The 288,358-nt window shown below is 41.0% G+C and overlaps 1 protein-coding gene, 1 long non-coding RNA gene and 2 pseudogenes across 4 annotated transcripts in view; 1 reads left to right on the plus strand and 3 right to left on the minus strand.

The window, feature by feature from the left end:
- Positions 1–851: 851 nt before the first annotated feature.
- Positions 852–30,149, plus strand: LOC309799556 (U3 small nucleolar RNA-associated protein 25 homolog; annotated as a pseudogene). Its single transcript has 12 exons — positions 852–1,102; positions 2,220–2,259; positions 2,964–3,196; positions 5,086–5,256; positions 7,627–7,715; positions 9,385–9,795; positions 11,774–11,993; positions 19,600–19,802; positions 20,996–21,178; positions 21,315–21,427; positions 22,155–22,400; positions 28,618–30,149. The product of its transcript is annotated as a U3 small nucleolar RNA-associated protein 25 homolog (transcript).
- A 20,342-nt stretch (positions 30,150–50,491) lies between these two features.
- LOC309799260 (3-hydroxyisobutyrate dehydrogenase, mitochondrial-like) lies at positions 50,492–191,557 on the minus strand (annotated as a pseudogene). The gene is made up of 2 exons: positions 191,291–191,557; positions 50,492–53,746 (listed from the first exon to the last, which is right to left on the minus strand). The product of its transcript is annotated as a 3-hydroxyisobutyrate dehydrogenase, mitochondrial-like (transcript).
- A 30,002-nt stretch (positions 191,558–221,559) lies between these two features.
- LOC309800381 lies at positions 221,560–224,822 on the minus strand. The gene is made up of 4 exons (XR_014293448.1): positions 224,766–224,822; positions 224,273–224,297; positions 222,468–222,538; positions 221,560–222,006 (listed from the first exon to the last, which is right to left on the minus strand). It is a non-coding gene; the product is annotated as an uncharacterized lncRNA (long non-coding RNA).
- A 52,089-nt stretch (positions 224,823–276,911) lies between these two features.
- LOC309799261 (uncharacterized protein) overlaps positions 276,912–288,358 on the minus strand; it is a gene marked incomplete at its 3' end in the record, with an annotated part of 18,820 nt that continues 7,373 nt past the window's right edge. Inside the window, exons 4-7 of the mRNA XM_082612231.1 lie at positions 287,996–288,066; positions 287,510–287,534; positions 279,498–279,545; positions 276,912–276,986 (exon numbers count right to left, since the gene is read on the minus strand). Coding sequence (XP_082468357.1) covers positions 276,912–276,986; positions 279,498–279,545; positions 287,510–287,534; positions 287,996–288,066 — 219 coding nt within the window. The remainder of the gene's footprint in view (positions 276,987–279,497; positions 279,546–287,509; positions 287,535–287,995; positions 288,067–288,358) is intronic.

Below are 288,358 nucleotides of genomic sequence, written 5' to 3' on the forward strand. Positions count from 1 at the left end.
CATTAAAATGTACCAATTTTAAAGGTACAGTTTGATTAATTTCGGTAATTGTATACAAGGTGTAACCACCACCACGACCCAGATATAGAAAAGTTACTTACCCTTTAAAAGTTTTCCATCCCAATTTGCCCCAATTCAGTTTTGAGACACTTTATTGAGTTTTACTGCTTTCTCTAACATCGACTCTCCGGGTGATTTAGGAAAGTCACTTTACCTCTCTGGATGTGTTTTTGCTTTTCTAACATGAAAAATGCCAGAACAGATTTGTTACCAAGGGCCCTTGCAATCCTTTCAGAAAATGAGGGGGTAGGGTAAAGGGCGGGAATCTCAGCCTTGCGTCCTCATTCTTCACATGGCACACGCATGTGGCAGATCCTAGTGGGAAAAGCCTGTGGTCGCATCAGAGAGAATTAGGTTTCCATCTCCTCTCTTGCTAGTGTGTATGTAACCTTTTGTAAGCATCAGCTTTCTCATCTCCAATATCAGGCTTATTAACAAGGCCTATTTGTTTACTGTTGTTGTGAGGATGAACTGAGATGCACCGGCAGCCTTAAATGTTAGTTGGTATTTGTATTATGGCATAATATAAAGGCACTGCATTCAACCATCTCAGTCACTACACGTTTATGCAGGCTGATTCTCACAGCCAAAACAGACGCACAAAGTACACCCACCCATTTACCCACCTGGGGAAGCCCGAAGCCTCCCTGCCTGCCTGTCTTCCTTACGGGGCTCAGAGAAAAGCTGCGCATGCGTGCACGTGCTTCCAAAGAGCCTCGCTAGGGGGCGGAATGGGAAACAGGAAGTTCTAATGCCTGTCGTACAAGCGCGACGTAAAGCGGGTCTGCTTTATGGCACCCTGCTTCCGCCGTAAAGCGCCGTTGGCAAGCCCGCGTGAGTGGGTTGACGAGACTACTTCCAGGTGCAAGACGCGTTTCTTGGAGGTTGGCTGACTTGCCGTCTTCCCCATGGGCAAACGCGGGAGCGGGAGCCGGAGCCGGAGCCGGAGCCGGAGCCGGAGCCGGAGCCAGCTGCTCAGCTCCCTAACTAAAAAGCAGAAGCATCTAAGGGATTTCGGCGAGGAGCATCCCTTCTGTGACACGTATGGAGAGGCAAGGCTGGGACCGGCGCTGCCGGCGTCCTTTCCCGGTGGGAGCCCGCGTGTCCCCGCGTTTGGTCCGCCGGTGCCCCGGGGGTAGTGACAGGGCAGCTCCCGCCGCGTCCCACGCTGCCCCGGCGCCGGCCTAGCTCGCCCGGGGATCCTGACGGCTTCCCGCCTGAGATGGGGTTCTTCACCGGTCTTCCTACCCTTTGTTGAGCCTGTAGTTTTATGCTAGACGGCACGCCTCCCGTGTGGCGATTGGGCGGAGATTTTATAAGCTTGTTTTCGTTTTATATGTTTTTAAAGAATTGCTTGGGGGCTTCCCTGGTGGCGCAGTGGTTAAGAATCCGCCTGGCAACGGAGGGGACAGGGGTTCGAGCCCTGGTCCAGGAAGATCCCACATGCCGCGGTGCAAGTAAGCCCGTGCGCCACAACTATTGAGCCTGCACTCTAGAGCCCGCGAGCCACAGCAGCTGAGCCAGGGTGGTGCAACTACTGATGCCCGCGAGCCTAGAGCCCCTGCTTTGCAACAAGAGAAGCCACCGCTCGCCGCAACTAGAGAAAGCCCGGGCGCAGCAACGAAGAGCCATAGCAGGCAAAAATAAATAAATTAAATAAGTTAAAAAAAAATAGAATTGCTTGGGACCCTCGACATCACCTATGTATTCAATGACCATGAGGAAACTAATGTTTGGGTAGTTGTGGGTTCCTCTATAAGTGTCCAGACTCTCAGTTATGATCTTAGTGCTCATCCCACCCCTTTGGGCTGCTTTATCAACAGTTAGAGGGATAATCTACTTAAGAAATTTGCTAGAAAAGGTGAACCCCGAGGGCTTGTATTTGCCAAAATTTCCCATCTTTTGGATGAGAGCCTGTTACTGTGTGACTGTAGTATTTGTCATGTGGTCTTGTTAGACCTTTTCATTCGTCTATTATTATCTATTTGGCATATCCTTACAAAACCTGTCCAAATGCATATGGAGTTTTTAACTTGACAATAGATATAATGTATTTATAACGGTATAGTCTGCCATGTTCATTTAAAGTTGTATCATTAGGCTTTTCCTAATTGCTACATACTAGTAGTTAAAGTTTAACATTGCCTGTTTCTTCTCAGGGTTTCCAGAAAGGAAGCAAAACCACAGACTTGTCAACTGGTAATGCTTTATACCTTCTTTATGATAGTAGATTCTGGACGGTTACTTTTAAGATTATATATGGTAATAATGTTTGGCTACAGTTCCACTCTTTCTGATTTTAGATGTAAGCTATATTTTAGTAATATTGCTTAGTTTTAAGTGCAGATGTCTGTTAAGATGCCATTGTGATAACTAATATAGTATAGAGTATGAAACTGTCCTGAGAGAGTAGCCTGTTAGAACCTGTTAAGGAGGCTTACCAGAGGGCTCTTGGTGAATCCTAAGAGGGAATGTCATGTTTGCTTAACATAAAATAGAGTGCAAAATCATCAAAGGTCTTATTTCATTACCACGGACTCAGAAATAAAGTACACTTTTTTGTTGTAAGTTTTCCTGTTGCTCCTTTAAAGGTGCCAAGTGGCTGACACATAGGTTAGATCGCCTTATAACCTAAAGCTCCATGTGTTTAGTTTGCTGTCTTCCCACGTGGAACATTAGCAGTTCAAAGAAGAGGAAGAGCTTCTAGAATCATAGCTAGATTAGCTGTTTTAAACAAATTTGGTGCTAGGTTTGGTTGAATAGATAGGATTGCATATTTGCAGAAAAGCTAGTTTTTATTTAGAAAAGTCTGAACTTGGTTCCACTGTGGGCCTGATGATAGTCGTGGGGTAGCAACAAGAACAATATAATTTTTGTTTTTAAAATCCCCATTTTCCTTTTAGTCAGAGGGTTTAGATACTTCCAAGTTCTGAAAGTGAAGCATAGAGTGAACCAGAACAAGTTTCTGGTTACAACAGACTACTTGCCACGTTAAAGGATGTTTCCAAGGAAGATGAGGAGGAGGAAGAGGAAGAAGACAGTGTTACAGATGAGACAGAAATGAATCTTGAAGACGGCGATAGTGACATCGTTGTGGAGGAAGAGACGGCAGTAGAGTCTACTGACACGCGGAAGAGTAAGTGTCTTTGATGTGGGTTTATCATCTTTGCAGGGACCACAGACAGATTGCCCCAGGGGCAGGGTGCCTTGTACCATAGAGCTGGGTGAAAGCACATGGATTCAAAGCAGAGATTCTTAACATTGTTGGGCTCTGTGATATCTTCAAGAATCTGATGAAAACACAGGACCCTCTGGCCATAAAAATGCAGAAATGACGTTTTTGCTTATGATTTCCAGGATTTCATCAATCCTACTTCAAATTCCCCTGATTGAGAGGAAAGGGAACATAATTCTGTTTTTGTAATGGTCTCAATTTATGAAAGAGATGATTGTTCCTGCCTTAGAGGAACCAAGTTTAGTGGAAGATAGACATAAAATATACAAAACTTTTCAAGCATCAAATCTGAATGGAACCGATAAATATAAGGTGTTAAAGAGGTGCAAAGTGGTCACATGCTGCCAGGGTACATGAGGGGAGGCTTCAGAGAAGAGCTGGGATTGAAAGCTGAAAGGAACTCTGTCTCACTCGGACATCTAGGTGACTATTCTTTTAAAAATTATTATTAATTTATTTATTTTTGGCTGCATTGTGTCTTTGTTGCGGTGCGCCAGCTTCTCACTGTGGTGGCTTCTCTTGTTGTGGCGCACGAGCTTAGTTGCTCTGCGGCATGTGGGATCTTCCCAGACTAGGGCTTGAAACCACGTCCCCTGCATTAGCAGGCGAATTCTTAACCACTGTGCCACCAGGGAAGTCCCCATAGGTGACTTTTTAATTTAACTTTAAAATCAACTTTATTGAAGTATGAATTACATTCAACAAGGTGTACCCATTTTAAGTATGTAATTTGATGAGTTTTGACAGATGTGTCTGTCTATATTGTCATCGCCAAAGTCAAGATACAGAACACTTCCAATACCTGCAAAAAGTTCCTTCTTGTCCTTTTACAGTCAGTTTCCCAGGCCTGGCATCAGGCAACCACTGACATGCTTTCTTTCACTATGTATTAGTGTTTTCTCTTCTAGAAATTCATATGAATGGAAGCACACAATAAGTACCCTTTTGCATGTGGCTTCTTTGGCTCCTCATGTTGTTGTGACTCATCCGTGTAGTTCATATTAGTAATTCATTTCTTTTTATTACTGGAATAGTAGTCCATTGTCTGAATATATCTGGGGAACTTTTTATATTCTGTTATCTTAATGCCTATTTGCCTTACTGTATTTTTGTCTCTAAGGTGTCACACACCATTCTTAGTATTTTCATTCATCACTTGTACTCGGATAAAAAAATCGTTGCCTCAGACTTAGGGACTTTTTAAATTTTGTTGGTTTTCCATTTTTCTTTCATGTTTTAGGTTTTTAAAAATGAAAAGTTTGGTTTTTTAAATTATAAAAGTAATATATATTTACTGTAAAAATTTAAGAGGGTAATATAGTTAACGTATATCTCCTCCACCCTGGGATGAACACCTTTAACATTTTATAGAACCTTCCAGGCTACTTTTTTATGGATATATGAGTGAATATATATTTGTGTGTATGTGCATAATGGCCTCATACATTTCTGTAAGTTACTTTTTTCTTTAATGATATAACGTGTGTAACTGTGGGTTCACATTAGCTTAATCACATAGTATTCCATTGTAAATAATATGTGGTAATTTAATTAGTACCCCTTCGATAGAAATGACGAAATCATTTTTTCTAGTTATTTGTTATATCAACGCTGATTTGAACATCTTTACATGTACTAGGTCAGCAGTCAAGCTCAGTTTTGAAACTTATGTCTTCTACCTGAATTTGCTTAAAAGTAAATGATAGCCTAAGGAATTAGATTTCATTTGTCAACAGAAGTGTAATTATGAGTAGTAAATAATTTCACAAAATGTTTTATCAAAACTGCAGATGCGGCCTTACCTGCTGACCCTAAGGGAAAAGATGGGCACGGGCCACCTGGCACAGCAGAGGAATCCCCAAAGGAGTTTACAGATGCAAAACATGAGTCACTCTTCAGCCTAGAAACCAACTTTCTCGAAGAGGAAAGAGGAGGCAACTGTTCTCTGAAAGCATCACAAGGTCAGAGCACAGCTCATGTTGTTTGAATTCAGCTGGTGCTTAGTATGGGTGGTTGTGGTCTAATACCTGTTAAATCTCTTGTTATTGGAATGAGCAGTAATAGAAACAGATAGTTTAGCAGCTAGATGTAGAGCTGGAAAGAAATGCTTCTCCGAGATCTTTTGTGTTTTTCAGGGTTAGGCAGTGTTGCGAGTGGGCGCGGCTGTTCATGAGGACAAACAGTTGAACAATGATAGCACGGAAGGCCAGTTCCTCAAAGCTCACGATCCACAGCTGGGGTCAGGGGAAGACTTCTGATTTTTTTCCCCAAGCAGGGAAGGGAGAGAAAGAGGAGAAAAGTACTTTGCATTTTTCTCTCTATCCTTCACTTGCTCTTCCTTACTGGAGCAGTAATTTTACAGATTTGTGAGACCCGGCAGTGGCTAATCTGATTGGTCCTTATTACCAGGAAGCACCGCAGAAGCCAGAAAGCTCCACCCTGTCTCCCCAGTCTCTCTCTTTATTTTTGGCTGCATTGGGTCTTTGTGGCAGTGCGTGGGCTTCTCACGGTGGTGGCTTCTCTTGTTGTGGAGAGCAGGCTCTAGGCACGCGGGCTTCAGCAGTTGTGACATGCAGGCTCAGCAGTTGTGACACATGGGCTCAGTAGTTGTGGCTCGCTGGCTCTAGAGCTCAGGCTCTGTAGTTGTGGCGCATGGGCTTAGTTGCTCCGCGGCATTGGCAGGCGGATTCTTTTTTTTTTTTTTTTTTGCGGTACGCGGGCCTCCCACTGTTGTGGCCTCTCCCGTTGCAGAGCACAGGCTCTGGACACGCAGGCTCAGTGGCCATGGCTCACAGGCCCAGCCGCTCTGCGGCATGTGGGATCTTCCTGGACTGGGGCATGAACCCATGTCCCCTGCATCGGCAGGCGGACTCTCAACCACTGCGCCACCAGGGAAGCCCGGCAGGCGGATTCTGAACCACTGTGCCACTGGGGAAGTCCCCATAGGCGACTGTTTAATTTAACTTTAAAATCAACTTTATTGAGGTATGAATTACATTCAACAAGGTGTACCCATTTTAAGTATACAATTCGATAAGTTTTGACAAATGTGTATATTTATATTGTCATCGCCAAAGTCAAGATACAGAACACTGGGCCATGCCTCTGTCCCCATGACTGTTACTTAGACAAGCCTGTGGTAGGCTGAGGCAGGGCTCTGCTGTCTCTCAGGTCCTGTGTCTTAGCCTGTGCCTGGGTGGGCACGTCAGGTTGGTCTCATTCTGCGTCCTGACTGCCTTTTTTGGTCCCAGTGCCATTCTTCAACCAGCGGTGCCACTGAAGTTGAAATTTTAATCCTCATTTGGTTCTGTTAGCTATTCTAGACAAGAGGAAGAAGTAGCAGGTAGAATTTGGGCAAAAACCGCGTTCTGAACTCAAAAAAAGTTAAAAAAAAAACAAAAAAAACCCTGGAGGAAACATTAGGAGGCTTGACTATCCTAAAGTTTCTCTGGTTGTTTGGTCTGTACTGATATATTATCACCTAGAATTCTTATTTCCTATTGTTCACCTTTATCTTAGGTCTTAATATAAGGTGCACTGCATTTGAAGTTTTACTACCTGGGTCCCTGAATGGGTCATTTAACTTTGCTTCTTACATGAGTGGGGCTGGAAGAGAAGGTTGGGTGGCCAGTGCAGAGCACTGACCCTGCCATTTTGATCATTTGTTCACCTCAGTTGAGTGTTGAGCATTTACATTTGTCTTCCAGTGCAGGTTAAATCAGACGTGGTACCTGCCCTCAGGGATCTTGCAGTCTAGTTAGGTGAGGTAGGACATGCACATATATGTGTTGGTGTGGATAACTGAGGGCAGGGTGGGGCGCTTGAGAGAAAGTGATGACTGTCTATAGGGGACCAGAGATGGCTTCTTTGGAGCCAGAACTGTGCCTGACACAGTAGGCTCTTGGGAAATAGTTATTTATTGTGAGTCAGGGGGTAACATTCAACGGATACTATTTGGATATATAGAAATGCGGTGAACAAGAGGATAGAATTTTCAGTTAAAGGAAGGAAAGCCACAGTGGCAGAAGAATTTGAGAGCCATGTAATTCAAAAATTACATTAGAGAGGTAGGTTAGAGGTGTATGTTGAATTTCAGTCCAAGAAGTTTCTTCAAAGGTTTTTGAGGTGGGGAATAATGTGATTAAAGAAATGCTTTAGGGAGATGAACCTGTCAGAAACTTTTAAGCTCTGGACTGGGATAAATGATGGGGAAAGTTGATGGGGAAAAAGATGAGTTAACATCATGAAAACAGGATGTCATTCACAGGGGAAGACTGGAAAATCCCTGTCATTTGCCCTAAGTGTTCTAATATTCTTTATTTCTGAATTAGATCCATTTGCACAACATGTAAACAAAGAACTGAAAGAAAAAGAAATCCAGGCTGTTGCCACAAATCCCAAAACTACCCACCAGCTAAAAGCAAGCAGTGGTCTTGGGTTTTAGTGGTCTCCCTGAATGTATGATACACACCCGTGGCAGATGGCTTGAGAGGGAGCAAGATAGAGGAAGACTGGAAGAGCCCAGTAAGGCACAGGCATAGCTAGAAAAGGCACTGGGAAGCTGGAAGGTGGGGACCAATAAGATAAGAATGCTTTGGAGACAGGTACACCAGGGTTTAGACCAACGTCTGCAAGGGGCTATCTCATGACCTAAGGCAAGTTAATCTACCTTTTTAATCTTCACTGTTCTCATCTGTTAGAGGGGGACAGTAATGCCTGCATCAAAATAAAGTAATTTAGTTTACTGGAAGACATGTACAAAGTGTTCAGTCAGACAGTAGCTACTGCTGTTCATTTGTTTGAAATATCTGAGATAAGTTCACACCTAAATTATTCAGTATGGAGCAGTTTTTGCTTCTTTTTTCGGTGATTTTTTTTTTCACCACTGATGCTATTCATAAGAATTGGTCATCCTTGTTTCATTGAAATTTTTATTGAGGTAATAATTATAGATGCAGTTGTAAGAAATCATACAAGGGTATCCCATGTGCCCTTTGCCCGGTTTCCCCCAATGGTAGCATCTTACAAAACTGTAGTACAATATCACAAGTAGGAAATTTCCACTGATACAACCTACCTGTCTTATTCAGATTTCCTCACTTTTGCTCCTGCTCCTTTGTGTTATTTAGTTCTATACTGTTTTATCACGTGTAGGTTGCCCTGGCCACCACCACAGTCAACATACAGAGCATTTCCAGCACCATCAAGATCCCTCCTCTTCCCTGGTGCCATTTTATAACCACACCCACCTCCCTTCCCCCATTCCTAACCCTTGGTAACCGCTAATCTGTTCTCCATTTCTATAATTTTGTTATTTCAAAAGCGTTATATAAATAAAATCATACAGGTTGGCTTTTTCTCACGCAGCATAATTCCTTGGAGGTTCATCCCAGTTGTTGGCATATATCAATAGTTAATTCTTTTTTATTGCAGAGGTCATCCTTTCTTTATTGCTAAGATCAGCAGTTTTGTTACAGTGCAAAAATTCCCAAACTGGTATTCCACAAAATACTATTCTTTTCAATTCTAATATATGTCTCCAAAAAAAAAAAAAAATCCAAAACAACAACAAAAACCTTGTTCCACGTCCAAGTAAATTTGGAAAACTCTGGGTCAAACGAAGTGGAACGGAGTCCTTGTTACAGGACTCAGCAGAACCTTTAGTGTCCGATCTGCTTGTGACTCTCCCTGAGGGGGATTAGGTTTTGTGGTGGTTACCGAAGTTATTTGACCGTTGGGCCCCCTTTTCTTTTGTCTAGAGTAAATTTTGACTTCCTACAGTGTGGTCCACAGGACAGTTTGTGACCCACTGATCTAGTGAAGAGCTCACAAGGTTTCTAAAGTCAGAAACCTTGGGCTCTAACCCTTAGCTCTGTTCTCCTCTGTTTGTCTGAATCCTATAACCTCTGAACCTCAGCATTTCCTAAACTGCAAGAAGAGCATTATAGTGTTTAGCTTGTAAGGTTGTTGTGAGGATAAAGTGAGAGGATCTGTAAGTTGTGAAAGGCCTTGGTAAATTATAAAGCATTATATGAATGTAAGGTACTATAATTCATTTCTAACTTAGTTCTTGATCATTTCTCCCACAGTGGCCCATCCTGGGCCAGCTTGTCTTTTCATCCAGGTTTCAACAGTTGGAAACCTTTAAACCCCCAAAGGACATTGACTTAAAGTCACTTCATCTCCAGAAGCCTCTGGAATCCACCTGGATCAAGACCAACAGCCAGTTCCCCTCTTGTCCCCCAAATTCAAGTAGCCCCTTCACACCCCTCCAGAAAGAGCTCTTCTTAATTATGAATTCTTACCGGGACCTGTTCTACCCAGAAAGGACTGCCCTGAAGAAAGGGGAAGAGATCCGCCACGTGTACTGCCTGCATGTGATAAATCACGTTCTCAAAGCCAATGCCCAGGTGCTTGCCAACAACAGCAGATGCCGAAGCCAGAAACTTGGGTTGGGTGATGATGATGACTTCAGGGACCAAGGGCTAACGAGGCCCAAGGTGAGTGGCAGCAGCAGAACTTTGCCCTCAAGGAGGCTGTAAGGCTCTAACATATGGGTCCTGGCACTTAGCAGGTTCTCAGATGGTTTAATGATTGGAATAATGAATGAGTCCAAGAATGAGCATATTAGATGGGCCAGGTAATGTCACGGCAGTGCTGCAGACAGCTCAGTGGACTGTCTCTAACAGCAGATCTAACTGGAAAGTGGAGTAGGAGGTACCTCCATGATAATTCTCTCCTTAAAGATAAACCCTGATCCTACATAAGTAACACTCCACTATAAATCTCTTCTTTGTGATTGTCAGAGCTGGATGGGACCTTAAGGAGCCTTTTATTCAATCCCTACATATTACACCTGTGGACAGAGACCCAGATTCGTAGAGGACCTTGCTAAAGAGAACCAGAGAAAAAGTAGCAGAGACAGGACTAGAACCAAGGATTCCCTTCACTAAGCCACATAAATATGTAGACCTTGGAAAACAAAATCCCTGTTTTTGCATTGTATCCTTATTACTGCTTAAAGTGATGATTACATTTATGTGGCTCATAAGCCTAAGCTCCAGTGGATTGGGAGCTTACGTCGTTGAATTCTGTCTACGTTTTTCATGATGTGCTGGAGCTAGATACTGTGCCACCCATACCCCCTTACCCTTTAGCCTCTGTGTCTATATTGAAGAAGCCTCATCTTCTTAGATTCTTCTCATTGGGCTTAATAGGATTTTAGGATTTTGATACTGATATGGCTCTTAGAGATTTCTTAGTCCAACCCTCTTGTTTGATAGTTGGGGAAACCAAAGCCTAGACACTTACTTAGTGTGACAGCCGGGACAGTAACTTGGCCCTCTTCAAAACTGATCCATCATCCCTGCACTGTACCAAACTGAATCACTACACCCCTCTGGCTGTGCTGGTTGCCTTTCTGAGAAACTATCTCAGAATCTTGAACATCAGGATAATAAGATTATCTGTTTCCATTTAGAATTGCAAAATAGAATATGAGGTAGATTACCCATGAGTCACATTCAGAATTTGGTGAATTGTCTGATCTGACTGGGGTTATATCCATTGATTGTATTGTTTACACAAGGGTAGTTAGAAGGTAATCATTTGTTAAGCATCTTCTGTTTTTTTTTCCTCAACAGTTAAAATTGAGCACTTTTGGAAATGTTTGGAAAACTGAATCCTATATTTCCCATTGAAATATCATCTTATTTCAGAAATCCTTTATCATCATTTCTGAAAAATGTACTAGGAAATGTACTAGAAAAGTAATGATGCTTTAGTCCTTTCCTTACTAACTTTATTCTCTACTTAATACATCTAATTCATTTGTTCAGCATATTCCTTGGGTCTTACGGATCAAAATACTGAACTAAGTTCTGTGGGAGACAGAAATGAGTAACATTTCTTGTCCTCAAAGAGCTTTGTGTGTTTATGCCCTTGGGTTTTTGCTAATGGACACCTCTGTTAACGGCATTGACTTACCTCAAAGAGTATTTCTGGGCTTCCCTGGTGGCGCAGTGGTTGAGAGTCCGCCTGCCGATGCAGGGGACACGGGTTCGTGCCCCAGTCCAGGAAGATCCCACATGCCGCGGAGCGGCTGGGCCCGTGAGCCATGGCCGCTGAGCCTGCGCGTCCGGAGCCTGTGCTCCGCAGCGGGAGAGGCCACAACAGTGAGAGGCCCGCGTACCGCAAAAAAAAAAATAAATAAATAAAATTTCTACATTCTGCTTAAGAATTAACCCCACCCCCACCCCAAGGAGCCATGAGATTGAAGTCCATAGGACATGGTGCTGTGGTTCGGAAAGATGCTCAGCCTTCAGTACTGAGCCAGGTCCTATGTAAAGGGGGTGACACGGATGTGGTCCTTGGCCAGGGGCTGTGGAACGGAGGGCTCCTTAGGTCCCCAGCAGGCTCACCTCGAGCTCTCCTTCCTTCCCCTTGCCCCTCCAAGGCTGCCCATCACTCCCTCCACAGGTGCCGATAGTGGTGCCATTCCGGGAAGCTGCTTTGCGGGTGGTACAGCTCTTCATCTGTCTTCTTGAGGGCGACAGCAAGAAGAAAATAATTGTAAGCAACAAAAAGAGGTTTAATGGAGAGTATGGCTCAGATCCCAAGGAGAGACCACCCAACCTGAAGAGGCCTGAGGATTATGAAGCTGTATTTGTCGGCAACATCGATGACCACTTCAGGACTGGTAATTCCTCCTTGTCAAAACTGAGACCCTGAGGGACCTGAGGTGTGAGGTGCACATAGCTGGAAGCTAGAAGCCTGGAATTAGGCATTCTTTCAGAGGGTCACTGTCTCAGCCTCCTAGCAGAACCAGGACACATTTGAGACCACTCGTCTGCCAGGGGAGAGTCTTGCCTTGGCTAATGGGGTACATACTTGGCTAATGGGATGGAGTGTCTGTGAAGGCATGTATGAAAGGCACCTGCATGTTTATAACAAATGTCTCAGCATGCCTATAGCTGGTAGCTCACAGTCAATGCTACAGGGCTTCTTGGGGGAGTTGGAGCTGATGGGGCTGGGTGGGTCAGTCTGGGGAAGATGAATAAACTAGAGCATCTGTACGTAATGGACTTCCCTCCTGCCTGCCATGTGGAGTGCCCACACCTGAATTATCTCCACTCTGGACTTACTGACTCCCACCCAGCTTTGCACATTTTTGCTTGTTTGTCATTCAGCTCCCATGTACTTGGTTGCTTGTTCATTGAAAAAGTTCCTGGAAAATATTTATTAGTCACGTATGCCCATTTACCACTTATTAAGCATCTACTATGTGCCAGGCACTGTTAAGCTGGAGATATGGAATTAAAAGTTACTGTTAAGCAAGTCCAGCCTTAAGACAAATCAGACAGTATGGGATGAGATGTGTTACGGTTAGAGGATAGTGGGTGTTCTAGTTAAAGTATTTAAAGCAAATATCCTTACTCAAAATGGGCTCAGGACTGTTAGGGAAGGCCTTCTGTTGGAGGTACCATCCATACTATGTTGAAACCTGAGTCAGATTTAGCCAGGTACAAAGTAGAGCGATGAGAGTGGAAGAAAAAGTTTCAGACAGGAAATGGCAAGTGTGGAGGCATCAGGGTGAATAAACCGGCAAGACTTAGGATTCAGAGGCTTTAGCATGGCCGGAGTGTGCAGTGCAAGGGGATTAGAGCTTACAGTTAGTTTTAAACATATGCAGGCGGCCAACAAGGAGCTGATAAATCAGTCTTTTGTTTAATTGATATATAATTGACATATTAGTTTCAGGTGTACAACATAGTGATTCAATGTCTATATACCTTACAAACTTATCACAACAATAAGTAAAGTTACCGTTTGTCACCATACAAAGTTAATGCAATATTATTGACTATATTCCCCATGGCATACATTGGATCCCTGTGACCTGTTCACTTTATAACTGGAAGTTTTATACCTCCTGATCTCCCCCATCCATTTTGCCCACCCTCCAACCCCGCCCTCCCTGCTGGCAACCACCAGTCTGTTCTCTGTATCTATCTGTCTGGTTTTTTGTTTTTGAGATTCCACATATAAGTGAAGTCACATGCTGTTGATATTTGTCTTTGTCTGACTTATTTCACTTACTGTGATACCCTCAAGGTCTATCCTTGTTGTCGCAGATGGCAAGATTTCATTCATCTATGGCTGAGTAATATTCCATTGTGTGTGTGTGTGTGTGTGTGTGTGTGTGTGTGTGTGTGTGTGTACACACCGCATCTTTATCCATTTGTCATCTGTGGACACTTAGGCTGCTTCCATATTCCATATTTTGGCTATTATAAATGTTGCATTGAACGTAGGAGTGCATATATCTTTTTGAATTAGTGGGTTTTTTTCTTTGGATAAACACCCAGAAGTTGAGTTGCTCAATTGTATGGTGATTCTATTTTTAATTTTTGAAGAACATCCATACTGTTTTCCATAGTGGCCACACCAATTTACATTTCCACTAACAATGCACAAGGGTTCCCTTTTCTCCACATCTTTGCCAGCATTTGTTATTTCTTGTCTTTTGGATAAGACCTATTCTGACAGGTTTGAGGTGATATCTCATTGTGGTTTTTTTTCTCTCTGTGCTTTGGTTAATAGCAACTTATAATACATGGTGGCTGTAAGAATTTATAACTCCAAAATCACAGCCTATCATTTTATATTATTTCATTTTGATCACAGCACTTACTAGCCACCTGATACATTCTTCTTTTTTTTTTTTTAATTGGAGTAGGTATAGTTGATTTACAATGTTGTGCTCATTTCTGCTGTACGGCAGTGACTCAGTTATACACATATATACATCCTTTTTTATATTCTTTTGCATTATGGCATATCCCAGGAGATTGGATATAGTTCCCTGTGCTATACAGTAGGACCTTGTTGTTTACCCATTCTAAAGGTAATAGTTTGCATCAACTAACCCCAGACTCTCAGTCCATCCCTTTCCCCACCCCTGACCTTGGCAACCACAGGTCTGTGAGTCTGTTTCTGTTTTGTAGATAGGTTCATTTGTGCCATATTTTAGATTTCATATATACGTGATATCATATGGTATTTGTCTTTCTCTTTGACAGACTCCTCTTAGTATGATAATCTGTAGTTGCATCCATGTTGCTGCCAAATGGCATTATTTTGTTCATGTTTATGACTGAGTAGTATTCCATTGTATATATGTATCACATCTTTATCCATTCATCTGTCAATGGACATTTAGGTTGTTTCCATGTCTTGGCTATTGTGAATAGTGCTGCTGTGAACATAGGGGTGCATGTATCTTTTTGAATTATAGTTTTGTCCAGATATATGCCCAGGAGTGGGATTGCTGGATCATATGGTAATTATATTTTTAGTTTTCCAAGGAAACTCCATACTGTTTTCCATAGTGACTGCACCAACTTACATTCCCACCAACAGCGTAGGAGGGTTCCCTTCTCTCCACACCCTCTCCAGCATTTGTTATTTGTAGACATTTTAATGATGGCCATTCTGACCAGTGTGAGATGGTACCTCATTGTAGTTTTGATTTCTCATTGTGATTTTGATTTGCATTTTCCTGATGAGTGATGTTGAGCATCTCTACATTTGACTGTTGGCTATCAGTACGACTTCTTTGGAAAAATGTTTATTCAGGTCCTCTGCTTTTTTTTTTTTTTTTTTTTTTTTTTTTTGCTGTACGTGGGCCTCTCACTGTTGTGGCCTCTCCCGTTGCGGAGCACAGGCTCCGGACGCGCAGGCTCAGCGGCCATGGCTCATGTGCCCAGCCACTCCACGGCATGTGGGATCCCCCCGGACCGGGGCACGACCCCGTGTCTCCTGCATCGGCAGGTGGATTCTCAACCACTGCGCCACCAGGGAAGCCCCCTCTGCTATTTTTTAATTGGATTGTTTGGGGGGTTTTTTTTGCGTTTTTTTTTTTTTTTTTTGCAGTACGCGGGCCTCTCACTGTTTTGGCCTCTCCCATTGCGGAGCGCAGGCTCCGGACGCGCAGGCTCAGCGGCCATGGCTCACGGGCCTAGCCGCTCCGTGGCACGTGGGATCTTTCCGGACCAGGGCACGAACCCATATCCCCTGCATCGGCAGGCGGACTCTCAACCACTGTGCCACCAGGGAAGCCCCGTTTGGGGTTTTTTGATAATGAGTTACATGAGTTCTTTATATATCTTGGATCTTAACCCCTTACTAGATTTGCAAATATCCTCTCCCATTCAGTAGATTGCCTTTTTGTTTCATTGATGGTTTCCATCGCTGTGCACAAGCTTTTTAGTTTGATGTAGTCCCATTTGTTTATTTTTGGTTTCATTGCCCTTGCCTGTGGAGTCAGATCCAAAAAAATATTGCTAAGACTGTTGTCAGGGAAGTTACTGCCTATGTTTTCTTCTGGGAGTTCTGTGGTTTTCAGGTCTTATGTTCAAGTCTTTAATCCATTTTGAGTTGATTTTTGTAGATGGTGTAAGCTAGTGGTCCAGTTTCATTCTTTTGCATGTAGCTGTCTAGTTTTCCCATCACCATTTGTTGATGAGACTGTCTTTTCTGCATTGTATATTCTTGTCTCCTTTGTCATAGATTGTGACCATATAAATATGGATTTATTTCTGGGCTCTCTGTTCTGTTGATCTGTGTCTGTTTTTGTGCTATTACCGTACAATTTTGATTACTGTAGACTTGTAGTGTAGTTTAAAATCAGGGAGTGTTATACCTTCAGCTTTGTTCTTCTTTCTCATAATCAGTTTGGCTATTCAGGATCCTTTGCAACTCTGTACAAATTTTAGGATTACTCTAGTTTTATGAAAAATGTCATGGGTACTTTGATAAGGATTGCATTAAATCTGTAGATTTCTTTGGGTAGTATGGACTTTGTTTTTGAATTTTATTTATTTCTTTATACAGCAGGTTCTTATTAGTTATCCATTTAATACATATTAGTATATACATGTCAGTCCCAATCTCCCAATTCATCACACCCCCACCCCCACCCCCACTTTCCCCCCTTGGTGTCCAGTATGGACATTTTAACAGTACTAAGTCTTCCCATCTATGAGCATGGTGTAGTTTTTCATGTTTCTGTCATCTTTAATTTCTTTCATCAATACCTTGTAGTTTTCCAAGTACAAGTTTTTTACCTTCTTGGTTAGATTTTTTTCTAGGTAGTTTATTCTTTTTGATGCTATTGTAAATGGATTGTTTTCTTAATTTCTCTTTCTAATAGTTCATTATTAATGTATATAAACACAACAGATTTTTGTTAATTTTGTATCCTGCAACATTACTAAATTTATTTATTAGTTCTGACAGTTTTTTGGTGGAGTCTTTAGGGTGTTCTCCATAAAGTATCATGTCATCTGCAAATAGTCAGTTTTACTTCCTCCTTTCCAATTTGGGTATCTTTTATTTCTTTTTCTTGCCTAGTTGCTGTGGCTAGGATTTCCAATACTATGTTGAATAAAAGTGGCAGAAGTGTGCATCCTTGTCTTGTTCCTGATTTTAGAGGAAATGCTTTCAGCTTTTCACCACTGAATATGATGTTAGCTGTGGGTTTATCGTATATGCCTTTGTTATGTTGAGATACGTTCCCTCTATACCCACTTTGTCAACCCATCCTTGCATCCCTGGAATAAATTCTACTTGATTATAGTGTATGGTCCTTTTAATGTATTGTTGGATTCAGTTTGCTAATAATTTGTCAAGGATTTTTGCATCTGTGTTTATCAGGCATAGTAGCCTGTACATTTCTTTTTTTGTGGTGTTTCAGTATCAGGGTTATGCTGGCCTCATAAAATGAGTTTGGAAGTGTTTCCGCCTCTTCAGTTTTTTGAAATATGTTTGAGAAGGATAGGTATTAAATCTTCTTTAAGTATTTCATAGAATTTACCATGAAGCTCTCTGGTCCTGGTCTTTTGTTTTTGGGGAGCTTTTTGATTACTGATTCAATCACATTACTAGTAATTGATCTATTCACATTTTTTCTTCATGATTCAGTTTTAGAAGATTGTGTGTTTCTAGGAATTTATGTATTTCTTCTAGGTTATCTGACTTGTTGGTGTATAATTGTTCGTAGTAGTCTCTTACGATACTTTGTATTTCTGTAGTGTCAGTTATAGCTTCTCTTTCATTTCTGATTTGGGCCCCTTCTCTTTTTTTCTTATTGAGTCTGACTAAAGGTTTGTTAATTTTGTTTATCTTTTCACAGAACCAGCTCTTAGTTTCATTGATCTTTTTTTTTTTTGTCTCCATTTCATTTATTCAGTATTTCTCATCTGACTTCTATTATTTCCTTCCTTCTTTGTTGGAAGTTTTTTCCTTTCAGCATATTTGAACATATCATGCCATCTCCTTCTGGACCACAAAGTTTCTGATGAAAAATCAGCTGATATTCTTATGGGGATTCCCTTGTCTGTAATTAGTTGTTTTTCTCTTGCTGCTTAAGATTCCCTCTTTACCTTTGACTTTTAACATATTAATTATAATGTGTCTTGGTATGAATCTCCTTGGGCTCATTTTGTTTGGGACTCTTGGTTCTTGCTGGACCTGAATGTCTGTTTCCTTCACCAGGTTAGGGACATTTTTAGCCATTATTTCTTCAGATAAGTTTTCTGCCCCTTTCTTTCTCTGTCCTCCTTCTGGGACCCCTATAATGTGGGTGTTAGTGCCCCTTTCTCTCTCTTCTTCTGCGACCCCTTAACACCGATGATAGTACACTTGATGTTGTCCCACAGTTCCCTTAAACTGTCCTCATATTTTAAAAATATTTTTTCTCTTTGCTGTTCTGTTGGGGTGATTTCTGCTACCTTGTCTGCCAGGTCACTGATCTGTTCTTTTCTACCATCTAGTCTGCTGTTGATTCCCTCTAGTGTATTTTTCAGTTCAATTATTATAATCTTCAGCTGTGTGAGCTCTGTTTAGAACTTTCTTATATTCTGTCTCTTTCTTGAGTTTCTCACTGTGTTCGTTCATTCATCTCCCAAGTTTGGTGAGCATCTTTAGGACTATGACTTTGAATTCTTTATTGGATAAATCACTTGCATCTGTTTCATTAAATATTTTTTCTGGGGTTTTATCTTGTTCCTTCATTTGGAACATGTTCCTCTGCTTCCTCATTTTGCTTGACTCTCCGTCTTTGTTTCTGTGTATTATGCAAAACAGTTACTGCCCCGTCTTGAAGGAGTGGCCCTGTGTGGGAGATGAACTGTATTTTTAACTTTTTCCTAGTTCTTGGTCATCTTATAAACTCTCTCTGTTTGTTTCACTCCCATGGAGTCTAGAAATGCAGTCCCACCCCCATCTGCCTGAGCCTGGTGCTCAAGGAGTGTCCCCTGTGTGGGCTACATGTGATTGTTGCCTCAGGTCGTGTCCCGCGAGTGGCATGAGATGGGGTAGGCGTGGCTGCTCGTTGTCCATGTTTGTCAGTGCTGCACACAGGCAGTGCAGGGCCGTGGGGTAGGGGGTACTCACCCACCACCACTGTTAGCAACTTAAGAGTGAGAGTGCAAAAAAGTGGCACCCACCAGTGCCATCAAGGTAGAGGGAATTTGTAAAAATGGCATCTGCCAGCATTCTGTCCCCAGAGAGAGTCCCAGCCAACTTCTGCCCCTCTGGTAGATGCTTTAAGATTAGCAAGTGAATCTCCTTCACATATGATCTGGGCTCTTTAAAGACTGCTACTTGTTGCTTAGGAAAGAGATGTGGGCAGGATATATAAATTTTTGTGATGATAATGTTAAAGCCATAATTAGTGAATATATTTATCCAAAGCTTTATGTAGAGTGAAAGAGAACTTGTGGGTGAATCCAGGGATTTGTTGAAGAGCTCTTTGAATATGGAAAAATAGATAAGGACCAGGTCAGTAATAGAAGTAAGTGTTAAAGTGACAGAAACCACCAGTAAGGAAAAGAACATTTCAAGGAGGGTGTGCTTATGCATTCGTGACAAGAAACACTAAAGTGCCATTGAATTGGTAACTGAGAGCTGTTGGTGACCTTGGCAAGAGTCATTTCAGTGGTGTCCTGAGACTCAGAGGCAGATTGCAGTACATTAAGGAGTGAGTGGGAGATTTTAAAGTAGAGATAATTTTTTGGAAGGTTTGCCAGTGAAGGAAAAGAAGAGGGTGGGAGCTAGAAGGGACCGTAGATGCAAAGGAGGGATGACGATGATGATTTTAATAATTAAAGCAGTTGGAGCACAATTACATGCAAAGGGGAAGATGTGGAAGGTACAAGGGGAGGCTGCAGTTGGAGAGGGTGGAAGCTAATGGCTTGGTGGTGACTCATGAACTGATGTGTGCTTGGCTGTTTTGTGTATAGGGGTGGCAATACTGCAGAGAAGCATCCGACTTTATGCCCCCTTCTATTCGTCAGACATCCTCATTGCCTCCCCTCTGGGCTTGAGGACCATCATTGGTGGAGAAGGAGAGAAGAAGAGAGATTTTGACTTTCTGTCTTGTATTAAGCTTCTCATCATTGATCAAGCTGACATTTACCTGATGCAGAACTGGGAGCATGTCTTGGTAATGCTGGTCATTAACATTTAGAGACAAGAAGCTCAGTGGTTTGAGTCTGAAATGGTTATTAAAGTCCAGATTAAAACTCAGCTTGGAAATGGAAATATTCCACATTTTCCAATTTGAAAACGGGAAATGTTGTCCCCTCTTCTACCCACAAGTTGGTCAGTAAAGTATCCAGAAAGATAAAAATTCTTGTCAACATTTTCAAATCTCCAGAAAAGATTTCTTCCCCTTAAAAGTTGCTTCTAGTAATAGACCAGTTTAGTGTGGTTGGTTGGTTGGTTGGTTGGTTGGTTGGTTGGTTGGTTGATTGATTGAAATCCCTCCTCACCAGGAATGTTTTTATCTAAAATAGTTCCTCCTATTTATGCTCGTTCTCTTTTGTTTGGTCTTCAGTGGAGATGGGAAAACATTGCTCATGATTTCTTAATTTGTGATGTTTTACAGAGAAACGTAAGATGTTTTTGTCCCCCTACTGTAATTTGTACTATAATTTTTTTTCTCCCTCTCAACATACTCTGCAATGTTTTGGGGTTTAGGATTGTGCTTTGGAACAATCCTCATCACAGAACTATAGGTTTATTTTTATAAGGCATGTGAGAATTTACCTTTTCTACAACCCCAGGACTTGGAGTAAGTTTGGGACAGATAAAGGGGAGTACTTATTTATAAAGTAGGGAATAAACTTATAGTACTTGTGACCCTTCAATATACATTACAAGGTAAAAATATGATTAAAATAGAACAGGCATGTCGATGGTTGAGTCATCTTTATTTTGAGCAAAAGGCACATGTAGTCACTCCGGGAATTTTCTAACGTTTTGGGAGCCAAGTCATGGAAGGACAGCAGCTCTGTTTTCCGTGTCATTTCCCTTCTTGTCCAAGTCTGGAACTGAGTTGCTTATAGAGTGACCAGAGTGGCATTTCAGAATTTCCTTTAAAAGAAATATTCTGTATAGGTAGCATCTTGATCCTTTTTGAGAGATCCACAAGGTGGCCAGTTTGAGCTTTTCTTCTTGTTCGCTTGACTATGGGCAAGTCACTCACCCATCTGAGCCTGTTTTCTTGTTGTAATTTGGGAGATGATAGTATCTACTTCATGGGGTTAAATAAGATGATGGGCTTATAGAAAGGTTAGCAACGCCCAACAGGTAAGTGTTCAATAAGTATTAATGGAGTATTACTTCTGCTCAAAGCATTTGATGAACCACATGAACCTACTGCCCTTGGACTCACATGGGGTGGACTTTTCTCGAGTGCGCATGTGGAACCTCAATAATTGGTCCAAGTACTATCGTCAGACGCTGCTGTTTGGGGCCCTGCAGGATGCCCAGATCAACTCTGTGTTCAACAAGTACTGCGTCAATGTGCAAGGCCAGGTGGGTTCTCTCCTTCTTTCTCTGAATTTTCATGAAGTATTGTGTATTGTTTGGGTCATGAGGCAGAAGGAGAGGACAGCATTTGGTCAACAATGGGGATAGCTCACTTCCTAATGTTCTCACTGACTCCTGGCAGGTGGCTGTGAGGAACGTCCCGATGACAGGCTGCATCAGTCATGTCCTGGTGCAGCTCCCACATGTCTTCCAGAGGATGGAACCTGAAAACCTAGCTTCAGTGATTGATGCCAGGTACCCTCCCCTGTCCCATTGGATCCCTGGGGGTCACAGAGAGGGATTTTACTTGGGCATTCAAATTTAGAATTGTATTCCACGTTGGCTTTCTTAGTTACCATTTACGAAATGAAATGAGATAATTGAATCCAATCATGCCATTGACAGAGGAGGACACTGAAGGCCAGAGAAATGGTGTGTTGTCCTAGTTCCAATAGTGTCAGGGTTAGTAAATCAAGGGTACTTTCCCCTAGACTGTGGCATTTTTAAATTACATTAATTTTTTAATGCCTCATGTCAACAACTTAATTCTAAGCCCTTCAGGGCAAGAACTGTTTTTCTAATTCTCTATGTAATTTCCCCGTCTTCTCATTGTGTTTAGTCAGGGGACCCATGGTAGCAGAATGGTGCTTAACACATGGTAGGTGTTCAGTAATTATTTGTTGACTGACTGATTGACAACTGAATGAATGAATGAATGATACAGTTACGTACTTCCTAGAATAATTCTCTGGGATATACCAGCATCACATCTATCCTTTATGATGAATAGTGTTGGCACTTACTTTTTGATGCGCTTAACAAGTTTTATCCCTATATAATCTCTTTGCAATGAGGTAGGCCAAATTGGCCTCTTAGGGGAGGTAGAAGGAGATTGTGACTTGCCCAGGGTCATGCAGTTGGCAGTGACACTATGGCTCACCTCTAGACCACTGACTCTCTGCCCTTTGCCTTTCCAAATCAGGTTTAACTTTTTCGTCAACAAGATTTTGCCTCAGTATCGTGATGCAGTCACGTCTCACACGCTTATCTATGTCCCCTCCTACTTTGACTTTGTGCGTCTCCGAAATTACTTCAAGGAGGAGGAACTGAACTTCACTCATATCTGCGAGTACACCCAGAAGTCTGGTGTCTCCAGGGCCAGACACTTCTTCCTTCAAGGAGAGAAGCAGTTCCTGCTCCTCACAGAGCACTTCCATTTCTACAAAAGGTAAAGTAGGGCCAGGTTTCAAGTGTCCTCTCTGGAGGGTCTGCTTCCAAGTGCATGGTGGGCTTTGCTGTGTTATAAGGTCCTCCCTTGCTTCACCTCCTGCAGACAAGCCAGAGTCTGGGGGGCTGGACAGACTTTTCTTGATTGGTTGGTTGGTTTTCTTTCAAAATGGGCATTGTTGGAAAAGGTGGTAGAAACGAATGAGTGACTACAGCATAACCTGTATACAGATCTGGAGTGGGTCCATACTTAGGGTACCTCCTGTAGCTGTGGGTATACCCCTCAAGAAGGATATTACAGAGTTGAGCAGCTCTCAACTGAATACAGGAAAGGGAGGAACCTGTCGTAGAAGCACAGATGAAACACCTGGGGACTGTGTGGTCTGTGGAGATGGAAGTTGAGTACAGGGTCAGTGTTCAGAAAGCTCTCATTTGTCCTGAGGCAGTGCACACACACTTCTGCACCAAGGAGAACCAGGACTAAGGGGCTCCTTGAAGTTTAGGAGAAGCAAAAGGTGAGGGGCTTAGAGGTGACTATTTAAGGGCTTCAGGGTTTGCTTCTTGCTGGCATCATTATTTGCTTTGTTCCAGTGAGTTGTTGTTTTCATTCATGTTGGAAATGGTATTTTGGGGGAGTTTGCACTCAGCAGGTCTAAAGAGCCCTTAGTTTTCCAAAAGCTTGATACATCAAAGCAAGTCCTTTAAATGAAGTGGATGGATTGGAAAACTTCCCAGCGTGATTGTCTGTAGCAAGAGTGAGCTAAGCTGGGATGAGGACTGCTCTCAAGTAGCAGCTTTTCAAGGAGAGGGCATGATGTCAAAGGAGCCCTTTCTCTTAAGTAGGCAGGACAGTCTTCTGTCTTACACTGTTCATTTATTGACCAAACTGTTTTGTCCCCAAAGTCACTATAAAGACAAACCGAACACGGGCCATTAGCTTTGTACCCTGGACCAGGTTAGTGGGTGTTTAAGTTGAATGGAGATAACCTGCAACTGCCAATTATCTCAAGGTTCCCAGCTATAGATTTTTTTGCTTGAGAGGTCACCAAGGTGATGATGGGTATTTTGATCTGCAGTGTCTTTGTGATTTGATTTTTTCATTTGACCTTGGGAAAAGTACATGTATTTTACACTTTAGTATCCAGCTTTAAAATTCTGTATTTATATTCTCTATGGAAGTAGGCCGTGTTAGACATATTGCAGTTCATTTGTGAGCTAGCAAAAAACTTTCATCCTGAGGATTTGTTTTCTTTGGGGAGATGAAACCAGTAGAATCTTAGGATGGGATGGGCATTTGGTCATGATGGCCCTCCTGAGGGGAGGACAGTTCACAGTTCTTTCTCTGAGCATTATCAGTGGGTTAGCACAGGAAGGATTCTTAAGCAGGGGGCAATCAGAAACTCTGGAGGTAGGATTTCTGGAGGTGGGAAACGCTAGTGGGGTGTTTCTGAGTGCTCCCTGCCCCAGGGAGAACCCCAGTTATAGAAGTAACAGACCTCGTCTTTATAGACTGTATGCAGGAGCCAGCCTTGCAAGTCAGTTGTGGTTGCCTCATTTATCTTTAACAGTTGTCAGGTAACATAGACATCGGGAATGTCCTTAGTTTTGGGTCCTGTCACAGTGTTACGCCATATTTGTAGGGGTCACCGAAGACCCAAAGCACATACAGGAGAGGAGGAAGGCAGGGGAAGAGGTGCAGAAGACCATGGGAATTGTTACTAACTGCCCCTCTGAAGAGGTTCTGGTCACGTGCTCTTATTTCCAGGAGATGCCTAGTCTCTACTGTGCACGAATTGGTCCTAAGAGAGATTTTCTTGGGTTTTAAATATAATACCTATTGGAATTGGTTTTGTTGTTTTATTTTGCTTTAAAAATACTCTCATTATAAGAGTATTACACAATTATTGTAGAGAACCTAGAAAATCTAGGTTAAAAAAATGGGATCACCTATCATCTTACTGATATAAATACCCATTTTGGTGTATTTCTTTCCTGTCTCTTTGATGTAAAAAACATGTGCACGTGCACACACACACAGACACAGGCATTTTAAAAAGGACACCAACATTGGGATCACAGTGTACACATTTGGATTTTTCTTTCTTTTATCTTGAATGTTTTATGTGCTTATTGAAAAAAAGCTTAAATAAGTTAGCATTTTGGTATATACTTGTATGTTATGGATGTATTTTTAAGTTAATATATATATAGTTCTACTATATCCTGCCCCCGCTCCAACTTTTTATTTGGGAAGATTTCATTTCAAAAGACATTGTAAGACTATCCCAGTGAACATCTCTAACTCCTTCCACTTAGGCTTCACCAGCTGTTAGCATTTTGCCACATTCTCATGCACCCACATTCTCTGTCTCTCCTTCTCTCTTTCCACTCACATCTCTTATTTTTTCTTCCTGAACCATTTGAGAGTAAATTATGGGAGGCTTCGTGACACTTAACTCCTCAACCTTTCAGCCTGTAGAGCTTAAAAACAACATTCTTTTATCTAACCACAACACCATTAACATACCACTTGACATTACTGCAGTAATACCATCTAATATTTAGTCTGTATGCAAATTTTCCTAGTTGTTCCCAAAATGACTATTACAGCTGCTTCTCACCACCCACCCCCCGCTCCAATCCAGGATTTAGTTAAGAATCCTACGTTGCATTTGCGTGACATGTTTCTTTAGTCTATTTTAGCAGTTCTCAAGCAGGAGCAGTTTTGCTCCCCAAGGGACATTTGGAAATATCTGGAGACATTTTTGGTTGGTACAGTTGGAGGGTTACTCTAGTGGTCTAGTGGTTCAAGCGGGTCAAGGCCTGGGTGCTGCTAGACGTCCTACAGTGCACAGGACAGCCCTTACACCAAAGAATTACCTGGCTTAAAATGGCAGTAGTGCCAGGGTTAAGAAACCCTGATCTAGAATAATTCTCTGCCTTTGTTTCTTGCTGTGATACTGATATGTTTTGAAGAGTCCAGTCCAGTTTCCTGTAGAATGTCTCACATCTGGATTTGGCTGTTTTCTTATTATTTAGATCAGTGTTCCCAAACTTTGCTACATATTAGAATCCCCTTGGGGAGCTTTTAAAAATCTGAATGCCCTGGTCATACCCCAGTATCAATTAAATCATGGTGTTTGGGGATGGGGACCAATTACAGGTATTTTTAAAAAACAAATAGGTGATTCAGTGAGCATTAGAGTTCGGGGACCAAAGATTTAAACATTATTTTAGTAAGAATTCTACATAGAGGCTATTGTGTACTTCCCCCTGCATCTCCTCAAGAGGCCCAGGGTGTCAGTTTGTCCCATTTTTGGTGATACTAAATGTAATCACTTGGTCAAGGTAGGTCTGCTAAATCTTTACATTGTAAAAATACCTTTTCTGTGTAATTATAAGTAATCTTTAAGGTGTGTATAGCATCCTTTTTAATGGTTGCATAGTGTTACATTGTATGGGTATATAATTAACCCAGTTTCCTTTTAATGGGCATACTGATTTGTTGTTTTCTGTTATTATATACAATAATGCCAAGAGCATCCATATGCGTAGTTGATGGCATAGTTGCCTAGGCATTTCCTTAGGATAAATTTGGAAAGGAAAACTTATTTGTTCAAAAGCTGTACCCAGTTTAAAATTTGCTGTGTGTTGCCACTCCCATCTTCTCCCCTCCCCGGTGAAATACACACTCACAATAATTTATACTCCATTAGCCTATTTCTGTAAATTCTGTAAATATTTCTGTAAATTCTCCTTTTTTCCAGTGACTTGATAGTCAAAATGATACCTCATGGTTTTAATGTCTTTTTCTTGCTTTTCTGTGTTTTTTGTAATTGTCAGTTGAACGTAGTGCCTGAGTAAGTAGCTGGCCTGGACGCCTCTTCTGTCAGGCCACTAGCGTGGCAGTTGTGAATCTAGTTAGGATTTGGTTGTTACCGTCGTTGCCTTCTATTTACCACAAACTGCCAGTTCCTCCAGCAGACAGTGGCCCACTGTGGGGCCCAGTGCTGGAGGGCCTTGTCTCAGTGTCCTGCTCCCCTCTCAGCTTTCACCATGCCCTGCACCCCTGTGCCGAGGGAGAGCCTCTCCCACGCTCCGGCCCCTCCCCCAGCAGCAGGCTGCTCCTGCTCGCTCCTCCCCTAAGGCTTGAAGTGGGGCAGTTGTTCTCCTCCTGGTCCAGCTCAGATGCAGGCAGGTTCTGTCCATCCTGGGCTTTGGAGCTGGCGCTTTCTCAGGGCTCCTGCACCACCCTCCATGGTGGCCAGCCTCTGCCTTGTTCTACGAGGGGTCTTGGTGGGGAAGAGTTCCCTGCATCTCTGCAGTGGTGGCAAACATCTGCTTACATCAGTGCAGGATCTTGGGCTGAACAGGCTTCATGCCCTTTCCCCAGTCTTCATGCCCTTTCCCCTTTCCCCAGACTGCTCTTTTGACTGGATGTAAGTCCTGTGGTGGGGAGGGATGGGGTGAGGGGTTAATGCTCCTCCCTTAGGGCACACAGTTTTGCTGCTTCTGACTCCACCCTGGCAGTTGACCTTTGCCCCCTCACTGGCTTCAGGCTTTAGCTTCATATACAACATGGCTCTGGGAAGAGAGTGAGTTTTCATGTCTGCACCACCATCGGGGTCTCTCAGGTCTTCTGCCTTGCGTCCAGCCTTTCCAGGGCTCCCAGTGGAGACCTTTGGAAAAGCCATCATGACTGTGAAGTAAAGGAGTGTCCGGGAATCCCAGGGATTCTGAACTGTCATGCAAGCCCATAATTGCCCTTTAAGAACTTGTTAAAAGTGTAGCTTTTTTCTTCCTACCCACTTTCTTAGCAGCTGCCCTCTTCCCCACTGTGCTCTGCCAAAGGTGAAGTGGTTCATATGTCCTGTCTTTCTTCAGACCATCTTGTCACTCTTTGGAATTCAGTCAGTGATGGGCTGAAGCTGGCTCATACCAGCTCTTAAGGTATGGTTGCACATCTCTTCCCAGTTCCAAGTTCAGCAACATGACACTGGTAGCTTGAAATGGAGTATTTACACCACAGAAATTGGCAAATGCTTCAAATCAGCACCTATCCTCCCCCACTGAGAATCAGTTGTTACACACACACCAGGGCACCGTTGAATCCGTTCACTTGGTTGCCCTGTGACATCAGCTGTCTAGGCTCAGGAAAAGGAACACTGTTGTAGATTATCTTTTTCTTGTTAGCACGGGAGCAGTATTCTCTTGAGTTTTCTACATACTAAGCAGAAATGGAACTCTGTGTTTGTTTTGATAACTACTGAGGCAGAACTGTGTTTTTTCAACATCATTAGCCATTAAAATTCCTTTATGGAAAGAGGATGTGGAAAGCTGATCCAAGTAATGGGCTGCAGTTATATTTTGGGAGAGGAGGGTCTCCAGAGAGATCAGGATGAGCCAAGGGATAAAAAGACAAGGAAAACTTACCGTCCATGAATAAAATAAAATTCCCGAGGGAGTCTGACATCAGCCCTGTATGAGAGTCTTAACAGGAAAAATCAGAAACTTGTCAACGTATAAAATCTTTGGTCATGGAGCCCAAGAGGGAATGATTGATCTCAACCCGAACCGTAAGGCGCGTCCCTAGGGTCTGCACCCCCCCCACACCATGCAGCCCTGTGCAGCAGGGAAAGAAGCGAGGAAGCTGTTGAAATTAATTGCCTTCCCATAATGCCTAATGGGTCCTCGGGCAGGATTTTGTAAATGGGTGAACTTGGGACATCTGCCATGGAGTTAACATGTCTACAGAATGACAAGAAAAGACTAATGGGAGTGCATTTACAGTTTATGCTGTTTATTTTATGTACTGGGTCTGGTCTGACCTCATCTCCATTACAGAACACTGTTTTGCCTGATTATAATTAGGATAATGTTAAATTGGAAATGCCTGCTTTTCAAATTTTCTGCGACAGATTTCTAATCCTTGTCTACTATTCTTCCCCACCCTACCTCAGTCTGCTCAGATTAGGCTCAAGAAGTGCAAATTCATTTTATCATTATCTTAAGCCAAACATTAGGAATTCAAATACACTGTCACAAAAAATGAGCCCCTCCAGCTCAAATTTGAGTAACTTTTGGTCTGTGTGTTATTTGTGCCATGGTCTTTCTCCTTGCATGAAACAGCGAGAGTGACTATGTCCCTGTAAAACTCTTCGGTGGCTTTTCCATAAAATTTCTCATGTAGACATAGCCTCTCTTTCTCCTTCTAACAGATACACAATAAAAGGCATCAGGAACCTAATTTTCTATGAACTGCCAACATATCCCCACTTCTACAGTGAAGTCTGTAACATGCTGCAAGCCGCCACCAGAGGAGAGGAAGCTGCCTGGACCTGCACTGTCCCCTACTCCAAGTACGATGCCCAGAGGCTGTCTGCTGTGGTCGGGGTGGAGCGGGCTGCACAGATGCTGCAGTCCAAGAAGAACGTCCACCTTTTCATTACTGGAGAGAGATGAGAATTGGTTGGACAGGAAATGGTGTTTGGTGTGATATGTCATGCTTGATTCTGTGTCTCTTGGACCTGATTCTGATCACTTACACAAAGAAGGGCTGCAACAAGGAAGGAGCACCAGGCAGGTTCTTAGCAGATACTTCTTTCTTTTCAGACCATATATACCTGAAAAGTTCCGTGTAAACCAGATTTTGGTAAAACCCATCTTTCAGAGGTCAGGGGAGAGCTCATGGAACTCTGAGAAGTTGATAGAAGGAATCTTCTACTTGTGAATTTTTTTGTACGCCATAAATTCTTTTGTTGTGATTTCACCTCTAATTTATTACACTTGGTAAACTCTTTCAGATTTGCCTGTTTCTATTGGACACCTTCTTAAAGTGAGGCATGCATTTCTTTGCTTGTGAGAACTGGTTATGAGAAATTGGAATACTTCTTGCTGTTGAATATCATCTTAGTTTTGGATCGCAAAGGTTTTGCAAAACTGTTATTTTTCCCCAGCCAAACTTTTTTAAACCTTAAATATTCTATTTTAATTCAACCTAGAAGAGCACATTCGTTCACTGATCTTTTTTTAACTCCTAAATGTTTTAATGAAAATATATACTTAAAAATCACATTATATAAAATAACATGAATTTCTACCTTATTTCAAGAAATAATTTTATGAAATTCTTGATGTCACAAATTCATCGTCAACATCACTGTCTTCATTGCTATAGTCATTTTTTAAGTCATATAACATAAAAAGGAAAAGAAGTTACACTTTTAAAAACATTTTTAGGGAGTTCCCTGGCGGTCCAGTGGTTTGGGCTCGGCGCTTTCACTGCCGAGGCCCAGTTTCAGTTCCTGGTCAGGGAACAAAGATCCTGCAAGCTGCACAGCGTGGCCCAAAAAAAAAAAAAAAAAAAAAAAATTGAACTATTCCTCAGACAGAAAAATTACCAATTCAGAACCTGAATCATCTGAAAATAAATTGCCAAGTTGCTGGGCCTGTCACTCCTAAAAATCACTCCTGAATTTAGTATGTATTTCATGTAAACAAGGACATTTTTCTATGTAACCTCAAAACAACCGTCAAATCAGGAAATTGCCACTAATCCTTGGGCCCCATTCAGATTTTGCCAAATGTCCCAATAATAACCTTTATAGCAAAAGGATGCAGTTCAGAGTTACATACTGCTTTGAGTTGTCATATCTCTGTAGTGGCCTTTATTCTGAATGGTACCTCAGCTGTTTCTTGGCTTTCTTGACCTTTTTTTTAATTTTTAAATTAAAAAAAATTTTTAAACATCTTTATTGGAGTATAATTGCTTTACAATGGTGTGTTTCTGCTTTATAACAAAGTGAATCAGCTATACATATACCCCCGTATCTCCTCCCTCTTGCGTCTCCCTCCCACCTTCCCTATCCCACCCGTCTAGGTGGTCACAAAGCACCGAGCTCATCTCCCTGTGCTATGCGGCTGCTTCCCACTAGCTATCTATTTTACACTTGGTAGTGTATTATAAATCCATGGCACTCTCTCACTTCGTCCCAGCTTATCCTTCCCCCTCCCCGTGTCCTCAAGTCCATTCTCTACGCCTCCGTCTACCTAGCCTGCCCCTAGGTTCTTCAGAACCTTTTTTTTTTCCGATTCCATATATATGCATTAGCATACGGTATTTGTTTTTCTCTGACTTACTCCACTCATGTATGACAGTCTCTATGTCCATCCACCTCACTACAAATAATTCAATTTCATTTCTTTTCATGGCTGAGTAATGGACGTTGACACTTTAGAAGATTACAGGCCAGTTACTTTGGATGGTGTTTCCTGTCAGATTAGGTTAGGTTAGGTTTAGTTTATGCATCTTTGGCAGGAGCAGCATAGAAGCAATGCTGCGTCTTCCTCGCTGCATCTCTTCAAGCGGTGCATGATTTCCACCTGTCCCATCATTATGACACTAACTGACCACTTGTTTAAGGTGGTGCTTGCCAGACTTTTCCACTATAGAATCACTCATTCCCCCTTTATTAATTTATATTAATATTACAAGTATGGATTCTTCAGTTTTTATTCAGTGGGTTGTAATTGGTTATTATCGTTATTCCTTTAGATGCTTAAATGGTCTCAGATGTGGCCAGCAGGAACACCTTCAAGCTGGCTCCTGTGTCGTCTTGACACATCCCCCTTTAACTTGGGCATTTCTTTATTTTCTGACACTATAAGACATTCCAAGTTTGTCTTGTACTTTCCCTATTCCAGCCCTGCTTGCTTTAGTGGAAAATTACCTTAAAGCGAAGATTTGAGTGCTAAGTGTACCCAGTACTGTTGTGGAGCCACTGGTCCCAGGCCATCTCAGTGGTCAGAGTTTGGGAATATCTGCATGCGTGTATATGTATACACATACCTATGTGCCCATGACATCTAAATTTATTTCTGTATCCATATATTGAAAACCATGAATTTACACCTTACCTCCAATTTCAGACTAACAACACAGGGTTCCTTTTGTTTTCTCCCTTTCCAAACTTGTAACTCCCTTGTCAGATAGACATGTGGCTCCCATTAGGCTCAGTGGAACAACCCATATTGGTACAGATTTTCTTCCTCTTGGACATGCTTAAAATTGCTCATCAAAAAAAAAAAAAGTGAAATCACTTTTGGGGTACTTTTCCTGCTAGATAGTTAAATAGGCATTTTTATTTGTCTCTCAACATGGAGAGTAGAACTATTCATTCCATATATAGATGGGTTCCTAAAGTTTTGCAAATTTATAGGCTTAAGCCAGCCAAACTCATGGTACAAAGAACATTTTCTTAAATATATATTTTTAAAATGGAGTATAGTTGATGTACAATGTTGCATTAGTTTCAGGTGTACAGCAAAGCAAATCAGTTATACATGTATCCACTCTACAAAGAATTGTCTTATCCATAGAGTGCCCTGTGGTTATTGGCATATTTGTGCTGTGTTTACCATAGAGCCTGTGTATTATGAGAAAAGAAACGAGTTATTTGCCTAGTTCAGAGATATGAGGAAGAAGGGACTCTGATTACCCCCATCTTCTATTTCCATATTCTTTTCCCTGTGAATTGTAGCTAATTCATGGCTTTCATTATCACTATTCACAAGACTCTCAAATCTCCATCTTCTCTGGACCTCCACTCACATGTGAGCCTGGATTTCAAGTCTATGTATAGCCCCAGAAATACATGTTTTTTTTAAGCATCCCTACTGATTTTAATGCTAGCTTGTAGCCAGCTAACTGCTTCTCGCCTACAGAGAACACTGAGGGTTTCAAGTGCGAACCAAGCAGTATTGCTTCTGTTCCTGGCTCAGCACCTGGGAAAGAAGGTAAGCCTCAGCAGTGGCGCTGGCTCCTGAGTTGATTGCAAAGAGTTGACTTTTTGGAGTGGTTTCATCAAAAGCATGCCTTAACGTCAGGTCTCTCACACAAAATAAGGGAGAGAAGAGGGTCTACTGGACCACGGATAACAACACCTGAGCTGGAATTATACACAATCTTGATATTTCTTAGCAAGGCTCATCTTCAGCAAGCAAGTACCTATATAGTGCTGGTAGAAAACAGACAAAGGAATGGTCCCAATCCTGGGAAGAGGTAGAATTTTAAGGGAGGAAGAGGAACTTAACCAGAAAGTAAGAGTTTTAAACTTTTTTTTTCTTCCCATAGTAATAACAACTTAGCACTTTTCTCTTTGAGGGGAAAAAAGCTTTGAGTCATGAATGCTCTCTGCAGCTGGCTGCACCATATGCAGTATTCAAAAGACAAGAACTAGCTAATCATAGAGAACCAGCGGCAGCTTAACAGCCCTCTGCTGGCTTCCAAAGGGCTTATAATTGAGTGCAGATGGTCCCGGCAGGATGGGTATGAATCCCTGCTGACTCCTCACATCCCAGAGGGCCAAGGGGGGCTCATGAAGCCTCCCAGCCCTGATTGTGCCCTCGTGGGAGCCACTGAGGAAGGAGGGGAGGCAGGTGGTGTGAGAGCCTGCTGGCTGCCTCCTGCCCAGCCTTCCCTTGGCTGTGTGGACAGATCTTCAGGCTGCAGAGTGTAGCTTTGATGAGTCTAGGGTCTCAAGATTATAGAAGTCCTGGGGTAAGGGAGCAGGGTTGGGGGTTCTTTATACTCATTGGAAGAGCCTCATCGTGTAACCTGCAGGTGGCTGCAGGGCGCCAGAGCCTCGCGGAGGAGGGGTGTGGTGGGCACTGCACAGACTGCTGCTTTCAGGGAGCATCCTCCTGGGGGTGGGGCCCTCACAGCCGGCCCGGCCTCTCCTTCCCATCTCTTTCCCAGCTTCTCTCTTTAAAGGAGTCATGGTAGTCATCCTTGCACCATTCACAAAAAGCTTTTCTGGCTTTTCTAGCTAAACAATTCTAAACAAATTTCAGTCTCATTCAAAAAAAAAGAACTTTTCTAGCTAAGTAGAATTCTAAACAAATTTCAGTCTGCTTTTAATACCAGAGTCAGTGAATTGGGAGTAGATACACAGATAATCCAAAATTCATGTAGTCTTTGGAGGGAGAAAGAGAGAATGAACCTACCACGTCTAGCTGACAGCACAAAGTGCATTTCTTTCTAAAGACTTGTATTTCTTCCTCTTATACCATATGCTCTAGCCAGAGCTGCAATAAAATTCTATGTATTTTATGTCCTGTTTCTGAGCTGAACACGCGTTCCTATCCCCTCATCGATTGCCTTGTTTCTGTGAGGACCCTCCTTTCTTCAGATGTGGGAAGGAGTTCTCTCTGCATTGCTTGCATCTCAGTATAATTCCTGGATTTGCCTTTCACCTCTGGCCACGTTGCCATCATTCCTGTGGGAGGGAGGTGAGAGCATGAGAAAGAACAGAGGTCTGGACCTCAATCAAACGGGCTGGCTGTCTCCATAGTTAAGAGTCCTATGCGCCAAAGGAGTCAGGGCTGAGATTGGATTGCTACAAGGCTTGCTCGCCCTGCACAGAGAAATCTGAACCTGGTGGGCAGCTCCACCTAGGTGTCACCCTCACTGCTGGGCGGAACACCTGCACTTGCTTGTCCTCCTGGCTCCCACAGTGGGCGGGGCATGGCACAGTCCGGGCCAAGTTGTCATGGTCTTCAGGCTTGGGCCTCTGCAGCTGGCTGGGACTGGTGGGAGCTGTAGCCTCAGCTGACAAGGGCAAAGAAGGCAGTCTTTGCTGCTTGGCTGATTTGGAAGCTGTGCCGAATTCCTGCCCATCTGTTCTCCCAACTGAGCCAAGGCCAAAGCTGTCTAGCTCTTGCCAACCCAGGGAATGACATGGAGCCCTGTGTCCTGCAGCCCTCATTCTCACTGCACCCTGCAGCCCCTCTCATCTGTCAGTTTGACTCCCCACAGAGATGGCCCTGGGCTCACAGCTGCTGTTTGCCCACAGATGTTCATGGATTTCTGCCTTTTGTGTTCATCATTTTTCAAAACCAGCCCTGAGCTGGGTGCTGACACCAACATTACCACCAACCCACTGTGGCTCTGTGCAGGTCCTCCTGGCCACCTCTCAGCTTTCTCATCTTTAGAAAGCGGGGTACAATCTCCACTATCCTGACAGAGGGACATGAGAGAAAGTAGAAGAGACTGCTGTTGTTTGCCCTGTACTCGCCTCCTACTTCCCTAGTAAGAGGACCCTGGATTTTATTGGGTGACAAAGTGCCCAGTCCCCCTTGCGGTAGGGTGTGGCCAGGGAAAAGAGCACTAACCTTGGGGCAGACTCTTAGGAGAGCTCTTTGAAACTGGTAGGAACACCACTTTTTCCTCTTGCTCTTCCCTTTTTCCTGCCTGCAACACAGAAGTGATGGTGGAGCCAAAGGGCAGAAGGAGCCTGGCTCTCAGGTCATATCCTGAAGCTGCATCCCAGCTCTGCATGGTCTCTCTTCACACTTTTCTGTGAAAACCTAAATCCCTCATTTGTTTCAGCCACTGAGGCCAGGCAGTACTGTTGGCCTCAGGCTGTATTGCCAAGTCCTCACGGCTACAGAGGACAAAAATGGGATCACAAGTCCTGAAGTCCAAAGGCTCTGCCTATTCTTTCTTCTTTCTTCTTGTCTCTGCAGGAACCAGCATAGAGATTGTGCTTCAAGGTTGACGCCTGGCCATTTGGTGACAGTGCGGAGTGAGCGCTAAGACGTGTCTGGCTTTGTGCCATCACTTCTGTCATCTCCAATCCAACTGGATCTGTAAGAATGAGGGAGGACATATGTCTCCTCATAGGGTTTATGGAAACTGATGGTGGCAGAAAAATAACTGGCAAGAAAACAGACTTCAATTCTCTGAAAGTCGGCGACCACCTGCTTTTCATTTCTTCAGGTGTATTTCAAAGCAAAACTAGGAAATGGGTCCAGATCCCCAGTTTGGTAGCAACTTAGAGGTCTTGTGGTCCAATCTGCTGCTTGACCCCTGAGTCGCCTATAGGTTGTCTCTGAGAGGGAGATCAGCTCAGTGCGTCGTGACCACCTAGAGGGGTGGGAGGGAGAAGCAAGAGGGAGGGGATATGGGGATATATGTATATGTATAGCTAATTCACTTTGTCATACAGCAGAAACTAACACAACATTGTAAAGCAATTGTACTCCAATAAAGATGTTAAAAATAAAAACAGGACTATCATACAGAGTGAAGTAAGTCAGAAAGAGAAAAACAAATATATATTAACATATGTGGAATCTAGAAAAATGGTATAGATGATCTTATGTGCAAAGCAGAAATAGAGACACGGATGTAGAGAACAAATGTATGGTTCCAAGGGAGAAGGGGCGGTGGTGGGATGAATTGGGAGATTGGGATTGACATATATACACTATTTTTTTAATACTTTTTTTAACATCTTTATTGGAGTATAATTGCTTTACAATGGTGTGTTAGTTTCTGCTGTATAACAAAGTGAATCAGCTGTATGTATACATATATCCCCATAGCCCCTCCCTCTTGCATCTCCCTCCCACCCTCCCTATCCCACCCCTCTAGGTGGTCTCGAAGCACCGAGCTGATGTCCCTGTGCTATGCGGCTGCTTCCCACTAGCTATCTGTTTTACACTTGGTAGTGTATATATGTCCATGCCACTCTCTCACTTCATCCCAGCTTACCCTTCCCCCTCCCCATGTCCTCAAGTCCATTCTCTATGCCTGTGTCTTTATTCCTGTCCTGCCCCTAGGTTCTTCAGAACCATTTAAAAAAAATTTTTTTTTCTAGATTCCATATATATGTGTTAGCATACGGTATTTGTTTTTCTCCTTCTGACTTACTTCACTCTGTATGAGTCTCTAGGTCCATCCACCTCACTACAAATAACTCAGTTTCGTTTCTTTTTATGGCTGAGTAATATTCCATTGGACATATATACACTATTAATACCATGTATAAAATAGATAACTAATGAGAACATACTGTATAGCACAAGGAACTCTACTCATTGCTGTGTGGTGACCTAAATGGGAAGAAAATCCAAAAAAGGAGATATATGTACATGTATAGCCGATTCACTTTGCTGTACAGCAGATACTAACACAACATTGTAAAGCAACTATATGCCAATAAAAATTCATTAAAAGAAATAACAGGATCTGAACCCAGGTAGTATGATTCCCCCAAACCCACACTGTTTTTCACTAGTTGATGCTTCTCTAAAACAAAAACAAAAAAGCACTCAATAGATTGTAGCTATTATTATTACTACCCCTTTAAAAGGAGAGATCTGAAATTGTTGAACTCTTAAAAAGACAGAGGATTATAATGCTTTCTTGGTGGTGGTAGCGTTGTTATAAACAAACACTAAGTTGTTTTGTATGCCACCCTTCTGGATTGTATGACATTCTAAAGGGCGGTCTAGGCTTCTGAGAAGCTTAATGCCTCATATAGCAGATGATTATTGAAGGCATATTTTTAACTTGTTTGCTGCTCTGTTTATCCTTGGTCCATCGAGCTTTACCCAGGGAAATTAAGTTCTTAATATCAGGCCAAATAAAAATTAAGAAGATACCTTTTCTTGAAACATGCACCTACACGGAAAAGCAGCATAACAGTGTTTAAAATCATGGACACTGAAGCAAGGCTTCAGGCCTGGGTTCAAATCTTTGCTTTGCTACTTTCTAGTGATTTTTATGAAATTCCTTAAACTCTCTGTGTCTCAGTAGCCACATCTGTAAAATGGGCTTATGGTAATAGTAATACCTGTCTCTAGAGTTGTTATAATAATTAAGTTACTTAAGCCATGCAGGGTACTTAGAACTGCTTGGCACATAGTCACTGCTCAGTCAGTCTGAACTAGTATTACATACAGACCTTCCGTCCCACAGCACAAAGCTAAATAAAAGAAAACAAAGGAAAGTCGTGGGGCATCAACTTCTGTTTTGGGTTATTCTTGTCTATAAGCCTTATTCTTTTTAAGTGAGTGAAAAAGAAATTTTGAGAGAGAGGGCTTCAGAAAATAGCTGTGGGGATTTTACTCAGCAAATTCCAGGACTTAAGGACAAGGAAGTGTGACATTTTAATGAGTTATAAACACCAGGTGGTGCTGTAAACAAGTTCAGTAACAGGCTCTTCACCTCCCCTCTGGCTGCCTCTGGGCTGCCACTGCCCTGTGCCCTCTTGAGCTGAAGAGACCCAGAAACCCAAGCCTCTTTTTTTTCTTCTTCTTCTTTTTGAAACAATTCCAACACATAGGAAATGTGAAAATTCAAAGACAGTTACAAAAACTTGTGGTATAATTTAATTGTTTATAAGTTAACCCCTTTTAAAAATGAGTCCACAAATAACATGTTTATTTCAGGAAACAGTTTGTATAGAGCAGTGTACATTATGTTTTAAGAAATGGAAAATCACTACTAGGTGCAATCCATAATTAAACTCACAGATAACTGTTAAAAATTAACATTTTAAACACCCCAAATTATAATAACTTGATGAATAACTTCCTTTGGGAATCCAACCAAATTTGTACGTATGAGGCCCAAGTCAAATGGTCCCCTGCTTCCCCTTCACCAAGCTCTGGCTACACCTTTTGTGCAGAGAAAAGACTGGGCACATGACTTGGAATTCTGGTTGCTTGTCTGAACCTTCATTATAGGGGGGGTCAGAGTTTTCCTCATAGAGAAAACTGCTGGGTACTTTCCTAGCCTCTTATCCACCCACCTCTTCCAGGCCTGGCTTGTCACTCACTACCTTCTTGAGACTATCCATTTCCATACCTGCCCCAGAGCAGATGCCCTCCTAACACTTCCTCCCTCTTTGGTCCTCCTCTTGGGAATAGTATTTCCCAGACCAAAAGATAGCAGGAGGCCATGGGGAAAGAGAAGTAAGTTAATATTTATTGAACACCTACTATGGGCCAGGAACTGTCCTGGGTGCTTCATCTGCATCATCTCATAACAACCGTAAACCTAGTATCTGTCACCATTTTTTTCATGTGGGGGAAACATGCTTGGAGAAATTAGATATGTAAGGCTTCCAAAGTTAAACAGCTAGTTAGTGGCCAATGCTGCATGTGTTTTCTGTCATCCCCATGAGACTGAGAAGGAGGTCAGGACGAGCGGCTCAGATGGAGATGAATCTGCAGGGGATTCTTTCAGTCTGTGGCCACGTCTGGTCCATTTTATTAAGCCCAGCAACTCTTAAGCATGAACTCTTCTCTCTGACTCCCTTCCCACGGCTTTACTTAGTTCAGGCCTTTGTTAGCCTCTTCCTGTGGTACAGTCCAGACTTTGGAACCTGCTAGCTTAGGCTTCAATGCCAGCTTTACCTTTTACTGGGTGTGTGACCTTTGTCAAGTTGCTTGCCTTTGTCTTACCTCAGTTTCCTTATTTGTAAGACGGAGATAATGACATCTTTCTTAGGAAGGAGAATTGTGAGGTTGAAATGAAACCACATATGTACTTATAGATCTCATCAAATCCCGTTCTCTCCCTTTTGCTTGGACTGCCTACTGATTCATCCATGCTACAAATATGTACTGTGCACCCACCATGTGCCAGGCATTCTTTTGGGCACATAGGATAGACCTGCTTCCTGCACTTGGAGAATTAGAGTGCATGGGGGAGACAGGAAATAAACAACGAGAAGCTAGATAAAAATATAATTTCAGATGGTGCTAAATGCTGGAAGAAAATAGAGCAAGGTCAATGGATAGAGATCTTTGGCTATCTTGTTTCCTCTGCACAGAATGCCCTGTCGCCACTGTGGAACTCTTACCTTTCAAGACCCCCTTCAAATGATCCCCCGCCCCCGTCTACGGCCATACCACCCTGAACGCGCCCGATCTCGTCTGATCTCGGAAGCTAAGCAGGGTCGGGCCTGGTTAGTACTTGGATGGGAGACCGCCTGGGAATACCGGGTGCCATAGGCATTTTGCCTCCCGCTGCGGCTCCGCCTTCTCCTTTAGTCGCCCGTGGCGGTGGCCGCCAGCTCCGCACCCCCGACGGGCACCGCTGCAGGCCCCACCTCCTCCGGCCCCTCCCACCACAGCGCGCCAGAGGGGGCGCTCTATGCGGCCAGAAGGCGGCCCTGCAAGGTGGCCGCACCCCAGACGCTCCCGGGGTGGCTGGCCCGGACCCAGACTCCGCCGCGGGCCCGGGTGCTGTCCGTGCGGCCCGCGAACCCCTCGACCTGCACCTGGCCGCCCCCTCCGGCGCCCTGCCCCGGCGCCGCCACCTGCCCGCGGGTGTGGCTCTCCACAGCTCCCTCCGGATAAAGGCCCCCCTCCGCCGTTTCGCAATGGCCGGGGGCGGGAGTGGGAGCAGGGGCCGGGGCCGCTTCCCCGGGCCTGCCGGCCACCAGGGCGGGTGGTAGGTGTAGACGGTTGCAGGTGTAGACGGTTGCAGGTGTAGACGGTTCGACAGAACCACTTTCTAGGCTCTTGTAGCCAAGTCATGGCCACCAGTCAGACTGCATCCTGGCCATCCTGCAGGGCACAGAGCTCAGTAAAGGTAGGTATCCACCCCTTCTACAGCAATGTCAGTGGGCTCTCCGGCTTTGGCGAGTTAAGGACCCGGCTTCCATACCCTGCCCCACATGAATGTATAGCCCCGCCTGTTCCCTACAGATAAATACACACAAGATAAATGCAGCCCTCATGCCCTCTCCCCATCCTGTCCCGGCAGAAGGTGGTGGCAGAAATGAACCGCCTGGGCATGATGGTGGACTTGGCCCATGTCTCGGATGCTGTGACACGGCGAGCCCTACAAGTGTCACAGGCACCGGTCATCTTCTCCCACTCAGCTGCCCGGGGTATGTGCAAGAACACTCGCAATGTTCCTGATGATATCCTGCAGCTTCTGGTGAGAGACTGCCCTGGCCCTCAAACCTAAAGCAAGAGATTCAAACCAGGAGCCCTTGAACCTGAGCCTCTTCTCCCTCCATTTCCTCAAACGCCAGGTTAAATATCTTCTGCCCCCAAAACCCACGGTCCACAGCCCCTGAACTCTTCAGCCCTAGGTGGTAAGATACTCCTCCAAACCCGGAAACCCAGGGCCAACACACCACCCAGACCAGGGCTGCGGCTCCTCCATTCACACAAACCCAGAGAGGAGACGACTCTGACCTCAAAGCCAGGGCTGAACACCTTCCTCACAGGGGCCGAGAGAGTGAGCAGGCAGCTGGCTGTGCTGGGGGCCAAGCTGACTGTCCACGGGTCCGCCCCTGCAGAAGAAGAACGGTGGCAACGTGATGGTGCCCTTGTCCGAGCGGGTGCTGCAGTGCAACCCGTTAGCCAACGTGTCTACTGTGGCAGGCGAGCCTCACCCTGGGCTCTCTGAAAACTCGGATTTGGAGCTGAAGCTGGGTCCAAATTTAGGGAGGACTTCAGAAGAGCCCCAGTGGTTTGACCCACCTATTGGCAATAGGTACAGCACCCAAAAACCCAAGAATGGACAGTACACAGCACCTTGGTGCCATGTGGAACTGGAGCCACAGAATCAAAACTGCGATACTGATGGGTATCAGGGAGGCTGTCAGACACTGCTTTAGGCCAAACACATAAAGAAAATATCCACTATCAGAACCGTTGTTTGACTGACTTTTTTTCACATCTTTCTGACAAAATTCGTCAAGTTGTGAGTACCTCAAGCGTCATTACACTTCTGTTCAAGATGTAATCTCTGGCTCACAATCATTGTTTAGCTTCTGTATATTGCAGTGTACATGAAGGTCTGTATTAGTCTGGTTGGGCTGTTATAGTGAAATACTATAGACTGAATGACTTAAACAGCAGAAATTTATTTTCTCACAGTTCTGGAGGGTGGAAGTCCAAGATTAAGGTATTGAATACCATAAGAATTGGTTTCTGGTGAGAACAATCTTCCTGGCTTGCTGATGGCTGTCTTCTTGCAGTGTCCTCACACGGCCTTTCCTCTACGAGCAGAGGGAGAGAGATCTCTGGAATCTATTCCCCTTCTTATAAGGACACCTTCTTATCAGTCCCTGTCAGATTATTTCCTCACCCTTATGACTTCAGTTAACTTCAGTCACCTCCCTAAAGGACCTATCTCCTATCTTCTACAGTCAAATTAGGAGGGGCTTCAACATATAATTTTGGGGGGGACACAATTCAGTCCATAACAACAACTTAAGATAGCTTTCTCTGATTTTCAGTCTTTCACTAATACCTCCCTCTTTGTCTACGAATTATTCAAGTTTCCTTAAAATTTTTTTTGATTTTCTTACATTATCCCTTCCCTTTAAATGCTGTCTTCACTTCTTAATTGGCATTTCTTGCAAATGAAGGCACCTTTCCTCACAATGTATTGATTACTCTCCCCACTGTAACACAGCGTCTTCTCCCATGACTTTCCTGAAATGGTTCCATTTCTGTTCATAAAAGTTTAGTCATCCAATCAGATGGTTTATTTTCAGTTCCCATAGCATTTTGCCTTTGGGAAACAACTGACTCCATTAAATGGTGCTTCTTTTCAAACTACCTTCCTTTATGTTTTATAGCAATCTTATGATTTCTGTTGGCATACCACCTAGCTTCTTTCTGATCATTCTTTTTATTTTTATTTTTCAGTTGTTTCTCTCCTCACTCCTTAGCGTTAGATACTACAGACAGTTGGCCTTCTTCTCATCTCTTATATACTCTCTCTCTTACTCCAGCAGCTTTGCTTACCATTTAATATATTATCTGCCAGGCGCCTTCCATCTGTTACCAACATCTCTCCCTCTGTCTTTGTCATTTCAGCCTTCGCTATGCTCTCTGAGCTCTCACAGGCAGATCTATTGAACACAGGAATCTCAGTGGAAAATACGAGTACGTTATTTCTCTACTGAGTAAAGCCCTTACAGATCACATGGTCCTGATCCATCTTGCAGCCACGTCATCTGGACTATTTGACCTCCCATGTCACAATAGCAGAGGACCAGACAAGAGGGACACTGGCTCCTAATGACCTCAGCTCAGAAGTGATACACTTGATTCTGCTTCTTTGCCACTGGCCACAACGAATCAAAGGAAAACAGTTGAACTACAAAGGAGGATGAAAAATGTAGATAAGCACATAGGATATTTGATGAGCACTATCTCGAGGTGACATCACCTCCCATCAAACTTTTATTTCACAGAGAAAACACAGACTATAAAGCAAAAACACCCCAAACTAACTTTTTCTCTTTACGTCCAAGAATAGCTTTTCGACATAGTTTATCAATACCTATTCTCACTTCCTCAGTATCTTCCATTCATTTTCCCACCTCATTGGGATTGTTAAGGTTTTCCTCTTTAGCGATTTTATTTTGGCCCCCTCCCATTAAAAAGCTGCCCCCCTCCCATTAAAAATTACTCTTGCTTGATGCCAAGTAATTCTCTAGTTACCTTTTCTCTCTTCCTAATTTCACAGTGCAGTTTATCAAAAATTGTATTTATTCTCATTGTCTGTATTTTCTTATCTTTATGTACCTCGTGACTCACACAATTTTGCTCTTTTCTTCTTACTTATCTGCACTGGAATTGCATTCACCAACATTTAATTTGTGATTAAATTGAGTGAATGTTGTTTGGTCATTACGTCACCTTTCAGCAATATTTGATTTTGTTGATCAAACTTGTCATCTCAGAAAAATCTTTCACCTTAACAACAGTAGCATCTTAACCTGCTACTTCTTCCTCCTGCCTCTGGACATCCTTATCTCTTTCACTGGGCACTCTCACTTTGCCCTCTGCCAAGAGATGTGTATTTCTCAGAAGCTCTCTTCTGCCCTTGATAGATGGTCTCATCTACTCTTGTGATTCCAGCCACCATATATATCACAGATCTTGACCTAAAACGTACATATCTCTCTCTCCTGAGTCTCTTACAAACTTAACTAATTGCCAACTGAACAACTCTGCCCAAATATAACATGGACACTTAAAATTAATTATGTGATGTTACTGAACGATTAATTTTACCTTCAATACTTACTTCCACTATTCATCTCTCTACATCATTTATACCACCGCTATTTGTACACTTGTCCAAGTTGGATACTGGGGGAACACTGAAGACTCTGGACTCTGACAACCCTCAGAATGGGAGAAAATAGTTGCAAACGAAGCAACTGACAAGGGATTCATCTCCAAAAAATATAAACATAAATAAATTTGTAAACTATATAAGCAACTCATGCAGATCAATATCAAAAAAAAACAAATACCGTATAATATCACTTATATGTGGAACCTAGAAATATGGTACAGATGAACTTATTCGCAAAGCAGAAATAGAGACCCAGATGTAGAGAAGAAACACATGGATACCAAGGCGGGGGGAAGGGGGGGATCAATTTGGAGATTTGGATTGACATATATACACCAGTATGTATAAAATAGATAACTAATGATAAACTATGGTACAGCACAGGGAACGCTACTCAATGCTCTCTGGTGACCTAAATGGTTAGAAATATTAAAAAGAGGAAATATATGTATAGGTATAACTGATTCACTTTGCTGTACAGCAGAAACTACCACAACATTGTAAAGCAGCTATACTCTAATAAAAATTAATTTAAAGGAATAATAAAACTCTGGACTCTGTATAATCATCCCTCACCTTCACAATTAATTCAGTAACCAAGTACTCTCTAACCTAAATTCCTACTATCTCTCAATATTGTCTACTTTTATTCAAGCCTCTTGCCACGACTTGGTTCTGAGCTACATTTTCTCTTATTTATGGAACATAAACCGTCTCTTAACTTTTAACAGAATAAATCTTTTAACAGAATAAATATTCATTGAGTACCTACAACACTGGTAAATAAGGACATTGTTCACATGCAGTTTACAATGTAGTAGGGGCAATGAACTATAAAATAGAACTATACCTCTCATAGGTAACTGGACAGCCAAGTTTTATAAGAACACGTAGAAAGGGAATTTAATCTCTAATGGAAGTCATGAAAAGCCAGAGATTCAATGTTTATTTGGAAACTTGTATGATGAGAGTGCATTAACCAAGGATTGAATGAGTAAAGTATGATACAAATTGATGACATTACCTGGAGAAAGTTCAGCAGTAAGAGAAGTCTAACCCTGAAGTCTACTGAGTATTGCTGAAAACTTATGGAAGAAGGAGATGCTAAGTAAGGATAGAGAAAGCAGATGAGGGTGGACTAGTAGGCAAGAGCACAGTGCTTGAAGCCTTTTCCCCAAAATTAAAGAGAAGCTATCAAAGAGCTCTAAGCCATTGAGTGAAATTTAGGTTGCAATGCAGAGAATAAACAAGACAGAAATAATACTGGAGTCAGGGAAAAAGTGAACTGGGATGTTACATCCGAGTACGAAATGTAAAAGATATGACAATGGACATAGAGAAGAATGGACATATGTGTGTGTGTGTGTGTGTGTGTGTGTGTGTGTATACATATATACACACATATGTGTGTATATATATATGTGTGTGTGTATATATATATATATATATATATATATATATATATATACACACACACACATACATATATATATATATAGTATAATTATGACAACTCCTAGGGATTGTTCCAGAGTTTAAGGGAGGGGAGAAGAGTAAAGAATGACTCTCAGTTTCTTGCTTGGTTAATTGGGTTAAAACAGTTTGCAATAAAAAAGATTTAGCTTAAGTCATTTAATCATTTTAAGTGCATTCTGAATCCTATACAAATAAGTTTGAGAAATTTAAGAAAATTGTGTTTCCTTAAGTTTTGCATATCTTTTGTTATTCCATGTAAATTCCCTTCTTTTTCATATGATTAAAGAAAAGTTATGAAAAAAATAAGAGAGAAATGAGAGAAAATAAGATCTTATGAAAAATTATGAATGATCTTTATCTGTTTTTGTGCTTACTGTAATTTCTTACTGTTTATCTCTCTATATACATATTCTGAGATATCTTCTCAGACCTGCTGAATCAATCTGTGAGGAGTAAGTTTAACTAATCACTCAGATGAACCTAAAATTGGTTCATCTACAGGAATAACCAACATAAGAGAGTAGTCACGGTAGTCTCAAAATTAGAGAAGACTTCCCAATTATTCCCATTATGTCCAAGAGAGAATATGAGCAGGTACTTCAAGTATCCGAACTTCGTATGATTAGATTCTGCAAAAGCATTTTAAATAGGAAAAATACATAGAAGAAAGGTTAAGACAAAACTTCCCCAGGATAAAATGGATCCCATATTTTCACCAGATGCCTTTACTCAGGAAAAAGAAATGTTAAAGAATTGTAACAGTATCCAACCTGGAAAACAAAATACAGAAATTTTCACCACTAAGCCTGAGCTCTGTACAACTCTGATTTAGTGTTTTTTCAAGCCTTACACCGCAGTCTCTATTTTTAAAATATTTATAAGTAACCCATTTTGTAGGAAAACACCTAACTTTCATCATAAGAATTATGACACTTTATACTTTTATTCCAGCCTAACTTTTATACTCTATTTTCTACCATTTGGCAACTTATACCCTACGCTCTAGTCAAAAAAATCTCATTTACAATCACTTAAACATATTGTGTTGGTTCTCAAGTCCAGGATGTTCCTTCTGCCTGGTATGCCCCTGACCTTCTCTCCACGTGGAACATTCCTACTGACATTCAAAACCTAATTCCAAACCCCCTCATTGTTGGCATCCTCTTTAATATCCCCTATTAGCAGGGTTAGTGACTCCAAGTTCTGTTTTACAAAGTTACATTTTTATGATCTATTTATTTAATAGCCTCTCCCTATTTGATTGTAATGAGTTGTTTATGCATCTCTCACACTCTCTTTTGAGTTCCTCTGGCCTTTATTTTTTTCTTTTATCTCTTACCCATAAGCACAGTGCTTGCCCCATAGGACGTGCTCAACGTGTTGGCTGAGTGAAAAAAGACACCTTTTAGCTCTAATCATTTGTGAAATGTCATTTAAAATGCCATCAGATTACCCTTTGTTTCCTAACTTAATTTCTAGTACTATAGAATGTACACTCAGAACACCGTCAGTGGCCTACAGAAACAGTGTTCTCACTGGACTTCCATGCATATAGTCAACCCCCTTATAACTTTCTCTGGCATACAACTGCCAGACATGTTATTAAAAGAAAATGATGTACCAACCCCTCACCTATTGGAAAACTTCCAGAAGCTCTCCATTCCTTATTGTATCTTTTCTACTTGATTTTTCAAATACCTCTGTCTTACTTCATCTATTCAGAACTGGCTTTTCTACCTTTGCTTTCATTTTCAATTTCATTCATATCATTATCTGCACTTACCCATAGAACCTAAGCATATTTCAGTTTCTTATGCAAGTTTCCTCACTAGAGGTCAAAGGGGCAAGGACTATTGTGATAAATTATTAAATAAATAGACGATAGGACTTTGTTCTATTGGTCTGGGAAAATTACTACCTGAAACAAAAGAATTCTGGAAACTGAAGGGGTCAGACCAGTCAGCTTTGTTTACTTCAGACTCAAATCAATGTCTTGTCTTTACCTGAGCTCTGGTTACATTTAGAAAAAAGTACTGTAAATACTGTGAATGAGCAAGGCCACTATCTGAGACGTGTCTGGGTCCTTAGTATAGTAACTGAGGGAATGGTAAGCATTGGTCAATGTTTGCTGATTGATGACTCAATAGATCTGGTTAAGCCTCACCATCAGAATTCCAGATTTTTTAACAAGCTTCTCAGTCTTTTCAACCCAAAGAAAAAACTAAAGAAAACCAGATGACAAGAATTTCAAATTGTAAAATATCCCGATTGTCAAATTTAAATAGGGATATCCTGTGCAATGGAGAGGCTGGCTGGTGCCAATTTCACATTTTGTTCTCTAGTGTCTGGACGAAGCCTGCTCTGCCAGTGAGCTGACAGGTCGAGAGCACTCCAGCTTCCACAGACACCCGAGAACTTTCTATTTTTCATGGTGTTCCTACCTTACCTAAGGGAAGGACTATATTCACAATGAAAAGAGTTATGATTCATCACCAGTAGAGAGATTCTTCCACTTTCTGGGTGCCCACGTTAAAAGTCTGGTATAGTCAACACTCCCTCTAACGTAGATCATGTATTGAAATGAGAAAACTATCACCTAATATGGCCAGAGAGGTGAAGGGACTTGGCCCAGCTGAGCCCAGGAGACACCACTAATTCAAAACCTCAACCATTAACGTAGTGATTGTGATCAAGGAGACTTACAGCACCTAAGAGATTCAAAGAGCATATTAATCCACCTCTGGCAACACTGCCAGTTTAAAAGAATGATTAACCTTCTCTCCCACTTGATTCAACCTGGCTATGTATTATACCACTCTAAATGCTAGCAGACTCTATGCTTATGGCTTCCATTAGGTAGCACTTAGTATACATGAAAACTTTCTTCAAGAAGTAATTACTTTTGAAACCATAAACATTTCAGTTGGGAAAAGTGAAAAAGAAAGGAGGTGCAAGTAAAGGGAACTAGGAAAAAATAAGAAAATACCCTCAAATATAAACATGTTGATTCTAAAGATAATTTAATGGGGATTTAAATGATACTAGGTGAGCATTTATTCTGTTTCTGCTTTAAATAAAGCATTCTGTTCTATTTGTTAGGTGTTGTACTTGTTTAGTATCTAATGTCTGTTAAAAGCCTCTCGAAAGAGATGTATTCATTCTGGTATCCTAAGCACCTATCTGGATGAAAAGCACAAGCAATGGGAAGTCATGGGGCATAAAGGACCTTGCAAAGGCTCTGAAATCCATCTCTTACTTATGGCCTTTGAGACTCAGCCTCCTCCTCTATGTAGTGTTCATAAAACTTAGTGGAGATAGAACACTAGGGACACAGAAGGTCAAAGGAGGTATTTACTACGACTTTCCAAATATCTTCCTTTAGGAAAACAAATATATTTTATTTGCAATGAGGCTTTCTTGTGAATTTTATTCTTCTAAAGAGGAATATTTTTAGTGAACAATTGATTCGTTTGCCTCCCTGTGCTACTTTATTGACAATACTCAGGTAGGGGTGGTTTTCCCTCAAGCAGTTACCTCCATGTGATTTGTATATCAGACCTTCCTAAAAGCATGTTTTCCTGCTCTTTCGTTCCACCCCATCCCAGCTCTACTTCAAATATTGTGATCCTCTATTAAAATGCACAGAACCCTGGGAAAATAAGGAGAAGCAAAATGTTTGTCACTGCCAGCTCTGGTATGCATATATCAGAGGCTAAATTATAACTGATGAAGACAGAAATGGGACCCGTATCTGTCTGACTTCAGAAACCAGAAGTGTAGCTACTACAAGCTGATGAATGGGAACTCAGATCAAGGCCTAGAGTGGAGAGGAGTCTTCTGATCAGAAGGGGAAAGTAAACAAAGGGCAGCGTTTAATTATTTAATAATAAGTAAGAGAATGACTAGGGTGTTTTTACAGAACAGGATATAATATTGAAATAAAATCCCCCAAAGTGACACAGAAACATAATGCAATCCTCTTAAGCTACAACCCTTCCTAAACCAAACCATACCATTCTCTTCACACAGCCTGGAAAGTCAAAAGAAAGGGGATACTGATCTGCATCACACTGGCATTAGAAGCAGATCTAGTTTTAATGAAGTATTACTTCATGGGCTGAAGTTTCCCCCCAAAAAGGGTAAGCTTTTTTCTCAAGAAACATCACTGTGTAATAATCAAGGAGCCAGGGATGGTGGTATTAATTGTTCTAAGTACAGGGATTTCTTTTGCAGAAAGAAGTACCAATCAGAAAGAGAACTGACCAATAATTACTTAACAAAACTGCTTCAGAAGTAGATTTCTAAATCTACTTTTAGACTGATAGTTAGAAAAATCTTACTAAGTTTATTCATTTAGAGGAAATCTGTGCAAGCCTCTGAAACCAAGAGGTATTGTATCAAAAGAGATAAGGTCACTAGACACTTATGTAAGAGCTACTTCTTCCTCAAATGGCCACCATTAAGAGGAGAAACTATTTGCTGTATTTTCTGACTATTAACGTTACCAAGAAGTAACAATGCACCTTTAGGAAACTAGTATGAAAGAAAAACATAATAAAATTTTTTGCAGGTGACTCTTTGATCTCATAGGTGTGTGTTAATTTTCCAAAGTTGGCACTGGATCCTGCCTTTACAAAATGCTCCTTGAAATATCACATTGAAAATCTTCTCTTTTACTCCTTATTGTAAACACTGTGTACGTTTTTAAGAAGACCAATAAAAAATATGGACTATGGGGCTTCCCTGGTGGCGCAGTGGTTGAGAGTCCGCCTGCTGATGCAGGGGACACGGGTTCGTGCCCCGGTCTGGGAAGATCCCACATGCCACGGAGCAGCTGGGCCTGTGAGCCAGGGCCGCTGAGACTGTGTGTGCAGAGCCTGTGCTCCACAACGGGAGAGGCCACAGTAGTGAGAGGCCCGCGTACCGCAAAAAAAAAAAAAAAAAAATATATATATATATATATATATATATATAGAGAGAGAGAGAGAGAGAGAGAGAAAGAGAGAGAGAGAGAGAGAGGGAGAGAGAGAGAGAGAGACTATGAAATTATTTTTCCAATAGTGAAATTGTGGAGAATACATCTTGCATTTCTACTGTATTCCCGCAAAAAGAGGAAGTTCTTTTCCACAAAGACTCTCATCAATGTTAACTCTGGGAGAGAAGTATTTGTAGTTGTCTCATGCTTTGTGGTGAGAGACTCGCACTTTTTCCCCTGTCTCTATTGTGGGAAACAGGGCACACTTTGGGCTGAGAATTCATGCTGTGGTCGGAAAAGAAAGAAACGAAAAATACCCTCATTAACACTGCTCTTTAACAAGTTCAGCAAATGGGCTTCAGGCGTTCTAAACAGCAGCAATTAAAAAATAACTTTAGATTTCATACATTTCTTCCAGTAGGATGAAAAGCTGAGGTATGTTAACTTTAATTTTATGGTTTGCGTGAATACCGAGTTCGATTACTCCCTGTCAAAGCAGAAATCAGCCTCTTACAGGGAATAAGTGCTAATTAAGCAAAACAGAGTAAGCATGTTATATGAAGTATATTTGATTCTTTCCTGTGCACTTTGGCTGCACAAGCTCTAACCACAGTTTCCGGAGGGACCATCAGTGCTCCCTAAGAATGCCAATGCAGTGTTCCATCCAGTTAGTGGGGTGCAGAGACCAGTCAGAATGCTGATGCTTTCCACAAAGGAGATGGGGCTAGGGAGGCAAATGCAATCAGGGAGTATTAGCTCTGTCTTGTGTGCCTGCTACAAAACCGTGTCCTCTCAAGACTGCTCTATCCCTTCTTTGCTTTATTCGTGTATGTGTAAGTTTGTATATGTAAGCTTTACAAGTCTCTCCTAAGAGAAAACTGAAAATGCCCAGGAAAAAGACAAAACTGCTTCAACAGAGAAAGGTCTCTCTGTTCCAGTTGAAGAGGATATAGAGTTAATAACAGGAAATATCCATCCCCTGAAACTCTATGAAACATGGATGCTTCCACAATTTACTCAAGGTCTCACTGACCAGGCTATAAGTAATTTTAATTATTATTTCTTATGGTTATGGTTGATAAAAAGTCTCAGTGGTATGCTAAAAATCTTTAACACTTGTTGACCTTTTTTCTTGATAGCTTTCCTCCTCCCAGGCTCCAGCCAACAGTAGCAGTAACAGATATCCAGATCTTAAGAGGATAGAAGTATAATGGTGCACTGAATATGGAAAGGAAGAACCAGTAATGGTTCCTATACATTCATAACGCGAATCAGCATCAAACTAAGCTTCCCCAAGAAGAAGCTGACAGCAAATAGTTCCTCCTCTTAATGAACTGAGGAAACAACTTTGAAGTTATCCGTAGCCACCGCTTCTGAAGCAACCAGTAGCTTTGCAACTATTAGTTTACTTGTATTAGATTAATTTATATTAGAGTTTATTTAATGCAATTGCTCACAAATTTTAAACCATTTTGTAGAGTAGTGTTCTGTATCTGTTTAAATGAAATGCTTTCCTAAGCTCAAAATCAGTGTTTTTATGTTGTGTAAATTATGAAATTACTGTGAAATATCTGGTAAACTTGATAGGAAACCCCAGATGTCAGCACTTTGCTGGGCAGGAGTTAAAGTGGCCCACACCATTAGCCCTCATCAGGAGCAGTAGCAGTGGGCTAAGTCATAAGGGCACGCCCGTCCATTACACTCACCCAGGATACTGTGAGTGAGAAACAAAGGGCAGTCAGACAGGGACCTCTATGCTCAGATTCCACTGCCAAGAAATGGCCTAAGTCAGCTCTTGTTGTTGAAGAAAATAACCCTTTAGGAATCAGACTGAATCCTATTTTAAGTTTTAGAGGAAGAAGGATACTATTTAAACATTGATGAAATGTGCCTCTCTTTTTATATCAGCATAGAAATTTATTTGAATTCAAAAGAATATGGTTATATTTAGCATAGTGTAATAATTATCTAAAGCACATATCATCGTTGGCTCTGAAACAGTTCTAAAGATGTCATTCTTTTGAAGTCAAAAAATATGCAGTAAAAATGGACAAGGAAGCAAAAATATGAAAAAAACAAGTTTGCTGAGTATGGGAAGTTGTTACAAGAGGGGCACAACAAGATAATGTAACAGAGTCCAAATTACATAACATGCAGCAAGGAGTTCTCTTGCTTTAACAACTCCTAGAAATTAAACCAGTAATCTCAATGCAAGAATATCACCACTGGGTTATTTAACAGGACAAATTTTCTGAGGGACACAGGTAGTAATTCACTCTACTTCCCCTTTCTCTAATATCTTTTCTCACACCAATTTCTTTTCTTTCCTCGAGGATAGATTTTATCCTGTTGAAAACAATTTTAGTTTTATTTGTAAAGTGGAGTAAATAATATCCTGAGTGAAGTAGGCAGAGTTTTAGCTGAAGATGCTCAGGAATCAAACTTTTGAAAAAGGCCAATCAGCTAGCTAGCTAGCAGTTACCATCAGTGGCTTGCAGAAAAAAAAATTACAGATGATATGTTTGCTAAATAGATAAAAAGAATAAGCAGTTTAGAATGGGCGAAAAATCCCAGGATCTACTGTGACCTAGACCAGAGGTGCCTAAACTTTTTGGAACCAGGGACCGGTTTCCTGGAAGCAAATTTTTCCAGGGAGGGGGGGCGGGGTGTGTGAGGTTCAGGCGGTAATGTGAGCCATAGGGAGCAGCAGATGAAGCTTAGTTGGCTTGCTTGCGACTCACCTCCTGCTGTGCAGCCCGGTTCCTAAGAGGCTGTGGACTGGTACCCGTCCAAGGCCAAGGGGTTGGGAACCCCTGACCTACACACTCAAAAGCAGACAGTTGACCTTTGATTAAGCCCATTTTCCTGTGGAGTGAGCCATAAGGGGCTCCAAGACACAGTTTGGTTTCAATGTTTCAGTGTTCACAGCCAGAGGGCAAACTCAGAATGTCTCCTCCTCTTGCAAAAACTGGACCACGGATGAGAAGTCTTTTTTTTTGAGTAGCCCTTCACGCACAACATCCCTGCAGATCTGATGGGCTTGACTGCCCAGAAGGACTGGGCTCTTCGTGCTGGTAGCAGAGTCTCATGCTAATCCCAGATCCTTAGCCATTATAGTGTTGCTCCGAATCCGCCCTGATAGTAATTAGCCGAGGGAACTCCATCCATCACCCCAGGTACAGGATTATAAGTGTCACTTGACCAACATTGTCCTGAGCTCGTATTTAGGATTTTAGCCAAGAGTTTTGGGTCAAGCCCTAACCTGAGTCCCAGATTCATAGCTTCAGCAGTTCCAATCCTACTAATAGCTAACAGCAAGTTTGTGCAGATCTTCGAAGCCTGGCCAGTCCCAACAGCTCCACGATGCACCACATGGGAGCCCATGCACCACAGCAGCTCAACTCCTCCCATCCTAAGTGTGAGGTTGCCAGATCGAGCCATTCCCACACTACCAGAAACAGGGGCATCCGTGAAAACCGCTCCCATTTTCTCAACTTCTTTGGCCAATTCTCCGAAAACCATAGGATCAACAGTACTGGAATCTATTAATGGTGAGTCTTTCTTCACTTTTTTTTTGAATTCCATTTGCTCCACAATAAGCTTCTAGTGCATTGATGCATTGTAATAATTCTGTCACCTTTTTCGGCTACATCCCCTGCAGAAGACACTACAGGGTTCATCTGCATCTAGAAGCTCTTTGCATGAATCAGGGAACACATCAACAACGGTGAGTGGCTAGCCATGTTTCATGAGCTCTTTTGCCACTGGACTCCCCACGTTGCCTACTCCAATGAATCCAACTGGAGTCTTGGAAGCTACTGACCTAGAACACAGCGCTGCAAGGCTGGCCACCACTGGCTGCTGCAGACGACTCCCTGTACCGGAGGCCGGAGGTGGCTCCACGGAGACGGAAGGAGGCTGCCACGCTGCCCGCGCCCCTCCTTCTCACGGTGACCTCCTCGACTCCCGGCTCACCCACTGGCTGCTATAGGGTGCGTGATGCGGAGGGCCGGCTCGGCTGTGGCGATTCTTAATACCTCTTTGGTACTAGGTTACACATACAGTTTCACCTAGTGAGCGACTTAACAGAAGGAATTTTTTTCTACGGCATTTTTGTGGCACAGCAGATAGAAGCGAGGTCACTATTTCTTTGAAAAACTGAATTAAAAATTTATAGAAAGTCATGATTCATTCTACAAATATGCTGAGTCAAAGAAACGTGAAAATTGATGCGATGGAGGAAGAGCGCTAGACTTCCCTGATGCTCAACTGGCGCCTTTCTTCTGGTGTCAGAACATGGTTGTGTAACTCCTTTAATCCCAGTGGATTTTCCAAAAATTCCAGAATCTTCAGATTTTGGTAGCCCCTGTTTACTGCCTTTGCCCCCCTATGCCAAATCCCACCCCACCCCGCACACATTTATTTTTTACCAGTTGTCCTCCAGGGTGTTTTTCTTTATATAGTTATTGCAGCAGTTTGTTAGACTACTGACCCCCAGTGCAAATGCCCCTCCCCCCGTTTTCTCACCCTGTGTAGTTTTGTTCCACCTTGACCTGGGCTTGGTCACGTGACTTGCTTTGGCCCAATGGCATATCAAGAGCTGAAGCTTGGAGAGTACTCGTGCTTTAGGGCTTGTCCTCATGGAAACCTGACATGTTAGGAAGCCTGGCTAACCTAGTGGAGACTAGGCACAGGCCACAGCCAGCACCAATGGCCAGACATGTGAAAGCAACCAGCCCCAGTCCAGCAACCAGATGATGGCAGCCTCAGTAGTCACCTCAGGTGAAAGCAAGATAGATCCACCCAGGAGATCCCAGCCCATTCCGCTGATTCACAAATTGTGAGGAGATAAAGTGCCTGCTGTTTTAAACCACCAAGCTTAGGAGTAGTTCATCACACAGGAAGAGATATAACTATCTTTACTGTTAGATTATCTTCCCATTTTATACCATGTTTCCCCTCAAACGACTGTTCCTTTATCCAAGATTCTAGAAAAGAAATAACAACTGATGAGGCTGATAGAGCCTTAACATTTTTTATAAGTTTTGTAAACTTTTAAAATAACTGTTAATAAAATCAATATTTATTTGATCACAAAATTATTTTCTTCAGTTGCCTTAAGAAGTAATGCAGAATTGTACTAAGTTTATACATTTGGAGGCTCTAAAAATGTGTTATTCCTTGGATTCAAGTCCTAGTGTACTTTATGTGGGCATTCACGTTTGCAAAATGATTCCAGGAAAGTTGCGATTTCATTTTACAACTTTGGCCTAAGGAGTCTTATGATATTTTACCTGAGAAAAAGAACACATTAATTCCACTTTCAGCTATTAAACCCATGGCTTCCTGTATTTTCTAAATTCCCTATCAGTGAAGAAGACTATGTATAGCGTACAAGACCGTCATGATTAGGAGGAAGGTAGTACAGAAAGAGCCCATCAAATTAGGCATTGCCCAGTCACGTCAGTATACTAACGTGGTGAGCCACAGGCAGCTTGAAGCCTGGAAAAAAAGACAGATACAGTGTAATGATTATCCTAAGGATCCGGATAATGATTCCCATGATTTTGTTTTAAATATTAATGGCAGAGGATTCTGGGGAAATGGTGGTGGCTACAGAGAAGATTTTAATCCCTGAATATGCCACCCCTCCCCTAAATACACAACCCCCCACCCCCACAAAGAAGAAAGAAAAGCATCTAGGATAACAAGATCAAAAACCCACAGACAACATCTACAACAAGGTGTCCACATGAACTGCAACATACAGCCAGGTAGGAACAAATCAACAACAGGAAAAAGACCTACATATGTGTATCCCAAGGTGTGTGGGAGGAAGACGAGGGAAGGACTCTCTCTCTCTTTCAGGAGAGCCAAAGGTTACTATGGTTCACGAACTCACTGAGATTGAAAAACTCACTGAGAACAGCGGCAGAAACCGGGAGTGAATGTTGCAGGCTCCACTTTGCAGCTGAGTGCAAGAACTTTGAAATGTTCTGAGGATGCCAAGTGTTCTGGGGTCTGTGAAACCTTGACACCTATCAAACCAAAGCACCATCCCAGAACAAATCCCCATACTCAACAAGGACAGGAAAGAGGAGGCCTGGGTAAATGGGCATAGGAGGGCCGAGGAGGAAGATTTTAGAAATTTTAAGGTCATTTTTTAAAATTATGTTGTGGGGCTTCCCTGGTGGCGCAGTGGTTGAGAGTCCACCTGCCGGGACACAGGTTCGTGCCCCGGTCTGGGAAGATCCCACATGCCGTGGAGCGGCTGGGTCCGTGCACCATGGCCGCTGAGCCTGCGCATCCGGAGCCTGTGCTCCGCAACAGGAGAGGCCACAGCAGTGAGAAGCCCGCGTACTGCAAAAAATAAATAAATCAATAAAATTATGTTGTGAAAATAATAGAAGATAGTGAGCCCTGGAGTTCTGAAGCTAGAAATTATATTCTGATCTATGTTTCCCTCCTAAAGTGGAAACTTATTTCATTTAAAAATGAGTGACAATCAGAGAAGAAAAGGAAATAAAAGGAATCCAAATTGGAAAAGAAGAAGTAAAGCTGTCACTGTTTGCAGATGACATGATACTATACATAGAGAATCCTAAAGATGCTACCAGAAAACTACTAGAGTTAATCAATGAATTTGGTAAAGTTGCAGGATACAAAATTAATGCACAGAAATCTCTGGCATTCCTATATACTGATGATGAAAAATCTGAAAGTGAAATCAAGGAAACACTCCCATTTACCATTGCAACAAAAAGAATAAAATATCTAGGAATAAACCTACCTAAGGAGACAAAAGACCTGTATGCAGAAAATTATAAGACACTGATGAAAGAAATTAAAGATGATACAAATAGATGGAGAGATGTACCATGTTCTTGGATTGGAAGAATCAACATTGTGAAAATGACTCTACTACCCAAAGCAATCTACAGGTTCAATGCAATCCCTATCAAACTACCACTGGCATTTTTCACAGAACTAGAACAAAAAATTTCACAATTTGTATGGAAACACAAAAGACCCCGAATAGCCAAAGCAATCTTGAGAACGAAAAATGGAGCTGGAGGAATCAGGCTCCCTGACTTCAGACTATACTACAAAGCTACAGTAATCAAGACAGTATGGTACTGGCACAAAAACAGAAAGATAGATCAATGGAACAGGATAGAAAGCCCAGAGTTAAACCCACGCACATATGGTCACCTTATCTTTGATAAAGGAGGCAGGAATGTACAGTGGAGAAAGGACAGTCTCTTCAATAAGTGGTGCTGGGAAAACTGGATAGGGACATGTAAAAGTATGAGATTAGATCATTCCCTAACACCATACACAAAAATAAGCTCAAAATGGATTAAAGACCTAAATATAAGGCCAGACACTATCAAATTCTTAGAGGAAAACATAGGCAGAACACTCTATGACATAAATCACAGCAAGATCCTTTTTGACCCACCTCCTAGAGAAATGGAAATAAAGACAAAAATAAACACATGGGACCTAATGAAACTTAAAAGCTTTTGCACAGCAAAGGAAACCATAAACAAGACCAAAAGACAACCCTCAGAATGGGAGAAAATATTTGCAAATGAAGCAACTGACAAAGGATTAATCTCCAAAATTTATAAGCAGCTCATGCAGCTCAATAACAAAAAAACAAACAACCCAATCCAAAAATGGGCAGAAGACCTAAATAGACATTTCTCCACAGAAGATATACAGACTGCCAACAAACACATGAAAGGATGCTCAACATCTTTACTCATTAGAGAAATGCAAATCAAAACTACAATGAGATATCATCTCACACCAGTCAGAATGGCCATCATCAAAAAATCTAGAAACAATAAATGCTGGAGAGGGTGTGGAAAAAAGGGAACACTCTTCCACTGCTGGTGGGAATGTGAATTGGTACAGCCGCTATGGAGAACGGTATGGAGGTTCCTTAAAAAACTACAAATAGAACTACCATATGACCCAGCAATCCCACTACTGGGCATATACCCTGAGAAAACCATAATTCAAAAAGAGACATGTACCAAAATGTTCATAGCAGCCCTATTTACAATAGCCCGGAGATGGAAACAACCTAAGTGTCCATCATCGGATGAATGGATAAAGAAGATGTGGCACATATATACAATGGAATATTACTCAGCCATAAAAAGAAATGAAATTGAGCTATTTGTAATGAGGTGGATAGACCTAGAGTCTGTCATACAGAGTGAAGTAAGTCAGAAAGAGAAAGACAAATACTGTATGCTAACACATATATATGGAATTTAAGAAAAAAAAATGTCATGAAGAACATAGGGGTAAGACAGGAATAAAGACACAGACCTACTAGAGAATGGACTTGAGGATATGGGGAGGGGGAAGGGTAAGCTGTGACAAAGTAAAAGAGCGGCATGGACATATATACACTACCAAACGTGAGGTCGATAGCTAGTGGGAAGCAGCCGCATAGCACAGGGAGATCAGCTCGGTACTTTGTGACCGCCTGGAGGGGTGGGATAGGGAGGGTGGGAGGGAGACGCAAAAGGGAGGGGATATGGAAACATATGTATATGTATAACTGATTAAATTTGTTATAAAGCAAAAAAATAAAATAAAATTTAAAAAAAAAAAAAAAAAAAAAAAGAGACATGTACCAAAATGTTCATAGCAGCCCTATTTACAATAGCCCGGAGATGGAAACAACCTAAGTGTCCATCATCGGATGAATGGATAAAGAAGATGTGGCACATATATACAATGGAATATTACTCAGCCATAAAAAGAAATGAAATTGAGCTATTTGTAATGAGGTGGATAGACCTAGAGTCTGTCATACAGAGTGAAGTAAGTCAGAAAGAGAAAGACAAATACTGTATGCTAACACATATATATGGAATTTAAGAAAAAAAAATGTCATGAAGAACATAGGGGTAAGACAGGAATAAAGACACAGACCTACTAGAGAATGGACTTGAGGATATGGGGAGGGGGAAGGGTAAGCTGTGACAAAGTGAAAGAGCGGCATGGACATATATACACTACCAAACGTGAGGTAGATAGCTAGTGGGAAGCAGCCGCATAGCACAGGGAGATCAGCTCGGTACTTTGTGACCGCCTGGAGGGGTGGGATAGGGAGGGTGGGAGGGAGACGCAAAAGGGAGGGGATATGGAAACATATGTATATGTATAACTGATTAAATTTGTTATAAAGCAACAACAAAATTAAAAAAAAAAAAATGAGTGACAGAAGAGTATTCCATTCACATCCTGTAGAAAATCAGTGAGAAAAAAAAAGAAAAAAGAAGGGTGAAAAGAAAGTTCCAGCAAATCCTGAAAACGTCACAGAAAGACACGTCCACAGAACAAATGAAATTTATTGCCTGATACTGCGGAAAAAGTAAAAGAAATTTTCAAAGGAATAGAAACTGGTTTTAAGAAAAACATAAAAGAAATTAGAAAAATTCAGAAATGAAGTGATTGGAGAATAGCAAGATTTGAAAAGGTGAAAAATTCAGTAAGTAATTTGTTTTAAAAAAATCATGTCTCGAGAGAAGGTTAAACTAGAAGGAACACAAGTTTGAATAAACACAGTGGATAATGTCTCCTTGGAGAAACAGCTGATTTCAAATCCAGCATAAGAAACGAACAAGATGTTCCTGTTACATCTTGTCATATAAGAGAGCTGGGAAGACTTCAAAGACTACTGTGGTTGTGTGGAAAGGACTCAGGAGCCAACTTGAACAGGATCCGTGAACCTAAGAGGGGACAATCTCTGCATCGATATTTATAACAACCTCACTGAAAACAACAACAAAGAAAGAAAATACCTCATTAGTTATCTTTGGAAGAGTCAACCTTTCTCTCTCTTGTTTTTTCTTTTTTTGTAAAACTGGTAAATAAAATAAAAGAAACATTTATTCTTCCTTTCCTAATTAAACTGTAACTCAGGGCAACCAAGTAGTTGATGAAATAATGTTCTAGCTAGTAAATGAATAATCATCTAGTTAGTAGAATATCACCATTTGGTACCCTTAATAAATTAATGGATCTAGACATTGATCATTAATGGCTGCAACGTCACAGTAAGACAGACACTTGATAGTTCCTTTTGGAATTCATCAATATTATCTATGAAGTAAACTTGACAAAAAAATCACACCTGAATTATGTCAGTGCTCTAGATCTATCTACCAACTGACAGTAAATACATGGGCCAAAGGAGCATGATAAATATATAAGCAGAAAGGGGATGCAATCAGCATAATCCAGACAATCAGCATAATCCAGACAGTTGGGAACCCTACTGGATGAATGCTTTGAATTCAAGGACAAATACTTGCAAGAAAAATGAGCAAATTGAGTTCTTTTAAACCTATACTTTAAAAGAAATTGTGTTTGGATCAGCAATCAAATAAATAATGGTTATTAAAATAAAAATACATTTATAGGACAATCAAGGAAACATGAACTGACTGGCTATTTGTTGATATTAAGGAATCATTATTATTTGCGGATGTGTGATAATGACATAGTTGAGCTTAAAAAGGGCAGTTCTTGCATTTTAGAAATATGGATACTGACGTTTTCACTGAGAAAAAGAAATCTGGGATTTGCTTTAAAATTGCTGGGGATGATGGTGGTAGTAGTAAGAGAGGGTGTAGAGAAAATCTATTGGCCTGAAATGGACATTTGATGAGAACAATGGATGAAAGTTTCTACTTCTTTCTCTTTATTTCTGTAGATGTTTGAAATTTTCCATACTAAAACATGTTTTATAAATGTAGATGGCTTGCAATGTGCTCTTCTGAGCTCTCAGAAGGCAAAAAGCCATTCTTAAATTAGGAGCTTTCTTCTCTAGCCAAGAATTCTAATGATAATTTTGTCCCAACTGGCCAGTGCACTCAGATTGCTCTGAGATCTGTTGGTGGAAAAAAAATCAGCACAAACAATAAAGAGGCTCTTCAGTCTTAGAAGAAAACAACAAAGAATAAAGGCTGCTGCTAGGTCTGGGGCAATAGTGTAGTTACCAGTATAAGACAAAATATTAGTTTCTTCCAAAATCCACTTGTTACTACTGTGTATACTTTTGCAGCAAAGTATCTTTTCTACGTTGTCAGCATTAAAGTAAATTTACTATTTAGGTAGCATTTAAATTATCATATACTCAAAGCCTAGGCTGAAATGACATTAAATCTTATTTGGGCCATTGCAGTGTATTCTCCAGTCTTACTTGCTTTGTCTATAACTGTCGTAAAAAGGTGTGAGGAGATCTGCCAATATTAATGCCAGGATTCAAAATGAGTTCTTTGTAGCTTGCTTCCTTCAGGATCTTCTGCCCTCAGACCCATGTATTTACTTAATGCCTCAGATTATTGTATATGTCACATCTTTCCAACTAGAAGACAAGCTCCTTTAAGGGCAGTGACTAGTCTCATCAACATCGAATTTACTCCAACACCAGTGCTTTCAAATTGTGTGTTGCTTAGTATACGTCTGACCGTAAGAAGTTATAGAAACAATTCTACTCTAACTAAATAATAATGATACTACTGCTACTATTTCTACTACTACTGCTAATAAAATGTATGAAATAGAGTATAAATGGGAAAATAAAGATCACACTGGAAATCCCAGACTATAAAATGAATGATCCCAAAGCCACTGGCCAATCCATCGACTGTAAACAGTTACTTGTGAATTGGTCAACATTTAAATGCGTAATTGAGAGAAGGGTTAAAACAAATTTTATTACCAAAAAACACAATTTTTATACCTACAATTTTTGAGCTCAACTAACCTGTAGTTTTAACAGAAATAGAGGACATTCAAAGTGTTCATTCAGTTTCCTAAGTGATCCATTCCCTATCTTTCCTTATGAAACAATCAGTTACAACTCTAATAATTTGTCAAGGATTCACCAATCTCTACTTCCTTTATTTTCCAAGGTTTGGTATCATTACAAAATCAAGTCCTTTGGCAGAATTTAATAGTTTCAAAATCCCTCATCAATATTATTCACTGGGATAAAATAATATGAAAATTTAACAAACACTGACTATGTGCTGAGAAATGATCCTTCAGTGATTCACTCAAGGTGGAGACTAGTATTCAGGCTGCACCTGAGGTAGAACTTGAATTCCAAAGTGGACCTTTAAACCACAGCTCATCTTCTCTTTTTAAAACCATCAGAAAGAAGAAGCCTGTTGCCTGACCTTTGAGATTCTGCAAAGAGACCATATTTAAGTCTTTTGTCCCTTTTAACTTCCCTAGTCCCCTTCTCTACTTTCAGAATAGTGATTCCCAGATAAGTACAATGAGTTCAAACAGTGTGGTTAAAGGGGTAATTAGTCTGCTCTGCAGCCAAGTTACTCACAGAATAAAAAAGTTGGCTTTCACAGTTGTTACCTTCTTCCTGGGCTTTGTTTAGAGGGGTCTCAGCTCAAGCAAGCAACCTGTCGGCAGCCTGAAATAACTCTGTGGAAATCTAATGGCATATATGTAAAATATGTCTATGAAACCTTTTATTCAATCTTAGGTGCATAATTTTACTACTTCTTTAGGCCTGGAAAAGGATATTCAGCTACAAAAGGACAGAAAAGAAAATGTGTATAATACCTCATGCCCTCCTCACACCCTAGAACCTTATTTTACCCCTGTTTCATCAGAAAATGATGTATACTGTAAGAAACATTTTTAAAATTAGTTGATCAAATATTTAAGTGCACTAAGTCTCTGTATTTATTAAAGCAAATATAGTTACCTTTCTGTCCCTTTCTAAAAGAAAGCAAAAGATACAGTTCTTTTTTCTTAAGACTCAGGGTTTATGGATATTAATTATTACACTATATTGACACCCAGACATGTTTATAGGAGGCTTTTGAGACATACAGAGCTATTTATTCCCATACCAAATGGCACTTCTTTTTCCTCTGCCTTCTGCTTGTATTTTTTCTGTTGCGATTATATCCTACTGAGGCTGCTACATGTCTTTGTTTGAGTTGAGGTTCTAAAGGTAAGACTGTATAGTCTCCTTTTTACAGAATAATAATGGGTTTTATGACTGTTTGCCTTCAGAAGCCTCTTTTTCCACTCATTCTCATTTCATATCTATGGTGAGGTGTCGAAAACAGATGAGTTAGTTCTGAACTGGTGATATATAAATCAATTATTATTTGATTCATATTCAAAGCAGCTCCTCCTAAAATAGCGGCCTTCCTGCCTGTGGGATGTAGTCTAACCTACTGCCTGGATCTACACCCACCAACATCCATATTTTGTCTATTGTTACCTTGGACACTTGTAGGAACTGAGTGAGTTTCTGTTTCTATAGTGTCCATTGACAGACAAATGAATAAAGAAAATACGGCACATATGTAGAATGGAATGTTATTCAGCCTTAAAAAATAAGGGAATCTTGCCATTTGCAACAACTTGGATGAACCTTGAGGGCATTATGCTAAGTGAAATACGTCAGAGAGAGAAAGACAAACACTGCATAATCTCACTTTTACGTGTAATCTAAAAACGCTGCTCTCACAGAAACCGAGTAGAATGGTGGCCGTCAAGGGCTGGGGAGTGGAGGAAATGGGGAGTTGTTGGTCAAAGGGTATAACCTTCCAGTTATAAGATGAATAAATCCTGGGAGTCTGATGTACAGCATGGTGACTATAGTTAACAACACTCTATTGCATACTCAAAATTTTGTTTCCGAGATAGTAGATCTTACATGTTCTCATCACACACACACACACACACACACACACACACACACACACAAAAGGTAATTAATTGTGTACGGTCATAGATGTGTTAACTAACCTTATTGTGGTAATCACTTTGCAATATATACATGTATCACATTATGATGTTGTACACCTTCAACTTATACAGTGTTATATGTCAATTACATCTCAATAAAACTGGAAAGAAGAAAAAGATTCACATGGAGAAGGGTGAGGCTGGTAGAAAACAGCCACTGCCTTGAGCAGTACCGAGGTGGGCGGAAAGCCATGGGCCTCTATTAGCACTGCTGGGTAGGTTCTGTTCCCACGTGTGGGAAGGGGGTAGGACAGCACAGCTGTGATCCTTATTGCAGACCCTAGGCAGCCTCAGGCAACTTTTCAAAGTTAGTTGCTGAAAACCAATAAATGAAATTATAAAGAAGAATTACATAAATGCCTTTATTCTACTTCTGGTCCTCTTGGCAACTTTTTCCATCTAAAAGCTGCACCCTGCAGTTCTCAAAGCAGGAACATTAACATGGATCAGAAGTTTCCAAACTTTTCATCATCAACCCCTACACCAAAAGAAAAGTTGAAATTTTATGACCCCTAGTATATGAAGTACCTTGTGTGTTTTTAACATTTATCAAGAGAACATTTAACAGTTACCTACTATGTGCCAAGAGAAAATAAAAATAAGACACAGACTTTCAATGCAGACTTTGTTCCGGTATTATTCTTCGTTTTGACTTCAGTATAAGAACTATTGAGCTATTTGCTGTCCCAATAAGGGGATAAGCAGACGATTACAGAATCCTGTGATCTCTTCCCAAGTTTGCAACTATAGGGTTGGTCCTAGAATTGCTCAATAACTTTGTATTTTGATTTAAGGGGAAACTAAAAGAACTTCCTGTCCCAAAGTAACTCTGCTTTGTGGAGACTGGAGGTGCCCTGCAATTGACTCAAGATACTGTTTATTTGTTTAAACAGTTCAATGAGTAGTTTCTATTTAACAAGTGAGCACAAATTTTCACAACAGTACCTACCCCATGACATAGCTCAGACGAAAACTCTGAGGGAAAGGAAAACTATATGGGCAAAAAGTCCAGGTTCCATCCACTGTACATGGGATATTGATAGGCTTGTAAAACTTACAGGGGTACCTGGAGGTACCCAGGAGCCCTGGGTATTTAGTATACAGATCAGCAAAGGATGGTGGAAAATAAGACGACACCAGGTCAGGGGACAAATTAAGCAGGTGAAGCTGGTCCTTTATACTCTTTTCCCTTCTGATACACCACTGCTCTGTCATGTCCAGAATATGTTCTGTATCCTCAGTAGACCTACACACACACACACACACACGTGTAGCACACAAACATGCACGTATGCATGCATGTACACATACATGGACTTCCCAGTCTTCTCAGTTAAAATTCAGCTTGTAGTAACTAAAGAAAATTTATAATGCTCTATATTTTATAGATTTTAAAAATACTTGCACTTTAAGAGAAAACTTTTCATGTCTGAAAATCCCTTCTCACGAAGGAAGTTATTTCTGATATTGGAGGTTGACAGTTTCACAGAGAAAACTTCAGGAGCACAGAGATATGCCTGACCCTCTCCACACGCACCATCTGGGGAGAATTCACCAACACAGAGGCTCAACCCCTCTGCTAAGTCAAAATCAAGTATCCCAACATCATTATTTCACAGAGAATACCCTACCTCATGTTAGGCATTCATATGTATTTTATTTGTTGAAGAGAGGAAGAAGATATAAAGGAGGGAATCATCCGAAATTACAGAGGACGGCATTTAAGTCAATATAGATATTTAAATTTAAGGTAAAATTAAATGATAATTTGAAATTATATGTGGAGTTTTATTTACTAAAGAATATTTTGGAAAGTTCAACTCCTATTTTCACTTATGTTTTCAGAGAAGGTATTTGGTCCAAATGAAGAATACCTTCAATTATTGTTCTTTTATTGCAAGCAAAAAAGGATTTATACTTCTTTTCATGAAATATGGTTGTTTGACAACAGAAGGATAAATATTTTATATTTTTAGAAACAACAGTCAGGCTACTGATATTCTTAATTAGTTTTAATAAATCTGAATGCTTCTTATCATCTACTCTTTAGCTTGTACCTGAGGAGTTGAATACCTCCGGGAAGATACGTGCTCCAGACCCGTAAATATGCAGTTCACAGAGCCCACCACCAGAGGGCAATAAAGAAGTCAAATCTTGAAACCATGGAGTGAAAATAGTGGGAGTTTAAATAAAAGCAACATTTCACAGTATGCTTTTCTGACCAACGTTATATCTAATAACTTAATGGATTGTATGTACGTGGATTCTGAAAAGTCAGCAGCACACTTCACTGGTCAATTTCTATGATAAGGGGAACGTAATTGGAGTGTAGAAAAACAGTATACTTACATCTTAAAATTCCACCCCTACAGAATCTACTACTCACTATTGAAAAATGGTAAGAAGAATAGCTTTCTGTGTCTCAGTCACCAGTTAACATTTTCAAGAGTAGAATTTATCTTCCTATGATGCTCAAATACACAGGAAAAATGCATATCTAGGACAATGGATAAACTCTATATGACATGTGAAAATAATTATTCAAATGGAAAAAGTAAAAGATCTACAAGGAACAGTTTTATATGCATTAGTGTGGATATATACATAAAGAGGCTCTAAGAAACATAAAAATCACTTCCAGGAAGTAATTTTAGGTAGAAGAGAATTAACATGGATGAGGAAGAAAAGAGAGTTGGTTTTAAGATAGTTTCATTTACTTGTTTTTTTGTGTGTTTATTTATTTGTTTTATTTATTTGGTCTTTGGAATATAAGGAAACAGTGGCTTTCACATCCGTATCCCAGTGGAACAAAGGGACCGAGGTCTATACTGGAGCCCAGCCATTGTTTGACTACCTTGTAATAATACTGGTGAAATACAGCCAAATCATTTGAACTACAAGCATCCTCTCTGACAATAATCTTAAGACATCAACATTATAAATTAAAGAAAGGAAAGAGAGAATACTGTTTTCTTTAGAGAGAAAATACAGATTCTGGATCAAATCAATAATGTCAGCAAACCTCACGGGTATAAAATATTCTGCTGCCTATCATTCAGATCATGCCTCTAGAAGAGGGAAACTGGGTGATAATTTCCCCAGATTTTATATTTAATTCAAATATTTTAGGTAAGAGGCATCTCTGGTAAAGCACTGTATCATTGATTTTTTCCAATAGGATAGCTCACAGGAGTTCCTCTTTCCTTCTCAAATACATATGGGGAAATGGAACTGGGTGTGGGTTAGAGGAACTATCTAAATAGAGCATAGTAATCAACAGTTTGTTTTTTAAACATAGAAATTTCTATTTAAATTGTTTCCAGAGACAGAAACACACAGAGACAATTCCATGTGACAACAGTGGAAGAGACCAGAGTGATGCAGCTGCAAATCAAAAAATGCCAACACCAGTGATTGATGGCCACCACCAGAATCTGGTTAAGACAAAGAAGGATCCTCCCCTCGAGGCGTCAGAAAGAACATGGCCCTCTCAACACTCTGAGTTTGATCTTCTGGCCTCTAGAGCTGTGATAAAATAAATTTCTGTTCTTTTAAGCTAACAAGTTTGTGGTATCTTGTTATGGTAGCCCTAGAGATAACGGTATTTGATTCCTGAGATGGCAACTGTATTCTGGCTATGTAATGACTATTCCAAGACGATCAACAGACACAAAGATAAAGAAAGGCAAAACTGAGACTAAGCCCAGTTCTTTTTATTCCCAGAATAATAAATGATTTTTTAATTAATTTACATCTCTTTGTCTAACCCCTCTGCTTTTCAAAAGACTATGTGCGACCAATCGAATATTAACATGTTATACTTTCCTTTTACTTCATCTCAAATTATTTCTAATTCCCCTTATGAGTTCTTACTTGACCCATGAATTATTTAGGAATATACTGTTTAATTTCCATTTGTGATTTTCAACAAATTTCTTTCTGTTAACGATTTCTTATTGCATTCTGTTGTCATCTGAGAGCACTCTTTGTATTGTTTATATCCTTTAAAATGTACTGAAATTTGTTTTATGGCCTAGCATACAGTATATCCATGTGCATTTGTAAAGAATGTATATTCTGATGCTGTTGGGTGGAATGTTTTATAGATGGCTGTTAGGTCTAGTTGATTGATAATGTTGTGCAAGTTTTTTTTTTTAATTTTCTTGTTGATTTTCTGTCTGTTCTGCTATTGAAAGAAAGGTACTAAAGTATCCAACTATTATTGTAGAACTGTCTGTTTCTCTTTTCTGTTGTGTTGATTTTGCTTCATTGTATTTTGAAGTTCTGTTGTTAGGTGCATATAAGTTTATAATTATTATACATTCTAGATGCTATAATCCTTTTATCAGTTTAAAATATCTTTGTCTCTAGTAAAAATTTTCGTCTTAAAACATTTTGTTTCTGATATTTTCTTAGCCGCTCCAGTTTTGTTGTTGTTGTCTTGTTTTGTTGTGTTGTTACTGTTATGGTATATCTACTCCAACCCTTTTACACTTCACCTATATATTTTCTTGACTCTAAAGTGGGTCACTTTCTTGTTGATGTTATATACATATATAACTGCATATTACATTCAAAAATCACATATATAATAACAAACTATGGCAGACTTTGAACTGGACCTTTTATTTTTTTCGGTACGCAGGCCTCTCACTGTTGTGGGCTCTCCCGTTGCAGAGCACAGGCTCCGGACACGCAGGCTCAGCGGCCATGGCTCATGGGCCTAGCCGCTCTGCGGCATGTGGGATCTTCCCAAACCGGGGCACGAACCCGTGTCCTCTACATTGGCAGGTGGACTCTCAACCACTGCGCCACCAGGGAAGCCCTGAACTTCACCTTTAAATGAGTATGATTTAGACAGTAGAGCTTCCCTACCAAATGCAAATAACTCACTTGAACTCTCTTTTTTTGTAAAGGACAGACCAAGTCTTCCAAGGGGAATTCTTGAACTCATTAGATATGTGATATTCATTATAATTAGTTGCATTTAACACCACAGAAAGGACTTGATCAAAGGCTATTTTACTCTTTTCTTCCTCACTGGATGATTAGCTAGGTTCATTTTTAAATGAAAGATATACTCTAGATATTTCAATGTAGGGCATCTCTTCCTTTCAAATCTCAGAAAGAAAGGTGTGCTTCAGTTTCCCTGCAGAAAGCTCTAGTATCTTGCCCCCCTTTTGAAAGAGGAACGAATCCTTCTTTCTCTATTCTTCTTTGTCTTCTTCCCTTCATCAGCAATGAGCCTCTTTATCATTTTTGTCAGCCCAAAGAATAATTTTTCTCTTTCCAGGCCATTCAAAAATTGTACACTACAAAGTAAACGGAAAGAGCTTTATTTATAAAAATAAAACAGCTATGGCATTAGTTCTTAAAGAGTATAAAATTTTGATCCCTCATTCCAACAAAAAGTCTTGTTAGCATTTAGGGTTCAATGAGAGGCAATAAACAAAAATGTTTTGGTGACTCATTTGACATCTTTACTAATAGGTTTGAATTCATACTGGTGAATATCAGACATATTTGTGTTAGGCAATTAAAATTAAATTATATCTAGACATCTTTTAAATTACCATATTAACATTAACAAGTAATCTTAGAACTCATCTTGAGAGTAAAAGGTACTTTTATACTTTATAATGAAAAAATCAATAAAATGTGCCTTTATGCAGAGAAAATGTAATTATAATACCAATTAATGTTAACTGGTCACTTTTTTATTGAAGTAGAGTTGACATACAATATTATGTTAGTTTCAAGTGTTCAACATAGTGATCCAACATCTAAATACATTTGAATTGGTCACCATGATAAGTCTAGTAACCATATATCACCATACAAAATTATTACAGTATTATTGACTATATTCCTTATGTGGTAGATTGCATCCCCAAGACATTTATTTTATAACTGGAGATTTGTACCACTTAATCCCCTTCACCTATTTCTCTCAGTCCCCTATCCCCCTTCCCCTCTAGTAATCACCAGTTTGTTCTCTGTATCTACAAGTTTGTTTCTGTTTTCTTTTCTTTGCTTTATTTTTTTAGATTTCACATATAAGTGAAATCATACAGTACTTGTTCTTCTCTGCCTGACTTATTTCACTTAGCACACCTAGTACTCTAGGTCAATCCATGTTGTTGCAAGTGAAGATATTTCATTCTTTTTTAGGACTAAGTAATATTTCATTATATATATGTGTATATATACACCACATCTTCTTTATCCATTCATCTATTTATGGACACTAGTTTCTTCCATATCTTGGCTATTATAAGTAATGCTCCAATGAACAGAGGGGTGCATACAGCCTTTCTTATTAGTGTTTTTGTTTTCTTTGGATAGATACTCAGAAGTTGAATTGTTTCATCATACGGTAATTCTATTTTTAACATTTGGGGGAACCTCTGTACTGTTTTCCATAGTGGCTGCACCAATTTACATTCCCACTAACAGTGCACAAGGGTTCCCTTTTTGATGATGGCCATTCGGACAGGTGTAAGGTGATATCCCACTGTGGTTTTGATTTGCATTTCCCAGATGATTAGTGATATTGAGCATCTTTTCATGTGTCTTTTGGTCATTTGTATGTATTCCCAAAGCAATGTAACCCCGATCAAAATACCAATGGTATTTTTCACAGAATTAGAACAAATAATCCTAAAATTTGTATAGAATCATCCAAACAAACAAACAAAAAACCTCCAATAACCAAAGCTATATTGAGAAAGAAATACAAAGCTGGTGGTACGACATGCACTGATCTCAGACTATACTACAAAGCTATAGTAATCAAAACAGTATGGTATTAGCATAACAACAGACACATAGGTCAGTGGAATAGAATAGAGAGCCCAGAAATGAACCCACAGTTATATGATCAATTAATCTACAACAAAGGAGGCAAGAACATACAATGAAATAAAGACAATAAATGGTGTTAGGAAAATTGGACAACTACTTGCAAAAGAGTGAAACTGAATTATTTCCTTACACTATACATAAACATAAATTTAAAATGGATTGAAGACTCACATTTAAGACCTGAAACCATAAAACCCCTAGGAAAAATACATTGACATCGATCTTAGCAATATTTTGGGGGGGTCTATCTCCTCAGGCATGGCCAACAGAAGTAAAATTAAACAAGTGTGATTATATCAAACTGAAAACCTTTTGCAGAGAGGAGAAAACCATCACAAAATGAAAAGGTAACTTACTGAATGAAAGATTTTTTCAAATGATATATCTGATAAGGAGTTAATATCCAAATTATCTAAAGAAATCATACAATCTAATATCAAAACCCCCCAGATATTCCAATTTAAAAATGGGCAGAGAACCTGAACTGGTTACTTTTTAAAGTGTTTCATACAGTACTTAGATGCATTCTTTTTTCATTAGCCTTGAATATCAATACTCTTAACGTCTCCGTTTATAAATGAAGAAATTAAGGAATGGAGAGATAAATGACTTGTCTAAGGTACAAAACTTATTACAAAAAAGATTATACTAAACCAGACCTCTGATTCAGATTCCTATACTTTAATCATTATGGCTTACTGCAGAAGATTAGAGACAGAATTTGACATTGAAAGCTTAGATTCCAGTTTTTAATGAGACTTCTTCACCATGCCTTTATGTCTAAGGGAAAAAATTCTGGTCTGTACTGCCATTAATGATAATACTGCTTTAGAGAAATGTTCTGGAGGGAAAGGATATTATTCAAATTTATTTTTAAAGGTTTTTTTTGGTTTGACTTTGTTTCTTAATTTTCTCATGCTAGGATGGGAGGGCAAACCAAACCTAAACTAACAATACCAACTATATGTGTGTGCGTGTGAGTGTGCCTGTACTTATAAGTATGAAAATACAACTTACAAGAAAAGGCAAGGCCAGAATCTATAAGGCTAAGGATTTCGACTTTATCTTAGATGCAAGAGAAAGCAATTAAATGAAAAGATAGTTGTGTAGATACTAGGCTGTTCAAGTAGAGCAAAGGAGAAATGGTAGTGGCTAAGATGGTGGCAATGAAGATGAAGAGAAACATTATGTATGTGATGAGAGAGAGAGAGAGAGAGAGAGAGAGAGAGAGAGATGAGATTCCAGAGGACCTAATGATGCAGTCTATGCAGAAAGTGAAGAAAAGGAAGGAATTGAGGATCATTCCCAGGTTTTTGCACTGAGTTAGTTTTTGTGTGAATCATGGCACCATTCACTGAGGAAGAAAAGATTTGCAGGATGGGACAGTTTGGAAGAAGGAATAATTGAAGTTTCATTTTAGACATCTTAGTTGTAGAGACGTCAAGCAGTGTTCCTCATATTTCTCCAATGAAAAGAATCACCTGGGGATCTTATTGCACATATGGATTATCACCTTTTCTGCCAGAACTTCTGGTTTGGTAGTCTGAGTTGAACACAAAGTACTGGATTTTCTCACACTGCAGAAGAAAAAAAACACACTGAAGGAGGTGGGAAAGAGCTAACCTAAGTAACTTTGGAAAACAGTATTTTAATACACTGTCATTAACCATGCACAATATATACTGAAAAGCTAAAGACAAAAAGAAATGTACACAAATATTGAACTTGTTAGTAAATTTATTTTTCACACGTGTACAGGTTAATGATTTTTTAAATATTTTATGTGTATTCCAGAATTGAGCAAATGACTAAATAGACTGCAAATAATGAGAATCAGGTTTCTAATTGTTAAAGAGTGACAAATAAGGAAAGGGTAAGGGAGGCTAGAATAAACCCTGTGGTGTTGGATTGGAATCAAGGTATCAATTTGAATTCATATATCAACTTGAAGTTATATATATATATGTAGGTAGACAGATGATAGATAAGGTGTGTGTGTGCACACGTGTGTGTGTATACACACACACCCAGATAGATAATATGAAAATAGAGATACTTGTATATTTTTATGTATTCGTATATATATTTTTAGCTCTCTCTGCTGAAAACACAATGAGGTAGCTTGGATAGTGATAAATCCACCTCATACCAAGATTCTGGTTTCTGAATACCATTATTAATGCAAGGAACAAGAACTCCATGGAGAAATGACTGATTCAAGCCTGAGACAGAAGAAAGTAAAAGATGGGTCTGGAGCATTTTGTGGTGTCAGAAAGTAAGATATTACTCCAAAAACTGTATGGCCATGTAGGAAAAATATAGGAGACAGCTGGAAGGAGTACCAGTGACCAAATATGGAACACTTTGAGAAACAAAACTATTAATGATAGTAATAAATTTTAACCCGTAGAATAAAATAAATATCCACAAGTTCACACTGATGTATGTATATATATGAACAAATAACCAGATAAATACATAAATGAATGAGAAGAACAGCTCTTTCTTATACTCAAATTATAGTTAATAAATGTAGAGGGAATGATGGGAATAGAAAATGAACAATCATCAAACACCACAGTAACTGGTGGAGTCAAAAATTATTGATGGATGCTAAAATTAGTATGGGAAAATTAAACAAGAAGCAGAATATTTGAACAATCTCAAATAATTACAAAGGGAAAAATAGTGATTTTGCAGCTATCATTATAACTAAGTCATCAAGGTTAGCATCCCCAGTAGTGAGACATACAGATTTGTTTGTAGCTCTAATATGTACTGAAAATGCCATAATATCTCTCCTGAAGTCTTCTTGTCAAGAAATTCATATCCTCAGTCTAACCATGAGAAAATATCAAACAAACCCGATTTGAGAAAAATTCTACAAAATGACTGCATAAGATTTTCCATTAGTTCAAGGTCATAACAGACAAAAAAAGACTGAGGAACTATCCTAGATTAGAGAAGAATGGGGAGATATGACAAGCAAATGCAATAAGGGATCCTAGATTTGAATCTGGACCACAAGACAATAGGCAATATTTGAATACGAGTCTATAAATCATTAGTAGCATTGTGACAATGTAAACTTTCTGCTTTCAATAATTATACTCTAGTAATATAAAATGTTAACATTTGGGGAAGCTGAGTAAAGGGTATATGGGAACTCATACTGCTATGTTTGAAGTTTTTTGATAAATAAGATTTGATAACACAGTTTTATAAAAACTTAGTTTGGACATTTCTGAACCTCTTTTTTGTTTCCTTATGGAACAAAGTTGCTTGTTTAGGGATAATACTAATTCAATGGGGGTAAGATTTACACAGGACCAACCCTAACATTCATAGTGTGTGGCACAGGAAACACCTTTGAATGGCCATTTCAAGGAACAATATACTTAAGTGTATACAATGAGTAAAATGGATGAACTACACAAATTAATGAGTTGAAAAACCATAGAATCATAGAATTTTCTCACTGTAAAGGCTCTTACTTTCATAACTTTTCATAACTTTTCAGTTCCTATGGGTAAATACCAAAGAGCGTGATTACTACATCACTGTATGGTAAAAGTACGTTTATTTTGTAGGCAACTGCCAAGTATCCCGCTAGCCACAAATGAGAATTCCAATTGTTCTGCATTATCACCAACTTCGGTATTTCAGTTTGGGGATTTTAGCCATTTAAATAGGTGTGTAGTGGTATCTCATTATTGTTCTAATTCAAAATTCACTGATGACATGGAATGTGCAGCATCTTTTCATATGTTTATTTGCCATGTGTCTATTTTCTTTGTTTAACCATAGTAGTTTTGTTGTTTTTTTTAAACCAAGGCCTGCTAACCCTTGTCCTCCTGTGTCTATTTATGTTGTCTTTTTTCTTTCTTTCTTCTTTTTTTGAACATTTGATCATTTAGTCTTTTTCCTGGTTATGTCCAATTATTTTTTATACTAAAATTGGGCTTAAATTATTTTACGGAACTATAAAGATACCTCCACATTCTGGATGTTGTTATCTTTCTCTTGAAAAGATTTACTTTGGCCCATGGCAGACAGTTACTATAGGGACTGGTAACCTTAGTCCATTCTCAGTTTGAGCTCATTCAAAGCCGTTTTTCAGTCTGTGTGAAGGTTGGTCTATTTCTGTCTTGTCCTTCCTCTATGGGTGTTGCCCTTTGGGATTACCATGTGAATGTTTGGATTCTCCCTATTCCCAACTACCCTTGTATTTGTTAGGCTTTAAATGTAATGGTTCCCGCAGCCCTGTGAGACTAAAGATACACTTAGCTTATCATTCCATTAGTTGTTGCCTTTAGCTTGAGCTGTTGCCCATTGGCTTCTGTGGTTACAGTCTTTTGAACTCTTTGGCTTTTCAGCTCCTAGGCTGTATGAGCTGAATCAGCAAATGCCCCAAGGACAAAAGCTGCACCAAGTGTCAAGCTTGCGTCTGTGTTTCCCTTCTCTCCACAACTTGGCCCACATGTCTTGGTGTCTCTCTAACATTCAGATGCCAGCGAACGGATGTTTTCTTACTTTATCCAGCTTTTCTAAAATTTCTTTAGACTTCACCTGATCTTATGTTATTATTGAACTATCATCTCAATTACCCCTAGGAAGAAAATTTACAATTTTATGTTTTATTTTTTTATTTTCTATATTACCTCAGTTTCTGTAGAGACCTTTTACCTCACTGTTCGGTCTAGTTCCTGTGTTAGCAGCAAGATGGAGATAAGGTGGAGGCTAAGAATACTGGGGGGAAATCACTGATGAATGATATGTCTCGTTCTTTTTGTTTTTTCCTCTCCTTATTTATTACTCTGGCAGCCTACACCTGCCTTTCTTCATTTGACCCAGTTGCCCAAATAAGAAACCCACTCTGGTAAAGACCTGACTTTACTCTCATCAATGTCTGCATGTTAGGATTAGCTAGATGATGAACACCATGCCAGAGTTCTTTGTGTGAGACTTTTGCAGACTTTTGTTAGCCCTTTAGTTTGCCTCTTGCAAACACTGCTCAGATTGTTGAGGTTTTCTAAGATTCTGTAGGTCAAACCTCTCTACCTGCATACCAGATGAGCCCTTCTCTCTTTCCTGACTTCACTTGTGGGAGGTTAGCCCTCGGTTCTTCTTTTTCCCCATCCAATCATAATTGTTCATGAATTCCACAAGGCCCTCAAAATATCTGTCGTCCCTTTCTCTCTTCTCTTTTTTATCAACACTGTTAAACATTAACCATATATTTGCATACCTCTTTCTTACTTACAGTGGAATATTGGAAGGCTCGATCATTAAGTGTGAACCCCACCAAATTAGGACTCATACGACACTCTCCTCCAGGCCAAAACTTTTGATATCCACTGGGTTTTTTTTTTATACTATCTTATATGTATCTAAATTTGTAATGATTTAGTTAATTCCTGAGTTACGTGACAATAAGAAATCAGTCAAATTAGCACTACAGAAGTGCAGCTTAGACCTAGGGACCAGAACCAAGGACCACAAAAACCTGTTAACCAACAAGTTTCACTTGTACTTCATGTTTAACAACTGCTGAGGGTGAATGGGAAGTGAGGGAAAAAGAGTTTAACTTCATATCACAGAAACTTGCACTAAAATGAAGAGGAAAATGACCCAGTTCCTGGTTCAAGTCACTGTAATCTGCTTCAATAAATAATAACAGCACACAAGGAAAACAAACACTATATGATAGGACCAATGGATAATTAATTACCAGATCAGGGAGGACAGATGACACTTGCTATGGGATTTCATTAAAGAAGGATTCCAAAAAGTACTGGTTTCTTCTGAGAAGACTACTCAGAACAGGTAGCATTTAAACTGAGTCTTGAACAAGTATATAGAGGGTAGGGAACAGGCCTTCCGGGCAGGGAACAGGCACAGTGTCAGGAATGGCACAAAGGCCTTATGGAATAGGGGACAAAACTGGCTGAACACAGGAGTGCTACGTGTTGGGGAATATGGGGGAAGGCTGGCTGAGGTTGGTTAAATGAAACATAATTAGATGGAAGAGAAAGTAGGTGGAAAGACACATGGAAGACTGTGGAAAGCCCCTGAAGATGGAGGTCAGCATAATAATATGAAGAACTCAGTGGTACTTTGACACTGTATGAATGTCTAGGTTTAAAAAATCAGGAAAACACAATAAAAGAATAAACTACCGATATAATGATATGTAATCAGAGGCCAGATACCAAAGAATACACACTGTGTGTTTCCACGTATGTCATATATGGTGATAGATAGAGGTCAGCTTAGGTGTTGCCCTGGGAGAGTATGGAACAGAGAGAAGTAACAGAGAACCGTGTAGGCTGTTAGAAATATTTTATAATATCTTGATCTGGTGTTGGATACATGGGTGCGTAGAGATGTAAAAATTCAGTTATTAGCAATGTAGTTAACCTACCAGAGTTTTTTTTAATGTATGCGTACATTAAAAAAAAACTCTAGTAGGTTAATTAGGCTGTCAGTTGTATGAAGTAAATTTTGGTCAAGGAACAGCCAAGGTAGTAATGCAGTAATAAGTTATAAATGTACTCACTGTGCTCTAGAATGTCACAATTGGAATACAAGAAATATGTGTAAGAAAAAAGACAAGTATTGAATATTGATGGTTGGATGAGCTGAATAAGTTAGATCACTCTACTTTCAATTTAAGAACTTGGCCAGTGTTTGGATACCTTTGAACAAAGAAAAAAAAGAAATACAATTTTTATTATGCATATGCTATGTATCAATCCCTGACTTATATTTTGACACATATAAACATGGGAAATATTGCACCTTGTAACTGAGACAATGAAGATGAGTGAGGTAGCTGGTTTTGACACTAGAGGCTGAGAAAACCATCAGCTCATAATCGGAAGAAGTCTGAAGTCGGAGGAAAAGAATCAAGAGGAAATAGTGGTTAAGTGCCAGGAGCTTCTGGAAACTACATCAGAGATGAAGACTCCAGGATTGTTGAGCTTTCTAAGAGTCCCAATAACTCAGGTAAAAACAGAGGGCTTAAAACTGAATCCTGGGGATATATGTATGCATATAGCTGATTCACTTTGTTATACAGCAGAAACTAACACAACACTGTAAAGCAATTATACTCCAATAAAGATGTAAAAAAAAAAAACAAAAAAACTGACTCCTGCAAAGTAACAATTGTTAGGACAAACAGTAAAGAATTATAAGAAAAATAATCACATGCCTGTCCCAACAGAGAAATAGCCTAAGCTCCATCTCACCATTTCTCCGATTGGCCTTTCACAAAATACAGTCCCATCAGCTGAATATAGGTTTGTCAAGTAACTGTGAGTAAGACTGAATTAAACAAAAATAAATCAATTCCTTCCTCCAAAACTTTTCAGAGTATGTAATGTAACAAAGTGAAACTTGAATTTCATGTCGGGATGTAGAGTACGGCTCTTCCCAAATGCTTCTGTCTTGTAACTACATTAACATCATCTAAAACCAGTGTTCTGCAGGACAGAGATTGTGAAACGCTGCTCTCATCATGTAAGATATCAAGTCTTTCTGAAAATCCATTCTTCCTTCTGCCCTTTCTCGTGTTGTCCCTGTCACCTGGAATGTCTGTCCTAAGCTCCACCTGCCAAAACCCTACCCATTTTTAGGATCCAAGAGATAATAAAAGGCTTACATTACTGAAAGGCAGAGAAAGAAATCCCTTCCTAGGGATCTACATTTCCTTCCTAGAGAAAAGAAAAATTGTAAAGTATACCACAGTGACCTTAAGTCTATGAATGTAACTATGTTGTGTTACTTTGAGTTCTGTAAAAATCAATGTGCTACAATATACATGGATATGAATGTTTGATCTCTTACAAGTAGAACTTGCTGATAACTTTCATCATGAGCGAGGTTAATGATTAAGGGAGCCACTGTATTTGGCTCAGCCCTTATAACTAGGGAATATTAAAATTGGAAAGGTCCCTAGATATTAGCAAATCTATCCACCTCATATTCTAAGTAAGGAAACTGAGACCTTCATAGATTGGATATTTATATTAACAAAGGAAAAGGATATAAGATTGGCAGAACTACCTTTTAGATTAAGAATTTTGAGATTTTTATAGACTACTAGGACATTATGTCCACTGATATTGAGACAATGTGTTTCTTAGTCATCATTTTCTATTGCACTGACCAAGCGAGGTGGCAGTCAGTAGTTGTACAAAGGGAAAAAGAAAACTTTAGGAACTCCCAATTTATATACGCAGGGAAATTCATCATTCATGTATTTAAGCTAACTGGATGCAGTTTATCAGCTACATTGAGGAATGGTGAAGTGAAGTGTCTATACAATTAACATGTTAGTTTGTGTCATGAACTCCCTGTTGTTCAAGTGAGTTAACGGTTAGCACTCAACTAGGCACTTAAGAGTCCATTATAAATCTGGACTAAACGTTTATCTGTGGCATCTTTATTCTTCTTTGGTGCCCTTAGGCAGAATTAGCCCTCTTATGTTTTGATAAATTCAAGTATTAAACAGGGCTAAGGTTTCACAAGTTCTTTGGCCTAAACATGGGGGTAAGGGAGACCAATGAGCTGGAGTACTTCTAGACTTCAGAATGGTCAGATTGAGGAAGAAGAGTCTTATGCCAGAGGTGAAAGAAGACTGATTATAATTACCTATTTTTAAAAATTCCAACCCTTTTCAATGTTCTAAAGTGATCAGGAAGTACATGGGTATGCTAGGAAGTAAGGGACTCAAGCAACAATACTCTCTAAGAGTTTGTGGATGGCAATGAAGAGGAAACGAAGATAGAGACAATCCTAGAAAAGGTTTTGGTTGGCCGTAATAATGAAGTCAGAAGGAGAAGAAGAAGAAGAAGAATGACACACGCAATGGGAAAGAGAAAGCAAGAATAGAGAAGCAAAAGGGAGAGTAGAAAAATGAGACAAATTTGGAGAAGGAAATGAGGAAGAAAACTGGGTGAAAGAAGGAAGCACTGATGGTAGACCACTTGACACTCAAACATTAACACGATGCACATTTAAGATGTGTCATCCATGGCCATGGTCATTACCCTCAAATAGTTCACAGTACGTGTTTCAGAGACATTTATAAATGGAAAATGCCATTAAAATAAGTGCCAGGGTATAAGTATTCATGGAATTGTATGGGAGAATAAAAAGTCCCCCGTCAAAGAGCCTTCTGAGACATCGGAAAAAAAGGAAAAACCTAAAAAGCATAAGACTCTTCCTATTTTCATTTCCAATGATACATCCCAATCTTGATGATCAATCAGCGATTTAAATATCAACTATAAACACAGTATTTTATGAGCTGCTATGCAGTATACTATACTAGAGCAATAGAACAGAGAGGACCTCAAACCCTCTGTTCCCTCAAATTGAAAGGCACGCTTCCTGACCCCTCCAGACCACTACTGGACACAAGGAACACACACTAATGTTTCAGGACCCCAACCAGCAGTCACCTGCTTTGTGATTACTTCCATGACACACCCTAACACCACTGACTTTCCTGCTCCTACGGGACATGACATATATTTCCTATTTTAACACATACCACAGTGCATTATGATTGCAGGTAGATGTTCTAACAACTTGAAAGAGAATGATGACTTTTTTTCTCTTTACATCTCGTTATTTCCCTACTCATAATATTTCTTGAAGAGAAACCATAAAAATATAAACAAACACAAAAAACAGACAATATACAAAACGTGTGCTTTGCACCTTAACACAAACTTAAGTAAAATTAATTCTGACAGTATCCGGCATGACAAACTTCCATGGTACAAATGAGAATGGACCAAGGTTTGAGCAGGTACAGGAGACAATCCAGGCATGAACAACACCAAGGAAAGGTAGACAGGAAGTAACATGGTGTGTAGGAAATCACAAGACCAGTCTGATGGGAAGAGACTTAAACAAGACTGAAACTCACTTTCTAAACCTCCATCTCCAACTGGACAATTCGCAAGACACAGGTGCACCAAAGTGGCCCAATATTCAATCCCTTTAATGGCGAGGAACAGTTTAAAATTTTATAAGTTTAGTTTGCCCAAAAGCAACTATCACATGTTGGCAGGACACAATGAAGGCTTACCTTTGTTAACATAGTTAAGTCTCTCTCTCTCACAACTAGCCCACTTGGATCCACGTTCCTTAGCACACCCGACGCACTTACACAGCATTGATGAGCTTTACGCAACTGGAAGGTCACATCTTTATTTCTTATTGCAGGAACACAACATCTGGAAACTTTATTTCTATCGGAAGCTAAAGCAAAATTATTGTAAAATGAGTCATTTAAACCATACATTTTATCACCGTTAAAAAGCATCTGCTCTGTGCTAAGGATTAGAAATGATTCCTGTCCTTAAAGCCTCATTAAGGACGAAGATCTATAAACTCAAAATTTCAATCACATGAGATAAAGAACCATAACCTTTAAGCACACAAGTGCCTATGGAGGCCAAAAGTTATATCTAAGTGATGGCTTCATGATAACCCTGAAGTACAGCCTAGAAAGATGAGGCTATGCAGAGTTGGAGTAGGAGGTGCATTAACTGCAGAGGAAACATCTGTGAAAAGACACTCGAGCCTGACACCTGCTGGGCACTGTAAATACTGCAGGTGGGGATGACTAAAGACCAGGAGTCCAAGTGTGAGGAGAGACAGAAATAAAAATAGACATGTTGGCCCAAGCAAGCCTGGGAGAGAGCATGGCTTGTATCCCACAGGTGATGAGGCCTGGGGCTACCACTGGCTGAGTAAGGGTGCCTCCGCTGATTAGAAGAAGGCTCCCCGCTGCTGAAGGACCAATTAGACAAAGGGAGTGATCACAAAAAGCTCCCCTTCCTCAGGGCCAAAGAGCCCCAGGAGGCTTGGCAAAGCACAGTTCAGATTACAGGCCTCTGTGCAGAGCACACGCTGGGCGGCTAGTATGCACTAACTCTGTGTGGGCAAGCCATTAGCAGCATTATTTTAGGCATATCTTGTCATGTTAGAAGATCACTCAACCCGAGTAGGCAGATGAACTTAGAGGAACTGAGACCAGGGGCCGCGAAACCACCCAGGAGTTTCTACCATAGTCGGGGAAAAAGGTAATGTGGATGAAGAAGCAAATTTAGGAGGAGGCCAACATTTACAAGCTAGACCCACTGGATGAAAGTCATAAAGAAAGTTCAGTGAAGGCATTCTGAAGAGAATGGGCTCTGCATTTTTCTGACAATCAATGTAAAATATTAGGCAAAATTAAGTACAGTGGCCTTTAAGGTCCCTTCCAGCTCTAATTTCTTTTGATTTCTAACTTATTACTCTGGTTAAGTAAAGTCCCTTCAGAGGTACAGAACAGTTCCTACACCTGAATGGGATGCAAAGAATAATCTGACTTCTCTTCACCAGGGGATGAGTTGAACTGTCCTTGCAGAAGAGGTAACACATGGTGAGAACCCCAGATCCTAGAAAAGGGCCAGGCACACGATAAGTATTCAGCTTTTTGAAAACAAATGAACAATCATTTCCTCTTCTACATCTTCACACCCTTTCTCTGCTGGTTGCTTTCTTTCAGCTTATAAACTTCCTCAATATACCCACTTAAAAAGCCCTCAGACCTATGATTCTTTGGATCTTGTTGTGGGTAACCTAAGTCTCTCCCATGCCTTCAAACACCTCTCCTCCCCAAAAGCCCAGATATGAACCTTGGGCCCAGACCTGGCTACCAGGCCCCTCTAAAGCACTGAAGATGAAGTAAGATCCTCTCCCCACCCCCAATCCCTTCCTACTGTGCTCTGTATCTCTCAAAAAGATGCAGCTGTAAACTGTCACCCACGCTTGCTGCCCTCCCTTTTCTAACCGGTCACCAGGCCCCACCCATTCTCTCTCAGATCTGCAAAATCCAGTCCAACCTTTTATAACTTAAGTGGGAACCTTAGATTACAATTCACCCTGCACCCAATCAAGTGCCTTGCACATGGAGGTCCGAGTGAGTCTCTAAACCACAAGTCCATCTCACTGTTCTTTAGGGTTTCCCACAGCCCTCAGGATAAACATCTAAACTTCTGACAGGACAAACAAGGCCCCCTTCTCTTGGGCCCCACTAAGTTTCCAGTATCAACTCTCATTTCTTTCCCAAACCCTGAGTTCCAGTCCTATACCTTAGTTTTGCCATATTTTCTTATATTTCTCAAACTTTGACACACACTGCTCCCTCCTGCCACCCCAGGAGCTTCTACATATCCTTAGAAAGGATGGCACCTCCTCCAAGAAGCCTACCCTGAACTTTCCCTTCCAAGATTCTGTGCTCTGCAAAGGGGAAAGGTGGGGGGGGAGGGATACATTAGGAGTTTGGCATTAACATAGACACACGACTCTATATAAAACAGATAATCCACAAGGACCTACTGCATAGCACAGGGAACTCTACTCCATATCCTGTAACAAACTGTACGGGAAAAGAATCTGAAAAAGAATGGATACATGAATAACTAAACCACTTTGCTGTACACCTGAAACTAACACAATATTGTACATCAACTAACCTCCAATATAAAATAATAATTAAATTTTAAAAAAAGATTCTGTGCTCTGTAGCACCAGAACTCACTTCTTCCAGAGCACTGACTACTGTGCTTGTGTTTACCTGCCGCCCAGTAGAAGGGGAGATTACCTAGGGCAGAAGCATCGTCTCCAGCAGCCCTTGGTTCTGACAACTCATTCAAGTGCCAGGCTACTTGACACACATAACCTGCTTAATTAATTCTAAGAACCCACAGAAAGAGTGGTTATTAATGTCATTTTACAAGTGTGGGGACTGCAGTTCAAAAGAAACCTGCCCAGGCCACAGACAGCATAAGCCCTGGAATTCAAACCCTAAGCTGCCTTCACACCAGTGCTCTTTCCACTATATGATACGACTACTGAAAAACAGATTTTTTTTTTCCTGAACCCTGTTTTAATGGAAAGGAAATGAAGCTGGGATATATCCATTTCCTAATCGCTTTGGCGTGTACCAGGCAGTCGTTCAACAGACCAGGTAACATCTGTGGAACAATTAACGATGCTCCAAACTGTCCTAAGTGTTCTACATTGTAGGGTCTACAAACATTAACACAGTGCGACCTTGTAACCTCCAGAGAGAGTGAGTCCTGTTCAGCCCATGCTACAGATGAGAACACTGAGACCTAGAAGCCTTAAGGCACTCGGCCGGGGTCACCGAGCCGGCAGGAGTCCTAGGCCGCACGCCCCATCCAGCGCACACACACCCGGGCACTGGGCTCCGGTTCTAGTGCCCACCCTCCACCTTGCACCATCTAAAACCCCGCTTCGCAGCGCCCACATGAGAGCCCCTGGAAGCGGGAAGTACAAAGCTGTCTCAAACAGATGAACCAGTTTGCAGGGCAGAAGTTGAGACACTGATGTAGAGAACAAACGTATGGACACCAAGGGAGGAAAGCCGCGGGGGGGTGGGGATGGTGGTGTGCTGAGCTCGGCGAGTCGGATTGACATGTATACACTGATGTGTATAAAATTGATGACTAATAAGAACATGCTGTATAAAAAAATAAAGTAAAACTCAAAAATCAAAAAAAAAAGGAATACTGTCTACTGTCCTCCACGCCCCCTGGAACACTCACTGTAAATATCCAGGAGGTGCTTGCAGAATGAATGAATCAATGAACAAACAAGCTCACTCATTTCAAACGTGCAGTCACATGCGTAATCTGACCTTCTGAGAAGTTAGGCTTCTGGAAGGAGCCCATTTTCTTAATGTATTCAGCATCGAGTCATCACAAAACATGAACTCTTATAAAGTACTGCCCCCTCACTTCCCATGAGAGAGCAAAATTCCTCAGCAGGGAAATGGGAGGGTAGCAGACATTACCCGCAAACTTTAGGAAGGCTGCGGCTCGCTGAGCACTTCACTAGGGCCCCTGACCGCCTGCCTGGTAGTAGGACAGACACACCAGGAACGGCTGCTGACCGGCAGAAAGAGCGCCCGGCCACGCAGGCAGCACACCCCGCACCCTGCCAAGCGAGGTCTGGCCAGCAAGGGAAAGACGCTCTCCACTGCAGAACCGCCCACCACTAGAAAGCCAGGTCCTGCCAGGGCCTGGACACACGAGGCCTTCCTTACAAGGGTTACAAATCTGTGGCCTTGCTCTGCCTCGAATAAAAGACAGTGACGGGGACAACGTGACCATCTCCAGATGAACTTTCAACTCCGTTTCAAGTGCCTGGGTGCTGGGTCACAGTGGATTTCTCAACTCTTCCAATATTCAAAAATATCAATTTCTAAGATGCAGGAGGGTTGTTAAACATACACTTAGCACAGACCCCAGTCCCACTCCTGAGTATTTTCTCAAGTGAGGTAAAAACCCAAGTTCACATGGAAAACTGCCCCGGGATGTTTACAGCAGCTTTATTCCCGATCCCCTCAGAAGTGGAAACATCCCACAAGTCCTGCCACCCGCAGGCGAATGGACAAACGGAAAATGGAATACAACACAGCCAGAAAAAGGAGTGGCTTCTCATACCCGCAACAACAGGGATGACGGACTTCCCTGGTGGTCCAGTGGTTAAGACTCCGCGCTCCCAATGCAGGGGGCCCGGGGTCCATCCCTGCTCAGGGAACTAGATCCCCCACGCCGCAACTAAAACATACTGCACGCGCCAATGAAGATCCCATGTGCCGCAACTAAGACCCAGCACAGCCAAGTAAATAACTAACTAAATAAATATTTAGAACAACAACAACAAAACAAACCCGGGAGGAATCTCGCATAGGTTTTGCTGAGCCAAAGCAGCCAGAATCAAAAAGCTACGTGCTGTTGTTCCGTTTATCTGACTTTCTGGAAAAGCCAAAACCTTAGGGACAGAGAGGAGATTAGTGACCAAGAGGCTAGAGGCACCCTGGCGCCAAAGGGCAGCAAATGGGATGACAGGATTGCTCTGCCGCCTGATGGCGATCAAAACTCCTACAACTGTGCACTACAAGTGAACTAGGCTTCACGGCTACTAAGGACACACAAATTATTACATTTTGAAAAATGCGCCGGCCAGCCAGCCCGTGCATGACAAGTGCAGTAAGAAGGGCGGGGAGGCGAGGCAAGTGCATCAGCTGGAGTTCTGAAGGTTCTCCCCACTTTCAGTTTCCCTCCCCTGGCATGTCTCCCCGCCCGGCCCACTGCTGCTCAGGTCACCCACCCGGGACACCCGGAGTTACCCAACCGGAAAAGCCAGAGCCCAGGCTCAGCCACGCCTCCAGGCACAGGAACGGCAGAAATAGAAAGCGCCAGTGCGCAGTGGAGGGAGGGCTGGAAACCCTCGGACCTCAGATAACTGCGGAGAACCGGGCCTCGGCGTCAACATCGGCTCCCAGGCGGTCCCAGCGTCCCAACCCCGACCCCGGTCGCGACACAGTTTCCACAAAACTGACACACACGGAGCCCGCGCGAGGGGCGGGTCGCGCGGGCTTCCCCGCCGGGTCGCCTGGAGGCCGGTCCCCCGCAAGCTGAGCGCACGAAAGGGCGCCCCACAGGCGCCGGCCCAAGGCGCCCGCTGCGCTTTCCCTCCGGACGGTGGGCTGCGGGGCCCAAGAGTAAACCCTGAGACAAGGTACACGCACACCACGCCGCCACAGGGGACGAGAGGCCGTGCGCCCACCTGGCCGGACACCCTGCATTTCTGGAATCACCGGACTTCTGTGTAAATTTCCCTTTGGCGTGTCATTTTCCAAAGGCCACTCAAGATCAGGGGACGGAACGCCTCCTCTCCAAGTGTCCTGCCAGCCCACCCACTCAAGATCAGAGGGACAAAATGCCTAACTAAAACAAAACAAAACAGAAACACAAAAAACTGGAGAGAGGGAGGAAAGGGTGCCCTCAAAAATAAAAAAAAAAAACCTAAGCACGTTGACAGCGCTAAGAATAAACTACCAGGAAACAGAATCCCTACATGTCACATCCTAAAGTACAGAAGGGCAAGCCCACCGGCAGTCCAGGCCCGGGGGTACCGGGGTCCCCAGCCCTGCAGAGCCAACCGCAGACCGGCTCGGGCGCCCCTCGGAAGCGCGGGGTCCCCGCGGCCGAGTCTGCGCCCCCGGCCGGCGCCGGCTCCCCTCTGCCCACCCTGCGCGCGGGGGCTGGAAACGGCCGCGGAGAACCACGGCGCGGGGGGAAGGGGGGCTCCAAAGAAGGTCTGGCGACTCGAGTCGCTCCGTTTCTCGGTGGGCTCAGCGCGCGCCGTGGGGGAAGAGGGGCGGGGGTCCGGGAGGAGGGCACGGGTGGCACTTACGTAGACCTGCAGCGGCCACAGGCAGACGGCGGGCTCGGCCCCCACGAGCGACTCCAGCCTCAGCTCCAGCTTCTCCCCCATGTCTTCGCGCGCGGCCCCCGCACCGTGCTAGTCTGGCGCTTGGGGGAGGGGCGCGGCGCCGCCGGCGGGGCGGGGCACACGGGCGGGCAGGCGGGCGGCTGAGGGGAGGGGACCTGGCCTGGGCCTCAGCCGCCGCCGCCGCCGCGCTCCCGTCCGGCCCCCGGTTCCCTCTTTGTGGTCACAGGCCTGGGGCCTCCAGCGCTGCTGCGAACTCGGGCCGGCGTGAGGCGAGCACAGTGAGCCGGGGGCCGGGGCGAACCACTCACGGCACGCGCGGCCCACCCCGTGGACTCGCCCGCTCTCACGACGCACGCACGCACGCACGCACGCACGTCTTCGGCTGACCCCGGCCACCCCCACCGGCCCGAAGTGGGGACCCGAGGAGAGCCCTCGGGGCCTGGGGTGGCGGGTTCGACTCCCGCCCTTGACGTACCGTGACACACACACCCCCCCTCCCCCCCAATAAGAAGACTATAATTCCTCATTAAATATGACAGCCGGCATCCCGGCTTCTGTTCACAAAAATGCCGTGTATTTAGCCTATGCTAGGCACCAGACCGCGGACGCTCAGTACTGGCAAAAAAGGAAATGCCCTGCCCTCGTGGCACTGCCATTTTAATTGGAATAGTAGTGACAATGGTCAAGGGAGAAAATAAAGTGTCATCATCGCCACGGGGATGGTTAATCTCATGTGCGCACTGCGTGGGGCCCCGGCAACCACAAACATTATTCCAGATGTGGCCAGGAAGGTATTTTTCGGAAGAGATTAACGCTGAAATTGGTCCATTTTGCGTAAAGGAGATTGTCAATGCCACGGCGTGGGTGGGCCTCGTCCATCAGTTGAAGGACTGGAGAGAAAAATGAGGTTCCCTAGAAAGAGGGAACTGTTCCTCCAATGGCCTTGGGACATCAGCTCTTCCCTGTGTCTCCAGCCCAGAGTCCTGCCCTGACTTGCCTGCCTCACGGTCACGAGTCAACTCCTTAAAACAAAACTATATATGTAAAAATACTGAATATACACAAGCCTATTAATTTGTATATGTGTGTATACATATTATATATGTATACACGTTTATATGTGCGTGCGTTTGTAGTATATGTGTAAGTACTATATACAGTATACATACAAGCCTATATGTGTGTGTATATATTGTATGCATGTATGTATGTGAATATATATAGTATACATATTATAAATGTGAACATGCTGTATATATACACACACCCATATATTGATATATGGGTGTGTGTATATATACAGTATAGGTACACTGTATGTATGTATGTATACAGTGTATATTTATATATAGGTGTGTATATATGTTGTATACCTGTATGTGTATACGTTGTATAGGTATTATATGTATATATGTATATACTATATATAGACACACTTGTGTATGTATTTATATGTGTATTTACATGCACATATTTACATATAGGTGTGTGTGTGTATACGTTGTGTATATGTATGTGTGTATATCTTATATATATGATATATGTATATATATGATGAATTTATATATACAGTACATATATATTTTTATGCTACATGCTTTTATGTGTAGGTGTATATGTGTGTCTATATGTACGTGTATGTATTGCATATATTATATATGTATGCATACTATATATATACACACACCTAAATATCTTTGTATGTGTGTATATATGTATGATATACATGTACCTAGGTGTCTATTGCATGTTATACATATGTGTACATACTGTATATATATAAACTATGCATTTTATGTGTGTATGTATAGTGTATATGTATGTGTGTATTGTATATGTGTATATGTGTGTATACATACTGTATATATACAAACTGTGCATTTTATATGTGTGTATATGTGTGTGTATTGTATATACTATATGTGTATATGTCTGTATGCATACTGCATATATACACAGCTGTATATTTTTGTATGCATGTACATATGTACGTGTGTGTGTATATATACACACATAAACCCTATGGGTTCTGTTTGTCTGGAGAACCCTTACTGATACGGACACTTATGACAATTGAGCACCTGCCCTTTGCCAGCCAGGGAGCCAAACACTTGTCTTTTCGGTGTCTGCCTTAAGTGTCACAAGTCCCGGGAGGCAAGGTGATGCCGCTCCTACCAGTTGAGGTGCCCAGGGTCAGAGAGGTGCACAGTGCGGGGGGCTGGAGCCTGGTGGAGCCCAGGTGGAGTTCTAGCAGCAGTACAGCCTAGCAGTCCCACTTCCCCGGGTGCTTCTCACAAAGACGCCGAGGGAGAGACTGGGTCTGAAGGAGGGGATGAGGAAGCTTCCGTGGGTCCGCAAGCCCAGACCAAGGCTGACTCGTCAAGGGTGTTAGAGGTCAGGACTGTGGTTACCCTGGGGGTGGGGTTACACAGAGCCATTCCCATTCTGAAAAAGTATCCATTCTGCTCTTGTTTGTATGTTTACCCCCCTCCCCCAAATCTTTTACAAACAGATTCTCTTGGCTGCTGGGAGCACACACGGGGAAGTTGTGTGTGAGAGGGTGCAGTCCAGGGGACAGGGAGGTTAAGACCCCCACCCTTAGGGCCAGGAGTGCCTCAGCTTTGTGAGCTAAGGATGGCCCGCGAGGTCCCAGAGAGAAGGGTCCCTACTCCGTCCCTGCTCCGTGCACCCCATTCCCAGCCTGAGAAGCCTAGAGCCACCCCCCACACACACACACCAGGGAGGAGAGCCAGTCACCCTGGCTCACAGGCTGCGGCTCCAAGACTCCTGGCACTAGGAGCTCAGCTTTCATGCCCTAGGACAGGGCCAGAGCTGTTGTCTCCGGAAACTCTCTGTCTCTCGCCCGCCCACCCTCCCTCCCTCCTCCGCCTCTTCCCCTCCCGCTCCAGCTGGCCTGCCCTCCACCCTGCATTTCTACACAGGATGGCTCACAGACAGCTGCTCCCTGTGTCCACCCACCACCATTCGATGGATGTCAAAGCAAGCCCTGGGGACTTCCCTGGAGGTCCAGCGATTAAGACTCCGAGTTTGCACTGCAGGGGGCGCAGTTTCGATCCCTGGGCAGGGAAATAAAATCCCACATGCCACACGGCACGGCCAAAAAAATAAATGAATAAAAAATAAAGTTATAGTGATGAAACAGCCCTAGTGGTGATAGGATGGGACATACAGCTCTATGGTATAGAATAAAGGTCCAGAAACAGATATATGAGAACTTGATATGACAGAAAGTGGGGAAATTAAGGAGTTTTCAATAAATGGCATTAGGACAATTGCATATCCATGTGGGAAAAAGTAAATTAGAAAAAAAAAAAGCAAGCCCTGGTCAGGTGTGACCTTGGGCCCAGGGCCATTGGCACACGTTGTCGTGTGGGATGTTCTTCCTTAGACTCCTCCCTCCCTCCTGTGCCACTTTCCCCGCCAGGTAAAGAACTCTGCCTGGTCAATAAGACCCTAGAGGTCCTTGGCCATTGCTATTGCAGTTGGAATTGTTACTGTGTTTACATAGGGTGACCAACACCCGCCTCCAGTTTGCCCAGGACCACTCAGGTTTGAGCGCTGGAACTGTGGGGAAACCCTCATTCCCGGGGAACCCCAGAAGGCTGGTCAGCCTATTTAGGACGGATCTCTCACTTGATCTCCCAACCCCCGAGAGCCAGAAAGGGAATCTCGCCCCTCCTTCCATTGTAACCTTCATTCATTCATCCACTCATCCCTTTATTCAACTCCTTTATTCAGCAAGTATTTATGAAGCATCTACTACACATCAGACACTCTTCTAGGTGCTGGGGACAGTAAACTGAGAAGGTGTGATTTATTACATAGGGATGATGTCTCGGAGACCACTGCAGGGCAGGGGAGCTGGGAAAGGGAAGGGGCAGTTCTAAATGCAGGCTCTGACGGGATTGGGGCAGACCTTGCCCTGGGACAGGCTGGTTGCTTCAACACACCTGTCCTCACCCAGGGCCATCCTGCCCCCGCCTCACCCAGTTCTTTGGTCATGTCTGGGGAAAATCTGTGGTGGTCACAACTGGGTGGGAGGGGCCCCTGGAATCAAATGGGTGGGGCCAGGGATGCTGCTGAACCCCACACAGTGCCCAGAAGGGGCCCCCAGCAGAGGATGACCCGCCCCAAATAACCCCAGTGCCGTGGGGGAGACCCTGCACTGATATTATTCAGACCCGCTGGTGCCCCTAGATTCCTGCACAGGCAGGGACTCTAACCGGGTCATCTCTGTATCACGAGGTGACCTAGAGTGGGGCAGCCAGGAGGGCTGAGTATCAGGGGTGAAATGACAAATCTCTGTGCCCACTCTCCCCGCCGCACCCCAGGGTCGATGGCCTCTATCTCCTCCCTGTGCAGGTAGCTTTTCCCTGAGCCATTTCTTCTTGTCAAGGTCCCTGTCGCAGGTTGGGTTCCCCAAAGATGACGTTGAGAGCAAGGATTGGAGTGCAGGTGGTTGATGTGAGATGTGAAGACAACAGATACAGCTGCCATAGGGTCCCGCAATTCCACTCCTGGGCATAGATCCAGAAAAAACTCTAATTCAAAAATATACGTACACCCCTGGGATTTCCCTGGTGGTCCAGTGGTTAAGACTCCGTGCTTCCAGTGCAGGGAGCATGGGTTCCATCTCTGGCCAGGGAACTAAGATCCCACATGCCGTGTGACAAAAAAAAAAAAAAAAAAAAGAAAGAAAGAAAGAAAGAAAGAGAAAGAAAGAAAAAGAAAGAAAGAAAGAAAAGATACATGCACCCTAATGTTCATTGCAGCACTATTTACAATAGCCAAGATGGGGAAGCTACCTAAATGTTCACTGATGGATGAATGGATAAAGAAGATATGGTACATATATACAATGGAATATTATTCAGCCATAAAAAGAATGAAATAATGCTATTTGCAGCAATGTCGTGGATGGACCTCGAGATTATCATACTAAGCACTGTGAAGTGCCTGGGGCAGCCACTCAGAGCAAAGCAGCCACCAACCCTGCTGCAGCTGCCCGAACAGAGAGTGGAGGGCGAGGGAAAAATACGTTGGCTTCTCCCATCCCCCTGCCCTCCAACCTCTGGCCAATGTTTTCCACTGGCTGAACCTACCTGGAAAAGAGTTGGCAAGGAAATCTGGGCGATGGGGTTTGCAGGATCAGCCCTGTGACACGGAGCAGAGCAGTGGAAAGACAGGGAGACGGTCTGAGGCAAACAGGCCAATGGCAGCGCAGTACCCACTTCTCCCTACCTCTCCTGTGCCACTGAGTGGAACCATCTTCATGCGCGACCTTTCTCTTCCCTCATCTCCCACATCTACCCATCCATCCTCTAAGGAGCTCATCCATTCCTCTCTCTTCCTCACAGCCACCGCCATCACTCACTATCGTTACTGCAGCAAGCACCGCTCTGCCTTCTCCTGTCTCCAGACTCCCTCTTCTAATCAGTCACTACACTCCAGCCAGAAGGGTTTTTCTCAAATGCCTATCCTACGTCACTCTGCCGCTTCGAGTCCTACAATGGCTGGCCCGTTGTGCTTAGGATCCAGTCCACATTCCATGGCAGGACTTCATCACATCTCCAGTCTCCCCTCCCCTGACATACGCTTCCATCCTCCACATTCCCACATCCTGAACCTCAGGCCCCTGAATTTCCTGGAGCGGCTCTCAAGTCAGGGCCTTCACACGTGCTATTTGCTGTCTTCACAGAGCCCTCCCCTATCCTGCACCTCTTCTGACTTAAGCCCTCTCATGTTGGCCTCAATGGCAGTACTTCTAGGAAGACGTCCCTGGTCCTCCTCACCTGTGTTCCCTTGCACCCAAGACTTTCCCCGGTGGTAGGGGTATCAGATTTAACAAATAAACCATGCAAGTTTAACCGGGTGTCCTGTATTTTTATCTGCAACCCTACCTGATAGGCACTTGTTCCAGAGTATGACAATTGCATGTTGACATTTTAATTTCCCTACTAGGCTCCAACTCGCTTAAGGATAATGATCTTGTCAATACGATTCCCCATTTTGCTAACTAACTAGGTAAGGTTGGATGAATGGATCAGTGACTTGTGGATGGGAGTTTTTACTTGAAATCGTATAGAACTAGACTTCAGCCCTAAACAGGAGAGATGCTTAAGAGACTCAAGGGAGGCTAATGACAATTACTCACCCAAGTGGAGGCTCCTAGGTTGGTTCTGGGCCAGCCTCTCAGGGTGTAAGAGAAGAACTTGGAGGTGGAAACTGTACACTAAAGGGAAATGACCAGAAGGTATGACTGGCAATGATTATGTAAAGCTTTCAGGCTGCACAAAGCTAACAGGCTAACTTCAGCTGGTTTGGGGATTGCTCTGGCTCAGTTCTGAGTCCTGCACACAGCTGGAAAGTTTATGCTCCTGCTGCTGGGGTTAAAACAGTGGAAAAGGCCAGAAGGGTGATGCCAAGGATCATCGTACTCTTTTGACCTCGCGATGGTTTTCTAATAGAAAGCTGAAATCTTGCTATTTTCAGACCCGGTACCCAAGGGCAAGTACGTCACAAATATGAAAAAAGTGAGAAAGGTGGAAGAAAGGCAAATTAGAGCCCACCATCTAAAGAGGCAGCCTCTACTGGCTGCAGACAAACCTCCATGCTGCAATGCAGGCCCAAATTTTCTCCCCCTTCAAGAAAAGACAGGAATCAAGATGTTAATGCTTCATCTCATGACTTTTTTTAACATGCCCATTAAGTCAATAAGTATTAAATGGTTCAAAAAGAACACAACTATAAGTTTATTACTCCGTGCGGGCCTCCAACACTTTACGTGGAATCAACATGTGTCTCCAGGCTGAGATTCCCCTCAACTTGCAAACCTCAGGCAGATGCTGATTCAAATCCCAGAAGCCTCTAGTTGAAAATCAATGTCTGAGATGCTCTGCGGAATCTAGGGAAGCATTTGCTAATTTGCTCTGGGGCGAAATCTTCTATCAATATCAATCAGGCATGAATGTAGATAATTTTCCCACGCTACCAATATAGTCATCTATATGTTTAGTCAACATTTATTGACTATCGCATGGGGAGGTTTGGTGGTCAGTAAACAGTGGAAAGAGGCCCAGAAAAAAAGGGGGTACACTCAGGCTTGAAATCCACCAGGTACACGCCTCTGCTGCCATACCAGTTATTTATATACTTATCTACTACTTCCATCCTAGTTGGTTAACAGTCTCTGCCCCAGCCCTAGCCCTGTGGGCCTCAGACCCCAGCAGTGGGCCACTCATCTGTGGCCACCTACGGCAAGGTGGTGCTTTCCTGGAGTCATCCTCCTTTGGCCACTTGTAATTTGGCCCTCTTTAGGGTACCATACTAGTTGTTCAATATTTTGAGCATCACACACCAACTCTCCAAAGAGAAAGTCAAGTGATAAAGGTTCCCCCAAATGCTCACGTGGCTTTTGTCTCTCCCTAACCTCTTTTCTTGATTAACTCCTGCGCAACCATTCAGATCTCAACTCAAATGTCACTTCCCATTTCGCCGTCTGGACCGTGTCTCCCTGACATTTATTCTCAGAGCTCTGTTCTTTCACTTCATATCTTGTATCCAGTTGCTTATTTGTTTGTCTGCCTCCCTGATGAAGCTGTAAACTCCATAAGGGCAACAAAAAGCAGAACTTATTTGGCAAACTGCACAGGCTTCTATATGGTTTACGTGGGATTGGCCACCTACCCAGCTCCAAAGATGGGTCCTGTTGTATTCCAGCCAGTTAGCATGTCCCTTCCTCCAGGTCCTACTCATTGGCACAGGAACGAGAACCTGATCTAAGGCAGCCCAAGCAGAGTGAGGCTGGACACTCTGGCGAGGAAAGCAGAGCTACAGACCCGTTCTGAAGAGGCAATGTCACCAATGTGGTTATCATGAAGCATGACACGAAGGAGGACAAAGACGCAGAGTCCCAGAAAGGTGGCTCCAAAGGGTACACAACATGGGCCTCTCGAGTGAACCAGATCTGGGCTGGCCCTTGTGTTTGGACTGTTCAGTTACATCAACCAATAATTTTTTTCTTTTTTTTTTTTTTTTTTTTGCTTTAGCCAGTTGGGACCAAGGTTTCTATGTATTGTGACCAACAAAATCCTAACTGATATATCTTGTCCCTGTATCCACAAGAACCTTGCTCATGGAAGACACCATATCTTGAACAATATGCCATCGGGAGAACTGGAGATGGCTTAATGGGGGAGGTGACTGGGTAACATCAGCTGGAGCCTTAATTTGAACATAGTTCTTTAGAAAATATGTTAGACTGCCCAAGATTTAAATTCATCAGAAATTCAGGAGTATTTTCCCCGGTGTGTTTTACAGCAGAATTGTTCCTACCTGAGGTTACTAACCTGCTCACCTGTCAGTTCCTAAGAACTCCTAAAGATTTCTGCTTCAAATCCTGGACTTTCAACCTAAAGAACCTATGGTTTTAAATTGGGGGAAGGGAACAGGAAAGAATGATTCAGCCTCTAGCTGCTTTTTACTCTGCTGGATAAGATCATTAATTTTTTCCCCCAGAATGACCTGTGACTTCCTACATTTCTTACATTTCAACTTCAAGTTTCATTTCTCGGGATGCCTACAGCTTTTCACCTGGCTAGATGGAAGCCAAGATTTTACTTTTCTCTTGGGGGCTATTCTGCTGGGCTAGAGTCATTAGAAGCAACTTTAACTTCAGGTTATTATAAATATCACATCTTTTAAAGCATAATCAGGCTATGTGGTTCATGATCTGGTTATTAGATTAAAGGTCTGTGTGGCCAAAGGGCTGTACTTCTACAACTATTGAGAAATAAACAACCTTGACTAGTTCAGGGAAGGAAAAGTCTGCAAGTCGGTCCCCATAGCCTGATCAGGGGATTCTTTTCCTCCTTCCCTGATTCACCAGAAAGCACACTTGCTCATACTGTTCACATTCTCAAAATATGTTTGTTACTCTCAGAGCTCCTGGAATACATATCCTCCAATGGTTGCCTTTTGTCAATGAACTGTTCTGCACAGCTCCACTGCTTATATTTTAGGATTTTTTTTCCTTTGGGAGAGAGAAGAGTGGCTTGTAAAACTACTAGTGGAAAATAAGCATTAAGAATCACTTCACCTTCTTCATCAAATAAATCCACCTGAATTACTGGTTCTGTGAACCAGTATGTAATTCAAAAGTTTGATGAAGAACAGAATACTTTGAGTCTCAAAATATCTCTCCATAAATTACTTATTAACTACAAAGGGACAAATAATAACTTCACAGTGGAGAAAGTGCGGGGGCACCACCTTAACCAAGATGCTAATGAGACAGATGACCATCAAGGGGCTCCTGTAAGGATGCACAGAGAGACACACCGTCACCTCTGTGGAACCCCATCCAAAGCACAGAACATGAAAGAACCATGAGGAAACAGGACAAACCCAGAATGAGGATCATTCTACACAACAACCAGCCTATACTCGTCACAAACTCTCATAATATGAGGAACAAAGAGGCTGAAGAATTATTTCATACTTAGACCAAAGTGACATGAGAACTAAGTGCAATGCAGGATTGTAGACTGGTTCCTGGCCTGAAAAATTTAGCCATTAAGGATGTTACTGGAATAACTGGCAAAATTTGAATATGGATGGTAGATCAGTCAGCAGTATCAATGTTAAATTTCTGACTTAGACCACTGTGCTGTGGTTTGGTAAGAAAATGTTGTTTCGCTTAGGAAGTAATCACTATTTCCAGGGAAAAGGGCAAAATGTGTCCTTACCCTTAAGGGGTTCAGGAGAAAAAAACATGTATATATGGAAAGACAGTGAATGCCAAAGCAAATAAAGCTAAATATTAATCATTGGTGAATCTAGCTAAAGCACATACAAGAGTTCTTTGTACTAATCTTGCAACTTTTCTTTAAGTTTGAAATTATATCTATAACTATATATCTACATCTATATAGATATACAAAAATCAACACACACAATTCAAAATAAAATGCATCAACCTAAAATCCAGCCTATTCTTCAGGTATTGTTGGCAATCTGAAGAGAAACAAAGGCTAGGATACCAAAAGGGATTGGGTCAGTAGATTCATTCATTAGGACCCTGAGTACATTTCTACTAACTTAAATTATGCTTTCATTTGAATCAAACATTTTGGACTGCCTTCAGCTTAGTGCCAATTACTTATACATTTAAACACTCAAAGGATGAATTCCATACTTTTCCCCAAGTGAGGCACAAGGCTGTCAGTATTCTCGTGTGCTAACGAGTAAGCAAGGCCAATTTCTATAACCTAACTATAGGACTTCTGGGTACGTAAACTTTTTCTCATATGCCCAGTTCCCTATTTTCTTAGAAAATCCAATTTGCTCTGGGATTTCAAATACCACAGGCTCTTGTTTTTGTTACAACAAATGAACTATTTTATTCTGTAGATTCTTAAAAAGAAATTCAATGAATCTTTGCTCACTGCTAGCTTTTTGAGATCTCTCCCAATATCTCTTTGATCAAGCTTTTCCACCCACTCTGGAATAATCCAGGGGTAATTAGAACTTCTTACCTTCTTTAGCCCAAAAGGAGCCAATTCATCACAAGCTGTCATGGATTCTGATTCTAAATTACCAAGAGCCCCATTACTAACAGAGGCAGGGAATCTTCTTTGCAATTAAAGTGATTGATTTCTTTGCAGACGCAGTAGCATTTCACTTTTTAATTATGTTCATTCGGATCAAATGTGAGAAAATTCTTCCTCATTTTATTTTCCATCCAAAGGACACGATACAACAAACATTAATCCCAGAGTGATACAAGGCCAGACCTGCAAGGGCCTTAGGTGGAGCTGGACATCTATCAATGGGTCTTGTCCATTTTACAGGGTCTTAGTGGCTCCTTAAGCTCCAAAGGGGAGAAAAGGGACTAATTATTTGTTACATCACATACTTCACCTAAGGGCTGGCCAAACCTTCCAGCATCTGCTAAGTTGTGATGAGACAGCATTAGACGTTTAGATAAACATAGACTAGCGCCGAACAGAACAATTTTGTTTCTTGTGCAGGCAAAGAACAGAGCCACAGTGCTGGGGATAAAGCAGTGTGTGCAGGTAAACATAAGCAACGAGGGAACAAATCTGTTTTTTCTCACTTAGGTGGTATTAACATGGTTATGTGTTGTCAAATTTTGAAAGAGAAAAATAAACAAAAACAGTTTGGGAGAAGAAGGAGGACACTCCGGAGGATCTGAAGGATCTGAAGGAACGTGAGGCCACCAAGGCTTACACAGATTTCCCAAGGCCTGAAAGACACCTGCCTGTCCACTTTGCTTTTAACCTTAAAGACTGGCCAGTTGTGGCTCCCGCAGCCTGTAGACCCGGGGCCTGCATCCTTGTCTCCCCTTCCCCACTCTCCACGTGGTCAGCAGACTGGCATCCGTTCACTCACTTGAGACATTCAAAGGTCAAGGTTTTCGCTCAATGAGTATCTTCCAGCGATCTGTGCTCCAGACAACAGTGACTACCTTTTGTCCTGGTATGAATGCAGTTGCTCGCCGTTTTCCAAACACTTTCACACATATGTAAAGAAGAGCCTGGGAGCCCTCCAAGATTTTAAATTTTAGTTAAAAAATGAAATTATATAGTAAGCTCTTGAAAAATGAAAACATCCACGTATGTGAGATTGTACCTCTGCCTTTACTGCAGGCTGTTTGCAAAATTCAGGAAGCCCTGCCTTTCCATTCATTAAACACATAGTCGTTGAGCACCTCCTAAGGGCAAGGCAGGATGCCAGGTGATGGAGGTGGAGAAACAGGGCTTGTTCCTTGCTCCGATGGGGAAGGCACGTAAGCAGACACCCTCGGCACAGGAAAACACAGAATGGAGGTGCTGTGATGGGATAAAAGGGTCACGCTTATAAGAACAAAGGAAAAGCGCATCCTTCCAATGCAGGAGACACAAACAAGCTCAGGAGGTTGGCAGGTGTCTTGAAGGAACATCAGTCTTGCTGAGGGGGGGCAGAAACTCCAGGCTTACCCGACGTAGCACGGGCATATATGCTCGCCACATTCCAAGAACCAGAAACACAAGAAAGAAGAAGCCAGACCAGACACCACAAAGCTGTGACCGTTGGGCTCAGAAGTCTGGGATTTTTATGAACCAAGGAGGAGCATGAAGGGGAAGTGACGGTCCAGCTGGCGGTGCTGGTAGGGGCAGGTGGGGGCAGATGAGGCTGCTGAAATGATCCACTGAGGGCTGACAGAGCTGGCTGTGGCAATGGGAATGGAAATAAGTGGAGATTCAAGAGATTTGGGGCCGGTACAAACCACAGGGACTTGGAACCATCATATGAATGGATGAGGAAGTAGGCAAAATAGACTCTGAGCACTATTATATGTGAACACTTGGATGGCGTCCATGGACTGGCCGGCTTTTGCTGTTGAAACATTTACTGTGTTTAAACAGTCACATCCTGCACTGAGCCCTTGTTTTAAGCTCTTCAAACATCCCTGAGATAAGTGGGGGAGTTACTTCAATCCTCCTTTTTACAGATGAGAGAACCATGACTGGCAAGGTTTAGCCCTAAGCAGGAAACCCAACTAACCCAACTAATTGGTGCAGAGCTGGGACGAAAGATCAGTGTAGTCCTCATTACACAATTCAGAGAAACACAAAGATGGTTCAAAACTGTCCTAGTGGCATGTTTCCAGCCTAAGTGGGACAAAGTTCATACAACTTTATATCGTGAGCTGTGTTGTAAGGTGGTCTGTTGATAACGTCCATTCCAAAAGCCAACGGAAAGCTACCAGTACGCTGAATCATTAAAAACATGGAGGTACAGGACTCAAGTCTTACACGGTTCTGAAAAAAATACCCTTCACAGATGCTATTTTTAGACTCAAGTTTTCCCAGCATAAAGTTTTTAAAAGAACAATCCATCTAAAAAGCATGTAAAGAAATTCATTGACAAAGGTTTAGATGTTTTAGGACTTTAATGTCCTTCACACGGTCAACATAAAACACTGACAATGGATGAACAATAGGGGAAAAGACTATTCAGCAAAGATCTTCCTTCTTCGGCATCACTGGTCAAACACCAGAAGGAGAACGATCACGTGAAGCAACAGTAAGGGAATTTAACACAGATTTTTAGTTTAACAGCATAACTGAAAAACAAAACCAACCAACCAACCAACCAACCGATCTTCTACCCACTGAAAGGAAAGGAAAAGTGAATCAGGGAGCTTCCAAATCTTGTGAAGCAGCTTAAAAAGGGAGAGGGGAGGGGGAAGGGGAGGCACACGACTGTTGAGAACCTAACACTCTAATGCACAAGGTCAAGGATCCTAACAAATTCTCAAAGTCTCAACATATACCAACAAGAACCGTATTATTAGAAATATAAAGGCACAGAGATATAAATGCATAGATATATAAACTATTTGGTAGTAAAAACAGACCTTGCTATACAAACATATAGTAAGTCACTTCTACCGCTTTATGAGAACAACCGTATAAAGAAAGGATCCAGAAGACCCCACTGCTGTCATCTTGCAAAGGATCAAAATTCAGCACCTAGAGGGCCCCACCCACCCTCCATGCTGTGTGTCTGTGTTTCTCTAAAAATAATAACCTGCAATTGGCATATAATTAAACCCATAGGCAGCTTTGAATATGAGATCTAGGCAGAAAAAGTAGCAGCAAAGACAACAGTGGCTGGCATTTGGTAGAAAAGTAAGAGAAGACTTTTTAAAAGCTTCCAGTTCAAGTCAGAATTAAGGTTAAGTTTCAACAGCTTGGGATAGCTGTGGATGCTTTTGTGTTCTCTGAAAAAAGAAGAAAATCTATCATAAGTATGTTCATTCAAAAAAAATACTGTGTTTTTTAGCCATGCCCAGGTGACTTTCAATTTTCTACACTGTTCAAGGGCAGAGTGTATATTAGTTAGGATGTGCTCATAGCTGGTGCATCTCCAAAAAATGCTTCATGAAGGCTGCCAGCTTCTGACATCTTCGATGGTGACAGCATTACACAGAGAGGCCTGAATGCCTCCCACGGACCCAGAAGAACCACCGATGCAGCCGTTAAGAACAGGAGCATCTGGTTGAGCATCAGGATGACCCTCCTTCCCGTCACCAGCTCCTGCGAGAGTCACGGCACCTGAGGCCGTCGTGTCCAACCTCCCACCTGAAAGCCCCTGCAGGTGGCCATGAGTGTCACACATCTCAGTCATTAGAAAATTCCTTTCCAACGGCAGTGAAGGACCGTCATGCTCACAGGTAACCTAGGTTAGCTCAACTCTTCAATGAGCCTGCTGTGCAGGGGGCAGGGAGCGGGCAGCTATTCTCATGCGTGAAAACATACATCTTCCATGGAGCTCACAGAATTAACTACTCTCTCTGATGTTCAGGGGAGCAACAGTGTCTGTTCTTACACTGAACAGGCTTGTGCCAGCTGCACTAGAGATGGGATGGCACCCTTTGTGCTGTCAGAGCAGAGACTTTCAAAGGAAATTTTGACCAAAGCTCCTAGAAGGTGTGCCCCCTCCACCGTGCTCTCGGCCATGGAATCGTGCTAAGGGGCCTGTAAGCAGCAGCAGGAGCACCCCCGTAACAAACGGTCTTTCCCAACTAGTTACAATAACTGCTACTCCAGGATGGACAGCCTCCTAGATGTGTCTCCTTCAGCGTCTGAAAACTAAACCAATTCTCTGACAAGCTTCTGGATGGGACACGTACTCACCACCTATGCCCTTTCAGGGAGATCATAGTGAGTTCAAGAGCTCTGTCGAGAAATCTTTTTTCTAAAGCATCATCTCCTTTGGTGTTGACAATGCGGAATGGAATATTCATCTTGCTTCTATCCTGGGCCTGCACTGGACATCTGAAAAACATGTTTTTTCTTCCAGCTATTTTTCTGCAATGTGCAACTGCCATTAACAAAGCAACAGAAAAGTTTTAAAAACCATTTTCCAGATGCAAACAAGAGATTAAAAAAAAGATCTGTGCCAGCACATTTATCATTTACTTAGGGAGATCACTCTTGCATATGGAACAGTGAGTTAACATTCTCTTATACGACTCATACTTAATTTCCAAGAGCCTCAGTTTCCTCATCTGAATATTAGCAATAATAATAATATCTCCATTTCATACTAGTTATGACAGTTCAGTGGTACAACATAGATGAAGCTTTCAACCCATGGCAGCCACACAGCAATGTGAATGACCCTTTCTCTACAAGGCTGCAGAGAAAAAAAATAAGTTGGTCCGAATAGTGGCAGTAAGATTTAAAAATAATGAGCAGCAGCTTTCAAAGCACTTAAAACACTGTGTTGTCCCAAGCTGTGTGACCTTGAACAAGTTACTAAATCTCTCTGTTGTGCCTCTCTGATGTGAGGACTAAATGGCCACAAATTCTCTGCAGCCCTCCCAGCAAGAGGTGGGGTCTAGTGCTCCACACCTTTTGAATCTGGGCTGGCCTTGTGGACTTGCTTTGACCAAGAGACTGCAACAAGAGTGATGCTGTGCAACTTCCAAGCTGAGGCCTCAAGGGGCATGAGGCTTCTATACCTGCCCTCTTAAAACATCACTGCCATGGAAGCAAGCCCGAGCTAGCCTGCTGGAAATAACAGGCCCAGCCCACAGCCAGCACCAGCTGCCAGACAGATGAGGGGGGCCATTTAGACTCTAGGTGGATCACCAGATGACTTTGGTTGAATAAGTGATCTCAGATGAGACCAGCAGAAGAAACCACCCCACTGAGCCCAGCCCCACCTGCTGACTGAAAAGAATCCTGAGCAAAAGAAATGGCTGTGGTTTTCAGTCACAGTCTTGAAGTGTTCTATGATGCAAAAGTAGATAACTGATAGAATTTAGAACAGCATCTGGAACACATTCAATGCTATGTAAATATCAATTGAAGTCAACAGAGTTGTCTTTTCATTCTCCGCACCTTGCACAGGGATCATACAGACTCTCAAAAATGAATGGGTCAAGTTTCATCTAGGATACGTTAGTATTGGACTTCAGTTTCTGATTTGGAGAGTGAGCAAGCCAAAATTATCTTCCACTGACAACCAAAGGAGACAAACAGAAGAAGAGCTGACATGCTATTCTGGATTACAAGGAAAGTATGTCATAACTCTCTCCATTTTCTCAAGCACATCCTATTTTATTCTTCCACTTCTACAGGGTGGGATTCATTAAAAGTAAACAGCAAAGAAAAGCAGTGTGAGGAAGCCCCCATTAAAAGCTATGCTCGGCCCTCAGGGCACACACATAATTCCTGTTAAAGTTAATAGGAGTCAAGTGCACGTCGACAGACAGAAGAGACGTAAGCAGGGAAACCAAGTATCCGGTAATAGGCTTTGAGCCTGAATTCTGGGCCCCCCTTTGCACAGGTAGTAGGTATCCTGGTTGACATTGACATTAAAAATGTAGTGTCTACCCTCTTTGATATTCTGCTGCCTCAGGCTCCCCAGGTGACAGCCCAATTATAGAGCTGGAGCAGCAAAAAGGACACGTGATTTAAGGGGAAAAATATTAAAAGGGGGAAGAATTAAGAACCTGGATTTACAAAGAATCTGTCTTTACAGTCGTCCCCCACACATTTACCCATCCTACTGTGAACGTAGGTGGTATCCTGACAGCAACAATGTCATAACAACTAGAAATTGAAGATTAAATTTGCACGGTGCCTGAGAGTGTCCCTGCTGTGGGGCTGAGGGAAGGAAGAAAAAGATGAAGGGGAATCAGCTGCTCCCAACCTAGCAAGACGGCTGTGGAGGGAATTCAGATTCCACAGGATAAGCGCTGTGGAAGCACAGAGCTGAGCAAGTACCTCTGCCCAAGGGAAGGTTGAAGGTTTCAGCGGAAGGGAGGTGGGAAGGGTCAGGACAGGGGGAGACGAAGGAAGGGCATCTGGCAGAGAGCTGTCTCTGCCAAGGCACGGGGGACCGCAGCAAGTTCTCTGCAGCACCTGGGGTGCTGGGTGCCTGGCTGGGGGCAGGACTGCAGACCGCAGAGGGCCCTGAAGACACGCTCTCCTGGGAACTGGATCCATCGGATCCTGGAGCACGAGGAGCAATCAGGTCTGCACAACAAGGAGTTCTGCGTTGTAGAAAAAGCACTAGGACACAGGGGCTGGAGGGTGGGGACACTGGGGGAGAGGCCTGCTAGAAAGTTCCCACAAAGAACTTTCTAGGTCAACAGAATTAGGGCTCGTGATCAAGACAGGGACACTGGGGAGTTTCAAGCATGGGCAGTAAGTGAAAATGCCAATAAGGACCCAACGGTCATATAAATGAGTATAACAGGCCCAACGTGACAGACTCAGCACAAACCCCCTACATTACCTGTTAACTGTGAGGGCCCGTTCTTTACTTCCACAGAGAAACAGTCTCCCTTTTGCTTGAAACATACGGCCCTCCCAGTCTGTTTCTCCCACTTTCAGAGACACGGGGATTATGAAATAAGACATCTGGATTTAAATCATCTTCCCATGTTCCAGTAAGGGCTCAAATTGTGTGTTTTAAGCCCTGTGAGCCACACCGAGCACTGCCGTGGGCTGTGCTGGGCCACCGCTCCCAGGAGTTATCACTAAATCCCACAGCAGGGGCAGGGCCTGTGGCCGAATGAGTTGGGGGCAGGGAGAAGGTGCCAGGCTGACAGAGCGCTAGCAGGGGGCCGGGTGGGTGTGGAAGCAGCAGGTAATCCTGGGACTACAAAGCTTCCAGGACAGAGTCTGAGCAGCACTCCCCAGGGAGTCTAGGACGGAAGCTGATAAGGATGGTTGTGACTGGAAAAGCGGTGCCACAGTCAGTCATAGAAATTTAGGAAATCCTGAATTAACAGGGCTACACGGGTTTCTGGACTCAACTTCCTAGAGCGTCTCAAGAGCTCCGGTGAATCGTGAACTCCCAAGAGGATAATTCATATAGGAACAGAGTTTTCCCCAAATGCATGTGGCTGAAAAACCCACTGCATCTCTGGGATGAGTATTCTAGAATGCCCACTGAGAAACCCCTGGACTTCCCGAGGTACCAGAGGGGTGTGTGTGAGGGGAAAGGCACCACCTCAGCGCAAAACAGCATCTCACAAAGGTGGTGATGGTTAGTAGGGCGCAAGAAAACCGCAGGCAGCTGGCAAGCGATGACAAGACGCTCGTTTCAGTGGTGTCTGCTCCAAAAGACAAACCAGAAACAAGAAGGGCGCGAAGAGTGCATCCTGAGGTGAGAGAAGCCCACAAAACAGTCACTAGGCCTCTCCTGACTGCCTAACTTTTAAATAAAAAATTAACTCTAAATTTGCACACGATTAGGAAAACTAGAGTAAAAATATAAAGATCTATTCCCTTCCATAGAGGTGGTTGCCAATAACAGTCTTTTGTGCATTTTCAGGATCAGATACACAAATGTGTATACGTGTATATATGCGTGTTTCCGTATGTACATATATACATACATAGTATTTACAAATACAAACACTGTGGGTTTCTAAGTGGAATCATAGAAATGTCCTTTTCTACACCTGCTCTTTTTCCTTTTGACCTCACGACGTATCAGGTCATCTTCCCAGTTTGCTCACAGACCTTCCCCGTTCTCCACACACACGTTACTCCATACCACGGATGGATCCTAATTTCCTTCATCAGACCCCTCCCGAAGGACATCCGGGTTGTCTCTAGATTTTCCCCATTATGTCAGTATCCCTCATTGGACTTGCGGGTGCCTGATTTTATGCACACTTCTGTGCAAGGCAGAGTACTGGCAGAGGGCAGGTGCCTAGAAGTAAAAGTCTTTGGTCAAAGAGCAAGAGAGTTTTGAACTTTGATGGACACTGCAAACCTCACTCCAAAATTGAACACATTTATTATACTTAACATAGGCAAAGTGTGTTTGTTCCCTCGTCTACACCAGATGTTATCAGTCTTTAGAATTTCTGCCCATCAGAGGGGAAGAAAATCCCATGGTTTTAATCTGCATTTCCTAAAGAAGTTGGCCCCTCTTCAACTGTCTAGTAGCCAGCTGTGTTTCTTCTGAGTTGTTTGCTCATACAGGTAGAAACCACCCCCTGCCTTTTGAAAATTTGCTTATCCTTTTTCATTTATTTGTGGGTTCTTCTCTATATCAACAGTAACCTTTATATGTTAATACACTACCCAACTTTGGTGTCTGTCATTTTGTTTTGTTTACGTCTTGAACTGTAGAAAAGTTTTAAATTTTCATGGAATTAAATATCTTTTACTTTATGGCTTCTGAGTTTTATGGCTTACTTAGGAAGGCTTCTGTACTCCCTACACTTACACAGAAATTCTCTCCTGTATTTTATATTTGCTTCTTGCATTTAGTGCCTTTGCATCTTTTTGACTGACTAGAATTTGTGTATGCTGTGATGCAAATATCTAATTTCTGTTTAAATGAATTATCAATGCTTCAATCAATCAATTAGACAAAGTCAAGTTAGACTGTAAAATTGTCTAAGTTAAAATACAATTCTCAAGTAAACAGGGACCTGTTTCTGGACTTCTCCTCCGATCTCTGTTTCCCTCTGCCAGTGGCTTTATATGTTAATAGATCGTATGTTAACATTACATTTTATTAATGTTAACATATATGTTTAAAATGTTTCATCTATCCTTTTGCACTAACTTTTTCAGGAGAACACTGAACTGGCTTCTAGATATTTACTAAGTTTTGTGACTATTGCAAATGGGATCTTTCCTTGTTTTTCAGTGTTATTTCTGGCTTATGGGAAAGTAACTGACTTCTACATACTTAGACACAACTGATCACAATTCTGAACATGATCATTTCTAGTTTTTCCACTGATTCCTGCATTTTGAAAAAACAGTCATGATCATCTGTGATTTTTGTTGTTTCCTTAGTAAAGGCTCTGGAAACAGCCCCCCCCACCAATCTCCCCATGTTCTTATCCTGCCTGATCCCACTTCCCCGCTGCACCTGACCCTAACCTGTCTGCACTGCTGTAAAACACTGTCTGTTCACAGGGTTCTGATGACAATAAAAGGTATTCATATCTGTAAAGTGCCAAGGGCTCTGCCTACTTTATTTTATTTTGGGGTTGTCAACAGACACATCACATGCTTCCCTCTTTCCTAAGGCCTGGACCCCACATGAAAGGGAGAAAAGGTGACCTCGTATCTGGATATGGATTTTGTCACTTCAAGAGCTTTATCATATTAAAATTAATATCTAATAAATATTAAACACTATGTGTCAGGAACATCCTAGGTACGTTCCATAAGAACCACAAATAATATTAATAGCTAACTGTTAAGGAAGTAATTAACCATTAAGGAATAACCATTAAAGCTGTTTTAATCTTAGCACACCAGAAAATATAAGGGGTATAAGTTCTAGTGGCATTAAAAAAAAGAAAGAGGGCTTCCATGGTGGCGCAGTGGTTGACAGTCTGCCTGCCGATGCAGGGGACACGGGTTCGTGCCCCGGTCTGGGAGGATCCCACATGCCGCGGAGCTGCTGGGCTGGTGAGCCATGGCCGCTGAGCCTGCGCGTCCGGAGCCTGTGCTCCACAACAGTGAGAGGCCCGCGTACCGCAAAAAAAAAAAAAAAGAAAAAAAGAGTTACCAATTCTAATAGTAGCTTTTCCTTTTTGACCACTTTCCAAAATTATAGTTCTCTTTTTCTGTCTAGAAGCTTTGGATGGTTCCTTCACCAATGGAGAAGTTATCCACTGGTACTGAGAGAGAAATGATAAATATGCCATTTAAGTTACAGGTAGTTTAGGAGGGTTTGATCTTCATTAGAAATTAAGATATTTTAAGTTAATAAAAGGTCTTCAATCTGCATTTCTGGGAAGCTAAATTAAAGCATCACACAACATTTTCAAAGACAGAAAAGCCATTTCATTTGACTAAAAACTTAGTTTTAAGATGGCAGAAAGTACCTTGATAATTTTCTTTTAAGAAGGAAAGAAAAACAAGCCATTAAAGAGAAATTCTTCCGAGAGAATTAAAACATGTTATATACCTCTGACTTGGCACTCCTTCCATTCTGGAGACCTTTTTTGGTAACTGCTTTCAGCACAGAATGATTTAAAGTAAAATAAATTGAAATTAGAGTAATTATTTCCCAATGAGTGGCTATTTCCATTTAAAACCAAAAGCCAACTAATTATTGCTTTTCCCATAAAATTAAATATGAAATCTACATTATGTAATTATATACTTATTTCCCCCTTTGTGTATTCTAATTTCTTCCTCAAAAACCTAAGATGCCATCTTGCAGACTGCCCCCAGTGGCTACTATTTTGGCAGCAGCAAAGGTCAGCTTTAAACATTTTGCATCTAAAGTGGCTTTAGATACCTTTGGATAGAAAGTACAGTCTGAGCACCATCCAGACGCTTAGATACCTAAAGGGCATCCAAGATAACAAACCAAAGTCCTGATAGTCCCTCAAAAGCTGCTCCTCCCATCAGCCCCCTTCTTCTAAGTGATACCACCCTGTTGCACACATAATCATCAACGACTTGTCTCCTTGTTACTATTTCCTTCATACCCCACATCTAATCTATCTGCAGGTCTTGATAGCTACACCCTCAAAACACAACCTGAATTCAACCACTTTTCACTTGCTCCAAACTTCCAACCTAACCTAGGCCATAAACATCTCTTATTTGGAGCACTGTGACAGTCTCCTAACTGGTCTCCCTGTTTCTCTTCTTTATCCTCCCAAGTCCATTCTCTATACCAGGTCACCTTATTGAGATACTATTTGGATCATGCCTTTTTCCAGTTCAAACCCCTCTACTCATTTAGAATAATCCACATCTTCACTCTGGCCTTCAAGATTTTACAGGAGCAGACCCCTGGCTAGCTCCTTGACCTCATGTCATACCACACTCTTCTTCACTCGGTACTCTGGCCATGTTGGCCTCCTTGCTTTTCCTTAAATACTCCACCCACCTACATGCCTGCATACTCATTGCCTCCTTGTCCTGGAGTGTGCTTACTCCAGTTCTTCCATGGCTTGCTCCTCTCTTCATTCATGTCTCTGTTCAAATGCCACTTCTCCAGTGAAGCTGTCCCCTAACAAACCTATCCAATGGCGTCCTACCTGCTCTCCCTCGCTCTCCTTACTTTAAGATATTTTTGCACTTCCTACTCTCTAAAATTATATTACTTATCTGTTTACTCATTTCTATTTGAACTCCTTCACTAGAATGTAAGCTCCACGAGGGCAAGACTTTTGTCTGTCTGGTTCACTGCTTTATCCCTAGTGCCTAAACCCATATCTGGCACACAGAAGATATTTTAAAAATTGCTTGTGATTCTGACAAATGAATAAAGTGCTCCTGGCAAGAATTCAGAGGTTGCACAGGAAAGAAAGAATGCTCTTGGTGGAAGTAGGCTTAGTACCTAGGTTCACCTCTATTCAGAGTAGAGATAAGAACAATTTACAAGTAAAATTCACTTTAATTAGTACATTATCTGCTAAAAACATAAGGGAAGTGCAACACTAGAAAAGTACAGTTGAAACTTGAACAACATGGGTTTGAACCTTGCGGGTCCATTGACACACGCATATTTTTCAATAAATATGTACTATCGTCCTACACGATCCAAGGTTGGTTGAATCCACAGATGTGGAACCACTGACTATAAACTTATACCCAGATTTTCAACTGCGTAGGGGTCGGCACCCCTAACCCCACGTTGTTCAAGGGCCAACTGTGTGTGATGAGGAAAGTTAAACACATTAAATTTTAAAAAACTGTCAATACGTGAACAAATTCTTTTTGTTTTGCTACGTGTTTATCAATTTCAAAAAAGTGACCACATACCAACAAGTGGATTTTTTCTTATATCCAGAACGAGCAGAGTTCTGTTGGTTTCAAGGGCCCTTAGTAAAGCCTTTGCTCCTTCACTGGTGAGGCCACTCTGCTGCGGGTCAAGTGCTTTCAATGGAAGACAAAAGGTCACTTCCTAACTCTACAGGTTTAACATATAGACAACTCTCATTTTCTCACGTGTGGAAGAGTCCTGCACAAGACAAGTCATGGCAGGTTTGTAATTTTGGGTATGGAAAAAAACAGAAATGTATATGCACACACATAATGCATGATCCAATTTAAAAACCTCTTCTTGAATGTGCAATGATAACCCTGGCTTTAGTATCAATAAATCATCCAACATATTTTACAATTACAGAACTGAAGAATAACTGTATATAACGTATGAGCAAAAAGCATCACAAAATGAATCTCAGTTCATAATTAGCAAGGGCGGCAGAGGCATGTAAACCTCACAAGCAAAACCTGGTGGAGCTCAGAAATGCACTGCATTCTTTTGATCATAATCTTCAGCTCCAAATCACACTTGAAACTAGTTAAAAGGGGAAAACAAAATAGAAGAAATGTAATAACTGTTAGTTTTAGAGAAAAAAGGACAAGTCTAAGAGGATACAAATAATAACAAATTCAAACAATGTGTGAATAGAGAGTACATAGTAAAAACCTATCATGAAAGTATGATGGTCAAGAACTCTCTCCATAAAAAGTCAGACAAAAACCAGAAACACTGAACATGAATTCTAGTAGTTCTGGGGCTGAACAACCTACTCATTTAAACCAAAGGGATCATCACCAAAGCACAGGTATTAAAAAATATTACATGAAAGGAAACTACGATGAGTCTTTTTTTTAAGTATTGTGTGGACCATCACATTAAAATAACTGGAGTCTTTCAACACCCCCATGACACACAGAAATAGCAAGTAAGACATACGGATCTGACAGGATATGATACAACCCTTACAAACTCTCACTACAGAAGAATGGACACAGGGTATAATTAACCAAATAGCCAAATTAATACAAACAGCCAGTAAACCTCACCAGTAAATCAAATGAATACAAAATAAAACAAAATGTAGTTATTTTCCTATCAGATTAAGCCAAGATTCTGTAAGAAAAGCCTTTAAATCATGTCTATACCCTTTTGATCCAACAACTCTCTTTCTAAGAATTTAACCAAAAGAAATAGTCAGAGATATAGGTAAGGATATATATCAGAGTACTATTTGTAACTGAAAACCTGGACAAAGCTTATATACAAGAATGGATAAGCTACGTGCACTGTGGCATATTCATATAATGAAATACTGAACAATCACAAAAAATGATGCAGGAGATGCAAATTTACTGACTTGCTAAAATGCTCATACTAAATTAATTGAAAAAAGTTATAAAATTTGGAGTAATCCCACTTGCATAGAAAATGGAGAGGTACTCATTTTTGTAGTTTTACATTTTTTTTACAAGTGCTACAAGCCACTGTTTGTGAGAGGCAGGCTTCACATCTACTGTTGGGGTGGACTATAAATTGGCATAGCATTTCTGGGTGGTAATTTGGCCATGTGTATCAAAAGTCTTAAAAATATGTCACACTTAGTCATTCCACTTGTAGTACCTTATTCTACAGAAGTAATCCCGATGGACACAGAGATGTATATACAACGTATTCACATTGTTTCTGACAGGGAAAAGCAAACTGTCTAAATCGAATTGCAAAGAATTGATTAAACTATGGGACATCAATACAACGCAATACTACATGATACATCATTAAGTGAAAAAAGCAGGAATATGAAATAGCAAGTATACTACAATTCTATTTTTGTAATCCCTAAGTGTACAAATATATTTGTAGAAAAAAAAAGACTGAAAGTATATACACCAAAATGAACAGTGATTATGTCTGGGTATTAAAATTACGGGTAATTGTTCTCTTGTTACTCTGTATTTTCTATAAAGGATATATGCAACTCTTAGAGAAAGTTTAAAAGCAAAATAAAAGCTATCAGTAAAAGGAGGCTTTAAAAAAATCCTATCACAATAGTACCATGCCAAAAGCTAAGCATATTTCATATTAAAAATTCAATATTTTCAATTTTAGAATTTACCTCTAAGCCATAAATCCTCACTAAGAGATTCTGCCAAAGCACTTGCACCCAGGTCACCAATGAGCGTGTTGCAGTTCAGAGTGATACGCCTCAAACCAGCCATACAGTCAAGATCAGGTCTCCTGGAACGAAGACTCTCAGCCCAGGTTTCTTCATGCTTTCTGGTAGTCTGATATGTCAAAGACTTAATGGGATGAAATTAAGATGCCTGAATAAGGAAACAGGGTGTGCCTACTGAGTATGGCTTATTATGTCAGAGATTTACACACACACACATATCAAGCATATATGCCAGGAGCATCAACCTGAGAAATTCAACGGTCACTTCTGGTTTACGAGTCCAGTGACCCAGATTCTACTCGGTCAGTGATTAGATTCTAGCCACTGGATAGCCTGTTTCTGAACACTTATGTAAAGTTGGACAACTCAATTACAGTCTGTGAATTATTTTCCTTATCTTCTAAGTCAGGGAATTGGTTCTAAATTCTATCATTGCTGAGGCTCTAAATTTCATCATTCTGTCCTCCAATGGTCTCCAAACACCTGACTGGGCAAACCATAAGAAAACTTTTTAATATACATCTTATTTACTAACAAATTATATACACAAAGTTCCATACATATAATTTATGTACATGATAAACTACACAGATTTTTTAAAATAATACAAAGGTAAGAATGTTCTAATATTTTCTTTTCCTAAGTCCTAAGGCATTATTTTATTTTACTTATTTTTTATAAATATTTATTTATTTGTTTGTTTGGCTGTGCCAGGTCTTTAGTTGCAGCATGCCGGATATTTTAGTTGGGGCATGTGGGCTCTTAGTTATGGCAGGCACGTGGGATCTAGCTCCTGAGCAGGGATCGAACCCAAGCCCCCGGCATTGGGAGCACATAGTGTTAACTGCTGGACCGCCAGGGAAGTCTCAAGCATTATTTTAAAAACTATATTTACAAAATGTATATCTCACATGCTACCTAGGGTATGCACACAAGCTTTAGAGGCCTGGACTATGCACAGCCAGTTTGATGTGCCTTGGAAAAATAATGGTTTGACATTTAAGCAAAAGTACTGTCTTAGAGACATTCAGTTCTTTATATTCATAAAGTAAATTGTGGTAACAGGGAACACTGACTGTAAATGAAAAAAGTCTTATTACATTCTTGAAAAAATAAAAGACTCAAAGTGCCTTTGTTACTCTAAAAGGAAAATCATTAGTGTCGTTTTTCTATTAACAATAACTTATCAAAGCTCCAAGGAGAAACAACAGCAATCCCTTACACAGTGCTTAGTATGTGCCAGGCACTATTTATACAAATGAGTGCATTTACACCTCATAATGAGGCATAGAGGTTAAGTGATTTGCCCATGGTCACTAGCTATGAAATGGGAGAAAGGGAATTTGAACCTAGGCCACTTGGCTTCGGCACCCAAGTTCTTGACTGTTTTCTACCTCAGGGGTCAATGGACTTGCCCTGTATAGGCTCAAAGAATTTTTCAATTTTTAAAATCTAAATTTAAACATTTCCAGATTTGTGGGCTATACAGTTTCTGTTGCAACTACTCTGCCCCACTGGCGTAGGGTGAAAGTAGCCATAACTACCATGTAAACAATGGGTGCGACTATGTTCCAAAAAAACTTCCTTTACAAAACCAGGCAACGGGCTGCATCTGGCCTACCAGCCAGAGTTTACCTATCCCTGAGCTGCATCATCATACTATTAAAAAGCCTTCATATCAAATTATTAAATAACTTTAGGCCTAAATACAGTCATAATAACCACTGTAAAGTTTTAAGGTATTATTTTAAAAACTGTATTTACAAATTGCTGATGTACTGATTTTTATTAGTTTAAAAACTACAGCAGCTAATAAACACTTGATTCATTTAAGTCTTGAAGACTATAACCGCATAGTTTCTTCACAGTATTACAATAAACGTTTTCAGTAAAAAAAATACATAAAAGTATTATTAGGTATTATATATTAAATCTCTTATTTCTAAAATTAAGTGGACTATCTTTATTAAATGGTAGAATCCCAACCTGAAAAGTGGTCATATTCTTTCAGCAAAATGAAAGCTGCACTCACATGTATCAAAAGACAAAAATTAGGGCTTCCCCGGTGGCGCAGTGGTTGAGAGTCCGCCTGCCGATGCAGGGGACACGGGTTCGTGCCCCGGTCCGGGAAGATCCCACATGCCACGGAGGGGCTAGGCCCGTGAGCCATGGCCGCTGAGCCTGTGCGTCCGGAGCCTGTGCTCCGCGACGGGAGAGGCCACAACAGTACCGCAAAAAAAAAAAAAAAAAAAAAAAAATACAAAAATTAACTGCCCTCTGTATCAATATATTAATGTGTTTCAATCACATATGTTTTCATGAAAGTTTAAACATAAAATCACCTTTAAGATCTAGGCCATGTTATCTGCTCCCTGCCATGTCAGAATACACCCCGTGAAGTTTACTTAACTTGTCTTAAGTGTGATAGAATTCTTTATACCTTGACAAATAACTAAAAGGAAAAAAAACCCACATACACAATAAGATGAAGAGCCTATACGTTTGTCAATCTTGACTTATTTGCTTTTCTTGAGTCAATTGGAGGTTTATAGCCACATTCTCAAAATCATTAACTACAATCTTCCCAAACAGGTAATTGACGAACAGATGCATTCTAAAACTTGTCAGTAACAAAGTGCTATTCCAGTTTACATCAACAGTTTAATTCTATTTAGATACTAAAACTGAATACACTGAATACTGCAAACTTTATTCCCAACCACTCAGCAAAGTACTACATACCTTTTCAGATATAGGAAAAAAAAAGAAAAAAAGAAAAAGCATAAGATTCTTCCTATTTTCATTTCCAAAGATACATCCCAATCTTAATGATCAATCAGTGATTTAAATGTCAACTATAAACCCAGTATTTTATTAGCTGCTATGCAGTATACTATACTAGAGCAATAGAAGAGAGAGGACCTCAAACCCTCTGTTCCCTCAAATTGAAAAGCAGGCTTCCTGACCCCTCCAGACCACTACTGGACACAGGGAAGGCACACGAATGTTTCAGGACCCCAACCAACAGTCACCTGCTTTGTGATTACTTCCATGACACACCCTCACCAACACCACTGAGTTTGCTGCTCCTACGGGACGTTACATGTATTTACTATTTTAACACATAACACAGTGCGTCATAATTATGATTGCAGATAGATGTTCTAACAATTTAAAGAGAATGATGACTTTTTTGCTCTTTACATCTTGCCATTTCCCTTCCCATAATATTTCTTGAAGAGAAACCATAAATATATAGACAAACACAAAACACAGAAAATATACAAAATGTGTGGTTTGTGGCTTAACACAAAGTTAAGTAAAATTAGTTCTGACAGTATCCAGAATGACAAAATTTCATGGTACAAATGAGAATGGACCAAGGTTTGAGCAGGTACAGGAGACAATCCAGGCATGAACAACACCAAGAAAAGGTAGACAGGAAGTAACATGGTGTGTAGGAAATCACGAGACCAGTCTGATGGGAAGAGACATAAACAAGACTGAAACTCACTTTCTAAACCTCCATCTCCAATTGGACAATTCGCAAGACACAGGTGCACCAAAGTGACCAATTTATTCAATCCCTTTAATATGGAGGAAGAGTTTAAAATTTTACTGGTTTAATTTGCCCCAAAAGCAACTATCAAATGTTGGCAGGACACAATGAAGGCTTACCTTTGTTAACATAGTTAAGCCTCTCTCTCTCACAACTAGCCCACTTAGCTCCACGTTCCTTAGCGCACCCGATGCACTTACACAGCGTTTAAGAGCTTTACACAATTGGAAGGTCACATCTTTATTTCTTTTCGCAGGAACACGACTTCTGTAAACTTTATTTCTGCCAGAAGCTAAAGCAAAATTATTGTAAAATAAGTGATTTAAAACACACATTTTATCATCATTAAAAAGCATTAAAAAAAAGCATCTGCTCTGTGCTAAGGATTAGAAACGACTCCTGCCCTTAAAGCCTTCATTAAGGAGGGACATGTGTAAACTGAAAATTTCAATCACATGAGATAAAGAAACATAACCTTTATGCACAGAGGCTCCTTTGGAGGCAGAATGTTATATCCAAGTGATGGCTTCATGATAACCCTGAAGCAGAATCTAGAAAGATGAGGCTATGCAGAGTTGGAGTAGGAGGTGCATTAACTGCAGAGGGAACATCTGTGAAAAGACACTCAAGCCTGACTCCTGCTGGGCACTGTAAATACTGCAGGTGGGGATGACTAAAGGCCAGGGGTCCAAGTGTGAGAAGAGACAGAAATGAAAGAGATGTTGGCCCAAGCAAGCCTGGGAGAAAGCATGGCTTGTATCCCACAGGTGGTGAGACCTGGGGCTACCACTGGCTGAGTAAGGGTGCCTCCACTGATTAGAAAAAGGCTCCCTGCTGCTGAAGGACCGACTAGATAAAGGGAGTGATCACAAAAAGCTCCCCTTCCTCAGGGCAAAGAGCCCTATGAGGCTTGGCCGCACACAGTTCAGACTACACGCCTCCGTGCAGAGCACACGCTGGGTGGCTACTATGCAGTAACTCTGTGTGGGCAAGCCATTAGCAGCATTATTTTAAGCACATCTTTTTATGTTAGAAGATCACTTAACCCGAGCAGGCGGATGAACTTAGAGGAACTGAATCCAGGGGCCGTGAACCACCCAGGAGTTTCTGCCATAGTCTGGGCCAAATGTAATATGGATGAAGAAGCAAATTTAGGAGGAGGCCAAAATTTACAAGACAGACCCACTGGATGCAAGACATAAAGAAAGTTCAGTGAAGGAACTCTGAAGAGAATGGGCTCTACAATAAATTTTTCTTATATTCAATGTAAAATATTAGGCAAAATTAAGTACAGTGGCCTTTAAGGTCCCTTCCAGCTCTAATTTCTTTTGATTTCTAACTTATTACTCTGGTTAAGTAAAGTCCCTTCAGAGGTACAGAACAGTTCTTATACCTGAATGGGATGCAAAGAATAATCTGACTTCTCTTCACCAGGGGATGAGTTGAACTGTCCTTGCAGAAGAGATAACAGATGGTGTGAACCCCAGATCCTGGAAAAGGTCCAGGCACACGATGAGTATTCAGCTTTTTGAAAACAAATGAACAATCATTTCCTCTCCTACATCTTCACACCCTTTCTCTGCTGGTTACTTTCTCACAGCTTATAAACATCCTCAAATATACCCACTTAAAAATCTCTCAGACCTATGATTCTTTGGATCTTCTTGTGGGTAACCTAAGTCTCTACCATGCCTTCAAACACCTGTCCTCCCAAAAAACCCAGATCTGTACCTTGGGTCCAGACCCGTCTACCAGGCCCCTTTAAAGCACTGAAGATCAAGTAAGATCCTCTCGCCACCCCCAATCCCTTTCTACTGTGCTCTGTATCTCTCAAAAAGATGCAGCTGTAAACTGTCACCCACGCTTGCTGCCCTCCCTTTTCTAACTGGTCACCAGGCCCCACCCATTCTCTCTCAGATCTGCAAAATCCAGTCCCACCTTTTATAACTTAAGTGGGAACCTTAGATTACAATTCACCCTGCACCCAATCGAGTGCCTTGCACATGGATGTCCGAGTGAGTCTCTAAACCACAAGTCCATTTCACTGTTCTTTAGGGTTTCCCACAGCCTTCAGGATAAACATCTAAACTTCTGACAGGACAAACAAGGCCCCCTTCTCTTGGGCCCCACTAAGTTTCCAGTATCAACTCTCATTTCTTTCCCAAACCCTGAGTTCCAGTCCTATACCTTAGTTTTGCCATATTTTCTTATATTTCTCAAACTTTGACACACACTGCTCCCTCCTGCCACCCCAGGAGCTTCTACATATCCTTAGAAAGGATGGCACCTCCTCCAAGAAGCCTACCCTGAACTTTCCCTTCCAAGATTCTGTGCTCTGCAACGGGGAAAGGTGGGAGGGGGAAGGATACATTAGGAGTTTGGGATTAGCATATACACACGACTCTATATAAAACAGATAATCCACAAGGACCTACTGCATAGCACAGGGAACTCTACTCCATATCCTGTAACAAACTGTACGGGAAAAGAATCTGAAAAAGAATGGATACATGAATAACTAAACCACTTTGCTGTACACCTGAAACTAACACAATATTGTACATCAAATAACCTCAATATAAAATAATAATTAAATTAAAAAAAAAGATTCTATGCTCTGTAGCACCAGAACTCACTTCTTCCAGAGCACTGACTACTGTGCTTGTGTTTACCTGCCGCCCAGTAGAAGGGGAGATTACCTAGGGCAGAAGCATCGTCTCCAGCAGCCCTTGGTTCTGACAACTCATTCAAGTGCCAGGCTACTTGACACACATAACCTGCTTAATTAATTCTAAGAACCCACAGAAAGAGTGGTTTTTAATGTCATCTTACAAGTGTGGGGATTGCAGTTCAAAAGTAACCTGCCCAGGCCACAGACAGCATAAGCCCTGGAATTCAAACGCTAAACTGCCTTCACACCAGTGCTCTTTCCACTATATGATATGACTATTGAAAAAAATTTTTTTTTCCTGAACCCTGTTTGAATGGAAAGGAAATGAAGCTGGGATATATCCATTTCCTAATCGCTTTGGTGTGTACCAGGCAAAGTCATTCAACAGAGCAGGTAACATCGGTGCAACAATTAACGATGCTCCAAACTGTGCTAAGTGTTCTACTTTGTAGAGTCTAGAAGCATTAACACAGTGCATCCTTGTAACCACCACAGAGACTGGGACCTGTTAAGCCCACGCTACAGATGAGAACACTGAGACCTAGAAGCCTTAAGGCACTCGGCCGGGGTCACCGAGCCGGCAGGAGTCCTAGGCCGCACGCCCCGTCTAGTGCACGCACACCCGGGCACTGGGCACTGGTTCTAGTGCCCACCCTCCACCTTGCACCATTGAAAACCCTGCTTCTCAGCGCCAACACGAGAGGCCCTGGAAGCGGGAAGTACAAACCTGTCTCGACAAGCCGTGCCTGGAAGAAGCTCTGGATACAGATCAGGGGCAGCGGGTGCTCAGGAGCGGCGCCCAGTGCACCCCGCGCAGGCGGTCGGCCTTAAGTCCAGTGGGGCGTCCCACAGGGAAGCGCGCATGGAGGGCAGAGGCACCAAGTCCTGCAGCGCGCACAGGTCCTCAGAGCGCAGAAAGAAGTCGGCCGCGCTGTCCCGGCGCAGCTTCACCGAGTGATCATGGCCCGAGCACAGCCTCGGGGACGCTGGCTGCGGACACGATGGCCACACCCGCCTGGGGCCCCGGCCCCTCGGGCGCCCACCGCCCGGCGGCTGCGGCTGGACCGGCGTCGCAGCCGGAAGACATAGGGCCACTGGCCCCAGCTACGCCAACCCCCCCATCCCGCGCTCCGGTGACCCCGCGCGGCCTGGTGCTGGCGCAGGCATCTATGCCCTCCACGCCGCGGGGCTGGGGTTTACGTCAGCGGGCGGGACCGTTGGGGCGGGGCTCGAGGACGTCTGCACGCTCGCCGTGCGTCCGCACGCAGCCCTGTCTCCCATGGTGATGCGGCCTGAAGAGTAGGGGCTTGAGCTCTGAGACTAAGGCAGCGCGAAATGTACGAGGTGTGGGTACTTTGGGGTTTCCAAAAAGCGTTTGCTGACTCATCCAAACAAAACTGAGACCTGGTTATATCAACGCATTTTAAAAGTAAACTCCCGTAAATGTCTGTGCTCCCCCCACCCAGGAGAGAGCGTGCACTCCGTGAGGGACACACGAAAGGCTGAGTGAACGTCTGCCTGTGGTCCTTTACCTGGTGCACAGGTGTGTGAATTTATGTGGAGAGCTCTTAATTTCTGTAGTTTCTGCTAACTTGACACGGTAGTTGGCAAATGGTGACGTGTTCCATGCATTCAGGACATGATCGTGGTTACTAATAATCACTTTGTTTGGTACTGACAACTCCACAGAGAATTTACTACTGAATATCCACTTTCCAGAAGAGAAACTGAGGCGTAGGAAGTGAAGTGACTGAGTAAGAGTAAGGACTCAGACAACTGGTGTTAGTAAATTAACCCTGCAAGGAGGCCGTTAGCCTGCGGTGGCTCTAGTGATGCGGCCGCCTACGTAAACCAACAAAAATCTGAGCCTGTCAACGCCTCAGGGTGGCGAACACTGCTGAGGACAACGAGTCACAAACCACCAACTAGGCTTTAAAGTTATAGCAAGTCAGTCATTTCCTTGCTTTGCTTCTGCCCTTTTTAAAATAAACATCTCTGCAGCTCCTGTGGCTGGAGTGCTCCTCACCGCTTCCGCTTTGGTGGTGCCTGAATTGAATCTATTTTTGCTCACGTAAAGTCTTATTTTCAATATGCCTCAGTTTGTCTTTTAACATTGGTCGTAGAAGTTGGATTTGTGTCCAGTTTCTAGAACAGTGGTCGTCCTCTGTTCAGGCCTTAGGCGTTATGCATACAATGTTCCTCTTCTACCACCACCTTCTGGATGCCTCCACCCACTACCAGCTCCCGCATATCAGATCCCCTAGATGTGGTCAGCAATGGCTTTCACATGCAGCATGCTCACATTATAATATCGCAGACACTCCTCCGTCCTCCAGCCAGCGTGTGAAGTGAAACATTACCATTCCTGTTGAAGAGTGAGCCTGCTGTGACCACTTTCCCAAACACAGCCACTCCCCAGCTGACCCTGGGTAACCACTCTTCTGAACTTGGTCTCCATCACTGCATGGATGTCTTTCTATTTAGGCTACATTTTTAAGTATTCTTAAACCTCATATAGTATTCTACTATGTTTTCCCTTCTTACTTGCTTTTTTTAGTGTTATCTTTGCTAGGTTCATCCATGCTGACACGTAAAGATCTGTCTACTTCATGTACTTTCCTCACTATGTAGGATTCCCATGTAGGGAAGTACAATAATTTATATGTGCATTTTCCTGTTGATGGACATTTAAATTGTTTCCAATTTTCAATATGATTTCTGTTTTAAAAAGTTTTTATATACTTTCTAAAGGTCACTTTACATTTACTGTTATTACAAAATATTGGCTATATTCCCTGTGTTGTACAATACATCTTTGAGCCTATCGTACACCCAGTAGTTTACATCTCTCACTTCCCCACCCCGTATTGCCCCCTCCTCCCCCTCCTCACTGGAAACCGTTAGTTTGTTCTCTATATCTGTGTCTCCCCTTCTTTTTGTTATATTCGGTAGATTGCTGTATTTTTTAGATTCCATATATAGGTGATATCCTACAGTGTTTGATTTTGTTTGACTTATTTCACTTACCACAATGTCCTCCAAGTCCATCTATGTTGCCGCAAATGGCAACATTTCTTTCTTTTTTAAGGCTGAGTAGTATGCCATTGGTTATATGTACCACATCTTCTTTATCCATTCATCAGTTGATGACACTTAGGTTGCTTCCATATCTTGGTAATTGTAAATACTGATGCTCCGAACATTGGGGTGCACGTATCTTTTCAAATACATGTCTTTGAAAACACGTGTTTTTGTTCTTTTTGGATTTATACCCAGGAGTGGAGTTGCAAGGTCATATGGTAGTTCTATTTTTAGTTTTTGAGAACCCTCCATACTGTTGTCCACAGTGGCTGCACCAGTTTACATTCCTACCAACAGTGTACCAGGGTTCCGTTTTCTCTAAAAATTGTAAATTTTCTTCCTAGGGGTAATTGAGATGATAGTTGAATAATAACATAAGATCAGGCGAAGTCTAAAGAAATTTTAGAAAAGCTGGATAGAGTAGAAAAACTTCTGTTCACTGGCGTTTGAATGTTAGAGAGACACAAGACATGTGGGCCAAGTTGTGGAGAGAAGGGAAACACAGACGCAAGCTTGACACTTGGTGCAGCTTTTCTCCTTGGGGCATTTGCTGATTCAAATGTTACAGCCTAGGAGCTGAAAAGCCAAAGAGTTCAAAAGACTCTAACGACAGAAGCCAAACGGCAAGAACCGTTTTACATTGATAAACAGCATTTTAACTATGGAGAAGCAGAAAATGAAAAGAAAGAACTTTGCATTACATTTCATAAAAGTTTAGAGAGATCTTTGTGGTATATTAGTGAACTTATTTGTGGAAATTTAGCCATGTACATTGTGTTGGAGAGGCACCAAGAGTTCAAGAATTCTCACAATTTGAGTACACGGTTGCCTTAAATATAGGCATGGTAGCATGCATTTACATAACAATGATTTGGAGGATGTTGTGTTAGTCAGCTCTTGCTGTGATAATGCTTTGGAACAAATCACACCAAAGTCAGTTACATAAACAAGAATTTATTTCTCTTGGACCTATGGGCTAGCTGCAGTGGCTCTCTTTTAGACCTCTAGATGGCTAGTTTTGCTCCGTGTTTTGGGTCAGTTTGAGGTCTGTCACGCACCTCTTCGTCTGGAGCCCAACTGTGAGGCCGCAGCTCCCAGGCCCTGTCTTCTCTAAAAGTTCACTGAAACATAAGAGGTGAGCCCAACCGCACAAGCCCATTTAAGGCCTCTTCTGCTCATTTAAGGCCAACATGTCTGCTCATACTTCAGTGTCCAAAACATGTCACAGATCTAAGCTGTATTTAGAATATGTGTATTTGTTTAAAGTTGGGTGCTCTCACAGAAGAATATTGCATTTTGGACAGTGTTAGCTTAGCATTTCCATTGGCATTTGCAAACGTGATTAAACGTCATGTGCACTTTTTCTCCTTTGAGAACTTTTTGAAATTGTGGGACAATTTCTATGGGAAAAGAGGAAGGTACATTTTAGAACTCAACTCTAGTTATAGCAGTGTTGGGAGAAGAATTAATGAGATAAGATCAATACAAATGAAAGATTTGGGATTCACATATTCATAATTAACATTAGTATTCTTCAGACCATTCCTGGAGAATTGTGATGCTTGCTTTACGTGATTTTATCCTAAATCATTATAATCTGACCAAGCCACTTCAGTAAAACATACATCATACAGTACATCGCATTTTAGTTTTTCCTACCACTGCACAACTTCTCAGGTTCCATTTATGCCAGATGTCCAGCAGTGACAGATCCATACACATGGCAAATATTATACATTAGTGGTTGCCAGGGGTTTGGAACAGAGGGAAATAGGGAATGACTCCTTAAAATCGGTGTAGGTTTCCTCTTGGGGTGATGAAAATGTTTTTCAGCTGGACAGCGGTGATAGTTGCACAACATTGTGACAGTACTAAATTCCACTGAATGGTACAGTGAATTGTAAAATGATCAAAATGGTGAATTTTGTGTTCTGTTCATTTTACTACAATAAAAAGGAGAAAGAATTAGGGAAAGACTTAGAGTTTGGGAAAGTAAGGTGAACTGGTCAAGAAAAAGACAGCTCTACTGTTCAGTTTTCTCTCAGCTCTCCCAGTGCATTAATCCTCAGCAAGAAGTAGCCTGAACTTGTAGATGATAGTCATTCAACACAGTGCAGGGAAAAGTAAATAAAATAAAAGCCAACTCTTCTTCTTTAGCACATCTATGAAAGGTTAACTTCCTGCTCAGCCACATGGACATTCATGAAGACGTTTCACTTCAGGTGTCCTCTACTTCAGTACTTTACTCACAGCTCATTCACACATGTAGGCAACAGCATTCCTTAATTCGATGGAATCTGCAGTGCTGGTTGTGATCAGTCTCATGAAAAGAAAAGGGAAAGAGGAAAAAGCCTCCACATTGACTTGGTGGTCTTGACAAAATGGATGCAGAAGACAGCTTGAGTGTCAAACTGGAAACTTATTTTCCTTTTCCTTTTCTTTTTATCTTTCCTATCAGGTCTTCTGCCCACTTCCCACCCCCTTCTTTCAAACAGGAGAGACACTAATTAGCTGCTTTTTGTTTGTTTGTGCTAAAACAACTATTGTTTTGGGTTTCTTGTTGTTCGGTGAACATTTTTGTTTTTACTGCCAAATGAGCTTCGGTGGTTGGTGTAGGGGGTCTCTTGGGAACTTAACTTTTTCCAGTTTAAGTGGGAAAGCTTTTTTGTTTGAATGGGCTTTTACTGGGTGCTTCAAGGTTTGCTCTTGGCTCTTTGATGGGGGACTGGATAGCACTGTGTTTCCTTTGAGGCTCCGATAAATAAAGGATCCTATGTCCTCCTGGGCACTTTGTGTTGATTTTGCTGTGTGTTCTCTCTAATAGCCAGATGCAGATTCCAGGAAAATGACATATAAATGAATATAAGTAATCTAATATTTTTAAAATTTGATTTGGCCATACTCCTGGTCTTATTCTACTTGTAGCAGATGGCTTTAAAGAGCATTAGCTATGTATATATTAAATACAACATAAATATACCAATATTAAATATTATATTGATATATAAATTTAATATACTAATACTTATATTAATGTATAACAATTATGTATTATATTAATATATATTTTTGCCTAGCGTATATTATATACAAAATATATGGGTAATGAAATGTATTTATATGGTTAATATGTTCATAATATTAATAGGATATATCCTGTAAAATTGATTATAAAACAATTATATCATAATATATAAATTATAAATATATATATTTATATATATTATAAATATATAATTATTATTATCTGATATAATACACTATAGTCAATATATTCTATATAACACAATACGTAATGTATTAGTATAAGACAATTATATTATGTAATATAAATATAATACATCTATAAAACTATATATATTTTAATTATACATTACACATACAAGTATGTATAGCTATTTATAATTTTATTTACATAGGAATCTGTTCATCCTAACAATTGATGTAAAAATATGCAATATTTTCAATCAAATGGGCCTTAACCTCACTACCTACACATAACTACTTTTATAATCGTGAGCCCTGTCTAACTCATGCTTCCATATCTCTCAACCTGCTTTTCTACACATGCACATAGACGACACACATTTATACACGATATATATGTATACTACCAGTTTTCAGTTCAATGTATATAACTATATAATTTATATAATTATATTCCTGTGTATGTATACAAATATAAATCAAAGGTATGTGTATAGGTATGTATTTCATACGTTTATATAACTATATCATACAAATAATGTATGTGTATATAAATACATGACTATATACATACATACACAGAAATATACTTATTTAAACAAAAGGGACCTAAATAAACATAGTTCTCTAAGAATAAAACTAGTTATGTCTCACTGTTTCAATAAGAGTTTATAGTTTTCTACTGTATGTGCTTCTATAATTGTTATGAACAATTCCCATTTGTTGAATGTTAAGTTGTTTTAATTTTTTGCCATTATTAATGAAGCTCTAAAGAATACGGTGGGCAAGATTACTTGAAAAAGTCTCCTGAAGGAAAACGGTTAGGTATGCTAGGTTAAATGTACACAACTTATTTTTAAGTGCGTGGTTGATTTTTGAAGTATGCAGTAGAAATTTCCAGGACCCATGAAAGAAGGGTGGTACATGTGTGAGAGTTATAGCTATATTAGGAGTGGATTGAAGATCTTGATAGCTTAGAACAGAAGCTGGAAATCCTGTTTTTATGGAGCCAAGTGGCAAATATTTTAGGCTTTGTAGACCAAAGAGCAAAATTGAGGATATTAAAGAAGATATACAGACTGCCAACAAACACATGAAAGAATGCTCAACATCATTAATCATCAGAGAAATGCAAATCAAAACTACAATGAGATATCATCTCACACCAGTCAGAATGGCCATCATCAAGAAATCTAGAAACAATAAATGCTGGAGAGGGTGTGGAGAAAAGGGAACACTCTTGCACTGCTGGTGGGAATGTGAATTGGTACAGCCACTATGGAGAACAGTATGGAGGTTCCTTAAAAAACTAAAAATAGGGCCTCCCTCGTGGCGCAGTGGTTGAGAGTCCGCCTGCCGATGCAGGGGATACGGGTTCGTGCCCCGGTCTGGGAGGATCCCATATGCCGCGGAGCGGCTGGGCCCGTGAGCCACGGCCGCTGGGCCTGCGCATTCGGAGCCTGTGCTCCGCAACGGGAGAGGCCACAACAGTGAGAGGCCCGCATACCGCAAAAAGAAAAAAAAAAAAAAAAAAACTAAAAATAGAACTACCATATGACCCAGCAATCCCACTACTAGGCATATACCCTGAGGAAACCATAATTCAAAAAGAGACATGGACCAAAATGTTCATTGCAGCTCTATTCACAATAGCCTGGAGCTGGAAACAACCTAAGTGTCCATCATCGGATGAATGGATAAAGAAGATGTGGCACATATATACAATGGAATATTACTCAGCCATAAAAAGAAACGAAACTGAGCTATTTGTAATGAGGTGGATAGACCTAGAGTCTGTCATACAGAGTGAAGTAAGTCAGAAAGAGAAAGACAAATACCGTATGCTAACACACATATACGGAATTTTAAAAAAAAAATGGCATGAAGAACCTAGGGGTAAAACGGGAATAAAGACACAGACCTACTTGAGAATGGACTTGAGGATATGGGGAGGGGGAAGGGTAAGCTGTGACAAAGCGAAAGAGAGGCATGGACATATATACACTACCAAACGTGGGGTAGATAGATGGTGGGAAGCGGCCGCATGGCACAGGGAGATCAGCTCGGTGCTTTGTGACCGCCTGGAGGGGTGGGATGGGGAGGGTGGGAGGGAGGGAGATGCATGAGGGAAGGGATGTGGGAACAGATGTATGTGTATGACTGATTCACTTTGTTATAAAGCAGAAACTAATAAAAAAAAATTGTGTAAAAAAAAAAATTGAGGATATTATTTAGGTACTTAGGTAACCATTTAAAATGTTACCAGTTAAAATGTGAAAATTATTCATAGCTCACAGGCCATAGAAATAGGCATCTGTCTGGATTTGTAATACAGGCCATAGTTTAATGACACACCTGACATAGAGACTTGTTTATAAATGGCCATAACCACGTGAGAGGCTGGAGGTAAGACTCCATCCCTACTAGATGGGAAGTTAGAACTAAACCTATCTATCCCTAGTTTCACATTCAATGAAAGGGTGTGCCAGGAGAAAAAAATATCTGCTGGCAAAGGGAGACTAAGACCAAATTCTCTTGGCCTCTGCTCTGGGTAGGAAACAGGTAGGAAATCTTGAGAATTCTGAACCCCAGATCTGTGTTCCCAGTGTTTGGGTTGCAAATTTATGTGCGGTCTTGCAAACAGAAGCTAAGAAATTAACTTAAAATGCTCCCAAATTGGTGGTATTCCAAACACAAAACTAAACCCTTTCTGGAGAGGTAGACCTTCAACACAGGCCTATAGCATTCCCACAGATAAAGTTTAGCTAAACATGAGCTCATGATCTAAATTTACACAATAATGAAGAAATCAGCTAGAAGTGGAGAGAATCAGCAAAAAACAATCAATACCAGAATTATATTCCCAAGGCCATCCATCAGATGTTGGAATAATCAGGTGCAAGGCAGAAAATATACATAAAACTAGAACTGAAACAAGGAACAAGGATGTTTTAAAAGACTGGGTAGGATCTTTAAAACATTTTTCAAGTACATGTCATTGATAAAGCTAAAAACTCGAAGGTTGTGTAATACAGCAGATTAATCATGGAGAAGTGTGAATTTATGCTGTTTTTAAAAATATGGCAGGTCAGATTTTCTGCCTAATTATATAAGTAGATTTAGCTTTAAAAAATACACATTATTTTAAAGACTTATTGGCTGTAAAATAAGTTAAGGTTATTTCAAAGGGCTTCTCTCCAAAGAAAAGTGAGAAGTAGCAAAACACAGAAAGTCGAGGGGAAAAAATGTCAATATACACATTGTGGTAGGGTGAACTAAGCCTTAGGCTAGCAACAGTGTGGACGAGCTGACCCTTAGATACTTACAACTAATCTGGAATCTTCAAAAAGTTCAACTATTTATAACTAAAAAGATTTCTTAAAATTAATAACCAAGTGTTTTAATTGACATCAGAAGAGTAAAACAATAAACCCTGAGAACATAGAAAAATAGATAATAAATATATGAGCAGAACTTAATAAAACAGAAAAAAGTATAAAATTGAGGTGATTTAGTATGTCAAAAGAATATTCTTTGAAAAGATTTAAAAAACACACTTTGATTAAGCAAAACAAATACATAAGTAAATAATATACAGAAAGAATCAGGACAATGTTAGAGCAGAGAATATATGAAATGCCCGTAAATTTGAACATTTCTGTAAAGTGGACAATTTCCTAGCTCCTAAAGTTTACCAAAACTGACACAAGAGGAAATTTATAGCTGGAGTTCTTTCACCAGTAAAGGAATTATGTCAATAGTTTACAATCTTTCACCAAGAAAATACCAGACCCAGACAGATCATTTGGGAGGTGAATTCTATGGAACTTCTATTAAACAGATAACATCAATATGAACAAAGAAAAACTTCTAGAGATAGCGAAGGAAGAATTCTCCTTTATTCATCTTATGAAGTCTATAAAATCCTAATACTGAAAATAGATTAGGACTGTAAGGAAAAAGAAATTTACAGGTCAAATTTACTTGTAAATATAAAAGCAAAAATGTTAAACTATGATATTAGCTACCCAAGTTCACTAGAGTAAGAAAAAGCATGAGCAAGTTAGGTAATCCAATGAATGAAAAGGTAGTTTAATGTCAAGGATATATATCAATAGATTGAAAACATCACATTTTATTTCTTTCATCTGTCTCTTTAAAAAATGATAAGTACTTATATTGATCTCTCTTGTACTAGGCACTGTGCTAAGTCACTTACATATTTACTCCTTTAAACCTTCTATCATCCCTGCGGGAAAGTTCTATTTTGCTTCCATTTCTTAGCTAAGACTCTAACCCCCAGGAAAGTGAAGCAACATTTGTAAGTTTTTGTGGATGGTCAGTGATGGGACCAGTACAGGAACATCCAAAGTCTGTGCTTGGAAACAGTGCCCCATGTGGACACTCACATTACAGATGAAAGGAAAGGAACCATGCACTTACCATATAGATTAAGTCTCACATTACAGGTTAAAGGAAAGGAACCATGCACTTACATTATAGATTAATACCCCCATAACAGGTTAAAGGAAAAAGAAACATGTGCTTCCTCAAAAGTTGTAAAGAAAGCATATCCATTTCTTAATATATTTCCCAATTTCTTTTGCTTGTTTTCTGACCTTTGTAGTGCATTTTGCCATGAGGCAAATTTTATTTCTTATATAATTAAATGTATCCTTTTTTCTTTGTATCTGAGAAAGGTATTCCTCATGAATACTTTATTTCATGTCTTCCAGGTTTCTGATACTTTTACAGTTTCATTATTTTTTAACTTTTAACTACTTGCTGTATCTAGAATTTACTAATGATAGCCATATTTTCCCACTTTTGTTGAATAATTTTTCCTACTGATCCAAAATGTGAATTTTATTTTAAACTCAATTCCTTTATGCTCTTGCATCTAATTTTAAGATGCTTCCTATTCCACTGGTTGTTTGCCTATCTAAAACAAAATGCTACCTTAGTTATAATGTAATTATAATATAATAAATGTAATTAGTAAACATAATACGATATATAATAAATAGCATATATAAAATAACAAAATATAATTTACCATATAACAAGGTCCAAGGAGAGCAATACTATACAATCACTTGAAATATCCCGCAAAAGATAGTTTATAAAATTCAATATTCATTTGTAATTTAAAAGAAAGAGTAAAATAGGGATTGATGAATGCTTCCAAAATAAGAAGAAATTATATGTCTACAAGAGAAAGAGGTAAATGATAAACTTTAGTAACACTGGCAATAAATGCAGGACAAGATGAGGATGCCTGATATAATGTTAAAGAAAAAGTATTATGTAACATTGTTTTTGCAGCACTGATGAGTTCAGTGAAAAGAGAATCTCATAGAAAAGAGTATCTCGTTCTTCTTAATGTCTGTACACTTGTCCATTGCATGAACATAACAGCTTATTTAGCCAATATGTTACTGATCTGCATCTGGATTTCTAGGTTTTCATGGAATTTTTTATTATGCACAATTGTTTCAAACACTAGGACTTCCTCTTATGTTTATATCTTTTGAAAGAAACAATATCTCCACAGATGATTTATCTGTGCTGGCTGCTAGCTGACTTTGGGTACTTCTCAGTTCTTCCCTTTACCTTCCTTGTCAATATGAAAACGGAAGGCAAGAAGGTCTCCTGTTTAGAGACTGTCAAGATAGATCTTGGTGATAAAGTCTTGGTGGTAAAGGCTAAAAGTATCAACCCAGAACAAACGTTTTTCCAGCTGTAACTATGTGTGATTCCCTTGGCTTGATTCCGTAGAGGATGTCAGACAAGACTGTAGAATCTGCCGTCAAAGTGCTTCCAGTAGGATGAGCTAAGTCAAGTATGGTGGCATATGTAATTCAAGACAAAATATAATGTCTCCTTTTCTCTCCTAGCAAAACTTGGTAGAGTGAACGTAGAAGTCACTGTATGCTTTGAATTAAAGGAACACAATCTTGTTTTGGAAGGTAAGTATTCTGGTCTCTTTGTGGAGATGAATTGGAAATTGTCTAGAAGAAGGAAAATGAGGTTAACCAAAGTTAAACTCATAAATAATTGGGCATTAATTAAATATCTGTGGTCTATGTTTGTCTTTGATCATAATTTCTCCCAATTTATGGACCTCTTTGATACTTGATGAATCCTTGTCAAAGATGCACTTAACAATGGTTATCACTTGTGTATTGGGTTTTGCCTGGGCCCTGAAGAAACTATCCTAAATTACCAGCTATGATTGTCACTTGATTTCCTCACAGAGAACAATCAGAACTCCTTGTCTTAAGTGGCTTGGAATGTGAAACTAGTTAGTCTCTTAGATATTGTTAGAGGACCCTACAGAGCCCATTGGTGAAAGTTTGGAAAACATGGGGCTTCTTAAAATTGATTCTTGTAGTGCTATAGGAAAGATCACTGAACCAAAAGGATAACGGTGTTTCTGGTTCTGTTGTTAGCGTTCTCCATGGAAACATTGCTGAAGCTTCTGGACTCAATTTCCTTCCCCATGTGTGAATGTCACTGAAAATATCCAACTCCATTCTATCCCCATATAACTTCAGGAACTAAGCAAAATGAAGACTCAAAATTCATTTCAAATAGTGAAATGAATATATAACGTAGAATGGAACTGGGAAAATACCTGGTTTAAATTCTGGAAAGTACCAACTATACAATTCTGGATAAGTTGCTTACTCTTGCTTAGTCTAATTTAATGCCCATCTCACAGGATGTTATGATTAATTTAATATCTTTGTATAACACACAGTGTTATGTAATTTCTTCTTGTTTTTCTTGAGTAAATACATATCCTTAAGCAACTCACTGTAAACAATAGTTACTTACTTGCTTAAATTACTCTTATCTTCTATTATCACCTGAACTGTGTCCTGCTCAAGTTAATATGTGGAAGTCTTAACCCCCAATACCTCGTAATCTGACTGTATTTGGAGATAAGGCCCTTAAATAGGTAACTGAGGTCAAATGAGGTCAAATGGGTGGGCTCTAATTCAATATGACTGGTGTCCTTATAAAAAGAACATATTAGGACACAGACATGCACAGAGAGAAGACCATGTGAAGATCAAAGGAAAACATGGCATCTACAAACCAAGAAGAGATACCTCAGAAGAAATCAATCTTGTTGACACCTTATCTCAGATTTCTAGCCTCTACACCTGTGAGTGAGTAAATTTCTGTTGTTTAACCTCCTCAGTCTCTCTGGTACTTTGTCATGGCAGCTCTCGGAAACTAATACAACTTTTTATGGCCTCCTTGTCTCAAGTTGAAAGTTCAATATTTGGCATCATAGCAAAGAAACAAAAATATCATCTACATTCCTTGTTGTAGTCTTTCTTCCCCATTCTCATTGCTAGTAATTTCCATATTTGGGTCTGTTTTCTGTATCTTGTAAACAGAGCGTTACGCTCACTTCTTGTCTTACTGCTAAGATACAATAAATGTGCAGATACTGAATAGATTTTGGAGAAGTGCAACATATAGTTGGTACATGTGTGATAAGTGTGTATTCATATAATTTATACTTTTTCTCTATTTTCTTCCTTTGGTGTGAGCTAAGATTCTCTGCTTTTGTGACTAGCGCTCCTGAATACTAATCCCTGAATTTAATTCACCAAAAATTGTCAAAAATAATAATCATATGGGGAAAGAGAGAGTGACAGAGGGAGAAGAACAAACAATCAGGCAAAGGCAGTACCGTGAATTATTAGGGTCTTATTAATAAGATTACGTTAGTCTAGAGGAAATGACCGTAAGTACCATCAGTGAGCCCAGTTGGTCTTTACTGAGTGCTAGACACATCCCTGAGTTCTGTTCTTAGTCTCCAACTGTATGATGACTACTGTCTGGAAGTATTATCTGAACAACTAAAGTCACTTAATGGAAAAGGAATATGTCTTTAGAGAAGCAACAGTAATTTTTCTATCTGATTAAAAAGCAATGTTGACTGTCTGGAAACCTCAGTCATATTTGTAAGCAGAAAAGCATTGGCTATTCAAAGTGGATGATGTAAAGAGATGAGCAGAAACTTTGGCGATAGGTATACCTGGATTTAATTCTCACTTCTACCACTTGGCAGCTGGATAGCCTTAGGCAAGTTTCATACCTCCCTGAAATTCACTTAATTCAGTCTGTAAAATGGCATAATAACTTATTATAGCATCCTTTTAGGAATTTTAAATCAGTTATTGAAATAAAAGTACACACTATATAGACAAGTATGGATTCCTCAATAGGTGTTTGACCTTTCATTTCTCCAGTATCCCACTCCCATCAAATAACGAAAAATACTTTTTAAAATTTATGAATATTTCATTATTCTAAAGTTAAAGCCCTAAAAATAAAAATAATCAACTGGCCTACGATCATACCATTAGAAGAACAAAAAAATAGGTGTTCATGAGAGTTCCAAATTAGAATACAAGTTTTTATTAGGCACCTATTTATGTATGCTATTCTACTCTTTAAAATAAATAATTAAATTTGAAAGACTTATTTCCTCACTTTTAAGACTTTATTAGTTTACAAATTACATATCGACCTATGCTAAATATTATACCGACCCATGCTAATGAATTCAGTACAGAAAACAAAAAACACTGCACTCAAGCAAACTACATATATATGTGTGTGTGTGTGTGTGTGTGTGTGTGTGTGTGTGTGTGTGTGTGTGTGTATATATATATATATATATATATAACTTAAATGCATTTATATCCTAGTCTGTCTCATAAAGCATTGTGGTAACTCACCGGAATACATACAATCAAATATAATGGCAAAAGCACTTAATATAAACAGGGCCAAGGAAACATAGACAGAAGATGAAGAAAAGATGAGGGAAATGTGAACAGGAGGAAGTGTAGTTAATCGAGTTGTATGTTTTGACCTTAAGAGTCTCTGTGTGGGGACTTCCCTGGTGGCACAGTGGTTGGGAATCCGCCTGCCAGTGCAGGGGACATGGGTTCGAGCCCTGGTCTGGGAAGATCCCACATGCCGCGGAGCAAATAAGCCCGTGTGCCACAACTACTGAGCCTGTGCTCTAGGGCCCATGAGCCACAACTACTGAAGCCCCAGCGCCTAGAGCCCGTGCTCCGCAACAAGAGAAGCCACAGCAATGAGGAGCCTGCACACCACAATGAAGAGTAGCCCCCGCTCGCCCCAACTAGAGACAGCCTGTGTGCAGCAACAAAGACCCAACATGGCCAAAAATAAATAATAAATAAATTTATTTAAAAAAAAGATTCTCCGTGGATAAAACAACATGTAAATAATTGGTTACAAAGCCACATTATTTGAAGGTGCCAGACTGCACATTAACAGTCTGACACAAAGGGACAGCACAGGAAAACTATTCAAAGATAGAGATTTTTAACTATTTGCAGTTTGAAACCTTTTAGAGCACGTATAATGAGCTCGACACACATTTCAACACTCAACATGTTAATCACATGTTCAAAGTATGTCTCAAAGTCATTGGAAATAGCTGTTGTCTCTGTCCCTGATATCCAAAACTGATCTGTGATGTGTAAAACTCAGGACGTATTGATATCCACTTTTTGGCATCTGAACAGGAAACAAAGTTGTTTCGCAGTGATAATAAAGAATGAAGTAAATGCAAAAGGATACAAAAGACAAAGTACTGAGGGAATGTATTAACCGAACGAGTCAAACTAAATTCTGCTGAACTGGGGCCTACGATTGTACACACTCCATGGAAATACCCCAGCCTAAATACTGGCATAGGAGGAAGGGTACTGCGAAGCCCATCACAGTATAATCCTTTAAAATGTCCCTTTCAAGGTTGGCTCCACTCAACACTGAGTATAGGAAATCTTCCCATCAGGCAGAAACACTGGCTGCCCAATGATTGACCAAGAAATTAACACACTAATGAATAAATGATGCTAATTTATTTCTATCCCTGACAATGGGAAACAGCACACACTCTGTGTCAATGGTATGTCCTCTTTCCCACTTTTCTAAGTGGGAAATTATGTTTTTCCCTTCATTGCTTTATATCATGTGTGACAGGCATGATGGGAAATGGCTATCAATGGTTCTGTTATTGATTTCTACCTTCATTTCACTGTGGCTAAAGAGGATACTTTGTATGATTTCAATTTCTTAAAAATGTATTGGTACTTGTATTGTGGCCTAACATATGGTCTTTCCCGGAGAGTGTTCCATGTGTACTTGAGAAAAATGTGTATCCTGCTGTTGTTGAGTGGAGTGATCTATATACGGCTGTTAGGTTTAGTTGGTTAAATGTGTTATTCAGTCCCCCTACCTCTCTACTGATCTTCTGTCTAGATGTGTTTTCCACTATTGAAAGCAAGGTATTGATCTCCAACTATTATTTTAGAACTATCTATTTCTTCCTTCAATTCTGTCAATGTTTGCTTCACATATTTGGGGGTTGTTTGGTACATATATGTTTATAGGTGTTCTATCTTCTTGATAGATTGAACTTGTTATCAACATATAGTGGCCTCCTTTTCCTCTTGTGATAGTTTTTGATTTAAAGTTTATTTTGTGTGATAGTAACATAGCCATCCCAGATCTATCTTCCTTCCTTCCTTCCTTCCTTCCTTTCTTTTTCTGTCTCTCTTTCCTTCTTTTTTGTTACTATTTGCATGGGATATTTTATTCTATGCTTTAACTTTCAAGCAACTTGTGTCTTTTGAAATCAAGTGAGTTTTTTGCGGACAGCATATACTTGGATTATGGTTGTTTTTAAAGTCCATTCTGCCAATGTTTATCTTTTTATTGGAGAGCTTAATCCACTTACTTTTTCAAAAATTACTGATGAGGAAGAACTTGATTCTCTCTATTTCCTGCTTGTTTTCTGTATGTCTTATGCATTTTTTGCCCCTCATTTACTCCATTACTGACTTCTGTGCTTAGCCGATTTTCTTGTGGTGAACTCTTGATTCCCTTTTCATTTCTTTTTGCATATGGTCTATTGATATTTTCCTTGTGGTTATCAAGAAGATGACATTTACCATTCTAAAGTTAAAACAATATAATTTCAATTGAAACCAACTTCAGTAGCACACAGAAACTCTGTTCCTCTACAGTTCCGTTCCTCCTCTTTACATTATTATTGTCACAAATTACACCTTTTTACTTTGTGAGCCCAATAACATGGATTTATGATTATTTTATACATTTGTTTTTTCAATCATGTAAGAAATAAAAAGTAGAGCTACAAGCCAATAACACAATACTGGCTTTAGTATTTGCCCATGTATTTATCTTTACTGGAGATTTCTATTTCTTTCTACAGCTTTGAGATGCTGTCTAGTATCCTTTCATTTCAACCTGAAGGTTCAATTTAGCATTTCTCATAGGGCAGTGGTAGGAAGTTGTAAAATAAATGCCCTCAGCCTTTGTTCATCTGGGAATGCGTTAATTTCTCCCTACGTTTTGAAACCAGTTTGGCCAAATATAGAATTCTTGGTGGACAATTTTTTTTCTTTCAGCACTTTAAATATGTCTGGCCTCTTGCTTCCGTGGTTTCATATAGGAAATTAGCTCTAATCTTTTTGAGGATCCCTGCTTTGTAACAAATTTCTTTTTTCTTTCTCCTTTGGGAGAAAAGATTCTTTCTGTGTCGTTTGGCTTCTGAGAGTTTGATTATACTGTTTTTTGCTGTGGGGTTCTTTGAGTTTCTCTTAGTCCTGAAATCAGCCAAAGATTTATAGCAACCAAACACATAGTGAACCAGGGAAGAGGCAATTTGAAAATGGCAGGAAAGCTTTGTGGCATTTTTACTTGCCCTTGCCCCATCCACTGTTAGTGTAGTGATGGTGTTAAAGTGGTGGAGTCTTAATGCAGTGATAGTCTTAAAGTAGCAGCAGACCATTCCTAGTATGGGACCCTCAATCCTGCTTCAGGAGGGAGCAGAAGAGACCGTACTCTCAGATTATTATGTGTATCTGTTCTAACCTGTCTGGGAGCTACCTGAAGGACTGACACAAGATGCTTATCTCTTAGTCTTAGCTAACTTGGAACACAGTCTGGAAAAGCAGTGGTCAATGCTCAAAAAAAATGCAAGGTGAACTAACAAAGCACAGATGGCTGGGGCAGAAGACTGTGCATTGAAATACAATAGACCACAGAAGATGCAGGAGCCAAAGTTGGGGGAGATTCTTTGGGAAATTAGAACCTACAAAAAGTACACATGTGTCCAGAGAAATTAGGAAAGCCACATGCATACTCGAGATAAGATGCATGTTCTGAAAACACCAGAGGAGTCTCTAAGCTTTTACCATTCTAAAGTTAATTTAAAAAGTTACTTTAAAAAGTAATTGGCCCTCCTCTGAGTAAGTGATTGCCCGAGGGCATCATGTTGAACACTCTTGACTGTCCTCTTAAGCCCAGGTTTGCAGTGAATGAGCCATTTAACCTCTCTTTACCCCAGTCTTTCTAGATTACAAATAGTAACGGTAATTTCCCTTCCCTCTTGTTAAAAAACAAGACAAAACAAAAAATACGCAAATCCTGATGGCGCTTTCCCTTTGTGGAAAATTCTTTGGACTTATCCATCTATTACTCTGATGTAGTAAAGAAGAAATTTAGCACAATTTCTCTCTGTCCATAAAGATTTTAGGCTTTTAAGCTTAACTCTTTAGCAAAAACTATCAAATGCCTATTCTCCACTGCCTGTGACTAGACAGTTCCTTGATTCTGTCTAAGAGGTGGGGAGCCACAAGGGAACAAGTACTTAAAGAGACTCTAAAAAGCCCTATCTTTTCTGCACCCCCTTCGCCACCACCAGCTCTCCAGTTTATCCACTGCTCTTCTCACTCTTTCCACACCAGGAACACCAGCCTCTTAGTTTGTACTTTCAACACTCAACGTTCTCCCATCCAAATGCCCTTGCATTTATGATTTCATCCTCTGGAAATGTTCTAGAAAAGTAATCCATACACATATAAATAGAATATGATACTAGAGGTTATGATAATAGATAGGATATGACTACCTTCAAGTCTCTGGTCAAATGTCACCACATCAGTGAGACCTTGATCATCCTATAAAAAACAGCTGTTGTGCATCCCCATGCAGGTGCACACATTAACCTACACATGCTCCATTCCATCTCTGATATAGTTTTCTCCATATGTTTGTTCCCGTCTGCCAAACAATATATCAATATTTGGGTATTGGTTTATTTTCGGTCTCTTCCCTAGGTAGAATGCGAATTCCGTGCAGGTAGAGTCATGATTTTTTCACTGCAGAACCTACAACAATCATTGGCACATAAGAGTCACTCAGTAAATATTTCTAGGGTGAAAAAAAAGAAAGGTGATATATCCTTACCTTAGATTATCCACTGCACATTTTGGTATCCTTTGCATTACTTGCTCAAATGATCTTACACTCCAGTCATACGTACCTATTGGCAGTTCTTTAGGACCACCATTGCTCTGTATGCCCTCGTGTCTTTATTAAAATTTAATTTTATTTCGTTAACATCTTTATTGGAGTATAATTGCTTTACAATGGTGTGTTAGTTTCTGCTTTATAACAAAGTGAATCAGCTATACATGTACATATATCCCCATATCTCGTCCCTCTTGCGTCTCCCTCCCACCCTCCCTATCCCACGCCTCTAGGTGGTCACAGGACATATATACACTCACTACCAAATGTGAAATAGATAGCTAGTGGGAAGCAGCCACGTAGCACAGGGAGATCAGCTCTGTGGTTTGTGCCCTCTTGCTTTTTAAATCTTGCTGTAGCCTCTGCCTAGAATGTTCACTTCTGAAACTTTTTTGTTGTCTTTCACACTTCTACATTTCCTTCAAAACACAAATCAGGTGTCCTGTTCTTCAAAAATATTTCATGATGAACTCATTCTTTCTCTGTGTCCTCCTTCCCACCCTGGCACCCTGTCCTGGCACTTATCTACTCATTATGTTATACGATTCTGTCCAGTTGAAACTCCTCCCAGCTTTACCAGAGACCACTTGAAAGCAGGGACTGCTTCTGACGTCAAAAGCACGATGCCCCAATGCCTGGCATATGACAGCTACTCATAAATGATCAATAAATGAACAACAACCCACCTTATTCTTTTTTCTTATCGTAAGAAGCTGCTCTTCATTGCTTTAAACTTCTAAAATTGCCCTGAGGGATATAATAGTAATGAGTGTTCCTGAAAATCAAGAGAATGGACACTTATGATAAGTAGCTTGAAGATCAGCCAAGTGAAAACTGGAATAGCTCCCAAGGAAGAGGAGTGAGGCATTCGAGCTCCTTTAGGAGTAGCAAGTAGCAGTGATGCTGGTGTTCACACTGCCATGAAGAAAACCACTGCCATGTGAAGCTCCTAACACGAGTAAATATGTAGTATCTCTGAGGTATGTGATAGTATGTGAGAGTCGATCATGACAGAACTCTTCAGCAACCTTGTTTCTGGATTTTACCTCATCCAGCATCACTTGGTGTATGTTGAGGTAATGCACAACTTTTACTAGGTAATTAGTCTCGGAATTATTCCTCTAGGGTAGAAAGATGCTATCTTACTCCAATCATGTTGCTATAACAAAATACCACCAACTGGGTAGATTATAACAACAGCAATTATTGCTCCCAGTTCTGGAGGCTGGGAAGTCCAAGACAGAGGTGCTAGCGTGTTTGCCTTCTGATACCAGGAGGAAAGTGGAAAGTAGTCATGTATGTCCCTGCAGGTATTTGTAGGTTGTCTTCCACCCTGAGATTTCTCTGCTGCCGCCCCTCCCCTAAACAAGTGTCAGAGAGGATTGGAGCTCTATCTTCACAGCGCTTGCTGACTTTTCAAGAGAAACATTGTACAGATAGACCCACAGACATACTGAAATAGATATCCGCAGCTCTGTTGGATGTGTAGTATTTAGCTTCTTCGGTCTGTGTGTGAAACACTTCTAACATGCTTCCCCTCCTCCAATGCCCACAGGGCCACCAGTTTTCAGCCTGTTTTCTCTGTTCTGTTAAACACACCTCTTTTTCTAGCAGCTGAATGGGAAGGAGGACCCCCCTTTCAGTTGTCATCTTCCTCGAAACTGTTCACTCTAAACGAATTCTCCCATTTCCCTTCTGAATCTATCTACCATCTCCCTCTATGTCCAAACTCCTCCTGATAGACAAATTTATTGAGCGCTTAAATGTATACCAGTTACCGTTTGTCAGTGGCATTTAACCCTCACAAATATTATCCACATTACACAGTTAAATATTGAGGCTTAGCGAAAGTAAGAAACTTGCCAAAAGTTGCACACTTAACAAGTGACATGTCTAGGATTCAGGCACAAAAGATTTGAGCCCAGAGGCCATGCTCTTAACCATGAAGTGAAACCCTCTAAACAGGAAGAAGTTAACACCTGTTCAAGGGAAATGGAGGGTCCATACTAGCTCCCTTATTTATACCAGCTGCCCGAGGGGAAAGTTTAACAGAAAAGTGTTCCCATTTAATTTTTCTGTTTCTTTAACCATTGAATTAAACAATAACACATCCTCCTTAAATGCAATCTCTCTTTGATTCAAGCTTTCTGATTATTTCAGAAACTTCAGTGAATAGTTTATATCTTCATAATTTTTTTCTTTAATTTCAGAACTTTGTGAGAAGGATAATGCTATTTTCTTTTAAGTGATTAGATAATTTTGTAATTTTCTATGCTAAAAAGTATACTTATACTATAGTATATATAAATTCTATGTATTTAGTGTGTACTTTTGTTAAAGCATTGTAAAATAACAACTGAATTGTACTCAAATAAATACATCATTTTCCTCAACATTGACTTAATGTGCACTATAGTTCATATTTTTTTTGATTAGTTCAGAATTATCAAATTAGAGAATTATCATTTTGAGACTGGTTTTTACTAACTCTAACTTCCCTGTTCCTAATTTCCATGTTCCTAATGAATAAACTAAGCTTTATTTATCCTTAATATTTTCTGACCTCTTCACTTCAATTGAAATCTGGATTGTTTCAAATGATTCCCCTACCATCTCCACCACAAATTTAGCTTTCTCTTTCTCTAGTATGAGAAGAGCCAGCCTGCTTCTTACATTTAGGCCACTTTCTGATTATTATTCTATAATCTGTGTATTCCCCTAATTTTAACTTACTGTTAGGAAGTAAAGTTGGCCCTCTCTCTATTCAAACCACTCCTGTATCCTCCAGAACCAGTGCCTACTTCTACTTTCCTGAACGAGGTCAACTACACTTCACCAAGCTTAATGTTTTTTTAATTTTAACTAATTAATTTTTTAAAAATTAATTTTATTGGGCTTCCCTGGTGGCGCAGTGGTTGAGAGTCCGCCTGCCGATGCAGGGGACACGGGTTCGTGCCCCTATCCCGGAAGATCCCACATGCCGCGCAGCGGCTGGGCCCGCGAGCCATGGCCGCGGAGCCTGTGTGTCCGGAGCCTGTGCTCCGCAACGGGAGAGGCCACAGCAGTGAGAGGCCCGCGTACAGCAAAAAAAAAAAAAAAAAATTAATTTTATTGAAGTATAGTTGATTTACAGTGTGTTAGTTTTAGGTGTACAGCAAAGTGATTCAGTTATACATATCCATATATCTATTCTTTTTCAGATTCTTTGCTCATATAGGTTCTCATAGACCAAGCTTACCAATTTTATAGTTTCATTGCCTGTCTTCATCTATGCCATGACCTCATTTCTCATTCACATGTCAAAATTAAACTTTCAGAACTCTATTGCAACAACGATCAGTGGTCTAATGAACTTGTATAAGATGACCAGAAGTTGAAGTATTGTAAGCATTAGTAATATAAAAGTCCAACTTCTGTCTGTTCTGCAAATGAATATATGTTTAATACTAAATATATGTTTAATACTAAAAGTTTCACCATGGTAGTGTGAGTCTTTCCAAAATTTATTACATTCCTATTATATGCCAAGCACTGACTTACTCTTTGATTTCATTTTCCCCCCAATTTTGTTTTCCAAACACAGAATGACAACTTGGTGAAAAAAACCCTGCGGTATATACCAAATACCAAGATGTGCATCCTCTGCCCATCCTCATTTCTGTATTCCCACTCATCCCATCGTAATTAGATTCTGCCACTTTTCTCCTGAGCCCTATAATAGTCTCATGTCTACTCACTTCCCATCTCTTCCCCGTCTTTTAATCTCAAATACAGTTCATACATACAGAACGTCACCTGAATGATGTTCATAACTGATGGCTGCTTGCTTTCTTAAGAATGCTTAAAAGATGCAGTGTTGGAAGAGAAAGCTGTCACCACCTGCTGACTTGTGCCCAAAGTCTCAGAGGCTGAAACTTCTGCTTTCATAAATGGGGAGGTCCAGCACAGAAGTGAATTGAAGAAGTGCCATAAAAGAGCTTATGAGCCTTTTAAAGACTTCCCAGGAGATATACACACGCACATACATGTACACAAGATGTTCAGTGTGATTTCAGAGAAATTCTCAGAGACCTCATATGTCTCGAACACTGGGTAAGACCTCTGCTTCCAGACATTCTAAAATTTACTCTTGAATAATGCAACTCAGAGAGTGGTGTACTTGGACCAAATTACTTATATCCCTTATAGTATTATTTCTGGCAAATTACCCCATCTGCTTTTGGCTTGCATAACACACAATTACAAGAATTTCTTTTCTATCTATTGGTAGAGGCCCTCTTCCATCACATCCTGTATACCAAGACTATATGAATGCACATAATGTCTTACATATTATTTCATAGAGTTAACAGATACTTGGTGTCCAATGTAGAATAACATGGACTATGGGCTAACAATGTTCTATAAAGAACAAAGTAGTTCTTTGTAAACTAGACTGTTTATATATTTCATACACATGCTTTGTTTCCCAGTTATTCTCTCTTATCACTTAATAAATTCTTTTGATGTCTTTTCTATATCATTTGTACTAAAGTGAAACAAAGCAAGATGTTTTTGATTGCTCCATACCTGGACAAAAGTGTTAGAATGGAAGCCTAGAGGCTGCTATGGTGGTAGCAGTCATAATGAAAATGAGAGAACCCCTAAATGGATGTGGTTTTCCTGCTTCAATTACCTGGAGATTGTTTTCCAGTGCTGACACCAGGATGTTCTGCATTTTGCTTTAGTGAAAGGAATGAGTGTTTCCTCTACAGTTTTAATTATAATTTTGTTTCCTCTAAAATGGCTATGTAATTTCATTGACCATTGAGTTAATACAAAGTGAACTCCTTGGCCTGGCCCTCCAGGCACTCCAACTGTTCTAACCTATCCCTGCTGCTCCATCACCTCCCCTTCTCCTACACATGGGCCTGTGCTACCATCAAACTGCACAAACCTCTCTTCTCTCAAGTGCTGGGGAGTTTTCTAATCTCTGTGTCACTTTTCATTCTGCTGATTATGTCAGGAATTGGATTTTCTTAGATGCGATGCATATTAAATCTACTTTACACGTATAACATGCTTATATAGTTAGTAAATTTGACAAAAAATTATTAAATGATACCTAATGATGACTACATTATAAAATCATATATATATGCTTTTTCATATATATTCATGTCTTTCAACACTAACCTCACCCTCTCCATTCTCATAATACTTAAAATATGCTTGCTTTATGTTGTCCAGGCCATTGCATGTGGTGCTCTCTTTGCCTGGACTTCTCTCCTTCCTCCGTTCTTCTACTTGCTACCACTTCCCCATGTAATGACCCGATTTGGAGAAGACTTGTTTCTGCCCCTCTTATGGGTTCCCTTAATACCTGATTCTAGGTTCTATTAATTCAGACTGCATTGTAACTCCCTGTTCATTGTCTTACTTGCTCATTGTGTCCCCAATGCCTATACAGCACCTAACGTTTGGAAAGTACTCAAATAAATGAAAGTTGGTGACATTGAAATACATGTATAACTGGTTTAGAAGAGTTAAATGATCATTGTTATTGAAAGTCATAAAGATACTTAGGCCTTTGTCCCAGTAATCCATGAGTCAAAAATTCAAATGCTTTCAGGGTCAAGCAAATAATCTAAATGTGCAATGTTGGCCTGGGGGAAGGCAATGGGAATACAGGTTACTGTACTTGCCTCACCTAAACACATTCAGATTTACACTTTTATGAATACTGTCGATACAAGCCAAACAAACCATAACCCCTGTCTCATTCAAAGAAACAATTCTGTAGAGGAAAAAAATATTCATAATAATATTATTTGTGAATCTATCTGTAATAAGGAAAAAAATGAACACAAATAGCTAGTAATAGGAATCGGATTAAATTAAATATAGATTGTATCCATTAAATATCATGTATTCTTTAACATTAAAATAATCCCCCAATTGTAATATATGAAAAATGCTTTCGTTATTGGAAATGGTGAAGGAATAACACAAAACCCTGTGTTTGCTGTAATTGCAACCATGTAAAAATGTACATCCTTGTTTAAAAAAAAAGGATTATGCAAAATGAAGATAACTATGTTAGGGTGCTCAAAATAGAAATGATTTTTGTAAAGTTCAGCATTTAATAATGCCGTCATTTTTCCAATCCTAGTCTCTGGAGAAAGCTTTGGCAATATCTCTTGGAGTCTTAGAAGATGATACCTAGCAAGCAGAACCAGGTTACTTTGGGTAAAAGCTGAAGAATATGAATTGTGGGCTGAGCTACAAATAACATTGTCATAGCAACCTCCAAAGATTTCATAGAAAAGGCATGACTTGGATTTCTCTTTTTTTTTTTTTTTTTAAGGAAAATGACTAACAAGATCCCTTTTAAAACAGTTCCGATATAGTGCGGGATAAGATACAATAAGTTTGATAAAGAGTTTTGTTGAGAAATTGGGATAAACTGGCATAACCTTGAGATCAGAAGTGAGACACCCTAGTGTAGCCTTAGCACATTATTTTGTGTGTGTATTGATTAGTTTTCAGTGACATAACACTTATGTGATGCCAATCTGCCTTCCCTGCAGATAATATTTATTTAATAATAAAATATTAAGAACAATATAATAATTCTATAATGATAATAATGGTTATTATTAGTAAAAAAGTTCAATTCTCCTTGTTAAGAGACATTTAATATATTTCTCTGATTCTTTATAAAGGCTTGATTATCTGTTCTCAGGGTTCTTCTGTGATACTATATATAACCTCCTGGAAACAGAGGACTGTGGAAATACTGATAGTATCAACGGAAATCATTGTAACTTCTTTGGAAAGGGCGTATTCCATCAGTCTCATTGCCTCATTTGTTAAGCTGAATCGCCATCCTCAGTGACAGATCTTTTCAGTGTCCAAACTTCCTGCAAGGATTTATGTATTAACCCCATTCTGTTTGAGTTTAGATCAGGGGTGTCCCTTAGGTTATTTTATGAACCCAGGTTTCCTGTAGTTTGCAAAAGCTGGCCCAGCCCACTGGCAGAAAATCTGCTTCTGATAGCATAGTCCTGTGGTAACAACTTTGGTATCTTGCACAGATAAGCAACCTTGATATAGGTCCATGTAGTTAAGGAGGAAGACATTGTCAGTAATTACTTTTACGGGGGAAATTCTAGTTAGCAATTTTTTTCCAGTTCGAGGTAAACATGTAAATCTGGGCTTATCATAAATAGCAATATATCCAAAGTATCATTCTCAGACTACACACAAATTTTTGACTCTAGCTTTCTGTGTAACGTTAGAAAAACAAACAAACAAAAAAGCATAGTCAGATCACCTGTTACCTCAAAATAAGGAGCTGTGTGGCAGCATCAGGAAGCATAATGAGTGAAGCCAGAATTAACAAGCAGCAGGGCTGAGTGTGGAACCCCTGCAGTTCAGGCCTGACCATTGAAACTGGCACCTGATTGCCCTTACAAGTACTACCTGTTCACTCAGTTCTTGAAACAATCAAATATATACCGTAAATATCATGGTTCTGCTAACACCTTTTGTGTGTTTTCTGAAGCCACTGGTAGAACTAACCTTTTTAACCATCTGCTGAGGACAGAAGTCACGTTATAAGTCAAGTGGAACTTTGAGTTCTATTTCCATTTCTAAACATTTGACCACGAAATTAAACCTCAGATTCTTAAAGAAGAATTCAGTCTTCTGGGTAAGTGGGATCTGTCCACTCGTTCATTCAACAGTTACTGAGCTGCTGCTTCCTGTAGAATGTACAAGTGGGTTAAAAGATGTTTGAGGAGATTACTGTCTCGTTAGCCATCCAACTAATGATCACTCATGCTGAAGTTTTGAATCAGAAAAAAAAAGAGTTGAACCAATATTTGTTAAATTTTGCACACAAATAGCCCTAGGGAGCACAGAAGGGAAGATTTTTTCCATTGAAAAAATGTATGACTTTTCTGAATAAATTAATATGTATCTTAATCATCTATGTTTCAAATGAGGAAAAGATTAATTTAACAGAATCATTCTGTAAAACCCCTACTGCTTTGAATCCTATGAGAACTTGTTGCTAATTTGAGGCTTTCAAATTTAAAGTCATAAGATAAGTTGAGCAGTCAATAACCTTGAAATTTAGGAAAGTGACTGACATGGACTAGCCAGAACGTTTTTTGCAGTAATTTGATTTATAACTCTGCCCTAATCACTCTTAAAAATCAGCTAGACAGTAAAAAGTTCTCTACCTTCAAACCTCTTGATGCAGTTTTGCAGATTAATCTGAATGGGTTGAAAATTTGATGAAAGGATGGAGAGCATCTAAATTTAGTTTTTCTGGATAGCCACACGCAAAAGAATGAGACTAGACCACTATCTTATACCATACATAGATATCAACTCAAAATGGATTAGAGACTCCAATGTAAGATCTGAAACAATAAAACTCCTAGAAGAAAACATAGGCAGTATTCGCTTTGACTTTGGTTTTAGCAATATCTTTCTGCATATGCCTCCTCAGGCAAGGAGACAAAAGCGTAACTAAACAAATGGGACTATTATCAAACTAAAAAGCTTCTGTACAACAAAGGAAACATCAACAAAATGAAAACCTACCAAATGGAGCAGATATTTGCAAATCATGTATCTAATATCCAAAATAGATAAAGAATTCAAGCAACTCAACAACAAAAAAGCTAACAATCCAATTAAAAAACGAGCAGAGAAACTGAATAGATATTTTTCCAAAGAAGGTATATAGATGGCCAACAAGCATGTGAAAAATGTTCAACATCACTAATTATCAGGGAAATGTAAATCAAAACCACAGGGAGATATCACTTCACACCCATTAGAATGGCTATTATCAAAAAGACAAGAAATAAGTGCTGGAGAGGAAGTGAAGAAAAGGGAACCCTTGTGCACTTTTGGTGGGAATGTAAATTAGTGCAGCCACTATGGTAAATCACATGGAGATTCCTCAAAAAGTTAAGACTAGAACTATCATATGATGTAGCTATTCCACTTGTGGGTGTTTATCCAAGGAATACAAAAACACTAATCTGAAAAGATATATGCACCCCTGTGTTGATCACAGCATTATTTAGAATAGACAAGATGTGGAGACAACCTAAGTGTTCACTGATGGATGAATGGATAAAGAAGATACACACACACTTACAATGGAATAATAGCCATAAAAAGATGAAATCTTGGCATTTGGGACAACATGGATGGACCTTGTGGGTATTATGTTAAGTGAAATAAACCAGATGGAGAAAGACCAATACCATATGATTTAACTCATATGTGGCATATAAAAACAAGCAAAACAAAATGAATGAAGAAACCAAACTGAAACAAATAGATACAGAGAACAGAGTAGTGGTTAGCAGAGGAGAAGGGGGTGGAGGGAGGGCAAGATGGGTAAAGGGGGTCAACAATATGATGACAGTTGACAACTAACCTTTTGGTGGTGAGCACACTGTAGTTTATATAAATGTCAAAATATAATATTATACACATGAACCTTATGTGTTATAAACCCATGAAACTATAAATAAATAAAAATTTAATAAATAAATTTACTTTCATTAACTTATGAAACAGCAACATACTTTGCCCAATTTACTTAGCTTCAGAATTTTCATTTGTACAGTTTGAACCAGAAGAAGTACCTTTTTATTGGTTTATTTTTTTTTCTAAAATTCTAAGACTAAATTGTTATTACAATGTCTTCACAAAATTATTAATAGAATGCCTTCATAATTATCTCACGTAAATATTTAGATAAATAGCTATGTAATAGCTGAATTTTCTCAAACTGTTAAAATATTATTTCTAAAGGTATATTTCAGGTTAAGAAGGATTAAGCTGCAGAGATATAATGTTTGATGATATTTCTCAAGTGATAAGAACTTACTATCAGAAGCATGTAATGTATTAGTACCCTCATTATGGAGTTCAGATTCTCTCTTCAGCAGAAAATGCTCAGGGCATATGTGAGTGATGATAATTTTTTTTTCTATGCCTATATTCCTATAGCATTTCTTATCATGATGTCATTGTGTAACTGCATTTAAAGTGGGCTCTCAACTGACAAAGGACTAATCTCCAAAATTTATAAACAGCTCATGCAGCTCAATAGCAAAAAAAGAAACAACCCAATCCAAAAATGGGCAGAAGACTTAAATAGGCATTTCTCCAAAGAAGATATACAGACTGCCAACAAACACATGAAAGAATGCTCAACATCATTAATCATTAGAGAAATGCAAATCAAAACTACAGTGAGATATCATCTCACACCAGTCAGAATGGCCATCATCAAGAAATCTAGAAACAATAAATGCTGGAGAGGGTGTGGAGAAAAGGGAACACTCTTGCACTGCTGGTGGGAATGTGAATTGGTACAGCCACTATGGAGAACAGTATGGAGGTTCCTTAAAAAACTAAAAATAGAACTACCATATGAGCCAGCAATCCCACTACTAGGCATATACCCTGAGAAAACCATAATTCAAAAAGAGACATGTACCAAAATGTTCATTGCAGCTCTATTCACAATAGCCCGGAGCTGGAAACAACCTAAGTGTCCATCATCGGATGAATGGATAAAGAAGATGTGGCACATATATACAATGGAATATTACTCAGCCATAAAAAGAAATGAAACTGAGCTATTTGTAATGAGGTGGATAGACCTAGAGTCTGTCATACAGAGTGAAGTAAGTCAGAAAGAGAAAGACAAATACCATATACTAACACATATATACGGAATTTAAAAAAAAATGTCATGAAGAACCTAGGGGTAAAACGGGAATAAAGACACAGACCTACTTGAGAATGGACTTGAGGATATGGGGAGGGGGAAGGCTAAGCTGTGACAAAGCGAAAGAGAGGCATGGACATATATACACTACCAAACGTAAGGTAGATAGATAGTGGGAAGCAGCCGCAGAGCACAGGGAGATCAGCTCGGTGCTTTGTGACCGCCCGGAGGGGTGGGATGGGGAGGGTGGGAGGGAGGGAGATGCATGAGGGAAGGGATGTGGGAACAGATGTATATGTATGACTGATTCACTTTGTTATAAAGCAGAAACTAATAAAAAAAAATAAAAACAAAAAAAATAAAGTGGACTCTTAGGGACTTCCCTGGTGGTGCAGTGGTTAAGAATCCACCTGTTGGGACTTCCCTGGTGGCGCAGTGGTTGAGAGTCCGCCTGCCGATGCAGGGGACACGGGTTCGTGCCCCGGTCCGGGAAGATCCCACATGCCGGGGAGCGGCTGGGCCCGTGAGCCATGGCTGCTGAGCCTGCGTGTCCGGAGCCTGTGCTCCACAACGGGAGAGGCCACAGCAGTGAGAGGCCCGCGTACAGCAAAAAAAAAAAAAAAAAAGAATCCACCTGTCAATGCGGGGGACACAGGTTCGAGCCCTTGTCCGGGAGGATCCCACATGCCGCGGAGCAACTAAGCCCATGCACCACAACTACTGAGCCCGTGTGCCACAACTACTGAAGCCCACGTGCCTAGAGCCCATGCTCTGCAACAAGAGAAGGCACCGCAATGAGAAGCCCGCGCACCACAACGAACAGTAGCCCCCACTCCCCGCAACTAGAGAAAGTCCACATGCAGCAACGAAGACCCAACACAGCCAAAAATAAATAAATTTAAAAAGATGATTCTTTTTTTTTTTTTTTTTTTTTTTTTTTTTGCTGTACGCGGGCCTCTCACTGCTGTGGCCTCTCCCGTTGCGGAGCACAGGCTCCGGACGCACAGGCTCAGCGGCCATGGCTCACGGGCCCAGCCGCTCCGCGGCATATGGGATCCTCCCAGACCGGGGCACGAACCCGTATCCCCTGCATCGGCAGGCGGACTCTCAACCACTGCGCCACCAGGGAGGCCCAAAAGATGATTCTTTAATAAATCAATCAATCAATAAATAAAGTGTGCTCTTAAGCATTTGCCAATTAAAGAAACTCAGCATAAAGACCCAAAGACCCCATCTGAGTTTGCTAAGTGATGCAGTGTTAATAAAACTGTGGCTCATTGGAATCTAGTGTGTTACAGGATTTTTTGCACACTTAGCTCTTCAACTGATTTGGTTTGGATTCTAGTCAAATTACTTGGTACCTTGGTTAAGTGGGCTTGTGAAAAATACCTGATATATATGACCACTTTCTATGGAGCTAATAGCTATGTGTTTGCTAAGTATTTTGTGAGAAGAAAAGATCAGAGAGCAAAGAAAGCTGGATTTCCTTAAAAGCACTGAACTGTAACATGTATGTAAAGACTGGGTAATTACTGGGCAGAAACAGGCCTGCCAGTAAAAGCCAAATATATGCAGCTCCCTTCTTTTGCTGAAAATCTGTCCTAGTTTCATGTTAAATTATATATTAAAAGAATACTGCATTTTTCTATAATGATGTCTTTATAATATAGAGGGTGTTTCTGACCAAAGACTCTACATCCACAATATATGATAAAAGCAAAGGTATAATGATAAAATATCATACTCAACTCATTTAAGTAGTAAAGTATATTCTAAACCTCATAATGGACAAATACAGTCACTGTGAGGTGGTTCTATAAGTCTCTTAATATATTTTAAAAAGGTATATATCATGTTCAAACCAATTTCTACTATATCTTAAATTATAACTATATAAAATGAACCCATTAACTTTAATGACCACTTATTTACACTAATATAAGTCTGTTCCCCAACAAGAAAGATGTACATATGTATATGGGTGTTTGTATGAGTTAGATAACTGGCATCTTTTAAAAAACTGTTCAAGAAAGTATGAAGTAATGAATTTTCATGTAGCATGAGGAGGTAATCAAAATCATTCTCCCATATTTCCTTAATTCTAAGGTGCCATATGTTGTATATGTCCTTAAGTTAGTGAAACTTTTTTTGGAAAGAAAAAGCAAGTACACCCAATGCGCACATTAGAAGGAAAATTCTGGCTTTATAAATTTTATAATGAAAAAAAGAAAATGGAGTACATGTTTTTATTTACCTTAGAATTAAATTTGAATTTAAGCTTAATTTCTACAGTAACCTTTATAAATTTTTATTATGCAGTCTTTCTTGATGATAATTTGTAATTTGCTATGATTGATTTAGAATTTCCAAATTTCCATCCATTTTTAGAATTCAAAATTTTGTCTAAAACCATCAATTATTGGAAATCCTCTCAATGTAGACTGTGCATGAGGCCAGTACCTGAGCTGATCCTCTAGGGAGCTTCATGGAGAGTATAATAAGGGGAGCCCTTGTTGAGTAATTTATAGTTGATTAACATCATCATGAATTGCTCCCAACTTTATTCATGATTCTGAACACTTGAGATAATTGAAATACCAAAAGAACGAGTATAAAGCTATTAGGACGAGTGGATACTTGAGCCTACTCACAGTCTCTTTGAGACAGAGGCTCATTTTGTGCATAAGTGTAAAGAAACATATTTTTGGAAAAATAATTCTAGTTCCAGTTAGAAGATGGTGAACTCAGAGATTTCATTTATCACTGCTCAAAGTGTTTAGAGCCATTGAAAACATTTCCCCCTAGACATTGACATGATGGACTTATTTTAATCAGCAATTACAAAAGTTGACTAAGTGCCAGGCATCAGTGAGTAGATTATTGGGCAAAAATCAGTTTTTCCCCCTTGTACAAAACCTGGATGCATCCTGTCCAAGGACAGACTTAAACAGGCAAGGGAAAGTTTATTGAAAACGATTGCAATTGGAGAGAGAGATTGGACTAAACTCTGCTGAAACAAAAGGTGGGACAGTTTATCAATTCTGGAGTGAGCTAGTGGACTGGTACTGGAGGACATTAGGAGGAGACTGGTTAATGTGATTAGGCCATCTGTGTTTGCTAATCAGCACTTATTGAAGTTAGACTCTTGCCCTCCCACAGAGAATGCGGTGCTATCTTTCTTGATGATTACATTTCGAAAAATGGCTCCCATGTCCGTGAGGAAGACATTCCTGGGTTGTAAATCTGGCAAGATTACTAGAAGAAGATTTACGTGTCAAAGGGGTGAAAAAAGAATTTGCATGTTTTTTAGAGTAAATGTTCTAAATAAGGGGAGGTCAAGGGCCTCTAAGTCAGGAAGAAACTTGTCTAAAGTTTTATTAAGCTGAAAGGAATGTGAAGGCTGTCTTGGTCAATCTAAACCTTGAACACAGGTAAAGATGTTTGCCAACTCTAGAGAAAAGCCTACAAGTACGGCAAGCTCCTTTACCTTTAATCTCCCATCCTCCCTAATCTGATTTAGATATTTCCCTTGTGTTGTCACAGGCTTACCAATATCACAGAATTTATCAGGTGAAATTGCAATTTTTTGTCTGTTTACTACTCTTGACACTAGACTGTAAGGTACCTGAGAACAGGGATCCTGTTTACATTTGTAACCACAGGACCTACTGTAATTCCCCTTACCTCAATTAATGCCTGCTAAAATAAACTGAATTCTAAAAAATTAACAGAAAAGTAGCTGAGATAGGAAATAAGAATGTGGGGATTACAAAAAAATTAAGAGCCTTTAGTTTAGTAAAATGAAGATGGTAAGGGAATATGATCAGAAGCCATATATTCCTAGAAGGTATGAAATTTTCTAGTAAATCCTAGAAAACTAGAAGTTGGCCACACCCAGTGGAGATAGGAAAGAGGGCTCACATTTAATGTACACTATATGGCAGACACTATGTTAGCATATCAAATTTAATCCTTTATCTGTGAAGAAAGCACTGCAAACCCTATTTTATAAGTAAGAAAACTGATACCTGGAGTGGCCATATACCACCTACAGAACAGTGAACCAAGATTTAAACACTCACCTTTATGGCCCCAAAGCTGTTAAATTTGGCTGCCTTAAACATAAATTATAATAGTTTAAGTTTAGGAGAGAAAAATGATCAATAGTTTTAACTTTGCATATGAGATGATATCCCTAAGAAGGGATCACCCTCAAAATATAAATAGAATCAATAAGTATCAGATCTGTCTTTAAATACTAGAGACAAGCAAGGTTGTAAAGAAAACTGGTGATGTTTGGGGGTACCTTGCAAAACTTTTGAAGGTGGTGTCACCACAAGGAGACTCTGTCTCTTGGTAGCACCATCAGCTCTGCTTCTGGATTGGATGGATTTTGAGATGACATTAGAAGTGCTCTTCTCTTAGAGTTAGGACGTTCTCGGATTCTTTAGTAATGAAATACCTTTGATTCTTTGCTTTATCACCAAAAAAGATGGTTTAAAGGAACAACCTTTTTGTTTTTCCAGATACACACTGGGAATGCTATTTACTAACTCTCACTACATGCTAGAGATATGATGGTAGTCCCCTTATATATCGCAGTATACCGTACAGAAAATATTAAGGCTACTGGCATCAGTCCCATATGGTTAAATAAGCTATTTAAAGGAGGATATTCCTGAACTGGAGAGGGATGTCTGGGACAAGAGCAAGAAGGATGAGGATTTAATCAACAGTTTAGTTTTCTCTGGAGGCCTGATAAAATTCAAATACCCATGTCTCGCTTACATGGGACTTATTTTTCAACATAATATGGCTTGACAATTTTTCTTAAGAATTTGGGATGAGAAGGAAAAACATAATAATTTAATCGAGTCAATAAAAGGAATATTGATGTTCCTCATATTTCTTTGAAGTCCTTTGGTAAATTTCTTGACTTGTCATCTGACTGACTTTTACCCTTTTCTAGAAAAAAAGCATACTGGGAGGAAGTAAGACCTAGTGCTTTTTAGTGTACTCTTGGCATTCTTCCAACTCTCCTGGAAAACATCATTCTGTCACTTATATTCCTGTCGAACTGTAAGTTGAAATGAAGAACCCTCTTACCCAGCCTCTTACACAAAAGTATCATGATATTCTTTAAAAGACCCTATCCAAACAGACACATTTTAAATAATTATTAGTTCATCATCATGACCCAACAAGACTGCAAGGTTGCTTAGCAACAGAATCAGGCACTCTTAACAGGAACATGCATGGGAACAATGGTGAAAAGTGATGGAGATCTTACAAAGGCAAATTCTTTGAATTAAATCTTTGTGAAAAGACATCACGGGGAAAATGAGTTTTTTAACCTAAGAATTGTTTCCTGAGATTGATACATTATTTCATAGATAAACATCAACCACTTTCCATAGAATAGATAGAACAATGGAACTTTTAGTCTTTACATAATTTAGGGCACTTACAAAACATTATTTATCAGTGTTAGCTTGAAAATGAATAATATTTCTGTGTTGTCCCATTATCTTTAAAACTGTATAGATACATAAAGAAAGGAAGTTACTTACAAAAATAAATACTGCAAATGTATTTGATTAATGGCGTTCTATTTTTATGTCATACATAGACTATAAAAAATTGTATTCTTTTAAATTTGAACAAGATATAAGTATATATATATATATATATATATATATATATATATATATATATATATATATACATACATACACACAAACATGCATTATCTATCTAATTCCCATTTCCAGTGGAAAAAGAAAAGAAAAGAAAAGAAAAGAAAAAGCCTGCAAAGCATTGTCTCTTTGGGACTCCTAGATTGACTAATTTTTGACTAGTTTGACTGAATGGGCTGATTTTATACTACAATACCTGTAAAGGCACTAACTTGCTTCTATTAGCAAATGGAAGAAAATCCAGTACATATGGGCTCTGTTGATGCAATATGTAAACACCCAGCAAGTTCAAAGAGTAAGCTCAACATCCTGGCAGAAGACCTCAACTTTGACCCTAGTCCCATCTCTGGCTTGGACAATTCACTTAACCACCATAGACCTCATATTCCTCATCTATAAAAGGAGGCCTCCAAGATTATTTTCAGCTCTAAAATTCCTAAAGTTCATGTCCGTCAACTCTAAGTAGCATCATTCTTTTTTCTCACAGAAGAATTGTTTGTTTTACTGCATTGGTTATTTGACTACTGTCTTTATGTAAATACTAGAAGTAGCAGGCTTGTTCACCAATACATTCAGGTATCAGGCAGAAAATTTTCAATACTGGGTTTTTGTTTGTTTCTTTCTTCATGGCTGATTGCATGTTGCAGAGCTGATTTTTAGTTTCTGGAAGTTAAAAACATGCAGGTGTAGATATAATATGCTGCAGCCATTTATATCACCAGCCATAATGTTTTAAAACAACTGGCTTTTTTGCATAGTCTTTAGAAGAGGGTTAGATGAGCACTTCTGTTTTCCTTTTCTTGAGAAGTTTTATAAAAACACCAAAAGGTCATCTTTAAAATGTCAGACAAGATTAACAACAAAATCTTGGAAGACAGCCAGTCCACCAAGGAAACAAACCCAAAGGACTCTTTACAGATGCAAATCTTAAATAAGCAACAGAACCTGAGAGTGGGGTGAGGGCAGGGGAGAGAAATACTTTGTAGCAAAGAAATGCATTCAAGAGATGCCTCGTGGCATTGAACTGATGGAAAGGAGTAGCAGTAAACAAACCTGGCCCCCAGCAATTGCTAAAGGGCACATTCATTAGGAAGTTGGAAGCAAGAAGTCTAAGATCATGAGTCAGAGAAGCAGAATCATGAGCCACACCCACACTGGGTTCTATATGTTATTGTTAAAACAAAGAGAAGTTGATGTAAATATTTTAATTGCAAGGAATTGAAAAAGTGGTTATTAATCCCACTAGTTGATGCCAGGCCAGGTTTCTGATTATACAACTGAGGATGTAGCTCTATAGTCCTGACAGCTGGGTAGTAGAGAAGATGCAGTTTTCTTCCCACAAAAATACCACTTCTCCTACTAACAATTCTAAAGGGAGAGAAAGCCTTTAACAGAGAACACATTAAAGGAGAGTCACAGTTATTTAAAACCAGAAACTTAAATAGTGATGGAAGAAGCAAGTAGGTTTAGGAAGAGAGCAAGCTACAGAAATTGATGAAAGCTTTGCACTTTTAGTTGAAATTTTAAAAATTATAAACAGAAATGGAGAATTCTCTGCCATTTGTATTTTATCCAGTATTCAACTAAGTGGCCTATTAGTTTAGTAGGATGAAAAGTATCTTGCTGACAAATGTGGAAACTAATACTGAAACAAAACTATAAGGCAGAGACATATTTTTGTAGCAAAGGATTTCACCAGCTTTGTCAGGGTTGACACAAGAATCATATTATAGGGGCTTCCCTGGTGGCGCAGTGGTTGAGAGTCCGCCTGCCGATGCAGGGGACACGGGTTCGAGCCCTGGTCCGGGAAGATCCCGCATGCCGCGGAGCAACTAAGCCCGTGCGCCACAACTGCTGAGCCTGCGCTCTAGAGCCCGCGAGCCACAACTACTGAGCCCACGTGCCACAACTGCTGAAGCCCGTGTGCCTAGAGCCCGTGCTCCGCAACAGGAGAAGCCACCGCAATGAGAGGCCCGCGCACCGCAACGAAGAGTAGCCCTTGCTTGCTACAACTAGAGGAAGCCCGCATGCAGCAACGAAGACCCAACACAGCCAAAAATAAATAAATAAAATAAATTAAAAAAAAATCATATTATAGTTATACTTAATATAAATGTTAGATTATGTAATACATACATGTATATTCAGTAGAAATAGTCAATAAATTGTACATAATGTACTACAGTAGTAAATGTTAGGTTCTTTTCAATGAATACTTTGTAGTGTTTTTGCGATCTTTATAAAGAACCTGGTTTTTAAATAAATACTATTTCCAATTTGGGGAATGAGAAGTTTAAAATAAGATGAACCAGATTTCTACAATCCATTTTCTGATGCTCAAAGTGGGCAGACTACAAAATGGAGCATGGCTGAGGCCATGTGGTCATCTGTGTGTTCCTTGCACTGTTTGAATTTTATTATACATCCGTAATATGCAGGGGCACAAATCACTCATAGGTTATGCTTTTTAGGCAAACTTTTACACACGAATAACAACTAATTAGAATAGACCTTAGCAAAACCGTGATGTTTGCTTGTTTCATCAAGCTCCACTTTCTGAGTTTCCCCTGTGAGTCTATTTATTGCTCTGTCTTCTCTATTCCCTAATACCCTCTGCAGAACACTTATGCCCTCAAGTTCTCTTCCCTCTTGCACATCATCAAAACTTGCTTTTGGATCATTCAGGCTGAGGTAAAAATGACTACGATCTTAAAGCACAACCAGTATTTGAATTTTAATGGGAAAAAAAGATTTAAGCTAAAGGGATGAGATTCCGAGATAAAAGGATGAGAGTTGAGTGCCAACCATCAGTTAGTAGATGAGAAGACATTTTTAGGCATCAAAGCTTTTCTGCGGGCTTCCCTGGTGGTGCAGTGGTTGAGAGTCCGCCTGCCGATGCAGGGAACATGGGTTCATGCCCTGGTCTGGGAAGATCCCACATGCCGCGGAGCGGCTGGTCCCGTGAGCCATGGCCACTGAGCCTGCACGTCCGGAGCCTGTGCTCTGCAACAGGAGAGGCCACAACAGTGAGAGACCCGCATACCACACACACACACACACACAAAATGCCCAGATAAAACATTTCATTTTCCCATTAGAGAAATGCAAATTAAAACTACAATGAGGTATCACCTCACATTAGTCAGAATGGTCATCATCACAAAATGTACAAACAATAAATACTGGAGAGGGTGTGGAGAAAAGGGATCCCTCTTGCACTGTTGGTGGGAATGTAAATTGATACAGCCACTATGGAGAACAGTATGGAGGTTCCTAAAAAACTAAAAATAGAACTACTATATTACCCAACAATCCCACTATTGGGCATATACCCAGAGAAAACCATAATTCAAAAGGATGCATGCACCCCAATGTTCACTGCAGCACTACTTACAATAGCCAGGACACGGAAGCAAACTAAGTGTCCATCAACAGAGGAATGGATAAAGAAGAAGTGGTACATATATACAATAGAATATTACTCAGCCGTAAAGTGGAACGAAAACGGGTCATTTGTAGAGACGTGGATGGACCTAGAGTGTGTCATACAGAGTGAAGTAAGTCAGAAAGAGAAAAACAAATATTGTATACTAACACATGTATGTAGAATCTAAAAAAATGATATAGATGATCTTATTTGCAAAGGAGAAATAGAAACACAGACATAGAGAAAAAATATATGGATACCAAGGGAGAAGCAGGGAGTGAGACGAATTGGGAGATTGGGATTGACATACATATACTATTGATACTATGTATAAAATAGATAACTAATGAGAACCTACTGTATAGCACAGGGAACTCTACTCAGTTCTCTGTGGTGACCTAAATGGGAAGGAAATCCAAAATAGAGGGGATATATGTATAGGTATAGCTGATTCACTTTGCTGTACACCTGAAACTAACACAAGAGTGTAAAGCAACTATATTCCAATAAATTTTTTTTAATTAAAAATAGAAAAATATGGGGAAAAAATCAGGGATTTAGGGGGAAAAATTTAAAGAATCATTACCATATGAAAAAGTGATTAGTGTCACTAATGATAAGGAACGTACCAATTGAAAGCACAGAGAGATCTCACTAAGAGATGGCAGGGGAGTAGCGCAACTGTTACACACATTAGTGTTCTGTTGGGTGAATATGGTGATCCAAGAGATTAAGAAAATATTTATTTTTAAATGGGGGAAAGCAGAGCCTTTTTTATTTTATTTATTTATTTATTTATGTATTTATTGCGGTACGCGGGCCTCTCACTGTTGTGGCCTCTCCCGTTGCGGAGCACAGGCTCCGGACGTGCAGGCTCAGCGGCCATGGCTCACGGGCCCAGCCGCGCCGCGGCACGCGGGATCTTCCCGGACCAGGGCATGAACCCGTGTCCCCTGCATCGGCAGGCGGACTCTCAACCACTGAGCCACCAGGGAAGCCCCAAGAAAATAATTTGGCACAATCGAATTTTTAAAAACTGAAAATATCACACTATGATGCAGACATTGTTATTAGTTGTTTGCCTAACTGTTCTTGCATATTTAACACTAGGAGATATGTCAAAAAAAACAGAAAAATAACCCATAAATTCTCTCAATTTATTTGGTAAAGCTTAAATTCATAGCAAACAAATTTTAAATGCAAAACTGAAGATAGTGGTTACCTCTGAGGGGATCAGAAGAGAGGAAAGGTCACCAGAGTCATGCAAGTGATATCAAGGTAAGAGTCATGTTCAGTTCTTAGACTGAATGGTGAGTCTTTGAAAAGATAATCTGGAAAATTAGAAGTCACTGCCTCTACTCTCAAGGTCAGAAAATACGTAAGAGACCCAGAGAGATTTTTTTTACCACACGTGGTTGCAATTTTATAGATAATAAAAAATGAAATCTCATTGTTGCCATTAAATCAATGTTATTTTTTTAATTTGAAGAAAAATGAGGTTATATAAATTTTTACAGTGGTGAACCCTGTAAAACTGCTCCTTTGAACATTACAGTGGTAATTTCAAGTCTTTAAAACACAAGTTTGAAGAGATAGGAAAATCCATTACATGCTCTTTCATACTTTCATGTAAATTAATATGAAAACAGCTTTATTAAGTTGTTTATATAATAAAATGCACATATTATAGTATGCAATTTGATGAGTTTTGATGTATGTATAAAACCATGAAACTATCACCACAATCAAAATAATAAACAGGTCTGTTGACAAAAAAGTTTCCTCGTGGTCTTTTTAATGTATTCTTTCCAACTCTACCTACCCCTCTAATCCCGGGCAACAACTAATCTGTTGTCACCATGCAATAATTTGCATTTTTGTAGAACTTCGTATATGTTCAATTCCACCATATATACCCTTTTTGTCTGTCTGCTTTCTGTCAGCATATGTGAGATCTATTCATGTTGTGTATGTCAATAATTCATTCCTTTTTGTCATTTTATTACTTTTTATGAATATAGTACAGTTTATTTACCCCTTTGCTTATTGTTCATTAAGCTTTTTTTGACCATATTTAGTTTGTCTTTAATTACATCCGATTTATTTTCATCTTGGACATTGTAATTTTCATCTCTAGAAATTTGAAAGTCTGTTTTGCATTACTTTTTATCTTCTTTGTTTCTACTTCCTTTTGGACATAGGCAGTACAGGTATAATAATTGTTTTAATATCAGTGCTTACTACTTCTAACACTTCCTTGGTAACTTTTCATTGGTTTTCTAACACTGTGAATTTTACATAGTGAGTGTTAGATATATTTATTTCTATAAACATTCTTATGCTTAATTTTGAGATTTATTAAAATTCCTTAGGAATGTTTTGATCCTCTGGATCTGGTTTATAAGATTTGTTATTTGGAACTTTTGCAGTTTTGTTGTAGGCTAATTTTTTCCCACTACTGAGGCAAAACCCTTCTGTGTACAGCACCCTGTAAACTTTGAGGTTTTCCAGTCGGGAAGGTGGGGTGAGAACATGCACTATGACTGCCTTTGTGTGAATGCCATGCCTTGTTACACCCAATCCTTGAGGTGGTTTTCCCTAACCTCAGACACATGCCCTGATCAGCACTTAGCCAAATGCTGGAGGGGAGCACTCTGCTGCCATCTGGAATTCTCTCTCTGTGCAGCCCTGTCACTGTTCCTCTGACCTACGAATTCTAGTCTTGGTTTCTCTGAACTCTCAGCTCTCTCTCCTCAACTCATTCCTCAGTCCCCATCTGCACTCAAGATCTGTCTGAAATCAGAAGGACTGACACCAACATGCACTGCAATGCGTTATCTTATGTAAAATTGGGTTTAAAACAATAATTTACAATTAAGGATGCTTATAATACTAGTGATAAGTTTCTTACAGTAGTAACAATTACACACAGTAGGTAATATGTTCAAAGGGCAATTTTCATCTAATAGTCACGTTATTTCAAATCATTTTTGGAGTCATTCCAAACATGTTAAATACTATCTCAAATGTAGTAAGTTTTCTTTCTATATAGGACAAGTAATAACTGTCTTATACATATGTATATATCAGACAAATATGAATTGATCTTTTTTCTAGGGTATACTCATATATTACATAAGTTTAACTATACAATAATTGTTCTTTACTAATTTCCCCCTTTTCAATAAGAAAATGTTATATTTCCTTACATATATTTTTATATATTTTATATATACTACAAATATGTATTTATATATAGTCTTATGATGTATATGTGTATATATACATAGACTAGAAACATATATATATATACATAAAATGCATATACATACACACATAGACTAGAAACAATTAATTGCATCAATTGATAAAACACTAAACTCAGGAAAATCTAACGCTTCTCTAACAGTGCTCTGTACCTCCTCTCTCTCTCAGCATACAAATTAGGCAATTTTATATTAAGTCAACTTCTAGAACAAAGCATTCATCGCTTAGCCAGAGGAAATATTTTTGGCACAAACTTCCTTTCACTTCTACAGATGGTTCCATATTGAAACTGTTCTTTTGTTCCAATCTCAAACACTATATTAAACAAACTTGTAACATGTTTAAGATACCTTATTATTTGATAGTTTGTGTTGGGGCCACTCAAAGTATATTTGTAGTCATGAAAGACACTGAGACGCTTGACCCAAGGGTTAAAAATTTCCAGAATCTCTAGTGACAGGATGAGATAGCATTTACTGAAAAGCTACCCTGCTGCAGCCTACCACTTCATTTACACATCACAATAGCTCTGAAAAGTAAACAGGATTTTCCCAGTTAGAGATGAAGAACTGTAAATTAAAAGTCAAGGAGTCTACCTTTGGTAAGCGATGAACGAAGAGCCTTGCTGAGATTTTAATCCAGCTGTATTTTGGAGCAACATGGATGGACCTAGAGGTTGTCATACTCAGTGAAGCCAGACAGAGAAAGACAAGTATAAGATATTGCTTATATGTGGAATCAAAAAAAAGAAGATACAAATGAACTTATATATGAAACAGAAACAGACCCACAGACATGGAAAACAAACTTATGGTTACCAAAGGGGAAAGAGGGAGGGAATAAATTAGGAGTTGGGGATTAAAATATACACACCACCATATATAAATTATACAACTAACAAGGCCCTACTATATACCACAGAGAACTATACTCAATCATTTTTAATAACTTATAAGGGAAAAGAATCTGAAAAAAATTAGGTATATATGTATGTATAACTGAATCACTTTGCTGTATACCTAAAACTAATACAACATTGTAAATCAACTATACTTCAATAAAAATTAATTAATTAATTAAAAAATAAACCAAAAAGCTCTAAATGGCATACAGGTAATTTGACTCAAGGTAGAGTGAGCAATAACTGAAGTATCAAATTTATATAACTCCACTACATAAGCCTCTTCGAATGATCTCTGCTCCCTATCAGCTCTGTGTTCCTACCTCTATCTTTAGTCTCAGGCCTAGGTCTAATGTCAAACAGTGCACAGTATATTGGAAAGAGGGTGGATTTTGGAGTCTGAGAGTATGAAAATCTCAGTTTTATTTTTTTAATAGCCATGTGAGTGTTATGAACTTAATATTGTCCTCCTAAATTTTTTTGTTGAAGTCTTAATTCCTAATAGCTTACAATGTGACTGTATTTCTCGATAGGGCCTTTAAAGAGAAAATTAAGATTCAATGAGGTTATATGGGTGGGCCCTAATGCAATGTGACTGGTGTCCTTATAAGAAGAGGAAGAATCACTAGGGATGTATCTGCACAGAGAAAAAGCCATTAGAGAACCCAGTGAGAAGGCAGCCCTCTCCAAGCCAAGGACAGAGGGCTCAGGAGAAACCAACTTAATCTTGTACTTCAGCCTCCAGAGAAAATAAGAGTTCTGTCTTTTGAACAGCTTAGTCTGTGGTATTTTGTGATGGCAGCCCTAGCAAACTAAGACAAGACCTTAAAACATTTTACATGACCTCTTTGAATCTAAATTTCCTTAGTTATTATTATAGTTTATAATGATAATAGATTGTATTGACTAATAAGTGAAATAATCTAGAGTGCAATGATGTACATATTCATAAATCTTATTTTCTCCTGGTATGTTTTTCTTGTGACTTCCAACTCCAATAAACTACTCATTAAGCTCATTCTCAGCAGTGGTTCATGAAACAAATCTAAGGGCAGAGAAAATAGGAAGAGAAATTAATAGTCAAAAGCATCTCGAGAAAGTTCACTTGCATAAAATTCACAAAACATTATTATTATTTTTACTTTCCTCAAGTTCTGGTCATCTCATTCTTGATGAATATGTCTGTGAGAATATTATTTTTTTCTTTAAATGGAAAATTTCAAAATGGATAAACCCTTAGCATTTCTTAAATTCGGACAATATTTGAGTGAGTAAATATAAAATGAAAAATGATTTCATCTTATTGTATAAGCAATTAATGCGGCTTTTTTTGTTTGTTTCTCTTTTTTTTTTTTTTTGGTCTCACAGATTTACATACCAATTTGTTTGTGTTCCTGAATCTTCTCCTTCAAACTTTTGAGTCATATTCAATTGTGTTGTCTACTCAACAGAAGGGATCTTTCTCTGCCCCAATTTGCTTCACTCCATAGTCCCACAGACGCCTTACAGTTTTGGGGGGGTTTTTTTTGGCAAAAAGCTGATAATCATGATTAACCCCTCACTTTCTTTCACTTCCTATTTCACATCTGCTAGTTCAACCGTCAGAATATCACCACCATCCCCACCTCCACCTCTACCAATTCTAAATTCAAATCTCCCCTGAATTATTTTTATTTATTTATTTATTTTGCGGTACGCAGGCCTCTCACTGTTGTGGCCTCTCCCGTTGCGGAGCACAGGCTCCGGACGCGCAGGCTCAGCGGCCATAGCTCATGGGCCCAGCCGCACCGCAGCATGTGGGATCCCGGACCGGGGCACGAACCCGTGTCCCCTGCATCGGCAGGCGGACTCTCAACCACTGTGCCACCAGGGAAGCCCTCCCCTGAATTATTTTAATAGTGTTAGCTGTTAATTATTTTAATAGATACACAGCTGCTACTTCCCTTTCCCTCTTTCTCACCCTTTCCTTACCTTCAGTTCTTTTCAGGCCTTGAACCAGGAACTCTTCAAGGGATCAGACCACACACCTCCACTCTCCACTGGGAAGTGAGCTTTGCCTCACAAGGCAGGTCCTGTGCATGCTTTCTTTCTGTCCATCAATTTCCCCAAACCAGGTTGAATCCCCACTTGATCTCCATCTCCTAACTGAAGGAAGGGAGAAGACGGGAACTAATATTTATTATTTTCATCTGGGGATTCTAGGCTAGCTTCCTTATATATGTTAATCTTTACATACATGATATTATTATACTCATTTTACAGGCAAATGAAACTAATAAGTGCCTGGGATATTTGCATGACTATGTTAACAAGTGTTAACCTAGCCAACGAGTAGCAGTACTAGAATTCAAACCCAGATAAATCTGGGGCCAACTTCCAAGTCATTTCTACCTTGTGTTTCTTTGAAGGCATACATTAGCACTTTTTGTTGGCCACCCTGGGATCCCAGAATGACTGTTTGGGCAGGTAGCAAGAGGATATGTTTAGGAAGCAGAAAAAAACAGAATTTGTGAACCATTTCTTCAACTGTAAAATAGAAATAAAAATTCCTAACAGTTCTTTTAAATAATAAAATCAAAGAATTTAGTACTGTTTTTAGGAAAGAATAAACACACACACATGCAAATAGATACACACCTGTTATTTCTCTTCCCTCTTCCTCATTAAAAAAAATTCTAAAGTATCACTTAGGGATGGAGAGTTGTGTGTGGCCTGAACGCAGAGTTCCTGGTTCAAGGTAAATACATACACACACAGCAAATTAAGTCACTGCCAGTTGTCCTTTTGGTGACCCCTCCAACTTCACTGCCTACCACCTTACTTTGTCTTCATCCACTACATTGACTTCCTCACACTTCCAGGCACACACAATGCCCCTTGGGGCCTTTAGTTTATTGATTGATTGAATGATTTAATCTATTTATTTAGTTGTTTATTTATCTATCTATCTTAGGCCTTCTCTTTATTCACCTATCTATCTTACGCCTTCTCTTTACTTATTTACTTATTTATTTATCTATCTATCTTAGGCCTTCTCTTTATCTATCTTAGGCCTTCTATTCATTTATTTATTTATCTATCTTAGGTCTTCTCTTTATTTATTTGTCTATTTACTTATTTATTTATTTAGTTCCCGTATTTTTTTTGGCTGCGTCAGGTCCTAGTTGCAGCACGCGTGATCTTTTCGTTGTGGAGTGTGGGCTTCTCTCTAGTTGTGGCTCACGGGAACCAGGGTGCATGGGGTCTGTAGTTTGCGGCCCTCAGGCTCTCTAGTTGAAGCACGCAAGCTCAGTATTTGAGGTGCGTGGGCTTAGTTGCCCCGCAGCGTGTGGGATCTTAGCTCCCCGACCAGGGATCGAACATGTGTCCCCTGCATTGGAAGGCAGATTCTTTACCACTGGACCAGCAGGAAGGTTCAGGACCTTTGCTTTAGGTATCCGCTCTGCCTGCCAAGTTTATCCTGGAGCCTTGGCTTGTTCATTTAATTTCTTCCAATGCCTTTTCAAAGGTAGCTTTATTAGAGAAGTCACCCTACATTATTCTATTAAAATAGCTCACCACATCTCACCACAGGGACTGTTACCCTAACTTATGTTTGTCCCCCTAACTTTCATCACAATCTAACACACAACATGTTTACTTTTTTTTCCCCACAAATATCTGTCTTCTCAAAAGAATTCTTGTACCATAAGGTAAAGGGGTCTCTTTATGTTTTATTTACTTCTAGATCCCAAATGGCTAGATTAGTGCCTAGGGCCTCTTAGCTGATAAATAAATACTCGACTGGATAAACTTAATGAAATAATCAAATATTTATATTTGTTACTGTGCAAATAAAGACTTTAAAAAATAAGATCAGTAAATCTCTGGCCACTTCATCTGACAATTGTATCTTCTTCTTTTGTCTTTGTCATATTAAGGACTTTTAGTAGAAGCCTCAGCTGATTGATCATTTGCAGTAGAGGTCAAAATTGCAATTATTTAATTCCACAGATTGCCTTGGAGGGCAATGAAACAGAAAATTGATGCTGCTTGATCTTTTACACAGTTGTTCCTTTATGAAAAATAAACCTTAAAAAATGCTGTTGTGGAATATAGTAAAGTGCTCTGAATATTTACAATTGTAAGAAAATGTCCAAGAATGGTGTATATGGCAAGTATTTCTATGTTGTACACAGTTTATTAAAATTTAATAAAATACCATTTGTTATCATTTTTTTTAAATGTCCAAAAGGTTTCAAAAATTGGTAATTTTTCTTAATCTCTCTGCTTTCAATATTGTTTGCAAACTCGAGTTTTTAAATTTAGTTATGATAAATACAATATCTTTTAAGGAATCCCTTTGACTTATGGACCACACCTTATTTTTTATATTATTTCAATATTAAAAAAGAATCACTGGCCCTTTGGCTCTGATCAATTAGATAAAAAATTCTGACTCCCTTTTTTTAAATCTGTCTAATTTTTGTATGGTTTTATGATAAGGCAAGTTTTAGGGCAATATTTATCTTGAAGATATTTGAGTTGTTAAAGTTTCCACTTTTCTTAGAAATGTGTTTTCCACTACTAAGAAAGGAACACTGAGTAGTACAGGGACATTTTAGTTTATTATTCTTTTTCTTTTCTTTTTTCCAGTGGAATTTCTCAGCAGAGTTGGAAATTCCCCAGATTTATAAAACATTAATATTCAATGTATAATAAATGATTATGCTGCAAAATCCAATCACATAGGAATTGAAAAATACCCTTTCTCCGTTAAAACTTTTTTTAGGAATGGAGAGTTTATAAAGGATTATCTCTTGAATGCAGGAGAAAAATCATGCCCCACACTCCATAACCAAAAATAGCATTATCAAAGGCAAACACCATTATTCAGTGTAATGAAGATAAGGCTGAGAATTCACAGGACAAATTCTATGAAAAAGTTAAATCATTTATGGCGTTTCTATTGCAGTGGAAGAGAGCTCAGCTACATATATGTATATATATTACCATCCAATTAGATCTATCATTTGGTGGTGTCAAAGAAAATTTTGATGTGACAGAAGAACTCTTAAGCATGATGCCCATGACAAGCACGACTGTGTTCTGGGGTTTAATTAAGTCTTTTTTTTTTTTTTTTTTTTTGGCACACTGCATGGCTTGTGGGATCTTAGTTCCCCAACCAGGGATTGAACGCAGGTCCTCAGTAGTGAAAGCGTGGAGTCCTAACCACTGGACTGCCAGGGAATTCCCATAATGTCTTAACAATGCTAATATGAAAGTAGTCAAATTTAGGACATATGACTACTGAGAGTGCTCCCCAAATGGTCGAAGCTGTTAGACCATTAATTTAAACTGAGGTGGCAACATTTTTCAAGGACATGGAACTTAAGTCAGTTCCTTGCATGACTGACCCAGAGTTACCCTCCACTAGAAAATTAAAATAGAAGACATACTGTTTGTAATAATTAAGTCTATGAACTTTGTGCCCTCCTAGGGCCAGACCACTGGCAATGCAGTTATGGTTGATGGATTAGATGAACAATAACAATCTGCTTACACATTGAGATTAAGATGCTTCAGAAGCGGCATGTTCTGGAAACAACTGAAATTTTAAGAATTCAGTTCATTTGAATAGTTAACAATAAACAGTGGAGCAAAGTCTTGAACTTTGCAATTTCATTTATCATACTGATCTCAGTTTCATCAAATCAGAGTCATGACCAAACTAAATTACAAAATAGTGGGGTTAAAACTTATCCTTCTTCTCCCTCCCACCAAAAAAAAAAAAACAGCTTAAAAATTCTTCAGGCCACTGTTCTCAATATTGAAAGTTTGTAAAAAGACGTACAACTGTGAAGTTACTGAATTGAAATTTAAATACTGTGCTGAAAGCTAAATATGGTAATGATGCAGAAATAGAGGAATTCTATCTTTATGTAACTGAGTTTTTTAAATTAATTTAAAATTAAAATAATTACCCTAGTTCTATCAATATTTGGAAGTACATTCTCAATTCCTTCCCCTTGATAAAATAAAAGAATGAAATTATTATATACAATTAAAGGTAAAAGAGTTTACTATAGGCCAGATACTCTTATTGTTATTTATATGTTCCATGATAATCTAACTGAATTTTAACAATTCTGTGAGGTAGATGGTATTATTATCTCCATCTTATCTATAAGGCTACTGAAGCACATGCTAAGTAGTTAGCCTATGTCTCACAAGGAGCAAAATGTAGGGTTAGAATTTGAATCTAGACAATCTGGTTCTAGGATAAACGTTTTCAGGTACTAGACTGTAGCTACATTACTAAATAAATAAATAATTAAATAGGGTCTGCATCCAAATTAAAGTAAAAAAGAATTAATACAATTCCATTTCTGGGCTTCCCTGGTGGCGCAGTGGTTAAGAATCCACCTGCCAATGCAGGGGACATGGGTTCGAGCCCTGGCCTGGGAAGATCTCACATGCCACAGAGCAACTAAGCTCGTGCGCCAAAACTACTGAGCCTGCGCTCTAGGGCCTGTGAGCCTCACCTACTGAGCTCACGTGCCACAGCTACTGAAGCCCGCGCGCCTAGAGCCCGAGCTCCGCAACAAGAGAAGCCACCGCAATGAGAAGCCCGTGCACCGCAATGAAGAGTAGCCCGAGCTCACCGCAACTAAAGCCCGCGCGCAGCAACAAAGACCCATCGCAGCCAAAAATAAAATAAATTTATTAAAAAAAAGAAAACTTCATTTCACGAGAAACCACTAAGCACTTATCAGAATGGCTAAACTCCAAAACATGGAAAACACCAAATATTGGTGAAGGTATAGAGCAACAGGAAAGCTCGTTAATTGCTGTTGGAATGCAAAATGGTACAAGCACTTTGTAAATTTCTTATGAAGCTAAATATAGGCTTACCTATCATACAATCCAGCAGTCACACTCGTAGTTAATTATCCAAATGCAAAACATGAAAGCCTACACACAGATTTTTAGAGCAGCTTTATTCATAATTGCCAAAAATTTGAAGTAATCAAGATAGAGCTTGGGAAGATGGCGGAAGAGTAAGACGCGGAGATCACCTTCCTCCCCACAGATACATCAGAAATTCAACTACACGTGGAACAACTCCTACAGAACACCTACTGAACGCTGACAGAAGACCTCAGACCTCCCAAAAGGCAAGAAACTCCCCACATACCTGGGTAGGGCAAAAGAAAAAAAGAATAAACAGAGACAATAGGATAGGGACGGGACCTGCACCAGTGGGAGGGAGCCGTGAAGGAGGAAAGGTTTCCACACACTACAAGCCCCTTCGCGGGCGGAGACTGCAGGTGGCGGAGGGGGAAAGCTTAGGAGTAGCGGAGGAGAGCACAGCAACAGGGTTGTGGAGGGCAAAGCGGAGAGATTCTGGCACAGAGGATCAGTGCCCTCAGGCACACACCAGCCCGAGAGGCTTGTCTGCTTGGCCGCCGGGGTGGGCGGGGCTGGGAGCTGAGGCTCGGGTATCGGCTTTCAGTCAGAGCGCAGGGAGAGGACTGGGGCTGGCGGCAGGAAGAGAGCCTGAGGGGGTTAGTGCACCACGGTTAGCCCAGAGGGAGTCCGGGGAAAGGGTCTGGAGCTGCCGAAGAGGCAAGAGACTTTTTTCCCTTTTGTTTCCTGGTGTGCGAGGAGAGGGCATTAAGAGGGCTGCTTGGGGAAGCACCGGAGACGGGCGCGAGCCACGGCTAAAGGCGCGGACCTCGGAGACGGGCGTGGGACGCTGGGGCTGCTGCTGCCGCCGCCGCCGCCGGGCCTGTGTGCGAGCGCGGGTCACTGTCCGCCCCGCCTTCCGGGGGGCCTGTGCACCCCGCCACTGCCGGGGTCCCGGGACCCGGGGACGGTTTCCCCGGGAAAGCGCACGGAGCGCCTCGGGCTGCTGCAACGTCATGCCGGCCTCTGCCGCCGCAGGCCCGCCCCACACTGCGCGCCCCTCACTCCCCTCTGCCTGAGCGAGCCAGAGCCCCCGAATCAGCGGCTCCTTTAAACCCGTCCTGTCTGAGCGAAGAACGGACGCCCTCTGGCGACCTACACGCAGAGGCGGGGCCAGGTCCAAGGCTAAGACCCGGGAGCTGTGAGAGCAGAGACAGGGAAATCTCTCTGTGCAGCCTCAGAGGCAGCGGATTAAAGCTGCACGGTCCATTTGATGTGCCCTGCGTCTGTGGAGTGCATAAATGGACAGCGAATCATCCCAAATGTAGGAAATGGAATTTGAGGACAAGATTTAAGACTTTCCCCCCTTTTCCTCTTTTTACAACGAATTATCCCAAATTAAGGAGGTGGACTTAGAGAGCAAGATTTCAGACTTCTTGCCCTTTTCCTCTTTTTACAACGAATTATCCCAAATTGAGGAGGTGGACTTGGAGAGCAAGATTCTGGATTTTTCCCCCTGCTCTCTTTTAGTGAATGTGTATGTGTAATCTTCTGTGTAAGATTCTCTCTGTATAGCTTTGCTTCCACCATATGTCCCAGGGTTCTATCTGTCCGTTTTTTTTCAATAATTACTTTTTAATTTTAATAACACTACTATATTTCATACTTTATTCTATTTTACTTTACCTGCTCTTTCTTTTTTTCCTACCTTCCCTTCCTCCCTCCCACCCTCTGCTCCTCCTTTCCTTCTTTCTTTTTCTTTCCTCCCTCGCGCCCTCCCACCGTTCTTCTTCCCACTTTCTTTTTCTTTCCTTCCTCCCTCCCTCCCTCCCTTCTTCCATTCACTCTTCCTTTTGCTTTCATTCCTCCCTCCCTCCTTTCTTTCTTTCCATCCTTCCTCCCTCCCTCCCTCCTTTCTCTCTTTCTTCCTTCCTTACTTCCTTTCTTCCCTTCTTCCTTTCTTTCCCTCTCTCTTTCTTTCTTCTACTAATTCTTTCTTTCTACTTTTTCTCCCTGTTATTCTGAGCCAGATGGATGAAAGGCTCTTGGTGCTGCAGCCAGGAGTCAGTGCTGTGCCTCTGAAGTGGGAGAGCCAACTTCAGGACACGGGTCCACAAGAGACCTCCCAGCTCCACATAATATCAAGCAGCAAAAATCTCCCAGAGATCTCCATCTCAACACCAGCACCCAGCTTCAGTCAACGACCAGCAAGCTACAGTGCTGGTCACCCTATGCCAAGCAACTAGCAAGGCAGGAACACAACCCCACCCATTAGCAGAGAGGCTACCTAAAAACATAATAAGGCCACAGGCACCCCAAAACACATCACCAGACGTGGACCTGTCCACCAGAAAGACAAGATCGAGCCTTAACCACCAGAACACAGGCATTAGTCCCCCCCACCAGGAAGCCTACACAACCTACTGAAACAACCTTAGCCACTGGGGACAGACACCAAAAACAACGGGAACTACGAACCTGCAGCCTGCAAAAAGGAGACCCCAAACACAGTAAGGTAAGCAAAATGAGAAGGCAGAAAAACACACAGCAGGTGAAGGAGCAAGATAAAAACCTACCAGACCTAACAAATGAAGAGGTAATAGGCAGTCTACCTGAAAAAGAATTCAGAATAATGATAGTAAAGCTGATCCAAGATTCTATTTCCAAGATCCAAAATCTTGGAACTAGAATAGACAAAATGCAAGAAACAGTTAACAAGGACCTAGAAGAACTAAAGATGAATCAAGCATAGATTAACAACACAATAAATGAAATGAAAAATACTCTAGATGGGATCAATAGCAGAATACCTGAGGCAGAAGAACGGATAAGTGAGGTGGAAGATAAAATAGTGGAAATAACTGCTGCAGAGCAAAATAAAGAAAAAAGAATGAAAAGAACAGAGGACAGTCTCAGAGACCTCTGGGACAACATTAAACGCACCAACATTCGAATTATAGGGGTTCCAGAAGAAGAAGAGAAAAAGAAAGGGACTGAGAAAATATTTGAAGAGATTATAGTTGAAAACTTCCCTAATATGGGAAAGGAAATAGTTAATCAAGTCCAGGAGGCACAGAGAGTCCCATACAGAATAAATCCAAGGAGAAATACGCCAAGACACATATTAATCAAACTGTCAAAAATTAAACACAAAGAAATCATATTAAAAGCAGCAAGGGAAAAGCAACAAAGAACACACAAGGGAATCCCCATCAGGTTAACAGCTGATCTCTCAGCAGAAACTCTACAAGCCAGAAGGGAGTGGCAGGACATAATTAAAGTGATGAAGGAGAGAAACCTGCAACCAAGATTACTCTACCCAGCAAGGATCTCATTCAGATTTGATGGAGAAATTAAAACGTTTACAGACAAGCAAAAGCTGAGAGAGTTCAGCACCACCAAACCAGCTTTACAACAAATGCTAAAGGAACTTCTCTAGGCAAGAAACACAACAGAAGGAATATACCTACAATAACGAACCCAAAGCAATTAAGGAAATGGGAATAGGAACATACATATCAATAATTACCTTAAATGTAAATGGACTAAATGCTCCCACCAAAAGACAGAGAGTGGCTGAATGGATACAAAAACAAGACCCATATATATGCTGTCTACAAGAGGCCCACTTCAGACCTAGAGACACATACAAATTGAAAGTAAGGGGATGGAAAAAGATATTCCATGCAAATGGAAATCAAAAGAAAGCTGGAGTAGCAATTCTTATATGAGACAAAATAGACTTTAAAATAAAGACTATTACAAGAGACAAAGAAGGACACTACATAACGATAAAGGGATCGATCCAAGAAGAAGATATAACAATTGTAAATATTTATGCACCCAACATAGGAGCACCTCAATACATAAGGCGAATACTAACATCCATAAAAGGGGAAATCAACAGTAACACACTCATAGTAGGGGACTTTAACACCCCACTTTCACCAATGGACAGATCATCCAAAATGAAAATAAATAAGGAAACACAAGCTTTAAATGATACATTAAACAAGATGGGCTTAGTTGATATTTATAGGACATTCCATCCAAAAACAACAGAATACACATTTTTCTCAAGTGCTCATGAAACATTCTCCAGGATAGATCATATCTTGGGTCACAAATCAAGCCTTGGTAAATTTAAGAAAATTGAAATTGTATCAAGTATCTTTTCCGACCACGATGCTATGAGACTAGACATCAGTTACAGGAAAACATCTGTAAAAAATAGAAACCCATGGAGGCTAAACAATACACTACTCAATAACGAAGTGATCACTGAAGAAATCAAAGAGGAAATAAAAAAATACCTAGAAACAAATGACAATGGAGACACGACGACCAAAACCTATGGGATGAAGCAAAAGCAGTTCTAAGGGGGAAGTTTATAGCAATACAATCCCACCTTAAGAAACAGGAAACATCTCGAGTAAACAACCTGACCCTGCACCTAAAGCAATTAGAGAAAGAAGAACAAAAGACCCCCAAAGTTAGCAGAAGGAAAGAAATCATAAAGATCAGATCACAAATAAATGAAAAAGAAATGAAGGAAATGATAGCAAAGAGCAACCAAACTAAAAGCTGGTTCTTTGAGAAGATAAACAAAATTGACAAACCATTAGCCAGACTCATCAAGAAAAGAAGGGAGAAGACTCAAAGCAATAGAATTAGAAATGAAAAAGGAGAAGTAACAACTGACACTGCAGAAATACAAAAGATCATGAGAGATTACTACAAGCAACTCTATGCCAATAAAATGGACAACCTGGAAGAAATGGACAAATTCTTAGAAATGCACAACCTGCCAAGACTGAATCAGGAAGAAATAGAAAATATGAAGAGACCAATCACAAGCACTGAAATTGAAACTGTGATTAAAAATCTTCCAACAAACAAAAACCCAGGACCAGATGGCTTCACAGGTGAATTCTATCAAACATTTAGAGAAGAGCTAACACCCATCCTTCTCAAACTCTTCCAAACAATATCAGAGGAAGGAATACTCCCAAACTCATTCTGCGAGGCCACCATCACCTTGATACCAAAACCAGGCAAGGATGTCAGAAAGAAAGAAAACTACAGGCCAATCTCACTGATGAACATAGATGCAAAAATCCTCAACAAAATACTAGCAAACAGAATCCAACAGCACATTAAAAGGATCATACACCATGATCAAGTGGGGTTTATTCCAGGAATGCAAGGATTCTTCAATATATGCAAATCAATCAATGTGATACACCATATTAACAAGTTGAAGGAGAAAAACCATATGATCATCTCAATAGATGCAGAGAAAGCTTTCGACAAAATTCAACACCCACTTATGATAAAAACCCTGCAGAAAGTAGGCATAGAGGGAACTTTCCTCAACATAATAAAGGCCATATATGACAAACCCACAGCCAACCTTGTCCTCAATGGTGAAAAACTGAAAGCATTTCCACTAAGATCAGGAACAAGACCAGGCTGCCCACTCTCACCACTCTTATTCAACTTAGTTTTGGAAGTTTTAGCCACAGCAATCAGAGAAGAAAAGGAATTAAAAGGAATCCGAATTGGAAAAGAAGAAGTAAAGCTGTCACTGTTTGCAGATGACATGATACTATACATAGAGAATCCTAAAGATGCTACCAGAAAACTACTAGAGCTAATCAATGGATTTGGTAAAGTAGCAGGATACAAAATTAATGCACAGAAATCTCTGGCATTCCTGTACACTAATGATGAAAAATCTGAAAATGAAATCAAGAAAACACTCCCATTTACCATTGCAACAAAAAGAATAAAATATCTAGGAATAAACCTACTTAAGGAGACAAAAGACCTGTATGCAGAAAATTATAAGACACTGATGAAAGAAATTAAAGATGATACAAATAGATGGAGAGATATACCATGCTCCTGGATTGGAAGAATCAATATTGTGAAAATGACTCTACTACCCAAAGCAATCTACAGATTCAATGCAATCCCTATCAAACTACCACTGGCATTTTTCACAGAACTAGAACAAAAAATTTCACAATTTGTTTGGAAAAACAAAAGACCCCGAATAGCCAAAGCAATCTTGAGAACGAAAAATGGAGCTGGAGGAATCAGGCTCCCTGACTTCAGACTATACTACAAAGCTACAGTAATCAAGACAGTGTGGTACTGGCACAAAAACAGAAAGATAGATCAATGGAACAGGATAGAAAGCCCAGAGATAAACCCACGCACATATGGTCAACTTATCTTTGATAAAAGAGGCAGGAATGTACAGTGGAGAAAGGACAGCCTCTTCAATAAGTGGTGCTGGGAAAACTGGACAGGGACATGTAAAAGTATGAGATTAGATCATTCCCTAACACCATACACAAAAATAAGCTCAAAATGGATTAAAGACCTAAATGTAAGGCCAGAAACTATCAAACTCTTAGAGGAAAACATAGGCAGAACACTCTATGACATCAATCACAGCAAGATCCTTTTGGACCCACCTCCTAGAGAAATGGAAATAAAAACAAAGATAAACAAATGGGACCTAATGAAACTTCAAAGCTTTTGCCCAGCAAAGGAAACCATAAACAAGACCAAAAGACAACCCTCAGAATGGGAGAAGATATTTGCAAGTGAAACAACTGACAAAGGAGTAATCTCCAAAATTTATAAGCAGCTCATGCAGCTCAATAGCAAAAAGACAAACAACCCAATCCAAAAATGGGCAGAAGACTTAAATAGGCATTTCTCCAAAGAAGATATACAGACTGCCAACAAACACATGAAAGAATGCTCAACATCATTAATCATTAGAGAAATGCAAATCAAAACTACAATGAGATATCATCTCACACCAGTCAGAATGGCCATCATCAAGAAATCTAGAAACAATAAATGCTGGAGAGGGTGTGGAGAAAAGGGAACACTCTTGCTCTGCTGGTGGGAATGTGAATTGGTACAGCCACTATGGAGAACAGTATGGAGGTTCCTTAAAAAACTAAAAATAGAACTACCATATGAGCCAGCAATCCCACTACTAGGCATATACCCTGAGAAAACCATAATTCAAAAAGAGACATGGACCAAAATGTTCATTGCAGCTCTATTCACAATAGCCCGGAGATGGAAACAACCTAAGTGTCCATCATCGGATGAATGGATAAAGAAGATGTGGCACATATATACAATGGAATATTACTCAGCCATAAATAGAAACGAAACTGAGCTATTTATAATGAGGTGGATAGACCTAGAGTCTGTCATACAGAGTGAAGTAAGTCAGAAAGGGAAAGACAAATACTGTATGCTAACACATATATATGGAATTAAAAAAAAAATGTCATGAAGAACCTAGGGGTAAAACGGGAATAAAGACACAGACCTACTTGAGAATGGACTTGAGGGTATGGGGAGGGGGAAGGCTAAGCTGTGACAAAGCGAATGAGAGGCATGGACATATATACACTACCAAACGTAAGGTAGATAGATAGTGGGAAGCAGCCGCAGAGGACAGGGAGATCAGCTCGGTGCTTTGTGACCGCCTGGAGGGGTGGGATGGGGAAGGTGGGAGGGAGGGAGATGCATGAAGGAAGGGATGTGGGAACAGATGTATATGTATGACTGATTCACTTTGTTATAAAGCAGAAACTACTAAAAAAAAAAGAAACTGGATAAGCATAAAAAAAAATCAAGATGAATATAAGGTTGGCTCCCTGTGTGGTGCTGAGGGAGAAATCATCTCATGGCTGACTCTTTCCTGCCTTCTGGTGGTTGTAGACAATTCTTTTTTTTATTTTTTAAAAAATTTATTTATTTAATATATTTATTTTTGGCTGCATTGGGTCTTCGTTGCTGCGTGCGGGCTTTTCTCTAGTTGCAGCGAGCGGGAGCTACTCTTCATGGCGGTGCACAGGCTCCTCATTGCGGTGGCTTCTCTTGTTGCAGAGCACGGGCTCTAGGCACTTGGGCTTCATTCGTTGTGGCCCACGGGCTCTAGAGCACAGACTCAGTAATTGTGGCGCAAGGGCTTAGTTGCTCCGTGGCATGTGCGATCTTCCAGACCAGAGCTCGAACCCATGTCCCTTGCATTGGCAGGCAGATTCTTAACCACTGCACCACCAGGGAAGCCCCTTGTAGACAATTCTTGCTCTTCCTTGGCTGGTTCATGCATCTCTTTTATGTCTACCTCCGTCTTCACACAATGCTGTCCCCTGCGTGTGTGTTGTCACTGTGTATCCCCTTCTCTTCTTATAAAGACACGAGTACTTGGATTTAGGGCCCTCCCTAATCTAGTATGACCATATCTCAACTAATTTTATCAATATAGACCCTATTTCCAGATATGGTCACATTCTGAGGCTTAGGGTAGACATGATTTTGGAGGGACAATATGCAACTCCATCATCTATTCCTAATTTGCTGAAGATTTTTATGACAAATTTGTGTTACATCTTGTCAGATGCCTTATCTGTTTCCACAGAGATGACAGTATGATTGGCGCTTTTAGTCTGATTACTATGAAAATCGCATTGATTGCTTTTCAAAAGTGAAACCAACCTTGCATTCTTGGAAATAAACTTATCTTTTCATGGGGAATTAATACATTTATGTATTGCTGGATTTAATTTTCTAATATGTCGTTAAGGATTTTGTGGCTAAGTTCAAGAAGAGTTTTGTTAGGTAGTATTTTTAATGTCTTTTTTGGTTACTTTTCTATTGAGATAATTTGACATACCATAAAATTCACCCTTTTTAAATGTACAATCCAGCGGTTTTTAGCATACAGTTGACCCTTGAACAACGAGGGGTTGATCTGCGTATAATTTATAGTCAGTCCTCTGTATCCAGGGTTCCTCTGCATCCACGGATCCAACCAACCATGGACCGTGTGGTACTGTAGTATTTACTATTGAAAAAAGATCCATATATAAATGAAGCTGTACATTTCCAACCTGTGTTATTCAAGGGTCAACTGTATCTACAAAGTTGTGCAAATATTACCACTACTTAATTTCAAACCATTTTCTTCAACACCAAAAGCAACTTAGTACCCTTTAGCAGTCTCTTCCCACTATTCCCTCTCCTCCCTACTGGTAACCACTAATCTATTTTTTGTCTCTATACTCTATTTTGGATAAACCCTACTGATATTCTTCAAGTGTGTTAATCTTTTAATATCATCTTATAACTTCTTTTCGATAATATCTCCCTTATAGCTACTTTCCATCATTCTAATTTGCCTTTAGTTTCTTGAGTCCTACAACACACAAATACACAAAGTCCTTCTTTGGTACTTTCATCATTTCTTCCAATTCTAGTTCTTCTATTGACTATTATTCTCCTGCTTATAAGTCACATTTTCCTGATTCTTGGCATGTCTAGGAATTTTCTTAATTGGATGCAGGACAGTATAACTACTACATTGCTGAATGTCTAAAATTTATTTTCCTCCTTTAAAGAGTGCTGACTTTTTTTCTAGAAGGCAATTAAATGATTCACATATCAGGTTGGTTTTTCTCAAGACTTATTTTGAAGCATTGCTAATTTGAGGGTAAAATAGGTTTTACGCTGGAGCAAATTTAGGCTTATTACTACTAGTAGTCTTATTTCTAGGCTAGAAATATTAGGCTTACTACTGTAATTATTTTACTACTAAAATATTAACCTTCTGGGAACTTTACGGAATGTCCTAGGTTATGACAATTGATTCTCCAGTAATGTTGGTTGGATCTTTCATATCTCTGCACCCCATGTAATCTCTGAGAATTTTCTAGTGTTTACCATCATCCTGTCATTTTTCCTAATCTCATAAACTTTCATTGCATTGTCCACATATGCAGTTTAGTATTCTGCAAAGACTCAGTGCAATTCCTGTTCAGGGTTTTGGTGCTCTTTTTCTATATAGGTTCCTCCTATGTCGAACTATGCCTTACAACTTACAACTACCTCAGTGCTCCTGAACTTCAATCTCTTTATGCTTAGCTCAGTGATATTACTGTGCTCTACTTGGGATCTCTTTCTCTGCCTTGTGGTTCATAATGTGTCTCTAGACAATTTTATTTCTCACACTACTTATTTTCTCACTTTGGGGAATCCCAGGCCTGTGCTGTCAATTGTCCAAGGTCTATTTTTGTTTGTTTGCTTTTGTTTGTGTTTTCTTCCCTATTCTCCACTTGTTTGTGGTGGAGGTTAAGTCTGGCTATTTTATTTGATATTGCCAGAAGCAGAAGTCTAGTTCATAAATTTTAATTAGTATATTAATTCAGAAATCAATTCCCCCACTCTTTCTCTCTTGCAGTTATAATTAATAAGTAGTTCAGTACTTCAGGGGACTTTATTGTTAATCATGTGATTTGTTGACAGGTTTTTAATATATTTATTTTACTTTTTTAATATATTTGTATAAAGGTAGTTATTATGTGCACATAAAATACAGTTAATAAAATACAAAGTAAACTACTTCCTATATATTATTACAGACTTAATGTCCTTTTCTGAACTTGCTTTATGTTGTGAAAAATCACTTAACTTGGACTCTTGGCTTTTAATAAAAAGTAAGTACAACATCAGTAGTTTGAAAAAAATTATTTTGTTTTATTTTATATTGTATACAATTTTAATGAAGACTTTAGTAAAAACTTTATGTGATATATAAAGTAAATTTAAAAACATGAACTCTGAAATTAGGCTGCTTGAGTGTGAATCCCTATTTTATCATTTATTTGGTCTGTAACCTAGGAATGGTTAGTTATACTTTTTATATGTTATCTTCCTAATCTGGGAAATAATAACATCTATTTCACAGAGTTGTGAAGAGTAAATTATGTGTGTGTGCCTAAAACCGCTGGTACATCTAACAGCTGTAAAAGTAGTTATTATTATTCCTGTACACAAGAGAAAATATAAAGAAGAAACAATACAGAATTAACTTTACAAGTATAATTAAATTCATTTTTATGATGAAAAATAAAGTCACTGAAAAGGCAAAATAAAATAGCACTTCTGTTGATCACTCAGGATCTGAACCAAGTTCTGAAATAAGACAAAAGTGTGACCAAGTAGAAGAACAGAGTATCACTTGTGCCTCTCTACAAAGCTAGAGTATATTCTTCTGTAAGATTCCTGTGTCTATATAGACCTTGTAAAAGGTCAGGACTCACACTTGTCCAGGTGAGAGAAAGAGACACCAAGGGCCCTGATTGAGAAATGATGCAAAGCACTTTAGTTCTCTGAAAAGGAGTAAGGCATGTATCAAAGAGCAGATTTTAAAACAAGATATCTCATTTTCATAGAAAGAAACGTAAGAATTGGAGAATGCTCATTCCCACTTAGAAAACACATAATGAGCTAGTAACTGTCACTAGTCCTGCTTTCCACCTGGGATCATTTTTGCTGTTGCTCCTTTTGTTATTTTTATCCCTTCCGTGCTTTTTGTTCTTATAAGTTTATGCATTAAAAATTACATTATGTTCATTACATTTGAATTGGGGGGTAAGTGGAGCCAAATTAATGTATTTAATCTGTCACCTTTAAGTGGAAGTCTTGCTTACATTCCCTCTTCTGAAAATGTACTGACTAAACCTTTATTTCAGAACATCAGTATAATGCAGAAAATAACTGCTTTATGGGGTGTTTCTAAACCTTTTCTTTTTTAAATCACATAGCCCAACCAAAATAAAATAGGCTATTATTTATTGTTTGGTAAGTCAGCTATACACTGCTATCTTACTTAATTTGCCTAACACAGTTAAAGGTTGTTATCCAGGAGAGTTCAAGGCTGACATTAGTTTAGGATAATGAGGTAGCAGAATATGTAATTTGTTTTGCATAGACTGAGCACTGTTGTAAGTAATGGAGATTTATGTTAATAGCAAAGTCAGCATAACTGACGTGGCAGACAAAGAGTAAACGAAATTTATGCACCATCGAGCTATTATTTTGATAAAGTAGATTTTCCTCCGAGATATTTAAAGGCCTTAGGAAAATAGTATCAATACATAGAAGCAGCCATTACATACTCCAGTTTGTTATCAAATTATGTTTTCTTAAAACTGACTTATCTGATGGGAGTAATCCAATCACAGGGTACAGTACTAGGTAAGAAATAATCAGGTTAAAAAATTATAACACAGTTACTTAAATTTGAATATAAGTTTTAACTGTTAATGTAGGAGTTTTTCAGTTTATCTACAATGCTTAATGTTAAAAAGTTGTATCAATTTACTTATAAATTTTTATTGTCTCAATAATGCATTCCAATTTGCTGTGAGACTTTATAAACAAATGTCACAAGTCTGCTCCTTGTTTTTCTTAGTTCTAAGATAAGGTATTTGACTAGGTAGTACTTACTGTTAAACAAACAGATCAGAATTCATGGATACTTGAATACAATTGTCAGGTGAACACTAATGATAGCTGAAAGCTTAAGTAGGGTCTTTCCCAAGAATGCCTGTTTTTTTTTAAATTAATTTTTATTGGAGTATAGTTGCTTTACAATGTTGCATTAGTTTCTACTGTACAGCAAAGTGAATCAGCTATACGTATTCATATATCCCCTCTGTTTTGGATTTCCTTCCCATTTAGATCATCACAGAGCACTGAGTAGAGTTCCCTGTGCTATACAGGTTTTCATTAGTTATCTATTTTATGCATAGTATCAATAGTGTATATGCGTCAATCCCAATCTCCCAATTCATCCCACCACCACCCCTCCACGGCTTTCCCCCCTTGGTGTCCATACGTTTGTTCTCTACATCTGTGTCTCAACTTCTGCCCTGCAAACCGGTTCATCTGTACCATTTTTCTAGGTTCCACATACATGCGTTAATATATGATATTTGTTTTTCTCTTTCTGACTTACTTCACTCTGTATGACAGTCTCTAGATCCACCCACGTCTCTACAAATGACCCAATTTTGTTCATTTTTATGTCTGAGTAATATTCCATTGCATATATGTACCACATCTTCTTTATGCATTCCTCTATTGATGGGCATTTAGGTTGTTTCCATGTCTTGGCCATTGTAAATAGTGCTGCAGTGAACACTGAGGTGCACGTTTCTTTTTGAATTATGTTTTTCTCTGGGTATATGCCCAGTAGTGGGATTGCTGGGTCATATGGTAGTTCTATTTTTAGTTTTTTCAGGAACCTCCATACTGAGATCCTTCAACTTCTAGGAATGCCCTGTCCCAGAACTCCCTCATAAATGCACTATATGGGATGCATGGGTCCATGCACCCTCACTGCAATGTCAGGACAGCTCTAGACAGTCGGTGTTTCTAAATTTAAAGGAGTGGATGGGTATAGAAGGAGAAGTTGAGGCCGTGCAACAAGACAGGATTGCAGGCTCTGCAAAAGTATTGTGCTATGATAGAAGTGGATTTTCACTCTGATGTTCATGCTCTTTGAGCATTTTAGGAACCAATATTGCATCTCCAGTGCAAGGAGAACTATGCTTTTTATTGTTTTGAAGGACATGTGCGTGTGTGTTTAGTCTAAAATCGCATCTGTTACACGGAAATAGATAAGCATCTAATCACGGTGTTCATCTCGTTATATACCCCCATGTCTAAATGACAAAAAGACTTTCTTCCTTATCTCTATTCAATTGTTCATTTATTTTGGTCATAGTATAAAAAAGGGGAGTGTGTGTGTGTATGTGTATATGAGTGTCTCTCTGTGTGTGTAGGAGTTAGAAAACATATTGTAATTTTAGTAGCTTCTATGTTTCCTATTCTTGCCACACCTTTAAACTATAAGAGATCCTTCAACTTCTAGGAATGCCCTGTCCCAGAACTCCCTCATAAATCACTCCCTTCCATTAATTTATATTGAAAAACAATTTCGCAAGTTTCAAGATAAAAACCATTCTTATTTTCTATGGGATATTTTCCTTAATCCTTTAGTTTGGGTCACATTTTTATTTAGGGCTCAGTAACACTCAGACATTACATTTGTCATCATTCTATTCAAGCTTTAGATATGGAATCCTTCCTTCCATTTACCTCTGCTCCATGGCCCCTGTGGCCAAGGAATGGTTGTTTATTTCTGGATAGTTATGGGATCTAACACAGTTGGGCACTGTTACATTCACTATATGCTTTTATATTTGGCTTTCTAATTTATGAATATTTGCATTAAAAAGTATGATTAAAATAATGGCTAACTTATCTACATTTAATCTAAATAGAAAATAAACCCTGTTAAGGGTTGTGACTTCTTTAAGAAGTTTTTTCCTCAATCTTCCACTATTTAAGAGAAATAATTAAATTATGATTCTGTCATGAAACTAATTCCAAAAGAGAATAAAATTACTAAGTCTACATATTTTAGAGGCATATCATGTACAGATACTGAGACCATTTTAATGTTGAAAATGTATTCCATCTACCATCGGAAGGCTGATATACAGTGACATAATTGTATTTTTTGACTCTTAGAAATATGTTGACTATTAACTATGTTGTAACCTGAAATTTAAAAGTGGTTTTGTGGTTCCATTTGTTTTTCTTTCTAAAAAAATATCCAATGTATACAATATTTATTGAAGAATTATTTTCTACATGTTTCACTAACTTATTATTATTTCCTTTAACTCTACAATATTTTCTTAACATGGTTATTAAATAGTATATAAGCTTACATTTTTTTCTGGGGTATGAAGCCAAGTAAAGATATAGATCACATTAAAGTCTATTTTAAATTAAAAGTAAAGATCAAAAGCACATCTGGTAGGAAATGGTAGCCAAAGGGAAGAAACCAGAGAATAATATAATAAACAGTAAAAATACCACCTGCTCACAATTTCTTTCTCTTTTTTGAGCAGTAGTTCCTTAGAATATTAAGAATTTGGCACAAAACTCTACTTTATATATTCTAGGCAGCTGTGCCACCCTGGATATCTTCAAATATGTTACTCAAATATAGTCATTACATTTTTTACTCATATAATTTTCTTGGTACATAAAAGTATATTTAATGCTTATAAGCAGTTATATGTAAGTACCTTCAATCTGTTTGAAAATTGTGACTATATTATTAGGATACTTAAGTATGTATGTGACTTTTATAATTATCAAATATTTGTGAGTACTTAGTATGGTATTATTAATTTTTTTTTTCGGTACGCGGGCCTCTCACTGCTGTGGCCTCTCCCGTTGCAGAGCACAGGCTCCGGACGCGCAGGCTTAGTGACCATGGCTCACGGGCCCAGCTGCTCCGCGGCATGTGGGATCTTCCCAGACCGGGTCACGAACCCGTGTCTCCTGCATCGGCAGTCAGACTCTCAACGACTGCGCCACCAGAGAAGCCCTAAAATGTTTTTCTTATAACATCACAGGTGAGTATACGTACTGGGGAGAATAGAGTTCAGAAAACATTTCCTCAATGCCCTAAAAGCTGCTAACGTGAGGCACTAACCATTTTTCTTATTGAAAATAAATAAGTTGTCTAGTTTCATATGGAATTTATGTCTGTAACGACTACCTCTAGACTCATGAATCATGAAAGGTAAAAACAGCAGAACATATGGTGGTTTTTGCATATTTTCTCCAGAGAGCCCATTTCTAAAGTTTTTCAGAATTTGTCTTAAATTTGCCAGCATTACTCATCCAATTTTCATGAAGAAAGAAAAATATCATTTTTTTCCTTCTTTTTAGAGATTGGAGAGGAAAACTGCAAAGTAAATTTTGGTATTATATGTATATATACACATTTGTATAACATTATGTATTCTGCTAAAATATTAACACTATCTGAGCCTTCAGTATAACCATCTGATTAGGTAGAGTCTATTTATTATAAAGATTAGTAAACACAATTTTAGCACTAGGCATTGCCTTAGGTTTAGACTACATGAAAACTGGCCTGACCCTAACAAGTCATGAACAACTCAGAATCTTCCTTAATGAGCTCACAATGTCTCAGAAGTGGAAGACAGGAAAAATCAATAATCATATTACAATAAACTAAATAGATGTATAACACTATTAACAGTAGTCATCAGACCTTCTAATGTTCCTAAGCTTAATCATTACCTAATTTAATCATCACAATGCATTTATCATCCCTGTTACACAGTTGAAAATTGAGAGGTTAAATTATTTGCCCATTAGTAATAGTAGAACATAAAGACTAAGACCAATCCCACAATCTGACAACAGAATCCAAAATTCCTTGGAAAGGGACACTTGGTTTATGTTGAAATTACTTTTAGTGCCATGGAGGACAAGGTAGAAGGTAAATGTGAGGATAATAAGAGTGAAACACAAGCTGATTCTTGAAGTGTAACAAAGAATTTCATGTGAAGGTGGTGTGATAGACATTGCAAACCAAAAATCAACTCATACACAGGTCTTGGATAATTATGACTTAGTCATTATTTGCTATGCAGTACAAGTAACTTATGTTTACAATATGTAAAAAAATGTGGTGAAAGTGAGGATGAAATGTTAGAGTGAGCTAAGTTATATGAATGGAAAATGTGTAATTACATGCAAAATTGACAGAACTTGGTGACTAATATGAAAAAGGTGAGAACCTTGAAATTATTGTTATATACTCTTATTGTCAATGTTTAACTCTAAAAGTGATATAGACACAGTCTTCCATTTAATCTTAATGTAATGTCTCCTTGCCTATAGTAATGTTGATATTTTAACCCAATAAAATATGCATGTACACTAATTATGACATATTGAACAAGTTTTCAGCATACCTTTAAAGAATTCCTGATGTAATCAAGATATCTAGTATCCTTTACAACTACAAGTGAAGAAACCACCCAGAGCTTTCTTTTACCTTGCTCCCCAAGTATGGGAAAAATTTCTCAAAGATGGGAAACAAAAGACATATTGATGCCTTTGTTATCAAGCAGTACAACAGTAGCATTGAGTTTTTCTCTTATAGATCTAGATATTACAGAAATCCCATAGGTAATGTTCTGAAGATAGCATCACAAGATGGCAAATGTAAGTGGACAGATCTGGGATGCTCGGTCACCACGCCTGCATATGAACTGTTTTTGTATTGTGGCCCATGGCACTGTATTTTCAGTAAAGTCTGCACTCAAATAACTCTCTTACCCTCAAGTTGAGATCTATTAGTTATTGGTATCAGACTGGGAAACAGAATCAGCAAAGGTAAAATTAGCTTTACAGCAAAAAGTTTACTAGTGAGGTAGAGAGCCCCGATTTAATGCCAAAATGTTCAGTGGGAAGATAAAGTATTTCTTCCACTGAACAACATAAGAAAAATTGCATAAAGCAAAGATGTTTTGTATCACAATTGCTGGTGTCATCATCATTTACCACCAGGTAGCAAAGCTCTTATAAAGCATTGGTAAATAAGACAGTGAAGCATTAGTGTAATAATAGAAAAAAAAGGCCAGTAAAATAGAATAAAAGAGAAGCCAGACAGACATACACTTTACATGGTTAGCTCATGTGTGACAAATCTTCCACTGCAGTGAAATGTAGTATTTTTTAGAAATACTGTGGTTTCATTTAAATAGGTACACAGGAAAACAAAAATGTGACGCCTACCTCACACTAAACACAAAAATATATTCTAGGTAGGTTATAGATTTAAATGTGAGTAAAAATAGTTATCTCTTACAAGACAAAACATAGGGAAATATCTTCAAAATCTTGGAGTAGGAATTATTTCTTAACCAGGCCTTGAAAAGCAATAACCATACAGGAAAAGATAAGAGATTGGACTATATTAAGAATAAGAACTTCTGCTCATAAAAGGCATTTTATAAGAGTAAATACACAGGCCAAAGTATGGATAAAGTTATTTAAAATATATATTTTTCTAAGAAAAGACTCAGATCCCCAAATATAAGGAATTCCAATGTATTAATAATAAAAGGCAAATAACCCCACAAGAGTTGGCAAAAGAAAGGGATGACCCAAAACTTATATGCATACCATTATTAGTCATCAGGAAAAATGTATATTAAAGCAAAGTTAGGATTCATTACATACTGAACAGGATGGCTAAAATGTAAAAGAAAAAATACCAAAATGTGATGAATGTGTTTAACAACTGGAGTTCATATATATTACTGTTTGGAGTGTAAACTGGTAGAACACCTTTGGAAAAGTTTGGTATTATCTACCATATTAAACATATGCACATCTGTAATATAATTATCTAGAATAAATATGTGTATATGCCTATAGGAGCATTATCTGTAACAGTTAGTGACTGGAAACTATCTAAATGCTTCTCATGAGTAGAAAAATAAACCAGTTATAGTTTATTTGAACAATGGAACACTATACAGCAAGGAGATTTTATACACTTAGTATATTAGCAACCATATGGATAAATCTCAAAAACACAGTGTTGAGTGAAAGAAGCCAAAGACAAAAAACTATATTCTTTACGATCCCATTACACAAAGTTCCGATATAGACAAAACAAGTCTATGTTGGGAGAATTCAGGATTGTGGTTGTGCTTGGGACATATTGACTGGTAGGAGACATTAAGGGTCTTTTGAGGTGTGGTGATGTTCGTTTCTGCATCTGAGTGGAGTTGATGCAAAGATGGGTTGATTTTGTGAAACTTCAATATGCTGTAATATTTTGGATTATGTAGTTTTCTGATTGAATGAGTCTCATCAAATATTGACAATGGTTACTTAATTACCAAGTTTGTGGAATTTCTTTCTGCTTGTACTTTATTTATTGTTTGAATTTTACTATTGAGCATGCATTACCTTCTCAAAAACTATATATTATCCTTTTCATAGGTTATAACATTGTTTTTCTTCAAGTTTATCAATAAAATCAAGATGTTAACTCTTTGCTTGCAGACTGTTGTGCATTAATTCAGTTTTTCAAGAATGGGAGTTTTAGTATCTCTAATGGAGAGGTTGTCAAGACATTAGTTGGTTAATGTATCAGTAATAATGCAGAGTTTATGTTTATAGCCATTATGTCTTTTGATTTCAGTTAATGGAAACAAATGACAAACACTATTATTGGAGAATATATGGAAAAATTAAAAATGAGGCTTTCATCTAATGACACTTTATGAATTGATGATGTTGTCTGATTTGTCATATGCTTGCTTGTGTAAGTGGATACTAATGTATAGAGAAAAATATATTTCAGTGAAATGGTATTTAAAATGGGCTCTGTAATAAAGAATATCAAATAAGTATAGTTTCAACTTTATAGTGCTAGGAAGATACTTGTAAGAAAAACAGAAAAAGCAAGCAGTGAATCGTATGGATATATCTATAATTTTAACAACAATCTACAGAAGGGAAGAACAGTGTAGGCAGGAGAAATTGCGTGAAAAAATCTTAGAAGATACTGTATTCAAACTGAAGATAGAATGATATGTACTTTTTAAATAAATGCAGAAGTCAACAAACTTTGTTTATAGGGTCAAATAGTAAATAGTTTTGGCTTTGTAGATGGTACAGTCTTTGTGACAACTACTAAACTCAGCATTTGTAGCACAAAAGCAGCCACAGATGATATGTAGACGTATGTAAACAAATGTGCAAGTCTGTGTTACAATAAAATTTTATTAAACAATAAGCAGGTGACAGACCAGATTTGACCCACAGGTTAATTTTCAGACTCCTAAAATAGATTGCTATGAAACTTAAATTCTAAGTTTTTCGATTCTGATGTAAAAGGACTATTTTTTGTGTGTGTGTGTGTGTGGTACGCGGGCCTCTCACTGTTGTGGCCTCTCCCGTTGCGGAGCACAGGCTCTGGACGCACAGGCTCAGCGGCCATGGCTCACGGGCCCAGCCGCTCTGCAGCATGTGGGATCTTCCCGGACCGGGGCACGAACCCATGTCCCCTGCATTGGCAGGCGGACTCTCAACCACTGTTCCACCAGGGAAGCCCAGGACTATTTTTATTATAAATTTTTAATTCTGCAGCATTAGGTAAAATGTAGTAAGATGCATTACTAGGTAATATCTTAAGCAGTACACATTAAGTATGGAGTTTTCCCTAAAAACATAGAAATAATATGATCCAGCAATTCCACTTATGGGTTTTTCAAAGCGTCTTATCAAGTGATGAATGGATAAGAAGATGTGGGGTGTGTGTGTGTGTGTGTGTGTATGTATATATATATGCATATATATATGGATAATATTCCATATATATATGAGATATTACTCAGGCATAAAGAAGAATGAAATCTTATCATTTGTGACAACAAGGATGGACCTAGAGGGTATTAATGCTAAGTGAAATAAGTCAGACAAAGACAATTACAGTATGATGTCACTTATTCGTGGCAACAAAAAAGTTAACCAACATAACAAAATAGTAAGGCAGTCATAGATACAGAGAACAATGAAGTGGTTGCCAGAGGGGAGAAGGGTGCGGTGTTGAGAGAAATAGCTGAGAGAGATTAAGACTTACAAACTGGGCTTCCCTGGTGGCGCAGTGGTTGAGAGTCCGCCTGCCGATGCAGGGGACATGGGTTCGTGCCCCGGTCCGGGAAGATCCCACATGCTGCGAAGCAAGACTTACAAACTTCCAGTTACAAAATAAATGCATCCTAGGGACAAAATGGGCACCATGGAGAATATAGTCAATGATATTATAATAATTTGGTTACAGATGGTATTTAGAGTTATCGTGGTGATCATTTTGTAATGTATAGAAATATCAAATCACTATATTGTGCACCTGGAACTCTGTGTTGTAGTTCAACTAAATTAAAAATATACTTCAATTAGATTAAAAAAAAACACTCCTGGCAAAAATGAATTAAGCAAGAAATTGTAAAATATTTGATCAATGTGTTAAAAGTGGAAGATCATCATAAGAGATCTGATATATGAATGTTGAGGTCCCTGAAAGAGTAAAATCAAAGCAAGGATACAAAGCAAATATTAAACATTCTGATACAAAGTTTTCTGAAACAAAAAAGGCTTTGAAATTGTTTATTAAAATGAACAATGAACATTCAATTGCAATGACCAATAGCAAATAATACTATGGAAAAATTACTAGCTTTAAAAATAAAAATACTTTGGGCAGCTAGAATAAAAGCGCAGGAGAAAGAGAAGGGAACAAAAATTAGAATTTTAAGAGCCTTTTTGGAGAGAAATTCTCTGTGTCAGAAGATAATAGAGAAACATATTTCAGATAGGCAAGGAGAGAAATGATGAATCATGAAATTTTTACCAGCCAAGCAGACTGAATATCGAAAGTCCTGACATCAAATCATGAAAGATCTAGGGTAATATTGTTCCCATGAACAATGGAATGAACAGACTTCAGAAAACAGAATCTTTAGAAAGTGACATAAGGACAGATGGTAAATAGAAAATTTGCAGTTCCTTACTCAACTTAGACTGAATAAGGATTGTGTGTGTGAGAGAGAGAGCGCGATCTTGGTGGTAGATACCAGGGTGACTACCTTACAACAATTCATTAAGTTCTACCTCTGTTGAGGGTGCTTTTCTATACACGTGTTTTATTTTATAGAAAATTATTTTAAAAGCAACTAGATAGATAATATAATTTAATTAAAAAACATAAACGTCAAATATATAGATACATATTGAACATATAGAACATAGATATATAAATAATAGATAAAACTGTAGCTAAAACTAATACTCAATCTGCACAATGAAACAACCGAGCTTGTATTAAATGAAGAGGCCTCAGGAGACTAGAAGTGATGTCGCTCCCGATCTTGGTTCAGATGACGCTCCTGGGCTCCAGGTCCAGGCCTTTACAGGAGTGAGACCAGAACCTGCAGCACAAACATAGGCAATGGAGTCACTGAGGAGGTGTACAGTCAGATGGAAGAGGGCTCCCTGGGGAGGGTGAGCAGGATCTGGAAGGCTCCTCGGGCCCTGGACTTGGCCTTGGGCCCTCATGTCCCCAGGGGTCAGATCCACAGGGCACTGGGGTCTGTTTGCTGCTCTTTGCTGAACGTGTGGTCTGCTAGCAGGGAGTGTCTAGAAATGTCCTACAGGACCGATTATACCTGGGCTTTTGGCCGGGCAGCCTTCAACTGACGGGTCCCTGGACAGTGAGACTGAGGCAGAGGAAAGCAGGGGGGCTCAGGGATCCGGGACGAAAAGGCTGATTCCCAACCACCCTGGGCCCTGTGAGGAGCCGGAGGTCTGATGACACAGGGGGTGGGTGAACCTGCCCCTCCACCCTACACTCAGTATAACTGCTCATAAGACCTGCACACTGGAAATGGAGACACCTGGAGTTTCTATTTTCCCTTATAATTCTTTCTAACCCCCAGCCAAACTCTCCTGAGGTTTATAATTTTAAAATGTTATTATGCTGCTGTAAGGAAAACATACGTTTTATCTGTTTAGCATATTGCAACTTTAAAAGTGGACAGAAGACACTGCTTTTCAAACTGTAATAAGACAAGTTATATTTAGGTTATTTAATGACAGAGTTGGAAAAACAAATAAAAAGAACATGAGTAACTTGAATCCTGCCCCTTTAACTCATCCCAAATAAGCATTGCACTGAACTGCTTTCTGGTTTTCCTTAACTTGAATTGAACACATACACAAAAGAATCTACAGAACCTCCAACCTCAGGTTGAGAAATGGTGCCGTGAAGTGACCCAGGCCCCCCAGGGGCCCCACAGAGGGTGAGGGACCCCCAGGGCTTGGGCAACTCCAGGCAGGCTGGAATCCTGCAGTGGCCCTACCTGATGCCAGGACTGTGAAGCACCCACAGGGATGCAGAGCTGGGCCAGGTGAGTTCTCTGCTTGCAAGAGCACTGGGCGCCTGTGTCCTCTTCACACTTTTCCCAGGAGTGCTGGGACTGGGGAGGTCGAGGACCCCCCAACCTCTCACCACAGCTAGCGATTAACTGGGGATGCTCCCTGCTGCCTTTAGGGCGGTTGGGAGGGCAGGGCTCGGTCCCGCAGAGAGAGGTGATGAACTTTCCAGTGGGGCTCTTCAAAGGGAACATGCTGGAACAGTACCTCCTAGAGTCATGCACATGGTGGCCCCGCAGTGCCCTACAGCCTCCCCTGTAGATGTAACAGCTGCCGGAGGATGCAGCCCAGCAAACATGGGGGCTTGTGTGGATGGGTACATGTGCCCTGGGGAGATGTGCTCCTGGCATCCTCCACTTGTCTGCAGGGTTTATTACCATCCTCTTGTCACCACCTTTGTGGTCACACTCAACAGCAGTCCCCACTGTTTTGGCTGGTGTTTCTGAAGCAGCAAAATGTAAGCTGGGGACTTATGGATGGAGAACACGTGCACTTGTCTGCCCCACCTTTTCACCTCCAGCCCTCCACGTTCATGCTTCCTCTTCCTGGGCTTCCTCTTCATCAGAAAGGAATTCCTCAAAAAGTTCTCTCCAGAAGGGGGACAGAGAATATCTTGACATCTGGAAGGAAGAGAACAGTCAGCCAGGTCTACGGCCACCCAGGGCAGGAAAACAACCATATGGGGTAGCTCACGGCAGAGCCGGACTTCGCCGTGGGCCCCGAAGGCTGGAGGGGGCCGAGACCTGCTGACTCGAGCCCCATCTCCTGCTCAGGCCACTCATGGTGACAAAGACAGATTCAATGGTGCATACCTCTGGTCAAGAGCCAGAGACATGCTAAGAAAATGTGGGAGGAGGCCTGCAGGAGAGATCACACATCTAATATAAGATCCCAGGACCCCCGGAGCCTGGATGAGACCAGGTCCTCCAGAATGACAATGATAAAAAGAGGGAAAGAGGAGACGAGGTAGGGTTACAAGGAAGAGTCTATGGATTTGAAAAAGAAAATTTAGAAAAAGACTTGCAACAGGAAATAAATTACCATCCGCATGTTGCTCTCTTTGTCAGAAACGTCGTCATCTGTCATGTAGAATTGTGGTGTCCAAGGGCAGCAGCCATGTTGGGGTGGACGTGGGAAAGGAAAGGGAAGATTCAGAGTTGGGATGTGACCTTGAGACCCCTGTGTTCTCATCTCCACGACCTCCCAGGGCCTCAATTGTACCACCTCTGCAATGAAGAAGTGGGTCTCTGACCTCCAACATAAGGTTGCCGCCCTCAACTTTCCTACTCCCCTGTGCACAATACCCTAGATGTGCTAACCAGAAAATAAACTTCCATATTAGGCAGTGACAAGCGCAAGAAAGAGCAGCTCATGTGCAAAAGATCATTTTTGATGAGCAAATCAAGAAAAGGTGATTATAGAGCACAGTCACGTCTAAGGACACAATTGCTCTCTATTGTATCATTAAATAAGAAAAAAACAAGCCAGAATTCTACACATATTTTATTCTTCCTTCTGATTTCATATCCACCTTGCTCAGTCTCCAAAGCAGGAGATATAACCCTAAAGTTCCAGGAACCCTCTGCCATTAGATCCTACCTAAGTGTTGTTCCTACTTGTATCCTTTTCCTTATCATGGCCACAAATGTTATCCAAAGTCGATTCTGTACACACACACACATGAATTAACAAGTCTTATGGATACATTTAAAACGTGACTAATGTGACTGAGTAATTGGATATTTTATTTTGTTTTATTTTAATACACTGAGTTAATCATTAATTGAATTAAATAAATTATAACAGGCACATCTAGCTAGTGGCTACCACATTGTAATACACATCCCTCTCTCTCTCTCTCTCTCTCTCTCCATATATATATATATACATATATATATATATATATGTATATATATAAAATATATGGAGGATGTTACCACCGCTCCCCTGGTTATTCCCCTCTGTATGGTCTACCCACTCAAGATGGCTGTTTGCTGATGGTTTACCAAAGGAAAAACCTCTGCCCCTTGAAGATACTTAGCCCAAGCGGTAAGAGGGATGCGTCCCTCTGCAGGTTTCCCTGGTAACCGATGAGCCCATCTGCTGTCAATTCCCCCTTTAACTGGTAGCCTGCCTATTCCGCCCAGAGAGAAGAATGCTGCTACTGCTGCTGCTGCGTTCTGCCTGCCATCGCCTATCTACAGTGGGATGTCTCTCCAGGACCACTTTGCTTCTGACGTGAAAGATCTCCCATCTATTAAACCATGAATGTCTCTGTCCCTGACTCCGGGCTCTTTCTTTAGCCCTGAGTCTGAGCAAGTACAGGGCTTGCAGGCGTGAGAGGTGCAGCCCAACACCTTCTGCAGGGCAGTTTGCTGGCCAGATTTGATGATTCATTTGTAGGTGATTCCTAGGCTCATGCACACTTGCCAGGCACTCATGAGACCTTGGGGACACTGAAACAGTAATGTCAACACCCAGATCCTAGAGGAATTCCCGACAGGTGTTCCACTTGAGGGGAGAGGTAATGAGCATGGCCCAGTGCACCTGTGCTAGACATAATCAGCGAGCAGGTGCAGAAGGGAGGGAGGGACATTCACTCACTTCATGAGGCCAGCCTTCTCACCACTGCCTCTGAAAAATCCAGGGAAGGAAGGGACAATAAGCCCTTAGAAGGTAAATGGCTTGTACACTGAAAACTACAAACCACTGCTGAAAGAATTTAACAAGGAACAAATAATTGAAATGACATATCATATTCATAGACTGGAGACTTATTATTGTTGACATTTCTACACTATGCAAAGGTAAGTATAAATTCATTGTAATAAATATCAAAATCCCAATGTCATTTTCAAAGAAAAAGAAAAAAAAAGATCCTAAAATATATATGGAAACACTAAGGACTCCAAACAGACAAAACAATCCTGAGAACAAAGAACATAGATGGAGGCTTCTCACTTCCTGTCTTCAAAACACATTACAAAGCCACAGGAATCAAAACTGTACGGTACTGACATAGAAACAGATATATAGGCCTAAAGACCAGAATAAATAACCCCCAAGAAAACTCATAGATACATGGCCAAATGAAAATCACCAAGCTTCTAAGACAACAAATAGGGAAAGTATAGTTTTTTCAACACTCAATAGGATGAAAATATAACTTACAGAAAGATTACAAACATATATCAGAAAAGGAGCTAATGTCCAAAATATATAAGAAAAACACTACAACTCAAATGCAAAGTAAGTTAAAAAAATTAAAAAGGACAAATAACTGGGTTCAGAAATGTGCAAAGACTTAAATAAGACATTTCCTGAAAAAGACATACAAATGGCGAACAAATATAGGAAAAGGTTCTCAACCTCACTAATCATCAGGGCAATGCAAATCAACACCTCATACCTGTTAGGCTGTGTATTATAAAGAAAAAAAATTAGCAGTTTAAGGACAAGATGTGGGGAATTGGAAACTTTGTACACTGCTGGTGGGAATGTAAAATGGTGCAGCTCTTATGAAAAAGAGTATGGGGGTTCCGTATAAAATTATAAACAGAAATATCATATGATTCAGCAATCACAGTTCTGGGTATATATCCAAAGGAAATTAAATCAGTATCACAATGAGATGAACTGAGGTTCATTGCAGCATTCTCCACAATAGCCTAGATATGCAACCAACTTCACAAAACAAGTAAGTGTCCTGTGCCTGAGCTAACCTTACGTACATCAAAACAACTCCATAAGTCTCTTAGCCCCTTAGAGAGGATGAAAGCAATATTAGAGTTAAAAGTATCTTGTCCGAATTCCCTCAGTCTGCAACACAGAAACAAAAGTTCTATAGCACGGAAAGCCTCATAAACACACAGCACGTGCCAGGGTTTACCCCAGCCTTGGAAGAACTGGGAAGGATAAGACCAAGGCAGGCCTGAGGAAAGGTGAGAGGACTGGACCAGGACTGGAGTGTGGGGAGCAGGGGCAGAGCTGTCTGGATGGAGCAGTGGGTTGTAAGAAGAGCAGTGACCCTGGGTCCTGCTGCCCTGAGTCTCTGTCCTCGGCCTGGTGAATTCCAGGAGACCAGGTTAGCAGGGCTGTGACAGCCAGTGTGTGAAGCGAGCCCAGCAGCCCCTTCACACAGTCCTCTACAATTCCTGCCGGCCATGAAGGGTCTTTAGGGGCAGCTGGATGTGGAGCCCTCTCAAATGGAAGCATGTCAGCACATCAGCCTTGGGAGGTGCTGAGGATAAAATGAGGAGACTGAGCACATGAACAGCATGTGTTCTCTGACTCATCCACTTCTGGGAGTGCCCTTTCCATGAGGAGTAAACAGTGAGGACAAAAGTAAGGTGAAGCTACAAGTCCTGAAAGTGTAGAGGGAGAGAGTTCAAGTCTCATCCACCACCTGACACTCACTATAAGAACTTGTTCTCCAGTGTCAAGTGACTATGAGAGTTTTGTTCCCACTAGGATATGGCCATCATACGTGAAGGTAAAAAGGAAACCAAAATCCCTGGTGCAAAATACCCTCCAGATACCAAACAGAAATGAAGTTCTCATCTTTGGCAGTGAAAAAGCAATGAAAGAGTAGTCTTGTGAGAAAGAAAATTTCTGAATGGCAAAGCAAGAAAAGATGACTATAAGCACAGTACAGTCAAAGGACATGGACAACATAACTCTATTATATCATTAAAATTTGGAAAGAACAAATCAGAATTCTACACATATTTCCTTCTTCTTCCTGATTTCATATTCACCTTCCTTAGTTTCTAAAGAACCGGGTGGAAACCAAGTGTTCTAGGAATTGTCTCGCTTTAGATCCTACCTGAGAGTTGTTCGCTACGTGAATCGTCATCAGCATCGCTGTTATGTATGCTCTCCACGATGCATTCTGTAGAAACACAACCATGAGCATAAAGTTATTATACAAGTTGACCCACCCATTTCTCCTACTCGACTTGCTGGCTCACACAGCCTCCCCCTGGTCTTCCCTCCAGGTTCTCAGACCTCCCCTGTGCTCTGAGCAGACAGAGTCCTTCAATAAGATATTGATCACCGTTGAAAATTTCAAATGAGGGAGAGATGCTGAGAAAATCACCTTTCGACCCCTCACTTCTATAGACCCATTTATAGCTTTCACCGTCAACCTTACCAACCTGAAATTCCAGATGTTACAGACACACTTGAAACATGGCTAGTGTGACCAAGCAATTGTGTGTTTTTTGCATTTTTTAATAGAATGAGTTAATTATTGTTTGAACTAAATTAATCATAAATAGACACATTTGGTTAGTGGCTACCACACTGGAAAGCTCAGCTCTAAGAAATCCAAAGATGAGAAAGAGGCAACCAGCCACACCTCCCCTGGTTGTTCTTTACTGCAGAAAATTTGATGGCCTGATCTGATCATTCGTATGTATGTATATCTTGGACTCTTGGACTCACGCCAGGCATTGGGAGAGTCCTTGTGGACACTGAAATAGTACAGTCAACACTCAGATCCAAGAGGAATTCCCAGCAAGGGGCCCACTTGTAGACAGAGGTGAAGGGCATGGCCAGTACACCTGTATTAGACATAATCAGAGAGTAGGTGCAGAGGGGAGGGAGGGATTTCACTCTCTGCATGAGTCCATCCTTCTCACCCCTGACTCTAGAAGACCTGAGGAAGTCAGTGGAAAAGACCCCTTAGGAGGTGAAAAATTTGTATACTGAAAACTACAGGACATTGCGGAAAGAAATTAAAGAAGAGACAAGTAATTTGAATGACATACCATGTTCATAGACTGGATTATTAAATACTGTTGGCATTTCTATACTACATAAAGTGATGTACACATATATTGCAACAACCCACAATATTCCATGTCATTATAGAAGTGGACAGAATCCAAAAATACATATGAAACCCCCCAAGTAGGTAAAACAATCTTGAGAGCAAAGAGCAACGATGGATATTAACACTTCCTGAACTCAAAACACATAACAATGCCACAGTAGTCAAAACAGTCTGCTACTGGCATCAAGACAGTGAGATAGACCAATGAAATCTAATAGAGAGACCCCAATAGACTCACATATATATGGCCAACTGATCTTGGCCAAGGTTCTAAGATTACCAAGTGAAGAAAGGATAGTCTCTTCAACAATCAACAGCATGAAAAGGCAACCTATAGGATTGGTGGAAATATGTGTAAACCTTGTATCTGAATAAGGGACCAATATCCAGAATATATAAGAAACTACTACAAGTCAATTTCAAAAAAGCAGCAGGCAAATAACTGAGTTTAAAAATGGGTAGGGCCTCCCTGGTGGCGCAGTGGTTGAGAGTCCGCCTGTCGATGCAGGGGATATGGGATCGTGCCCTGGTCCTGGAGGATACCATATGCCGCAGAGCGGCTGGGCCCTTGAGCCATGGCCGCTGAGCCTGCGCAACCGGAGCCTGTGCTCCGCAGCGAGAGACGCCACAACAGTGAGAGGCCCGCATACCGCAAAAAAAAAGAAAGGGTAAAAAGCTTCAGTAGAAATTTCTCCATAAAGACATACAAGTGGTCAATCTACATATGAAAATTTGCTCAACATCGCTAAACATCAGGGAAATAGAAATCAAGCCACAAGGAGATATCACTCACACCTGTTAGGATGTGTATTATAAAAAGACAATTAGGGCTTCCCTGGTGGCACAGTGGTTGAGAGTCCGCCTGCTGATGCAGGGGACACGTGTTCGTGCCCCGATCTGGGAGGATCCCACATGCCACTGAGCAGCTGGGCCTATAAACCATGGACGCCGAGCCTGTGCGTTTGGAGCCTGTGCTCTGCAACGGGAGACCTCACAAAAATGAGAGGCCCTTGTACTGCAAAAAAAAAAAGAAGAAGAAGAAGAAGAAAAGAAAGAAAATTACTGGATGCTGGCAAAGATGTGAAGAAGTGGAACTTCTATACCCTGTTTTGTACCCTGTAGTAATGTAAAATGGTGTAGCCATTATGGAAAAGAGAATGGAGGTCCCCCAAAAATTATTAAGAGAACTCTCATAAAATCCACCAGTCACTCATTTAGCTTTGTATACAAAGGAGATAAAACAAGAATGTCCAAGAGATATCTACAATCTCATGTCCATTGCAGCATTATACACAATACACAACATAGGAAAACTGTCTAGTGTCCATGGGAAGATGAATTAAATAAAGAAAATGTGGTGTCCACATACAGTGGAATGTCATTCAGTCTTTGAAAAAGAAGGAAATCCTGCCATTTGCAGAAACACGAAAGAACTTGGGGACATTTGTAAGAGTGAAATAAGCCAGTCACGGAAGGTAAAAAACTGAAAGAAAACACCGAGAAGCAGAGAATAGAAGGGTGGTTCCAAGAGCTGGCAGGAGATTGACATGGGAAGTCTCTGTTCAATGGTTAGAATGTGTTATTTGCAAAATGGAAAAGTTCTAGACACATGCTGTACAACAAGGTGCATGTAGTCAACAGGACTGCCTGGACATTTCAAAACTTGTTAAGACGTTGGATTTCATTGTATGAGTACTTTTACAACAATAAAATATACATATGTAAAATAAATACAAAGTGGAAAAAGGGGAAAAAAGAAGAAAAATAAGGAAAGGGAGTCAACAGAGGGAAAGAAGAAAGCAGGAAGGGTCTCGAATGTACACAGGTATCAGGAGATAATGGGAGAGAAGGTCCTCTCCCCAGGCTTTAAAGAAGACATCTCTCCAGAGTTCACTCCAGCAAGAGTGGATGTCCTTTCTCTTCCCCATTTAACCAGAAGTGCCAATAGCATCCTAAGTGTGGCCCAGGCTGTGCTCAGGAGTACACTTTTCCTTGATCTCTAAACCAAACACCCCTGACTCCCCATGGCTCAGGTGTCCTTCCTGTATCTCCTTCCACTTCTCTAAAGCATTTCCCTCTTCAAGTCCATCCCAAGGCTCCATTCCTGTTCTCACATATGTTGTTCACTGGGTGGGTCTCTAAGTTCTTAAGAGCCTCCCTGTGAGTAGCAGGCACTGAATTGCACACCAGGGTTCCCCTCAGCACCATCAGCAAACTACGACCTAGGGATTGAGGATTTCTAGAACAACTTTACTCATAGACAGTCTCTTGGGTAAACAAATGATATTTTACAATCAAGCATTTTCAGTTTTTTCTTTAGTGGGGAAAATATTGACACATATAAGGCAATCATATTCTATTCAAGTATGTATTTCTCAAAGGACTCACTATCGAAAAAAAATTTTTAAGTATAACTTTCCATGTTTTAAACGACTTTACTCCCAGACTTCTTTGCTTGCAAAAGCCTTCAGAAAATACCAAGAACCTACTCCATCTGGCAGTTTGCACAGCAACATGAGTGGGGATGTTCTTGTCACACTGCTTGGTTTCTCTGTCCCACCTTGCAAAGCACAACCTCCTGTCCGCCCTCCTGGGAAGGGAGCCAGTACCCACCATAAGCTCACACCCTGGGGTAGAGTTCTTGGATCTGTCTTCACTGTATGCAGTGTTCCTTGCCCAGCACACAGAAACAGGGCCGGCACAAGTGATGGAAGACAGACTTTCCACAGGAGAAGGACATTTCGTTTCCTTAGCACAGAATCCAATAGTGAATATTAGCCTCAAAGGAGAAAGGTGGAGTGAATATCCTCCATCTACTCCTGGAGGCTCCTTCTTTCTCGGACTCCTCCAGAACTGGGTGTGGCATGTGGGTACAAGCATGGGCTCCCTGCAAAAGGAAGGAGGCCTGCCTTGCACTAGGTGCTTCAGGGAAGGGGGGAGGACTCATCCCGAGGCTCTAATAGGAAACAGTTAGAATGAGGGAAGTGGCAGAGAGATGTATCATAACCATTCAGAATGCTATGAGACCTACTAAGAGATGAGATTTCTTATTAAATGAAATTGTAACTGACCCAGTAGTAGGGACTCTGAAACCCAGTTGTGTTCCTTAAGGATCCAGCCATGGAGCAACTAAGTCCGTGCACCACAACTACTAAGCCTGTGCTCTAGAGCCCGCAAGTCACAACTACAGAGCAGATGTGCCACAACTATTGAAGCCCATGCACCTAGAACCGATGCTCTGGAACAACAGAAGCCTCCAAAATGAGAAGCCCTCGCACTGCAACGAAGACCCGACACAGCCAAAAAAAAAAAAAAAAAAAAAAGAATCCAGTAAACATTTGCCTGAGTGGTGATAGGATTTGTTTTCCAGGTTAAATGCGTCTCAGTTGGTATAAAATCAATGCACACAATGAAAGTGTACAGTTTATTTACTTTTATATCCATACCCATTCATGATGCAGTGGTGATGGGAATATTTTTTAGAAAGTTGGCACCAGTAACAGTGATGTTTAGGGGAACATAAATCAAGGGAAACACAACACAAAAAGTTCACATACTCACAGAATCATCCCACTCATTTCACATACACACACACCCAGTCTCATGCACACAAACCTACACCACCTAACCGTAATACAGCTTCTTCCTGGGACTAAAATAATTGGTTCCATTACTTGTAAATCACTTTCTATCACCAGGACCCCTACTCTCATTCCCAGCACAAATTTGCAATCAGTTTGCCCTCTACACTAAAACCAGCAAGAATGTCCCACTTTCTCATCTTCCAAGTTCTTCCTCCCCAAGTGACTGATTCCAGAATACATACCGTTTTCACGTTCTGGGAAGGCCACCTGCAATTACAGAAGAGAAAACACTATGAGGATAAGATCACAGTGATGCTCAGGTCTTTTGTTCATTTGCTGACAGTAGAAAACCTCATAAGAAACAGTGGTCCAGGGAACCCAGCAAGGGTTATCAGAGCAAACCTACTCAGGCTGAAAGGCAAGAACTTTGCTGGGAGGATGGAACTTCCAAGTCCATTTAGGTTGGAAATTACAGAATTCTTTTCCTAGAGGAAAAATCGCTGCAGGAGAGAGAGCTCCATACTCTACAGGCTGTAATGGATGCTGTCAATTTTAATGTCCTGTGGAATCAGGCACCATGTGTTGGTAATAGACTCTCACTCCACATTCTCCCAACCAAGGGAATTGTATGTATCTGGAAGGAATACCCTCAAATATTCATAACTCAATTCTATTGAAAGAGAAATAAAGCAATATTTCTATCTCAGACCAGAAAAAATCCAGCTTACCTTGGGGATCCACGGAGGCTTTTCTTCTGTCCTATCACGCTGCAGGTCATCCGCCACATCCTCAGGGAGAGCTGGAGGGACACAGAGTAACTGTCAGGACACTGGTGATGCTGCTCAGGAATTACTCAAGGGCTTTCTTCTTGATGAAGACATGGGGTGGTGTGTATGGAAGTGGGAGGTCAGTAAGTGTGGGCTGAGCTGGTGTTGGGCCATCCTCTTTGGGGGATGAAATAAGGCAAAGGACAAGAGGAAGGAAATGAAAACAGAGCTTTGGCTTTCTAGATAAGGGGAGCCTAATCAGAAGGGAAGGGTCGATCTAAAAAATGGTAAACACTAAAATGCATGCTCTGTTTTAATGACACAGACCCATGACCCATCCTGCCTCTTTTGAGCTTCTGCTAAATTGCCACTGTCTCTTGATTCTTCCCAGATCACTCTTTCCCCAGCATCCACAATGCCAGCTCCTGCATTTGTCAGGTCTTTTGTTGTATGATATTTTATACTTGATTAACAGCAACCTCTATTAAAGGACTGAATACAATCCTAGACAAAATATGCTATATTTATTCACTAATCACTTGTCTTAAAGAAAATCAAATACAGAAGATTTGACAAAACTGAAATCCTACCATTTAGATACAGCCACTATCAATCGTATCATATTTTTCTCCCAGTCTTTGTTTTCTATACAATGTACGTATGCCCACTGAGTCAGGGGCTGTCCATACTCTAGGGAGCTGTTCCATAAGTGGGACACTTTGTTATGAAGAGGGAGCCCAGACTGAGCACAGCCTGTCTCTAACCCAGCTGTGCAGGAGAACTGTACAGGCTAATAGCCAGGTTCCAATTTGAGTCCTTGCTTGTGGACTACAGGAATTGACCAATTCTAAAGCTTATGGTAATGTTATCCAATACAATAAAATATCCCCGATTCTTATCTGCTTTTGGCCTTGTTTAAGCAATGACACCAGCACTGACAGATATGACCTGTACTGTATACATGGGGTCTCACACCTCTCAGAATCTGTGAGCTGACCAGGAGAATGCAGGTCTTGAGGTGAATTTCACATTAATGACTGTGCCAAAGTCAACTGATAAGTCCACCCATAGCTGCCCTGGATTCTGTGACCATAAGGCCACCTGATGGGCAAGGTCTGGACCTTTGGAGATGCTAGGACTTCCAGCCAAGGATACGGATGCAGGGACACCCTTGCTCCATGACTGAGGATCCCTTGGCTGAGTGGTAAGTGCAGGTCAGGGATACAGAGCACCCACATGGGGATCCATCCCTGGGTTCTCAGTTTGGCTTTTCCACTTAGGAGGTCAAGAGCTGAGAACATTTATCTCTGCACCATCTCCTTCTGAGGAAAAGGAATATTAACCAAATCTGGGCAACAGCTGTGTTGAGGGAAGAACAAGGTTGTGGACAGACAGTGTGCAGTGGTGATGAGCTTTGTTGACAGGTGAATTGTGCTGTGTAAGAGGGAAATATCTCCTCAGGAAACACACACACGCTCACGCATGCAGGTTCACAATCACACCACATAGGCTCACACATGGACCCCACCCCAACCCTGATACACACAAACCCACATCATCTAAATGATGCAGTTGCTTCCAGGACCATAGAACTTGGGCATGGCTCTTTACTGGGAAATCAGTCTCTAGCTCTACACCCCCAGCCCTCATCCCTGTAGGGACTCTGAATCAGGGTGTCTCTCCAAGCAAAGCCAGCAAGAGTGTCCCACCGTCTTCATCATCTAGATTGTTCCTCAGCACAGGGGTAAACTCTGAATACATACCGGTTTTGTTTGCTGTCCAATCCACCTGTGATTAGAGAAGAGAAAACAGTGTAAGGATCTCAGCAGACTGTGCTCTGCGGACACAGGTATTTCATCTCTTTTTTTGTCCTCAGAAAACCAAATGGGAAACTGTTGTTGAGTCAATGGCCCCAAAAGAAACCAGAGAAGACAGCTGTGGGAAAGGCTGGAGCTTTGCCTGGAAGATCTCTCAGGTCCACTTTGAGGAGCAAATACAAAAGTCTATTTCAAGGAGGGAAATTTTCTGCTGAGGAAAGTGTGTCTGACTCTACAGTTTCTAACTGATGTAGCCATTTTTTAAATGGCCTTTTGAATGAGTTATCTGTTGGGAAAGACCTTCAATCAGCATTCATCCAACCAAGCAAAATTGTATACATCAGCTGTCTTGAACATTGTAGATCTTCATATCTGAAATCAATTGGAAAAGAAAGAAATGAAGCAAACTTTTAATCTCTGATAAATAAGGGGAGCTTACCCTGGAGGTAGAAGGAGCCTCTTCAACTGCCCTCGCATGGGGCAGTCCCTCCAACCGGTCCTCATGGGGCTCTAGGAGGACACAGAGTAAGTGTCAGGACACTGGTGATGCTGCTCAGGAATTACTCAGAGAGCCTCGTTAATGTGGACACAGGGTGGGAGTGTATGGATGCAGGTGGTTACTGAGTGTGGACTGAGGTGCTGTTGGACAAACCTCCCTGGTGGGTGGAGGAAGGTAAAGGGGAGGAATATTTCAGAAATGAGGAAGAGAACCTTTAGCTTTCTAGCTGTAGGGAACCTAATCAATTTGAAAGTGTCAGTCTGAAAAAGCTTAAACACTAACATTGCACTATGTTTCAGTATAGAGTCCCACGGCCCCTCTGCCCATTTCAAAGTCCCTCCAAATCCCTCTTCTTCTTGAAATGTTACAAGACTCTTTCAGCTTCCTTCTAATCAAATATGATGCTCCTTCATTCATCGTCCATTCTGTTGGATTTTTGACTTATTTTATTGTGATGAAATATACATATTTATGCTTGTCATAATTTTTAAGTAGACAGTTCACTAGCATTTCTTACTTTCACAATGCTGTGTAGCCATCAACACAATCTACATCTTAAACTTTTTCATCATTTCAACGTAACCTCTGTACCCATTAAATCATAATCCACCTTACTCCTGCCTCCTGACCTTGGTAATTTCTGCTTCCGGTGTCTGTGAGTTTGCCTACACTAGGTACCTCATAGAGTGGAATCATATAATATTTGTCTTTCTGCGCCTGCCTTATTTCACTAACAATAATATATTCTTTATATTATTTGGATCATTCATTTTGTAGCATAAGTCAATCTTTAATTCCTTTTTATGGTTGAAAATTATTCCATTCTGTGTATATATCACATTTTATTTATCCATTCATCACCTCATAGACTTTCGATTGTTTGTATCTTTTGGCTACTAAGAATAATGCTACTATGAACATTAGTGTACACATTTCTGTATGGCACCATAATGGTGACAAATAATATTGTACATATTTCAAATATCATTGAATATAACAACACAAGGGGTGACTCTGAGGTGAACTAGGGACTTTTCATTAGTAAAAATATTCTTACATTGTTTCACTAATTGTAACAAATGTACTCCACCTATGTTATATATTATTAATAGCTGAAACTGGAGCGATAGGATACAGGAATTTTCTGTATTGCATGTACAACATTTATGTCAATATAATCCTGTTCTAAATAATGTCTAATAATTTAAAGAAATCTCAAAACATGGTTTCAGGGAGGGATGTGTTCTTGCTAAAGTTCAAAAATCAGCTAATGTCTAAACCATAACTAGAGACCACCTTCACTCTTTTTCTTTTTTTTTAATGCATATATTTTTTATTTTCTCCCATTTTTTTTATAACAAATTTAATCAGTTATACATATACATATGTTTCCATAACCCCTCCCTTTTGCGTCTCCCTCCCACCCTCCCTATCCCACCCCTCCAGGCGGTCACAAAGTACCGAGCTGACCTCCCTGTGCTATGCGGCTTCTTCCCACTAGCTATCTACCTCACGTTTGGTAGTGTATATATGTCCATGCCGCTCTTTCACTTTGTCACAGCTTACCCTCCCCCCTCCCCATATCCTCAAGTCCATTCTCTAGTAGGTCTGTGTCTTTATTCCTGTCTTACCCCTATGTTCTTCATGACATTTTTTTTTCTTAAATTCCATATATATGTGTTAGCATACAGTATTTGTCTTTCTCTTTCTGACTTACTTCACTCTGTATGACAGACTCTAGGTCTATCCACCTCATTACAAATAGCTCAATTTCATTTCTTTTTATGGCTGAGTAATATTCCATTGTATATATGTGCCACATCTTCTTTATCCATTCATCCGATGATGGACACTTAGGTTGTTTCCATCTCCGGGCTATTGTAAATAGGGCTGCTATGAACATTTTGGTACATGTCTCTTTTTGAATTATGGTTTTCTCAGGGTATATGCCCAGTAGTGGGATTGCTGGGTCATATGGTAGTTCTATTTGTAGTTTTTTAAGGAACCTCCATACCGTTCTCCATAGCGGCTGTACCAATTCACATTCCCACCAGCAGTGCAAGAGTGTTCCCTTTTTTCCACACCCTCTCCAGCATTTATTGTTTCTAGATTTTTTGATGATGGCCATTCTGACTGGTGTGAGATGATATCTCATTGTAGTTTTGATTTGCATTTCTCTAATGAGTAAAGATGTTGAGCATCCTTTCATGTGTTTGTTGGCAGTCTGTATATCTTCTGTGGAGAAATGTCTATTTAGGTCTTCTGCCCATTTTTGGATTGGGTTGTTTGTTTTTTTGTTATTGAGCTGCATGAGCTGCTTATAAATTTTGGAGATTAATCCTTTGTCAGTTGCTTCATTTGCAAATATTTTCTCCCATTCTGAGGGTTGTCTTTTGGTCTTGTTTATGGTTTCCTTTGCTGTGCAAAAGCTTTTAAGTTTCATTAGGTCCCATGTGTTTATTTTTGTCTTTATTTCCATTTCTCTAGGAGGTGGGTCCAAAAGGATCTTGCTGTGATTTATGTCATAGAGTGTTCTGCCTATGTGTTCCTCTAAGAGTTTGATAGTTTCTGGCCTTACATTTAGGTCTTTAATCCATTTTGAGCTTATTTTTGTGTATGGTGTTAGGGAGTGATCTAATCTCATACTTTTACATGTCCCTATCCAGTTTTCCCAGCACCACTTATTGAAGAGACTGTCCTTTCTCCACTGTACATTCCTGCCTCCTTTATCAAAGATAAGGTGACCATATGTCCGTGGGTTTAACTCTGGGCTTTCTATCCTGTTCCATTGATCTATCTTTCTGTTTTTGTGCCAGTACCATACTGTCTTGATTACTGTAGCTTTGTAGTAGAGTCTGAAGTCAGGGAGCCTGATTCCTCCAGCTCCATTTTTCGTTCTCAAGATTGCTTTGGCTATTCGGGGTCTTTTGTGTTTCCATACAAATTGTGAAATTTTTTGTTCTAGTTCTGTGAAAAATGCCAGTGGTAGTTTGATAGGGATTGCATTGAATCTGTAGATTGCTTTGGGTAGTAGAGTCATTTTGACAATGTTGATTCTTCCAATCCAAGAACATGGTACATCTCTCCATCTATTTGTATCATCTTTAATTTCTTTCATCAGTGTCTTATAATTTTCTGCATACAGGTCTTTTGTGTCCTTAGGTAGGTTTATTCCTAGATATTTTATTCTTTTTGTTGCAATGGTAAATGGGAGTGTTTCCTTGATTTCACTTTCAGATTTTTCATCATCAGTATATAGGAATGCCAGAGATTTCTGTGCATTAATTTTGTATCCTGCAACTTTACCAAATTCATTGATTAGCTCTAGTAGTTTTCTGGTAGCATCTTTAGGATTCTCTATGTATAGTCTCATGTCATCTGCAAACAGTGACAGCTTTACTTCTTCTTTTCCGATTTGGATTCCTTTTATTTCCTTTTCTTCTCTGATTGCTGTGGCTAAAACTTCCAAAACTAGGTTGAATAAGAGTGGTGAAAGTGGGCAACCTTGTCTAGTTCCTGATCTTAGTGGAAATGGTTTCAGTTTTTCACCATTGAGGACGATGCTGGCTGTGGGTTTGTCATATATGGCCTTTATTATGTTGAGGAAAGTTCCCTCTATGCCTACTTTCTGCAGGGTTTTTATCATAAATGGGTGTTGAATTTTGTCGAAAGCTTTCTCTGCATCTATTGAGATGATCATATGGTTTTTCTCCTTCAATTTGTTAATATGGTGTATCACGTTGATTGATTTGCGTATATTGAAGAATCCTTGCATTCCTGGAATAAACCCCACTTGATCATGGTGTATGATCCTTTTAATGTGCTGTTGGATTCTGTTTGCTAGTATTTTGTTGAGGATTTTTGCATCTATGTTCATCAGTGAGATTGGCCTGTAGTTTTCTTTCTTTGTGACATCCTTGCCTGGTTTTGGTATCAAGGTGATGGTGGCCTCGTAGAATGAGTTTGGGAGTGTTCCTCCCTCTGCTATATTTTGGAAGAGTTTCAGAAGGATAGGTGTTAGCTCTTCTCTAAATGCTTGATAGAATTCGCCTGTGAAGCCATCTGGTCCTGGGCTTTTGTTTGTTGGAAGATTTTTTATCACAGTTTCAATTTCAGTGCTTGTGATTGGTCTGTTCATATTTTCTATTTCTTCCTGATTCAGTCTTGGCAGGTTGTGCATTTCTAAGAATTTGTCCATTTCTTCCAGGTTGTCCATTTTATTGGCATAGAGTTTCTTGTAGTAATCTCTCATGATCTTTTGTATTTCTGTAGTGTCAGTTGTTACTTCTCCTTTTTCATTTCTAATTCTATTGATTTGAGTCTTCTCCCTTTTTTTCTTGATGAGTCTGGCTAATGGTTTATCAATTTTGTTTATCTTCTCAAAGAACCAGCTTTTAGTTTTATTGATCTTTGCTATCGTTTCCTTCATTTCTTTTTCATTTATTTCTGATCTGATTTTTATGATTTCTTTCCTTCTGCTAACTTTGGGATGTTTTTGTTCTTCTTTCTCTAATTGCTTTAGGTGCAAGGTTAGGTTGTTTATTCGAGATGTTTCCTGTTTCTTAAGGTGGGATTGTATTGCTATAAACTTCCCTCTTAGAACTGCTTTTGCTGCATCCCATAGGTTTTGGGTCGTCGTGTCTCCATTGTCATTTGTTTCTAGGTATTTTTAAATTTCCTCTTTGATTTCTTCAGTGATCACTTCGTTATTAAGTAGTGTATTGTTTAGCCTCCATGTGTTTGTATTTTTTACAGCTCTTTTCCTGTAATTGATATCTAGTCTCATAGCATTGTGGTTGGAAAAGATACTTGATACAATTTCAATTTTCTTAAATTTACCAAGGCTTGATTTGTGACCCAAGATATGATCTATCCTGGAGAATGTTCCATGAGCACTTGAGAAAAATGTGTATTCTGTTGTTTTTGGATGGAATGTCCTATAAATATCAATTAAGTCCATCTTGTTTAATGTATCATTTAAAGCTTGTGTTTCCTTATTTATTTTCATTTTGGATGATCTGTCCATTGGTGAAAGTGGGGTGTTAAAGTCCCCTACTATGATTGTGTTACTGTCGATTTCTCCTTTTATGGCTGTTAGTATTTGCCTTATGTATTGAGGTGCTCCTATGTTTGGTGCATAAATATTTACAATTGTTATATCTTCTTCTTGGATCGATCCCTTGATCATTATGTAGTGTCCTTCTTTGTCTCTTCTAGTAGTCCTTATTTTAAAGTCTATTTTGTCTGATATGAGAACTGCTACTCCAGCTTTCTTTTGGTTTCCATTTGCATGGAATATCTTTTTCCATCCCCTTACTTTCAGTCTGTATGTGTCTCTAGGTCTGAAGTGGGTCTCTTGTAGACAGCATATAGATGGGTCTTGTTTTTGTATCCATTCAGCCACTCTGTGTCTTTTGGTGGGAGCATTTAATCCATTTACATTTAAGGTAATTATCGATATGTATGTTCCTATTCCCATTTTCTTAATTGTTTTGGGTTCATTATTGTAGGTATATTCCTTCTGTTGTGTTTCTTGCCTAGAGAAGTTCCTTTAGCATTTGTTGTAAAGCTGGTTTGGTGGTGCTGAACTCTCTCAGCTTTTGCTTGTCTGTAAATGTTTTAATTTCTCCATCAAATCTGAATGAGATCCTTGCTGGGTAGAGTAATCTTGGTTGCAGGTTTTTCTCCTTCATCACTTTAAGTATGTCCTGCCACTCCCTTCTGGCTTGTAGAGTTTCTGCTGAGAGATCAGCTGTTATCCTGATGGGGATTCCCTTGTGTGTTATTTGTTGTTTTTGCCTTGCTGCTTTTAATATGATTTCTTTGTGTTTAATTTTTGACAGTTTGATTAATATGTGTCTTGGCGTATTTCTCCTTGGATTTATTCTGTATGGGACTCTCTGTGCCTCCTGGACTTGATTAACTATTTCCTTTCCCATATTAGGGAAGTTTTCAACTATAATCTCTTCAAATATTTTCTCAGTCCCTTTCTATTTCTCTTCTTCTGGAACCCCTATAATTCGAATGTTGGTGCGTTTAATGTTGTCCCAGAGGTCTCTGAGACTGTCCTCTGTTCTTTTCATTCTTTTTTCTTTATTTTGCTCTGCAGCAGTTATTTCCACTATTTTATCTTCCACCTCACTTATCCGTTCTTCTGCCTCAGTTATTCTGCTATTGATCCCATCTAGAGTATTTTTTATTTCATTTATTGTGTTTTTAATCGATGCTTGATTCATCTTTAGTTCTTCTAGGTCCTTGTTAACTGTTTCTTGCATTTTGTCTATTCTATTTCCAAGATTTTGGATCTGGGAAATAGAATCTTGGATCATCTTTACCATCATTATTCTGAATTCTTTTTCAGGTAGAGTGCCTATTACCTCTTCATTTGTTAGGTCTGGTGGGTTTTTATCTTGCTCCTTCTCCTGCTGTGTGTTTTTCTGTCTTCTCATTTTGCTTATGTTACTGTGTTTGGGGTCTCCTTTTTGCAGGCTGCAGGTTCGTAGTTCCTGTTGTTTTTGGTGTCTGTCCCCAGTGGCTAAGGTTGGTTTAGTGGGTTGTGTAGGCTTCCTGGTGGAGGGGACTAGTGCCTGTGTTCTGGTGGATGAGGCTGGATCTTGTCTTTCTGGTGGGCAGGTCCACGTCTGGTGGTGTGTTTTGGGGTGTCTGTGGACTTTTTATGATTTTAGGCCACCTCTCTGCTAATGGGTGGCGTTGTGTTCCTGTCTTGCTAGTTGTTTGGCTCAGGGTGTCCAGCACTGTAGCCTGCTGGTCGTTGAGTGAAGCTGGGTGCTGGTGTTGAGATGGAGATCTCTGGAAGATTTTCGCCGTTTGATATTATGTGGAGCTGGGAGGTCTCTTGTGGACCAGTGTCCTGAAGTTGGCTCTCCCACCTCAGAGGCACAGCACTGACTCCAGGCTCCTCAATTTGGGATGATGTGTTGTCTATTCATGTATTCCACAGATGCAGGATACATCAAGTTGATTGTGGAGCTTTAATCCGCTGCTACTGAGGCTGCTGGGAGAGGTTTCCCTTTCTCTTCTTTGTTCTCACAGCTCCTGGGTCTCAGCTTTGGATTTGGCCCCGCCTCTGCGTGTAGGTAGCCGGAGGGCGTCTGCTCTTCACTCAGATAGGACAGGGTTAAAGGAGCAGCCTCTTCGGGGACTCTTGCTCACTCAGGCCGGGAGGGAGGGAGGGGCATGGAGTGCGGGGCGAGCCTGCAGCGGCAGAGGTCGGCGTGACGTTGCACCAGCCCGAGGCGCGCCGTGCGTTCTCCCAGGGAAGCCGCCCCTGGATCCCGGGACCCCAGCAGTGGCGGGCTGCACAGGCTCCCGGAAGGGCGGTGTGGGCAGTGACCTGCGCTCGCACACAGGCTTCTTGGCGGCGGCAGCAGCAGCCCCAGCGTCCCACGCCCGTCACTGGGCTCCGCGCTTTCAGTCGCGACTCGCGCCCGTCTGTGGAGCCCCTTTAAGCAGCGCTCTTAATCCCCTCTCCTCGCGCACCAGGAAACCAAGAGGGAAGAAAAAGTCTCTTGCCTCTTCGGCAGCTCCAGAGTTTTCACGGACTCCCTCCCGGCTAGCTGTGGCACATTAGCCCCTTTCAGGCTGAGTTCTGGCCGCCAGCCCCAGTCCTCTCCCTGCGCTCTGACCGAAGCCCGAGCCTCAGCTTCCAGTGCTGCGCACCCCGGCGGGTGAGCAGACAAGCCTCTCGGGCTGGTGAGTGCCGCTCGGCACCGATCCTCTGTGTGCGGATCTCTCCGCTTTGCCCTACCCAGGTATGTGGGGAGTTTCTTGCCTTTTGGGAGGTCTGGGGTTTCTGCCAGCGTTCAGTAGGTGTTCTGTAGGAGTTGTTCCACGTGTAGCTGTATTTCTGGTGTATCCGTGGGGAGGAAGGTGATCTCCGCGTCTTACTCTTCCGCCATCTTACCCGGAAGTCTCCACCTTCACTCTTAAACATGAACCAAATGTTGAATTTTAAATGAATGTTTACTTCCATCGTTAAAACAGTACCATCTGGTTTAGTAAGTTTCAATGTGAACACATGGAATAAAAGAAGAATACTGCTTAATATTTCATAGCTTTTTCTTCAATATGAGGCACTGAATCAACTAGAATAATTATTCTTGAGTGAACCGAATGAGACATTTTCCACAGTACCTTCAGCTGGGTCATTTATAGGGTGCACCCTAAAATGTGGCCGGATCCGGATCTTTTTCAGCCAGCCTGGGGTTGATATTCTTGACCTCTGATGAGTGTTTCTTCTTCTCGCATTCTGGGAGCAGCATCCTGGGAAATGCATTACAATAGAGACAACTATTGACATCTTGCTGGCAGAAGACCATGGGGAAATAAGCAATAATTTATTCACAGTTCAATCCTTTGGTCCCTTTCCTCACCAGCGGCCCAGAAGAGCCTCCTGAATCAAAGTTGGATTTAGGAAGATCTTGCAGTTTGGTATGCAGTGAAAACACCCAACAGACAGGTATTGTGGGCAAATATCTTCATTTAACTGAGAATGTCTAGAAAGTCAGCAAACCATTGGGACCATGACTGATGGACTGGATTCAAATCCCGATTAGAAGAAGCATGCACTTGGGAAAGATATGTAGATCCCTCTTTGCCTCAGTTCCCTGTTCTGAGATGTAGAAATGTTAATATGGCCTACTTTTAGCATCATGTCATGTGGCCAAAAATGATTGAATGCAGGTAAAATGTTTGAAAAATAAAGGACCAGTGCTTCCCAAATGCTCTATAAGTGTTCAATCCTGAATGATGGCAAGAAGAAGCTGGATATTTCGTAGCTGTTGAAAGGAGAGAAGGGATTTGACGGCTCCAAGTAAAGGGGGATTCAAGCTTACTCTTCAGCTTTTTCATGGGAACAATGCTTTACAGCTCATGGAGAATATCCATTATCATGTCTGACACCCAGCCCTGTTGGGGGTGAAGGGGAGGGCAAAGTGGGGGGCTGTAACCCATATGTTATGGTGGAGGGTGTGGAAATTTAGAGAGATAAGTGACTGTCCAAGAGTCACAACGATGATGAATGATGGATCACGGACAGGACAGACAGAGCCAGTGCCTACCCTGAGCTCAATCCCTGGGGTAGATCTCTTGGTTCTGTCTTCACTGTATGCAGTGTTTCTTGCCCAGCACACAGAAACAGGGCCGGCACAAGTGATGGAAGACAGACTTTCTACAGGAGAAGGACATTTCGTTTCCTTAGCACAGAATCCGATAGTGAATATTAGCCTCAAAGGAGAAAGGTGGAGTGAATTTCCTCCATCTACTCCTGGAGGCTCCTTCTTTCTCAGACTCCTCCAGAACTGGGTGTGGCATGTGGGTACAAGCATGGCCTCCCTGCAAAAGGAAGGAGGCCTGCCTAGCACTAGGTGCTTCAGGTAAGGGGGGAGGACTCATCCCGAGGCTCTAATAGGAAACAGTTAGAATGAGGGAAGTGGCAGAGAGATGTATCATAACCATTCAGAATGCTATGAGACCTACTAAGAGATGAGATTTCTTATTAAATGAAGTTGTAATTGACTCAGTAGTAGGGATTCTGAAACCCAGTTTTGTTCATTAAGAATCCAGCCATGGGACCTGGAGGAAGATGGCGGAAGAGTAAGATGCAGAGATCACTTTCTTCCCCACAGATACATCAGAAATTCATCTACACGTGGAACAACTCCTGCAGAACACCTACTGAATGCTGACAGAAGACCTCAGATCCCACAAAAGGCGAGAAACTCCCCACATACCTGGGTAGGGCAAAAGAAAAAAAGAATAAACAGAGACAATAGGATAGGGACGGGACCTGCACCAGTGGGAGGGAGCCGTGAAGGAGGAAAGGTTTCCCCACACTACAAGCCCCTTCGCGGGTGGAGACTGCAGGTGGCGGAGGGGGAAAGCTTCGGAGTAGCAGAGGAGAGCACAGCAACAGGGGTTTGGAGGGCAAAGTGGAGAGATTCCGGGACATTGGATCGGTGCCCGCAGGCACACCCCTGCCCAAGAGGCTTGTCTGCTCGGGCGCTGGGGCGGGCGGGGCTGGGAGCTGAGGTTCCGGTATCGGCTTTCAGTCGGAGCGCAGGGAGAGGACTGGGGCTGGCGGCAGGAAGAGAGCCTGAAGGGGTTAGTGCACCACGGCTAGCCCAGAGGGAGTCCGGGGAAAGGGTCTGGAGCTGCCGAAGAGGCAAGAGACTTTTTCTTCCCTTTTGTTTCCTGGTGCGTGAGGAGAGGGCATTAAGAGGGCTGCTTGGGGAAGCACCGGAGATGGGCGCGAGCTGCGGGTAGAGGCACGGACCCCGGAGACCGGCGTGGGACGCTGGGGCTGCTGCTGCCACCGCCGCGGGGCCTGTGTGTGAGCACGGGTCACTGTCCGCCCTGCCTTCTGGGAGGCCTGTGCACCCCACCACTGCCGGGGTCCCGGGACCCGGGGACGGCTTTCCCGGGAAAGCGCACGGAGCACCTCGGTCTGGTGCAACGTCACAGCGGCCTCTGCCGCCGCAGGCCCGCCCCACTCTGTGTGCCCCTCCCTCCCCTATGCCTGAGTGAGCCAGAGCCCCTGAATCAGCGGCTCCTTTAAACCCGTCCTGTCTGAGCGAAGAACGGACGCCCTCCGGTGACCGATGCGCAGAGGTGGGGCCAGGTCCAAGGCTGAGACCCGGGAGCTGTGAGAGCAGAGAAGAGACAGGGAAATCTCTCTGTGCAGCCTTGGAGGCAGCGGATTAAAGCTCCACGGTCCACTTGATGTGCCCTGCATCTGTGGAGTGCATGAATGGACAGCGAATCATGCCAAATTGAGGAAGTGGACTTTGAGGACAAGATTTAAGACTTTCCCCCCTTTTCCTCTTTTTACAACGAATTATCCCAAATTAAGGAGGTGGACTTAGAGAGCAAGATTTCAGACTTCTCGCCCTTTTCCTCTTTTTACAACGAATTATCCCAAATTGAGGAGGTGGACTTGGAGAGCAAGATTTTTGATTTTTTCCCCCTGCTCTCTTTTTGTGAATGTGTATGTGTATTCTTCTGTGTGAGATTCTCTCTGTATAGCTTTGCTTCCACCATATGTCCCAGGGTTCTATCTGTCCATTTTTTTTTCAATAATTACTTTTTAATTTTAATAACGCTACTATATTTCATACTTTATTCTATTTTACTTTACCTGCTCTTTCTTTTTTTCCTACCTTCCCTTCCTCCCTCCCTCCCTCCGCCCCTCCTTTCCTTCTTTCTCTCTTTCATTCCTTCCTCCCTCCCTCGCTCCCTTCTTCCGTTCACTCTTTTTCTTTCCTTCCTCCCTCCCTCCATCCCTCCTGTCCTTCTTTCCTCCCTCCCTCCTCCCACGCTTCTTCCTTTCACTTTCTTTTTCTTTCCTTCCTCCCTCCCTCACTCCTGTCTTTCTTTCTTTCCTTCCTTCCTCCCTCCCTCCCTCCCTTCTCCCTTTCACTCTTTCTTTTACTTTCCTTCCTCCCTCCCTCACTCCTTTCTTTCTTTCTTTCCTTCCTTCATCCCTTCTTCCATTCACTCTTCCTTTTCCTTTCATTCCTCCCTCCCTCCTTTCTTTCTTTCTTTCCATCCTTCCTCCCTCCCTCCCTCCTTTCTTTCTTTCTTTCTTCCTTCCTTCCTTCCTTCCTTCCTTCCTTTCTTTCCTTTTCCTTTCTTTCTCTCTCTCTCTCTTTCTTCTACTAATTCTTTCTACTTTTTCTCCCTGTTATTCTGAGCCGGGTGGATGAAAGGCTCTTGGTGCTGCAGCCAGGAGTCAGTGCTGTGCCTCTGAAGTGGGAGAGCCAACTTCAGGACACGGATCCACAAGAGACCTCCCAGCTCCACATAATATCAAGCAGCGAATATCTCCCAGAGATCTCCATCTCAACACTAGCATCCAGCTTCAGTCAACGACCAGCAAACTACAGTGCTGGTCAAGCTATACCAAGCAACAAGCAAGGCAGGAACACAACCCCACCCATTAACAGAGAGGCTGCCTAAAAACATAATAAGGCCACAGGCACCCCAAAACACACCACCAGACGTGGACCTGTCCACCAGAAAGACAAGATCGAGCCTCAACCACCAGAACACAGGCACTAGTCCCCCCCACCAGGAAGCCTACACAACCTACTGAAACAAACTTAGCCATTGGGGACAGACACCAAAAACAACGGGAACTACGAACCTGCAGCCTGCAAAAAGGAGACCTCAAACACAGTAAGATAAGCAAAATGAGAAGACAGAAAAACACACAGCAGGTGAAGGAGCGAGATAAAAACCTACCAGACCTAACAAATGAAGAGGTAATAGGCAGACTACCTGAAAAAGAATTCAGAATAATGATAGTAAAGATGATCCAAGATTCTATTTCCCAGATCCAAAATCTTGGAAATAGAATAGACAAAATGCAAGAAACAGTTAACAAGGACCTAGGAGAACTAAAGATGAATCAAGCATCGATTAAAAACACAATAGGTGAAATGAAAAATACTCTAGATGGGATCAATAGCAGAATAACTGAGGCAGAAGAACGGATAAGTGAGGTGGAAGATAAAATAGTGGAAATAACTGCTGCAGAGCAAAATAAAGAAAAAAGAATGAAAAGAACAGAGGACAGTCTCAGAGACCTCTGGGACAACATTAAACGCACCAACATTCGAATTATAGGGGTTCCAGAAGAAGAAGAGAAAAAGAAAGGGACTGAGAAAATATTTGAAGAGATTATAGTTGAAAACTTCCCTAATATGGGAAAGGAAATAGTTAATCAAGTCCAGGAGGCACAGAGAGTCCCATACAGAATAAATCCAAGGAGAAATACACCAAGACACATATTAATCAAACTGTCAAAAATTAAACACAAAGAAATCATATTAAAAGCAGCAAGGGAAAAGCAACAAAGAACACACAAGGGAATCCCCATCAGGTTAACAGCTGATCTCTCAGCAGAAACTCTACAAGCCAGAAGGGAGTGGCAGGACATAATTAAAGTGATGAAGGAGAGAAACCTGCAACCAAGATTACTCTACCCAGCAAGGATCTCATTCAGATTTGATGGAGAAATTAAAACCTTTACAGACAAGCAAAAGCTGAGAGAGTTCAGCACCACCAAACCAGCTTTACAACAAATGCTAAAGGAACTTCTCTAGGCAAGAAACACAACAGAAGGAATATACCTACAATAACGAACCCAAAGCAATTAAGGAAATGGGAATAGGAACATACATATCAATAATTACCTTAAATGTAAATGGACTAATTGCTCCCACCAAAAGACACAGAGTGGCTGAATGGATACAAAAACAAGACCCATATATATGCTGTCTACAAGAGACCCACTTCAGACCTAGAGACACATACAGATTGAAAGTAAGGGGATGGAAAAAGATATTCCATGCAAATGGAAATCAAAAGAAAGCTGGAGTAGCAATTCTTATATCAGACAAAATAGACTTTAAAATAAAGACTATTACAAGAGACAAAGAAGGACACTACATAACGATAAAGGGATCGATCCAAGAAGAAGATATAACAATTGTAAATATTTATGCACCCAACATAGGAGCACCTCAATACATAAGGCAAATACTAACAGCCATAAAAGGGGAAATCGACAGTAACACACTCATAGTAGGGGACTTTAACACCCCATTTTCACCAATGGACAGATCATCCAAAATGAAAATAAATAAGGAAACACAAGCTTTAAATGATACATTAAACAAGATGGACTTAATTGATATTTATAGGACATTCCATCCAAAAACAACAGAATACATATTTTTCTCAAGTGCTCATGGAACATTCTCCAGGATATATCATATCTTGGGTCACAAATCAAGCCTTGGTAAATTTAAGAAAATTGAAATTGTATCAAGTATCTTTTCCAACCACAATGCTATGAGACTAGACATCAATTACAGGAAAAGATCTGTAAAAAATACAAACAAATGGAGGCTAAACAATACATTACTCAATAACGAAGTGATCACTGAAGAAATCAAAGAGGAAATAAAAAAATACCTAGAAACAAATGACAATGGAGACATGATGGCCCAAAACCTATGGGACGCAGCAAAAGCAGTTCTAAGGGGGAAGTTTTTAGCAATACAATCCCACCTTAAGAAACAGGAAACATCTCGAGTAAACAACCTGACCCTGCACCTAAAGCAATTAGAGAAAGAACAAAAAACCCCAAAGCTAGCAGAAGGAAAGAAATCATAAAGATCAGATCAGAAATAAATGAAAACGAAATGAAGGAAACGATAGCAAAGATCAATAAAACTAAAAGTTGGTTCTTTGAGAAGATAAATAAAATTGACAAACCATTAGCCAGACTCATCAAGAAAAATAGGGAGAAGACTCAAATCAATAGAATTAGAAACGAAAAAGGAGAAGTAACAACTGACACTGCAGAAATACAAAAGATCATGAGAGATTACTACAAGAAACTCTATGCCAATAAAATGGACAACCTGGAAGAAATGGACAAATTCTTAGAAATGCACAACCTGCCAAGACTGAATCAGGAAGAAATAGAAAATATGAACAGACCAATCACAAGCACTGACATTGAAACTGTGATAAAAAATCTTCCAACAAACAAAAGCCCAGGACCAGATGGCTTCACAGGCGAATTCTATCAAGCATTTAGAGAAGAGCTAACACCCATCCTTCTCAAACTCTTCCAAACAATTTCAGAGTAAGGAACACTCCCAAACTCATTCTACGAGGCCACCATCACCTTGATACCAAAACCAGGCAAGGATGTCACAAAGAAAACTACAGGCCAATCTCACTGATGAACATAGATGCAAAAATCCTCAACAAAATACTAGCAAACAGAATCCAACAGCACATTAAAAGGATCATACACCATGATCAAGTGGGGTTTATTCCAGGAATGCAAGGATTCTTCAATATACGCAAATCAATTAATGTGATACACCATATTAACAAGTTGAAGGAGAAAAACCATATGATCATCTCAATAGATGCAGAGAAAGCTTTCGACAAAATTCAACACCCATTTATGATAAAAACTCTGCAGAAAGTAGGCATAGAGGGAACTTTCCTCAACATAATAAAGGCCATATATGACAAACCCACAGCCAACATTGTCCTCAATGGTGAAAAACTGAAACCATTTCCACTAAGATCAGGAGCAAGACAAGGCTGCCCACTCTCACCACTATTATTCAACCTAGTTTTGGAAGTTTTAGCCACAGCAATCAGAGAAGAAAAGGAAATAAAAGGAATCCAAATTGGAAAAGAAGAAGTAAAGCTGTCACTGTTTGCAGATGACTTGATACTGTACATAGAGAATCCTAAAGATGCTACCAGAAAACTACTAGAGCTAATCAATGACTTTGGAAAAGTAGAGGATACAAAATTAATGCAAAGAAATCTCTGGCATTCCTGTACACTAATGATGAAAAATCTGAAAATGAAATCAAGAAAACACTCCCATTTACCATTGCAACAAAAAGAATAAAATATCTAGGAATAAACCTACCTAAGGAGACAAAAGACCTGTATGCAGAAAATTATAAGACACTGTTGAAAGAAATTAAAGATGATACAAATAGATGGAGAGATATACCATGCTCCTGGATTGGAAGAATCAATATTGTGAAAATGACTCTACTACCCAAAGCAATCTACAGATTCAATGCAATCCCTATGAAACTACCACTGGCATTTTTCACAGAACTAGAACAAAAAAATTTCAAAATTTGTTTGGAAAAACAAAAGACCCCGAATAGCCAAAGCAATCTTGAGAACGAAAAAAGGAGCTGGAGGAATCAGGCTCCCTGACTTCAGACTATACTACAAAGCTACAGTAATCAAGACAGTGTGGTACTGGCACAAAAACAGAAAGATAGATCAATGGAACAGGATAGAAAGCCCAGAGATAAACCCACGCACATATGGTCAACTTATCTTTCATAAAGGAGGCAGGAATGTACAGTGGAGAAAGGACAGCCTCTTCAATAAGTGGTGCTGGGAAAACTGGACAGGGACATGTAAAAGTATGAGATTAGATCACTCCCTAACACCATACACAAAAATAAGCTCCAAATGGATTAAAGACCTAAATGTAAGGCCAGAAACTATCAAACTCTTAGAGGAAAACATAGGCAGAACACTCTATGACATCAATCACAGCAAGATCCTTTTGGACCCACCTCCTAGAGAAATGGAAATAAAAACAAAGATAAACAAATGGGACATAATGAAACTTCAAAGCTTTTGCACAGCAAAGGAAACCATAAACAAGACCAAAAGACAACCCTCAGAATGGGAGAAAATATTTGCAAATGAAGCAACTGACAAAGGAGTAATCTCCAAAATTTATAAGCAGCTCATGCAGCTCAATAGCAAAAAAACAAACAACCCAATCCAAAAATGGGCAGAAGACTTAAATAGGCATTTCTCCAAAGAAGATATACAGACTGCCAACAAACACATGAAAGAATGCTCAACATCATTAATCATTAGAGAAATGCAAATCAAAACTACAATGAGATATCATCTCACACCAGTCAGAACGGCCATCATCAAGAAATCTAGAAACAATAAATGCTGGACAGGGTGTGGAGAAAAGGGAACACACTTGCACTGCTGGTGGGAATGTGAATTGGTACAGCCACTATGGAGAACAGTATGGAGGTTCCTTAAAAAACTAAAAATAGAACTACAGTATGACCCACCAATCCCACTACTAGGCATATACCCTGAGAAAACCATAATTCAAAAAGAGACATGTACCAAAATGTTCATTGCAGCTCTATTCACAATAGCCCAGAGCTGGAAACAACCTAAATGTCCATCATCAGATGAATGGATAAAGAAGATGTGGCACATATATACAATGGAATATTACTCAGCCATAAAAAGAAATGAAACTGAGCTATTTGTAATGAGGTGGGTAGACCTAGAGTCTGTCATACAGAGTGAAGTAAGTCAGAAAGAGAAAGACAAATACTGTATGCTAACACATATATATGGAATTAAAAAAAATGTCATGAAGAACCTAGGGGTAAAACGGGAATAAAGACACAGGCCTACTTGAGAATGGACTTGAGGATATGGGGAGGAGGAAAGGTAAGCTGTGACAAAGCGAAAGAGAGGCATGGACATATATACAGTACCAAACGTAAGGTAGATAGATAGTGGGAACCAGCCACAGAGCACAGGGACATCAGCTCGGTGCTTTGTGACCGCCTGGAGGGGAGGGATGGGGAGGTTGGGAGGGAGGGAGATGCATGAGGAAAGGGATGTGGGAACAGATGTAAATGTATAACTGATTCACTTTGTTATAAAGCAGAAACTAATAAAAAAATTATCTTTGAGCCGAAAAGGAAAAAAAAGAAGTAATCAATAAAAATTATTAATATACTCTCTCAAATAAAAAAAACAAAAAAAGAATTTAGCCATGGAGCAACTAAGCCTGTGCACCAAAAGAACTAAGCCTGTGCTCTAGAGCCCGCAAGTCACAACTACTGAGCCCACGTGCCACAACTATTGAAGCCCATGCACCTAGAGCCCGTGTTCTGGAACAACAGAAGCCACCGAAATGAGAAGCCCGCACACTGCAACGAAGACCCAACACAGCCAAAAAAAAAAAAAAAAAGAATCCAGTAAACATTTGCCTGGGTGGTGATAGGATTTGTTTTCCAGGTTAAATGAGGCTCACTTGGTATAAAATCAATGCACACACTGAAAGTGTACAGTTTATTTATTTTTATATCCATACCCATTCAAGATGCAGTCGTGATGGGAATATTTTCTAGAAAGTTGGCACCAGTAAGAGTGATGTTTAGGGGAACATAAATCAAGGGAAAAACAACACAAAAAGTTCACATACACACACAGAGTCATACCACTCATTTCACATACAGACACACCCAGTCTCATGCACACAAACCTACACCATCTAACCGTAATAAAGCTTCTTCTTGGGACTATAGTAATTGGTCACATTACTTGTAAATCACTTTCTATCACCAGGACTCTACTCTCATTCCCAGCACAAATTTGGAATCAGTTTGTCCTCTACACTAAAACCAGCAAGAATGTCCCATTTTCTCATCTTCAAAGTTCTTCCTCCCCAAGTGACTGATTCCATCATACATATCGGTTTCATGTTCTGTGAAGGTCACCTGCAATTACAGAAGAGAAAACACTATGAGGATAAGATCACAGTGATGCTCAGGTCTTTTGATCATTTGCTGACAGTAGAAAACCTGATAAGAAACAGTGGTCCAGGGAACCCAGCAAGGGTTATCAGAGCAAACCTACACAGGGTGAAAAGCAAGAACTTTGCTGGGAGGATGGAACTTCCAAGTCCATTTAGGTTGGAAATTACAGAATTCTTTTCCTAGAGGAAAAATCGCTGCAGGAGAGAGAGCTCCGTACACTACAGGCTGTAATGGATGCTGTCAATTGTAATGTCCTGTGGAGTCAGGCACCATGGGTTGGTAATAGTCTCTCACTCCACAATCTCCCAACTAAGGGAATTGTATGTATCTGGAAGGAATAACCTCAAATATTCATAACTTAATTCTATTGAAAGAGAAATAAAGCAATATTTCTATCTCAGACCAGAAGAAATCTAGCTTACCTTGGGGATACACGAAGGCTTTTCTTCTGTCCTATCATGGTGCATGTCATCCGCCACATCCTCAGGGAGAGCTGGAGGGACACAGAGTAACTGTCAGGACACTGGTGATGCTGCTCAGGAATTACTCAGGGCCTTTCTTCTCGATGAGGACATGGGGTGGTGTGTATGGATGTGGGAGGTTAGTAAGTGTGGGCTGAGCTGGTGTTGGGCCATCCTCTTTGGGGGATGAAGGAAGGCACAGGACAAGAGGAAGGAATTGAAAACCGAGCTTTGGCTTTCTAGCTAAGGGGAGCCTAATCAGAAGGGAAGGGTCGATCTAAAAAATGGTAAACACTAAAATGCATGCTCTGTTTCAATGACACAGACCCATGACCCAACATGCCTCTTTTGAGCTTCTGCTAAATTGCCACTGTCTCTTGATTTTTCCCAGATCACTCTTTCCCCAGCATCCACAATTCCAGCTACTGCATTTGTCATGTCTTCTATTGTACAATATTTTGTACTTGATTAACAGCAACCTGTATTAAAGGACTGAATTCAATACTAGACAAAATATGCTATATTTATTCACTAATCACTTGTCTTAAAGAAAATCAAATACATAAGATTTGACAAAACTGAAATCCTACCATTTAGATACAGCCACTATCAATCGTATCATATTTTACTCCCAGTCTTTGTTTTCTATAAAATGTATGTATGCGCACTGTGTCAGGGGCTGTCCATACTCTTGGGAGCTGTTCCATAAGTGGGACAATTCATTATGAAGAGGGAGCCCGGACTGAGCACAGCCTGTCTCTAACCCAGCTGTGCAGGAGAAGTGTACAGGCTAACAGTCAGGTTCCACATTGAGTCCTTGGGTGTGGGCTACAGGAATTGACCAATTCTAAAGCTTATGTTAATGTTATCCAATACAATAAAATAGCTCCCTGATTCTTATCTGCTTTTGGCCTTGTTTAAGCAATGACACCAGCACTGACAGATATGACCTGTACTGTATACATGGTGTCTCACACCTCTCAGAATCTGTGAGCTGACCAGGAGAATGCAGGTCTTGAGGTGAATTTCACATTAATGACTGTGCCAAAGTCAACTGATAAGTCCACCCATAGCTGCCCTGGATTCTGTGACCACTAAGGCCACCTGATGGGCAAGGTCTGGACCTTTGGAGATGCTAGGACTTCCAGCCAAAGATATGGATGCAGGGACTCCCTTGCTCCATGACTGAGGATCCCTTGGCTGAGTGGTAAGTGCAGGTCAGGGATACAGAGCACCCACATTGGGACCCACCCCTGGGTTCTCACTTTGGCTTTTCCACTTAGGAGGTCAAGAGCTGAGAACATTTATCTCTGCACCATCTCCTTCTGAGGAAAAGGAATATTAACCAAATCTGGGCAACAGCTGTGTTGAGGGAAGAACAAGGTAGTGTACAGACAGTGTGCAGTGGTGATGAGCTTTGTTGACAGGTGAATTGTGCTGTGTAAGAGGGAAATATCTCCTCAGGAAACACACACACGCTTATGCATGCAGGTTCACAAACACACCACATAGGCTCACACATGGACCCCACCCCAACCCTGATACACACAAACCCACATCATCTAAATGATGCAGTTACTTCCAGGACCATAGAACTTGGGCATGGCTTTTTACTGGGAAATCAGTCTCTAGCTCTACACCCCCAGCCCTCATCCCTGTAGGGACCCTGAATCAGGGTGTCTCTCCAAGCAAAGCCAGCAAAAGAGTCCCACCTTCTTCATCATCTAGATTGTTCCTCAGCACAGGGGTGATCTCTGAATACGTACCGTTTTTGTTTGCTGTCCTATCCACCTGTGATTAGAGAAAAGAAAACAGTGTAAGGATCTCAGCATCCTGTGCTCTGCGGACACAGGTATTTCATCTCTTTTTTTGTCCTCAGAAAACCAAATTGGGAACTGTTGTTGAGTCAATAGCCCCAAAAGAAACCAGAGAAGACAGCTGTGGGAAAGGCTGGAGCTTTGCCTGGAAGATCTCTCAGGTCCAATTTGAGGGGCAAATACAAAAGTCTATTTCAAGGAGGGAAATTTTCTGCTGAGGAAAGTGTGTCTGACTATACAGTTTCTAACTGATGTTGCCATTTTTTAAATGGACTTTTGAGTGAGTTATCTGTTGGGAAAGACCTTCAATCAGCATTCATCCAACCAAGCAAAACTGTATACATCAGCTGTCTTGAACATTGTAGATCTTCATATCTGAAATCAATTGGAAAAGAAAAAAATGAAGCAAACTTTTAATCTCTGATAAATAAGGGGAGCTTACCTTGGAGGTAGAAGGAGCCTCGTCAACTGCCCTCACATAGGGCTGTTCTTCCAACAGGTCCTCAGGGGGCTCTAGGAGGACACAGGGTAAGTGTCAGGACACTGGTGATGCTGCTCAGGAATTACTCAGAGAGCCTCGTTAATGTGGACACAGGGTGGGAGTGTATGGGTGCAGGTGGTTAATGAGTGTGGACTGAGGTGCTGTTGGACAAACCTCCCTGGTGGGTGGAGGAAGGCAAAGGGGAGGAACATTTCAGAAATGAGGAAGAGAACCTTTAGCTTTCTAGCTGTAGGGAACCTAATCAATTTGAAAGTGTCAGTCTGAAAAAGCTTAAACACTAACATTGCACTATGTTTCAGTATAGAGTCCCACGGCCCCTCTGCCCATTTCAAAGTCCCTCCAAATCCCCCTTCTTCTTGAAATGTTACAAGACTCTTTCAGCTTCCTTCTAATCAAATCTGTCGCTCCTTCATTCATCGTCCATTCTGTTGGAATTTTGACTTATTTTATTGTGATGAAATATACATATTTATGCTTTTCATAATTTTTAAGTAGACAGTTCACTAGCATTTCTTACTTTCACAATGCTGTGTAGCCATCAACACAATCTACATCTTAATCTTTTTCATCATTTCAACGTAACCTCTGTACCCATTAAATCATAATCCACCTTACTCCTGCCTCCTGACCTTGGTAATTTCTACTTCCGGTGTCTGTGAGTTTGCCTACACTAGGTTCCTCATACTAGTGGAATCATATAATATTTGTCTTTCTGTGCCTGCCTAATTTCACTAACAATAATATATTTTTTATATTATTTGGATCATTCATTTTGTAGCATAAGTCAATCTTTAATTCCTTTTTATGGTTGAAAATTATTCCATTCTGTGTATATATCACATTTTATTTATCCATTCATCACCTCATGGACTTTGGATTGTTTCTATCTTTTCGCTACTAAGAATAATGCTACTATGAACATTAGTGTACACATTTCTGTATGGCACCATAATGGTGACAAATAATATTGTACATATTTCAAATATCATTGAATATAACAACACAAGGGGTGACTCTTAGGTGAACTACGGACTTTTCATTAGTAAAAATATACTTACATTGTTTCACTAATTGTAACAAATGTACTTCACCTATGCTATATATTATTAATAGCTGAAACTGGAGTGATAGGATACAGGAATTTTCTGTACTGCATGTACAACTTTTATGTCAATATAATCCTGTTCTAAATAATGTCTAATAATTTAAAGAAATCTCAAAACATGGTTTCAGGGAGGGATGTGTTGTTGCTAACGTTCAAAAATCAGCTAAAGTCTAAACCGTAACTAGAGACCATCTTCACTCTTAAACATGAACCAAATGTTGAATTTTAAATGTATGTTTACTTCCATGGTTAAAACAGTACCAGCTGGCTTAGTAAGTTTCAATTTGAACACATGGAATAAAAGAAGAATACTGCTTAATATTTCATAGCTTTTTCTTCAATATGAGGCACTGAATCAACTAGAATAATTATTCTTGAGTGAACCTAATGAAAAATTTTCCACAGTACCTTCAGCTGGGTCATTTATAGGGTGCCCCCTAAAATGTGGCCAGATGCGGAACTTTTTCAGCCAGCCTGGGGTTGATATTCTTGACCTCTGATGAGTGTTATTTCTTCTGGCACTCTGGGAGCAGCATCCTGGGAAATGCATTACAATAGAGACAATTATTGACATCTTGCTGGCAGAAGACAATGGGGAAATTAGCAATAATTTATTCACAGTTCAATCCTTTGGTCCCTTTCCTCACCAGCGGCCCAGCAGAGCCTCCTGAAACAAAGTTGCACTTAGGAAGATATTGCAGTTTGGTATGCAGTGCAAACACCCAACAGACATGTTTTGTGGGCAAATATCTTTATTTAACTGAGAATGTCTAGAAACTCAGCAAACCATTGGGACCATGACTGATGGACTGGATTCAAATCCCGTTTGGAAGAAGCATGTACTTGGGAATGATATGTAGATCCCTCTTTGCCTCAGTTCCCTGTTCTGAGATGTAGAAATGTTAATATGGCCTACATTTAGCATTATGTCATGTGGCCAAAAATGATTGAATACAGGTAAAATGTTTGAAAAATAAAGGACCGGTGCTTCACAAATTCTCTATAAATGTTCAATCCTGAATGATGGCAAGAAGAAGCTGGATATTTCGTAGCTGTTGAAAGGAGAGAAGGGATTTGACGGCTCCAAGTAAAGGGGGATTCAAGCTTACTCTTCAGCTTTTTCATGGGAACAATGCTTTACAGCTCATGGAGAATATCCATTATCATGTCTGACACCCAGCCCTGTTGGGGGTGAAGGGGAGGGCAAAGTGGGGGCTGTAACCCATATGTTATGGTGGAGGGTGTGGAAATTTAGAGAGATAAGTGTCTGTCCAAGAGTCACAACCATGATGAATGATGGATCACGGACAGGACAGACAGAGCCAGTGCCCACCCTGAGATCAATACCTGGGGTAGATCTCTTGGGTCTGTCTTCACTGTATGCAGTGTTTCTTGCCCAGCACACAGAAACAGAGTCGGCACAAGTGATGGAAGACAGACTTTCCACAGGAGAAGGACATTTCGTTTCCTTAGCACAGAATCCGATAGTGAATATTAGCCTCAAAGGAGAAAGGTGGAGTGAATTTCCTCCATCTACTCCTGGAGGCTCCTTCTTTCTCGGACTCCTCCAGAACTGGGTGTGGCATGTGGGTACAAGCATGGGCTCCCTGCAAAAGGAAGGAGGCCTGCCTAGCACTAGGTGCTTCAGGTAAGGGGGGAGGACTCATCCCGAGGCTCTAATAGGAAACACAATGAGGGAAGTGGCAGAGAGATGTATCATAACCATTCAGAATGCTATGAGACCTACTAAGAGATGAGATTTCTTATTAAATTAAGTTGTAATTGACCCAGTAGTAGGGATGCTGAAACCCAGTTGTGTTCATTAAGAATCCAGCCATGGAGCAACTAAGTCCGTGCACCACAACTACAAAGCCTGTGCTCTAGAGCCCGCAAATCACAACTACTGAGCCCACGTGCCACAACTATTGAAGCCCATGAACCTAGAGCCCGTGCTCTGGAACAAGAGAAGCCACCGAAATGAGAAGCCCGTGCACTGCAACGAAGAGCCAACACAGCCAAAAAAAAAAAAAAAGAATCCAGTAAACATTTGCCTGGGTGGTGATAGGATTTGTTTTCCAGGTTAAATGAGGCTCACTTGGTATAAAATCAATGCACACACTGAAAGTGTACAGTTTATTTACTTTTATATCCATACCCATTCATGATGCAGTGGTGATGGGAATATTTTCTAGAAAGTTGGCACCAGTAACAGTGATGTTTAGGGGAACATAAATCAAGGGAAACACAACACAAAAAGTTCACATACACACACAGAGTCATCCCACTCATTTCACATACAGACACACCCAGTCTCATGCACACAAACCTACACCACCTAACCGTAATACAGCTTCTTCCTGGGACTATAGTAATTGGTCACATTACTTGTAAATCACTTTCTATCACCAGGACCCCTACTCTCATTCCCAGCACAAATTTGGAATCAGTTTGCCCTCTACACTAAAACCAGCAAGAATGTCCCACTTTCTCATCTTCCAAGTTCTTCCTCCCCAAGTGACTGATTCCAGAATACATACCGTTTTCACGTTCTGGGAAGGTCACCTGCAATTACAGAAGAGAAAACACTATGAGGATAAGATCACAGTGATGCTCAGGTCTTTTGTTCATTTGCTGACAGTAGAAAACCTGATAAGAAACAGTGGTCCAGGGAACCCAGCAAGGGTTATCAGAGCAAACCTACTCAGGCTGAAAGGCAAGAACTTTGCTAGGAGGATGGAACTTCCAAGTCCATTTAGGTTGGAAATTACAGAATTCTTTGCCTAGAGGAAAAATCGCTGTAGGAGAGAGAACTCTGTACTCTACAGGCTGTAATGGATGCAGTCAATTTTAATGTCCTGTGGAATCAGGCACCATGAGTTGGTAATAGACTCTCACTCCACATTCTCCCAACCAAGGGAATTGTATGTATCTGGAATGAATACCCTCAAATATTCATAACTTAATTCTAATGAAAGAGAAATAAAGAAATATTTCTATCTCAGACCAGAAGAAATCTAGCTTACCTTGGGGATCCACGGAGGCTTTTCTTCTGTCCTATCACGGTGCATGTCAACCGCCACATCCTCAGGGAGAGCTGGAGGGACACAGAGTAACTGTCAGGACACTGGTGATGCGGCTCAGGAATTACTCAGGGGCTTTCTTCTCGATGAGGACATGGGGTGGTGTGTATGGATGTGGGAGGTTAGTAAGTGTGGCGTGAGCTGGTGTTGGGCCATCCTCTTTGGTGGAGGAAGAAAGGCAAAGGACAAGAGGAAGGAAATGAAAACAGAGCTTTGGCTTTCTAGCTAAGGGGAGCCTAATCAGAAGGGAAGGGTCGATCTAAAAAATGGTAAACACTAAAATGCATGCTCTGTTTCAATGACACAGACCCATGACCCATGCTTTGAGCTTCTGCTAAATTGCCACTGTCTCTTGATTTTTCCCAGATCACTCTTTCCCCAGCATCCACAATGCCAGCTACTGCATTTATCATGTCTTCTGTTGTATGATATTTTATACTTGATTAACAGCAACCTCCATTAAAGGACTGAATTCAATCCTAGACAAAATATGCTATATTTATTCACTAATCACTTGTCTTAAAGAAAATCAAATACACAAGATTTGACAAAACTGAAATCCTACCCTTTAGATGCAGCCACTATCAATCGTGTCATATTTTTCTCCCAGTCTTTGTTTTCTATACAATGTACGTATGCCCACTGAGTCAGGGCCTGTCCATACTCTAGGGAGCTGTTCCATAAGTGGGACACTTCGTTATGAAGAGGGAGCCCGGACTGAGCACAGCCTGTCTCTAACCCAGCTGTGCAGCAGAAGTGTACAGGCTAACAGTCAGGTTCCACTTTGAGTCCTTGGGTGTGGGCTACAGGAATTGACCAATGCTAAGGCTTATGGTAATGTTATCCAATACAATAAAATAGCTCCCTGATTCTTATCTGCTTTTGGCCTTGTTTAAGCAATGACACCAGCACTGACAGATATGACCTGTACTGTATACATGGGGTCTCACACCTCTCAGAATCTGTGAGCTGACCAGGAGAATGCAGGTCCTGAGGTGAATTTCACATTAATGACTGTGCCAAAGTCAACTGATAAGCCCACCCATAGCTGCCCTGGATTCTGTGACCACTAAGGCCACCTGATGGGCAAGGTCTGGACCTTTGGAGATGCTAGGACTTCCAGCCAAGGATACGGATGCAGGGACTCCCTTGCTCCATGACTGAGGATCCCTTGGCTGAGTGGTAAGTGCAGGTCAGGGATCCAGAGCACCCACATTGGGACCCACCCCTGGGTTCTCAGTTTGGCTTTTCCACTTAGGAGGTCAAGAGCTTAGAACATTTATCTCTGCACCATCTCCTTCTGAGGAAAAGGAATATTAACCAAATCTGGGCAACAGCTGTGTTGAGGGAAGAACAAGGTTGTGGACAGACAGTGTGCAGTGGTGATGAGCTTTGTTGACAGGTGAATTCTGCTGTGTAAGAGGGAAATATCTCCTCAGGAAACACACACACGCTTATGCATGCAGGTTCACAAACACACCACATAGGCTCACACATGGACCACACCCCAACCCTGATACACACAAACCCACATCATCTAAATGATGCAGTTACTTCCAGGACCATAGAACTTGGGCATGGCTTTTTACTGGGAAATCAGTCTCTAGCTCTACACCCCCAGCCCTCATCCCTGTAGGGACCCTGAATCAGGGTGTCTCTCCAAGCAAAGCCAGCAAGAGAGTCCCACCGTCTTCATCATCTAGATTGTTCCTCAGCAGAGGGGTGATCTCTGAATACGTACCGTTTTTGTTTGCTGTCCTATCCACCTGTGATTAGAGAAGAGAAAACAGTGTAAGGATCTCAGCATCCTGTGCTCTGCGGACACAGGTATTTCATCTCTTTTTTTGTCCTCAGAAAACCAAATTGGGAACTGTTGTTGAGTCAATAGCCCCAAAAGAAACCAGAGAAGACAGCTGTGGGAAAGGCTGGAGCTTTGCCTGGAAGATCTCTCAGGTCCAATTTGAGGGGCAAATACAAAAGTCTATTTCAAGGAGGGAAATTTTCTGCTGAGGAAAGTGTGTCTGACTATACAGTTTCTAACTGATGTTGCCATTTTTTAAATGGACTTTTGAATGAGTTATCTGTTGGGAAAGACCTTCAATCAGCATTCATCCAACCAAGCAAAACTGTATACATCAGCTGTCTTGAACACTGTAGATCTTCATATCTGAAATCAATTGGAAAAGAAAGAAATGAAGCAAACTTTTAATCTCTGATAAATAAGGGGAGCTTACCCTGGAGGTAGAAGGAGCCTCTTCAACTGCCCTCACATAGGGCAGTTCTTCCAACAGGTCCTCAGGGGGCTCTAGGAGGACACAGGGTTAATGTCAGGACACTGGTGATGCTGCTCAGGAATTACTCAGAGAGCCTCGTTAATGTTCACACAGGGTGGGAGTGTATGGATGCAGGTGGTTAATGAGTGTGGACTGAGGTGCTGTTGGACAAACCTCCCTGGTGGGTGGAAGAAGGCAAAGGGGAGGAACATTTCAGAAATGAGGAAGAGAACCTTTAGCTTTCTAGCTGTAGGGAACCTAATCAATTTGAAAGTGTCAGTCTGAAAAAGCTTAAACACTAACATTGCACTATGCTTCAGTATAGAGTCCCACGGCCCCTCTGCCCATTTCAAAGTCCCTCCAAATCCCCCTTCTTCTTGAAATGTTACAAGACTCTTTCAGCTTCCTTCTAATCAAATCTGTCGCTCCTTCATTCATCGTCCATTCTGTTGGATTTTTGACTTATTTTATTGTGATGAAATATACATATTTATGCTTTTCATAATTTTTAAGTAGACAGTTCACTAGCATTTCTTACTTTCACAATGCTGTGTAGCCATCAACACAATCTACATCTTAATCTTTTTCATTATTTCAACGTAACCTCTGTACCCATTAAATCATAATCCACCTTACTCCTGCCTCCTGACCTTGGTAATTTCTACTTCCGGTGTCTGTGAGTTTGCCTACACTAGGTACCTCATAATAGTGGAATCATATAATATTTGTCTTTCTGTGCCTGCCTAATTTCACTAACAATAAAATATTTTTTATATTATTTGGATCATTCATTTTGTAGCATAAGTCAATCTTTAATTCCTTTTTATGGTTGAAAATTATTCCATTCTGTGTATATATCACATTTTATTTATCCATTCATCACCTCATGGACTTTGGATTGTTTGTATCTTTTGGCTACTAAGAATAATGCTACTATGAACATTAGTGTACACATTTCTGTATGGCACCATAATGGTGACAAATAATATTGTACATATTTCAAATATCATTGAATATAACAACACAAGGGGTGACTCTTAGGTGAACTACGGACTTTTCATTAGTAAAAATATACTTACATTGTTTCACTAATTGTAACAAATGTACTTCACCTATGCTATATATTATTAATAGCTGAAACTGGAGTGATAGGATACAGGAATTTTCTGTACTGCATGTACAACTTTTATGTCAATATAATCCTGTTCTAAATAATGTCTAATAATTTAAAGAAATCTCAAAACATGGTTTCAGGGAGGGATGTGTTGTTGCTAACGTTCAAAAATCAGCTAAAGTCTAAACCGTAACTAGAGACCATCTTCACTCTTAAACATGAACCAAATGTTGAATTTTAAATGTATGTTTACTTCCATGGTTAAAACAGTACCAGCTGGCTTAGTAAGTTTCAATTTGAACACATGGAATAAAAGAAGAATACTGCTTAATATTTCATAGCTTTTTCTTCAATATGAGGCACTGAATCAACTAGAATAATTATTCTTGAGTGAACCTAATGAAAAATTTTCCACAGTACCTTCAGCTGGGTCATTTATAGGGTGCCCCCTAAAATGTGGCCAGATGCGGAACTTTTTCAGCCAGCCTGGGGTTGATATTCTTGACCTCTGATGAGTGTTTCTTCTTCTGGCACTCTGGGAGCAGCATCCTGGGAAATGCATTACAATAGAGACAATTATTGACATCTTGCTGGCAGAAGACAATGGGGAAATTAGCAATAATTTATTCACAGTTCAATCCTTTGGTCCCTTTCCTCACCAGCTGCCCAGCAGAGCCTCCTGAAACAAAGTTGGACTTAGGAAGATCTTGCAGTTTGGTATGCAGTGAAAACACCCAACAGACATGTTTTGTGGGCAAATATCTTTATTTAACTGAGAATGTCTAGAAACTCAGCAAACCATTGGGACCATGACTGATGGACTGGATTCAAATCCCGTTTGGAAGAAGCATGTACTTGGGAATGATATGTAGATCCCTCTTTGCCTCAGTTCCCTGTTCTGAGATGTAGAAATGTTAATATGGCCTACATTTAGCATTATGTCATGTGGCCAAAAATGATTGAATACAGGTAAAATGTTTGAAAAATAAAGGACCGGTGCTTCACAAATTCTCTATAAATGTTCAATCCTGAATGATGGCAAGAAGAAGCTGGATATTTCGTAGCTGTTGAAAGGAGAGAAGGGATTTGACGGCTCCAAGTAAAGGGGGATTCAAGCTTACTCTTCAGCTTTTTCATGGGAACAATGCTTTACAGCTCATGGAGAATATCCATTATCGTATCTGACACCCAGCCCTGTTGGGGGTGAAGGGGAGGGCAAAGTGGGGGCTGTAACCCATATGTTATGGTGGAGGGTGTGGAAATTTAGAGAGATAAGTGTCTGTCCAAGAGTCACAACCATGATGAATGATGGATCACGGACAGGACAGACAGAGCCAGTGCCCACCCTGAGATCAATACCTGGGGTAGATCTCTTGGGTCTGTCTTCACTGTATGCAGTGTTTCTTGCCCAGCACACAGAAACAGAGTCGGCACAAGTGATGGAAGACAGACTTTCCACAGGAGAAGGACATTTCGTTTCCTTAGCACAGAATCCGATAGTGAATATTAGCCTCAAAGGAGAAAGGTGGAGTGAATTTCCTCCATCTACTCCTGGAGGCTCCTTCTTTCTCGGACTCCTCCAGAACTGGGTGTGGCATGTGGGTACAAGCATGGGCTCCCTGCAAAAGGAAGGAGGCCTGCCTAGCACTAGGTGCTTCAGGTAAGGGGGGAGGACTCATCCCGAGGCTCTAATAGGAAACACAATGAGGGAAGTGGCAGAGAGATGTATCATAACCATTCAGAATGCTATGAGACCTACTAAGAGATGAGATTTCTTATTAAATTAAGTTGTAATTGACCCAGTAGTAGGGATGCTGAAACCCAGTTGTGTTCATTAAGAATCCAGCCATGGAGCAACTAAGTCCGTGCACCACAACTACAAAGCCTGTGCTCTAGAGCCCGCAAATCACAACTACTGAGCCCACGTGCCACAACTATTGAAGCCCATGAACCTAGAGCCCGTGCTCTGGAACAAGAGAAGCCACCGAAATGAGAAGCCCGTGCACTGCAACGAAGAGCCAACACAGCCAAAAAAAAAAAAAAAGAATCCAGTAAACATTTGCCTGGGTGGTGATAGGATTTGTTTTCCAGGTTAAATGAGGCTCACTTGGTATAAAATCAATGCACACACTGAAAGTGTACAGTTTATTTACTTTTATATCCATACCCATTCATGATGCAGTGGTGATGGGAATATTTTCTAGAAAGTTGGCACCAGTAACAGTGATGTTTAGGGGAACATAAATCAAGGGAAACACAACACAAAAAGTTCACATACACACACAGAGTCATCCCACTCATTTCACATACAGACACACCCAGTCTCATGCACACAAACCTACACCACCTAACCGTAATGCAGATTCTTCCTGGGACTATAGTAATTGGTCACATTACTTGTAAATCACTTTCTATCACCAGGGACCCTACTCTCATTCCCAGCACAAATTTGGAATCAGTTTGCCCTCTACACTAAAACCAGCAAGAATGTCCCACTTTCTCATCTTCAAAGTTCTTCCTCCCCAAGTGACTGATTCCAGAATACATACCGTTTTCACGTTCTGGGAAGGTCACCTGCAATTACAGAAGAGAAAACACTATGAGGATAAGATCACAGTGATGCTCAGGTCTTTTGTTCATTTGCTGACAGTAGAAAACCTGATAAGAAACAGTGGTCCAGGGAACCCAGCAAGGGTTATCAGAGCAAACCTACTCAGGCTGAAAGGCAAGAACTTTGCTAGGAGGATGGAACTTCCAAGTCCATTTAGGTTGGAAATTACAGAATTCTTTGCCTAGAGGAAAAATCGCTGTAGGAGAGAGAACTCTGTACTCTACAGGCTGTAATGGATGCAGTCAATTTTAATGTCCTGTGGAATCAGGCACCATGAGTTGGTAATAGACTCTCACTCCACATTCTCCCAACCAAGGGAATTGTATGTATCTGGAATGAATACCCTCAAATATTCATAACTTAATTCTATTGAAAGAGAAATAAAGAAATATTTCTATCTCAGACCAGAAGAAATCTAGCTTACCTTGGGGATCCACGGAGGCATTTCTTCTGTCCTATCATGGTGCATGTCAACCGCCACATCCTCAGGGAGAGCTGGAGGGACACAGAGTAACTGTCAGGACACTGGTGATGCTGCTCAGGAATTACTCAGGGGCTTTCTTCTCGATGAGGACATGGGGTGGTGTGTATGGATGTGGGAGGTTAGTAAGTGTGGCGTGAGCTGGTGTTGGGCCATCCTCTTTGGTGGAGGAAGAAAGGCAAAGGACAAGAGGAAGGAAATGAAAACAGAGCTTTGGCTTTCTAGCTAAGGGGAGCCTAATCAGAAGGGAAGGGTCGATCTAAAAAATGGTAAACACTAAAATGCATGCTCTGTTTCAATGACACAGACCCATGACCCATCCTGCCTCTTTTGAGCTTCTGCTAAATTGCCACTGTCTCTTGATTTTTCCCAGATCACTCTTTCCCCAGCATCCACAATGCCAGCTACTGCAATTATCATGTCTTCTGTTGTATGATATTTTATACTTGATTAACAGCAACCTCCATTAAAGGACTGAATTCAATCCTAGACAAAATATGCTATATTTATTCACTAATCACTTGTCTTAAAGAAAATCAAATATACAAGATTTGACAAAACTGAAATCCTACCCTTTAGATACAGCCACTATCAATCGTGTCATATTTTTCTCCCAGTCTTTGTTTTCAATACAATGTACGTATGCCCACTGAGTCAGGGCCTGTCCATACTCTAGGGAGCTGTTCCATAAGTGGGACACTTCGTTATGAAGAGGGAGCCCGGACTGAGCACAGCCTGTCTCTAACCCAGCTGTGCAGGAGAAGTGTACAAGCTAACAGTCAGGTTCCACTTTGAGTCCTTGGGTGTGGGCTACAGGAATTGACCAATGCTAAGGCTTATGGTAATGTTATCCAATACAATAAAATAGCTCCCTGATTCTTATCTGCTTTTGGCCTTGTTTAAGCAATAACACCAGCACTGACAAATATGACCTGTACTGTATACATGGGGTCTCACACCTCTCAGAATCTGTGAGCTGACCAGGAGAATGCAGGTCCTGAGGTGAATTTCACATTAATGACTGTGCCAAAGTCAACTGATAAGCCCACCCATAGCTGCCCTGGATTCTGTGACCACTAAGGCCACCTGATGGGCAAGGTCTGGACCTTTGGAGATGCTAGGACTTCCAGCCAAGGATACGGATGCAGGGACTCCCTTGCTCCATGACTGAGGATCCCTTGGCTGAGTGGTAAGTGCAGGTCAGGGATCCAGAGCACCCACATTGGGACCCACCCCTGGGTTCTCAGTTTGGCTTTTCCACTTAGGAGGTCAAGAGCTGAGAACATTTATCTCTGCACCATCTCCTTCTGAGGAAAAGGAATATTAACCAAATCTGGGCAACAGCTGTGTTGAGGGAAGAACAAGGTTGTGGACAGACAGTGTGCAGTGGTGATGAGCTTTGTTGACAGGTGAATTCTGCTGTGTAAGAGGGAAATATCTCCTCAGGAAACACACACACGCTTATGCATGCAGGTTCACAAACACACCACATAGGCTCACACATGGACCACACCCCAACCCTGATACACACAAACCCACATCATCTAAATGATGCAGTTACTTCCAGGACCATAGAACTTGGGCATGGCTTTTTACTGGGAAATCAGTCTCTAGCTCTACACCCCCAGCCCTCATCCCTGTAGGGACCCTGAATCAGGGTGTCTCTCCAAGCAAAGCCAGCAAGAGAGTCCCACCGTCTTCATCATCTAGATTGTTCCTCAGCAGAGGGGTGATCTCTGAATACGTACCGTTTTTGTTTGCTGTCCTATCCACCTGTGATTAGAGAAGAGAAAACAGTGTAAGGATCTCAGCATCCTGTGCTCTGCGGACACAGGTATTTCATCTCTTTTTTTGTCCTCAGAAAACCAAATTGGGAACTGTTGTTGAGTCAATAGCCCCAAAAGAAACCAGAGAAGACAGCTGTGGGAAAGGCTGGAGCTTTGCCTGGAAGATCTCTCAGGTCCAATTTGAGGGGCAAATACAAAAGTCTATTTCAAGGAGGGAAATTTTCTGCTGAGGAAAGTGTGTCTGACTATACAGTTTCTAACTGATGTTGCCATTTTTTAAATGGACTTTTGAATGAGTTATCTGTTGGGAAAGACCTTCAATCAGCATTCATCCAACCAAGCAAAACTGTATACATCAGCTGTCTTGAACACTGTAGATCTTCATATCTGAAATCAATTGGAAAAGAAAGAAATGAAGCAAACTTTTAATCTCTGATAAATAAGGGGAGCTTACCCTGGAGGTAGAAGGAGCCTCTTCAACTGCCCTCACATAGGGCAGTTCTTCCAACAGGTCCTCAGGGGGCTCTAGGAGGACACAGGGTTAATGTCAGGACACTGGTGATGCTGCTCAGGAATTACTCAGAGAGCCTCGTTAATGTTCACACAGGGTGGGAGTGTATGGATGCAGGTGGTTAATGAGTGTGGACTGAGGTGCTGTTGGACAAACCTCCCTGGTGGGTGGAAGAAGGCAAAGGGGAGGAACATTTCAGAAATGAGGAAGAGAACCTTTAGCTTTCTAGCTGTAGGGAACCTAATCAATTTGAAAGTGTCAGTCTGAAAAAGCTTAAACACTAACATTGCACTATGCTTCAGTATAGAGTCCCACGGCCCCTCTGCCCATTTCAAAGTCCCTCCAAATCCCCCTTCTTCTTGAAATGTTACAAGACTCTTTCAGCTTCCTTCTAATCAAATCTGTCGCTCCTTCATTCATCGTCCATTCTGTTGGATTTTTGACTTATTTTATTGTGATGAAATATACATATTTATGCTTTTCATAATTTTTAAGTAGACAGTTCACTAGCATTTCTTACTTTCACAATGCTGTGTAGCCATCAACACAATCTACATCTTAATCTTTTTCATTATTTCAACGTAACCTCTGTACCCATTAAATCATAATCCACCTTACTCCTGCCTCCTGACCTTGGTAATTTCTACTTCCGGTGTCTGTGAGTTTGCCTACACTAGGTACCTCATAATAGTGGAATCATATAATATTTGTCTTTCTGTGCCTGCCTAATTTCACTAACAATAAAATATTTTTTATATTATTTGGATCATTCATTTTGTAGCATAAGTCAATCTTTAATTCCTTTTTATGGTTGAAAATTATTCCATTCTGTGTATATATCACATTTTATTTATCCATTCATCACCTCATGGACTTTGGATTGTTTGTATCTTTTGGCTACTAAGAATAATGCTACTATGAACATTAGTGTACACATTTCTGTATGGCACCATAATGGTGACAAATAATATTGTACATATTTCAAATATCATTGAATATAACAACACAAGGGGTGACTCTTAGGTGAACTACGGACTTATCATTAGTAAAAATATACTTACATTGTTTCACTAATTGTAACAAATGTAGTTCACCTATGCTATATATTATTAATAGCTGAAACTGGAGTGATAGGATACAGGAATTTTCTGTACTGCATGTACAACTTTTATGTCAATATAATCCTGTTCTAAATAATGTCTAATAATTTAAAGAAATCTCAAAACATGGTTTCAGGGAGGGATGAGTTGTTGCTAACGTTCAAAAATCAGCTAAAGTCTAAACCGTAACTAGAGACCATCTTCACTCTTAAACATGAACCAAATGTTGAATTTTAAATGTATGTTTACTTCCATGGTTAAAACAGTACCAGCTGGCTTAGTAAGTTTCAATTTGAACACATGGAATAAAAGAAGAATACTGCTTAATATTTCATAGCTTTTTCTTCAATATGAGGCACTGAATCAACTAGAATAATTATTCTTGAGTGAACCTAATGAAAAATTTTCCACAGTACCTTCAGCTGGGTCATTTATAGGGTGCCCCCTAAAATGTGGCCAGATGCGGAACTTTTTCAGCCAGCCTGGGATTGATATTCTTGACCTCTGATGAGTGTTTCTTCTTCTGGCATTCTGGGAGCAGCATCCTGGGAAATGCATTACAATAGAGACAATTATTGACATCTTGCTGGCAGAAGACAATGGGGAAATTAGCAATAATTTATTCACAGTTCAATCCTTTGGTCCCTTTCCTCACCAGCGGCCCAGCAGAGCCTCCTGAAACAAAGTTGGACTTAGGAAGATATTGCAGTTTGGTATGCAGTGCAAACACCCAACAGACATGTTTTGTGGGCAAATATCTTTATTTAACTGAGAATGTCTAGAAACTCAGCAAACCATTGGGACCATGACTGATGGACTGGATTCAAATCCCGTTTGGAAGAAGCATGTGCTTGGGAATGATATGTAGATCCCTCTTTGCCTCAGTTCCCTGTTCTGAGATGTAGAAATGTTAATATGGCCTACTTTTAGCATTATGTCATGTGGCCAAAAATGATTGAATACAGGTAAAATGTTTGAAAAATAAAGGACCGGTGCTTCACAAATGCTCTATAAGTGTTCAATCCTGAATGATGGCATGAAGAAGCTGGATATTTCGTAGCTGTTGAAAGGAGAGAAGGGATTTGACGGCTCCAAGTAAAGGGGGATTCAAGCTTACTCTTCAGCTTTTTCATGGGAACAATGCTTTAGAGCTCATGGAGAATATCCATTATCATGTCTGACACCCAGCCCTGTTGGGGGTGAAGGGGAGGGCAAAGTGGGGGCTGTAACCCATATGTTATGGTGGAGGGTGTGGAAATTTAGAGAGATAAGTGTCTGTCCAAGAGTCACAACCATGATGAATGATGGATCACGGACAGGACAGACAGAGCCAGTGCCCACCCTGAGATCAATACCTGGGGTAGATCTCTTGGGTCTGTCTTCACTGTATGCAGTGTTTCTTGCCCAGCACACAGAAACAGAGTCGGCACAAGTGATGGAAGACAGACTTTCCACAGGAGAAGGACATTTCGTTTCCTTAGCACAGAATCCGATAGTGAATATTAGCCTCAAAGGAGAAAGGTGGAGTGAATTTCCTCCATCTACTCCTGGAGGCTCCTTCTTTCTCGGACTCCTCCAGAACTGGGTGTGGCATGTGGGTACAAGCATGGGCTCCCTGCAAAAGGAAGGAGGCCTGCCTAGCACTAGGTGCTTCAGGTAAGGGGGGAGGACTCATCCCGAGGCTCTAATAGGAAACACAATGAGGGAAGTGGCAGAGAGATGTATCATAACCATTCAGAATGCTATGAGACCTACTAAGAGATGAGATTTCTTATTAAATTAAGTTGTAATTGACCCAGTAGTAGGGATGCTGAAACCCAGTTGTGTTCATTAAGAATCCAGCCATGGAGCAACTAAGTCCGTGCACCACAACTACAAAGCCTGGGGTCTAGAGCCCGCAAATCACAACTACTGAGCCCACGTGCCACAACTATTGAAGCCCATGCACCTAGAGCCCGTGTTCTGGAACAAGAGAAGCCACCGAAATGAGAAGCCCGTGCACTGCAACAAAGAGCCAACACAGGCAAAAAAAAAAAAAAAGAATCCAGTAAACATTTGCCTGGGTGGTGATAGGATTTGTTTTCCAGGTTAAATGAGGCTCACTTGGTATAAAATCAATGCACACACTGAAAGTGTACAGTTTATTTACTTTTATATCCATACCCATTCATGATGCAGTGGTGATGGGAATATTTTCTAGAAAGTTGGCACCAGTAACAGTGATGTTTAGGGGAACATAAATCAAGGGAAACACAACACAAAAAGTTCACATACACACACAGAGTCATCCCACTCATTTCACATACAGACACACCCAGTCTCATGCACACAAACCTACACCACTTAACCGTAATGCAGATTCTTCCTGGGACTATAGTAATTGGTCACATTACTTGTAAATCACTTTCTATCACCAGGGACCCTACTCTCATTCCCAGCACAAATTTGGAATCAGTTTGCCCTCTACACTAAACCCAGCAAGAATGTCCCACTTTCTCATCTTCAAAGTTCTTCCTCCCCAAGTGACTGATTCCAGAATACATACCGTTTTCACGTTCTGGGAAGGTCACCTGCAATTACAGAAGAGAAAACACTATGAGGATAAGATCACAGTGATGCTCAGGTCTTTTGTTCATTTGCTGACAGTAGAAAACCTGATAAGAAACAGTGGTCCAGGGAACCCAGCAAGGGTTATGAGAGCAAACCTACTCAGGCTGAAAGGCAAGAACTTTGCTAGGAGGATGGAACTTCCAAGTCCATTTAGGTTGGAAATTACAGAATTCTTTGCCTAGAGGGAAAATCGCTGCAGGAGAGAGAGCTCTGTACTCTAAAGGCTGTAATGGATGCTGTCAATTTTAATGTCCTGTGGAATCAGGCACCATGAGTTGGTAATAGACTCTCACTCCACATTCTCCCAATCAAGGGAATTGTATGTATCTGGAATGAATACCCTCAAATATTCATAACTTAATTCTATTGAAAGAGAAATAAAGCCATATTTCTATCTCAGACCAGAAGAAATCCAGCTTACCTTGGGGATACACGGAGGCTTTTCTTCTGTCCTATCATGGTGCATGTCATCCGCCACATCCTCAGGGAGAGCTGGAGGGACAGAGAGTAACTGTCAGGACACTGGTGCTGCTGCTCAGGAATTACTCAGGGTCTTTCTTCTCGATGAGGACATGGGGTGGTGTGTATGGATGTGGGAGGTTAGTAAGTGTGCGCTGAGCTGGTGATGGGCCATCCCCTTTGGGGAAGAAGGAAGGCAAAGGACAAGAGGAAGGAAATGAAAACAGAGATTTGGCTTTGAAGCTAAGGGAATCCTAATCAGAAGGGAAGGGTCGATCTAAGAAATTGTAAACACTAAAATGCATGCTCTGTTTCAATTACAGAGACACATGACCCATCCTGCCTCTTTTGAGCTTCTGCTAAATTGCCACTGTCGCTTGATTTTTCCCAGATCACTCTTCCCCCAGCATCCACAATGCCAGCTACTGCATTTATCATGTCTTCTGTTGTATATTATATACTTGATTAACAGCAACCTCTATTAAAGGAGTGAATACAATCCTAAACAAAATATGCTATATTTATTCACTAATCTCTTGTCTTAAAGAAAATCAAATACACAAGATTTGACAAAACTGAAATCCTACCATTTAGATACAACCACTATCAATCCTATCATATTTTTCTCCCAGTCTTTGTTTTCAATACAATGTACGTATGCCCACTGAGTCAGGGGCTGTCCGTACTCTAGGGAGCTGTTCCATAAGTGGGACAGTTCATTATGAAGACGGAGCCCAGACTGAGCACAGCCTGTCTCTAACCCAGCTGTGCAGGAGAAGTGTATAGGCTAACAGTCAGGTTCCACTTTGAGTCCTTGGTTGTGGACTACAGGAATTGACCAATTCTAAAGCTTATGGTAATGTTATCCAATACAATAAAATATCCCTGATTCTTATCTGCTTTTGGCCTTGTTTAAGCAATGACACCAGCACTGACAGATATGACCTGTACTGTATACATGGGGTCTCACACCTCTCAGAATCAGTGAGCTGACCAGGAGAATGCAGGTCCTGAGGTGAATTTCACCTTAATGACTGTGCCAAACTCAACTGATAAGTCCACCCATAGCTGCCCTGGATTCTGTGACCACTAAGGCCACCTGATGGGCAGGGTCTGGACCTTTGGAGATGCTAGGACTTCCAGCCAAGGATACGGATGCAGGGACTCCCTTGCTCCATGACTGAGGATCCCTTGGCTGAGTGGTAAGTGCAGGTCAGGGATCCAGAGCACCCACATTGGGACCCACCCCTGGGTTCTCAGTTTGGCTGTTCTCCTTAGGAGGTCAAGAGCTTAGAACATTTATCTCTGCACCATCTCCTATCGAGGAAAAGAAATATTAACCAAATCTGGGCAACAGCTGTGTTGAGGGACGAACATGCAATCAACTTCAGAAAACAAGTAAGGGTCATGTGCCTGAGCTAACCTTAGGTACTTCAAAACAACTCCGTACGTCTCTTAGCCCCTTAGAGGGGATGAAAGCAATATTTGAGTTAAAAGTAACTTGTCCCAATACCCTTAGTCTGGAATACTGAAAAAAAAGTTCCACAGCAGGGGAAGCCTCCTAAACACACAGCACCTGCCAGGGTTTACCCCAGCCTTGGAAGAACTGGGAAGAATAAGACCAAGGCAGGCCTGAGGAAAGGTCAGAGGGTAGGCAGGACTGGGGTGTGAGAAGCAGGGGCAGGGCTGTCTGGACGGAGAAGTGGGTTGTAAGAAGAGCAGTGACCCTGGGTCCTGCTGCCCTAAGTCTCTGTCCTGGGCCTGGTGAACCCCAGGAGACCAGGTCAGCAGGGCTGTGAAAGCAAGTGTGTGAAGAAGCCCAGCAGCCCCTTCACACAGCCCTCTAGAATTTCTGCCGCCCATGGAGGTTCTCTAGGGGCAGCTGGACGTGGACCCCTCTCAAATGGAAGCATGTCAGCACATCAGCCTTCGGGAAGTGCAGAGGCTGAGATGAGCTGAAGGAGACTGAGCAAATGCAGTGATCCCAGAACACGTGTTCTGTGACTCATCCATCTCTGGGACTGTCCTTTACAAGAGGAACTAACAGTGAGGACACTACATGAGGTGAAGCCACAAGTCCTGAAAGTGCAGAGGGAGACAGTTCACTTCTCATCCACCACCTCACCCTTTCTAGAAGAACTTGGTCTCAAGTTTCAAGGGCCCATGAGAGTTTTGACCCACAGGTTCTGTCCATCATAGGTCAATATGCAAAGGAAAACAAACTCTCCTGTGCACAATACCCTACATTTGCTAACCAGAACACAAACTTCCATATTAGGCAGTGACAAGCACAAGAAAGAGCAGCTCATGTGCAAAAGATCAGTTTTGATGAGCAAATCAAGAAAAGGTGATTATAGAGCACAGTCACGTCTAAGGACACAATTTCTCTCTATTGTATCATTAAAATATGAAAAAAAAGTCAGAACTCTACACATATTTCATTCTTCTTTCTGATTTCATATCCACTTTCCTCAGTCTCCAAAGGAGGAGATTTAACCCTAAAGTTCCAGGAACCCTCTGCCATTAGATCCTACCTAAGTGTTGTTCCTACCTGTATCCTTTTCCTCATCACAGCCACAAATGCTATCCAGAGTCGATTCTGTAGAAACACGAATACGAATGTACAAGTCTTATGGATACATTTAAAATGTGACTAATGTGACTGAGTAATTGGTTATTTTATTTTGTTTTATTTTAATACACTAAGATAATCATTGACTGAATTAAATAAATTGTAACAGGCACATCTAGCTAGTGGCTACCACATTGTAATACACATCCCTCTCTCTCTCTCTCTCTCCATATAAATGTATATATATATATATATAATATATGGAGAATGTTACCACCACTCCCCTGTTTATTCACCTCTGTATGTTGTATCAATTAAAGTTGACTATTTGCTGATGGTTTAATGAAGGTAAAACCTCTGCCCCGTGAAGGTACTTAGCCAAAGGGGTAAGAGGGATGTGTCCCTCTGCTGGTTTCCCTGGTAACCGATGAGCCCATCTGCTGTCAATCCCCCCTTTAACTGGAAGCCTGCCTATTCCGCCCAGAGAGAAGAATGCTGCTACTGCTGCTGCTGCGTTCTGCCTGCCATCGCCTATCTACAGTGGGATGTCTCTCCAGGACCACTTTGCTTAAGACGTGAAAGATCTCCCATCTATTAAACCATGAATGTCTCTGTCCCTGACTCCGGGCTCTTTCCTTAGCCCTGAGGCTGAGCAAGTACAGGGCTTGCAGGCGTGAGAGGTGCAGCCCAACACCTTCTGCAGGGCAGTTTGCTGGCCACATTTGATGATTCCTTTGTAGGTGTTTCCTAGGCTCATGCACACTTGCCAGGCACTCATGAGACCTTGGGGACACTGAAACAGTAATGTCAACACCCAGATCCTAGAGGAATTCCCGACAGGTGTTCCACTTGAGGGGAGAGGTAATGAGCATGGCCCAGTGCACCTGTGCTAGACATAATCAGCGAGCAGGTGCAGAAGGGAGGGAGGGACATTCACTCACATCATGAGGCCATCCTTCTCACCACTGCCTCTGAAAAATCCAGGGAAGGAAGGGACAAAATGCCCTTAGAAGGTAAATGGCCTGTACACTGAAAACTACAAACCACTGCTGAAAGAATTAAACAGGGAAAAAATAATTGAAATGACATAGCATATTCATAGACTGGAGACATATTATTGTTGACATTTCTACACTACACGAAGGTAAGTAGTAATTCATTGTAATACATATAAAAATCCCAATGTCATTTTCAAAGTAAAAGAAAAAAAATCCTAAAATACATATGGAACCACTAAGGACTCCTAACAGACAAAACAATCCTGAGAACAAAGAACATAGATGGAGGCTTCTCACTTCCTGACTTCAAAACAAATTACAAAGCCACAGGAATCAAAACTGTACGGTATGGACATAGAAACAGATACATAGGCCTAAAGACCAGAATAAATAACCCCCAAGAAAACTCATAGATACATGGCCAAATGAAATTCACCAAGCTTCTAAGACAACAAATAGGGAAAGTATAGTTTTTTCAACAGTCAATAGGATGAAAATATAACTTACAGAAAGATTACAAACATATATCAGAAAAGGAGCTAATGTCCAAAACATCTAAGAAAAACACTACAATTCAAATGCAAAATACATTAAAAAATTAAAAAGGGCAAATAACTGGGTTCAGAAATGTGCAAAGACTTAAATAAGACATTTCCTGAAAAAGACATACAAATGGCTAACAAATATAGGAAAAGGTTCACAGCCTCACTAATCATCAGGGCAAGGAAAATGAACATCTCACACCTGTTAGGCTGTGTATTATAAAGAAAAAAATTAACAGCTTAAGGCAAAGATGTAGGGAATTGGAAACTTTGTACACTGCTGGTGGGAATGTAAAATAGTGCAGCTCTTATGAAAAACAGTACGGGGGTTCCTTATAAAATTATAAACAGAAATATCATATGATTCAGCAATCACAGTTCTGGGTATATATCCAAAGGAAATTAAATCAGTATCACAATGAGATGAACTTAAGTTCATTGCAGCATTCTCCACAATAGCCTAGATATGCAACCAACTTCACAAAACAAGTAAGGGTCCTGTGCCTGAGCTAACCTTAGGTACTTCAAAACAACTCCATAAGTCTCTTAGCCCCTTAGAGAGGATGAAAGCAATATTAGAGTTAAAAGTAACTTGAACCAATTCCCTTAGTCTGGAATACTGAAACAAAAGTTCTACAGCAGGGGAAGCCTCCTAAACACACAGCACCTGCCAGGGTTTACACAAGCCTTGGAAGAACTGGGAAGGATAAGACCAAGGCAGGCCTGAGGTAAGGTCAGAGCGTAGGCAGGACTGGGGTGTGGGGAGCAGGGGCAGGGCTGTCCGGATGGAGCAGTGGGTTGCAAGAAGAGCAGTGACACTGGGTCCTGCTGCCCTGAGTCTCTCTCCTGGGCCTGGTGAATTTCAGGAGACCAAGTTTGCAGGTCTGTGAGAGCCAGTGTGTATAGCAAGCCCAGCAACCCCTTCACAGAGTCCTCTAGAATGCCTGCCAGCCATGAAGGGTCTTTAGGATCAGCTGGACGTGGAGGCCTCTCAAATGGAAAAATGTCTGCACATCAGCCTTGGGAGGTGCTGAGGCTGAAATGAGGAGACTGAGCACACGCATTGATTCCAAAGTATGTGTTCTGTGACTCATCCACCTCTGGGAGCACGCATTCCATGAGGAATAAACAGTGAGGACAAAAGTAAGATGAAGCTACAAGTCCTGAACGTGTAGAGGGAGAGAGTTCAAGTCTCATCAACCACCTGACACTCACTATAAGAATTTATTCTCTAGTGTCAAGTGACTATGAGACTTTTGTTCCCACTAGGATATGGCCATCATACGTGAATGTAAAACTGAAACCAAAATCCTGGTGCAAAATACTCTACAGGTACCAAAGAGAAACGAACCTTTCATCTTTGACAGTGAAAAAGCAATGAAAGAGTAGTCTTGTGAGAAAGAAAATTTCTGAATGGCAAAGCAAGAAAAGATGACTATAAGCACAGTACAGTCAAAGGACATGGACACAATAACTCTATTATATCATTAAAATTTGGAAAGAGCAAATCAGAATCCTACACATATTTTCTTCTTCTCCCTGATTTCATATTCACCTTCCTTAGTTTCTAAAGAACCGGGTGGAACCCAAGTGTTCTAGGAATTGTTTCGCTTTAGATCCTACCTGAGAGTTGTTCGCTATGTGAATCGTCATCAGCATCAGTGCTATGTATGCTCTCCAAGATCCATTCTGTACAAACACAACCATGAGCATAAAGTTATTATACAAGTTGACCCACCCATTTCTCCTACTCGACTTGCTGGCTCACACAGCATCACCCTGGTCTTCCCTCCAGGTTCTCAGACCTCATCTGTGCTCTGTGCAGACAGAGTCCTTCAATAAGATATTGATCACAGTTGAAAATTTCAAATGAGGGAGAGATGCTGAGAAAATCACCTTTCGACCCCTCACTTCTATAGACCCATTTATAGCTTTCACCGTCAACCTTACCAACCTGAAATTCCAGATGGTACAGACACACTTCAAACATGGCTAGTGTGACCAAGCAATTGTGTGTTTTTTGCATTTTTTAATTGAATGAGTTAATTATTCTTTGAACTAAATTAATTATAAATAGACACATTTGGTTCGTGACTACCACACTGGAAAGCTCAGCTGTAAGAAATCCAAAGATGAGAAAGAGGCAACCAGCCACCCTTCCCCTGATTGTTCTTTACTGCAGAAAATTTGATGGCCTGATCTGATCCTTCGTATGTAGGTATATCTTGGGCTCTTGAACCCACGCCAGGCATTGGGAGGGTCCTTGTGGACACTGAAATAGTACAGTCAACACTCAGATCCAAGAGGAATTCCCAGCAAGGGGCCCACTTGTAGACAGAGGTGAAGGGCATGGCCCAGTACACCTGTATTAGACATTATCAGAGAGTAGGTGCAGGGGGAGGGAGGGATTTCACTCTCTCCATGAGTCCATCCTTCTCAATCCTGACTCTAGAAGGCCTGAGGAAGGCAGTGGAAAAGGCCCCGTAAGAGGTGAAAATTTGTATACTGAAAACTACAGGACACTCTAGAAAGAAATTAAAGAACAGACAAGTAATTGGAATGACATACCATGTTCATAGACTGGATTATTAAATACTGTTGGCATTTCTATACTACATAAAGTGATGTACACATATATCACAACAACCCAGAAAATTCCATGTCATTATTATAGAAGTGGACAGAATTCTAAAATACATATGGAACCCGCCAAGTAGATAAAACAATCTTGAGAGAAAACAGCAATGATGGAGATTAACACTTCCTGAACTCAAAACACATAACAATGCCACAGTAGTCAAAACAGTCTGCTACTGGGATCAAGATAGTGTTATAGACCAATGAAATATAATAGAGAGACCCCAAATAAACGCACATATATATGGCCAACTGATCTTTGCCAAGGTTCTAAGATTACCAAGTGAAGAAAGGATAGTCTCTTCAATAATCAACAGAATGAAAAGGCAACCTATAGGATGGGAGGAAATATGTGTAAACCTTGTATCTGAATAAGGGACCAATATCCAGAATATATAAGAAACTACTACAAGTCAATTTAAAAAAAACAGTGGGCAAATAACTGAGTTTCAAAAAGGGTAAAAAGCTTCACTAGACATTTCTCCATAAAGACATACAAGTGGTCAATCTACATATGAAAATTTGCTCAACCTCGCTAAGCATCAGGGAAATGGAAATCAAGCCACAAGGAGATATAACTCACACCTGTTAGGTTGTGTATTATAAAAAGACAATTAGGGCTTCCCTGCTGGCACAGTGGATGAGAGTCCGCCTGCCGATGCAGGGGACACATGTTCGTGCCCAGGTCTGGGAGGATCCCACATGCCGCTGAGCAGCTTGTCCCATGAGCCATGGCCGCTGAGCCTGTGTGTTTGGAGCCTGCGCTCCGCAACGGGAGAGCCCACAACAATGAGAGACACATGTACTGCAAAAAAAAAAAGAAAGAAAGAAAATTAATGGATGCTGGCAGAAATGTGAAGAAGTGGAACTCCTGTACCCTGTTTTGTACCCTGTAGTAATGTAAAATGGTGTAGCCATTATGGAAAACAGAATGGATGTCCCCCAAAAATTATTAAGAGAACTCTCATAAAATCCAGCAGTCACTCATTTAGGTTTATATACAAAGGAGATAAAACAAGAATATCCAAGAGATATCTACAATCTCATGTCCATGGCAGCATTATACACAATACACAACATAGGAAAACTGCCTAGTGTCCATGGGAAGATGAATTAATAAAGAAAATGTGGTGTATACATAGAGTGGAATGCCATTCAGTCTTTGAAAAAGAAGGAAATCCTGCTATTTGCAGCAACACGAAAGAACTTGGAGGACATTTGTAAGAGTGAAATAAGCCAGTCACGGAAGGTCAAAAACTGAAAGAAAACTCTTAGAAGCAGAGTGTAGAAGGGTGGTTCCAAGAGCTGGCAGGAGGTTGACATGGGGAGTCTCTGTTCAATGGTTAGAATGTGTTATTTCAAAATGGAAAAGTTCTAGACACATGCTGTTCAACAAGGTGCATGTAGTCAACAGGACTGCCTGGACATTTCAAAACATGTTAAGACGTTGGATTTCATCGTATGTGTACTTTTACAACAATAAAATATACATATGTAAAATAAATACAAAGTGGAAAAAGGGGAAAAAAGAAGAAAAATAAGGAAAGGGAGTCAACAGAGGGAAAGAAGAAAGGAGGAAGGGTCTCGAATGTACACAGGTATCAGGAGATAATGGGAGAGAAGCTCCTCTCCCCAGGCTTTAAAGAAGACATCTCTCCAGAGTTCACTCCAGCAGGAGGGGGATGTCCTTTCTCTTCCAAATTCAACCAGAAGTGCGAATAGCATCCTAAGTGTGGCCCAGGCTGTGCTCTGGTGTACACTTTTCCTTGATCTCTAAACCAACCACACCTGACTCCCCATGGCTCAGGTGTCCTTAAAGTATCTCCTTCCACTTCTCTAAAGCATTTCCCTCTTCAAGTGCAGCCCGAGGCGGCAATCCTGTCCTCACACGTGGGGTCCACTGGGCGGGTCTCTGAGTTCTTAAGAGCCTCCCTGTGAGTAGCAGGCACTGAATCGCACACCAGGGTTCCCCTCAGCACCATCAGGTAACTACGACCTAGGGATTGAGGATTTCTAGAACAACTTTACTCATAGACAGTCTCATGGTTAAACAAGTGACATTTTACAATCAAGCATTTTCAGTTTTTTCTTTGGTGGGGAAAATATTGACACATATAAGGCAATCATATTCTATTAAAGTATGTATTTCTCAAAGGACTCACTATCGAAAAAAATTTTTAAGTATAACTTTCCATGTTTTAATTGACTTTACTCTCAGACTTGTTTGCTTGCAAAAGCCTTCAGAAAATACCAAGAACATACATCATCTGGCAGTTTGCACAGCAACATGAGTGGAGATGCTCTTGTCACACTGCTTGATTTCTCTGTCCCACCTTGCAAAGCACAACCTCCTGTCTGCCCTCCTGGGAAGGGAGCCAGTGCCCACCCTGTGCTCAATCCTTGGGGTAGATATCTTGGTTCTGTCTTCACTGTATGCAGTGTTTCTTGCCCAGCACACAGAAACAGGGCCGGCACAAGTGATGGAAGACAGACTTTCTACAGGAGAAGGACATTGCGTTTCCTTAGCAGAGAATCCGATAGTGAATATTAGCCTCAAAGGAGAAAGGTGGAGTGAATTTCCTCCATCTACTCCTGGAGGCTCCTTCTTTCTCGGACTCCTCCAGAACTGGGTGTGGCATGTGGGTACAATCATGGGCTGCCTGCAAAAAGAAGGAGTCCTGCCTAGCACTAGGTGCTTCAGGTAAGGGGGGAGGACTCCTCCTGAGGCTCTAATAGGAAACAGTTAGAATGAGGGAAGTGGCAGAGAGATGTATCATAACCATTCAGAATGTTATGAGACGTACTAAGAGATGAGATTTCTTATTAAATGAAGTTGTAATTGGCCCAGTAGTAGGCATGCTGAAACCCAGTTTTGTTCACTAAGAATCCAGCCATGGAGCAACTAAACCCGTGCACCACAACTACTAAGCCTGTGCTCTAGACCCTGAAAATCACAACTACTGAGCCCACGTGCCACAAATTTTGTAGCCCATGCACTTAGAGCCCGTGGTCTGGAACAACAGTAGCCACCGAAATGAGAAGCCCGCACAGTGCAACGAAGACCCAACACAGCCAAAAGAAAAAAAAAAGAATCCAGTAAACATTTGCCTGGGTGGTGATAGGATTTGTTTTCCAGGTTAAATGAGGCTCACTTGGTATAAAATCAATGCACACCCTGAAAGTGTACAGTTTATTTACTTTTATATCCATACCCATTCATGATGCAGAGTTGATGGGAATATTTTTTAGAAAGATGGCACCAGGAACAGTGATGTTTATGGGAACATAAGTCAAGGGAAACACAACACAAAATGTTCACATACACACACAGAATCATACCACTCATTTCACATACAGACACACCCTTTCTCATGCACACAAACTTACACCACCTAACCGTAATACAGCTTCTTCCTGGGACTATAGTAACTGGTCACATTACTTGTAAATCTCTTTCTATCACCAGGACCCCTACTCTCATTCCCAGCACAAATTTGAAATCAGTTTGCCCTCTACACTAAAACCAGCAAGAATGTCCCACTTTCTCATCTTCCAAGTTCTTCCTCCCCAAGTGACTGATTCCAGAATACATACTGTTTTCACGTTCTGTGAAGGCCACCTGCAACTACAGAAGAGAAAACACTATGAGGATAAGATCACAGTGATGCTCAGGTCTTTTGTTCATTTGCTGACAGTAGAAAACCTGATAAGAAACAGTGGTCCAGGGAACCCAGCAAGGGTTATCAGAGCAAACCTATTCAGGCTGAAAGGCAAGAACTTTGCTAGGAGGATGGAACTTCCAAGTCCATTTAGGTTGGAAATTACAGAATTCTCTGCCTAGAGGAAAAATCGCTCCAGGAGAGAGAGCTCCATACTATACAGGCTGTAATGGATGCTGTCAATTTTAATGTCCTGAGGAATCAGGCACCATGAGTTGGTAATAGACTCTCACTCCACATTCTCCCAACCAAGGGAATTGTATGTATCTGGAAGGAATACCCTCAAATATTCATAACTTAAATCTATTGAAAGAGAAATAAAGCAATATTTCTATCTCAGACCAGAAAAAATCCAGCTTACCTTGATGATCCTCGGAGGCTTTTCTTCTGTCCTATCACGGTGCAGGTCTACCGCCACATCATCAGGGAGAGCTGGAGGGACACAGAGTAACTGTCAGGACACTGGTGATGCAGCTCAGGAATGACTCAGGGCCTTTCTTCTCGATGAGGACATGGGGTGGTGTGTATGGATGTGGGAGGTTAGTAAGTGTGGGCTGAGCTGGTGTTGGGCCATCCTCTTTGGGGGATGAAGGAAGGTAAAGGACAAGAGGAAGGAAATGAAAACAGAGCTTTGGCTTTGTAGCTAAAGGGAGCCTAATCAGAAGGGAAGGGTCGATCTAAAAAATGGTAAACATTAAAATGCATGCTCTGTTTCAGTGACAGAGACCCATGACCCATCCTGCCTCTTTTGAGCTTCTGCTAAATTGCCACTGTCTCTTGATTTTTCCCAGATCACTCTTTCCCCAGCATCCACAATGCCAGCTACTGCATTTATCATGACTTCTGTTGTATGATATTTTATACTTGATTAACAGCAACCTCCATTAAAGGACTGAATTCAATCCTAGACAAAATATGCTACATTTATTCACTAATCACTTGTCTTAAAGAAAATCAAATACACAAGATTTGACAAAACTGAAATCCTACCCTTTAGATACAGCCACTATCAATCGTATCATATTTTTCTCCCAGTCTTTGTTTGCTATACAATGTACGTATGCCCACTGAGTCAGCGGCTGTCCATACTCTAGGGAGCTGTTCCATAAGTGGGACACTTTGTTATGAAGAGGGAGCCCAGACTCAGCACAGCCTGTCTCTAACCCAGCTGTGCAGGAGAAGTGTACAGGCTAACAGTCAGGTTCCACTTTGAGTCCTTGGGTGTGGGCTACAGGAATTGACCAATTCTATGGCTTATGGTAATGTTATCCAATACAATAAATAGCTCCCTGATTCTTATCTGCTTTTGGCCTTGTTTAAGCAATGACACCAGCACTGACAGATATGACCTGTACTGTGTACATGGTGTCTCAAACCTCTCAGAATCTGTAGCTGACCAGGAGAATGCAGGTCTTGAGGTGAATTTCACATTAATGACTGTGCCAAAGTCAACTGATAAGTCCAGCCATAGCTGCCCTGGATTCTGTGATCATTAAGGCCACCTGATGGGCAAGGTCTGGACCTTTGTAGATGCTAGGACTTCCAGCCAAGGATACGAATGCAGGGACTCCCTTGCTCCATGACTGAGGATCCCTTGGCTGAGTTGTAAGTGCAGGTCAGGGATCCAGAGCATCCATATTGGGACCAACCCCTGGGTTCTCAGTTTGGCTTTTCCACTTAGGAGATCAAGAGCTTAGAACATTTATCTCTGCACCATCTCCTTCTGAGGAAAAGGAATATTAACCAAATCTGGGCAACAGCTGTGTTGAGGGAAGAACATGCAACCAACTTCACAAAACAAGTAAGGGTTCTGTGCCTGAGCTAACCTTAGGTACTTCAAAAGAACTCCGTAAGTATCTTAGCCCCTTAGAGCGGATGAAAGCTATATTAGAGTTCAAAGTAACTTGTCCCAATTCCCTTAATCTGGAAAACTGAAACAAAATTCTACAGCAGAGGAAGCCTCATAAACACAAAGCACCTGCCTGGGTATACCCCAGCCTTGGAAGAACTGGGAAGGATAAGACCAAGGCAGGCCTGAGGAAAGGTCAGAGGGTAGGCAGGACTGTGGGGTGGGGAGCAAGAGCAGGGCTGTCTGGAAGGAGCAGTGGGTTGTAAGAAGAGCAGTGACCCTGGGTCCTGCTGCCCTGAGTCTCTGTCCTGGGCCTGGTCAACCCCAGGAGACCAGGTCAGCAGGGCTTTGAAAGCAAGTGTGTGAAATAGCCCAGCAGCACCTTCACACTGTCCTCTAGAATTCCTGCCGGCCATGAAGGGTCTTTAGGGGCAGCTGGACGTGGACCCCTCTCAAATGGAAGCATGTCAGCACATCAGCCTTGGGGAAATGGAGAGGCTGAGATGAGCTCAAGGAGACTGAGCACATGCAGTGTTCCCAGAGCATGTGTTCTGTGACCCATCCATCTCTGGGACTGTCCTTTACAAGAGGAACTAACAGTGAGGACAAAACATGAGGTGGAGCCACAAGTCCTGAAAGTGCAGAGGGAGACAGTTCACTTCTCATCCACCACCTCACCCTTTCTAGAAGAACTTGGTCTCAAGTTTCAAGGGCCCATGAGTGTTTTGACCCATGAGTGTTTTGTTCTGTCCATCATGGGTCAATATGCAAAAGAAAACAAACTCTCCTGTGCACAATACCCTACATGTGCTAACCAGAAAACAAACTTCCATATTAGGGAGTGACAAGCACAAGAAAGAGCAGCTCATGTGCAAAAGATCATTTTTGATGAGCAAATCAAGAAAATGTGATTATAGAGCACAGTCACGTCTAAGGACACAATTGCTTTCTATTGTATCATTAAAATATGAAAAAAACAAGTCCGAACTCTACACATATTTTATTCTTCTTTCTGATTTCATATCCACCTTCCTCAGTCTCCAAAGCAGGAGATATAACCCTAAAGTTCCAGGAACCCTCTGCCATTAGATCCTACCTAAGTGTTGTTCCTACCTGTATCCTTTTCCTTATCACGGCCACAAATGCTATCCAGAGTCGAATCTGTAGAAACACGAACATGAATTTACAAGTCTTATGGATACATTTAAAATGTGACTAATGTGACTGAGTAATTGGATATTTTATTTGTTTTATTTTAATACTATGAGTTAATCATTAATTGACTTAAATAAATTATAACAGGCACATCTAGCTAGTGGCTACCACACTGTAATACACATCCCTCTCTTTCTCTCTCTCCATATATATATATATATATATATATATATATATATACCCATTCAAGATGGCTGTTTGCTGATGGTTTATCAAAGGAAAAACTTGTGCCCAGTGAAGTACTTAGTCCAAGAGGTAAGAGGGATGCGTCACTCTGCTGGTTTCCCTGGTAACCGATGAGCCCAACTGCTGTCAATTCCCCCTTTAACTGGTAGCCTGCCTATTCCGCCCAGAGTGAAGAATGCTCCTACTGCTGCTGCTGCGTTCTGACTGCCATTGGCTATCTACAGTGGGATGTCTCTCCAGGACTACATTGCTTCTGACGTGAAAGATCTCCCATCTATTAAACCATGAATGTCTCTGTCCCTGATTCCAGGCTCTGTTCTTAGCCCTGAGGTTGAGCAAGTACAGGGCTTGCAGGTGTGAGAGGTGCAGCCCAACACATTCTGCAGGGCAGTTTGCTGGCCAGATTTGATGATTCATTTGTAGGTGTTTCCTAGGATCAGGCACACTTGCCAGGCACTCATGAGACCTTGGGGACACTGAAACAGTAATGTCAACACCCAGATCCTAGAGGAATTCCCGACAGGTGTTCCACTTGAGGGGAGAGGTAATGAGCATGGCCCAGTGCACCTGTGCTAGACATAATTGGCGAGCAGGTGCAGAAGGGAGGGAGGGACATTCACTCACTTCATGAGGCCAGCCTTTTCACCACTGCCTCTGAAAAATCCAGGGAAGGAAGGGACAAAATGCCCTTAGAAGGTAAATGGCCTGTACACTGAAAACTACAAACCACTGCTGAAAGTATTTAACAAGGAACAAATAATTGAAATGGCATATCATATTCATAGACTGGAGATTTCTTATTGTTGACATTTCTACACTACCCAAAGGTAATTATAAATTCATTGTAATACATATCAAAATCCCAATGTCATTTTCAAAGAAATAGAAAAAAAAAGATCCTAAAATATATATGGAAACACTAAGGAGTCCAAACAGACAAAACAATCCTGAGAACAAAGAACATAGATGGAGGCTTCTCACTTCCTGTCTTCAAAACACACTACAAAGCCACAGGAATCAAAACTGTATGGTACTGACATAGAAACAGATACATAGGCCTAAAGACCAGAATAAATAAATCCCAAGAAAACTCATAGATACAGGGCCAAATGAAATTCACCAAGCTTCTAAGACAACAAATAGGGAAAGTATAGTTTTTTCAACAGTCAATAGGATGAAAATATAACTTACAGAAAGATTACAAACATATATCAGAAAAGGAGCTAATGTCCAAAACATCTAAGAAAAACACTACAACTCAAATGCAAAATACATTAAAAAATTAAAAAGGGTAAATAAATGGGTTAAGAAATGTGCAAAGACTTAAATAAGACATTTCCTGAAAAAGACATACAAAAGAGTAACAAATATAGGAAAAGGTTCTCAACCTCACTAATCATCAGGGCAATGCAAATGAACACCTCACACCTGTTAGGCTGTGTATTATAAAGAAAAAAATTAACAGTTTAAGGCCAAGATGTGGGGAATTGGAAACTTTGTACACAGCTGGTGGTAATGTAAAATGGTGCAGCTCTTGTGAAAAAGAGTATGGGTGTTCCTTATAAAATTATAAACAGAAATATCATATGATTCAGCAATCACAGTTCCGGGTATATATCCAAAGGAAGTTAAATCAGTATCACAATGAGATGAACTTAGGTTCATTGCAGCATTCTCCACAATAGCCTAGATATGCAACCAACTTCACAAAAAAAGTAAGTGTCCGGTGCCTGAGCTAACCTTAGGTACTTCAAAACAACTCCGTAAGTCTCTTAGCCCCTTAGAGAGGATGAAAGCAATATTAGAGTTAAAAGTAGCTTGAACCAATTCCCTTAGTCTGGAATACTGAAACAAAAGTTCTACAGCAGGGGAAGCCTCCTAAACACACAGCACCTGCCAGGGTTTACCCCAGCCTTGGAAGAACTGGGAAGGATAAGCCCAAGGAAGGCCTGAGGAAAGGTCCGAGGGAAGGCAGGACTGGAGTGTGGGGAGCAGGGGCAGGGCTGTCCGGATGGAGCAGTGGGTTGTAAGAAGAGCAGTGACCCTGGGTCCTGCCGCCCTGAGTCTCTGTCCTGGGCCTGGTGAATTCCAGGAGACCAGGTTAGCAGGGCTGTGACAGCCAGTGTGTGAAGCGAGCCCATCAGACCCTTCACACAGTCCTCTAGAATTCTTGCCGGCCATGAAGGGTCTTTAGGGGCAGTTGGACGTGGAGCCCTCTCAATTGGAAACCTCTCAGCACATCAGCCTTGGGAGGTGCTGAGGCTGAAATGAGGAGACTGAGCACATGCAGTGATCCAAAAGAATGTGTTCTGAGACTCATCCATCTCTGGGAGCGCGCTTTCCATGAGGAATAAACAGTGAGGACAAAAGTAACATTAAGCTACAAGTCCTGAAAGTGTAGAGGGAGAGAGTTCAAGTCTCATCCACCACCTGACACTCACTATAAGAACTTGTTCTCCAGTGTCAAGTGACTATGGGAGTTTTGTTCCCACTAGGATATGGCCATCATACGTGAATGTAAAAATGAAATCAAAACCTTGGTGCAAAATACCCTCCAGGTATCAAACAGAAAAGAACCTTTCATTTTTGGCAGTGAAAAAGCAATGAAAGAGTAGTCTTGTGAGAAAGAAAATTTCTGAATGGCAAAGCAAGAAAAGATGACTATAAGCACAGTACAGTCAAAAGACATGGACACAATAACTCTATTATATCATTAAAATTTGGAAAGAACAAATCAGAATTCTACACATATTTCCTTCTTCTTCCTGATTTCATGTTCACCTTCCTTCATTTCTAAAGAACCGGGTGGAATCAAAGTGTTCTAGGAATTGTGTCCCTTTAGATCCTACCTGAGAGTTGTTCCCTATGTGAATCGTCCTCAGCATCACTGCTATCTATGCTCTCCACCATGCATTTTGTACAAACACAACTATGAGCCTAAAGTTATCATACAAGTTGACCCACCCATTTCTCCTACTCGACTTGCTGGCTCACACAGCATCACCCTGGTCTTCCCTCCAGGTTCTCAGACCTCCCCTGTGCTCTGTGCAGACAGAGTCCTTCAATAAGATATTGATCACAGTTGAAAATTTCAAATGAGGAAGAGATGCTGAGAAATTCACCTTCCAACCCCTCACTTCTATAGACCCATTTATAGCTTTCACCGTCAACTTTACCAACCTGAAATTCCAGATGTTACAGACACACTTGGAACATGGCTAGTGTGACCAAGCAATTGTGTGGTTTTTGCATTTTTTAATAGAATGATTTAATTATTTTTCGAACTAAATTAATTATAAATAGAGACATTTGGTTAGTGGCTACCACACTGGAAAGCTCAGCTCTAAGAAATCCAAAGATGAGATAGAGGCAACCAGCCACCCCTCCCCTGGCTGTTCCTTACGGAAGAAAATTTGATGGCCTGATCTGATCATTCGTATGTAGGTATATCTTGGGCTCTTGTACCCACGCCAGGCATTGCGAGAGTCCTTGTGGACACTGAAATAGTACAGTCAACACTCAGATCCAAGAGGAATTCCCAGCAAGGGGCCCAATTGTAGACAGAGGTGAAGGGCATGGCCCAGTACACCTGTATTAGACATAATCAGAGAGTAGGTGCAGAGGGGCGGGATGGATTTCACTCTCTCCATGAGTCCATCCTTCTCACCCCTGACTCTAGAGGACCTGAGGAAGGCAGTGGAAAAGGCCCCGTAGGAGGTGAAAAAATTGTATACTGAATACTACAGGACATTGGGGAAAGTAATTACAGAAGAGACAAGTAATTGGAATGACATACCATGTACATAGACTGGATTATTAAATACTGTTGGCATTTCTATACTACATAAAGGGATGTACACATATATCACAACAACCCACAAAATTCCATGTCATTATTATAGAAGTGGACAGAATTCGAAAATACATATGGAACACCCCCAAGTAGATAAAACAATCTTGAGAGCAAAAAGCAATGATGGAGATTAACACTTCCTGAACTCAAAACACATAACAATGCCACAGTAGTCAAAATAGTCTGCTACTGGCATCAAGACAGTGAGATAGACCAATGAAATATAATAGAGAGACCCCAAATAAACGCACATATATATGGCCAACTGATCTTGGCCAAGGTTCTAAGATTACCAAGTGAAGAGAGGATAGTCCCTTCAACAATCAACAGAATGAAAAGGCAACATATAGGATGGGAGGAAATATGTGTAAACCTTGTATCTGCATAAGGGACCAATATCCAGAATATATAAGAAACTACTACAAGTCAATTTCAGAAAAACACGGGCAAATAATGGACTTTAAAAATGGGTAAAAAGCTTCACTAGACATTTGTCCATAAAGACATACAAGTGGTCAATCTACATATGAAAATTTGCTCGACATCGCTAAGCATCAGGGAAATGGAAATGAAGCTCCAAGGAGATATCACCGACACCTCTTAGAATGTGTATTATAAAAAGACAATGAGGGCCTCACGGTTGGCACAGTGGTTGAGAGTCCGCATGCCGAGGCAGGGGACACGTGTTTGTGCCCCGGTCTGGGAGGATCCCACATGCCGCTGAGCAGCTGGGCCCATGAGCCATGGCCGTTTAGCCTGTGCGTTTGGAGCCTGTGCTCCTCAACGGGAGAGCCCACAACAATGAGAAGCCCGTGTAATGCAAAAAAAAAAAAAAAAAAAAAAAAGAAAATTAACGGATGCTGGCAAAGATGTGAAGAAGTGGAACTTCTGTACCCTATTTTGTAACCTGAAATAATGTAAAATGGTGTAGCCATTATGGAAAACAGAATGGAGGTCCCCCAAAAATTATTAAGAGAACTCTCATAAAATCCAGCAATCACTCATTTACGTTTATATACAAAGGAGATAAAACAAGAATGTCCAAGAGATATCTACAATCTCATGTCCATTGCAGCATTATACACAATACACAACATAGGAAAACTGCCTAGTGTCCATGGGAAGATGAATTAATAAAGAAAATGTGGTGTATACATAGAGTGGAATGTCATTCAGTCTTTGAAAAGGAAGGAAATCCTGCCATTTGCAGCAACACGAAAGAACTTGGAGGACATTTGTAAGAGTGAAATAAGCCAGTCACAGAAGTTCAAAAACTGAAAGGAAGCTCCGAGAAGCAGAGAGTAGAAGGGTGGTTCCAAGAGCTGGCAGGAGGTTGACATGGGAAGTCTCTGTTCAATGGTTAGAATGTGTTATTTGCAAAATGGAAAAGTTCTAGACACATGCTGTACAACAAGGTGCATGTAGTCAACAGGACTGACTGGACATTTCAAAACCTGTTAAGACGTTGGATTTTATCGTATGTGTACTCTTATAACAATAAAATATACATATGTAAAATAAATACAAAGTGGAAAAAGGGGAAAAAAGAAGAAAAATAAGGAAAGGGAGTCAACAGAGTGAAAGAAGAAAGCAGGAAGGGTCTCGAATGTACACAGGTATCAGGAGATAATGGGACAGAAGCTCCTCTCCCCAGGCTTTAAAGAAGACATCTCTCCAGAGTTCACTCCAGCAAGAGGGGGATGTCCTTTCTCTTCCCCATTCAAGCAGAAGTGCCAATAGCATCCTAAGTGTGGCCCAGGCTGTGCTCAGGTGTACACTTTTCCTTGATGTCTAAACCAAGCACCCCTGACTCCCCATGGCTCAGGTGCCCTTCCTGTATCTCCTTCCACTTCTCTAAAGCATTTCCCTCTTCAAGTCCAGCCCGAGGCTCCAATCCTGTCCTCACACGTGGGGTCCACTGGGCGGGTCTCTGCGTTCTTAAGAGCCTCCCTGTGAGTAGCAGGCACTGAATCGCACATCAGGGTTCCCCTCAGCACCATCAGGAAACCACGACCTAGGGATTGAGGATTTCTAGAACAACTTTATTCATACACAGTCTCTTGGGTAAACAAGTGACATTTTACAATCAAGCATTTTCAGTGTTTTCTTTGGTGGGGAAAATATTGACACATATAAGGCAATCATATTCTATTAAAGTATGTATTTCTCAAAGGACTCACTATCGAAAAAAAATTTTTAAGTATATCTTTCCATGTTTTAATTGACTTTACTCCCAGAATTGTTTGCTTGCAAAACGCCTTCAGAAAATACCAAGAACCTACTTCATCTGGCAGTTTGCACAGCAACATGAGTGGAGATGCTCTTGTCACACTGCTTGGTTTCTCTGTCCCACCTTGCAAAGCACAACCTCCTCTCCGCCCTCCTGGGAAGGGAGTCAGTGCCCACCCTGAGCTCAATCCCTGGGGTAGATCTCTTGGTTCTGTCTTCACTGTACGCAGTGTTTCTTGCCCAGCACACAGAAACAGGGCCGGCACAAGTGATGGAAGACAGACTTTCCACAGGAGAAGGACATTGCGTTTCCTTAGCACAGAATCCGATAGTGAATATTAGCCTCAAAGGAGAAAGGTGGAGTGAATTTCCTCCATCTACTCCTGGAGGCTCCTTCTTTCTCGGACTCCTCCAGAACTGGGTGTGGCATGTGGGGACAAGCATGGGCTCCCTACAAAATGATGGAGGCCTACCTAAAACAAGGTGCTTCAGGTAAGGGGGGAGGACTCATCCCGAAGCTCTAATAGGAAAGAGTTAGAATGAGGGAAGTGGTAGAGAGTTGTATCATAACCATTCAGAATGCTATGAGACCTACTAAGAGATGAGATTTCTTATTAAATGAAGTTGTAATTGACCCAGTAGTAGGGATTGTGAAATACAGTTTTGTTCACTAAGAATCCAGTCATGGAGCAACTAAGCCCGTGCACCACAACTACTAAGCCCGTGCTCTAGAGCCCGCAAGTCAAGGCCAAGATGTGGGGAATTGGAAACTTTGTACACTGCTGGTGGGAATGTAAAATGGTGCCGCTATTATGGAAAAGAGTATGGGGGTTCCTTTTAAAATTATAAACAGAAATATCATATGATTCAGCAATCACAGTTCTGGGTATATAGCCAAAGGAAATTAAATCAGTATCACAATGAGATGAACTTATGTTCATTGCAGCATTCTCCACAATAGCCTAGATATGTAACCAACTTCACAAAACAAGTAAGGGTCCTGTGCCTGAGCTAACATTAGGTACATCAAAACTACTCCGTAAGTCTCTTAGCTCTTTAGAGAGGATGAAAGCAGTGTTAGAGTTAAAAGTAACTTTTCCCTATTCCCTTAGCCTGGAATACTGACACAATATTCTACAGCAGAGGAAGCCTCATAAACACACAGCAACTGCCAGGGTTTACACCAGTCTTAGAAAAACTGGGAAGGATAAGACCAAGGCAGGCCTGAGGAAAGGTCAGAGGGTAGGCAGGACTGGAGTGTGGGGAGCAGGGGCAGGTCTGTCCGGATGGAGCAGTGGGTTGTAAGAAGAGCAGTGACCCTGGGCCCTACTGCCATGAGTCTCTGTCCTGGGCCTGGTGAATTCCAGGAGACCAGGTTAGCAGGGCTGTGAGAACCAGTGTGTGAAGTGAGCCCAGCAGCCCCTTCACACAGTCCTCTACAATTCCTGCCGCCCATGAAGGGTCTTAAGGGGCAGCTGGACGTGGACCCCTCTCAAATGGAAGCACCTTCAGCACATCAGCCTTGGGAGGTGCTGAGGCTGAAATGAGGAGACTGAGCACATGCAGTGGCCCCAAAGCATGTGTTCTGTGACTCATCCATCTCTGGGAGCGCATTTTCCATGAGGATTAAACAGTGAGGACAAAAGTAACATTAAGCTACAAGTCCTGAAAGTGTAGAGGGAGAGAGTTCAAGTCTCATCCACCACCTGATACTCAGTATAAGAACTTGTTCTCCAGTGTCAAGTGACTATGAGAGTTTTATTCCCACTAGGATATGGCCATCATACGCGAATGTAAAAAGGAAACCAAAATCCCTGGTGCAAAATACCCTCCAGGTACCAAACAGAAACGAACCTTTCATCTTTGGCAGAGAAAAATCAATGAAAGAGTAGTCTTCTGAGAAAGAAAATTTCTGAATGGCAAAGCAAGAAAAGATGACTATAAGCACAGTACAGTCAAAGGACATGGACACAATAACTCTATTATATCATTAAAATTTGGAAAGAGCAAATCAGAATTCTACACATATTTCCTTCTTCTTCCTGTTTGCATATACACCTTCCTTAGTTTCTAAAGAACCGGGTGGAACCCAAGTGTTCTAGGAGTTGTCTCGCTTTAGATCCTACCTGAGAGTTGTTCGCTATCAGAATCGTCATCAGCATCACTGCTATATATGCTCTCCATGATCCATTCTGTACAAACACAACATGAGCATAAAGTTATTATACAAGTTGACCCACCCATTTCTCCTACTCGTCTTGCTGGCTCACAGAGCATCCCCCTGGTCTTCCCTCCAGGTTCTCAGACCTCCCCTGTGCTCTGTGCAGACAGAGTCCTTCAATAAGATATTGATCACAGTTGAAAATTTCAAATGAGGAGGAGGTGCTGAGAAAATCACCTTTCAACCCCTTACTTCTATAGACCCATTTACAGCTTTCACCGTCAACCTTACCAACCTGAAATTCCAGATGTTATAGACACACTTCAAACATGGCTAGTGTGACCAAGCAATTGTGTGGTTTTTGCATTTTTTAATAGAATGAGTTAAGTCTTGTTTGAACTAAATTAATTATAAATAGACACATTTGGTTAGTGGCTACCACACTGGAAACTCAGTTCTAAGAAATCCAAAGATGAGAAAGAGGCAACCAGCCACCATTCCAATGGTTGTTATTTACTGCAGAAAATTTGATGGCCTGATCTGATCATTCATATGTAGGTATATCTTGGGCTCTTGGACCCAAGCCAGACATTGGGAGAGTCCTTGTGGACACTGAAATAGTACAGTCAACACTCAGATCCAAGAGGAATTCCCAGCAAGGGGCCCACTTGTAGACAGAGGCGAAGGGCATGGCCCAGTACACCTGTATTACACATAATCAGAGAGTAGGTGCAGGGGGAGGGAGGGATTTCAATCTCTCTATGAGTCCATCCTTCTCAATCCTGACTCTATAAGACCTGAGAAAGGCAGTGAAAAACACCCCGTAGGAGGTGAAAAATTTGTATACTGAAAACTACAGGACATTGCTGAAAAAAATTAAAGAAGAGACAAGTAATTGGAATGACATACCATGTTCATAGACTGGATTATTAAATACTGTTGGCATTTCTATTCTACATAAAGTGATGTACACATATATCGCAACAACCCACAAAATTCAATGTCATTATTATAGAAGTGGACAGAATCCTAAAATACATATGGAACCCCCACAAGTAGATAAAACAATCTTGAGAGCAAAGAGCAATGATGGAGATTAACACTTCCTGAACTCAAAACACATAACAATGCCACAGTAGTCAAAATAGTCTGCGACTGGCATCAAGACAGTGAGATAGACCAATGAAATATAATAGAGAGACCTCAAATAAACGCACATATATTTGGCCAAGGTTCTAAGATTACCAAGTGAAGACAGGATAGTCTCTTCAACAATCAACAGCATGAAAAGGCAACCTATAGGATGGGAGGAAATATGTGTAAACCTTGTATCTGAATGAGAGACCAATATCCAGAATATATAAGAGACTACTACAAGTCAATTTCAGAAAAACAGCAGGCAAATAACTGAGTTTAAAAATGGGTAAAAATCTTCACTAGACATTTCTCCATAAAGACATACAAGTGGTCAATCTACATATGAAAATTTGCTCAACCTCGCTAAGCATCAGGGAAATGGAAATCAAGCCACAGGGAGATATCACTCACACCTGTTAGGATGTGTATTATAAAAAGACAAATAGATCTTCCGTGGTGGCACAGTGGTTGAGAGTCCGCCTGCCGAGGCAGGGGACACATGTTCATTCCCCGGTCTGGGAGGATGCCACATGCCGCTGAGCGGCTGGGCCCATGTCCCATGGCTGCTGAGCCTGTGCATTTGGAGCCTGTGCTCTGCAACGGGAGAGCCCACAACAATGAGAGACACGTGTGCTGCAAAAAAAAAAAAAAAAAAAAATAAGAAAGAAAGAAAATTAATGGATGCTGGCAGAGATGTGAAGAAGTGGAACTCCTGTACCCTGTTTTGTACCCTGGAGTAATGTAAAATGGTGTAGCCATTATGGAAAACAGAATGGAGGTCCCTGAAAAATTATTAAGAGAACTATCATAAAATCCTGCAGTCACTCATTTAGGTTTATATACAAAGGAGATAAAACAAGAATGTCCAAGAGATATCTACAATCTCATGTCTATTGCAGCATTATACACAATACACAACATAGGAAAACTGCCTAGTGTCCATGGGAAGATGAATTAATAAAGAAAATGTGGTGTATACATACAGTGGAAAGTCACTCAGTCTTTGAAAAAGAAGGAAATCCTGCCATTTGCAGCAACACGAAAGAAAGTAGAGGACATTTCTAAGAGTGAAATAAGCCAGTCACAGAAGGTCAAAAACTAAAAGAAAACTCCGAGTAGCAGAGAGCAGAAGGGGGGTTCCAAGAGCTGGCAGGAGGTTGACATGGGAAGTCACTGTTCAATGGTTAGAATGTGTTATTTCAAATTGGAACAGTTCTAGATACATGCTGTAAAACAAGGTGCATGTAGTCAACAGGACTGCCTGGACATTTCAAAACTTGTTATGAAGTTGGATTTCATCGTATGAGTATTTTTACAACAATAAAATACACATATGTAAAATAAATACAATGGGGAAAAAGGGGAAAAAAGAAGAAAAATAAGGAAAGGGAGTCGACAGAGGGAAAGAAGAAAGCAGGAAGGGTCTCGAATGTACACAGGTATCAGGAGATAATGGGAGAGAAGCTCCTCTCCCCAGGCTTTAAAGAAGACATCTCTCCAGAGTTCACTCCAGCAAGAGGGGGATGTCCTTTCTCTTCCCCATTCAACCAGAAGTGCCAACAGCATCCTAAGTGTGGCCCAGGCTGTGCTCAGGTGTACACTTTTCCTTGATCTCTAAACCAACCACACCTGATTCCCCATGGCTCAGGTGCCCTTCCTGTATCTCCTTCCACTTCTCTAAAGCATTTCCCCCTTCAAGTCCAGCCCGAGGCGGCAATCCTGTCCTCACACGTGGGGTCCACTGGGCGGGTCTCTGAGTTCTTAAGAGCCTCCCTGTGAGTAGCAGGCACTGAATCGCACACCAGGGTTCCCCTCAGCACCATCAGCAAACTACGACCTAGGGATTGAGGATTTCTAGAACAACTTTACTCATAGACAGTCTCTTTGTTAAACAAGTGACATTTTACAATGAAGCATTTTCAGTTTTTTCTTTGGTGGGAAAATATTGACACATATAAGGCAATCATATTCTATTAAAGTATGTATTTCTCAAAGGACTCACTATCGCAAAAAATTTTTTAAGTATAACTTTCCATGTTTTAATTGACTTTACTCCCAGACTTGTTTGCTTGCAAAGGCCATCAGAAAATACCATAACCTATATCATCTGGCAGTTTGCACAGCAACATGAGTGGAGATGCTCTTGTCACACTGCTTGGTTTCTCTGTCCCACCTTCTAAAGCACAATCTCCTGTCCGCCCTCCTGGGAAAGGAGCCAGTGCCCACCCTGAGCTCAATCCCTGGGGTAGATCTCTTGGTTCTGTCTTCACTGTATGCAGTGTTTCTTGCCCAGCACACAGAAACAGGGCCGGCACAAGTGATGGAAGACAGACTTTCCACAGGAGAAGGACATTGCGTTTCCTTAGCACAGAATCTGATAGTGAATATTAGCCTCAAAGGAGAAAGGTGGAGTGAATTTCCTCCATCTACTCCTGGAGGCTCCTTCTTTCTCGGACTCCTCCAGAACTGGGTGTGGCATGTGGGTACAAGCATGGGCTCCTTGCAAAAGGAAGGAGGCCTGCATAGCACTAGGTGCTTCAGGTAAGGGGGGAGGACTCATCGGGAGGCTCTAATAGGAAACAGTTAGAATGAGGGAAGTGGTAGAGAGATGTATCATAACCATTCAGAATGCTATGAGACGTACTAAGAGATGAGATTTCTTATTAAATGAAGTTGTAATTGACCCAGTAGTAGGGATGATGAAACCCAGTTTTGTTCACTAAGAATCCAGCCATGGAGCAAATAAACCCGTGCACCACAACTACTAAGCCTGTGCTCTAGAGCCTGAAAGTCACAACTACTGAGCCCACGTGCCACAACTATTGAAGCCCATGCACCTAGAGCCCGTGGTCTGGAACAACAGTAGACACCGAAATGAGAAGCCCGCGCAGTGCAACGAAGTCCCAACACAGCCAAAAGAAAAAAAAATAATAATCCAGTAAACATTTGCCTGGGTTGTGATAGGATTTGTTTTCCTGGTTAAATGAGGCTCACTTGGTATAAAATCAATGCAGACCCTGAAAGTGTACAGTTTATTTACTTTTATATCCATACCCATTCATGATGCACTGTTGATGGGAATATATTTTAGAAAGTTGGCACCAGTAACAGTGATGTTTAGGGGAACATGAATCAAGGGAAAGACAACACAAAATGTTCACATACACACACAGAATCATCCCACTCATTTCACATACAGACACACCCAGTCTCATGCACACAAACCTACACCACCTAACCGTAATACAGACTCTTCCTGGGACTATAGTAATTGGTCACATTACCTGTAAATCACTTTCTGTCACCAGGGCCCCTACTCTCATTCCCAGCACAAATTTGGAATCAGTTTGCCCTCTACACTAAAACCAGCAAGAATGTCCCACTTTCTCATCTTCAAAGTTCTTCCTCCCCAAGTGACTGATTCCAGAATACATACTGTTTACACGTTCTGTGAAGGCCACCTGTAATTACAGAAGAGAAAACACTATGAGGATAAGATCACAGAGATGCTCAGGTCTTTTGTTCATTTGCTGACAGTAGAAAACCTCATAAGAAACAGTGGTCCAGGGAACCCAGCAAGGGTTATCAGAGCAAACCTACTCAGGCTGAAAGGCAAGAACTTTGCTGGGAGGATGGAACTTCCAAGTCCATTTACGTTGGAAATTACAGAATTCTTTGCCTAGAGGAAAAATCGCTGCAGGAGAGAGAGCTCCATACTCTACAGGCTGTAATGGATGCTATCAATTTTAATGTCCTGAGGAATCAGGAACCAAGGGTTGGTAATAGACTCTCACTCCACATTCTCCCAACCAAGGTAATTGTATGTATCTGGAAGGAATACCCTCAAATATTCATAACTTAAATCTATTGAAAGAGAAATAAAGCAATATTTCTATCTCAGACCAGAAAAAATCCAGCTTACCTTGATGATCCACGGAGGCTTTTCTTCTGTCCTATCACGGTGCAGGTCAACCGCCACATCCTCAGGGAGAGCTGGAGGGACACAGAGTAACTGTCAGGACACTGGTGCTGCGGCTCAGTAATTACTCAGGGGCTTTCTTCTCGATGAGGACATGGGGTGGTGTGTATGGATGTGGGAGGTTAGTAAGTGTTGGCTGAGCTGGTGTTGGGCCATCCTCTTTGGGGGATGAAGGAAGGCAAAGGACAAGAGGAAGGAAATGAAAACAGAGCTTTGGCTTTCTAGCTAAGGGGAGCCTAATCAGAAGGGAAGGGTCGATCTAAAAAATGGTAAACACTAAATTGCATGCTCTGTGTCAATGACACAGACCCATGACCCATGCTTTGAGCTTCTGCTAAATTGCCACTGTCTCTTGATTCTTCACAGATCACTCTTTACCCAGCATCCACAATTCCAGCTACTGCATTTATCATGTCTTCTGTTGTATAATATTTTATACTTGATTAACAGCAACCTCTATTAAAGGACTGAATTCAGTCCTATACAAAATATGCTATATTTATTCACTAATCACTTGTCTTAAAGAAAATCAAATACACAAGATTTGACAAAACTGAAATCCTACCATTTAGATACAGCCACTATCAACCGTATCATATTTTTCTCCCAGTCTTTGTTTTCTATACAATGTATGTATGCCCACTGAGTCAGGGGCTGTCCATACTCTAGGGAGCTGTTCCATAAGTGGGACACTTCGTTATGAAGAGGGAGCCTGAACTGAGCACAGCCTGTCTCTAACCCAGCTGTGCAGGAGAAGTGTACAGGCTAACAGTCAGGGTCCACTTTGAGTCCTTGGGTGTGGGCTACAGGAATTGACCAATGCTATGGCTTATGGTAATGTTATCCAATACAATAAAATAGCTCCTTGATTCTTATTTGCTTTTGGCCTTGTTTAAGCAATGACACCAGCACTGACAGATATGACCTGTACTGTATACATGGGGTCTCACACCTCTCAGAATCTGGGAGCTGACCAGAATTCAGGTCTTGAGGTGAATTTCACATTAATGACTGTGCCAAAGTCAACTGATAAGCCCACCCATAGCTGCCCTGGATTCTGTGATCATTAAGGCCACCTGATGGGCAAGGTCTGGACCTTTGGAGATGCTAGGACTTCCAGCCAAGGATACGAATGCAGGGACTCCCTTGCTCCATGACTGAGGATCCCTTGGCTGAGTGGTAAGTGCAGGTCAGGGATCCGGAGCATCCATATTGGGACCCACACCTGTGTTCTCAGTTTGGCTTTTCCACATAGGAGGTCAAGAGCTGAGAACATTTATCTCTGCACCATCTCCTTCTGAGGAAAAGGAATATTAACCAAATCTGGGCAACAGCTGTGTTGAGGGAAGAACAAGGTAGTGTTCAGGCAGTGTGCAGTGGTGATGAGCTTTGTTGACAGGTGAATTGTGCTGTGTAAGAGGGAAATATCTCCTCAGGAGATATAAATGTAAAATGATGCCGCTATTATGAAAAAGAGTATGGGGGTTCCTTATAAAATTATAAACAGAAATATCATATGATTCAGCAATCACAGTACTGGGTTTATATCCAAAGGAAATTAAATCAGTATCACAATGACATGAACTTAGGTTCATTGCAGCATTCTCCACAATAGCCTAGATATGCAACCAAATTCACAAAACAAGTAAGGGTCCAGTGCCTGAGCTAACCTTAGGTACTTCAAAACAACTCCATAAGTCTCTTAGCCCCTTAGAGAGGATGAAATCAATATTAGAGTTAAAAGTAACTTGAACCAATTCCCTTAGTCTGGAATACTGAAACAAAAGTTCTACAGCAGGGGAAGCCTCCAAAACACACAGCACGTGTCAGGGTTTACCCCAGCCTTGGAAGAACTGGGAAGGATAAGACCAAGGCAGGCCTGAGGAAAGGTCCGAGGGTAGGCAGGACTGGGGTGTGGGGAGCCGGGGCAGGGTTGTCCGGATGAAGCAGTGGGTTGTAAGAAGAGCAGTGACACTGGGTCCTGCTGCCCTGAGTCTCTGTCCTGGGCCTGGTGAATTCCAGGAGACCAGGTTAGCAGGGCTGTGAGAGCCAGTGTGTGAAACGAGCCCAGCAACCCCTTCACACAGTCCTCTACAATTCCTGCCGGCCATGAAGGGTCTTTAGAGGCAGTTGCACGTGGAGCCCTCTCAATTGGAAGCAACTCAGCACATCAGCCTTGGGAGGTGCTGAGGCTGAAATGAGGAGACTGAGCACATGCAGTGATCCCAAATCACGTGTACTGTGACTCTTCCACCTCTGCGAGCGTGCTTTCCATGAGGAATAAACAGTGAGGACAAAAGTAAGGTGAAGCTACAAGTCCTGAAAGTGTAGAGGGAGAGAGTTCAAGTCTCATCCACCACCTGACACTCACTATAAGAACTTGTTCTCCAGTGTCAAGTGACTATGACAGTTTTGTTCACACTAGGATATGGCCATCATACGTGAATGTAAAACTGAAACCAAAATCCTGGTGCAAAATACCCTTCAGGTACCAAACAGAAACGAACCTTTCATTTTTGGCAGTGAAAAAGCAATGAAAGAGTAGTCTTGTGAGAAAGAAAATTTCTGAATGGCAAAGCAAGAAAAGATGACTATAAGCACAGTACAGTCAAAGGACATGGACACAATAACTCTATTATATCATTAAAATTTGGAAAGAACAAATCAGCATTCTACACATATTTCCTTCTTCTTCCTGATTTCATATTCACCTTCCTTCGTTTCTAAAGAACCGGGTGGAACCAAAGTGTTCTAGGAATTGCCTCGTTTTAGATCCTTACTGAGAGTTGTTCCCTACGTGAATCGTCATCAGCATCACTGCTATGTATGCTCTCTACCATGCATTTTGTACAAACACAACCATGAGCATAAATTTATTATACAAGTTGACCCACCCATTTCTCCTACTCGACTTGCTGGCTCACAGAGCATCACCCTGGTCTTCCCTGCAGGTTCTCAGACCTCCCCTGTGCTCTGTGCAGACAGAGTACTTCAATAAGATATTGATCACAGTTGAAAATTTCAAATGAGGGAGAGATGCTGAGAAAAGCACCTTCCGACCCCTCACTTCTATAGACCCATTTATAGCTTTCACCGTCAACTTTACCAACCTGAAATTCCAGATGTTACAGACACACTTGAAACATGGCTAGTGTGACCAAGCAATTGTGTGGTTTTTGTGCTTTTTAATAGAATGATTTAATTATTGTTTGAACTAAATTAATTATAAATAGACACATTTGGTTAGTGGCTACCACACTAGAAAGCTCAGGTGTAAGAAATCCAAAGATGAGAAAGAGGCAACCAGCCACCCCTCCCCTGGCTGTTCCTTACTGCAGAAAATTTGATGGCCTGATCTGATCATTCGTATGTAGGTATATCTTGGGCTCTTGGACCCACGCCAGGCATTGCGAGAGTCTTTGTGGACACTGAAATAGTACAGTCAACACTCAGATCCAAGAGGAATTCCCAGCAAGGGGCTCAATTGTAGACAGAGGTGAAGGGCATGGCCCAGTACACCTGTATTAGACATAATCAGAGAGTAGGTGCAGAGGGGAGGGATGGATTTCACTCTCTCCATGAGTCCATCCTTCTCACCCCTGACTCTAGAAGACCTGAGGAAGGCAGTGGAAAAGGCCCCGTAGGAGGTGAAAAATTTGTATACTGAAAACTACAGGACATTGCGGAAAGAAATTAAAGAAGAGACAAGGAATTGGAATGACATACCATGTACATAGACTGGATTATTAAATACTGTTGGCATTTCTATACTACATAAATGGATGTACACATATATTGCAACAACCCACAAAATTCCATGTCATTATTATAGAAGTGGACAGAATTCGAAAATACATATGGAATACCCCCAAGTAGATAAAACAATCTTGAGAGCAAAGAGCAATGATGGAGATTAACACTTCCTGAACTCAAAACACATAACAATGCCACAGTAGTCAAAACAGTCTGCTACTGGCATCAAGACAGTGAGATAGACCAATGAAATATAATAGAGACCCCAAATAAACGCACATATATATGGCCAACTGATCTTGGCCAAGGTTCTAAGATTACCAAGTGAAGAGAGGATAGTCTCTTCAACAATCAAGAGAATGAAAAGGCAACATATAGGATGGGAGGAAATATGTGTAAACCTTGTATATGAATAAGGGACCAATATCCAGAATATATAAGAAACTACTACAAGTCAATTTCCAAAAAAGACGGGCAAATAACTGAGTTTCAAAATGGGTAAAAAGCTTCACAAGACATTTCTCCATAAAGACATACAAGTGGTCAATCTACATATGAAAATTTGCTCAGCATTGCTAAGCATCAGGGAAATGGAAATGAAACCACAAGGAGATATCACTCACACCTCTTAGGATGTGAATTATAAAAAGACAGTTAGGGCCTTCCGTTTGGCACAGTGGTTGAGAGTCTGCGTGCCTATGCAGGGGAGACGTGTTTGTGCCCCGGTCTGGGAGGATCCCACATGCCACTGAGCGGCTGGGCCCGTGAGCCATGGCTGCTTAGCCTGTGCGTTTGGAGCCTGTGCTCCACAACAGGAGAGCCCACAACAATGAGAGGCCCGTGTGCTGCAAAAAAAAAAAAAAAAAGAAAAGAAAAGAAAAGAAAAGAAAATTAATGGATGCTGGCAAAGATGTGAAGAAGTGGAACTTCTGTACCCTGTAGTAATGTAAAATGGTGTAGCCATTATGGAAAACAGAATGGAGATCCCCCAAAAATTATTAAGAGAACTATCATAAAATCCAGCAATCACTCACTTAGGTTTATATACAAAGGAGATAAAACAAGAATGTCCAAGAGATATCTACAATCTCATGTCCATTGCAGCATTATACACAATACACAACATAGGAAAACTGCCTAGTGTCCATGGGAAGATGAATTAATAAAGAAAATGTGGTGTATACATACAGTGGAATGTCATTCAGTCTTTGAAAAAGAAGGAAATCCTGCCATTTGCAGAAACACGAAAGAACTTGGAGGACATTTGTAAGAGTGAAATAAGCCAGTCACAGAAGGTCAAAAACTGAAAGAAAACTCCGAGAAGCAGAGAGTAGAAGGGTGGTTCCAAGAGCTGGCAGGAGGTTGACATGGGAATTCTCTGTTCAATAGTTAGAATGTGTTATTTGCAAAATGGAAAAGTTCTAGACATATGCTGTACAACAAGGTGCATGTAGTCAACAGGACTGACTGGACATTTCAAAACTTGTTAAGACGTTGGATTTTATCATATATGTACTTTTACAACAATAAAATATACATATGTAAAATAAATACAAAGTGGAAAAAGGGGGAAAAAGAAGAATAATAAGGAAAGGGAGTCAACAGAGGGAAAAAAGAAAGCAGGAAGGGTCTCGAATGTACACAGGTATCAGGAGATAATGGGACAGAAGCTCCTCTCCCCAGGCTTTAAAGAAGACATCTCTCCAGAGTTCACTCCAGCAAGAGGGGGATGTCCTTTCTCTTCCCCATTCAAGCAGAAGTGCCAATAGCATCCTAAATGTGGCCCAGGCTGTGCTCAGGTGTACACTTTTCCTTGATGTCTAAACCAGCCACCCCTGACTCCCCATGGCTCAGGTGCCCTTCCTTTATCTCCTTCCACTTCTCTAAAGCATTTCCCTCTTCAAGTCCAGCCCGAGGCGCCAATCCTGTCCTCACACGTGGGGTCCACTGGGCGGGTCTCTGAGTTCTTAAGAGCCTCCCTGTGAGTAGCAGGCACTGAATCGCACACCAGGGTTCCCCTCAGCACCATCAGCAAACTACGACCTAGGGATTGAGGATTTCTAGAACAACTTTACTCATAGACAGTCTCATGGTTAAACAAGTGACATTTTACAATGAAGCATTTTCAGTTTTTTCTTTGGTGGGGAAAATATTGACACATATAAGGCAATCATATTCTATTAAAGTATGTATTTCTCAAAGGACTCACTATCGCAAAAAAATTTTTAAGTATAACTTTCCATGTTTTAATTGACTTTACTCCCAGACTTGTTTGCTTGCAAAGGCCATCAGAAAATACCATAACCTATATCATCTGGCAGTTTGCACAGCAACATGAGTGGAGATGCTCTTGTCACACTGCTTGGTTTCTCTGTCCCACCTTCTAAAGCACAATCTCCTGTCCGCCCTCCTGGGAAAGGAGCCAGTGCCCACCCTGAGCTCAATCCCTGGGGTAGATCTCTTGGTTCTGTCTTCACTGTATGCAGTGTTTCTTGCCCAGCACACAGAAACAGGGCCGGCACAAGTGATGGAAGACAGACTTTCCACAGGAGAAGGACATTGCGTTTCCTTAGCACAGAATCTGATAGTGAATATTAGCCTCAAAGGAGAAAGGTGGAGTGAATTTCCTCCATCTACTCCTGGAGGCTCCTTCTTTCTCGGACTCCTCCAGAACTGGGTGTGGCATGTGGGTACAAGCATGGGCTCCTTGCAAAAGGAAGGAGGCCTGCATAGCACTAGGTGCTTCAGGTAAGGGGGGAGGACTCATCGGGAGGCTCTAATAGGAAACAGTTAGAATGAGGGAAGTGGTAGAGAGATGTATCATAACCATTCAGAATGCTATGAGACGTACTAAGAGATGAGATTTCTTATTAAATGAAGTTGTAATTGACCCAGTAGTAGGGATGATGAAACCCAGTTTTGTTCACTAAGAATCCAGCCATGGAGCAAATAAACCCGTGCACCACAACTACTAAGCCTGTGCTCTAGAGCCTGAAAGTCACAACTACTGAGCCCACGTGCCACAACTATTGAAGCCCATGCACCTAGAGCCCGTGGTCTGGAACAACAGTAGACACCGAAATGAGAAGCCCGCGCAGTGCAACGAAGTCCCAACACAGCCAAAAGAAAAAAAAATAATAATCCAGTAAACATTTGCCTGGGTTGTGATAGGATTTGTTTTCCTGGTTAAATGAGGCTCACTTGGTATAAAATCAATGCAGACCCTGAAAGTGTACAGTTTATTTACTTTTATATCCATACCCATTCATGATGCACTGTTGATGGGAATATATTTTAGAAAGTTGGCACCAGTAACAGTGATGTTTAGGGGAACATGAATCAAGGGAAAGACAACACAAAATGTTCACATACACACACAGAATCATCCCACTCATTTCACATACAGACACACCCAGTCTCATGCACACAAACCTACACCACCTAACCGTAATACAGACTCTTCCTGGGACTATAGTAATTGGTCACATTACCTGTAAATCACTTTCTGTCACCAGGGCCCCTACTCTCATTCCCAGCACAAATTTGGAATCAGTTTGCCCTCTACACTAAAACCAGCAAGAATGTCCCACTTTCTCATCTTCAAAGTTCTTCCTCCCCAAGTGACTGATTCCAGAATACATACTGTTTACACGTTCTGTGAAGGCCACCTGTAATTACAGAAGAGAAAACACTATGAGGATAAGATCACAGAGATGCTCAGGTCTTTTGTTCATTTGCTGACAGTAGAAAACCTCATAAGAAACAGTGGTCCAGGGAACCCAGCAAGGGTTATCAGAGCAAACCTACTCAGGCTGAAAGGCAAGAACTTTGCTGGGAGGATGGAACTTCCAAGTCCATTTACGTTGGAAATTACAGAATTCTTTGCCTAGAGGAAAAATCGCTGCAGGAGAGAGAGCTCCATACTCTACAGGCTGTAATGGATGCTATCAATTTTAATGTCCTGAGGAATCAGGAACCAAGGGTTGGTAATAGACTCTCACTCCACATTCTCCCAACCAAGGTAATTGTATGTATCTGGAAGGAATACCCTCAAATATTCATAACTTAAATCTATTGAAAGAGAAATAAAGCAATATTTCTATCTCAGACCAGAAAAAATCCAGCTTACCTTGATGATCCACGGAGGCTTTTCTTCTGTCCTATCACGGTGCAGGTCAACCGCCACATCCTCAGGGAGAGCTGGAGGGACACAGAGTAACTGTCAGGACACTGGTGCTGCGGCTCAGTAATTACTCAGGGGCTTTCTTCTCGATGAGGACATGGGGTGGTGTGTATGGATGTGGGAGGTTAGTAAGTGTTGGCTGAGCTGGTGTTGGGCCATCCTCTTTGGGGGATGAAGGAAGGCAAAGGACAAGAGGAAGGAAATGAAAACAGAGCTTTGGCTTTCTAGCTAAGGGGAGCCTAATCAGAAGGGAAGGGTCGATCTAAAAAATGGTAAACACTAAATTGCATGCTCTGTGTCAATGACACAGACCCATGACCCATGCTTTGAGCTTCTGCTAAATTGCCACTGTCTCTTGATTCTTCACAGATCACTCTTTACCCAGCATCCACAATTCCAGCTACTGCATTTATCATGTCTTCTGTTGTATAATATTTTATACTTGATTAACAGCAACCTCTATTAAAGGACTGAATTCAGTCCTATACAAAATATGCTATATTTATTCACTAATCACTTGTCTTAAAGAAAATCAAATACACAAGATTTGACAAAACTGAAATCCTACCATTTAGATACAGCCACTATCAACCGTATCATATTTTTCTCCCAGTCTTTGTTTTCTATACAATGTATGTATGCCCACTGAGTCAGGGGCTGTCCATACTCTAGGGAGCTGTTCCATAAGTGGGACACTTCGTTATGAAGAGGGAGCCTGAACTGAGCACAGCCTGTCTCTAACCCAGCTGTGCAGGAGAAGTGTACAGGCTAACAGTCAGGGTCCACTTTGAGTCCTTGGGTGTGGGCTACAGGAATTGACCAATGCTATGGCTTATGGTAATGTTATCCAATACAATAAAATAGCTCCTTGATTCTTATTTGCTTTTGGCCTTGTTTAAGCAATGACACCAGCACTGACAGATATGACCTGTACTGTATACATGGGGTCTCACACCTCTCAGAATCTGGGAGCTGACCAGAATTCAGGTCTTGAGGTGAATTTCACATTAATGACTGTGCCAAAGTCAACTGATAAGCCCACCCATAGCTGCCCTGGATTCTGTGATCATTAAGGCCACCTGATGGGCAAGGTCTGGACCTTTGGAGATGCTAGGACTTCCAGCCAAGGATACGAATGCAGGGACTCCCTTGCTCCATGACTGAGGATCCCTTGGCTGAGTGGTAAGTGCAGGTCAGGGATCCGGAGCATCCATATTGGGACCCACACCTGTGTTCTCAGTTTGGCTTTTCCACATAGGAGGTCAAGAGCTTAGAACATTTATCTCTGCACCATCTCTCTGAGGAAAAGGAATATTAACCAAATCTGGGCAACAGCTGTGTTGAGGGAAGAACATGCAACCAAATTCACAAAACAAGTAAGGATCCTGTGCCTGAGCTAACCTTAGGTACTTCAAAACAACTCTATAAGTCTCTTAGCCCCTTAGAGCGGATGAAAGCAATATTGGAGTTAAAAGTAACTTGTCCCAATTCCCTTAGTCTGGAATACTGAAACAAAATTCTACAGCAGAGGAAGCCTCCTAAACACACAGCTCCTGCCAGGGTTTACCCCAGCCTTGGAAGAACTGTGAAGGATAAGCCCAAGGCAGGCCTGAGGAAAGGTCAGAGTGTAGGCAGGACTGGGGTGTGGGGAGCAAGGGCAGGGCTGTCTGGGAGAAGCAGTGGGTTGTTAGAAGAGCAGTGACCCTGGGTCCTGTGCCATGAGTCTCTGTCCTGGGCCTGGTAAATCCCAGGAGACCAGGTCAGCAGGGCTGTGAAAGCAAGTGTGTGAAATAGCAGAGCAGACCCTTCACACAGCCCCCTAGAATTCCTGCCGGCCATGAAGGTTCTTTAGGGGCAGCTGGACGTGGAACCCTCTCAAATGGAAGCATGTCAGCACACCAGCCTTGGGGAAGTGCAGAGGCTGAGAAGAGCTCAAGGAGACTGAGCACATGCAGTGATCCCAGAGCACGTGTTCTGTGACTCATCCATCTCTGGGACTGTCTTTACAAGAGGAACAAACAGTGAGGACAAAACATGAGGTGAAGCCACAAGTCCTGAAAGTGCAGAGGGAGACAGTTCAGTTCTCATCCACCACCTCACCCTTTCTAGAAGAACTTGGTCTCAAGTTTCAAGGGCCCATGAGAGTTTTGACCCACAGGTTCTGTGCATCATAGGTCAATATGCAAAAGAAAACAAACTCTCCTGTGCACAATACCCTAGATGAGCTAACCAGAAAACAAACTTCCATATTAGGCAGTGACAAGCACAAGAAAGAGCAGCTCATGTGCAAAAGATCAGTTTTGATGAGCAAATCAAGAAAAGGTGATTATAGAGCACAGTCCTCTCTAAGGACACAATTGCTTTCTATTGTATCATTAAAATATGAAAAAAACAAGTCAGAACTCCACACATATTTTATTCTTCCTTCTGATTTCATATCCAACTTGCTCAGTCTCCAAAGCAGGAGATGTAACCCTAAAGTTCCAGGAACCCTCTGCCATTAGATCCTACCTAAGTGTTGTTCCTACCTGTATCCTTTTCCTTATCACGGCCACAAATTCTATCCAGAGTCGATTCTGTAGAAACACGAATATGAATTTACAAGTCTTATGGATACATTTAAAATGTGACTAATGTGACTGAGTAATTGGATATTTTATTTTGTTTTATTTTAATACACTAAGATAATCATTGATTGAATTAAATAAATTATAACAGGCACATCTAGCTAGTGGCTACAACATTGTAATACACATCCCTCTCTCTCTCTCTCTCTCCCTCCATATATATATATATATATACATGTATGTATATATATCTACCGATTCAAGATGGTTGTTTGCTGATGGTTTACCAAAGAAAAAACTTGTGCCCCGTGAAGGTACTTAGCCCAAGGGGTAAGAGGGATGTGTCCCTCTGCTGGTTTCCCTGGTAACCGATGAGCCCATCTGCTGTCAATCCCCCCTTTAACTGGTAGCCTGCCTATTCCGCCCAGAGTGAAGAATGCTGCTACTGCTGCTGCTGCGTTCTGCCTGCCATCGCCTATCTACAGTGGGATGTCTCTCCAGGACCACTTTGCTTCTGACGTGAAAGATCTCCCATCTATTAAACCATGAATGTCTCTGTCCCTGACTCCGGGCTCTTTCCTTAGCCCTGAGGCTGAGCAAGTACAGGGCTTGCAGGCGTGAGAGGTGCAGCCCAACACCTTCTGCAGGTCAGTTTGCTGGCCAGATTTGATGATTCCTTTGTAGGTGTTTCCTAGGCTCATGCACACTTGCCAGGCACTCATGAGACCTTGGGGACACTGAAACAGTAGTGTCAACACCCAGATCCTAGAAGAATTCCCGACAGGTGTTCCACTTGAGGGGAGAGGTAATGAGCATGGCCCAGTGCACCTGTGCTAGACATAATCGGCGAGCAGGTGCAGAAGGGAGGGAGGGACATTCACTCACTTCATGAGCCCATCCTTCTCACCACTGCCTCTGAAAAATCCAGGGAAGGAAGGGACAAAATGCCTTTAGAAGGTAAATGATCTGTACACTGAAAACTACAAACCACTGCTGAAAGAATTTAACAAGGAACAAATAATTGAAATGACATATCATATTCATACACTGGAGACTTATTATTGTTGACATTTCTACACTACGCAAAGGTAAGTATAAATTCATTGTAATACCTATCAAAATCCCAATGTCATTTTCAAAGAAATAGATAAAAAAAAAATCCTAAAATATATATGGAAACACTAAGGACTCCAAACAGACAACACAATCCTGAGAACAAAGACCATGGATGGAGGCTTCTCACTTCCTATCTTCAAAACAGATTCCAAAGCCACAGGAATCAAAACTGTATGGTACTGACATAGAAACAGATACATACGCCTAAAGACCAGAATAAATAAATCCCAAGAAAACTCATAGATACATGGCCATATGAAAATCACCAAGCTTCTAAGACAACAAATAGGGAAAGTATAGTTTTTTCAACAGTCAATAGGATGAAAATATAACTTACAGAAAGATTACAAACATATATCAGAAAAGGAGCTAATGTCCAAAACATCTAAGAAAAACAATACAACTCAAAAGCAAACTAAGTTAAAAATTAAAAAGGGTAAATAAATGGGTTAAGAAATGTGCAAAGGGCCTCCCTGGTGGCGCAGTGGTTGGGAGTCCGCCTGCCGATGCAGGGGATGCGGGTTCGTGCCCCGGTCTGGGAGGGTCCCATGTGCCGCGGAGCGGCTGGGCCCGTGGGCCATGGCCGCTGGGCCTGCGCGTCCGGAGCCTGTGCTCCGCAACGGGAGAGGCCACAGCAGTGAGAGGCCCACATACCGCAAAACGAAAAAAAAAAAAAAAAAAAAAAAAAAAGAAATGTGCAAAGACGTAAATATGATATTTCCTGAAAAAGACATACAAATGAGTAACAAATATAGGAAAAGGTTCTCAACCTCACTAATCATCAGGGCAATGCAAATGAACACCGCACACCTATTAGGCTGTGTATTATAAAGAAAAAAATTAACAGTTTAAGGCCAAGATGTGGGGAATTGGAAACTTTGTAAACAGCTGGTGGTAATGTAAAATGGTGCAGCTATTATGAATAAGAGTATGGGGGTTCCTTATAAAATTATAAACAGAAATATCATATGATTCAGCAATCACAGTACTGGGTTTATATCCAAAGGAAATTAAATCAGTATCACAATGAGATGAACTTAGGTTCATTGTAGCATTCTCCACAATAGCCTAGATATGCAACCAACTTCACAAAACAAGTAAGTGTCCTGTGCCTGAGCTAACCTTAGGTACTTCAAAACAACTCCGTAAGTCTCTTAGCCCCTTAGAGAGGATGAAAGCAATATTAGAGTTAAAAGTAACTTGAACCAATTCCCTTAGTCTGGAATACTGAAACAAAAGTTCTACAGCAGGGGAAGCCTCCAAAACACACAGCACCTGCCAGGGTTTACACCAGCCTTGGAAGAACTGGGAAGGATAAGACCAAGGAAGGCCTGAGGAAAGGTCAGAGGGTAGGCTGGACTGGAGTGTGGGGAGCAGGGGCAGGGCTGTCCGGATGGAGCAGTGGGTTGTAAGAAGACCAGTGACCCTGGGTCCTGCCGCCCTGAGTCTCTGTCCTGGGCCTGGTGAATTCCAGGAGACCAGGTTAGCAGGGCTGTGAGAGCCAGTGTGTGAAGCGAGCCCAGCAGCCCCTTCACACAGTCCTCTACAATTCCTGCCGGCCATGAAGGGTCTTTAGGGGCAGTTGGACGTGGAGCCCTCTCAATTGGAAGCAACTCAGCACATCAGGCTTGGGAGGCGCTGAGGCTGAAATGAGGAGACTGAGCACATGCAGTGACCCCAAAGCATGTGTTCTGTGAATCATCCACCTCTGGGAACGCGCTTTCCATGAGGAATAAACAGTGAGGACAAAAGTAAGGTGAAGCTACAAGTCCTGAAAGAGTAGAGGGAGAGAGTGCAAGTCTCATCCACCACCTGAGACTCACTATAAGAACGTGTTCTCCAGTGTCAAGTGACTATGACAGTTTTGTTCCCACTAGGATATGGCCATCATACATGAATGTAAAACTGAAACCAAAATCCTGGTTCAAAATACCCTCCAGGTACGAAACAGAAACGAACCTTTCATTTTTGGCAGTGAAAAAGCAATGAAAGAGTAGTCTTGTGAGAAAGAAAATTTCTGAATGGCAAAGCAAGAAAAGATGACTATAAGCACAGTACAGTCAAAGGACATGGACACAATAACTCTATTATATCATTAAAATTTGGAAAGAACAAATCAGAATTCTACACATATTTCCTTCTTCTTCCTGATTTCATATTCACCTTCCTTCGTTTCTAAAGAACCGGGTGGAACCAAAGTGTTCTAGGAATTGTCTCCCTTTAGATCATACCAGAGAGTTGTTCCCTACGTGAATCGTCATCAGCATCACTGCTATGTATGCTCTCCATCATGCATTGTGTACAAACACAACCATGAGCATTAAGTTATTATACAAGTTGACCCAGCCATTTCTCCTACTTGACTTGCAGGCTCACACAGCATCACCCTGGTCTTCCCTCCAGGTTCTCAGACCTCCCCTGTGCTCTGTGCAGACAGAGTCCTTCAATAAGATATTGATCACAGTTGAAAATTTCAAATGAGGGAGAGATGCTGAGAAAATCACCTTTCAACCCCTTACTTCTATAAACCCATTTATAGCTTTCACCGTCAACCTTACCAACCTGAAATTCCAGATGTTACAGACACAGTTGAAACATGGCTAGTGTGACCAAGTAATTGTGTGTTTTTTGCGCTTTTTAATAGAAAGATTTAATTACTGTTTGAACTAAATTAATTATAAATAGACACATTTGGTTAGTGGCTACCACACTGGAAAGCTCAGCTCTAAGAAATCCAAAGATGAGAAAGAGGCAACCAGCCACCGTTCCCTGGCTGTTCCTTACTGCAGAAAATTTGATGGCCTGATCTGATCATTCGTATGTAGGTATATCTTGGGCTCTTGGACCCACACCAGGCATTGCGAGAGTCCTTGTGGACACTGAAATAGTACAGTCAACACTCAGATCCAAGAGGAATTCCCAGCAAGGGGCCCACTTGTAGACAGAGGTGAAGGGCATGGCCCAGTACACCTGTATTAGACATAATCAGAGAGTAGGTGCATTGGGGAGGGATGGATTTCACTCTCTGCATGAGTCCATCCTTCTCACCCCTGACTCTAGAAGACCTGAGGAAGGCAGTGGAAAAGGCCCCGTAGGAGGTGAAAATTTGTATACTGAAAACTACAGGACATTGCGGAAAGAAATTAAAGAAGAGACAAGTAATTGGAATGACATAACATGTTCATAGACTGGATTATTAAATACTGTTGGCATTTCTATACGACATAAAGTGATGTACACATATATCACAACAACCTATAAAATTCCATGTCATTATTATTGAGGTGGACACAATTCTAAAATACATACAGAACCACACCCCCAAGTAGATAAAACAATCTTGAGAGCAAAGAGCAATGATGGAGATGGAAACTTCCTGAACTCAAAACACATAACAATGCCACAGTAGTCAAAACAGTCTGCTAGTGGCATCAAGACAGTGAGATAGACCAATGAAATATAATAGAGAGACCCCAAATAAATGCACATATATATGGCCAACTGATCTTGGCCAAGGTTCTAAGATTACCAAGTGAAGAAAGGATAGTCTCTTCAACAATCAACAGAATGAAAAGGCAACTTATAAGATGGGAGGAAATATGTGTAAACCTGGTATCTGAATAAGGGACCAATATCCAGAATATATAAGAAACTACTACAAGTCAATTTCAGAAAAACAGCGGGCAAATAACTGAGTTTCAAAATGGGTAAAAAGCTTCACTAGACATTACTCCATAAAGACATACAAGTGGTCAATCTACATATGAAAATTTGCTCAACATCGCTATGCATCAGGGAAATGGAAATCAAGCCACACGGAGATATCACTCACACCTGTTACGATGTGTATTATAAAAAGACAAATAGGGCTTCCCTGGTGGCACAGTGGTTGAGAGTTCTCCTGCCGAGGCAGGGGACACGTGTTTGTGCCCCGGTCTGGGAGGATCCCACATGCCGCTGAGCAGCTGGGCCCATGAACCATGGACGCAGATCCTGTGTATTTGGAGCCTGTGCTCTGCAATGGGAGAGCCCACAACAAGGACAGACCCAGGTACTGCAAAAAAAAAAGAAAAAAAAAACAGAAAGAAAGAAAATTAATGGATGCTGGCAAAGATGTGAAGAAGTGGAACTTCTGTACCCTGTTTTGTACCCTGTAGTAATGGAAAATAGTGTAGCCATTATGGAAAACAGAATGGAGGTCCCCCAAAAATTATTAAGAGAACTCTCATAAAATCCAGCAATCACTCATTTAGGTTTATATACAAAGGAGATAAAACAAGAATGTCCAAGAGATATCTACAATCTGATGTCCATTGCAGCATTATACACAATACACAACATAGGAAAACTGCCTAGTGTCCATGGGAAGATGAATTAATAAAGAAAATGTGGTGTATACATACAGTGGAATGTCATTCAGTCTTTGAAAAAGAAGGAAATCCTGCCATTTGCAGCAACACGAAAGAACTTGGAGGACATTTGTAAGAGTGAAATAAGCCAGTCACAGAAGTTCAAAAACTGAAAGGAAGCTCCGAGAAGCAGAGTAGAAGGGTGGTTCCAAGAGCTGGCAGGAGGTTGACATGGGAAGTCTCTGTTCAATAGTTAGAATGTGTTATTTCAAAATGGAAAAGTTCTAGACACATGCTGTACAACAAGGTGCATGTAGTCAACAGGACTGCCTGGACATTTAAAAACTTGTTAAGACGTTGGATTTCATCGTATGTGTACTTTTACAACAATAAAATACACATATGTAAAATAAATACAAAGTGGAAAAAGGGGGAAAAAGAAGAAAAATAAGGAAAGGGAGTCAACAGAGGGAAAGAAGAAAGCAGGAAGGGTCTCGAATGTACACAGGTATCAGGAGATAATGGGAGAGAAGCTCCTCTCCCCAGGCTTTAAAGAAGACATCTCTCCAGAGTTCACTCCAGCAAGAGGGGGATGTCCTTTCTCTTCCCCATTCAAGCAGAAGTGCCAATAGCATCCTAAGTGTGGCCCAGGCTGTGCTCAGGTGTACACTTTTCCTTGATGTCTAAACCAGCCACCCCTGACTCCCCATGGCTCAGGTGCCCTTCCTGTATCTCCTTCCACTTCTCTAAAGCATTTCCCTCTTCACGTCCAGCCCGAGGCGGCAATCCTGTCCTCACACGTGGGGTCCACTGGGCGGGTCTCTGAGTTCTTAAGAGCCTCCCTGTGAGTAGCAGGCACTGAATCGCACACCAGGGTTCCCCTCAGCACCATCAGGAAACTACGACCTAGGGATTGAGGATTTCTAGAACAACTTTACTCATAGACAGTCTCTTGGGTAAACAAGTGACATTTTACAGTCAAGCATTTTCAGTTTTTTCTTTGGTGGGGAAAATATTGACACATATACGGCAAACATATTCTATTAAAGTATGTATTTCTCAAAGGACTCACTATCGAAAAATAATTTTTAAGTATAAGTTTCCATGTTTTAATTGACTTTACTCCCAGACTTGTTTGCTTGCAAAGGCCTTCAGAAAATATCAAGAATCTATCTACGTCATCTGTCAGTTTGCACAGCAACATGAGTGGAGATGCTCTTGTCACACTGCTTGGTTTCTCTGTCCCACCTTGTAAAGCACAACCTCCTGTCCACCCTCCTGGGAAGGGAGCCAGTGCCCACCCTGAGCTCAATCCCTGGGGTAGATCTCTTGGTTCTGTCTTCACTGTATGCAGTGTTTCTTGCCAACACAGAGAAACAGGGTCGGCACAAGTGATGGAAGACAGACTTTCTACAGGCGAAGGACATTTTGTTTCCTTAGCACAGAATCCGATAGTGAATATTAGCCTCAAAGAAGAAAGGTGGAGTGAATTTCCTCCATCTACTTCTGGAGGCTCCTTCTTTCTCGGACGCCTCCAGAACTGGGTGTGACACGTGGGTACAAGCATGGGCTCCCTGCAAAAAGAAGGAGGCATGCCTAGCACAATGAGCTTCAGTTAAGGGGGGAGGACTCATCCCGAGGCTCTAATAGGAAACAGTTAGAAAGAGGGAAGTGGCAGAGAGATATATCATAAACATTCAGAATGCTATGAGACATACTAAGAGATGAGATTTCTTATTAAATGAAGTTGTAATTGACCCAGTAGTAGGGATGATGAAACCCAGTTTTGTTCATTAAGAATCCAGCCATGGAGTAACTAAACCCGTGCACCACAACGACTAAGCCTGTGCTCTAGACCCCGAAAGTAACAACTAGTGAGCCCACGTGCCACAACTATTGAAGCCCATGCACCTAGAGCCCGTGGTCTGGAACAACAGTAGCCACCGAAATGCGAAGCCCGCACAGTGCAACGAAGACCCAACACAGCCAAAAGAAAAAAAAAAAGAATCATGTAAACATTTGCCTGTGTTGTATAGGATATGTTTTCCAGGTTAAATGAGGCTCAATTGGTATAAAATCAAAGCACACCCTGAAAGTGTACAGTTTATTTACTTTTATATCCACACCCATTCATGATGCAGTGTTGATGGGAATATTTTTTAGAAAGTTGGCACCAGTAACAGTGATGTTTACGGGATCATAAATCAAGCGAAACACAACACAAAATGGTCACAAACACACACAGAATCATACCACTCATTTCACATACAGACACACCCAGTCTCATGCACACAAACCTACACCACCTAACCGTAATACAGCTTCTTCCTGGGACTATAGTAATTGGTCACATTACTTGTAAATCACTTTCTATCATCAGGGCCCCTACTCTCATTCCCAGCACAAATTTGGAATGAGTTTGCCCTCTACACTGAAACCAGCAAGAATGTCCCACTTTCTCATCTTCAAAGTTCTTCCTCCCTAAGTGACTGATTCCAGAATACATACCGTTTTCACGTTCTGTGAAGGCCACCTGCAATTACAGAAGAGAAAACACTATGAGGATAAGATCACAGTGATGCTCAGGTCTTTTGTTCATTTGCTGACAGTAGAAAACCTGATAAGAAACAGTGGTCCAGGGAACCTAGCAAGGGTTATCAGAGCAAACCTACTCAGGCTGAAAGGCAGGAACTTTGCTGGGAGGATGGGACTTCCAAGTCCATTTAGGTTGGAAATTACAGAATTCTTTGCCTAGAGGAAAAATCGCTGCAGGAGAGAGAGCTCCATTCTCTGCAGGCTGTAATGGATGCTGTCAATTTTAATGTCCTGTGGAATCAGGCACCAAGGGTTGGTAATAGACTCTCACTCCACATTCTCCCAACCAAGGGAATTGTATGTATCTGGAAGGAATACCCTCAAATATTCATAACTTAAATCTATTGAAAGAGAAATAAAGCAATATTTCGATCTCAGACCAGAAAAAATCCAGCTTACCTTGATGATCCACGGAGGCTTTTCTTCTGTCCTATCATGGTGCACGTCAACCACCACATCCTCAGGGAGAGCTGGAGGGACACAGAGTAACTGTCAGGACACTGGTGATGGTGGTCAGCAATTACTCAGGGTCTTTCTTCTCGATGAGGACATGGGGTGGTGTGTATGGATGTGGGAGGTTAGTAAGTGTGGGCTGAGCTGGTGTTGGGCCATCCTCTTTGGGGGAAGAAGGAAGGCAAAGGACAAGAGGAAGGAAATGAAAACAGAGCTTTGGCTTTCTAGCTAAGGGGAGCCTAATCAGAAGGGAAGGGTCGATCTAAACAATGGTAAACACTAAAATGCATGCTCTGTTTCAATGACACA

This window comes from Mesoplodon mirus, assembly GCF_964341445.2.
Source record: "Mesoplodon mirus genome assembly, chromosome: 3".
NCBI lineage: Eukaryota > Metazoa > Chordata > Mammalia > Artiodactyla > Ziphiidae > Mesoplodon > Mesoplodon mirus.